At 43.9% G+C, this 218,274-nt stretch overlaps 1 protein-coding gene across 3 annotated transcripts; it reads left to right on the top strand.

The window, feature by feature from the left end:
- Positions 1-62,082: 62,082 nt before the first annotated feature.
- Positions 62,083-216,672, top strand: LOC117348933 (NADPH--cytochrome P450 reductase). 3 transcript variants are annotated; one of them, XM_033921602.1, is made up of 16 exons: positions 62,083-62,199; positions 90,505-90,706; positions 132,378-132,426; positions 148,749-148,877; positions 151,722-151,871; positions 155,385-155,509; positions 160,623-160,712; positions 164,961-165,059; positions 165,539-165,655; positions 167,248-167,366; positions 180,467-180,648; positions 189,501-189,650; positions 190,385-190,652; positions 196,450-196,595; positions 204,386-204,471; positions 216,236-216,672. In XM_033921602.1, the coding sequence occupies exons 1-16, from the start codon at positions 62,154-62,156 to the stop codon at positions 216,378-216,380; spliced, it is 2,103 nt and encodes a 700-aa protein (XP_033777493.1). In that variant the 5' UTR covers positions 62,083-62,153; the 3' UTR covers positions 216,381-216,672. The 3 variants fall into 3 exon arrangements, with proteins under 3 accessions (XP_033777493.1, XP_033777494.1, XP_033777495.1); XM_033921603.1 differs by lacking the exon at positions 62,083-62,199 and adding an exon at positions 83,471-83,627; XM_033921604.1 differs by lacking the exons at positions 62,083-62,199; positions 90,505-90,706 and adding an exon at positions 125,442-125,681.
- Positions 216,673-218,274: the final 1,602 nt, after the last annotated feature.

Genomic DNA, 218,274 nt, shown 5'->3' with positions numbered 1-218,274 from the left:
AAGCTGCAGATTTCTAGGTGCAAAACTAGAGAGGTCAAAGAATATGAAATTTTAGAGTGCAGGAGTAGTTCTAGTTCCATCATAGCATTCTCTAAAGCCAAGCAGGTATAATATTCTCACATGTGACATCATCTATAGAACCAGGTACAGACACATACCAAGCATACTGTCACTTTAAATTTTAAGACAATGCTCAAACCAAACATATGCCTTCCCACCTGACATCATTTCATGGGATCTGCAGTTCTTCGTTTTCTGTGGAGCTGAGAAGCTGTCTTTAGGGTTCTCAGTGCATCAAACATTTTTCAATTTTTGGTGCTTTCCCATCATTATGTTTCTTCTTTTGTCCTTATTTCTTTTTATCAAGATCCTCTCTATCTACCGACTTTGATTTATTTTTGACAACTTTTTCTTTTTTGGCCTTTGGAGATTGAGGGGTAGTGCTGCCCAATTTACTGAATCGATTCACTTAAGCAAATCAATTTGAATCGGTTCACTTGCCGTCACCTGGAATACTGCATCCAGCACTGGTCGCTGAACATGAAGAAAGACACAGTACTACTCGAAAGGGTCCAGAGAAGAGTGACTAAAATGGTTAAGGGGCTGGAGGAGTTGCTGTACAGTGAGAGATTAGAGAAACTGGGCCTCTTCTTCCTTGAAAAGAGGAGACTGAGAGGGGACATGATCGAAACATTCAAGATAATGAAGGGAATAGACTTAGTAGATAAAGACAGGTTGTTCACCATCTCCAAGGTGGAGAGAACGAGAGGGCACTCTCTAAAGTTAAAAGGGGATAGATTCCATACAAACGTAAGGAAATTCTTCTTCACCCAGAGAGTGGTAGAGAACTGGAACGCTCTTCCGGAGTCTGTCATAGGGGAAACACCTTCCAGAGATTCAAGACAAGGCTAGACAAGTTCCTGCTAAACCAGAATGTACGCAGATGAGGCTAGGTTAGGTCACTGGTCTTTGACCTGGGGGCCGCCACATAGAAGATGACGGCAGATAAGGGCCATAGCCCATCAGGTCTGCCCACTCTACTGATCCACCCCCAAGTCTACTATCCTAGGGATCCCACTCTTGTTGACAGGTTCCCTTGGCTTAACCCTCTAAGGGATCCCACATGGGCATCCCATTTGCTCTTAAATTCTTGCACGCTGTTTGCCTCGATCACCTGCACCAGGAGCTCGTTCCAAGGATCAACCACTCTCTCGGTGAAGAAATATTTCCTGGTGTCGCCATGAAATATTTCTTCACCGAGAGACTTGTTGGGCTCGATGGACAACGGGTCTGACCCAGCAGCGGCAATTCTTATGTTCTTAAGAAAAAATCAGACTCGCTGATTTAGTGAGTCCTTCAGTCTCCTGACAGGTCTGGGTCTTCTCTGGATCTCCTAAAGCAGCAGGGGCAGTGGCAGTGGCCTGAGACAGGCAGTAAACAGGCTGCTCCTGGCCTGCCCTGTGGGGGGCCTTCCCTCTGCCACATCACTGATGATGTGGCAGAGGGAAACTGGTGAACAGGCCATAAACAGCCTGTTCACCGCCTGTCTCTGCCTGCCCGCCCATCTCCGCCACCGCTGCTGCTGCTTTAGGAGGCCTAAAAGTTGGTGTCTCATGAGGGTGGGGGGTTTGATGCACAGGGGGATAGAAGAGAGGAATGGAATAGAAAGCTGATACATAAGGGGATGGGAGGGAGGGAGGGATGGAAAGCTGCTGCATATGGGAGAAGGAAGAATTGTTGGACATGGGTTGGAGGAGATGAAGGAAGAAATGCAACAGAGGTAGAAAGGGAGAAATCATGCATATGGTGGAGTGGAGGTAGACATGCATGTTGAAGAAAGAGGGAGAAAGGTTGGACATAGGGTGGAGGGCAGGGAGAGATGGTGCAGGAGGAGAGAGAAAGAAATGTTGCACATGATAATGAAGGGGAGGAAGGGAAAGATGCTGCATGGAGGGGAATAGAGAGGTTTGATCCAGGGCCGCTTCTTCCTCTATAATATTACCAAAATGTGATCCTTCCTCTCTGAGCACATTACCAAAACACTTATCCACGCCTCATCACCTCTCACTTAGACTACTGCAACTTGCTACTCTCAGGTGTTCTGCTTAGCCATCTCGCTCCCCTCCAATCCATCCAGAATTTGGTGTATGACTCATATTCTTGGAGAGCCGCTTTACTCACGTTACTCATCTCCTGAAGTCAGTTCATTGGCTTCACATCTGTTTCCGAATACAATTCAAACTCCTCTGATCTCTCTTTACTTATCTACCCCCTGTGCGCTCCGCTGGTAAGTCCCTCCTATCTGTGCCCTTCTCTTCAACTGCCAACTCCAGACTCCGTCCCTTCTGCCTTGCTGCACCATATGCTTGGAACAAGCTGCCCGAATCACTACAACGGGCTCTGTCTCTGGCAGTGTTCAAGGCCCGTTTAAAAGGCTACCTCTTTGAGAGTGTTTTCAACTCCTAACTGCTCTCACCTTGGGTTCTGCATCCCCTACCCTCTATGTCATGTCTGATACACAAGGGGATGGGAGGGAGGGATGGAAAGCAGCTGTACAGCAGGGACTGTCTAGAAATGCCAAATGTATAGCGCTGCGTATGTCTTTCAGTAGTATTAAGTGGCACAAGGCAGGAAAAAAGAGAGAGATGGTAGACTGGGAAAGAAACAGAAATGTTGGATATGACAATGGAAGGGAAGGTACAGAGATGGAAGATGAATGGTGACCACAGAGAAATAAGAACCCATCATATAGGCAGGAGACCCTGGTATGCGATTTAACAGAAGACAAACAGAAACCAAAGCCTGGGACCAACATGATTTGAATAATAAAATGACCAGACAACAAAAGGTAGAAAAAATAATTGTATTTTCTGTTTTGTTGTGATTACAATATGTCAGATTTGAAATGTGTATCCTGCCAGACAGCGAGCTTGAGCTAGGATCTAACAGAGAGAGGAAAAGTCTTTTTTGTTTACACCACAGCACTGGCATGGGGTTGGAGAGAGCAAAGGGGGCTGGGGTGGGTGAAGAGGCTACAAAAATAAACCCACCAGGCTGTTTGAAAAAGATGCCTGATCGGGTGGGAAAAGTGAATTGAATCGAAAAATCAATTCAATAGGCCAAATAGAATTGAAAATTTTTTCCCTGAATTGGGCAGCACTATTGAGGAGTGACCTAGTGGTAGAGCTCCTGCCTCAGCACCCTGAGGTTGTGGGATCGAATCCCAGTGCTGTTCCCCAGCAGATACAAGGGGTGGCGATGGGTGCCACTTTGGACCCCTCGGTTGCCTCCCTGTATTTGTCAAAATTTGAGGAGACATGGGTTTATACTTCTGCATGGGAACCATATATTTCTTATTGGGGCAGGTTTTTAGACGATATTTTTCTAGTCTGGAATAATACCAGACAAAAATTGGATCAGTTTTTTCACTATTTAAATTCCGTGGATCCGAATATAAAATTTACTATGACATGCCATAAAAATAAAATTGATTTTTTGGACATCACAGTCCAAGTTAAGGAGGGCAAGATTGTTACATCCCTATATAGGAAGCCAGTCACTCGCAATACCATACTTCATTTTAATAGTTTCCATCCTTTTAAACTGCGATTCAATTTACCTATAGGACAGTTCTTATGCATCCGCAGGGTTTGTTCTTCTATGGGGGAGTACAAGCTTCAGGCTAAAAAATTGGCAGATAGACTACGGGACAGATCTATTAAACTGATTATTACTGAAAGATCTATTAAACAGGCATACACAAGGGCCAAATATGCCCAAGAGACCTTCTTTTACAGGAACCAAAAGAACTTTCCTTAACAGATAATGAACAGCTGACATGTGTTCTTCCTTTTTCAAAGGCAACTATAATCATGGTGGGCATGCTAAGAAAATACTGGCATATAGTCCAAGTACACGAGCCTTTAAAAAATTTCCCAATGATAGCATATTCTCGGGGCATTACATTAGGTCAGCGTTGTAATTTCCAGAAATATGGGACTAGTCAGAAATGGGTGGGGGGGCACCACGGGACATGTGGGAAATGCCAATGGTGCTCCTCCACAATTGTAGGAGACACTTGGGAGGTCCCTGGTAGGGAATTGGCCCTTAAATCTAGGTTTCACACTGACTGTAATACCCAAGGGGTAGTCTATGCGATAATTTGTTCCTGCGACCTTATACATCGGCCGCACCAGTAGGAAAATAAAAATGCGGTTGACAGAACATAAATCTCGCATAGTAAATGAGGTAATGCAAGCACCTTTGGTAGAGCATTGGTTTAAATACAAACATACTATAAAGGATTTGAGATGGCGGGTCATTAACAAAGTTATGGGGTATGTTGGGGGGGTGACAAAGTGAAACTTAATGAGAGTGAGCAGAGGTTTATATTTATGTTAGATACCATTGAACCGCACGGGTTAAACAACGAGATCGAATGGAGATCAGTGATGTAATCCATAATGGACCAATGAACTGCAGGAGGCGGGCTTATGAAGACATTGAGAGGGAGGATTTAAATCCGAGCCTAAGGACGCCGCCGCCATCTTTGCTTACATTTAAGTTGGAGTCGGATGACGGCGGCGACCTTGGTAAGTTTAACATTTACAAGCTTTAAGATGGATTTTTAAAAATTTTTTATGAAAAGGGCAAAGCACAATTGGATGTTATAGCTTCTTTTCTATACTATACAGCACCTTTCCGTGCGAAACATGTCAGGTCTGACTCCCAGGTTTGGCTGAGATAAGTATTGAGCACATTTCAAATTTTATTACTATATTGAAGAAATACAAAGTATATTTATTTAAAACAACACTGTAAAATGAAAAATAATTGAAAAAATGACAACAAATTGACAGCCAATGATGAAGCACCACAATATGCTTCCCACAGTATAAAATTACTACAGTGGAGGAGTGGTGGGGCTGAGGCGTCTTTTTGAATTCGGATGAGATGCATTAATGTTCAATAAATCCAGAACCTATTGATATTTATATAGAGTCGAATTATCAGGCTGGATTAGAGAAATACTTTAAAATTGCTTGCCAATCTATATTGTGCCCTGGAGCGGTAGCATGAAATGTTGCTACTCCTTGGGTTTTGGCCAGGTACTAGGGCCCTAGATTGGCCACTGTGAAAACAGGCTACTGGGCTTGATGGATCATTGGTCTGACCCAGTAAGGCTATTCTTATTTTCTTTTCAAATGAGAGATTTGCCTCGTGTGCATTTATACCATATAGGTATTTCTCCAAAATATGCACACAGTAGAGTCTCGGTTAACCAAGACTCTCCCACAACTGGCAAAAAAATTGCCAGTGTATCCCCCGAGTGGCAATGTCCTGAACCGCAAATACTCCTGCCCTCAAGCAGCTACGAACCCCCCTCCCTCCTGCGCCAAAGAACAAACACGGCAGCGTTCCTGAGCTGCAAAGCCAGCCAACCTTCCTCCCTCCAGCTCCAAAGTGGCAGAAGCAGGCAGTGATCCTGAGCCACAAACTTCCTTGCTCCCTCCCTCTCTCTTCCTTACCCGAAGCACAGTGGTCAGTAGGAGGCACAGGCTGCTCGTGGCCAGCCCCAGCAGGGCTTTTCCTCTGATGTGTCACTTCCACATCAGAGGAAAGGCCCTGCCAGGGCTGGTAGCAAGCAGCCTGTTTTGAGGCTGACTCCTGCTGACTGCTGCACTTCGGGCAAGGAAGAGAGTAAGAGCAAGGGGGTTCGCGGATCAGGACCACCACTTTCTTCTGCCACTCTACATTGATGCAAGTTCCAATCCTATTAACTAAGCCCGCTGAAGTGACTTTAGATTCTTTATGGGACTTAATGGCTGACTTTGTAAAGATTATTACTCCCACCTTTCAACAAATTGACAGGAAAATTAAGGAACACAACAAAGAATTGCTTGATTTGAGAAAGGAAATGACTGCTTCAAATTTGTCTATACAGAAAATTGAAAAAGAAATTATTACATCTAAACAACTCCAAGAGACCTTAATTAAAGATAACATTAATTTAAGAAGGAAAATTGAAATGCTTGAGAACAATTCACGTAATAATAATTTAAGGTTAATCAATTTTCCTAGGCTTGAAATGGTAACACCTAGAGATATGCTTAAGAGATACTTGGTGGAAATTTTAGAGATATCTGAAGAAATGTTACCACCATTTTCACGGGTCTATTATCTTCCTGATAAGGACATAATCAACAACAAAAAGAAAAACCCTCAGACCAAGAACCCTTAAATATTTCAGAAATATTAGAGACATCTGATAAGGATTTAGTATTGTCAGCCACTTTGATTATAACGCTAGCCTTACCAATTGATGGGTCACTCAGCTCAGGGAACCTGGTCCACGTGTTGGAGACCAGGGCGGTCCGGCTGGCGCTGTTGGCTTTCCACTCCCTTTTGTTGGGCAAGTCGGTCAGAGTCCTGTCGGACAATGCCACGGCGGTGGCTTATGTCAATCGTCAGGGGGGCACCAAGAGCACTCTGGTGGCGCAGGAGGCGGCTCGGCTCATGGTTTGGGCGGAGTCGCATCTTCTGGACCTCTCGGCCTCTCACATTGCCGGGGTAGAAAACGTTCAGGCGGACTTCCTCAGTCGTCACTTCTTGGATCCGGGAGAGTGGTGTCTCGGCGCCGAGGCGTTTCAGTTGCTAGTGCGTGCTTGGGGGCAGCCCCTGATGGATCTGATGGCTACAAGTGGCAACGCCAAAGTACCCCGCTTCTTCAGTCGTCGCAGGGACGGTCTGGCCGAGGGTCTGGATGCTCTGGTCCAACCGTGGCCAACGGAGGGGCTGTTGTATGTGTTCCCTCCTTGGCCATTAGTGGGCAGAGTACTGCTTCGCGTTGTTCGCCATCCGGGGCTGGTGGTTTTGGTGGCTCCGGATTGGCCTCGTCGTCCGTGGTATGCGGATCTGGTGAGGCATCTGGTGGCGGATCCTCTTCCTCTGCCTCTCGGGTGCGATCTTCTGACGCAGGGTCCCATTCCCATGTTCGACCCGTCTCCCTTTTGTCTTACGGCTTGGCTCTTGAAAGGGGCCGCCTGAGTAAGAAGGGATATTCCGACAAGGTGATCTCTACACTTTTGGGGTCCCGGAGGCTTTCTACCTCTAGGGCTTATGTACGGGTTTGGCGTCTTTTTGAGGAATGGTGCCGAGCGCGGGGAGTGGTCTCCTTTCGCGCTTCTCTGCCTAACATTCTAGAGTTTTTGCAGGATGGCCTGGATAGGGGCCTGGCCTGGTCTTCTCTTCGGGTTCATCTGGCGGCCCTGTCGGCTTTTCGGGGGCTGGTGACAGGTCAGCGTTTGTCAGCCATTCCTGATGTGATTCGCTTTCTTAGGGCGGCCAAGTTGCTCCGGCCTCCCATAAGGCCCTCGGTTCCCTCTTGGGATCTCAATCTGGTTCTCTCTGTTCTAGTGCGCCCTCCTTTCGAGCCGTTGGATGGCTGTTCGTTGAAGGACCTTACGCTGAAGTCGGTCTTTTTGGTGGCCATTACTTCCGCTAGACGGGTGTCGGAGCTACAGGCTTTTTCTTGTAGGGCTCCCTTCCTGGAGTTTTCTAAGGAGCGGGTTGTTTTGCGGCCTGTTCCTTCCTTTCTGCCGAAGGTAGTTTCTCCTTTTCATGTCAATCAATCGGTGGTCCTCCCGGTCTTGGGTAGTCGGGAGGGTTCTTCTGAGCAACGACAGCCTCCTCCGTGGACCATGGTTGTTAAAACTTTTCTTTAAAAACATTCATAAAATTTTCCTTGGTTATAAAATACAAATGTTCCCAGATCTTTCACGGGAAATGCAGAAGCGCCACCGTGAATTTCTTCTTTTGAAACCTGGGGTTATATCTTTGGGGGCGACTTTTTATTTGAAACACCCGTGCAAATGTGTATTGTGTGTTATCGTACTGTTAAATATGTGTTCTTTGAACCATCTCAATTGACAACCTTTGTGGCAATGTCTCGTTTGGATGTAGGAAATCTTTGAGCCCTATAATTTGTTTAAGTATGGGACCTCGTTTCAGTGCTATAGCTTCCAGTATCTTGTTAAATATCTTTATTTTCTTCTATGTTTCGCTATTTTTTTGTAATTTTGGATCTAAAGATGAGGACTTGAGCATAAATAGTTTAATTTTGTTATCTTTGAATTATGAATTTGAAGTATAATTTCAAATGTATTTAAATGTTAGACAAGGTTTCTATCACTCAGTTGACCAGAAAAACAGTTATCCGGTATCCATCAATCCCCTTGGGTGCTGGATAAATGAGATCTACTGTGTTGAGATCTTTGTCTATCCCCGTATATCTTATGATGAAGACCACTGACCATTTTAGTAGCTTTCTTCTAGAACAATTCCATCCTTTTTGAAAGTGCAGTCTCCAAATTGTACACAATATTCTAAATGAGGTCTCGCCAGAGTCTTATTCAACCTGAGAAAAAAATAAACATGTGACAAAATATCAGATTTTGCATTGGCTCCCAATTCAAGCTAGGATTCTTTTTAAAATGGGTTGCATCTGCTATAAAACATTAGCCTAGATTCACTAAATTTACTGATCCGTAACAATGGTCACAAAACCAGTTTTGTGATCGTTCATGTTTCCCGACCCGATTCACTAAACTGCTGTCCGATCAATCTCCTCTCCAATCCGCCCATGCAAATTAGTAAAACCCCATGCAAAATAGCCAAGTGATTGATTCACTAACAATTGCTTGTATATTTTAAATCAGGTTTTACTATCCTAAAACCTGAATGCTGCAGACCTGTCGGTAACTGTGTTCCTCTTGCCATCAGCTTCCCCCTCCCGTATCTTTCCGTTGGGAGGGGTGCCTCCTGCTCCTCCAGCGCACTGTGGGCCTTAGGCCCCGCTCTGGTGCATCATGTGACATACGAGGAGGGGCCTTAGGCTTTGATTGGCTCAGGCTCCTCCTCTGGGAGGAGCCCGAGGCACCTGAGCCAATAACTTCCTTAGGTCTCAAGGGAGGAGCCTGATGCACCAGTGTGTGGAAAGGTGGAGGAGGGGGAGGCTGTTGGCAGGAGGAAGAAAGCATCCCTCATGCTGGGGTTTTCGGTGGTAGGGGGAGGTATTTTCCAGCAAGAGGGAGTGGGCATCCCTCCTGTCTTTTTCGGGGGGGGGGGGGGGCTTCTGCCAAGTTTTTTCATTTTTTTAAAAATTGGCCAGATATTTAGTGTGTATAATACATGCAAAATATCTGTGCCATTAAAAAAAAAAAAAGGCAGAAGCCCTGACAGCAGTGACAGGAGGCTGCTTCTCCTGTCACTACTGTCAGGGCTCTGCCCCAACTCCATTGCTCACTGAGCGATTGAGTCAGGGTTTTTGCATGCAAAAAAGATAGTGAATCAATCGCTGTTTCAAAATCGTCCAACAGTGATTGAATCCCTATCTTTAGTGAATCTGGGCCATTGTATGGATTTGTACCTACTTATCTCTTGGCTCATTTTAACTTCATGGCAGAAAACCAACTTTTTGTAATCTTAGTTTATTTTCATTCCCAATAGTAAAGGGCTGTGTTTACAAGCATTTTTTTTCAGTTCAAACTGTTTATTAGCATTTAAGTAGTACAATAAACAAGGAACACAACCAACAAGGTAAGTTCAAGCAGAACAATAGTAATACAATAACAAATTATTATCTATCAGGATAGCCAAATACAGCTAGCGCATTACTGAAAACTTTTTTTTTTAAAATAAATTCTTTATTCATTTTTCATCTTACAAGTGTGACAGAAAATAACATTTGAACTTATGCAATATCACTTGAATATCTATCATTATCAATCTAATTAGTAAAGTTGAAACCCTCCCTTCCAACCCTTACATACGTGATTACATACATCATATAATATAATATATAATCATTTCTATTAATCCAGCCCTTTAATATACAATTAAAATCCCTCCCCCCACCCCTTACTTTGCAAATATACCAATTAGGGAAAAATGATATTTTACTCATTACAATATTCAATTAATGGTCTCCAAACCTCCTGAAATTTATTAAAATTTCCTTTCTGCATAGCTAACATTCTTTCCATCTTGTACATATGACACAGTGAATTCCACCAAAAACTGTAATTTAATCTATTCCAATTTTTCCAATTAAATGTAATCTGCTGAATGGTGACTCCTGTCATAATAAGTAATAACTTATTATTTTTTGCAGAAATTTGACTTTTCTTCGTCATTGACATTCGAAATAATATAGTATCATAGGATAAAGCCACAGGATTTTCCAATACACAATTATTTTTGCCCCATACCGATTTCCAAAAAGCCAAAATAAATGGACAATAGAATAACAAATGATCTAAAGTCCCTGCTTCAAGATGACAATGTCAACATCTATTAGACTTAGAGCCATCTAATGTTTGTAAATGAACAGGGGGTCCAAAAAGCTCGGTGTAACAGAAAAAACCAAGTTTGTCTCATAGATGCTGACATTGTACAACTCATCCTCCAAGGCCAAATTCATGGCCATTGAGATGCAGTAATTTGATGTTTTATCTCAATGCTCCAAATATTCCTAAGCATTTTTTTAAATAGACCTTTAGCTTACCAAGCTGGTCTCTGGACCAAGGATTTTGGCAATTTGATTACTAAGTTTTGATCATACCAAATCTTTAGGAGGATGCTGAAAACCCATCTATTTGCTACATTTTATAGATAAGTTTTTGTAATTGGAAGTACAGTGGTACCTTGGATTACGAGCATAATCCGTTCCAGGAGCAAGCTCATAATCCAAAATGCTCGTTAATCAAAGTGAGTTTCCCCATAGGAAATAATGGAAACTCGCTTTGATACGTTCCCACCCCCCCGAGGCCAGGGCGCTGCTCCCCCCCGCTCGCAAAGTCCCCCCCCCCCCCCGCGTGATCCGGCACCCCCCGTGAGAACAGGCACCCCCCGCCCGACCAACTTTAACTCACCCCCCCGTCTGGCACCGGCACGAAAACCGCTCCCCCCCGCTCGAATCGGCACCCCCCCCCCCCCGCGAGAACAGGAACCCCCCGCCCGACCAATTTTAACTCACCCCCCCTTTGGCACCGGCACGCAGCCCACAAGTGCCGGTGCCGCTTAAAGATCTTCTTCTTCCCCCCAGTCTCTGCTGGCTTTGAGCATGCATCTACGCATGCTCAAGCTCTTCTAATTGATTCCCCAGTCATTAGTAGCGGTATAGAAACTCTCAATAATCATATTGACTGGAAAATCTATATTACCTATTGCAGACGTGTCAAACTCTGGCCAAATAGCCAAAACAGAGCTGTTCAGCATAGGTTATGGCTTTGGCAGACCTCTATGACACTTTAGCTCTGACGGATCCTAATGCTTTTCCCTCCCTATGCTGAGACAAAGTGGCAAAACTTCAGTTTTGCCACTTTTAGTCTCAGTATAGGGAGGGAAAAGCATTAGGATCCGTCAGGGCTAAATTGTCATACAGGTCTGTCAGAGCCATGACCTATGCTGAACAGCTCTGTTTTGGCTATTGTGTATGCCAAGCCTATACAACTCAAAAATGTTCCGGGGCAGAAATGAAGTTGGAAAATGTAGCGAGGGCCGCAGGTAGTGGCCACTGCTCGAAGCACCCGAAAGTGTGTGGATGTTGCTGTGATGACATCACATGCATGTGTGACATCATCACGTTGACATCCGCACATGCACAGAGGCCTTCCAGACAGGCCCTGAGACCCCATAGGGGGTACCAGCAGGGAAAGGGCAGGAGAGAAGAAGAGGCACTGGCAGCAGCTGATTGCCTACAGCAGTGTTTGTCAACTACTCAAGCTAAGTACCCCCAACCACAGACCTCCAAAGCTCTGCCCCAGATCCTGCCCCCTTTACTAATTGTAATGCAATTTTTTCCTTAAATTCTCAAAACTGACACATTTCGATCACTAAATTGAAAATAAAATAATTTTTCCTACCTTTGTTGTCTGGTGATTTAAATAGTTTCTGGTTGGACTTCTTTCTGACTGTGCATCCAACATTTCTTTCATAATCCAGCCCCATCCCCTTTGGGTGGAGGTCTCTGTCTCTTTTCCCTCTGCTTTTACCCTCCCCAGATCCAGTGTCAGTTCTTTGTACCTATCACCACCTTTATTCCAGGACTCCCTCTCTCTCCCTTCTCTGTTATGATCTTGCATCTCTCTGTTCTTCCTCAGGGTCTCTCCCCCTCTGTTTCTTCTGTCTGCACCTCCCATTGTCCAACATCGGCTTCCTATCTTTCTCCTTTGGTCCAGGTCTCTCTCTCCGTGTTTCTTCTGCTTACAACAACCCCCCCCCCCCCCCCCCCCATGTCCAGCATTTGTTCTCTTTTCTTCCTGGTCTTTCTCTGCCTCTCTATCTACTTCCTTCCTCCCTTCCTAGTCCAGAATCTTTCTACCTCTCTGTAGTCTCTTTCTTCTCTCTATAAACCCCCAAGTTCAACATCTGCTACCTCCCCTTTGTTTCAGGTTTCTAACTCTATCTTCCTTCTCCTAATATTTTGAGTCATCCCCTCTTCTACCCCCTCTAGTCCAGCATCTGCCCTGTCTTCAAGTCTGTTTTCCTGTCGCTCCTCAAGGTTCTTTTCTGTCTCTTTCTCTCTCTCTTCCCCCCTTAAGGTCCCTTTCTGTCTCTCTCCCTCCCCCCCTCTCCCAGTATCTAGATCCAGCGTCCCACCGGGGCCCTCGCGATGGGCAAGACCTTGCCTCCACTGCTTCCTGCACCCAGTGTGAGGTTGTTTTCCGTGCTATGACCGTCACTAAGCTAATTACGGCAGCCTGCAGAACAAACCTAGCAGGCTGAAGTTAGTCTCCGCAGCACGTTTCCTCTGTCGCGGTTCTGCCTCTCCTCTGAAGTCAGGGGCGGGACCGTGGCAGAGGGAACGTGCTGCAGAGACTTATGGCAGCTTGCTAGGTTCATTCTGCAGGCTGCCGTAATTAGATTTAAAGGGGAGAATCCAGAGGATGCTGAGGGGGAAGCCTAGGGAGAGCTGTATCGGGCGCAGGCAGCAGTGAGAGCCATTTTGGGCTGCATGCAGCCCGCGGGCCATATGTTGTGCAGGGCTGGTGTACGCTAAGGTTATATATCTGTTCTCTCAGTGAACTTTTTATCCCCTTTGATAGGCACTTCTGTTCAACTCTATAGTGCATATATGCTATAGGATTAAAAAGTTCATAGCTTATTTTTTTCTGCCGAAAATAAAGAGCAATCTCAGTAACTGAGAACAAGAAAACCAGCAACATTTTTACTCGGAAATCTGTTTAATTAAGAACAACAAAACTGTAAGAAAAGAAATTGTCAAAATAAAATACAAAGCTCCAAGAGTCCTGCTAAAATATTGACAGATGTGTCAACATCTTTAAAAATATATTCATTCTCGTGTTTGTCTTTGGAAAACAATATTTCCCAACTTCCTAAAACACCTCCCAACATTAAAACCGTAAACTATTTTGCTTCTTCAAAAGCAATTGTTTATTTTTTTCAACAAAGCAACTCCGGTTGGGAAAGAAAGAAGGATAGCAAGGGAGGTTAAAGAAGGGAGAGAACTAATACTACTCCGTTGGCAACACTGAGCATAAAAAAAAGGGGGGAGGGAGACAACCAAGGCTCTGTACCACGTTTAGCCTTAGCATAGGGAGGGAAAAGCATTACGATCCATCAGAGCTAAAGTGTCATAGAGGTCTGTCAGAACCATAATCTATGCTGAGACTAAACATGGCATGGACATCAGATTTTTAAGGACGTGAGGTCCGCGTTTTACCCTTCCCCCTGAAGCAGTGATGTTGGCTACCCAAATCTAATAATAACTGGGTGTAAAGTTTCAAAGGCTGTCAACTTCCAGGTGGTACATGAAGCTTTATCCTGTTACATGATAATCATGCCTAATTATCCCATTAAGTAGTTAATTCATGCAACCACAGAGATCTCAGTGTCTGCAGTATTTTCCAATGAAGAACCACATACGAGGGAAAAATTATTTCCCTGGGAATTTATTTTATGGAAAGAAATCCTTGGCAAAGACTTTGCTCATCAACCAACCAACTCTACCTTTCTGCCACCCCCTCTTAGTTGTCCTGCAGATAGAAAAAGCCTAAAGTCCTTTATGTGGTTTTTGTGGCTCCTGCTCCCAGACTCAAGGGTTCTTCAAAATGCCAAAGTACTTTGGGCCAGATTCACCAACCTGCCCAATCGGGCCCGATCCAGGCAAGTCCAATGAATTCAGGAAACAAAAATATGCAGGCACAGATTGCTTTTCTGCGATCTGTAGATGGTCTGCGTATGTGTGTCCGAGCCACAAACTTTTTTTTAAACTGGCACCGGGGAGCGCTATCGGGGGAGAGCCTGGCCAGGGACACTGAAGCGGGGGCGGCGGGGTCCAAGATCAGGCTGTGGTAACCTCCGTAAAGGGCAGAAGTGGCGAGGGCCTTCCCTGGAGGGGCAGGAGCAACTTGTGCTTGAGCGCAACAGCTTTTCCGAAGAAGCAGCGTAACCGGCCCCGACTCCTGCTCCCTGGCGGCGGCACTCAGCTGTTCATGCCCTGCTCTCTCTGCACCTTCCCTGCAGTGCGAGCCCACAGGTTTAAAGTGGGGCTGCACTGCGGTGTGCAGCTCTGCTTTAAACCCGCAAGTTTGCACTGCAGGGAAGGCAGCAGAGATAGGTCTGGGCGGCAAGAGAAGTTGCTTCATTGAGAGCCAACAGGCATTGCTCTCCCACCAGCTGGACAGTGGGAAAAGAAGATTTGTGACTGTTCCCAGCAGTCGCTTCTTCAGTTGATCGGCCAGCCCAGTCAGATCGAGAATTTTGTGTTGTGAATCGCATCCCTGCCTACTTTGCATGCACGGATTCGAAGTGGATCGCTGGAGAGGTTAGTAAATGGGGGGAAATTTGATCGTAAAGGGGTCGCAAACTGATCAGTTTGCTTTGTGAATCTAGCCCTTTGTTATTTTATATGGTTGATACCATTTCCTTACGCTGAGTGCCTTGTATGAGCTCCAAGGTCAAAAAATCATATTGCTCCCAATTCACAGCCTCTTAGGGGCAGGGACTCACACTAATTTATGGTAGGTAGTAGTAGTAAATTTATTTATTTAATTCATTTTCTATCCCGTTTTTTCCAAAGAGCTCAGAATGGATTACAGGTTAACATACATAATATACAATTAACAGTTTACATTTTACCATAGTTACAGTGCAAGTTTTTATCCTAACTCGACACATATTAGGGATCTAATACCAATATACAGTGGTGCCTCGCATAACGGACGCCTCGCACAGCGAACGCTGCGCACAACGAACTTTATGTCTTGATCCGTACAACGAACTTCGTTTCACACAACGAAGTCGCCCGAGCTGCATCCTTCCGCGCAGGCACTGCGCTTAACTGCCCTCTCTCCGCCTGGTTCCCTCTTGCCCCCCCGACTCCCCGACACGATCGGGGCAAGAGGGAGCTCAAGCCCTCTTGCCCCCCCCGACTCCCCGACACGATCGGGGCAAGAGGGAGCTCAAGCCCTCTTGCCCCCCCGACTCCCCGACACGATCGGGGCAAGAGGGAGCTCAAGCCCTCTTGCCCCCCCGACTCCCTGACACGATCGGGGCAAAAGGGAGCCCAAGCCCTCTTGCCCCGCCGATTCCCCAACTCCCCGACAATATCGGGCCAGGAGGGAGCCCAAGTCCTCCTGGCCACGGCGACCCCCTAACCCCACCCTGCACTACATTACGGGCAGGAGGGATCCCAGGCCCTCCTGCCCTCGACGCAAACCCCCCCCTCCCCCCAACGACCGCCCCCCCCAAGAACCTCCGACCACCCCCCCAGCCGACCCGCGACCCCCCTGGCCGACCCCCACGACACCCCCAACCCCCTTCCCCGTACCTTTCTGTAGTTGGCCGGACAGACGGGAGCCAAACCCGCCTGTCCGGCAGGCAGCCATCGACGGAATGAGGCCGGATTGGCCCATCCGTCCCAAAGCTCTGCCTACTGGTGGGGCCTAAGGCGCCTGGGCCAATCAGAATAGGCCCGGGAGCCTTAGGTCCCTCCTGGGGGCGGGGCCTGAGGCACATGGGCCCAACCCGACCTGATTCGAATCGGTGAATCGATTCGAATTGTGAATCGGGCAACACTACTAAGCTCTCATGGTAGGAGCCCCCACAACTGAAAGGAAGCAGCTGTGGCTCAATGGGTAAAAAGCCCTGTGCCTATCTTCCAGAGGTCATGGGTTCAAATCAGAGAGGGGACATGATCGAAACATTCAAAATACTGAAAGGAATATACTTAGCAGAAAAAGACAGATTGTTCACCCCCTCCAAGATAGGGAGAATGAGAGGGCACTCTGAAATTAAAAGGGGATAGATTCCGTATAAATATAAGGAAGTTCTTCTTCACCCAGAGAGTGGTGGAAAACTGGAACGCTCTTCTGGAGGCTGTTATAGGGGAAAACACCCTCCAGGGATTCAAGACAAAGTTAGACAAGTTCCTGCTAAACCGGAACGTACGCAGGTAGGGCTGGTCTCAGGGCACTAGTCTTTGAGCATGTTATCCATTTCCTCTGTCCAGGTAACTGGTTTCTATCTAAATTTGGATTTTTAGATATCTCATGTACACCCTTTCCCACCCTTGTCTATTAGGAACACTCTCAAGCAGCTTTCTATTTATAAGGCTTGTCAGACTACATTAGCCAGTCCACTCACAACCTGGGAGGATGAATCTCAGTTTCAGTTTTCCATGTAATTATAGATTAAGTTAATACTTATTCCGCCCATCAGGACTTTGTGTAAAAAAAGCATAAAAGCATTCAGCAGAGATAAAACTCCTGCATAGTGAACAATCTTTTCAATACTTTTGGACCTACTGGGATCTCTCAGGTAAGAGGAGGAAGAAATGATTATTCTGAGCAGAGAACTCTTCCAGACTAGGCAGCATTTCAGTTTCAGCTGCCTGAATATTTTGAAGTGACACCAGTACCTTGCACACTGAGGAATACAAAAGGATTTAACTAGAAGAGTAGATGGAATAGCAGATTGTAGAGAAATGTTTCCATTCAGAATTCTGGTGATAGAATGAGCAGCAAAATTAGTAGCCCAAATTGCCCCAGAATATCTGAAAGTGGCTTTTTAAAAATTTTATAGAATAAGACCACTACCAAACTCTTTCATTTACTGCTATGTAGAGATCACTTCTCCAGTTTTCAGTCCATGATAGGAAGAAAGAGGCTCTCATTCATTAATTCTTTGTGATTTGAAATATAATTTATTTAAAGTATAAGTGACATACTGCAAAGAAAGCATATTTCTGGTTTACTCATGAATTATATTGTCAATTCTTGCTAATTTCTGTTTTCCCAGTGAATACCTCTTAACATGTTATCTTTGTAGAAGTACAACTTTAAAAAAACTTTTCTAAAAGTTTATGGTTTAAAAAAAAAGTTTTTGTGCATTGTACTGGTAGAGAAAGGTATGAGACTGGTGCAGTCTGAATGCATTAAGTGACCTCACAGATTTGTATACAGTTAAGAGATGTGGCATTGCCTTATCACCTTCAGTAGCTACTCAAAGCTCAGCTCAGGTAGGGGTAATTGGTGAGATCGACCCATAAGCAAGATGACCTTTTTGCTGATGGATCTTCCTTCAATACAAAACTGCATTAAAATATATTTGCAGAGTTCATCCAGGATGGAATCCTAAAATAGGGCTCTGTTTCATACTAATCGTTCACTCTTAGGCAGTGCAGTACCTTAGGCTGGTAGTATTACTTAACTTCTTTTAGGGCGGAAAAAGCCTCAGAGCCGTTTGCTAAACAATTCAGAATAATCTGCTTGCTTTGCTCTTTTTGCAGTCATTGGCAAAAAAAAAAACCTCCTTTATGTTAAAATTCTTCTATTTTTTCTTTTTTCTATTTTATTGTAAATTCTCTTATTTTAAATTCTTTTTTCTCTTTTCTTATACCTTTGTTATTGTGGTAATAAACCACTCAGTCTTTTTTCTTACAGCCAGGGAAATTACCAGCAATCAATCAATCATTCTATTATGTAACAATATAGTGTTTGTAACAAAGTTTGTATTGGCCAAGACTCTCCTTAGCAGAATAGGAAATCTTCCCCACTACTGACTTCATAACTAAGAATCATATGAGGGATAGGTGGGGTGATCCTGGAGTCCCTCTGAATCTTGACTTGGTACCCCACTGCTTAGGCTGCATTAAACTTACACTTCCAGGGCTAATATTAGTCTATGGTGCTGGGTGCTCCTCGGAACTAAGAGTGCCAAGTTCTAGTCTAATACGAACTTCAGAAATAGGAGTTAAAGTTCTAGTGTTAGACTTCTATGTGTTTTAATGTACATCCCTGCACTCAGGGGTAATAGCTAATTGCTCATCCATTTTTACTCATGCTGTAATTTATTTATTTTATTTTATAATTTATATACCACTTATATCCTAAGTAGTTTACATTCAGGTACTTTATCATATTTCCCTATCTGTCCTTCCATTTAGTGTACCTGGGGCAACTGGGGGATTAAGTGATGGCATCCACAAAGGCAAACCACCTCACTTCCGAGTATCCAGTAGGGAAAGAGGTCTGAAGGGTCTCCAATACCCACTTAATTGAACACAGATTGTGTAATAAACAACAGGCTAGTGATTCTGCAAATTAGAAGATAAGTGATGCTTTATTTTAAATAGTTTATTGAATTGAGAAACAACAGCAAGTGATAAGTAATACATCAAGGAGGAAGTGATAATAAGGATCAAAGAGCAATATCATTACCCACTAAGGGCTCGATTCACTAACCTTCCGATCTATGTGCGATTGGAGGCAGGCCGACCGATTCACCAACCATCTTCATGCAAATGGAGGTGATCGGAGGCACACCCCCAACAGACTGCATGGATCGGATTGAGCCCTGACAGTAATGACAGGAGAAGCAGCCTCCTGTCACTGCTGTCAGGGCTCTGCTAGTTTTTTTCATTTTTTTTAAAAGGCCACACAATATCAGGCCTATTAAAAAAAAAAAAAGCCTCTCAACCGGCACGGCACTCGACATCCCCCCCCCCCGCCACGGCACTCAACTCCCCCCCCTTCTGGCACACCCCAGCCTGGCCCGAACCTAAAAATTGGGAGCAGGAGGGGTACTCAGTCCCTCCTGCTCCTTCGGGTCCAGCGATGCGTCTGCTGGGCCTGAGGCCCCGCCCCGGTGCATCATGTGGATACACCTCTGTGGCTGTTTATATGTCCCACCATGTAAGTCATGTTTACACAACACTACTCTGTTGCCATGTCTGGGTGACCAATCCATCACTTTGCTGACTCCTCCCACTTCCAAAAGGTCTTTTTCTAGGCATTTTGGACTTGGACGATTTTTTGGATGAGAGTGCGGTATAAAGATAGACGACTTGGCGGTCTGGACGATCACATGGCTGGATGTATAATTAGATGATTCTCGAAAAATAAGTCAATATTTTAGACATATTTTTCAAGAATGGACTTTAGACACAGCCAACTTTGGGCGACTAGTGCTCTAGGCTCAAAACAGACAGACTTTTTATTAAATTATGTTGTTCTGGGCATCCAAGTGGTGGTGGGGGGTTGGGAAAGCAAGAAGGATAGATGCTGAATGGGCTAGGAGGGGGTTGGAAAGGACAGAAGCTGCATGGGCTGGGGGTTAGAAGGGAGGTAAAGAGAGATGCTGCCGATGGGTGAGGAAAGAGAAAAAGAAAATTATTGGACATAGGTGTATGAAGTGGGAGAGATAGTATACATGGGGAAGAGGGAGAATTGTTGGACATGATAGTGGAGAGGAGGGAGGGAGGGAGAAATGTTACACTGGGAGGGAGGAGACATGACTCAAAGAAGGGAGAGATGTCAGATTCCGGAGAAGGGTGATGGAAGGAGGGACGACAGAGATGTCAGACCACTGGAATGGGAAAGAGATGACAGACCAGGGAATGGAAGGAGGAGAGAGAGAGAGAGAGATGCCAGACTGCTGGAAGGAGAGGAGAGAGAGGGAGGAAAGGAGAAACGCTTTAAGTAGCATAGCTAAATCCAGCCAACGCCGGGGAGTTTAACCCAACATGTTTCAGACACTGAATGAGTCGGATGACACGCTGCACCTCGGGAGACCCTTGACACAGCGCCTGTATGGTGCGAAACATGTTGGGTTAAACTCCCTGGCGTTGGCTGGATTTAGCTATGCTACTTAAAGCTAAGTACAATTAAGTACATTTGATTCTTACAGCTAAGATGGTTTTATAGGTACACATAAAAAAGATACAAAAAAAGAATTAAAAAACAAGACTAGTAGATTTAAAATGACTATGAGCGGCCAATGATGAAGTGCCACATAAATCTCGCTGCAGTTAAGAGCTAGCACAGCGGTGGAGTGGTGGGGCTGAGGCATACTCATAATTCATTGAAACGATTTGAAAATACTCCATACCGGTTTCTTTATATGATTATAGTACATTTAAAGATGGATGTATGGCAGAAAGTGAAGGAAAGAAAAACAGCAAATGGATAAGGTTGCCCTGGATACACAGTTAAGAGCACAGACAGAAAGAAATGCAGCCAGAGACTGCAAAAAGATGGTTTGAAAAACAAAATTAGGAAGAAATACATTTGTTTCTATTTCTCTTGGGTTATACTGCATGCAGAGCCTTGCATCTTAGGGTTTTGTTTGTATATATAAGGGTCATTTCATAAATAATGCACAGGTTGGCAACATTGGGGAGTAGATGATGCAATTGCAGTAAACCTTGTTTCACTTTCACTTCAGTGCTTGAAGCAGCAGGGCATGTGCTTAGGAGCACTGTAGTGTACATAGTGTGGCAGTGACAAGTGTGGAAAATGGAGGCTGCAGGTGTCTCAGGTATTGTATTTGTTGACGATCAGAGGTCGTACATTAAGATTGAAACTCTACGTGGCAAAAACCTGACAGAAATCCATAGTGCGTTACGTGAAGTTTGTGGTGAATTAACAGTGGACTGTAGTACAGTTTCTCGGTGGGCAACTTGTTTTTGGAGTGGTCATGTGAGCACATTTGATGATGCAAGACCAGGAAGGCCGAAATCAACAACCGATGAATGATGTGTGAAACTCATAACTGATGCTCTTGAACAAGATCGTCGTGCTATATGCGAGGAACTTTCTGAAACCACAGGGATTCCACCAACATCAGTATACCGAATTCTGACAAATTATTTAAAAAAGAGAAAAATTTGTGTGCGATGGGTCCCTCACTTCTTGACTGCTGAACAGCAGCAGAGATGCCTGGACAATGAAACCATACTGAAACAAAGATTTGACGTTGAAGGTCAGGCATTCTTGAATCACATTGTTACTATTGATGAAACGTGGGTCAGAGAGTTTGAGCCGAAGCTGAAATCACAGTCCAATGAGTTGAGAGCTCCATCTTCCCCACGACCCAAAAAATTTTGACGAGCTCAATCAAAAGTCAAACAAATGATGACTTTTGCATATGATCATGAAGGCATCATCATCACAGACAAAGTTCCATGTGGAAGAAGTGTCACAGCAGTGTATTATCGTAATTGTTTTGCAAAAAATGCACTAAACCCGATCTCAGTTGCTCTTTGCTGGGCCATTCATTCTTCACAACACTTGCCCGCACATAAGGAATGTCATCATTGAAAAACTAAGCGAATATGGCTGGGAGGTGTTACCTCATGCTCCCTACATGAGTCTAGCAGACTTCGACCTTTTTCCAAAGTTGAAACAACCTATGCATGGACGAGGTTTTGCATCTCTGGAAGAGCTTTCTTCCGCTGTTACCCGAGCCATTCAGCAACTGAACAAAAACAGTGTCTTGGATGGAATAATGAAGCTTCCCAGATGTTGGGACTCGGTCACTGCAAAGCAGGGAGACTATATTGAAGGACTGTAAAGAAATACTTGAAAAAAAAACAACAACATGTAAATAAAATTAAAAAAAATAGTATGCATTACTTTTAGTTAAAAAAAAAAAATAGTGTGCATTACTTTTAGTTTATAGTCCTTATTTGCATAGGGGTTATTTGTGTTCTGCATGTGTAACCAAGGCCTGGTGTTCTGATAGGAATGAATGTTGAAAAGCATACAGTGTGGTTTGTGTAGTTTAATTTTGTGGTTAACCATTATATGTTGTTAATAAGATTATATTGTCATCACCAACATCTTTTCTCACATCAAGCAGCATTATGTGGTAAAGACCTGGAACAACTGCTAGTGCCTACTACTTATAGGGAATTCAGGAAATGCCTAAAAACACATCTGTTCCTGAAGTACTTAGGTAACTGACCTATACAATTTTAGTCCTCAACAAATGATCTTCAAATTGTTATTCACTAACTCTGAACTTTGTTCATTCCACTCAATCTGTAACACCTTTTAATCATTGTAAACTGCATAGAACTTCATGGTCCTGCGGTATATAAACTGTTATTATTATTATTATTGTGCGTATATATGAAAATGAATGGGAAAAATTGTATTACAATTAGTACAATTATGGGGGCGGGTCTGGGGCGGAGCTTTCAGGCCTCCCAGACAAAAAAGTGTTTCGCTGCTATTTGCCTAGAATGACTATTTGAATAAAGTTGGGATTAAGTATAGTAACATCCATGAGGTGAAAATAACCAGGTGGATTGCTGGAATGGTGTCTCAGGGTGAGGAAGGATCTATACTTCTACTAAGAATAAGGCCTCTTTTTACGAAACTGTGATAGCAGTTTCTAGCACGGGGTGCCTCGCTGAATGGCCCATGCTGCTCCCGACGCTCATTGAGTTCCTATGAGCATCAGGAGCAGTGCGGGCCATTCAGCGCAGCTCCCCACGCTAGAAACTGCTATCGCACTTTCGTAAAAGAGGGGGTAAGTATCTTGAGTTTGACACCTCTGTCTTATTTATATACTACACGAGATTTAATTGGGAGCCAATGCAGTTGATTCAACAACAAAGTCATATGTTCAAATTACAAAACTCCCAAAATTTAAATGCACAGCAACATTTTGAATTACTTGCAAAGATCCATACCTGGTTTCTCTGCCCCTGGCATTAGCTAATGTCTAACCCAGGGCTTTAAAGATAAGTCTCATCTAAACTATTTATTAAGCTCATAAGCTGATTTGAGATTTTGAATGATATAAAGTTTTGATAATAAGATTCCTACATATAGTGTAGAGCCGATGAGGAAGTGCTAGCGGCAAAGAGCTCCATGAACCTGATATCTTGTATATCTGGCGTGTCGCTTCTGATGGCTCCTAAGCACTAAAATTATAAACTTTAAATATCACTAAGAATACCTTTTGCAATTCTGTGGTCATGATAAAATCTATTTAAGAACTCTATAGGGTTTGCATTTTACTGTGGAAAGATGCCTAAATATAGAGCATTGCAGTTGTCCAACTGCTGCAATACAATACTTGGTATTACCCAGTGAAAATCATACAACAAAAGCACCAATTTCAATCTATTAAGCAGACACATTTGAAAAATGCAGACTTTACTACAGTCAAAACCTGACCTTTCATGGATAAAAGCAAATTTATCCAAACACCCAGTTTGTTCTTTTTTAAATCTTCTTTTGTATTGCCAATATCACAGAACTTCCACAGATTCTGGCCACATAAGATTCTCCACCTTTCCTACTAACATCAATTTATATAGTGCTACTAGGCATGCAACACTGTACATCAAAACTTAGAAGAGACAGTCCCTGCTCAAAAGAGCTTACAATTTTGTCAAAATAGACAAACTGGACAAGAAGGTGGGGGAATTACAGAGGGAATGCAGTGTTCTCCCCAGAAATTTTTTCCAGCCGGGTGGCACGAAAAAGTAGCCGGGTAGGGCGGGACGGGGAAATTTGGTGGTTCAAATTTGGTGCTATGCAAATTACCCCTCTCTGCTTACGGTGTAGGAGTAGGAGTGGGGAATAGGGTTGGTGCATGGCCTGGAACACTATGAAAATTACCTCTCCCTGCTCATGGTGAAGGAATAGGGCAGCAGTGTCCAACCTTTTGGCTTCCCTGGGCCACATGGGACGAAAAAAATCTGGGGCTGCACAAACACTAACACTAGCTGATGAGCAAAAAAAAAAAAAAAAGGCTGAGCAGGTCCCAAATTTGCAATCATTAATATAGAAGATGTACGTATCTAATAATAAACCTTCATTAAAGGGACACTGTGGAGAGGAACCCAAAAAAGCAATAACGCTTACCCTGGCTGAGTGATCCTCCACGTGCACCGCTGACAGTGGGAGCAGCCACAGGCTTCCGCATCCGACTCTAATGAACAGGGATGCCTGCTCGTGGTTTTCCCATTCACTTCTATTTCAGCTACGGTGAACCTCTTCAGAGCGGGGATTCTACATCAGTTGTCAGCAGTGCAGGTGGAGGATCGTTCAGTCAGGGTAAATATTACTGCTTTTTTGGGCCTCCCATTTTGAGCTTAGGCTCCCTCAAAATGAACATCTCCCTGCTATAGCTAGTAGAGATCCCCAAGCCTCACCAACTGATGGCCACCTCCTCCCCTCCAACTTCCCAAGTTCTGCAGTAATATTGCAGAGCTGCTGCCTTCCCTCCTCCCTGCCCTCCCCCCCATCACCTTGGCTTTCCTGCATGCATAAAAGCAGTGGCAGCTTGAGGATATTGCCATTGGCTGCAAAGCTTGGAGATTTTGGGTTGCCAGACTGGAGGAAGATGTCTTCAGGTGGCAGGGCTTGGGAATCCCCAATAGCTCAAGTATTTGTAAAATGCACTCAGGTGGGAAGAAACTTTGGTGCCCATCCACTAATTTTGGGCTCCAATCCCTCCCCCAAATCAGCTGTATATGACTACGCCACTGACTACAAAAATAATTGTGATGCACATATCCCAAAGCTAACATATTCTAGTTAATAAATTCAAAATAAAACAATTTTTTCTATCTTGTCTGGATATTTTGTTTTTCCATCATCTTGGTCCCAGTTTCTCTTTTTGCTTTTTGTCTATCTTCAACTAATTCTCTTTCCAGTGGCTGCTGTTCAATTTTTTCTCCTCTTGTTCCATTTTCTCCTTAAGCTTGTCTCCAACATATTGATTTTCCCTTTCAGCTTTAACTTTTTTTCTTTTTTGCCTCTGTCCATTCAAATTTTGCTTTCTTTCTCAACCTTCTTCTTTTTAAATGTTCAGCTACCTCTCAATTCTCAATCTTCTCTGTCCCTAGCTCTCCCATTTCCCATCTCACTCCTTTCCCAGCCTCTTATTTTCTGCTATCTACTCCCCATTACCACATTTCTACTACGTACTCACTTCTCTCTCACTCATCTTGTCATCATCTCTCTTTTGACCTCATTCACGTGGTTCACCACTTTCAGAATCCCCTTCCCTCTCTCTACTGGTCAGGCTATAACTCCCTGTCCCTTTCTTTCCATCCCCTTTCTTATCCTAGCTCTCTTCCCTCCTGCCCTCCCATGGGTCCAACTCTCTTCCTTATCCCCATGGTCCAACACTTTGCTCCCTCTCTTTTCTGTTTTTCTTCTTCCCTCTCCCCTTGATGCTGAACAATGAAATGAAGGAAAAAAAAGAGAGATGCTGCATCTCTCTGCCTTCCATACACAGGCCTAAAATTTATCACTACCTCCCTTCCATCACCAGATCCATCTTCTCTCCCTGTCTCTTCCCAACTGCCTCCCACCCCATCTCTCCCCCTGCCTCCTTCCCCCAGGTCTACCATTTCTCCCTTTCTCTTCCAAACAGTTCTCCCTTCAAGTATCTCTTTTCCTCTTCCTCCACACACCCCTGGAACAACTTCTCTCCCTTCAGGCCACTGCCCACCATCTCTCTGTCTGTCCTCTGTTTCTGGTCCCATAAGCTCTCTCCCCTGCCCAATCTAGCACTTCTTTTAGTACCCTCCCCCCTCTGTACTTAAAAAAAAAAAAAGAAGAGACCTTCAACAAAACCCCTCCTCAATATCTGAAGACCCTGAGAACCAAATGAAAACAAAAATACTGAGCTCCCCACCCCCACCCCACCCACTCCCAATCAACAATTTACTGGAAATATCCCACCACATGGTGGCCAATTCCCACTCCCCACCAACCTTAAATGCAACCTACTGGTATGAAAGTAAAAACTAACATCCAGCCATCCACTCCACTACACTCAATAACCACAAAACACCACACGATCTCAACTCAAACACACATCAGGAAAAATAGAAGCAAATCCCTGAAATTAGTTCCAGAATAGGAGTAACAGCCAAAAGGTCCTGTAAAGCTGTCCATCAAGCTGGAAATCTCAAAGGCCACCACCTGCCGACGATTCCTGGAACCCAAAGTTCACGTCTAGAAAAATCTGGATTGCATCTTCCATGAAATGCACTGTTTTCAAAGTTCCTTTCAGATGAAATAATAGTGCAAATGGGTGGTGCCAGCGATAGCGAATTGCCTTTTTTGCAAGTATTCCAAGACCGGTTTTAAGTCGACTCTCCGCCTTAAAGTGACCACCGCTAAGCCGGTCATAATTTTTCCACCGAAGAGGCGATTGCACCCGAGCTTTAGCCATGACAGCCTCCTTGACTTTAAAGTTTTGAAAACAGGCTATTATATCGTGCGACCTGTTAGCTCGTGGCGCTTGCAAGGCTTTATGAGCACGTTCTAGATGGATATCTTCAGGCAGCATGGTTGAGGCCTCATCAGATATTAAGTAGCGAACTCATGCTCCGAGGCTGCAAAGTGTGCGTGCCAGCTTCCCTTCTCTTCTCTCCTCCCCCCCCCCCCCGGACATAACTTCCGGTTTTGGAGGGAAGAGAAGGGAAGCTGACAAGCACACTTTACAGCCTCGGAGCACGAGTTCGCTACGGGCTAAAGTGGGAATCTTCAAGCCGGTGAGGTTTTTTTTTTTTTTTTAAGTTGAGCAGCAGCTGGGTGGTCATCTAAATTAGCTGGGCAGAGCGCCCGGCTAAAAGGCCCTAGGGAGAACACTGGGAATGATAAGACAGATATTGGTGCTTAGTAGATGGGTTGGAGTTTGGAATTGAAAACAGCTTCAAAGAAGTGGGCTTTGAGTCTGGAATTGAATACTGCCAGAGACGGAGTTTGACATACCGAGTCAGGCAGTTTGTTCTAGGCATAAGTGTAGCAAAGTAGAAGGGACAGAGTCTGGAGTTGACTGTAGAGGAGAAGAGTACAGATAAGAGAGACTTACCCGATGAGCGGAGGATGGGAGGGGAGAGAAAGGAGAGAAACTGAGAAGATGTGAAGTGAATACACTTGTAGGTGATTAAGAGGAGTTTGAACTGTATACAGAAACGGATAGAGAGCTAATGAAGTAACTTAGATGTAAATATATGTGCTTTGTTTGGGGTAATTTTATAAATGTGCATAGACATATGTTTTGCCATTATAAAATTGCCCTCCACATGATTTAAGAATAGCCTTACTGGATCAGATCAATGGTCCATCAAGCCCAGTAGCCCGTTCTCACGGTGGCCAATCCAGGTCACCAATACCTGGCCAAAACCCAAGGAGTAACATTTTCATGCTACCGATCCAGGAAGCAGTGACTTCCCCCATGTCTTTCTCCATAACTTCTCCTCCAGGAACTTGTCCAAACCTTTCTTAAAACCAGCTACACTATCCGCTTTTACTACAACCTCTGGCCACGCGTTCTAGAGCTTAACTATTCTCCGAGTGAAAAAATATTGGTTTTAAAAGTATTTCCCTACAATTTCATCGAGTGTCCCCTAGTCTTTGTAATTTCTGACAGAGTGAAAAATTGATCCACTTATACATGTTCTATTCCACTCAGGATTTTGTAGTCATATCTCCCCTCAGCTGTCTCTTTTCCAAGCTGAAAAGCCCCAACCTACGCTATCAACTCTTACCACAACCTCTGGCAATGCGTTGCAGAGCTTAACTATTCTTTGAGTGAAAAAAAATTTCCTCCTATTGGTTTTAAAACTATTTCCCTGTAAGTTCATCAAGTGTCCCCTAGTCTGTAATTTTTGACAGAGTGAAAAATCGATCCACTTGTACCTATTCTACTCCACTGAGGATTTTGTAGACTTCAATCCTATCTCCCCTCCACCGTCTCTTTTCTAAGCTGAGGAGCCCTAATCTTTTTAGTCTTTCCTCATACGAGAGGAATTCCATCCCCTTTATCATCTTGGTTGCTCTTCTTTGAACCTTTTCTAGTGCCGCCCTATCTATTTTGAGATAAGGAGACCAGAATTAAACGCAATACTCCAGATGAGGTCACACCATGGAGCGATATAGGGGCATTATAACATTCTTAGTCTTGTTAACCATCCCTTTTTTAAATAATTCCTAGCATCCTGTTTGCTTTTTTGGCCGCCACCACCACACATTGGGCAGAATGTTTCATCATATTGTCTACGATGGCATCCGGATCCTTTTCTTGGCTGCCAACCTACAAGGTGGACCCTAGCATCTGGTTATTCCTCTCAATGTGCATTGCTTTGCTTTTGTCCACATTAAATTTTATCTGCCACTTGGATGCCCAGTCTTCCAATTTCATAAGGTCTGCCTGCAATTTTTCACAATCTGCATGAGTTTTAACAACTGTGAACAGTTTAGTGTCATCTGCAAATTTAATTACCTCACTCGTCGTTCCAATTTTCAGATCATTTATGAATAAGTTAAATAGCACCAGTCCCAGCACATTCCACTGAGAAAAATGACCATTTAACCCTACCCTGGTGATGTCACGTAGTTGTATGTAGACCATGCAAGTTTATGGTCTCAGTATCACCAAAAATGAGAACAAAAGTGCCTCCAATGTAATCACCACTTGAACAACTGCATAATATTCCCAGTATCAGTAACCCAGGGTCACTTGAGTTCATGCTATCTGCATCACAGTGTGCCACAGTTCATGATTTTAACACAGCTTTGGCATGAGTCAGGGTTCATGAACTCTCACACACTGTATTACAAAAACCTGTTTGATAATGTGACTCTATACAAAAAAAGGTTGTTCTTGAAGAATTTCAAATGGGTTTTGCTGTGTGAAATTTATAAATATCTAGGATGACTTACTGGTAAACCTATTTTGCATGATTAGGCTGGGAATTAAAATCAGTATGACTTTTTTTTTTTTAAACTCATCTTCAGTTATTGTAGATCACCAAAAAAACTTCTTCTTTCAAAACAAGGAAGCAATGTTTCTGAGCAATGTGGATGGTTGCAGCCTTTGGCAGAGGCAGTATTTAAAATAAGGAATTGTACCATCTGGATAAGTAGTCGTTTCAACAGATTAAAAGGAATTTGTTGTGCCATTTGAGAGGAGACATTTCACCTTTTTAAGGGGCAACGCTGGTCAATATCCCCCGTGACTTGGGGAAGGACCCCACTGTGCACAGGTTCTTCAAATCCACACACCTTAGAAACATAGAAAATGATGGCAGAAAAGGGCCACGGCCCACCAAGTCTGCCCACTCTAATGACCCCCCCTAATTTCTTCCTTGTGGATTTAATCTCTGATTCTCTGCAGGAATTGAACCTACAGACGGAACAGCCAGTCTTTGCTGAATGTTCCCTTATAAGTAGTGCTGCCCGATTCACTGATTCGAATCGATTCACTGATTCAAATCAGGTGAATCGATTCAATTAAAAAAAAAAATTAGCATCCCGATTCAATGGCTGACCCTTCCCCCGTGCCTTCCTAAAGCAGGATCTGCAGCGCTGCCTCTTGCTGGCCATCCGCTGCTGCTCCTGCTTGAGGGGGGAGGGTCGGTCAGAAAGGCCTCCCCCAGCTTGCTTGCTCTTACCTCCCCCAGCTTCCCCGCTCTTACCTCCTTTATACTAATAGGGCAGCTTGCAGGCTCGCTTGTGTTATAGCGATCCCTGCAGCTGCCCGTGGTCCTCAGCGGCACGTTCTTTCTGCCACGATCCTGCCCCTGACATCAGAGCAGGGGCAGGACGTAGCAGGAAGAACGTACCGCTGAGGACCACGGGCAGCTGCAGGGATTGCTATAACACCAGCGAGTCTGCAACCTGCCCTATTAGCGGTGGGGAAGGTGCAGGCTTGCAAGAGGAGCAGCGTTCGTTCCCGGCGGGGGGAGGGGAGGAGAAAATGTGCCTTCGCGGCAGGGGGTGAGCAGCGTTCGTTCCTGGCCGGGGGGGGGGAGGGGGAGAAGAAAATGTGCCTTCGGGGCGTGGGGGTGCAGCGTTCGTTCCTGGCAGGGGGGGAGAAGCAGGCCTTCTCAGCGGGGAGGAGGAGAGAAAGTGCCTTCCTGGGGGGGGGGGACTGGTCTTCATGGCGGGGAGCAGGCCTTCAGGGCAGGGAAGCAGAGGGAGGAGGAGGAAGAGTTCCTTTGGCAGTTCACAGTCTTAAGCGTGCGAGACAGACGCAGGCCAACAATTAGCGCAAGACTTCAGCGTGCTGCAGAAAAACCTTCTTTTAAAGGGCTACGACGGGGGTGTTGGTGGGGACCCCCCCCCACTTTACTTAATAGTGATCACGCTGGCGTTGGGGGTTTTTTGGGGGTTGTAACCCCACATTATACTGGAAACTTAACTTTTTCTCTATTCCTTCACCGCTACATTGAGCCACACTGGTTCCTTGTTCTTTTCCTCTTGGATCCCTTGTTGATACGCGGTATATATAGATTTTGTGCCTCTATGATTGTGTCCTTTAAAAGGGACCATGCTTGCTCTAGCGTTTTTACACTGCTTATCCCCTTCTTAATCTTCTTCCCCGCCATGAGTCTCATACCTTGGCAATTCCCTTTTCGAAAGTTCAGTGCTGTGGCCGTCGTTCTGGATCAATGTTTTGCCCCTGTGTCCAGGTTGAAGCGGATCATATTGTGATTACCGTTTCCCAGTGTCCCTTCTACTTCTAAACCTTGTGCCGGTCCTCGTAGTCCATTTAGAATTAAGTCCAGAATTGCATTTCCTCTCGTATTTTTCTTGACAAGATGTTCCAGGAAGCATCGCCTACAGCATTCAGGAACTTGGTCTCCCTACTGCAGCCGGAGATGCCTAGATTCCAGTCTATCCCCGGATTATTGAAGTCACCCATGATAACTACGTTGCCTCCCTTGCAGTTGCGTTTAATCTCATCCATCATTTCTTCATCAATTTCTTCAGACTGCCCTGGGGATCGGTAGTAGATGCTGATCTTCATTTCCATTCCATTTGTTCCCAGAATTTTGACCCATAGAGACTCTATCTTATTTTTCGTCTCTTTTCCAAGCTGAAGAGTCCTAACTGTTTTAGTCTTTCCTCATATGAGAGACGTTCCATCCCCTTTATCATATTGGTCGCTCTTCTTTGAACCTTTTCTAGCATCACTATATCTTTCTTGAGATAAGGAGACTCGAATTGAATGCAATAAGCCGGATGAGGTCACACCATGGAGTGATACAGGGGCATTATAACATTCTTAGTCTTGTTAACCATCACTTTTTTAATAATTTCTAGCATCATGTTTGCTTTTTGGCCATCACAGCACATTGGGCAGAAGGTTTCAACATATTGTCTACGATGACACCCAGATCCTTTTCTTGGGCGCTAATCCCCAAGGTGGACTCTAGCATCCGGTAACTGTGATTCAGGTTATTCTTCCTAATGTGCATCATTTTGCTTTTGTCTACATTAAATTTCATCTGCCATTTGGATGCCCAATCTTCCAGTTTCCTAAAGTCCACCTGCAATTTTTCACAATCCGCATGTGCTTTAACAGCTTTGAAGAGTTAAAAATACTGGACAAGTTCACACTGACGTACATGGAACAAAAGTGAAGAGGGGGAAGGAAGGTTTGTTTTTTTAAAAAATACATCGAAGTGAAAAAAAGGGGAGGTAAATGGAGAATGGAAACACAAACTAAAAGTACTAATATACACAAATTAAACCCTAAGATGCCAGACTCTATATGCAGTACAGAGAAATAGAAAGAAAATAATTTCTTCCTGAACAGTGGAAACTACACTTCTCTCTCGTTATTCGCGGGGGATAGGGGCAGAGCCAGACCGCGAATGGCGAAAAACCGCGAATATCCGACTCTGACCCACCCCCGCCTCCCTTCCGACTTCCCCTGGCATCCTGGCCTTACCTGGTGGTCTAGCTGGTTTTTGGGGCAGGAGCGATCTTCCTACACTCCTGCCCCGTGCAGATAGCCATTAAGAAATGGCTATCTGCACGGGGCAGGAGCGTAGGAAGATTGCTCCTGCCCCGAAAACCAGCTAGACTACCAGGTAAGGCCAGGATGCCGGGTGGAAGACAAAAATATGGGGGGGGGTTTCCCTCCTCCCCCCCCCCCCAAATAATCGCGATTATGTGAAATCGCAAGTAGGGAAACCGCGAATGGGGAGGGGGAAATGTATACAAAACCAAAAGAAGCTGCAGAAGCGATGTACATGATGTTAGGACTTTATTAAGGTAAAAACAGATACATTTCAATTACTAAATTGAAAATAAAATAATTTTACCTACCTTTGTTGCCTGGTGATTTAATTTTTCTAATCATCTTTTCCCAGGCTCTGGTTGCACTTCCTTCTGTCTGTTCCCGTAACTGTGTTTCCAGGGCTGCCTTATCCATTTGCTCTTTTTCTCTCCTGCACTTTCTGCTGTACATTCATCTTTGAAAATGACAAAAAATCACTATCCAATACAGTGTTCAAACTTCTTACAATGTTACACATATCTTCATATTTAGTCACATAATATGCTCAGAGACATGAAGGCTAAAACAAGGGGCGAACCCCAAGAAAAAAGCCTCACCACCCAATCATTGCATATAGTTTGATTCACTTGAAAAAAATGTACTTTCTTCGCTGCAAAAGCAGTCTAAATGATTGATAACTTAAAGTTAGTAGAAAAAACTTATCTTTACCGAAGGTTCTGACGTGGCCCATTTCGTTCCTGCGTCAGGGAACTGATATGCAAGATTCAAATATTTAAAAGTTGGCGTCCGTCTCAAAAGAATTTAAACAGCTTCTTCAAAAAAATGTAGGCTATTTTCACTGTACTCATGTCTCTGAGCATATTTTGTGACTAAATATGAAGATATGTGTAACATTGTAAGAAGTTTGAACACTGTATAGGAGAGTAATTTTTTTTGTCATTTTCAAATACCTTCCTTTAATCACTCCCAGTGAGATTTCCCCAGTATTGTTTTGACTTAGTCTGTACATTCATCTTTAGCATTAACTTTTAACATTCAACTTTCTCCCATTTTTCTGCTTTCTTCTCAAAATCTATCTACTTTTCCATGTCTTCCCTTTCCATCTATCCATGTGTACCATCTCCTCCCTCTTTCTTCTATCTCTCTTTCCTTCCACATACATCACTATGAAAATCTTCTCCCTCTCTTTCCCTTACCCTCAATCCCTGTGCACAATCTCTTCCTCTCCTGTAGTCTGACATCTCTGTCTTCCCCTTTCCCCCGCCAATAGTCTGGCATTTTTCTCCTTTCTTTCCCATAGCCTGGTATCTCCTCTCCCTTCCCATAGTCTGGTATCTTTCTCCTCTCCTTCCCACAGTGGCATATCTCTCCTCCTCTCCTGGTCTGGCATCTTTCTCTTCCTTCTTCCATCACCCTTCTCTGGAATCTGACATCTCTCCCTTCCTTGAGTCATCTCTCTTCACTTCCTGTGTAACATTTCTCCCTCCTTTTCTGCCCCTTGCAGTGTAACATAGATTGCCTGTCTGCTTTTCCCCCCTGATCTCAGCCCTCTCCACCCTTGGGCTAACTTAAAACAGCTCCATGGAGCTCTGCAGTCCAGGCATCTTTCCCTTCTGCGTCTCCTCTAGCATGCGTTGCTGGTCCCCGCTGGTCCTCACAGATGGACGCACTACCTTAGATGCTGGAGGCTTGATCTAGCATGAGTTGGTGGCTGCGGCCTCAGACCCTTTCCATGGGCATGCCTCTGCAGATCGCTTCCTGGGTGGTAGTCATGCCCAATGCCAATCTCTGGAGATATAGACCTCATTGCATTCGGCACCCACTTCAGGGGTGTTGGATACCCTCACAGAAGAAATCAACCAACTGGAGCTGCATGCCATTTGATTAGCTTTTGTGAGACTACAAGAGACTCTGGAGGACCAAGCAGTTAGGGTCTTCTCTGATAATACAACAGCAATGGCCATAGGTCAGTCACCAGAAACATACCAGGAGTGCATCTCTGGCTCCAGAAACTCATCTACTCTTCCACTGGATGGAGTGTTATCTCCAGGCGCTCTCGGCAGTGCATATAACAGGAGTGGACAATGTTCAGGCAGACTTCCTCAGCAGACAGACCTTGGATCCAGGCAAGTGGATGCTGTCTCTGACAGTGTTTCAGGCCAATGTTATGCGCTGGCGTCACCCACAATTCGACTTCATAACAACAGCAAAAACTAAAAGGCAGGCAAGTTCTTCAGTTGAAGAGTCGAGCCTGGAAGCAGCGGACTAGATGCCATAGTCCAGACATGGTCTCAGGGAGTCCTGTTATATGTCTTTCCTCCCTGGCCCAGGATAAGCCACGTTTTTTGGTAGATAGCGGCCCATCAGAGCAGTGTCATTCTGGTGACTCCAGATTGGCCTCTTAGGCTGTGGTAAGCAGATCTGATGCATCTTCGCAAAGAGTGCAACCTCCAGTTTCAGGTTCATCCGGATCTCCTTCTCAGGATCCAGTCTGCCTAGAGTAGGCATGTCAAACTCTGGCCCACGGATCAAATTTGGCCCTCCAGGTACCGAAATTTGGCCCTCCAGCCAATTTCAAATTTTCCCCAAAGCTGGCCCACCGGTACAAGTGCCACATAATTTGTAGGTTTGTGCCGCATCATCTGTAGGTTCACGTGGCCTACAGAGGATCGCTGGTCGGTAGTAGCGATCCTAGCAGGCCGCCGTAGCCTCAGCTGCATGTTCCCTCTGGTGTGGTCTTGCCCCTCCTCTGACGTAAGGGACCACAGGCGGGACCGCGCCAGAGGGAACGTGCAGCTGAGGCTACTGCCGACCAGCGATCCTCTGCAGGCCGCGTGAACCTACAGATGAACCTGCAGAATCAGGTCCCAAGCAGATACAGAAATATCTTCAACTGCCCTTTTGATCCCCAGTGTTGGGAAGCTCTCATATACACACACTGCTGCATGGGGCAAGCAGAAGAAGAAATGAGAACGGTACTGTTCAATCCATCCCTCAGACTCCAGAAAAGAAAGGGAAGAAGAATGAAGAAAGAAGGAGAGCTGCTGTTAGACAGCGAGTGTGAACTAGGACTTAAAAGAGAGAGGAAAAGTCTTTTTTATTTATTTTGTTTACATCACAGAGCCGGCGTGGGGTTGGAGAAGTTGTAACCCTATACTTCTAGTAAGACTAAGGGGTCCTTTTATTGAGGTGCGCGCTAAATCGGTTAGCGTACCTTAATAACAGGATCCCTAAGTATCTTAAAAAAAAAAAAAAATTTGGCCTGCGACGTAGCCTTTTTTTCAGATTTTGGCCCCTTATGTGAATGAGCTTGACACCCCTGGCCTAGAGGATCCTAATCACTTTGTTCTTATTGCATGGTTATTGAGCGTGCAGCACTGGAACAAAAAAGCTATTCTGCTGTGGTCACTGCAACTCTTCTCAAGTCTAAGATGTTGACTTCAGTCTCTGCTTATGCTAAGGCATGGAAGGCTTCCAACATTGGTGCGACCATGACGGTGTGAAACAGTATTTGGCTCTGGTGTTGGTGGTTCTTACCTTCCTCCAGGAGGGCATAGCCAAGGTCCTCACTGTGGCTTTCCTTCAGGTCCAAGGCACTGGGCTTTCTTGTTTCAGAGCTCAGGACCGTACACCTACTCTTGTGTCTCATCCAGACACTAACAGATTTCTGAAGGGTGCTCTTCGTATTACACCACTGATCAAGTCATCTTTCCCTTCGTGGGATCTTAATGTGGTCAAGTCCAGCCTCTCCAATGTTTCCTTTGGGCCTCTGAAAGGTGCATCTCTTTTGGACTTGATGCTTACGGCGGTCTTTCTGGTCGCAATCACTTTTTAAGATCTCAGAGTCTCGTATCTCCCTACACACTGTTCCTTTTTTTTCCAGCCAAAGGTGGTTTTGGCTTTTCGTGTTAATCAGGAGGTGTGTTTGCCTGTTTTTCCACCTAAGGGGTCTAAGCAGTAGGACAGCGTTTTGAAGTGGTTAGACATAGAAACATAGAAGATGGTTGGACGTGTGCAAGGTGCTCCTTCACTATTTGGAGGTCACAAATGAGTTTAGACTCTCAGACCATTTGTTTGTGCTGATTCTTCTGAGTGGGGAGTGTTTGTCCTCATTTCTCCAAGTGGGGCTCTCCCACGTCCAAGTCCACCATCTCCTGTTGGATCCATATGGCCATCTCGTAAGCCTACATTATTTCTTGGGACAAAGCTAGGGCAGTCTCCCCTGAAGAGATTTGCAGAGCAGCTGCCTGGGCCAATCTGCATTTGCAGAGTGGATGTGGCAAGCACTACAGGACTCTCTGCCTTTAGGTCCTCAGTTTTGAGGGCTGGCGCAGTCAGCTTTTCTGGGACTTCTATGGTACATCCCACTTGTTTAGAATGACTCACCTATTGCACTGGAAAAAGAGATTAATGTCCTTACTTTGATAACATCTTTTCCATTAGATAGGTGATACAATTTTATTTGGAACAATGATGAGAAAAAAAAGTCAAATTTCACCAGAAAATAATAAACTTTTATTAATTATGACAGGGGTTGCCATTCAACATATAACTAATAATTGGAAAAATTACAACAACCTAAACTACACATTTTGGTGGAATACAATATGCCATGTTTTTAAAATGGAAAGAACAATAGCAGTACAAAAGGGGACATATAATAAATTTATAAAAATATGGGGGCCATTGACAAAATACTGCAATGATTAAATAATAGAACACTTTTTCTTCTTTTCTTCTTTTAGAGATTTTCTTTTTTTTTATGACACACATATAGGGGGGATAAGGAAAACAATTTATATATAATATATTATAATATATGATACAAAATGTAACAAATGATTAAAAAATAATAGAAGGGTGGGGGGAGGGAAATTTATCCAGAATATATTATAGTAGATATAAATATGTTATTGAATAATTATCAATTGTATTCCAATATGTTGTATACTTTTATAAAATTTGAAAATATTATATTAAGGCAATAAAAGGGTGGGGGGAGGGTGAAGGGGAAAATCAAATTCAGACATACATTGTGTTAGATATAAAAGTGATACCATGCATATATCAAATGTATTTTATTATTATGTACACTTTTTGTAAAATTTGAAAATAAAAATATAATGGAAAAAAAAAAAAAAAAAAAAGATAGGTGAGTCATTCTAGACTCTCACCCTGTCCTTCCTGCACCTACCTACTGTCTCATTCTGTTTCTGCCTCTCAAAGTAGTTTCTTGGAAGCCAGTCAGCTTTGGTTCTTGAAGATAACTGTATAGTATGTTAGAGTTCATATAGAGGTGCAACCTGGGCTCCTTTGAAGCTTTGTTGGCTGTTTCAATGTTTGTGTTCATATGTTACATTGTTCGAGCAAAACTCCTGATTCTTGGGAAAATTCCCATGGGTGTCCCTACTTTACCTACTGTCAATGGAGCTCTTTATGCTTGGATAGTAACTGCAGATGGCAGCAACTCCCTGTGAAGTAGAGGAGAGTCAGAGAAAAAAAATCTAGAGTGGATTCCTTCTGTAGATGGCTCGGGGCCATTGGGAGAGAACCCGCTTGTCTAAAATGACTCACCTATCTGCTGGAAAATATATTATCAAGGTAAGGACATAATCTCTTTACACCATTTGTGGTTTCCCTAAGGAAAGAAATAAGTCTAAATTAAAAAGAGAAACAAAAATAAATTAAGTTTTGACCATAAATAAAACTGAAAACCAGTGCAATCCTCCAGATTAAAAAAGATACTCCCAGGGGAAGAGGACAAGCAGACCAAATCATTCAGTGTGTGCAAGTTATCAAACTTGTATATGGGACCAGCAGGCCCAAGAAACAGTGTGGTGTGATCATCTGCTGGCTCACAGGGCCCCATGCTCAAGACCCAGATCTATTCCCAGCAGTTCTGAGCTGGTGAAGGAGAAGGTGGGGTGATTCCCTACTCTTGCTTCTAGCCCATGCTAAAGGTCAATATTTAGGGCTGGGAAAGGCAAAAAACATGGGGTTTGATGCACTCTAAAATGTTGATTTATGGGCATAAATGGGTTTTTATAAAACTAGTTCACACCTAAAAATATGTATAGTAGAAGCTGGTGTGCTCAGGGATGGAGTTAGGTTAGTGTGGACTCCTATACAAAGAGAATTGCTGTTTTGTACTCTTTGTATAGGAGTCTACCACCCTGACGCAGCCACATAGCAAAATGTCAGCTAGCTTCACGTCGGCGGGAGCGGATCAGCAAAGATAGCAGGAGTTTCATCAAGAAAATTTCCCTGCCTAAGCTAAGTTTAACACTTCACTTTTTTGATTATCCAGTTACAACAGCATTGGTGAATCGCTAGGCAGGAGGGGGAATAAGGGCCGATGAGGTTATTTCCCTGTCCAGTGCGGTTGTTGAGTTAACTTACTGACAACGCATTGTGACAAACCTATGGCCAGCTTTGTCCCTGTAAGGGATAAAAGCAAAACACGGTCCCTGGTCAGAAGGGCTGACCAGGTTAAAAGTAAAGGTTTGGTTTTGGCTGACTACCCCTCAGACAGTGAGGTAGGGCAGGAGAGACAGGAACATAGGTACATCCAGCAGAGAGCGCCATCTCAGGACAGGTACTCTAGAAAGCCTGATAGGACTCTTATTGAGAAGTGGAGTCCCAGTGCTGGAAGGTATGCTCATTACCAGCCTAGGAGAAACCTGAATTATTTCCCTAGGGATTTCCTGCCTAACACAGCTGCTCCTAGGAGAGAGGGGTGGGGCTTTAACCAACATAATAACAGAGTATGGGATCTCAGTAGGGAGAGCAGGGAGAGCCGGGACGGGGCTAGAGCTAATGAGCTCAGGCAGCGGCAAAAGCAGCAGTGCTTGGAAGCAGATGAGGGGAGAAGACTCTCTCCTTCAGCCCGCAGCAGTGAGGACGTGGAAATGACCGAGGACTACCTCAGCTCCACCCCAGAGATTGCTGAGCAGACAGAGGCTATGGACGTCTCTGAACCACTGCTGGAAGCTGGCTATTTCCCCACTGACATGGAGGTTAGTTGCTAAGGGGAAGGAAGCAAGGCTATGCTTGTGCCGGCTCTCGTAACCCAAGCACAGCTGACAGTGATTAGGGGAAGAGCAGGAAAATCTCTCCGTTACACTGTGTGACGCCACGGAGGGCATTGTTTGTTCAAGGAACTTTATCTATAGTTGTGTGAAAGCTCCGTGTGAAAACCTAAGTAAAGTTCACAGCTTACCTAATGTCATTCTATGTTCCGTCAGCTAGGAAGCCCAGCTGATAGTAACGAGCTGTGAAGCCTGCTCTGCAAAACCTATCCGTGTCTCAGCTAGGTAAGCTGAGACGTTTGAGAAATTCATTGCTAGGTTTGGAAACTGTAATTACTCTGGCTGTGTTCACAAGGTGTGCAAAGTTTGAAAGTTTATTTTCCTGATATTTTTTCATTTACCTTTACTCCTGGTGAAGAGGACTGTATGTAGACTAAAAAGTCCAGGGTATTGAACTGTATGTGGCATTTGTAGCAAGCCATTCTGACAACTGCAAGCTATTTTGTATTTTATATTTTTTTTGCCATGACATGCGGGTGGCTGATGGTATTCAGACCCCCGGGTTCAATAAAGTACAAGAACATTCTTTTGTAACAAGACTTACCTGTGTGGTCTTCTCTTTACAAGCTACTCTCGGTGTGGCCTGGCAGACTAGGCAGGCGCCTAGGTCTGTTATAACCTGAAAAGCCTTCCTCCAACCTGAGGAGGCCACGCCGACAGGCCAGAACTCAACACACCTAATCCCTCTGCTGGTTAGAGCAAGGGATAAGTGTGTCACAGCATGGGGATCTGAGGCCCCCACCTTATAGAGTATTCTTCAAGGAACTAAGACTTTCTGAGATAAGTCTAATTGAAGAGTACTTTTCACTGTTTCTATCTCTAAAATTATTAAGAGTGTAACAGAGAGGTATTTTTATGAAGATAAATAGTGGGGTTCCCCAGGGGTCTGTGCTGGGACCTCTGCTTTTTAACATATTTATCAATAATCTAGAAATGGGAATAACTAGTGAGATAATTAAATTTGCTGATGACACAATGTTGTTGAATTGCAAGAGGACCTTATGAAACTGGACAACTGGGTGCCAAAATGACACATGACGTTTAATGTGAGCAAGTGCAAAGTGATGCATGTGGGAAAGAGGAAACTGAACTATAGCTATGTGATGCTGGGTTCTGTGTTAGGAGTCACTGCCAAGAAAAGGATCTAGGTGTCATTGTTAAGGATACATAGAAACAACAGCTCAATGTGCAGCGGCTGCTAAGAAAGCAAATAGAATGTTAGAAATTATCAGGAAAGGAATAATAATAATAATTTTATTTCTTATATACCGCCAAAGCCATAGTAGTTCTAGGCGGTTTACAACGAAGAAGGGCTGGACAATCAGCGAAAATGGTACAATGTTACAATCAGAGAAAATTAGGTGGCAGAGAAAAAATGGTACAACAGAGAGAAAAAATGGTACAACAGAGAGAAAACAAAGATGAAAATGTTATAATGCCCTTGCATAACTCTATGGTATGGCCTCACCTCAAATACTGTGTGCAGTTCTAGTCGCCATATCTCAAAAAACATAGCGGAATTAGAAAAGGTACAGAGAAGGGCGACACAAATGATAAAAGGGATGGGACGACTTCCCTATGAGGAAAGGCTAAAGTAGCTAGGGCTCTTCAGCTTGGAGAAGAGATGGCTCAGGGGTGATATGATAGAGATCTATAAAAAAAATGAGTGGAGTGGAAAAGGTAGATGTGAATCGCTTGTTCACTCTTTCTAAAAATACTAGGACTAGAGAACATACGATGAAGCTACTAAGTAGCAGATTTAAAACAAACTGGAGAAAATATTTCTTCCCACAATATGTAGTTAAACTCTGGAATTCATTGCCAGAGAATATCGTGAAATCAGTTAGCTTAGCGGGGTTTCAAAGATGTTTGGATCATTTCCTAAAAGAGACGTCCATGGGTCATTTTTGAGATGGCTTGGGGAAATCCACTGCTAATTCCTAGGATAAGCAGCATAAAATCTGTTTTACTACTTGGGATCTAGCTAGGTACTTTGGACCCACTTTTGGAAACAGGATACTGGGCTTGATGGACCTTCAGTCTGTCCTTATGTTCTTATGATCTTATCTGATACTTGAATGGTATTAATCTACAAACAAATCTTTTCCAGAGATGGAGAAGTGGTAAAACTAGAGGACATAATATGAGGTTGTGGGGTGGTTAGACTTAGAAGTAATATCAGAAAATACTTTTTCGTGGAAAGAGTGGTGAAAATGCCTGGAGTACCCTCCCTGTAGAGGTGGTGGAGGCAAAAACAATGACAGAGTTCAAAAATGTATGAGATAGATACCAAGGATCCTTAAATAGAAAGAGGATAGTATAGACACAAAACTCAACATAACTATCACTTCATTTATGATGTGCAGGAGTAGTGCATATATCGATGCCCCAGCAGTGGGAAAGCAAAGCCAATACTAGATGAACTTGTATGGTCTGTGTCTAGTATGTGACAGGATGGATCAGGACAGCCGGACAGACTTCTATGGTTCATCTCCATTTGCGGCAAGATGAGATCAAGAGCATTGTCAATCTCAGGGGAAGGGGAAGACACAGGGCAGGATTAATTCTTCAAGGGCCCCTAGGCACATAAGTACACTGGGCCCCTCTGGCCCTGCCCCTCCCCCATTTATCTGTTTTCTTATTTACTTCTTTATTTCCACTTGTATTTCTTTTTTTTTTAAATTCAAAACAAACAAAGATTAGCATATCAGTGCACGATTTTTCTTCTATGAACCCCCAAACATCTCTGAACAATCCCCCTTCCTTCCCTTTCCACCTACTTAAACAGGACTTTAACTCTGAACCCTTTCCATACATATATAAAAGTGTTCAAATGCATTGTAAAGCAGTAATAATATCTGAAATATAAGTCTATATTAATAACCAAGTTTACAACGCCTCTCAACTGCCTCACTCTACATCAACCAACTGTAACCCATATGTTTAGATAAACAACCAAATCTGTAACCCCTCTAGCATGTTCCACTCCATATATGTTAACTTGTAACGAAACAAGGTAAGCAGTCCACTAAAGAATCCAACTTTTATTTATTTATTTAAAAAAATTATATACCGTTTAACACTAAACAGTTTACATAATTTACATCAATATTTAAAATAAGAACTTAATAAACAAATACATAATAAAATGGACATACGAACAATCCTCAGAAAAGTACCATGATATGGACAGCAAAGAGCATGACTTTACCAGAAACAATTTTAAAAAAGGCATTTACGAATAGTGCGTCTTAAGAAGTTTTCTAAACCTGCCTTTTTCACTGCAATTTCATATCTGACCCACCAAGAAGTTTCATAACTTGACTCCTGCATAGCAGAAAATCATTTTGCTGGTCTCAACAAGTCTTGGGTTCACAGACATCTTCAGTAAAGCTAAATTCTCAGAACACAAAGATCTGTTTAGTGTATAACTGAATATATTACTTTTAAGCAATTCTGAGATGTTTCCATACAAAAATTGATGGCAAATCATCAATGCTTTATACTGTACTCTGAAGGCGACTGGAAGCCAATGCAATTTTTGTAGATATGGTGAGATATGATCATATTTAGACAAACCTGTAATCAAACGTGCTGCTGCATTTTGTATGACCTGCAATGCTCTGCATTTTGCTTTTGTTATTCCAAGGTACAACATTGCAGTAATCAAGTCTTGACAACACCATGACCTGAACAACCGTTCGAAAGTCATATGGCTAACATTGATTTTAATCAGTATAACAAGTGCATTTGTGCAAAGCATGTCTGTATGGTCTCAGTTACTTGAAGCTTCATTGTTAAGCCAGAATCAAGCCTTACCCTCTAATATGGTCAACGACTCATGAACCAAAAGAATATCATCAATAACTTTCACCTCTGTAGGCCACTGATAATCTGGCTTTCCTACAAACATTATTTCAGTTTTGTCTACATTTAGTTTCAAACCTTGTTCTCCCATCCACTCCTCAATTTTACGCATGTATACAGTCAATAATTGTTCAACATTATTATCCCCACCACCTATTGGGGGGAAAAAAAATATCATCTGCATATATTCTATATTCAACTCCTAAGGACCCAAATAAATTGCCTATGGCAGCCATATAGCTATTAAATAATAGGGCAGAGAGGGCCGAACCCTGTGGCACTCCTGTTCTAGCTGAATACACTCCTGAGATCTTACATCCATTCGTCACTTGAAAAGAATGTCCTAACAAATATATTTTAAACCAATTAAAAACAGCATCATTCATTCCAAGCTATACAGTCTACCCAACAGTTTATGGAGATCGACCGAATCAAAAGCTCCAGATATATGTGTTGATCCATCCCTAATCGCAGGGTATCAGTCAGAGATCAAAAGTAGTTCTACACCAGGGATCTCAAAGTCCCTCCTTGAGGGCCGCAATCCAGTCGGATTTTCAGAATTTCCCCAATGAATATGCATTGAAAGCAGTGCATGCACATAGATCTCATGCATATTCATTGGGGAAATCCTGAAAACCCAACTGGATTGTGGCCCTCAAGGAGGGACTTTTGAGACCCCTGTTCTATACTATGATCCTTCCGGAAACCAAATCGATTGGAATCCAGACAATCAATTTCATGAACAAAATTATCTAACTGAAAAAGAACTATCTTTTCTAGAACCTTTCCAAGGAATGGTACAATAGAGATTGGTCGAAAATTCTTCAATACATTTGTTTCTAAATTTTTACGCTTTAAAACTGGTCTAATAGTAGATTGCTTGCAAACCCCTGGAAATATTTCATTTTCCAGTGATTTGTTTACAATTTTAGTAATTACCGGGGTCACTTTATTAACCATTTGTCTAATAATAATTGAAGAGCAAGGATATTGTATTGCACGAGTAGGTGTGCAGTTACAAATGACTTTATGCACTTCAGATTCATCTACTCTATCAAATTGAGACCATTTCTCATTTTCCACATTCTCCACCATATTTGAATCAAAATCATCTAAAAATTGTCGAGTTCCACCCATTCTTTCCACTAAAAACTGCACATACTTTTCCACATCTATATCATAATGATCAGCTGAACCATCATACCCATTGATCAGATATTTAACTGTATTAAACAATTCTTTTGGTCTATTCAAAGCCTGAGTAACCGTTCCTAATAGTAATGATTCCATTCATTATCACATAAACTAAGGTATTCCATGAGGCAGATTTTGAAGGCATCATGATCCTCACTATCTTTCGTCTTACGCCATTGGCACTCTGCCTTCCTAACTTCACTTCTAACCTGCGTTATCACTTCAGATCTCCATGGACAAGACTTAGATTATCCTTTCAAACACAACAACATTCAATGCATTAGTCAAATCATTATGCCAATTAACAACCATCTCATCAACTGAATCATTCTTATCAATCTTTGCATGCGACAGCCATGCCTTTTCTAGTTCCTTTATATCTTTTTTTCTCCTGACTCCTATATATTGGTCCAAACACAAAAGATAACAACTTGTGATCAGACCATTCCACCTGTTCTACTTGCATGGGACATAAAAATTAAGTCCAAAACATGGCCCGCCCATTGTGTGCTTTCTTTCACCATCTGTTCTAAATTTAAGGCAGATAGTGTCACAAAGACAACATGATCTGAATCAGCCTTATTCAATTCCTGAGGATTTAGAGGAATATTAAAATCACCTAAAACACAAAGTTTATTAAAATCAATATTTAAACCCATTAAAAAAATCTAAAAAAGGGAACCCGTGATTAGTAGCAGTACCCGGAGGAAGGTAAACCAAACACAGCACATAAGGAAAAATTATGTTCTTACCTGCTAATTTTCTTTCCTTTTGAAGTAGCAGATGAATCCAGAGACTAGTGGGATAGCTCATATCGACCAGCAGGTGGAGATAGAGAAACTGATTAACAGGTGGCCTTATAGACCGGCATTCCTCCTGTACATCCAGTAACGCTCCTTGCCCAAGCATCCAGATATAGGAAAAATGAGCAGTCAAAAAACTTCTTTCCAGTAACAAATCACAAATAGCAAAATATAGAATACAACTACCAACAATAACCCAACTGAAGTGCACAACACAGAAAACCGACATACTGTCTGCAGAAAGGGTGGGGCTCTGGATTCATCTGCTGCTCCTAAAGGAAAGAAAATTAACAGGTAAGAACATAATTTTTCCTTCCTTAGCACAGCAGCAGATGAATCCAGAGACTAGTGGGATGTAGCAAAGCAAAACTCAAACTGGGTGGGAAGCCAACGCCGCCTCCGCAATAACCGAAGCGCCAAAACTAGCCTCCGCACGGGCAGCCACATCCAACCTGTAATGTTTCGAAAGGGTATTCCCAGAAGACCAAGTAGCCGCATGACAAATCTCTAAGGAAAGACCTCCGGACTCCGCCCAAGACGCAGCCAACCCTCGAGTTGAATGAGCACGAAGCTGTTCCGGCAATCGCTTCCCTGCCAGCAAGTACGCCGAAGCAATCGTCTCTTTGACCCAACGAGCAATGGAAGCCTTAGAAGCAGCCATACCTTTGTTCCGGCCAGTGAACAACACAAAGAGATGGTCCGACCGACGAAAGTCATTAGTCACCTTCAAATAATGAAGAACAATCCTGCACACATCAAGGAAACGCAATGAAGAGAAGCGCACCCCCCAATCCTCCCGCCGAAAAGCCGGGAGGAATAAACACTGGTTCACATGAAAGGAAGAAACCACCTTCGGCAGAAAAGATGGTACCGTCTGAACAGACACACCAGCATCCGAAATGCGCAAAAAAGGATCCCTGCAAGACAAAGCCTGTAACTCCGACACCCGTCTGGCTGAAGCCATAGCCACCAAAAACACCGTTTTCAATGTGATATCCTTCAGAGTAGCATTAGACAAAGGCTCAAAGGGAGCCGCCTGCAACCCCCCAAGGACAAACTTAAGACTCCACTCTGGACAGGTTCTCTTTCTAGGAGGATGAATATGGTGAACCCCTTTCAGGAATCGCACTACATCAGGTTGAGACGCAAGCGCTGAACGAGCAACCCGGACCCTGTAACAAGCAATGGCCACCACCTGAACCTTCAGAGAATTAGAGGCCAACCCTTTGGCGACGCTTTCCTGCAGAAAGAAAAGAATAGCCGACAGGGACACCTGGAAGGGCGAAAGACCCTGAGCCCTACACCAAGACTCGAAAACCCTCCAGACTCTAGCATAGGAGGCAGAGGTAGAAATCTTTTTGGCTTGAAGAAGAGTGGAAATAACCTGTTCCGAATAGCCCCTACGCCTCAACCTTGACCGTTCAAGAGCCAGGCCGTAAGACCAAAGTAGGACGGATTTTCCATGGAGATCAGACCCTGAGTCAGTAAGTCCAGAGTCACCGGAAATGTCAACCGATTGCCCGTCGACAGCTGTATCAGGTCCGCGTACCATGGACGACGCGGCCAATCCGGAGCCACTAGGATCACCCTGCCTAGAAAGAGAGAAACGCGGTGCAACACCCGACCTATCATCGGGCCAAGGAGGAAATACATAAAGAAGACAACCCTGAGGCCACGGAAGAGCCAACGCGTCCACCCCCTCCGACTCCCATTCCTTGTGTCTGCTGAAGAACCGAGGAAACTTCACATTGCGGGACGAGGCCATGAGATCCATCTCCGGAAGACCCCACCGTTGGACCAGCAGGTTGAACGCCCAAGCGGACAGCTCCCATTCGCCTGGATCTAGAAGATTTCTGCTGAGGAAGTCCGCCTGAACATTTTTGTGACCCGCAATGTGTGCCGCCGAGAGAAGAGGAACATGAACTTCCGCCCATCGAAACAAGACCATTGCCTCGCCAGCCAACTGAGGACTTCGGGTACCCCCCTACCAGTTGAAATATGCCACCGCCGGACACTGTCCGAAAAGACCCTCGTCGGTCGACCCTGAACCATGGACTGAAATGCTTGAAGCGCAAGCCTGATCGCTCTCAACTCCAGCATATTGATTGACCACTGCGCTTCCTCCTGAGACCAAACTCCCTGCGCCGAGGCCTGAAGGCACTGGGCTCCCCAGCCCAGAAGACTGGCATCCGTCGTAACCACGATCCAATCCGGCGTCACAAGCGGTATGCCCCTGAACAGATTTACCTTGCTGAGCCACCACTGCATGCTGAGGGAAGCCTGAGAACTCCACTGGAGACGCCGATCGTAGTCCTGAGACACCGGGGACCACCGGGAAAGAAGAGACTTCTGCAACGGCCTCATGTGGAACCGAGACCAAGGGACCACCTCCAGAGCCGCCACCATGGAACCCAGAACCTGCACATAATCCCAAATCCGAGGTCTGGGCGACCAGAGAAGTAGACGAACCTGAGACTGCAACTTCTTTCCCCGGTCCCGGGGCAGAAACACCTTCCCCAGACAAGTGTCGAACCGCACGCCCAGATGTTCCAACGACTGGGACGGGGTCAGAGAACTCTTGGGAAAGTTGATGACCCACCCCAAAGACTGAAGGAGAGATATCGCTTTCTGGGTTATCGACAAACTCTCCTGCCTGGAAGAGGCACGGATCAACCAGTCGTCCAAGTAAGGGTGTACACGAATCCCTTCTTTGCGCAGAAATGCAGCCAGTACCACCATCACCTTTGAAAAAGTGCGGGGAGCCGTGGCAAGACCAAAAGGCATCGCCCGAAACTGATAATGTTGGCCTAGGATTGCAAACCGAAGAAATCTCTGATGCGGAGGTCATATCGGTATATGGAGGTACGCCTCTTTGAGATCGAGAGATGTGAGGAATTCCCCCGGTTGAACCGCTGCAATAACTGACCGTATCGTCTCCATACGGAAATGATGAACCCTGAGAAATTTGTTGACCCGCTTGAGATCCAGCACAGGTCTGACCGACCCCCCCTTCTTTGGCACAATGAAGTAAATGGAATACCTGCCGAGACCTACCTCCTCCAGGGGAACCGGCACCACAGCCCCCAGATCCAGAAGCACTTGAAGAGTGAGGCGTACCGAGTCCCTTTTGGCTGCCCCATTGCACGGGGACACCAAGAAAGAATCGGCGACGGGAGAGGAAAACTCTAACTTGTAACCATCTCGAATAATGTCCAAAACCCACTGATCCGACGTTATCTTGGCCCACTCCGATAGAAAGGCAGACAGCCATCCCCCCAAGGGAATGGCGGAGGGAGCCGAGACCCCGTCATTGTGGATTGCGATTTGCTGGAGCACGGGCTGGCTGAACTGTCGGGGGTTTTGCCGCACGAAAGGAACCCTTTTGCGGAAATCTAGGTCTCGAATTAGTGAAGGAACCGTAAGCGGGCTGAAAGGACGGCTTACCCGGCCTATATCTCTTAACATCCCTGAAGCGAGGTCTGGCAGATGAGGATTTCAAAGGCGGTCTAGGCCTGTCCTCTGGCAACCGCGGTGTTTTGGTATCACCAAAATCCTTCACCAACCTATCCAAATCCTCCCTAAATAACAGACGACCTTTAAAAGGGAGTTTCACGAGCCGAAGCTTGGACGCTGCATCCGCCGCCCAATTACGGAGCCACAAAGATCTGCGAGAAACCACGGAAAGAGACATTTGTTTGGCAGAAGCACGAATAATATCATACAATGCATCCGCCAAATACGCCAGACCAGACTCCAGATCTGCCAACTCTGAGAGAACAGAACTCCCGTTCTCCATCATGTTATCTGCCATCAGTTGAGACCATTGCAAACATGCACGCGCAGCATATGAACTGCAAACCGCGGCTTGCAAGGTGACCGCTGCCACGTCAAAGGACATTTTAAGCGAAGATTCAATCTTCCTATCCTGGACATCCTTCAGCGCAACACCCCCCTCAACTGGAAAGGTAGTCTTTTTCGTGATTGCGGCCACCAACGCGTCAACTCTAGGTAACTTAAATTTCTCCAGTTCATTCGGAGCAATAGAGTACAACTGCCGCATAGCTTTCGACACCCGCAGCATGTCCCATTGCGTCGCAATAAGCTCCTGCATGGCTTCATGAACCGGAAAGGATCTAGGCGGCTTTCGTGTCCCTGCCATAAGGGGGTTCGCAGACCCAGAAACCTGTGGATCCTCCTGCAAGATGTTCAATCCTTGCAAAGCCTCAGAAATTAAAGAGGAAAGTTCTTCCCTGTGAAAATACGGAGCGCAGAAGAATCATCCACGTCCCTACCCATCGGCTCCTCCGCGTCCAATTCCATCACCTCACCTTTCTCCAACGCCTCAGGAAGAGTCAGAGACAAGGGGGAGACTGGGGCAGGGTCCCCCTCATCTGCAGTCGCAAGTCTGCGTTGCATCGCCGCCTGAGACTGCACCGGAGGGGAAACATTAGAATTAGGATTAGTAGTAGTAGTAGTAGTAGCAGCAGCAGGAGCGGGCAGCAAAGGAACATTCAAAAGCGCCGCCTGAGCAGGCTGAGAGCTCTGTAAGACAAAGGCACGGTGCATCATCATTATAAACTCTGGCGAAAACGAGCCCAGCCCAAATCCCGCCGGCCCGGCCTGCACCGCACAGTGGAGCGAAACTGCGGCTTCCTCCAGCGTTCCCGACGCACCAACAGCCGCCGAACTCCCTTCAGATGCAGACGCGCCATGAAGCTTGGCTGACTCAACCGCGAGGGAAGAGGAGTTCGACCGCGCCTCCCCAGCACGGGAAAACTCAAAGTCACTGGCCGACATTAATGAATCTTCGGTCGGCGCATCTGCACAGCCGGCAGAGCACAGCCCCGACGGTGTTCTGCGCTTCCCACAGCGCGAGCACCCTTTAACAGACTCAGCCGCCATTTTTTTTTTTTTTTTTTTTACAACCGGAGAAAGCCCTCCAAATCACTGAAGCAGCACCCCAAAAAAAAACCACCAGGGACTTGCCAAACCGCACCAGACACACGCAAACCAGGAACTTCTACTCACCCAAACACTTCCACCTAGCACAACAGCAAATAAGTTATGGCTGGCAGTTGCAAGCTGGAAGCGGACCAGAAGGCACAGCACAGGGAGGCTCTGTACAATGTTTGGTTTTTTAAACTGGAAAGAAGAAAAAAAGCAGAGCCCAAGGAGACCCCTCAATCCACTGGAGGGGAGGGTGGAGAAGGAACCTGGGGGGGCCCAGGTGTAGTTCCCAAAGCTGGCACCGCTCAGCCAGATACCCTTTTCTCTCTGAAGAGAACTAGTCTCAACAGAAGAAATGAAAATTCACAGAAATCCACCCGGCACAGCCAGAATCCAGGAGCTAGATGGATAGCGACGAACCCCTGCTGGGAAATACAGCATACCGGATGTACAGGAAGAATGCCGGTCTATAAGGCCACCTGTTAATCAGTTTCTCTATCTCGACCTGCTGGTCGATGTGAGCTATCCTACTAGTCTCTGGATTCATCTGCTGCTGTGCTAAGGAAGAATCATTCTTAACTACTACACATTCTCCCAACTCAACCAGTCTAAGTCCCAAATTATGTCTTGAAAAAACTACCACACCCCCTCCTCTTCTTCCTTTTCGACATGCCCATTCCCAACCAAACCCAGGTGGACAACATTGTCTAATCAATACTAAGTCTGACTCCACAATAAATCATAAATTAAATCAATCTTATTCCTTACTGACCTGGCATTTATATATCCACATTTAATCCTAGACTGACATTCATTCATCATAACTACAAGAAACAAAAGAAGATCAGCAGAAAATAAAGAGATTCAAATCAGGTTTATTCAAGGTGCTCCCAAGAACCATGCCCAATGCATTTCGCCAAACAAGGCTAGTCAACGCTAACAGAAAACCATGACTTTCATATGCACAGAACACAAATGCACCCTCACCCAGTAATCATAAACTAAAAACAGAAATATGTAGTTAAAAGTTCTGAATCGCCAAGAAACCAAACCGCATACAGTGAAACAACACAGAAACAATAACACATAGCTCCCTATCATTCTATTTGCTTTCTTAGCCACTGCTGCTCAGTGATGACAGCTAGATCCTTTTCCTGGTCAATGACTCCTAGTGTGGAACCCCACATCACAAAGCTATAGTTTGGGTTCCCCTTCCCCACATGCATCACTTTGCACTTGCTCATTAAATGTCATCTGCCATTTTGATGCCTAGTCTCTCAGTCTCACAAGGTCCTCTTGCAATTTTTCACAATCCTCTTGCCATTTAACAACTTTGTGTTATCAGCATATGTAATTATCTCACTAGTTATTCCCATCTCTAGATCACTGATAAATGTTAAAAAGCAGCAGTGAACCCCACTATTTATCTACCACTATACCCCTTGCTGTGTTATACTATTCAAAAACAATTTATAAATTCACTTTAACTTTAGACTGCGCAAACCCGGCATGCTTCCATGGAAGGGTAAAAAGCCTTAGATCCCCACTTGCCACCAGAGCGAATCTTACGGCAATGTTTGAAAGGGAAGTCAATTCACAGGCTCCAAAAACCCTTGTTAGTTGTCACAGTCCCACTGTAAGAGTTATGACCTGTTCAAAATTCATTGAAGATCTCAACTTGTGCTGCACACTTAAGAAATGTTTTGAAAAATCAGTGAAAAATAACTTACCTTTGACTTTCAGTGTGCTGCCGGGCTCACGCTGCTGTGGTCTAGGATTTCAGTTCTCCCTGCCGACAAGGCACGCCACCATTTCGCTCTGCGGCTGCATCAAGGCAGGAGATCCTTTATTATAGCTTGAAAAAGACAATCATGTGTGAAAAGCAGCATGTAGTTAACTAATGCCAGTCTTCTAAATTTAATGTACATACTGGCACTTCAACTCTGAGCTGATACCACGGCTGCAATGGCCACGGAGCAGAGGTACCCCATTTAAAGAGACAGCATCTGATGTCATCCAAATGACGTGGTTGGTCTACAACTACTAAAATGTATGTTTTGGAGAGCATACAAGCAGCTTGGTTTGTAACTGATTAGATGACCCATTGGTCTACTCCTACCACTATCTTTTTCCCCTCTACACATGGAATTTCTACCCATAGAGATTCCAAGGTGTGTTTTGGCTCCTGTAGAAATTTCAGTCCATTCAAGGCCCTCCTTAACATATAACGCTATGTCTCCACCAATTTGATCCACCTTATCACTGTGATACAGTTTGTACCCCAGTATTTGGTACAATAGTTTAATGACTGACTGTGCAAATGGAGAAAATACGACTCAGTCACAACCTTTATTTATTTGTTCATTTTTATAGTCCATGCTCCCCAGAAGCTCAGAATGGGTTACAATAAAATAAAATAAAGTTAGGTACTTGGAAATTCCCTAACTGTCCTGAAGGCTCACAATCTAGCTAAAGTACCTGAGAAAACAATTATTAAATAGTAAAGATATAACAATTCAAATAATAAAAATAAAAAGAGTAACACTAAAATAAATCAAAACCTCAGAGACCCAAAGCAGTCCTTCATCAAACAAATGAACTGGCTACCCATTCCATCACGAATAACATTCAAAATATCTTGCATCATTCACCAAATACTTTGTGGAAACTCTGTTGCCTCACTCATCCAGGTCTTCTCAATAGCATGGTCTACTTCCCGCAGAACCCTCAACTGGTTTCTACTAAATCTCTCATCCACTAACGATCTTCACTATAAACGAGTTTTCCACTCCATGCTTACCTTTCCAGGAGTCAAAATTTGGAATGGCCTCATAGAAAGGACCAGAACTGAACCTTGCCACATCATCTTCTGAAGAAAACTGAAAACTCATCTGTTCGATACTTAATCTCCTTTACCCTCTCCTCTCTCCCCTCTTTTTCTCTCCCTCCTACCTATCCACCTCCTCTTTCTCTCCCCTCTTACCTCTCTTTACAGGCACCTTGAGCCTGTATAGGTATGAGCGACGCAGAAATAGAAGATTAGATTAGAAAGCATGTAGAACATAGTTAATGATATTCTTTCCAACCTGTGTTCTGTGTGCTCTGCATGTGATGGGGGGCAGAGCTGAAAAAGGTGTTTAAGTTTGTAGGGGAGCAGCAATTTGCATGGTTTATGGAGGAGCAGATTGCAGGGTGGTATGAGTATGGGATTTTTTATTGGGGTGGGGCAGTTTGAAGGGAGTAGTTTTGGTTATGGAGCAGTTTGTGGAAGAGTCGTTTTTAGATAAATGGAATAGTTGCAAAGGGAGTAGTTAGGGCTTTAGCAGTTGCAGAGGGTGTAGGTTTGGGGTAGAGCAAGTTGTAGGGTATTTTCTGGGATTCAGGCAGTTTGGAGCAGCTGTAGGTAGTATAGTTTATGGGGATGGGAACAGTTTGAGAAGTGGTGGCTACTGTAGTTGTGAGTATGTAGATTTTTGGAGTTGGCAGTTTACAGGGTGGTTAGTCACTTTGGAATGAAGTTGAAAGGAATGGGTTTGTTTTATTTTAGGTATGGGCAGTATGTAGGGTAGTGTGTCAGTTGCAGGGGATAATTTTGGGGGTGAGACAGTTGGGGTAGTTTTTTGGCTTATGGGGGAAGATTGGGGTGGTGGGACAGTTGCATGAGTAGTTTTTGGGATATATGGACAGTTTGATGGGGGTAAGAACGTTGTGTAGAAAATTTGGGAGCGTAGAGATAGGGAATTCTACCTTTCACACTTACTTGCCTCTAACTGCTATGTTTCAGAGTTATTTTTCCCCCAGACAGACATTCTTGACCCTTTTTGTATAATTCTTTCCAACTTTCATTGGATTGAAAAGAATAAAAACCATTGGAGGCTGTATATAATAGCTTCTTGATAAGATTATTGCAACAAAATCTGCTCTGGTTTCTCATCTCCAGACCATCCAAAATGCTATAGATTCAATAGGATTACTCCCTTGTTTATCAATGGCCTCCAAACTTCTTTCATATTCGGTTTATCTACTCCGACACTCCCCAGTGTTCTCCCTAGGGCCTTTCAGCTGGGCAGTTCGCCCGGCTAATTTAGATGACCGCCCGGCTGCCATCTATCACGAATCCTGCAGCTGCCGCCGCTGCTCAACATTTTTTTTTAAAAACCACCTCTCATCGGCTGGAGATTTGGCGCCTTAGCCCGTAGCGAACTCATGCTTCAGGGCTTTAAGGTGTGCATGCCGGCTTCCCCTCTCTTCCCTCCGAAACCGGAAGTTACGTCTTGGGGGGGGGGGGGGGGAAGAGAAAGGAAGCCTGCACGCACACCTTAGAGCCCCGAAGCATGAGTTTGCTACGGGCTAAGGCAGGAGACTTGCTTCGGGCCTTCCTCGCTGCTGGGTCCTGCCTACTTTCTGTTTCCGCGAAGGCAGGACCCGGCAACGAGGAAGGCCCGAAGCAAGGAAAGAGCAGCAAGTTGTAAACTTCCCTCCATCACTGACCTATGGAAGATAGGTCAGTGATGGAGGGAAGCTTGCGACTCTACCGATTCAAAGATGGCATGAACTTCATTCAGGAGGGCAATTATAGCAGTCACTGGTCTTTCCAAAAGGCGACTTGTTGTGGATGTGGAGCATGAGTTCGATCTGCGAATTATGATAATTGTTCAAAAAAAATGCTCTTTTAATTGTTCAAAAAAATGCTCTTTTAATTGTTCAAAAAAATGCTCTTTCAGTCAACTTGGAAAGAGAGCACAAATTGGAGATAGATCTATAGTTATTAGGGTCAGAATGATCTCCAGAGTTGGATTTGAAGATTGGATGGACAAGGGCTTTTTTCCACATCTAATGATAAACTAACATTTATCAAATTTAAAGCAAGTGGCAAAAGTCTGTGAACAGACAGTTTTAAACACGAGGAAGGGACCGGATCTAAAAAACAAGTTGTACTTCTCATTAAAGAGAGGATTTTGGATAATTTATCCAGAGACTGAAGCAAAAAAGATGGCCAGTTTGATAGGGGCAAGGTTCATGAGGTAGAAGTAGTAAATGATGGAGACTGAACTACTAAAGAATCTGTAGAACATGGTTTCGTATCTGTTGAAGAATTTGTTGGTAAAAATGAATGTCTATGTTTAGCAACTTTATTGAGAAAGTGATTCCCTAAAACATCAGCTGAGGGAAACAGATTGCACAATGGAAGGTAAGAAGTGAGTCTTGATATTAATGAAAAAGACACCTTGGGGGGGTTATCAGATCTTGCAGCCTGCTATTTTTTATTATATTCCTTTTGAAGGTTTCCACAGGCTTATAGATCAGAGGAATTATGTTGCTTATGCCAAACTCACTCTGTACTGATGTTTCAGGAGGTGAAGACTGCTGTGATACCAGGACTTTTTGCGTGTTGTATTAGGAATAAATGTCTGAATAGGGGCAATGGTGTTTAAGGCTGTTTGCAGGCTCTGATTCCGGCTAATAAGGCTAGTGAAGATGGGCTACTGGGCTAGACGGACCATTGGTCTGACTCAGTAAGGCTATTCTTATGTTCTTAGAAGCTTGTTCCTCAATGGGTAAAAAAAGGAAATCCATAGGAAAGAAAGAAAGAAAGAAAAATAAAGGGGACCTTCTATATGCAGTGTTCTTCCTACAGCCTTTTAGCTGGGCACTCCATGTGGCAAATTTAGATGACCGCCCAGTTGCCATCTATTGCGAATCCTGCCGCTGCTCAACATAAAAAAAAAAATAAATAAAAAACCCACCTCTCAACGACTTGGAGATTTCCCGCTTTAGCTCGTAGCGAACTCATGCTTTTGGGCTCTAAGATGTGCGTGCTGGCTTCCCTCCGAAACGGGAAGTTATGTCTCGGGGGGGGGGGGGGGGGGCTGGGAGGAGAAGAGAAGGGAAGCCAGCACGTACACCTTAGAGCCCCGAAGCATGAGTTCACTACGGGCTAAGGCAGGAGACAGGTCAACAACATTAGGAAGCTTACAACTTGCTGCTTTTACTTGCTTCGGGCCTTCCTCACTGCCGGGTCCTGCCTATTTTCTATTTCCGCGAAGGCAGAACCCGGCAACGAGGAAGGCCCAAAGCAAGAAAGAGCAGCAAGTTGTATGCTTCCCTCCGTCGCTGACCTATGGAAGATAGGTCAGCGATGGAGGGAAGCTTGCGACTCTGCCGATGGGAGGGATGGGAAGAGAAATGCTGCTGCTGCACCCAATTGGGGAGGGGAAGAGAAGTGCTGTTGCTGCTGCACCCAATTGGGGAAGGGAAAAGGAAAACAGGGAAAGGAGAGGAAAGAGATGCCAAGACCATGAGAGTGAAGGAAAGGAAAGAAGCAACCAGAGCATGGAGGGGGGGGGAGAGATATCAGGGCATATGGGGGGAGGGGGAGGAGGCAGATGGCAGACCAGGTGAAAGGAAGGAAGGATAGAAAGGAAGGAGAAGAGAAGCCAGATAATGGAGTGGGAGGGGGAGATGGAAGGAGAGGGGAGAGATGCCAGGGCATGGGGGGGAAAGGAAGGGAAACTAAAGGAGACAAAATGCCAGACCAGAGGGAAAAAGGAGAGGAGGTGCCAGAGAAGGAGGGAGAGGGAGAGATAGGAGGGAGATGCCAGGGCATGGGGGGAGATAAGGGAAGGAGATAAAGATGCCAGACCATGGGGTGGAGTGGGAAGGAAGGAAGGAAATGAGGAGAGTGAGATGCCAGAGGATAGGGAAGGGGGTGAAGCTGAAATGAATCATGTACAAAGGAGAGAAAGGGCACAGGATATACAGTTTATTGAAGGGACATAGAAAGAGGGAAGATGCTATATGGAACAGAGAGGGCGGACACTGGATGGAAAGGGCAGAGAGGGTGGACAGTGGATGCAAGGGGCAGAGAGAGAGGGTGGACAGTAGATGGAAGGAGTAGAGAGAGGGCAGAGGCTGGGTGGAAGGGGCAAAGAGAGGACAGATGTTGCATGAAACGGAGCGAGATCAAATGCTAAATAGAAAGAAGAGAGCGAAAAGATGATTAAAGCAGAAACGACAAAAGGTAGAAAAAAAAAGTTTTTGTTGCTTTATGTAGAATCAAGTAGTATTGTAACTGTTGATTAAAGTTTATAAATAGGAAATTGAAATAAGGCAGTTTTTTGGGGACTAAACCCCTTTCCTCAGGTTAGGACAGAATACCATAACAGCAGGTGAGCCCAAATGGTCGATCGCGATCAACCAGTAGATCGCAAAGGCAATGTGAGTTGATCGCGTTGCCTTTGCAATCTTTTCTGCCTGCCTCCCTGAGCCAGACCAGGTGCGTACAAGCGCCGGACTCACAAGACTTCACCTCCGACGTCAATCGCTGCCTGGCTGGCCTGGAACTTCCTCTCCGACATTAGAATTGACGTCAGAAGTGAAGTCTTGTGAGTCCAGCGCTTGTACGTGCCTGGCCTGGCTTATGGAAGCAGCAGGGAGAAAGCGGCGTGGTGGCTTAGGAGGTAGGGAAAGAATCAGGGAAGTGGAGAAATTGCTGCGATGGCTTGGGGGGGGCAGGGGGGAAAGAGAAAGAAAGAGAGACAAAAAGAAAAGGGGAGGGGCAGAAAGAAAAAAAAATATTGGATTTACAGTCAGAAGAAAGAAATGCAACCAGAGACTTGAAATCACCAGACAAAAAGGTAGGAAAATGATTTTATTTTCAATTTAGTGATCAAAATGTGTCCGTTTTGAGAATTTATATCTGCTGTCTATATTTTGCACTATGGCCCCCTTTTACTAAACTGCAATAGCAGTTTTTAGCGCAGGGAGCCTATGAGCATCAAGAGCAGCGCAGGGCAGAGAGAGAGCATTCAGCGCAGCTCCCTGCGCTAAAAACCACTATTGCGATTTAGTAAAAAGGGAGGGGGTATATTTGTCTATTTTTGTATAGTTGTTCCTGAGGTGGCATTGCATAGAATCGTCTGTATTTTGTATAGTTGTTCCTGAGGTGGCATTGCATAGAATCGTCTGTCTTGACCTCTTTGAAAACCCGCGGAATAGAAATGATAATTAACATTTTCTCTGCGTACAGTGTGCTTTGTGTTTTTTAAAAATTTTTATTGTTGGTAGATCATTTTGACTTGGTCATTTTAAAAGTAGCTCGCAAGCCCAAAAAGTGTGGGCACCCCCTGCTTTAGAGCCATTTCTTATATGACTGGATGAGCTATATTTATCTTTTTTTTTTTTAGTTGTTTAAATCATGCAGAAATAAATGGCTAGATTGAACCTAATTACTTCATTAACACCTTTCCCTTTTTTAAACCTCTATACCACATGTGTCAAACACAAGGCCCGCGGGCCAAATCCGGCCCGCCAGGCCTTGCAATGTGGCCCGCACCGCGCTGTCATCACTGCACGCCGCTGCGTTCCATCACAATGACGCGCGGTGACATAGGAGGCTTGTGATCTTGCCGGCCGTACTTGCTATCTATCTCCCCCCATCGACCGCCCCCCCAAGAACCTCCGACCGCCCCCCCAGCCGACCCGCGACCCCCCTGGCCGACCCCCACCCCCCTTCCCCGTACCTTTCTGTAGTTGGCTGGACAGACGGGAGCCAAACCCGCCTGTCCGGCAGGCAGCCAACGACGGAATGAGGCCGGATTGGCCCATCCGTCTCAAAGCTCCGCCTACTGGTGGGGCCTAAGGCGCCTGGGCCAATCAGAATAGACCCGGGAGCCTTAGGTCCCACCAGTAGGTGGAGCTTTGAGACGGATGGGCCAATCCGGCCTCATTCCGTCGTTGGCTGCCTGCCGGACAGGCGGGTTTGGCTCCGGTCTGTCCGGCCAACTACAGAAAGGTACGGGGAAGGGGGGTGGGGGTGTCGTGGGGGTCGGCCAGGGGGGTCAGAGGTTCTTGGGGGGGGCGGTCGATGGGGGGAGGGGGGTTTGCGTCGAGGGCAGGAAGGCCTGGGATCCCTCCTGCCCGTAATGTAGTGCGGGGTGGGGGGTCGCCGTGGTCAGGAGGGTTTGGGCTCCCTCCTGACCCGAACAACTAGCGGGGGGGGGGGGGGGGGGCGCCAGGGCCAGGAGGACTTGGGCTCCCTCCTGGCCCGATATTGTCGGGGAGTTGGGGAATCGGCGGGGCAAGAGGGCTTGGGCTCCTTTTTGCCCCGATCGTGTCGGGGAGTCGGGGGAGCAAGAGGGCTTGAGCTCTCTCTTGCCCCGATCGTGTTGGGAGTCGGGGAGTCGGCGGACCTTTGGGGTGGGGGTGCAGGTGCGTGCGAGCGGTCCTGCTTGGGGTGAATCGGACGTCGGGGGGGGGGGGGGGGGGGGGGATACAATGTAAAAAAAACCAGATACAGAGTTTTCAAACTGTCAGTTTGTCAAGAAACACCATTGCAGACAGAGTTCAAGAACTCTCAGGAAATCTATCATCACAGCTGGCCGAACAGGCATGCAGTTATCTCGCTTTTTCACTTGCTATTGATGAAAGCACAGACAACACTGATACAGCGCAGCTGTCCATCTTTATACGTGCTACGAAGACCGACCTCTCTGTCACTGAGGAACTTTTGGATGTAGCTGCCATGCATGGGACGACGACTGGTAGAGATATATTTGAGGCTGTGGAGAAATCTATAAATAATTTTAAATTACCCTGGGAAAAGTTGGTGGGGCTAACTACCGATGGCGCACCTTCAATGTGCGGAGAAAAGAAAGGCTTGGTTGGACTAATGAAGGAAAGAATGCAAAAAAGTCACTGCCACACACCCTTGATTACTTATCATTGCATTATCCACCAAGAGGCTATGTGTGGAAAAGTTCTGGACATGAATGACATAATGACCACAGTCATTAAAACTATTAACTTTATAAGGGCAGGTGGCCTGAATCATCGCCAGTTCCAGCAGTTTTTACAGGAGGTGGGTGCAGAGCATGGAGACGTGCCATACCACACAGAAGTAAGATGGCTGAGCAAGAGCGCAGTCCTCAAAAGATTTTTTGAGCTCAGAGAACAAATTGCTCTTTTCATGGAAAGTAAAGGAAAGCCCTTGCCTGAACTGTCGGATCCCGCCTGGCTATGTGATTTTGCTATGATGTGTGACATATGCGAGCATCTCGCCCAACTGAATCTGAAGCTGCAGAGACGCAAACAAGTCATCATGAAGATGTCTGACATGATCACAGCATTCCAGCGTAAACTTCAACTATGAAAGTCCCAACTGGAACAGGACAATCTTGCCCACTTTCCCGTTTGTTTGAGTATCTCAACCACTATTTCTGGTACTTTTCCTTGCAGTCGGCTGGCTACCAAAGTTAGCCGTTTACTAAGTGAATTTGAGCGGCGCTTCTCTGACTTTAGAACACAGCACTCAGGCTTTGACATCTTTGCCAATCCTTTTACAGTTGATGTCAACAATGTGCCCCATCACCTTCAGATGGAGATAATCGAGCTTCAGTCTGACAGTGGCCTGAAATCAAGGTTTCAGGATGTTGAAATTGAGGACTTCTACCCTCTACTGCCCCCTGACTCAATGCCAGAGCTCCGACTTCATGCTGCCCGTATTCTATCCATGTTCGGGAGCACCTATCTTTGTGAACAGATGTTTTCAATAATGAATCTGAACAAAAACAAGCACAGATCACGCATTACCGATGACAACCTCCATGCTGTTTTGCGGGTTGCTACAGCCCAAGAAATAAAACCGAACATTGACTCATTGATACGGGGAAAACGGTGTCAGACATCTAGCCAGAAAACAAAACAATGAGCATTTTAGGTACATTCCAATATTACTGTTTTGCTTGATACCAATATTACTGTTTTGCTTGATAGCATGTGAGTTGGTTAACAGCACTGTTAAGGAAAAGATTGTTCCACTCATTTTAAATTCACATTTCTGGTTAACATTGTCAGTTTATGACTGTTCAGTAAACCATTCGGCCCGCGATTTAGGCTGGATTTTAGATTTTGGCCCCTTCTCTGATTGAGTTCGACACCCCTGCTCTATACCATTTGAAAGAGGGAAAATACTGCTTAAATTTAGTAAAAATATTCTGGCACAAGTGTCAAACCTTGAAAAAGGAAGTCATATTGAGCATTGGAAAATAATAATAATTAACTAATAAAAATAGTACACATTTAGGGCTCCTTTTACTAAGTTGCAATAGTCGTTTTAGCGTGTGCTTAGCGCGCACAGAATTACCATATGTGCTAGATGCTAATGTCAGCATTCAGCTGGCGTTAGTTTTCCCGCGTAGTGCAGGGGTTTGCACGTGCTAAAAATGCTAGTGCATCTTAGTAAAAGAGGGGGATAATTTTCCCCACCACCAAATTTGCCCATACCGCACCACCCAGCTACTTTTTCATGCCACCCGGCTGGAAAAAATTTCTGGGGAGAACACTGCTCCCTCTTACCTACCTCTACTGATACAGCTCTAGACACCATCTAAAACTCTTCATTCAATGATCTGCATTTAAAACTCTTGTCATTACAACAAGCACACTATCAAGTTACAAGAAATAGGGCTCTGCATCTTCCTTATGGAATTCCTCTCATATTAAAATTTAGAGCCCTTCTGAAAAACGAATTATTTGAGAAGGCTTTCAATTAACAGATTGATGGATTGACTCCTCCTTGGATTAATTCAATTTGACTCTCTATGTCTCTCTCCTTTTCTCTCCTGTATTTTAATGAGTCTTCTAAACTTACTGATACTATATTGGGGGTTTTTCCTTCACTCAAATTTTACTATTGACATTGATGTTCTCTCTGAACCGTTCTAATTTAAATTTGTTTTTATATTGTACAACACTTTGTTATTGTTTTTAAGGAAGAGCGGTTTATCAAATAAAAATAACCATAAACTATAAGAACTAGAGAGGGATCTTGGGACGAGATGCATGCCAGGAGAAAACCACAGAGAAAGAGAGACAATAAGCTTTATAAAATGTCTCATACACATGGAATATTCTTTCATAGAATCTGAAATGTGTCCTACACTACCTTTTAGCTCTTGTACCAGCATTTATTGGCACTAATGCAAGAAAGTTCACCCGAGGTTTTGCTTTTTCATTAGTTACGAAAGTGCCAGAGGGTTATGCAATCTGATGTTATCTTGGTTTGAAGTACGTAATTACAGGCTGCCAGCCCAGGATTTAAGATCATTGCCAATGGGATTATGTACATTTGTTCATCTGCTGTGTGCAAGAGAAGTCAGGCATGAAGCTACAGACTATCCTTGAAAACCTGATCTGGGAGTGGAGAGGTAAGCTCAAACTCTCCATTCAAAGCAATTATATCCTTTAAAATGGTTTCGTTATCTTATGACTGCATGTTCCTTCATTTAAATAGAAACCACCCTTTGCCAAGATCTCCTTTCCTCGCTAGCTTTAAAAAAAAGTGCATGGTAAACTCCCCATCTTGCTTGCTAGTACTTTTTCTTTTTCCTCTTGTCTTCAGAAGAGGACCTTGCTAGGAAGTTCTTCTTTACCCAACGTGTGGTGGACACCTGGAATGCGCTTCCAGAGGACGTAATAGGGCAGAGAACGGTACTGGGGTTTAAGAAAGGATTGGACAATTTCTTGCTGGAAAAATGGATAGAGGGGTATAGATAGAGGATTACTGCACAGGTCCTGGACCTCTTGGGCCGCTGCGTGAGCAGACTGCTGGGCCTGATGGACCTCAGGTCTGACCCAGCGGAGGCATTGCTTATGTTCTTATCATTTATGAGATATATCGAAGAGGTGTAGTTTGGATACCAGTACAGAAATATTGAGGCATAGAAAACCAAATTCAGTGTTTTCCCAGACAGCCTCCATCTTTGAGCGAAATGCCACATCTTACCATGGATAGCAATAATTTCCTATCTGATGTCAACACATTTTGTTGAAGACAGATTTCATTTAAATTGTCAGTCAGGAGACAGGCTGAAATGTTAGAATAATGAATGGATTTAATTTATATCAGTAAGGAAAACTTTACACTGATAAAACTGAAACTGTGAAAGGAATATCCACCTGTTTTATTTAACTGCATCATAAGAATATAAAAACATAGACCAAGGGTCTAGCCTAGTATCCAGTTGCCAACAGTGGCCAATCCAGATATCAAGTACCTGGCAGAAACCCACCCACCACCAACTGGAATGGATTAGCAACATTCAAATATTATCCATCGTGCCCAGCAGTCCGCTCATGCGGTGGCCCTTAGGTCAAAGACCAGTGCCCTATTTGAGTCTACCCTTACCTGCGTACGTTCTGGTTCAGCAGGAACTTGTCTAACTTTGTCTTGAATCCCTGGAGGGTGCTTTCCCCTATAACAGCCTCTGGAAGAGCGTTCCAGATTTCTACCATTCTCTGGGTGAAGAAGAACTTCCTTACGTTTGTCTGGAATCTATCCCCTTTTAACTTTAGAGAGTGCCCTCCCATTCTCTCCACCTTGAAGAGGGTGAACAATCTCTCTTTCTCTACTAAGTCTATTCCCTTCAATATCTTGAATGTCTCGATCATGTCCCCTCTCAGTCTCCTCTTTGCAAGGGAGAAGAGGCCCAGTTTCTCTAGCCTCTCATTGTACGGCAACTCCTCCAGTTCCTTAACCATTTTGGTCGCTCTTCTCTGGACCCTTTCGATTAGTACTATGTCCTTTTTCATGTACAATGACCAGTGTTGGATGTAGTATTCCAGGTGAGGGCATACTATGGCCCGGTACAGCGGCATTAACCTTCTCCGATCTGTTCGTGATCCCCTTCTTAATCATTCCTAGCATTCTGTTTGCCCTTTTCGCTGCCGCCGCGCATTGCATGGACTGCTTCAATGACTTGTTTACAAGCACTCCCAAGTCTCTTTCCTGAGGGCTCTCTCCAAGTACAGCACCAGACATCCTGTATTCGTGCATATGATTTTGTTACCGACATGCATCACCTTGCACTTATCCATGTTGAACCTCATTTGCCATTTTGCGGCCCAGTCCTCGAGTGCATTTATGTCTCGTTGTAGGTCTTCCCAATCCTTCTGTATCCTCATTACACTGAATAACTTTGTATTGTCTGCAAATTTAATCATCTCACTCGTCGTACCAATTTCCAGGTCGTTTATAAATATGTTGAAGAGTTGCAACTTTCCTCAAGTGGACTGTCCTTGTTGCTCTGAAATGTATTTTGTTGAAATGGCTTGAGGCTGATGCTCCTGTCTACTCGCTATGGCGCTGTTGGATGATTACTCTCCTATGTGAGAAAGGAGGGATGTGACGGACCTTTCTTCTCTCCCAGGCTGCATCTTTCAGCGTACTTGGGAACCATTTTGGACAACCATGACTCCTCTGGCTCGCAGTCGTTTGCTTAACTGTTGAATCTTTGTTTTTTGTCCCATCTTGTTATACTTGGTATGCCTGCTTTCTTTTATGTTTTCATTGGAACTGTTTTATCTGGATGGAGAACCCGAGGGGGGGGGAGGGTGTCGTGAGGGTTTCTTTTCGGGGGGGGGTGGGGTTGTTGGGGGGCGGCTGAGAACTGTGGGACTTGGGTTTTGTATACAAAAACTGTTGAGCTGGCTTGTCTTTTGTCTCGTTGCCCTGTTGGTGTTTTTGTTTGCTCAATAAAATATATTTGACCATAAATATGTTGAAGAGCACAGGCCCGAGCACCGAACCATGTGGCACTCCACTCATGACGCTTTTCCAGTTTATTTAAAATTTCTTATACTGCCCAATCAAGCCTTCTAGGCGGTGTACAAAAACGCTAAAACAATGTGCTTAATAAAATACATTTTAAACATAAACAAACCGGGAGTAACAATTGTTAAAGACGTTGACAAACGGGAACAAAGGGTTAGAACTACAATTGATAGAGAGGAGAACATGCAAGGGGAAGAATAACAAAAGGGAAGGGGGGCTTGAAGGTAAAAACCGTTCTTGGATCTCAGTTGCTCTTAAAAGGACAGTTTATGTTACAAAAGCATCATGAAAGAGAAATGTCTTTAACTTTACCTTGAAGTTGGCAAGTGTTTTTTTTTTTCACGTAAGTAATTTGGAATATTATTCCAGAGAGAGGGGGCACTAACAGAGAAAATTTTAGCCCTCATTGTGCTTATATGTTTCAATGAGGGGTTGGTAAGAAGGTTGTGGGCTGTGTAGTAGATCTTAAAGTCCTTGTTTGATTATAGGGGATAAGTAAGCTATTAATGAATTCTGGCTGGTTATTTTCTCTGGTTGTAAAAGTCCGAGTATTGTCCATTCACTGTTTCCTATCCGCCAACCAGTTTTTAATCCACGTTGAGTATATCACCCTCGATTCCATGGCTCACAATATTTCGAACTAGACGTTCATGCGGGGCCTTGTTAAACGCCTTCTGAAAATCTAGATATACGTCGACTGGGTCATCCTTGTCTATCTGCCTGTTTACTCCCTCAAAGTAGTGCAGTAACGGCCTCTTTTACAAAGCCGCGCTAGCGGCTGCAGTGTGGCAACAGCCCCGAAGCCCTTTAAATCTCTATGGGCTTTGGAGCAGTTAGTGCAGCGCAGCCGCTAACGCGGCTTTGTAAAAGAGGCCGTAAGTTTGTCAAGCAAGATCTTCCTTTGTTGAAACTGTGCTGGCTGGTTCTCATCAGATTGTGTCCGTCAAAGTGATCAATGATGCAGTCCTTTATCAGCGCCTCTACCATCTTTCCCGGTACCAAGGTCAGACTCACTAGTCTGTAGTTTCTCGGATCTCTCTTCAAACCTTTCTTGAAGATCGTCTTAACATTCAACAGAGCAGAACAGGATGTAACTCAGGCAGAATGAGGCAGACTTGGGGGCAGGGCCATGGGTCTGGATTTTCGTTACCGAAAATCTGGTAACCCTACCAAAAGGTGTGTGGCCATGCAGCTTAGAGGGAATATTAAGCTTTTTCACTTTTGTCTAATCAGCTTTCTATCTCTCACCTATCCTTGTCCTCCTTTTACCCCCTCTGCCACCTCATCCTGTCCTCCTTTTACCCCCTCTGCCTTTCCCAAGTCCCTCACAAATTGACATCTTTCCATTCCTCCCTCCCTCCTTCCCTCTCTTACTAAACTAAACAAAACTAAACCTTAGGTTTGTATACCGCGCCATCTCTGCAAGTGCAGAGCTCGGCACGGTTTACAGAGTTAAGAGGAAAGGAACTACAATGAAAGGATATAGAAGAGGGACTAAGAAGATAGAGAAGGACAGGATACTACAGAATGGGAGGTGATTAGATTTTTGAAAAGAGCCAAGTTTTCAAGTGTTTGCGGAAGGATTGGAAGGAGCTTGAATTTCTGAGCGGGGATGAGAGGTTGTTCCAGAGTTCTGTGGTTCTAAAGGGGAGGGATGTTCCAAGTTTTCCTGCGTGGGATATACCTTTTATAGAGGGGAATGATAGTTTCAGTTTTTGGGAGGGTCTGGTGGAGTGTGGGTTTGAGGAATTCCAAAAAAGTGGGATAACGGGAGGAAGGACGCCATGTAGGATCTTGAAGGCTAAGCAGGCACATTTAAAGAGGACTCTGGAGTATACTGGGAGCCAGTGAAGCTTGGAGAGGAGTGAGGAGACGTGATCGAACTTGCCTTTTGCGAAAATAAGCTTAGTCGCGGCGTTCTGAATTAGCTGAAGTCTATGGAGGTTTTTCTTAGTTAGGCTTATATAGATGGAGTTGCAGTAGTCCAGTCTAGAGAGGATGGTGGATTGAACGAGGACGGCGAAGTGAGAATGATGAAAGCAGGATCTCACTTTCCTCAACATATGAAGGCTAAAGAAGCATTTTTTTACCAAGGAGTTGAGGTGATCATTGAAGGAGAGAGAGGAGTCTATGACGATGCCTAGGACTTTGCTTGAAAACTCAAGCTGAAGAATGGGGCCGGTAGGTAGTGGGATGGAGGTGGGTAAATGATCTAATGTTGGGCCGAGCCAAAGTAGTTTTGTTTTGGACTCATTCAGTTTCATTTGTACAGATTGGGCCCAGGATTGGAGATTCGTTATACATGTGGATATGTTCTCAGCGAGGTTAGAGAGGTTCGAGTCGGTCTCGAGGAGGATGAGGATGTCATCAGCATAGGTGTAGAGAGTTTCTAGGGGGGATAGATAAAGGAGTTTCAGAGAGGACATTACCCCATTCCTGAGTCTCACATCTCTCCCTCCTTCCCTCATTTCAGTCCAACATCTCTCCCTTTCCCCACTCCCTCCCTATGTCCTATATCTGCCTTCTACCCCTCTCCTGAATCTGAAATGTCTCAGGAGGGGTCTTATTTCTAGGTGGCACTTCGGTGGAAGCAGCATCTTGCTACTGGTCAGTGTACCTGCTGGTCAGCTCTCTGTCGCTTTCCTTCCCCAACAAATGGAGAGAGTATCTCTAATGTTCGAGTGTGTGCTCACCTGGGTAGTAGCGATCATCAAACGGTTTGGTTTGCTATAATGGCTAAAGTGGAGAGCGGCCGCACGATACTTAAAGTCCTAGATTTCAAACGTACGGACTTTAATGCAATGGGAAAGTACCTGAAGAAAGAGCTGTTAGGATGGGAGGACATAAGAGAAGTGGAAAGACAGTGGTCTAAGCTGAAAGGAGCGATAAAAATGGCTACGGACCTTTATGTGAAGAAAATCAATAAAAACAAGAGAAAAAGGAAGCCGATATGGTTCTCCAACCTAGTGGCTGAGAAAATAAAGGCGAAAGAGTTGGCGTTCATGAAATATAAAAAAACCCAAGAAGAGGAGAGCAGAAAGGACTACAGGGTGAAACTGAAAGAAGCCAACAGAGAGATACGTTTGGCGAAGGCACAGGCGGAAGAACAAATGGCTAAAAATGTAAAAAAGGGAGATAAAAATTTTTTCAGATATATTAGTGAAAGGAGGAAGATAAAAAATGGAATTGCTAGGCTAAAAGATGCTGGGAACAAATATGTGAAGAGTGATGAGGAGAAAGCAAATGTGCTAAACAAATATTTCTGTTCTGTGTTCACAGAAGAAAATCCTGGAGAAGGACCGAGATTGTCTGGCAAAGTTACACGAGAAAATGGAGTAGATTCTGCGCCGTTCACGGAGGAGGGTGTTTATGAGCAACTTGAAAAACTGAAGGTGGACAAAGCAATGGGACCAGACGGGATCCATCCCAGGATACTAAGGGAGCTCAGAGAGGATCTGGCGAGTCCTATTAAAGACTTGTTCAACAAATCTCTGGAGACGGGAGTGATTCCTGGGGATTGGAGGAGAGCGGATGTGGTCCCTATTCATAAAAGTGGTCACAGGGATGAAGCAGGAAACTACAGGCCGGTGAGCCTCAATTCAGTTGTTGGAAAAATAATGGAAGTGTTGCTGAAAGAAAGGATAGTGTATTTCCTTGAATCTAATGGGTTACAGGATCCGAGGCAACATGGCTTTACAAAAGGCAAATCGTGCCAAACGAACCTGATTGAATTTTTTGATTGGGTGACCAAAGAGCTGGATCGAGGACATATGCTAGATGTAATTTACTTGGATTTCAGCAAAGCCTTTGATACAGTTCCTCATAGGAGGCTGTTGAACAAACTTGAAGGTCTGAAGTTAGGACCCAAAGTGGTGAACTGGGTCAGAAACTGGCTGTCGGACAGACGCCAGAGGGTGGTGGTTAATGGAAGTCGCTCGAAGGAAGGAAAGGTGACTAGTGGAGTCCCTTAGGGTTCGGTGCTGGGGCCAATCCTGTTCAATATGTATGTAAGTGACATTGCTGAAGGGTTAGAAGGAAAAGTGTGCCTTTTTGCAGATGATACCAAGATTTGTAACAGAGTAGACACCGAAGAGGGAGTGGAAAATATGAAAAAGGATCTGCAAAAGTTAGAGGAATGGTCTAATGCCTGGCAACTAAAATTCAATGCAAAGAAATGCAGAGTAATGCATTTGGGGATTAATAATAGGAAGGAACCGTATATGCTGGGAGGAGAGAAGCTGATATGCACGGACAGGGAGAGGGACCTTGGGGTGATAGTGTCCGAAGATCTAAAGGCGAAAAAACAGTGTGACAAGGCAGTGGCTGCTGCCAGAAGGATTCTGGGCTGTATAAAGAGAGGCGTAGTCAGTAGAAGGAAGAAGGTGTTGATGCCCCTGTACAGGTCATTGGTGAGGCCCCACTTGGAGTATTGTGTTCAGTTTTGGAGACCGTATCTGGCAAAAGACGTAAGAAGACTTGAGGCTGTCCAGAGGAGGGTGACAAAAATGATAGGAGGCTTGCGCCATAAGATGTATAAGGAGAGACTGGAAGCCCTGAATATGTATACCCTAGAGGAAAGGAGAGACAGGGGAGATATGATTCAGACGTTCAAATACTTAAAGGGTATTAACGTAGAACAAAATCTTTTCCAGAGAAAGGAAAATGGTAAAACCAGAGGACATAATTTGAAGTTGAGGGGTGGTAGATTCAGGGGCAATGTTAGGAAATTCTACTTTACGGAGAGGGTGGTGGATGCCTGGAATGCGCTCCCGAGAGAGGTGGTGGAGAGTAAAACTGTGACTGAGTTCAAAGAAGCGTGGGATGAACACAGAAGATTTAGAATCAGAAAATAATATTAAATATTGAACTAGGCCAGTTACTGGGCAGACTTGTACAGTCTGTGTCTGTGTATGGCCGTTTGGTGGAGGATGGGCAGGGGAGGGCTTCAATGGCTGGGAGGGTGTAGATGGGCTGGAGTAAGTCTTAACAGAGATTTTGGCAGTTGGAACCCAAGCATAGTACCGGGTAAAGCTTTGGATTCTTGCCCAGAAATAGCTAAGAAGAAAAAAAAAAAAAATTTAAATTGAATCAGGTTGGGCAGACTGGATGGACCATTCGGGTCTTTATCTGCCGTCATCTACTATGTTACTATCTACTCCTTCCCCATTCACTCCGCGACCACGTGTCTACCTCAAATTTCCTGAAAAACACAGTGTCACCCTGATGTTAGCCCCGGCATCTTCTCTCCACTGTGGCCCGCCCCAGCGGAAGCAGCAAGTAATCAGAGAGGGCGGACCACAGTGGAGAGAAAACGTTGGGGGGGAGGCCATGGCCCCTGTGGGCCCCCCCCCATTCAGATGTCTATGGTATAATATATAGCCTCCACTGTGCAAAATCCCACCATACTATCTACTATGTCCAACTACACCATGTTTTTGTCATACAATGCTCAGCCACATTTTGTCATACTGTCACCTTTTCTCTCTCACTCTGCTATACTATACATTGTATCTTTCATACTATATTTGCCATACTACACTGTCTACCATGCTAAAAGTTTCATGCTATGCCCACTACATAATATTTGCCATCCATGTCTGCCGCACACTATATACTATGTCTACCATGCTATGCTTGTGTATATATATGTGTGTGTATGTATGTATGTATATATATATATATATAAATATATATATATAATATTATGGTTGCCATGTTATGTTAGCAATGCTTGTAATACTATGTTCGTCATGCAATGTTTGCATACCATGTTTGTCATGTTGTTTTTACCAGGCTTTAACTGTTTTGTCATTTCTGTCGGAAAATGTCCTGCCATGATGTGTTTGCCATCACCTTGTATAAACACAGTTTAATATGTATGTAAACTTGTAATGCGTTCTGTGCTCTCCTGGGAGGATGGGATAAAGAAAACCTAAATAAATAATAACAATAATGGCAGCATTGAATTACATAATCCTTGGGTGCTTTGGTTACTGAAAAGTCGAATCTTTAGATGAACTTCTGCTTATGAGTTTCTGGTTTGAAAGTCAAAAGGAGTGTTGTGGGCTGATAGGTAGGTGGATGTGGTGGAGGATGGGATAAGTAGGGGGCTGAGGGGGTTGGGATAGCATTTCTGATCAGTACAAAGCAGGTAGAAACCACCATCTAGAATGTATGGAAAAGAAACAGCATCTTTCTTATACTGTTCCCAGCAATCACTTATCTCCCTCCAAATAAATTCTACACAAAGTTCAAGCTGCAGGACTTCCAGCAGCCTTTATGCGTAGAGACTGCAGAAGTGCTGTGCATGGCAATGATACAGCCACAAAAGAAAAAGGAAGGCTACATTTTGCAATATCCAAATGAGAATTGAATCACTGCCCTGAGTTCGGTGAGTTTGCACATTTTCTGTCACATGATGCTGTTGTGCAACATTACGACAAACTCTCTCTGTCAGCTGGTTGGATTTAATAGCGTGCCACAAAGAATGTGCTTAAGTTATTTGCAGACAGTGCAGGATAAGAACACCTGAAAATAAGTTTATTTACTATCATCCTCAAAGTTTATCATCACTCAAAATGTAACTCTCACCCTCTCACTCCACTTTCCTGAGAAAAAAATGATGTGAGCATTCAGCAACTCAATAGTGCTCAGAATTTTGCCTCTAGGACACTTCACTTCAAAAAGCATTTTTTCACCATGGTTCCAAATTAGGGGTAAAAAAATATCAGCTTTTAACGACTCCAAATAGGCCTAGTTTTCTGGGCTACCATACAATGCAAACTAACCTCTTCTCAGCTACATTGTTTGCAAATATGCTGAACGATTACTGCAGCTCTGAAAAACGAATTCAACCTAAGGAAACCACAAAATCTGAAGAGACACTTTGGGCTTTGGGCTCAAACAGGTAATTCTATCAAGTCAGTTATGCATATTTACAATTGAGCATATTTGAAAGCTGGGTGTACACTAGAACCTACATGTCTTTCCTGAAACTAGGCATATATACATTTCTGCCAGCTCATACCTAGTTACGCTAATATTCTATAAAAGAACAGAATTATGTCCAGAGTGGAGGAGTGGCCTGGTGGTTAAAGCAGCTGTCTTAGCATCCTAAGGTTATGCTCTGTGTGACTGGGCAAATCATTGCCCCAAGGACAAAACAAGTACCTTTCCAAAAAATGTAAACCACTTTAATTGTGTAAACTACACAGAAAAAGCGTTATACAAAGTCCCAATCCTTCCCCACTCCCGAGTATTGCTGCTGACATTTATTGGCAGTATGATAACTGAACGTTTTCATTTGGACAGCAGCTGATTCACCTGGAACAGAAAGCACAGTTACTTACCGTAACAGGTGTTATCCAAGGACAGCAGGCAGATATTCTTAACTGTTGGGTGAAGGCACCGACGGAGCCCCGGTACAGACAATTTTAGAGTGATTGCACTCTAAGAACTTAGAAAGTTCCAGCAGGCCGCACTGCGCATGTGCGAGTGCCTTCCCGCCCGACGGAGGCGCGCGGTCCCCAGTTAAGATAAGCCAGCTAAGAAGCCAACCCGGGGAGGTGGGTGGGACGTAAGAATATCTGCCTGCTGTCCCTGGATAACACCTGTTACGGTAAGTACCGTATTTTCACGCATATAACGCGCATACGTGTATAACACGCATACGCGTATAGCACGCGGGTCCAAAGCATTTCTGTAAAAAAAATTCTATATAGCACGCACACACGTATACCGCGCATGCTGCTAAAACCTCCTCCCGCCTCCTCCCTCTTCTGGCCTGTGAACTGGCATTCTCCCCCCCCCCCCGCTCGCGTCACCCCCATCCCCCGCGATCCTACATCCCTCCCAGCACCGCAAAGACATCTCTTACCCGATTGGGCACCAGCACCAATGCACAGGACGTGCCAGTGCCCGAAGATCCTCCCTCGTTGGGCTGGGCTGGGCGGTGCGAGGGAGATCCTCCTTCTTCCCTGTGCCGGGCTGGACTGGGCTTTGAGCATTTGCGCATGCTGAAAGCCTTCTGGTCTCGCTCTCTCCAAGATTCTCAGATTCAGAATCTCGGAGAGAGCGAGACCAGAAGGCTTTCAGCATTTGCGCAGAACCTTCCAGTGTCAGTCCGGTCTGAGCATAACAGAATGAGATGCAAGCAGCAAGCCAATTGGAGATCGTACGTTTAGAAACAGGGTGCCCCAACTTTTGGGGTCAAAAGAGAGAAAAAGTTGGGGAGATGATCTGTGAGGCTTAGTGCGTTCTAAATAGTAAGCCAAAGTACGCTTACAGTCCAGAGTATGCAAAGCCTGTTCTCCTGGATGAGAATGAGGCTTCAGAAAGAATACAGGTAAGACAATGGACTAGTTAAGGTGGAAATCAGAGACAACCTTAGGGAGAAACTTTGGATGTGTACGTAAAACCACCTTGTCATGGTGAAAAACAGTGAAGGGTGTATCAGCCACTAGTGCATGCAACTCACTGACCCTCCTGGCAGAGGTGAGGGCAATAAGGAAGACCACTTTCCAAGTGAGAAATTTGAGATGAGCCGTGGCCAATGGTTCAAAGGGAGGCTTCATGAGAGAGGACAGAACCACATTAAGATCCCAGATAATTGGAGGGGGCTTAAGAGGTGGTTTCACATTGAAAAGGCCCCTCATGAACCTAGTAACCAGAGGATGAGCCGTGAGAGGTTTTCCGTGAACTGGGTCATGAAAAGCAGTAATGGCACTGAGGTGCACTCTGATGGAAGTAGATTTGAGACCGGAGTCCGATAAAAAGAGCAAATAATCCAACAGTTGTTCTACCGGTAGTGTAGTGGGATTATGATGATGAAGGAGACACCAGAAAGAGAAACGAGTCCACTTCTGTTGGTAACATTGAAGAGTGGACGGCTTCCTGGAGGCATCCTGAATGGAACGAACAGACTGAGAGAGAGATGCATGAGCAGGGGTCAAGCCGAGAGAAACCAAGCAGTCAGGTGGAGAGATGGCAGGTTGGGATGAAGCAAAGATTGCTGATGTTGAGTAAGTAGAGTAGGAAATACTGGTAGCAGTATGGGTTCCCTGGAACTGAGCTGAAGTAGAAGGGAGTACCAATGTTGCCGTGGCCACCGTGGGGCGATGAGAATCATGGTGGCCTTCTCCCTCTTAAGTTTTAACAATGTCCGCAACATGAGAGGAAGGGGAGGAAAGGCATAAAGAAACTGATCCGCCCAATCGAGGAGAAAAGCATCTGCTGCCAGACGAGGGGAGTAGAGTCTGGAACAAAAGAGGGGCTGTTGATGATTGTGAGGAGCTGCAAAGAGGTCCACTTGAGGAGTGCCCCACTGAGCAAAGACGGACCGGAGAGTGACAGGGTCAAGGGTCCATTCGTGAGGTTGAAGAATTCTGCTGAGGTTGTCTGCTAAGGAATTCTGTTCACCCTGAATGTAAACAGCCTTCAGAAAGAGGCTGCGAGCTGTCGCCCAAGACCAGATCCGTTGGGCCTCCTGACATAAGAGGCGAGAGCCTGTTCCGCCTTGCTTGTTGATGTAATACATGGCCACTTGATTGTCTGTGCACAGAAGAAGAACCTGGGGACAGAGAAGATGTTGAAACGCCTTGAGAGCATAAAACATTTCCCTGAGTTCCAGGAAATTGATGTGATGAGCTTGTTCCTGGACTGTCCAAAGACCTTGTGTGCGGAGGTGGTCCATGTGCGCCCCCCCAGGCATACGGGGAAGCATCCGTGGTGATGATCAGGGAGTGAGGAGGTAGATGGAAGAGAAGACCTCTGGAAAGATTGGAGGAGTTGGACCACCATCGCAGAGACTGTTGGAGCGATGATGTTACAGATATGTGACGTGAAAGAGGATCTGTCGCCTGGGACCATTGAGTGGCCAAGGTCCACTGAGAAGTACGAAGGTGGAGACGGGCGAGAGGAGTGACCTGCACTGTCGAGGCCGTGTGGCCTAACAGAACCATCATCTGGCGTGCCGAAATGGAGTCTTGAAGGAGCACATGATGACAGAGGTGGAGCAGTGTCTGCAGACGGTCGGAGGGAAGAGGTCTCTCGTACGAAGAGAGACTGAACAAATTGCAGCTCTACACTCTTGAGGAACGTAGGGAGAGGGGAGACATGATCGAAACATTTAAGTACCTCACGGGACGTGTCGAAGTGGAAGATGATATTTTCTTTCTCAAGGGACCCTCGGCCACAAGAGGGCACCCGCTCAAACTCAGGGGCGGAAAATTTCATGGCGACACCAGAAAGTATTTCTTCACAGAGAGAGTGGTTGATCATTGGAACAAGCTTCCAGTGCAGGTGATCGAGGCAGACAGCGTGCCAGACTTTAAGAATAAATGGGATACCCATGTGGGATCCCTACGAGGGTCAAGATAAGGAAATTGGGTCATTAGGGCATAGACAGGGGGTGGGTAAGCAGAGTGGGCAGACTTGATGGGCTGTAGCCCTTTTCTGCCGTCATCTTCTATATTTTCTATGAGGGTGGTGTCGAGGACCACTCCAATGAATTGTAGCCGCTGAGTGGGAAGGAGATGTGACTTTGGGTAATTGATCTCGAATCCAAGGATGTGAAGGAAGGAGATGGTGTGGTTGGTGGCTTGAACCACTTGCTGAGATGAAGGAGCCTTGATTAGCCAGTCGTCCAGGTAAGGAAAGACTTGGAGACCGTGAGATCTGAGAAAGGCACCTACCACGATCAGACACTTGGTGAATACTCTTGGAGACCAGGCCGAAGGGTAACACCCGGTATTGATAATGACTGTGATGAATCTGAAATCTGAGATACCGTCTGCAGTTCTGATGCATGGGTATGTGAGTGTATGCCTACTTGAGGTCGAGGGAGCATAGCCAGTCGCCCTGAGAAGAGGATAAAGCGTGGCCAGAGAGAGCATTCTGAACTTCTCTCTGACTAAACACTTGTTGAGGTCCCTGAGATCCAAGATAGGTCTGAGATCCCCCATCTTTTTGGGAACCAGAAAATAACGGGAGTAAAATCCCTTCCCCCTCTGATCGAGAGGAACTTCCTCTATGATGTTCAGAAGAAGAAGGGATTGGACCTCCTGAAGGAGGAGGGAGGACTGAGAGGAGTTGGAAGCAGACTCTTTCGGAGGATTTTCTGGCGGAAGAGTCTGGAAGTTGAGAGAATAACCGTGGTGAATGATGTTTAGCACCCATTGGTCTGAGGTGATAAGTTCCCAAAGGTTGAGAAAATTGTGAAGGCGGCCGCCGATAGGCTGTGGTAGAGCAGAAATTGGGGGGGAGACTGGCTATGTCCCTGAGAAGTCAAAAAGGCTGAGTGGACTTTGGTGGGGCAGCTGGTTTCACAGGTTGCTGTTGTTGTGGACGAGCCTGTTGATGCTGCTGCTGACGTGGCCTCCGAGGTTGGTGTTGAGGAGGATGCAGAGGTCGAGCCAAGTAACGTCGTTGGTAAGACGAATGCTGACGAAAAGGGCGAGCAGGTGGAGGCTTCTTTTTGTTCTTCAACAAGGTATCCCACCGGGTTTCGTGGGCAGACAGTTTTTGCGTGGTGGTGTCTAAGGATTCACCAAACAACTCGTCACCCAAGCACGGAGCGTTGGCGAGGCAGTCTTGGTGATTCACATCTAGCTCTGAGACCTGGAGCCAAGCCAAGCGGTGCATGACAACCGCCATGGCAGTAACCCTGGAGGTTAGTTTGAATGTGTCATAAATGGAACGGACCATGAACTTCCAAAGCTGGAGCAAACTGGAGGTATACTACTGGAATAAAGGTATCTTGCGCTCAGGAAGATATTTTTGGAGGGAAGACACCTGTTGGATTAAATGCTTTAGGTAGAAAGAAAAATGAAAAGCATAATTGCCTGAACGGTTGGCAAGCATAACATTTTAGTATAAATGCTTGCCAAATTTATCCATGGTCTTACCCTCTCTGCCAAGAGGGAATGAGGCATAGACACTAGTGCCCGCCGCCTACTTCAAGGTGGATTCCACGAGCAAGGACTCATGGGGGAGTTGCGGTTTATCAAAGCCCGGAATAGGGATAACCTTGTATAGGGTGTCTAACTTCCGTGGAGCTCCCGGAATTGTCAAAGGAGTCTCCAAATTTTTGTAAAAAGTTTCCTGCAGAATATCATGCAGGGGCAACTTGAGGAATTCTTTTGGAGTTTGGTCAAAATCCAGAGCTTCCAGGAAAGCTTGAGATTTCTTGGAATCAGACTCCAGAGGTATAGAGAGGGAGTCAGACATTTCTTTCAAGAATTTAGTAAACGAGGTCTGGCCAGGTTTACTAGTTGGTTCCTGGAGAGAAGGAGCCTCTTCATCAGAGGAAACAGGCTCATCGGTACCGACAGGCTCCTCAGAGTCGTCCCACAAGTCAGGGTCACGAACCTGAGAAGGCCGACCCCGAGACAGCGTAGTCGAGGGCTCAGCATGCCGAAATTTTCGCACTGACTTGCCGGAGCGCATGGAGGCGGTACTGGGAGAAGTGACATGGCGTCGTGCGAGATCGGGAGACGGTGCCGATTCGGATACAGTCTGCACCGCATGGTGTGAGGTTCTCGGTTCCGCTGATAAAACAGGCATGGAAGAGGAGGTAGCGTGCATCGGCGCCGAGAGTGTGGACGCGGACAACAGAGGTTGGGTCACCATCGGTACCGGAGGCTCAGACTGGACCGGGACTGGAAGGTTTGGTGCCAGCAGAGCAGGGAGAAGCTGTTGCAATTGCTCCTGAAGCTGGACTTGGAGGATGGCCGCAATGCGTTCATCCAAAGAAGGCACTGGTACCGCTTTCTTTTTCTTTGGTACCTGTGATGCCGCGCGACGCTCGGGAGATGAGGAGGCCGATGATGTGGCACTCACCTCAATAGGAGCAGAGCGTTTACGTGGGCGCCTTGAGGCCGGCAGGACTGGGCTCACTGCAGGATCGGCTGGAGGGCGCTCCAGGGAAGAGGATAGCTTCTTAGCCGGCTTACCTGAGGGATGCGACACCGGAGGAAGGTCAGGCGGTGTGGAAAGAGTCGGCGCCGATTTAGAGGGGGCAGCCGACGTCGGAGTGGATGTCGAGGGGTCCATCTCGGCACTGAAGAGAAGTTTTTGCTGGATTTGCCGGTTTCTCAAGGTGCGCTTTTTGAGAGAAGCGCAGCGGGTGCAAGATAAAGCGTTATGATCCGGACCCAGGCACTGAAGACACCAATTGTGGGGGGTCGGTCAACGAGATGGGACGTGCACACCGCTGACACTTCTTGAATCCCAGCTGCGGGGGCATGAAGGTGAACACGGCCTCCGCTAAATCGAAGGCGGAGGCTTTGATTGTGCCAACAGGCCCCGCCGGGGCAAGACAAAAAGAAACAAAAAAAAAAATAAAGATTTTTTTTTTTTTTTAAATATTAAGAGAAAAACAAAAAGAAAACGAGGAAAGTTAACTTTCACAAAAAACGCTTGAGCGGGAAGGCAAGAGGAAAAAGTTCAACAACCGTTGAGAAAAACGCATCTTCTTAGCTCCGCGGAAATTAAGAAACTGGGGACCGCGTGCCTCCGTCGGGTGGGAAGGCACTCACGCATGCGCGGTGCGGCCTACTCCAGTAGGCTCAACCTTCTAATGTGTATGTAAACTTGTAACATGTTCTGGGCTCTTCTGGGAGGATGGGCTACAAATTTGACTCAATAAATAAATAAGAAGAGAAAGAGAAAAGAGAGTGAGCAAATTGTTGAACCATTGGGGGGGGGGAGATGGACACATGGGAGGGCAGGAGTGAAGAGATCTGGGATAAGATGCTAGGAGATGGAGAGAAAGGGAGATATATATAGCCTGACCAGTGGAGAGAGGAAGGGGTATTTTGAAAGTGGTGAGTCATTTGGATGAGGTCAAAAGGGAGATGATGAGTGAGAGAACAGTGAGTATAGTGGTAGAAATGTGGTAATGGGGAGTAGATTAGGGTTACCAGATTTTACATATGTAATATCCAGATCCATAGACTCGCCCTCACACCTGCCCAGTTCCACCTATCCCTGTCCCGTTATGCCCACACCACATCCCAGCCTCATCCCCAGCCCCCACCCCCATGCACGAATGCCCCTCCCGACACAATTTGCTTTTCAAAACTCGGACAAAGTGCTGGGTTTTGAAAAGTCATCTGGACATGCTCTCTAAAAAGAGGACTTATCTAGATAAATCCGGATGGCTGGTAACCCTAGAGTAGATAGAAGGAAATAGGAGGCTGGGAAAGGAGTGAAATAGGAAATGGGAGAGCTATGGACTGAGGCTTAGATTCTCAAAACTTTAACGTTGTCACTAAACTGTTTGGGATTTGTGCTGCGGTTCAAAATTCAAATGCCCATGGTTTAGAAGCATTGGTGAGCTGACCGTGATTTGTGTTACAATATGGATGGTGATTCATATCTTCGTGTTCTCCAAGTTGTCCTGAAGAGAAGATGGGTTTTGCGACCAACTGCTACAGCCACGTCTGTCGTGCACATATGATATAAGTATATTTTATGCTCAAACAAGGCATGTGCTGATTATGATGTGTTGTTTTCCTGGGACATGTGCACATTCACGCCTCTTTCCTTGTATATTCTGCGAATGTGCCCAGTGGCGTACCTAGGATATATGACACCTGGGGCCCATCATTTTTTGACACCCCCCCATCTATATGAAAAATATGATTTTTAGTAACAATCCACATATCGCACAAGAGTGTACCTAGGAAAAGGCAGCATTACAGCATCTTAAACACTGCAGTGAGCACTAGAACACCAACACATATACAGTGGTGCCTCACACAACGAACTTAATTGGTTCCAGGAGCAAGTTTGTTATGCGAAACGTTCGTTATGTGAAACGCGTTTTCCCATAAGAATACATGTAAAAAAAAATAATTCGTTCTGCAGCATAAAATATGCTAAGATGACATAAAAAAAGATAAATTTTTGGTTATTATTTTTATTTAGATACATCTAAAAACATAATTGTTTTTTAAAACAACACACATTTTTTAAATTTAAAGACAGACTAAGTAGAGTCTAATTTTACAGTGAGAGAGGGCAGAGTCTCAGCGGCAAAAACTGGGACTTAACTGTTCATTTTTTTTTTTCTACCGTGTTTCCCCGATGATAAGGCAGGGCCATCAAATAAGACAGCCCCCCCTTTTTAGAAAAAAATGTAAAATAAGGCACCCCCCCGCAAATAAGCCACCCACCGATACCTGCGCTTACCCGAATCGGGTGGTACGGTGGGTGACTCCGTGTGGTCCCTGGCACCCCCGACACGATCGGGGCAAGAGGGAGCTCAAGCCCTCTTGCCCCCCCGACTCCCCGACACGATCGGGGCAAGAGGGAGCCCAAGCCCTCTTGCCCCCCGACTCCCCGACACGATCGGGGCAAGAGGGAGCCCAAGCCCTCTTGCCCCCCCGACTCCCCGACACGATCGGGGCAAGAGGGAGCCCAAGCCCTCTTGCCCCCCCCCGACTCCCCGACACGATCGGGGCAAGAGGGAGCCCAAGCCCTCTTGCCCCCCGACTCCCCGACACGATCGGGGCAAGAGGGAGCCCAAGCCCTCTTGCCCCCCCGACTCCCCGACACGATCGGGGCAAGAGGGAGCCCAAGCCCTCTTGCCCCGCCGATTCCCCAACTCCCCGACAATATCGGGCCAGGAGGGAGCCCAAGTCCTCCTGGCCACGGCGACCCCCTAACCCCACCCTGCACTACATTACGGGCAGGAGGGATCCCAGGCCCTCCTGCCCTCGACGCAAACCCCCCCTCCCCCCAACGACCGCCCCCCCCCAAGAACCTCCGACCGCCCCCCCAGCCGACCCGCGACCCCCCTGGCCGACCCCCACGACACCCCCAACCCCCTTCCCCGTACCTTTCTGTAGTTGGCCGGACAGACGGGAGCCAAACCCGCCTGTCCGGCAGGCAGCCAACGACGGAATGAGGCCGGATTGGCCCATCCGTCCCAAAGCTCCGCCTACTGGTGGGGCCTAAGGCGCCTGGGCCAATCAGAATAGGCCCGGGAGCCTTAGGTCCCTCCTGGGGGCAGGGCCTGAGGCACATGGTCGGGTTGGGCCCATGTGCCTCAGGCCCCGCCCCCAGGAGGGACCTAAGGCTCCCGGGCCTATTCTGATTGGCCCAGGCGCCTTAGGCCCCACCAGTAGGCGGAGCTTTGGGACGGATGGGCCAATCCGGCCTCATTCCGTCGTTGGCTGCCTGCCGGACAGGCGGGTTTGGCTCCCGTCTGTCCGGCCAACTACAGAAAGGTACGGGGAAGGGGGTTGGGGGTGTCGTGGGGGTCGGCCAGGGGGGTCGCGGGTCGGCTGGGGGGCGGTCGGAGGTTCTTGGGGGGGGCGGTCGTTGGGGGGAGGGGGGGTTTGCGTCGAGGGCAGGAGGGCCTGGGATCCCTCCTGCCCGTAATGTAGTGCAGGGTGGGGTTAGGGGGTCGCCGTGGCCAGGAGGACTTGGGCTCCCTCCTGGCCCGATCGTGTCGGGGAGTCGGGGGGGCAAGAGGGCTTGGGCTCCCTCTTGCCCCGATCGTGTCGGGGAGTCGGGGGGGCAAGAGGGCTTGAGCTCCCTCTTGCCCCGATCGTGTCGGGGAGTCGGGGGGGCAAGAGGGCTTGGGCTCCCTCTTGCCCCGATCGTGTCGGGGAGTCGGGGGGGCAAGAGGGCTTGAGCTCCCTCTTGCCCCGATCGTGTCGGGGAGTCGGGGGGGCAAGAGGGCTTGGGCTCCCTCTTGCCCCGATCGTGTCGGGGAGTCGGGGGGGGCAAGAGGGAGCCAGGCGGAGAGAGGGCAGTTAAGGATGCAGCTCGGGCGACTTCGTTGTGTGAAACGAAGTTCGTTGTACGAATCAAGACATAAAGTTCGTTGTGCGCAGCGTTCGCTGTGCGAGGCGTCCGTTATGCGAGGCACCACTGTATTATAAAACTAAACAAGCCAGATCCCGCACAGTCAATTGATCCTGCAGTCAATGCCAACTGAAAACTATATCCTTTTCATACACACAGAACAGAGATACACCCTCGCCCAATATGGAATAATCACAAACTAAAAATAGAAAAATGTAGACAAAAGTTAAACTGAACTGCCAAGAAACCAGACTCTGCATACAATGCAACACCACAACACTACAAAAACAGTGACACATGTCCCCTAATACTGTGCAAAATATAAAGACAGTAGATGTAAATTTGAAAAAACTGATACATAACAATCACCGCTTTACAAATTAACAAATAAAAATAAAACAAATAATGAGAAATAAGAAAATACCATTTTATTGGACTAATCCATTTTTCAATTAGCTTTCAGAGGCCAAATCTTTCTTCAGAACAGTACAGTATACTGCTGTTATGGAAGGGGTTTAGTCCAAAAAATTGCCTTATTTCCATTTCCTATTTATAAACTTTTATCAATACAGTTACAATACTACTTGATTCTAAGTAAAGCAACAAAAAATCTCTCTACCTTTTGTCGTTTCTGCTTTAATCATCTTCTCTTTGCTCTCTTCTTTCTATACAGCGTTTGTCCTCTCTCCCTTCCATGCAACATCTGCTCTCTCTTTGCCCCTTCCACCCAGCTTCTGCTCTCTCTCTCTCTCTGCCCCTTCCATCTACTATCCACCCTCTGTCTCTTCCATATGACATCTTCCCTCTTTCTATGTCCCTTCAATAAGCTGTATATCCGGGGTCCCTTCTCTCCTTTGCACGATTCATTTCAGCTTCACCCTGTCTCCATTTTTCTGTCTCCACCCCCTCCCTTATGCTTTGCCATCTCTCTCTTTCTCTTCTCCTTTCCTTCCTTCCCACTCCACACCATTGTTTGGTATCTCTATCTCCTTCCCTTCCCTCCCCCATGCCATGGCATCTGTTCCTCCCCCTCCATGGTCTGGTATCTCCTTTCCCTCCCTCCCATGGACTTAGCATCTCTGGTTCCTCTCCTTTTGTCTTCCTTCTCCCTCCTTCCCTCTCTCTCTCCCCAATTGGGTGCTGGAGCAGCAGCATTTCTCTCCCCCTTCCCTGTGCAGTAACAACATTTCTCTTCCCTACCCAGCATTTCTGGCCGATTCCCCTGCTCAAAGCCATGATTGTCTATGTCGGAAGCCTTCTCTCTAACATCAGAGGGGATGCGGACGCCTACGGCTTTGAGCAGGGGAGTCGGCCAGAAGCTGAACAACACCGGAGTGAGCACTAGAGAGTTGCTGGGAACAGAAATCCCACCCATCCCCGCAAGGAATTACCTCCATCCCCGCAAAAAGCAGCAATTACTTCTGACAGGATCATCAATTCCACAGTTTCTTTTCTGTTTTCCTTGTGGAATCTCTTTGGTGGAACCCTTTTTTTGTTTTCTGTTCAGGTAATTCACTTATAAACCTCCTCTTTTACTAAGGCTGACGTGTCCATTATATTATATGGACAAACCCTGCTTCCAAAGCCTTCCATCCCCGTGGGAGTCCCGTGGGTTAGGGGGGATTCCCGCAGGACCCCCGCGATCCCCATTCCCATGCAGACCTCTAGTGAGCACTCGCGGACACCCCCGTTTATGGCTGCTGCTACTGGTTAAGGAAAGCAACAGCGGCAGAATAGGGAGGGAGGGTGGCCGGCTGTGCACCGTTGCAGGTGCCTATCACTATCACCAGCGACTCAACGCATGTAAATTTAGCGAATCTTTGCTGTTGTCCGCCGACCTGAGTGATTTGTGGAAAGTTCTGGTCAGTGGACCTGAGGAGGTTGGGAAATGTTCATTTTGAGGGAGGTGCCGCCTGTGTTCCAAATTAAGTATTGGGATTTACCGTTCAGCTTTGCTATTCCTATTGGGAACCGGGTAGGCCGCCGCAAGACTCACCTCGCCACAGGCGAAGGCAGCGCCCGACCGTTAGCAGCTGCTGCTGCTGCTGCTGCACGTGCAGCGCGACTCCACGCATGCGCCCGAGTGCGCGGCTGGAGGCGAGGTACCCTGTTCTCGTGCAGCATCGCGCGCTCCAGCTGTCTAGTTCCTGTTTCCGGCTAGGGCAGAGGACGAGACGCCGGAGAAGGGAAGCGGCGGCATCGGGCTCGGTGAGTTCAGTCTCCAAACGAGCCTTGCAATGGGCTCGAGCTCTTTCTCAGTCTTCGTCTGCATTTTGTCCGTAGTTGTCACCCGGCCACTGGCTATTCTTAGAAACAAAAGAGGTTAATCGGGGAGACCTACAGTTGAGATAGGAAAGCACCAGGAAGGGATCGTGAATCTCCTCTGGACTGTGATGACTATTTGAATGGGATTCTTTTCTGACTTGTACTCATTATACTCCAGGGGATGAGGCTGTCTGCAATGAAATGCCCAAACTTCCATTTGCCATAGCTAGGGGTTCAATCCCAACCCGGGACACGCTCCACCCTCTTAGCCTGACAGCTAGCAAACGTATCTAAGTACAATTTCTGCAAGCAATCTGTGCAGCAGTTGCTCTGCTTCTATTCGGTTTGGTGCTTTCAGTACCTCGAGACCCCTTCTGGGGGTCCCCTGTCGGAGGAAAGGACACAGATCTGCTGAGCCAGCCTGCTGTGTTCCACCTTTCTTTAACTCAGGGTTCCTTCCTCTGGGAGTTTGCTTGCCTGCTGACCTTGTCAAGGATTTCAAGCTCAGTCTGTGTGCATCTGGAGCAAAACCCCTGGGTTTCAAGGCTCATGCTGCTTTTTCCCGCCCCCGACTGCGTGGCAAGGATCCTTGGGGACGGAGGTCACAGTCAATGTTCGGCCGACTGGCAGTCCGAAGATCTTTATGTCTGGTCATTTGGAGCACTTTCTGAGGCAGAAAAATCCTTCTCTCCATTCTGACACTGCGGAAAGTGCTGACAGGCTGGTGCAGAAACATTGAGTAACCCTCCATTATTTCCTATGAAAACTTCAGGGGTGGATTATTAAAATCATTTAAAACCATTTTTCACAGTTTCTGAGGGTAGGGTTCAGACCCTATGCACTATTTTTTATTTTCAGAATTTTTGGTGTTAATTCGTTGCAGCGGCTATCTTGGATTTAAAAAATGATCTTTCTTTTATTTCTGCCTCAAAACCCCCTCAATTTTAATACAAAACCATTTGGAATGGACTCCCCAGCCCCTATTCTGTCAAAATTGTACATTGTTTGTGCCAGATTGGTGCCAGATCCACGACCATGTACTGCATGCAGTAGCACGCTAGGGGAGGGGGGCGGGAGCTTCAGACTTTGTCTCCTCCAAGTACCCCTTGCCAGTTAGGTTCATTGAATTTGCATAAACTTGATTTGCATACACTGCCTCCATTATATGCAAATTTCTTTCATGCATATTCATTGTGGATATCTTGAAAACCTGACTGGCAAGCTTTGGTCATGGACTATTATGTGTTGTCTCCTTTTTTCCCATCCCATCCACAGCTTCTTGGTCCAATTTCAGAACAATGGGATACCCCAGGAAGGTCTTTCCGGCCTGCTAAAGCTCTGTCTAGACTTTACCCAGTGGATCCTGATTTTCAGCAGGTTTTCAACAGCCTAAGCTGGCTTCCACCATGGCACAGGTTATCCGGTACACCGCTCTCCCTAGCGATGGGGAAGCAATGCTTCAGGATTCTCAAGATTGCAGGGTGGACATTATATGAAGGAGCCTTTTGAAGTGGCATCTAGGTATGAAGGTGGCAGCCAGCACTTCCTTTACGGCATGAGCTGGTCATGCCAGTTTGTGCATTGCATCCTCTGTGGAGGTGTATGCCTGTCCTCCCACTGGTGATGGATGGTGTGGATTCTTTGGTGGATGCCATCTAGGATCTCTTACGAGTTCTTAGTAAAGTCTCTGCTTATGCAGTGTCTGTGCGCCGGACTTTTTAAATCCATCATTGGGCTGGGGACACTGCCTCAAAGGCAACTTTAAACAGACTTCCTTTCAAGGGCTAACTTCTTTTTTGTGTATGTCTGGGTGACCTCATAACCAAGATTGCTGAGCACCGCTCTGTCTCTCCCTGTGAACAAGTTTTGCCGGCCGTCGGGAGGAGATCAGAATAATTTTTGTCCTCCTGAAGGTTTCATCAGGGATCCGCAGGATCTTCCTCCCAGAGATATTCCCAGGGCTACCGCCCTTGTTACAACAGTTCTAATTCCAGGCGTTCTCAGGCCTCAGGTTCCCGAGCAGGGATGTGCCTGAAAAGCCCCCATGTTTTAGGGGTTAGGTGGAGTTTTCCTCATTTTGGAGGCTGTGGTCTAGTGGGCTGCCCCTTCCCCCTTCATCCCTACCTCATACACAGGCTGCACTGGGAAGGAGCATAAGGCCCTGATTTCTTAATTTTGTTGTAAACTGCATAGATGTTGTAACAAAGAGCGGTATATAAATACTAATTAACATAAACATTGGCCCAGACACCTAAGTCCCCTGCCATAGGATGCACCAGGAAGGGGAAGACCTGCTGGTGGGAGGGAGTGAGCATCCCTCCTGTCGTTCTTCTAAAAAAAAATTTGAGAGAAGGACGACCTACTAGACCACCAGGTGTGTGTGGTGGTGGGGAAGCTTGCTGCCAGGGGGGGAGGGGAGGGGGGGATGGCCCACCAGACTTGTGTAGTGGGATACTGTCATGGGGGAGGGAAGCTTGCTGTCGGGGGGGTGGGGGGGGCTTTTTATTTTTTAAATAAGTGCAGCTCGTGTGTGTGTTTGTGTGTGTGACGTACACACAACGGCTGTGCTCATTTAAAAAAGCCTGCAACCTTCTTCTCAACATCCAAGACATATATATAAGATCAGACCTTCCTCTGATGACTGGGACAGTATAACACAGTAAATGACAGCAGATAAAGACCTGAATGGTCCATCCAATCTGCCCAATAGGTACATGTATTACAAATTCATGATTAAGTTCAGTTGTCTTTGTTCATTGATATTTCTGGGTCATAGACCGTAGAAGTCTGCTCAGTAACGTTCTTAGGTTTCAACTACTGGAGTTGCCGTTGAAGCTTACTTCAGCCTATCTAGACCAGTGTTCTTCAACGTTTTGACACCTATGGACCGGCAGAAATAAAATAATTATTTTGTGGTCTGGCACCGGTCTGCGGACCGGCAGTTGAAGAACACTGGGCTTAGTCGTACCCATCTCCACTCAATCTCTGCCCAAGACCCCGCCCCCATAATAGTACTAATTGTAACACCATTTTTTCCATTCATTTTTCATATATACACACACAATATAATTGTATTAACAACACATAATGGTTAATCACAAAATTAAAATACACAAAGCACACTATATGCTTTTTAACATTCATTCCTACAAAAAAAACAGATAACCCCATGCAAATGCAGGACCAAAATCTAAAAGTACTAATATTTTACAAACAAATCCTAAGATGCAAGACTCTGCAAGCAGTACAACCCCAGAGGAAAAGAAACAAAATGCATTTCTTCCTGAACAGACAAATCAATCACTAAATTAAAAAAATTAAAGCATTTCCCATATCATTGTTGTCTCTCCCTCCATGTGCCTTGCCTTCTGGCCTTCCCCCCGGTGTTAGTTTCAGGCCGGTCCACGGTGCGATCAACGCAGGGTCTTCGGGCCAGCTCCCTGAGTGCTGCATTGTACAAAGCTGTAGGCAGTGGCTCCTCGCATGCCTCATCTGGAAGCCTTCCCTCTATTGTTGCGATGGAGAGAAGGCTTCTGATTCAGATGCAGGCTGCGCCTAGGAGCCTTTTCCCACGGCTTTGTGCACTGCAGCACTTAGGGAGCCAGCCCGAAGCCGCTGCGTTGATCGCACCGTGGACCGGTGGCTAAAGAACGCTGTCTTGGGCCCGATGGACGTGCCAGCCCTGTGGACCGTCAGAAAATTTCTGTGGACCGGCGGTTGAAGAACACTGATCTAGACCATTCCAAATTATTTGAGTTCCTATCAAAGCTCTCCCCAGTCCATCCTAAGCCGTTCAAGTCTGCCCGTCTACCTTAGTTATTCCAATTATACCCTTCATTTTCTGATTGGAGATCCTCTGTGTTCGTCCCAAGCTTTTTTTGAATTCTGTCACTGTGTTCTTCACCAAGCATCCATCACTTTCTCCATGAAAAAGAAACAGTATATCAAGGCAGTGGCTGTAGCCAGAAGGATGCTAGGCTGTATAGAAAGAGGCATAACCCGTAGAAGAAAAGAGGTGTTGATGCCCCTGTACAGGTCATTGATGAGGCCCCACTTGGAGTATTGTGTTCAATTTTAGAGACTGTCTCTAATGAAGGATATAAGATGACTTGAAGTGGTCAAGCAAAAGCCGGACCACAGTGCGATCAGTTTAGTAGGAGGTTTGAGCCAAAAGATGTACAAGGAGAGACTAGAAGATCTGAATATGTATACTTTGAGGACAGGGGAAATATGATACAGATGTTTAAATACTTAAAAGGTATTAATATATAACCAAATCTTTTCCGGGGAAAGGAAAATGGTAAAACTAGAGGGCATAAATTGAGGTTGCGGGGTGGTAGACTTAGGAATAATATTAGGAAGTTCTGCACCTTCAGATCCTCAGACACTATCACTGCAAGGTCCCTCTCCCCTTCAGTGCATATTAGCCTCTCACCTCCCAGTTCATGGCTACCTCAGATTTCTACTCCCTAAATGCATCAATCTACGGTTCTTTGTATTGAATTTTAGTTGCCAGACCTTTGACCATTCTTCAACTTTTGCAGATCCTTTTACATGTTTTCCACTCCTGCCTTTGTTATAAATCTTGGTATCATTTGCAAAAAGGCAAACCTTACCTTCTAACCCTTCGGCAATGTCACTCACAAATATATTGGACAGAATTGGGCCCCAGCACTGATCCCTGAGGCACTCCACTACTCGCCCTTCCTTCCACCAAGCAAATTCCATTAACCACCAGGTACTGATCAGAAAGTAAGGCAACGACAACTCAGACCTGTTGGCAACAAATGTGGCACAACAAGGTTAGGGATCACTCGGCAATTATAGAGGATCGCTCGGAGTGATCATTTTAATATTGATGACCTGGTTGTACTACATTTGCATGGCAGTATCGGAGACTGCTAGAAAACTTGGAAAAGAGAACGGTAAGCTGTTTTAATAATCCACTGCTAAACTGGCTGGAACCGGTTTAGCGAGCACATTTTATTTTTGAGGATCTTCCCCTCTGTGCCAGGGTTCAAATCCCAGCCATTGTGTCTACAGATTGTACCCTCCCACTTCTGCTCTGTGATTTCTAAGCTTGAGCTGCAAAGTGCAGGAAGTAGGGTAGGGGTGAAGGGCCACTACTCAGAGGAGGAGGGTCATGAGTGATGTTCCGCAGGGCTCGGTGCTCGGGCCGCTGCTATTTAATATATTCATAAATGATCTAGAAACAGGGACGAAGTGTGAGATAATAAAATTCATGGACGACACCAAACTATTTAGTGGAGCTCAGACTAAGGAGGACTGCAAAGAATTACAAAGGGACTTGAACAAACTAGGAGAATGGGCGACGAGATGCCAGATGAAGTTCAACGTTGAGAAATGTAAAGCATTGCATGTGGGAAGCAGAAACCCGAGGTACAACTATATGATGGGAGGGATGTTATTGAATGAGAGTACCCAAGAAAGGGACTTTGGGGTAATGGTGGACATGACAATGAAGCCGACGGCACAGTGCGCAGCGGCCCCTAAGAAGGCAAATAGAATGCTAGGCATAATCAAGAAGGGTATTACAACCAGAACGAAAGAAGTTATCCTGTCGTTGTATTGGGCGATGGTGCGTCCACATATGGAGTATTGCGTCCAATATTGGTCGCCGTACCTTAAGAAGGATATGGCGTTACTCGAAAGGGTTCAAAGGAGAGCGACATGTCTGATAAAAGGGATGGAAAACCTTTCATACGCTGAGAGATTGGAGAAACTGGGTCTCTTTTCCCTGGAGAAGAGGAGACTTAGAGGAGATATAATAGAAACTTACAAGATCATGAAGGGCATAGAGAGAGTAGAGAAGGACCGATTCTTCAAACTTTCAAAGAATAAAAGAACAAGAGGGTATTCGGAAAAGTTGAAAGGGGACAGATTCAAAACAAATGCCAGGAAGTTCTTCTTTACCCAACGTGTAGTGGACACCTGGAATGCGCTTCCAGAGGACGTAATAGGGCAGAGCACGGTACTGGAGTTTAAGAAAGGATTGGACAACTTCCTGCTGGAAAAGGGGATAGAGTGGTATAGATAGAGGATTACTGCACAGGTCCTGGACCTGTTGGGCTGCCGCGTGCTCGGACTGCTGGGCACAATGGACCTCGGGTCTGACCCAGCAGAGGCATTGCCTATGTTCTTATGTTATGTTCTGTGGGACAGTGAGCTTGAACTGTTGCTCTATTCAGCTCAAACTAGAGGAGCCAATGCAGAAAGCTAGGTGTACATAGGCGCAGAAGGCAGTGCAGAAAATAGGTGATTTTAAAGCATGCACGACGTGAGAAACTTAATGCCAAGTCTGAGGCAGTGTAGAGGGCATAATTCCAATTTTTTTTTTTTTAACTCTTAACATAAGTGCTTGCAAAGACAAAATATTTTTTTTCAAGGATAACCATGTGCAGAACAACATGGCAGTTTAATCAGAACTTAGACTAGAGTTGATAAAACTTTTATTTTGTTTTCTAAGAACTGTTGCATAACCGGACACATTCATTTCTGCTCAAGGCCCTTCTCGTTATTCTTGGCCCTCTCGAATGTTAAGTTCTGATGGCAGCACTGTGTCAGCCCAGCTGTCAGGGTTTTTTTTCTCATCACTTTAAATCATTTCTCTCGGCTGTGTACAAAACGTTCCTCCGAACTTGAAACCAAATTTTGTACTTGGCAGCATGGAATACCATTTAGTGGACTCCAACAATGCATCTTTCCTCCAAAGTTCTTTTAATTCTCTAATACCAGGATGCACAGAAACCCAGCAGATGCAGTCTATTAATGTACAGTATTTCTCTGCTTTTGTTTCTAGTATCTCCAATGAACATGGAGGACTCTGGCATGGATCCAACCATCTCCCCATCAGAGAACAGCAGCAGTACCGAGGAAGAGGCTTTGTTCAGCATGGCTGATATGTTCCTCTTCTCTCTCATAATTGGCCTGGTCACTTACTGGGTTTTTTTTCGCAAGAAGAAGGAAGAGATCCCGGAATTCCCCAAAATCCTGCCAACCACGTAAGTGCTGATTTCTCACTTGATGCAAGTACTAGTTCACTGATGCCTAGGAAAATTGAAGTGGCTTCATGAAGAGTCACAAGGGTGGTGTTCTGGTTTAAGAGTCGCGTTCATTCCTAACCCATTTGAAGAAATTGCCCCCGAGTGAATGCTATAGCCACATCCTTATAGCTTTTAAGCAAGTATGTGTGTTTAGAACACCCTATATTTTTACTAGCTACATTTCTTGTTGGGGACAATTTCTCCAAATGGGTTATTTTTGCATATACCCTGGCTTAGGAGTGAGGTTCATTCCTGTTATGATATGTGGAGTATGATCTTGGTCTCTCAAGTTTACTGCTAACGCAAGGCATAGTACTTGTATTGTACCAAAGAGTGTTTCTTTCTGGAGTTCATAAGTTGTAATATGTATAGGCAACTTATCCAGTTGCATTAGGAAATTCTTTTTAATCAAATCTGTGGCACCCAATACAATGGAAAATATTTCTGTATCTTTCTGCCACATTTTCTTTAGTTTTGGACTGCATTTCTTGGTACTTGAGGTTTTTCCTCTCTCCAGACAATTCCCCAAATATCTCTATAATCAATATCGTTCTGGTGTTACCACTAAATTGGTTTTTCTGGCATCTACCTTTTTATTACATTACATTAGTGATTTCTATTCCGCTTGTGCCTTGCGGTTCTAAGCGGATTACAAATTAGAAGATATCTGGACATTACCGAGAGAATAATATAACAATGATTCATGTACATTAATTACATGATACAGTTGAGAATTACAACTTAGAAGATATCTGGATTTTTCCGATGGAATTACATAGTAAAGATTCAAATACTTACAGGATACAGTGGAGAATAATAATTTATTCGGGTAACAGAAGAAGAGTACCTAACATTGAAGGAAGAAGTTTATTGGATACATGTGGTAGATACTTATTTAGGAATCTGAATATTTTTTGGTAGGTATGGTTCGAGGGATTGATTAATGTGTTATCAGTCAGAGCGGGGATGTCCCAGTTGATCATAATGTCTTTGGGTTTCTCATCTGGTGGACCGATGATGTAATGCTTACAGAGTTTCCAATAAATGAGAATTGCCACCTTGTGCTTTTCTGTATAAAACGTTTTCACCATCAGTGCTTCATAGTCAGCCACAAGCTCTTTTTACAGAATCTACAGGGTTCTTTCAGTGCTCGCTGTAAACCATCTTGTCTGTAATCCATTGTCCTATGCTGCAACTATCAATTGCTTGTACTTAGGTTTTAGTCCACTCCTTAAGTATTCATGTGTCCCATGTTGATCCACGAATAGTTTCTGGACTAATTTGTATTTCCCATTGTACTTGTGCATTTGCAACTGCTGAGTTTTTTTTTCTCTTCCTTTGCAAATTCTGTTGCTTCCTTCTCTTGTGTTACTGACTGATTTTTACCCATTCCTTCTACTTAGTTAAATTACTGATTTAATCTAAATTTAAATTGTTCTTTTTCCTAGATATTTTTGGGCCAGAAACCCAGAGCTCTGCCCAGTATTGTGCTAAGGTTCCATCCACTGAGTCTCTGTCAAAGCTCACTCCTACCCATCTAAACCAGGGGCTTGCGAGCTACTTTTAAAATGACCAAGTCAAAATGATCTACCAACAATAAAATTTTAAAAAAACACAACGCACACTGTACTCATAGAATTGTTAATTATCATTCCTATTCCGGGGTTTTTTCAAAGAGGTCAAAGCAGATGACTCTATGCACTATTACCTCAGTAACAATCATACAAAAATAGACAAATATACCCCCTCCCTTTTTACTAAACCACGATAGTAGTTTTTAGCGCAGGGAGCTGCGCTGAATGCCCAGCGCTGCTCTCGACGCTCATAGGCTCCCTGCGCTAAAAACCTCTATTGCGGTTTAGTAAAAGGGGACCATATTGTAAAATATAGAGAGCAGATATAAATTCAGACACATTTTGATCACTAAATTTAAAATAAAATCATTTTTCCTACCTTGTCTGGTGATTTCGTGAGTCTCTGGTTGCACTTTCTTCTTCTGACTGTGCATCCAATCTTTCTTCCCTTCTTTTAGCCTGTATGCTTCCTCTCCTCCTGACTTCATTCCCCCCCCCCCAACGTTTTCTTCTTCTCTCCCTGCCCTCTCTTTCTTTCTCTCTTCATGCCCCCTTTCTTTTTTCTGTTTCTCTTCTTTCCTTCTGTCTCCCTGCCCTCCCCCAAGCCACTGCCGCTGCCATCGGATAACAGGCCCCCAAAGCCGCCCGCCGCCGGCCAAGCTCTCCTTGCTTCGGGCCCACCAGCATTCCTCTCCCCGACGTCAATTTTGCCATCAGAGAGGAAGTTCCGCTGGCCACAACTTCCTCTCCGACGGCAGAATTGACGTCGGGGAGAGGAAGGCTGATCGGCCCAAGATCGACCTATTGGGAGAAATGCTGCCGGGTCCTGCCTTTGAGGAAACAAAAAGTAGGCAGGACCTGGCAGCAAGAAGAGCAAATCGCAAGCTTCACTGACCTGTCTCCCGCTTTAGCCCGCGAAAGGGGCTCTAACATGTGCGTGCCGGCTTCCCTTCTCTCTACCGCCCCCCCCCCCCCCCCCCCCCCCCCGGACATAACTTCCAGCTTCAGAGGGAAGAGAAGGGAAGCCGGTACAAGCACATGTTAGCCCCCGGAGCATAAATTCTCCAAGCCGGGGTTTTTTGTTTTTTTTTTTAATGTTGAGCAGCGGAGGCAGCAGCAGAATTCAGGAGCAGGCCAGTCAGGAGGGGAAAAAAGAGAAGGGAAGAAGGGAACCCGCTCTGTGATCGACTGGGGTCGCCTGAGCGAGCGACCTGTCGATCACGATCGACGTGTTGGACACCCCTGATCTAAACCATCCCAGCCGTTGAAACCCTCCCCAGCCCATCTTCAACCAAAAGGTCATATTCGGGGGACAGACCGTGCAAGTCTGCCCAGTATTGGCCTTAGTTCTTCAATATATACCATTATTTTCTGATTACAGATCCTCTATGTTCATCCCATGCTTTTTTGAACTCTTGTCACTATTTTCCTCTCCACCACTTCCCTTGGAAGCGCATTCCAGGTATCAACCACCCTCTCCGTAAAGAAGAATTTCCTAACATTACTCTTTTTTTATTATTATTTATCGATTTTAACATAAATTTACAATAAAAACTTCTTGTTAAAGTAATACAGTAAGTGTAATTGTTAATTTCACAAATTTAATACAGGAATAATTTTTATCCTTCCTTAGACCACAATTAAGAAATATTTTAAAGGGGGAATTTAGGCAAGAAAAGTAAAGAGAAGTCACATTTCAAGATACATAATTAAAGGAAAGGCTAAAGCACTATAATTCTGTCCCTTTTTTTTCTTCACTCAGTTATGCTGAGGTGATTCTCTTTAACTCCAGAAATGTATCTCACATCTACATATTTAACAATGCATTTGCAAGGGTAGGCTAATAAAAAAGTGGGCCACCAAAGCCCTTGTCTCTTGTCGCATAAAAAGAAACTGCTTTCTTCTTTCTTGTGTAGTTTTGGTAGCATCTAAGTATGCCCAAGTCCTTTTACCATTAAATATTTCTTTAGACCATCAAAAATATTGTTTCATAAAGGCATCCAAGTCCTGTTCAAAAATGAAAGATACCAGAAGAGTAGTTCTTCTCGAGGAATCTGACTCTCTATAACTCCTTGGTCTTGTTTAGATGATAGTGGAAGATAGTAAATCTTGTTCACCGGAAGAATAAGTTCAGCTGAATGCTTTAATATTTCCACCAAATAACTTTTAAACATATTGAAAGAGGAAATCCCAGAAGTTTTGGGGAAATTCAAAATTTGTATATGTAATCTTCGATTTAAATTTTCAGTATTCTCAATCTTTCTATGCAACACTGTTATCTTTGATCGCCAAAACCTAATAGTCCTGAAGAGACATAATCAGGCTCGAGGAATGGGCATCAACATGGCAGATGAGGTTCAATGTGGATAAGTGTAAAGTGATGCATGTCGGTAACAAAAATCTCATGCACGAATACAGGATGTCTGGGGTGGTACTTGGAGAAACCTCCCAGGAAAGAGACTTGGGAGTTCTGATTGATAAGTTGATGAAGCCGTCCACACAATGTGTGATGGAGGCTAAAAGGGCGAACAGAATGCTAGGAATGATAAAGAAGGGGATCACAAATAGATCGGAGAAGGTTATCATGCCGCTGTACCAGGCCATGGTACGCCCTCACCTGGAGTACTGCATCCAGCACTGGTTGCCGTACATGAAGAAGGACACAGTACTACTCGAAAGGGTACAGAGAAGAGCGACTAAGATGGTTAAGGGGCTGAAGGAGTTGCTGTATAGCGAAATATTAGAGAAACTGGACCTCTTCTCCCTTGAGCAGAGGAGATTGAGAGGGGACATGATCGAAACATTCAAGGTACTGAAGAGAATAGACTTAGTAGATAAGGACAGGTTGTTCACCCTCTCCAAGGTAGAGAGAATGAGAGGGCACTCTCTAAAATTGAAAGGGGATAGATTCCGTACAAACATAAGGAAGTTTTTCTTCACTCAGAGAGTGATAGAAAACTGGAACGCTCTTCCGGAGTCTGTCATAGGGGAAAACACCCTCCAGGGATTCAAGACAAAGTTGGACAAGTTCCTGCTGAATTGGAGCGTATGCAGGTAGGGCTAATCTCAGTTAGGATGCTGGTCTTTGACCAGAGGGCCACCGAGTGAGCGGACTGCTGGGCACGATGGACCACTGGTCTGACCCAGCAGCGGCAATTCTTATGTTCTTATGTATTCTAGATATTGAATTTTTTTGTCTCTCTATTTAGTTTGCTCCAGAGTTTTAGAAATTTTATCAGTTCTCCTCCTCCCAGGGCAAGTAGATGTCTTCAGTGTCCTAATATTACTCTTGAGTCTACCATCCCTCAACCTCAAATTATGCCTCTGGTTTTTACCATTTTCCTTTCTCTGGAAAAGATTCCCCCCCCCCCAATAGCGCGCGGTAAATATCGCGCGCTAAACGCTAACGCGTGCAAGTTAGTCTATGGACATGTTGGCGATTAGCGCACGCGTTGATTCAGCGCATGCTAAATTCACGCAAAAATGCTTAGCGCACTTTTGTAAAAGAGGCCCTTTGTTTTATGTTAATACCCTTCAAGTATCTGAACATCTGAATCATTGAATCATATCTCCCCTGTCCCTTCTTTTCTCTAGGGCAGTGTTTCTCAACCTTTTCAAGCCAAGTACCCCCTAAGCTTAACAAATACCAACTAAGTACCCCCGCCCAAACTCCACCCCTGACTCCCCCCCCCATAATAATAATACTAATTTTAATGCAATTTCTTCCATCCATTTTTCATATACACACAAGATAATCATATTAATACTTAATGGTAACCACAAAATTTAAAAAACACAAAGCACACTGTACGCAGAGAAAAGGTTAATTATTTATGTTCAGGTTTTTTTCAAAGAGGTCAAGTCAGATGACTTTAAAATATGCAATGTCACTTCAGTAACAAGTATAGAAAAACAGACAAATATAGTGCAAAATATAGACAGCAGATATCAGTTCTCAAAACTGACACATTTTGATCACTAAATTGAAAATTAAATCATTTTTCCTACCTTTGTTGTCGAGTCTCTGGTTGCACTTTCTTCTGACTGTGCATCCAATTCTTTCTTTCCTTCCTTCACCTGAAAATTTAAAAATAAGAAGGGTGAGAAAGACGTCAAGATTTGAATGGACAGAGGCAAAAAGAAAAACTTAAGAAAGCTGAATGGGAAAAATCAATACGTTGGAGACAGACATAAGAAGGGAATGGAACAAGAGAGAAAATGGACAGCAGACACTAGAAAAAGAAATTAGTACAAGATAAACAAAAAGTAAAAAGATAAACTGGGACCAAGATGATGGAAAAACAAAATGACCAGACAAGAAAAGGTAGAAAAAATAATTTTATTTTCTATTTTGTGATTACAACATCAGATTTGAAATGTGTATCCTGCCAGAGCTGGTGTTAGACAGCAAACATGAACTAGGACCTAAAAGAGAGGAAAAATCTTTTTTATTTATTTTGTTTACATCACAGAGCCAGTATGAGGTTGGAGAGGTTGTAACCCTATACTTCTACTAAGACTAAGGGCTCCTTTTACTGAGCTGCGATAGTGTTTTTAGCACGTGCTAAACCTGGCAATTTAGCGCGTGCTAAACCTGCTATCGCAGCTTAGTAAAATGAGCCCTAAGTATCTTAATAAAAAATTTGACCTGCAACTTAGCCTATGTTTTAGATTTCGGCCCCTGTATTAGACTATATCATTCTTGTCTGTACAAGATTTTTTGCCTGATATGTTGAGAGAAACTTGATAGATAAATTAAAAACAAAATCTGTTTTGTGTTCACAGCTGAAGCGCCAGGAATGGGACCGCAGAAAACAAAAGCAAATAGGGTTGGAAGTGTGCTAGACTCTGATTGATTTTCAGAGGATTGTGTTCGTGATGAGCTCACTAAACTAAAGCGATGGGACCAGATGGTGTACATCCAAGGGTACTAAAAGGGAAGTTTTGACAGCTCCACTGGCTGACCTTTTCAATGCTTCTCTAGAGTCAGGAGTGGTACTGGAGGATTGGAGAAGGGTGGATGTTATCCCTCTCCACTAAAGTGGAAGTAAGGAAGAAGTAGGGAACTATAGGCCGGTAAGTCTGACATCTGTAGTAAGTAAATTAATGGAAACACTTTTAAAACAGAGAATAGTGCAATTTCTGGAATCCTGTGGATTACAGGACCCAAGGCAACATGGATTCACTAGAGGCAAGTCTTATCGGACAAATCTGATCAATTTCTTTGGGTGACCAGAGAATTGGATAGAGGGAGAGCGTTAGATGTGGTATATTTAGATTTTAGCAAAGCCTTTGACAGTGTTCCACACTGGCATCTGATAAATAAACTGAGTGCTCTTGGGATGGGCCCCAAAGTAACGGACTGGGTCTTGAACTTGTTGAGTGGAAGGTGAGGGTATTGGTCAGCGAAGATCTCTCTGAGGAAAGAGATGGTAGCAGTGGTGTATATCAAGATTCGTTTTCTTGGGCCTGTTCTTTTTAACATTTTTGTAAGCGATATTGCTGAAAGGCTGGCGGGTAAGATTTGCCTCTTTGCAAATGATACCCCTAATGATATGAAGGACCTAGCTGAAATTTGGCAGCTAATATTTATGCTAAGAAATGCAACGTCATACATTTAGGCTGCAAAATCCTGAGGGAACGGTACAGTTTAGAGAGTGAATGAAGAATCTTTGTTCACATATGAAGAGTGGGACTTGGATGCGATAGTATGTGATGATTTTAAGGTGAGCAAACAGGTTGAAAAAGTGACAGTGAAAGGTAGAAGCGTGCTAAGGTGCATAGGGAGAGGTAAGGCCAGAAGGAAAAATATGTATTGATGCACCTGTATAAGACTCTGGTGAGAGCTCATTTAGAATATTATGTAGAATTCTGGAGACTGTGCCTTCAAAAAGATATACACTTCTCCCTCCGTATTTGCGGTGGATGCGGGCAGCAAATAGGCACGAAAATGGAAAAACCGCGAATAACTATTGAAACCAGCGATTTCAGGGCAGGCAAGCAAGCAGTGATTTCAGGGCAGCCAACCAGCGATTTCATGCATGCTGGGAAGAAGCCTTTCTCTCTAGGGATGGTGGGAAGCAGTGTTTTTCTCAGTGCACATTGGGGAAACATGGAAGCAGCGAATTTGTGAGAGAAAGCATGGAAGCAGCGATTTTCAGAGGTACAGTAATGGGAAGTGATTTTTTTATCGGTACTGTACAGTAAAAAGAAAAAAACTTTAGTGATGACATTTTTTGGGGGGAGAAGTCAGCAGCCGAAAAATCGCAAATAAGCGAAACCGCGAATACGGAGGGAGAAGTGTAAACAGGATGGAGTCAGTCCAGAGAAAGGCAACAAAAATGCGTACAGGGACAGACTTAAAATAGTTTGGAGGAAAGGTGGGAAAGGGGAGAGATGATAGAGATATGTAAATACACGAGGCAAGTCTCTTTCAATTGAAAGGAAACTGCAGAGTGAGAGGGCCTAGAATGAGATTAAGAGGTGATAAGCTCAGGAATAATTTAAGGAATTACTTTTTTACTGAAAGGGTTGTAGATGCATGGAATAGTCTCCCAGTAGAGGTTGGTGGAGACAGACTTTATCTGAATTCAAGAAAGTGTTGGACAGGTATGTGGGATCTCTTAGGGAGATGAGGGGATTGTGGATGCTGTGGATGGGCAGACTTGATGGGCCATTTGGCCTTTTATCTGCCGTCATGTTTCTATGCTTCTTTTGGGACATTGCCAAGTAGTTGTAATCTGGATTGGCTACTTTTGGAAATTGGATGCTAGGCTTCATGGACCTTCAGTTTGTCTCAGTATGGCAATTCTTATGTTATCCCAGGATAAGAAGTCATCATATTCTCACATGTGGATGATGTCATCCACGGAGCCCCGTTACGGACAGTTTTAAAAATACATCATCACTTTAAGAACTTGAAAGAGTTTGCAAACTGCCTGCACTGCGCACGTGCCTTCCCGCCTGACGTAGGCTCATGGTACTTCAGTTCTTATTTTTCTGCTAAGCTAAGAAGTCATGTTTCTGAACGCTGTTCACTTTTTTCCTTTGCCTTCCTGCTCACACGTTTTTCCCGTTTTAATTGTCTTTTAAATTTATTTATTAGTAAAAAAAAAAAAAAAGAAGACAAGTCTTTTTCTTCTCTTTTTTTCCTCGTGGTTTTTTTTGCTGTCAAGAACTTCACTTTTTCTGTCAACCATTGAGTTTGATTTGGCTCATGCGGTCTTTCCATCCATGTCTAGGCCGTTAACGGGCTTCAAAAAGTGCTGCAGGTTCATAGGCCAATTTCTATCACCGACCCACACAGTTGGTGCTTGCAGTGCCTTGGACCTGAGCACTGGGTGGTATCCTGTGCTCAGTGTTCCACCCTGCAGAAACGTTTCCATCAAGAGCCAGAAACTTCAACAGGAGAAGTTGTTCGGGACAAGCATGGACACCAAGAAGACATCGCAACCTTCAACATCAAAGACATTGACACTGGCATTGGGAGACCTTGCTCTGTCCGGTAAGCCAACTAAGAAGCCACCAGCTTCCCAACCGGTGTCGCAGGTCAATCTTGCATCAAGTTCCTCGATGCTTACCAAGCAGCAATGACCACTTTTTTGGCTTGCCTCAACATCAAGGTGTGCATCCTTATCGAGGTCACCATCAACAATGCAAACCACAGCACTGATGGTACTGGCAGATAAGCCAGAAGTACCAGTGCTTTCCTTTTGTGAAAAGCTTGATGTACTTTTCAAGCCGAGTTGGGTGATGCATTCAAATTGCTTACCCCAATATCGACTCCCTCGGTACCGGCCCATCCTCAGCATAATGCCTCAGGGATACCACAGCTGCCTCTCTGGAATGGCATAGATGCTCCATGCCTTGATATCGTTCATCTCATCGCAGGTCTAGTTCTCCACTGAGGCATCATCGTACCTCCTCTTCTTCTCGACACTCGAAGACCAGTAAGCATTGTTCCTCCTCACATGCTTCAAAAAGAAAACATTCGCTTTTCCTCACGTTCTTCAAAGAGGAAAAGAGCTTTGCGTCATACCTCATTATCGTCATCAGATCGGCATTGGACTGGATGTAAGCATCAATTTTCTTGACACACTCCCTCACCAAAGCACTTTTATGACTCTGACTTACAGTCTGATTCAGCTGAGGACTTGTCTGAGTCTGTAATGGAGGCTTGTGACACTCCCTCGGGAAAATCTCCACAGAAGTCTCCACCAAGGGCTAAATCTCCTACTGAAAGACTTTTTTTCACTAAATTTATTAGGCAGTTGGGAAAAGAGCTCCCAGTCAAGACAGAAGCTGATTCTGCCTACAGTCCTGAATATTTGGAGGCTTTAGATTATGATGAGCCTCCTAAAGAACTTCTCAGACTAGTGTTACATGGTATTCTTAAAGAAACTCTTCACAAGAATTGGGAAACGCCCTATTACAGTGGCTCCCAGAAAATTGGACTCTCTGTCTTCACCTGGTTTTGTCAAACCACAGCTTTAGCACCAGTCATTAGTGGTGGAGTTGACTTTGAAAAAGTCTATTTCATCAAGAGTCTATGCCTCACTGCCACCAGGGCGTGAAGAGTGAACCATGGACAAATTTGGACGTCGCCTGTACCAAAATTCCATGTTGGCGAACAGTGTACTAAATTACAATTTCTATATCTCCTGCTATAACAAGCATCTAGTTTGGAAATTGCCTTCTTTTGACAGAACATAAGCGATGCCTCTGCTGGGTCAGACACGAGGTCCATCGCGCCCAGTAGCCCACTTACGTGGTGGCCCAACAGGTCCAGGACCTGTGCAGTAATCCTCTATCTATACCCTTCTATCCCCTTTTCCAGCAGGAAATTGTCCAATCCTTTCTTAAATCCCAGTACCGTACTCTGCCCTATTACATCCTCTGGAAGCGCATTCCAGGTGTCCACCACACGTTGGGTAAAGAAGAACTTCCTAGCATTTGTTTTGAATCTGTCCCCTTTCAACTTTTCCGAATGCCCTCTTGTTCTTTTATTTTTTGAAAGTATGAAGACTCTGTCCCTCTCTACTCTCTCTTTGCCCTTCATGATCTTGTAAGTCTCTATCATATCCCCTCTAATTCTCTTCTCCAGAGAAAAGAGTCCCAGTTCTCCAGTCTCTCAGTGTATGAAAGGTTCTCCATACCCTTTATCAAGCATGTCGCTCTCCTCTGAACCCTCTCAAGTATCGCCATATCCTTCTTAAGGTACGGCGACCAATATTGGATGCAGTACTCCAGATGCGGACGCACCATCGCCCGATACAACGGCAGGATATCTTCTTTTGTTCTGGTTGTAATACCCTTCTTGATTATACCTAGCATTCTATTCGCTCTCTTAGCCTCCGATGCGCAGTGTGCCGTTGGCTTCATTGTTTTGTCCAAAATTACCCCCAAGTCCCTTTATTGGGTACTCTCACTCAATAACATCCCTCCCATTGTATATCTGTACCTCGGGTTTCTGCTTTCTACATGCAATACTTTACATTTCTCTACATTGAACTTCATCTGCCATCTCGTCGTCCACTCCCTAGTTTGTTCAGGCCCCTTTGTAATTCTTCGCAGTCTTCTTTAGTCTGAGCACCACTAAATAGTTTGGTGTCGTATGCAAATTTTATTATTTTGCACTTCGTCCCTGTTTCTATATCATTTATAAACATATTGAATAGTAGCGGTCGGAGCACCGACCCCTGCGGAACACCACTTGTGACCCTCCTCCAGTCCGAGTAGTGGCCCTTTACTCCTACCCACCAACCAATTCCTGATCAATCTATGTATGTCTCCTTCCACCCCATGGTTCTTCAGTTTCCAAAGTAGGCGATCATGGGGTATCTTGTCAAGTGCAGTAAGTTCGTTAGGCACGATCTCCCCTTGCAGAAGCCGTGTTAGCTTGTTTTTAGAAGTTTATTTCTTTCAAAATGCTCATTGATGCTGTCTTTTACCAGCGCTTCCACCATTTTCCCCGGAACCGAGGTCAGACTCACCGGTCTGTAGTTCCCCGGGTCACCTCTTGATCCCTTTTTAAACATGGGCGTAACATTGGCTATTTTCCAATCCTCTGGGATCATTCCTGTTTTCAGGGATAGATTGCGAACTTGCTGCAGCAGTTCCGCTATTTCCTCCTTTAGTTGTTTCAGAACCCTTGGGTGGATTCTGTCTGGGCCCGGCGATTTGTCAGTTTTTATTTTTTCTAACTACCTGCGTACGTCTTCAAGGCTTACTTCCATGGATGTTAATTTATCTGTTTGGTCTCCTTTGAAGATTTTTTCAGGTTCTGGTATATTGGATGTGTCCTCTTTTGTAAATACAGACGAAAAGAACATGGTTAGTCTTTCCGCCACTTCTTTCTTCTCCTTCACCACTCCCTTCCTGTCTCTGTCATCCAGCGGTCCCACCTCCTCCCTAGCCGGCTGCTTCCCTGTAACATATCTGAAGAACAGTTTGAAATTTTGTGCTTCCTTGGCTAGCCTTTCTTCATATTCTCTTTTGGCTTTTTTTAACCATACGGTGACATTCTTTTGAATACTTCTTGTGCTCGTTCCAGTTCTCCTCAGTTTTGCCCTTTTTCCATTTCCTGAATGAATTCTTCTTGTCACTTTCTTCACTTCTTTGGTTATCCACGCCGGGTCTTTTGTTCGATTCTTTTTGCATCCTTTTCTGAATCTTGGGATATGCAGATTTTGCACCTCGATCACCATGTCCTTGAATAAAGACCAGGCTTGCTCTACAGTCTGCCATTTCTTTGAGGTGTTCCTAAATTTCTTCCTTACCATTACTCTCATCGCTTCATAGTTTCCCTTCTTGAAGTTAAAAGTTGTCGCTATTGTCCTTTTTCCCTTCGGTGTTCCTACTTCAACTTTGAACTTGATCATATTGTGATCGCTGTTTCCTAATGGTCCCACTACTTCCACTTCCTTCACAGGTCCTCTCAGCCCACTTAGGATTAGATCCAGAGTGCCATTTCCTCTCGTTGGTTCTCCAACAACCTGCTCCATGAAGCAATCTTGTGTAGCCTCCAGGAATTCTGTCTCCCTAGCGCATCTTGAGTTTCCAAGACTCCAGTCTATCCCGGGGTAGTTGAAATCTCCCATAATAACCGTGTTACCGCTTTTGCATTCTCGCTTCATCTCGGCTTCCATTTCTTCATCGACATCTCCGGTTTGCCCGGGTGGACGATAGTATAGGCCCATCTTTATTTCAGGCCCTTTCCTTCCTGGTATTTTAACCCTTAGCGATTCCAGCTTGTTGGTCATCTCTGCTTTGTCCATTCTTGTCGATTGTATGCTTTCTTTTATGTATAGGGCTATTCCACCTCCTTTCTGTCCTGACGATAGAGCTTGTACCCCGGCAGTGCTGTATCCCATTTGTTTTCCTCATTCCACCATGTTTCAGCGACTCCAATGATGTCTATGTCCTCTGCATTGGTCATGGCTTCTAATTTCCCCATTTTGTTTCTTAGGCTCCTTGCATTAGTATATACGCAATTTAGATCCAGGTGTTTCCCTATCTGGACGATTGACTGATCAAAGATCCAACCTCACAAGGGATTATGACAGCGACTCAGTTGACAATTTTCTTCCTTCAGCAGTTGGAGTTTAAAATCAATTTTCTCAAATCCCAACTTCAACCCTCTCAGAATCTGCAATTTATCGGAGCTCTGCTAGACACCATTCATCTCGGAGCGTTTCTCCCTCAGCAAAGACAAGAGAATTTGTTTCAGCTTTGCAATCAAACTTATCTTCCATTAATCTCGGCCAGACAAATGATGGTACTCCTGGGTCACATGGCTTCTACTGTGCATGTTATGCCGTTTGCAAGGCTTCATCTCAGGACGCCTCAATGGATTCTTGCATCTCAGTGATCTCAAGCTCTTGACCCACTGTCTCAACACATTACAGTCATGTCTTCACTTTGACAATCTCTGCAGTGGTGGATGAATCAATCTTTCTGGAGAGTTTTTATTCCAAACACCTCCACATCAGATGGTTCTAACCAAGGACTCGTCCACCTACGCTTGGGGAGCTCATCTGGATGGTCTTTCCACTCAAGGTCACTGGTCTACCCAGGATCAGCTTTGCCATATCAATCTCTTAGAGAGATTTACAATGCTCTTAAGGCATTTCAGCACATTGTGCCCAACCATGTCCTTCGAATCTGCATGGACAATCATGTGACAATGTATTACATAAACAAGCAAGGAGACATGGGCTCTCCTTCTTTGTCAAGAGGCCCAGAAGATTTGGAACTGGGCGATTGCCCGCAACATATTTTTGAAAGCAGTATACATTCAAGGGGAACAAAATTCTCTTGCAGACAAGACTCAGCAGGTTTCTTCAGCCACACGAGTGGACGCTCAACTCTGCAGTTCTGTAACACATATTCTCTCTCTGGGGGACTCCTCGGATAGACCTGTTTGTGTCCCCCCCCCCCCCCACAATCACAAGCTGCCCTAGTTTTGCTCCAGGCAGTACTTTCCCCAATGTCTGGAAGCAGATTCTTTTCTTCTGGATTGGACGCATAAGTTTCTCTCTGTGTTTCCTCCAATTCCTCTCATCCTCAAGATGCTCGTCAAGTTAAAACAGGAATCGGCCAACAATGATTCTGATAGCTCCTTGATGGCCCAGGCAACCCTGGTTCTCCCTTCTATTTCAACTCAGTATCAGGGAATCAATGCCTCTTCAGATTTTTCCATCTCTTCTCACGTAGAGTCACGGATCTCTTCTACATTCCAATCTTCAGTCTTTACATCTGACAGCTTGGTACCTCTCGGGCTGACGTTGGCTAAGTTCATCTTTCTCATCCTGTCTTCTTACGTCCTTTGCCAGATACGGTCTCCAAAACTGAACTCAATACTCCAGGTGGGGCCTTACCAATGACCTGTACAGGGGCATCAATACCTTCTTTCTTCTACTGGCTACGCCTCTTTATACAGCCCAGCATCCTTCTGGCAGCAGCCACTGCCTTGTCACACTGTTTTTTTGCCTTTAGATCTTCGGACACTATCACCCCAAGGTCCCTCTCCCCATCCGTGCATATCAGCTTCTCACCTCCCAGCATATACGGTTCCTTCTGATTATTATTATTTTTTTTAAACATGTTTTTATTGAAAGTGAAAAAGGTCACAACAAAACTCAGGCAAGATACAAAGCATAAGTGCAAAAACAGCCAAACATCACAGATAAGCATCAAGAATAAGAAGAACAGCAACTCCCCTGGTCTTGGTCCCCCATGAGCGCAGCAGAACAAGAAGGCACTACGGGGAAAGCTCAGATCGCCCAGGGGTGGCGCAATAGAACAAGAAAGTATTAAAAAACAAAGATCTAGCGTCACAACCTTCCACCATTTTGTGTTTAAACGTCCCCAAAGGGGACCAACCACTGCGCTCTCCACCTCACTCACACCCTCAACCAATCCATATCCTTCTGATTATTAATCCCCAAATGCATTACTCTGCATTTCTTTGCACTGAATTTTAGTTGCCAGGAATTAGACCATTCCTCTAACTTTTGCAGTGGAAAATATGAAAAAGGTTCTGCAAAAGTTAGAGGAATGGTCTAATGCCTGGCAACTGTTTCCAAGTAGATCCAACACAGTTAACTCCTGTACTATACCTTGCATTCCACTAAGGTCCAAATCTAAATAGTCCAGGTAAATATGAGATAGTTCGCTTGTTCCAGATGACTGATTTTCTAAAAGGTATTTTCATAACCTACTTAAACAAAAAGAAACTTTAGATTCTGGAAATTCAAGTCATGGAACAAGCTTTTAGGTCACTACTTAATCCTGCCTACATATTTGCCAAATCCTTGCAAGACAATCTCATATGTACACAGCTATCTTCTGAAACAATAAGTTATTTCATGTGACTGATGATCTACAATCTCTTCGTCCACGAGATCATTTTCAGCACATCTTAGAATCCTACAATACAGTGGTGCCTCACACAACGAACTTAATTGGTTCCAGGAGCAAGTTTGTTATGCGAAAAGTTCGTTATGTGAAACGCGTTTTCCCATAACAATACATGTTAAAAAAAATAATTCGTTCTGTAGCATAAAATATGCTAAGATGACATAAAAAAAGATACATTTTTTGTTATTATTTTTATTTAGATACATCTAAAAACATACATCTCCCTGTCCTTTTACTTCCACTATCTTCCTATCCCATCTCTATTCCCTTTTGTCCCTCTCCCCATGATCAATCATCTCACCACCTCTCTCTTCCCTCACCCTCAGGGTTCAAGATTGCTTCCACTCTTTTTCCTGTTGTTCTCTCTGCCTGTCACCCTATGATTTAGCATCCCTTCTGCCCTTGTCCAATATTTCCCCTTCTCTCCCTCCCTCTCATCCCCTGCTCCAACATACCGTATTTCGACTGCCCTTCCATCCCCAGGCCTGCCAACTTCCACTCATTTACTGCTTTCTCCCACCTCTGCCAAAGCCCGCCCCCCCCCCCCCGCAGTGATCGGCAACACCAGGCACCCCCCCTCAATCGGTGAAACAGGGCCCCCCCTCGATCGGCGAAACAGGGCCACCCCTCGATCGGCGAAACAGGGCCGGCGACTGCTTTCTCCCGCTGCTGTTGAAGTCTGTAAACAACTTTAACACAAGCCACGGGGCTCTAACAGTGCGTATGCTGCCAACGGCTTCCTTCCTCCTTCCTCTCCCCTCATGATGTAACTTCCCATTTGGTTGATGGAGGAGGGTAGCCGGTAGCGTCACGCACACTGCGCGGAAGGATGCAGCTCGGGCGACTTCATTGTGTGAAACGAAGTTCGTTGTGGGAAGCAAGACCTGAAGTTCGTTGTGCGCAGCGTTCGCTGTGCGAGGCGTCTGTTATGCGAGGCACCACTGTACTTCTTTGGGGGTAGAGGAGGAGAGGATGACTGGCTTAGCAATTGCCTCCTGCTTCTCTGTGTTTCTAAATCAATCAGAATGGACTTCCATTAGGCTAGGACACTGTAAGCTTGCATTCATAATTAACTGGGGTGGGGCAAGACTCCTGTGGGGTTTTTTTTAATATCCTTTCTTAACTCACTCAGGCCAATGACTGAGACCCATTCCCTTCCACCATCAACCAAGCTGAGAACTGTTACTATCACTAATTGGTAACTGGGACTCCCTTTGAACATTCCCAGCCTTAGGCCTGTATCTCTGGAATATAAAGCTCATGTAACTCCAGAGTTCTAGGCAGCTGCCTTAATCCTTCCTGGATGCTAGCTGATGGGACACACAAAATTATTTATTTGCTTGGGACCAAGGCCAGGACCAACTTCCAAGCTGGGGGACCTGCTGAAAGCATGCACCAGACAATCTCCTCTCTCCCCCAATAACTCATACCACACCAGGTATTGCACTTCAAACTCAACTTTACTCCTTCTTATTGATGAAAAAGGCATTCCACTTGAATGTTTCCAACTCTCTAATAATTTAAACTTATATACAATATCTCCAATCCTTAGAATGAATTGGTCAACTGGAAGGAGAATTTCCAAAGACCCTTTTGGTGCCAAAACCAGATCTTAAATCCCCTCTGGGGGTGTAGCTACTGTCACTATACCACCCTCCTGGTATAGGGGCTGCTTTGGTCTCTTCCATGCTCTGCTTCCAGAAACTACCAGGAACCCCCTGACATGGGTCTCTAGCAGTTTTACTAGTGCTAGCAGGTCTGCACACTGTATGAACTTCCTTTATCTGTCTCTGCAGGTGCAGCTAGTTCAAATCTTAAACAGTCAACCAAAGGCTGCTCTAATTACTAGAGCTGCTATATACAACCAAGGCTTCAAAAAACTCCAGTAGCACTAAAGATGAATTAAACAAATCGGTCATTGGAGACACATGTGCCCATAATATAGTGCCTGTGTTTCCATAAGGCTACATTCAATAAATAAAAACAGAAGGTAAAATTATGTCTTTAACTGATAATTTTCTTTCCTTTAGTCACAGCAGATGAATCCAGAGACTAGTGGGATTACATCCATCAACCAACAGGTGGAAATAGGGATTACATCCATCAACCAACAGGTGGAAATAGAGAGCACTGAGTTGTCCTCTGATATATCTTGGATGCACAGCCTCCTGGCCAACCAGTATAGGTCTTCTCAGAACAGTTGAAATAAAGCACATAAAAGGCATGAAACATCTGTCCCTCATATGCGCTACCTGAACCACTGATGCTTTTAAATCGATAATGCAAATTCAGCCAAAAAGCATGCCCCAAACTGCGCCTGAGAGCGACAAACCTCGCAACAGGGTGGAGCTCTGGATTCATCTGCTTTGACTAAAGGAAAGAAAATTATCAGGTAAAGACATAATTTTACCTTCCTTGTCATCAACAGCAGATGAATCCAGAGACTAGTGGAATGTACCAAAGCAGTCCAAACGTAGTAAGGGAAATAAATAAGCTAACGTGAAATCCCCCGTTCCCAAATCCTGCCCTGCGGCACACGTCCAAGGAGATATGAAATTCCAGAGTATGTATCCCACGATCATACAGAAGCTAACTCCCATAGCACATGTGAGCAGGAGCAATCCTCGCCTGAGAGCACCACGCTGTAGAATTTAAGTTTCAAGTTTTATTAAAAATTTGATTAATCGCCTAAACAAAGTTTCAAGGCAATGAACAATAAAATACAACCCATAGGTTTAATTTTTACAATTAAGGACTTACTAAACAATGACTAGAGACTTACTGGTACAATGGGGTAATAAAGGGAAGAACTACAATATAATAATAGGAAATAACAAAAGGAAAGGGAGCAAATAATGTCTAAAGTTCTGCTAAAAGAAGGAGTTAAAAGTTAACAGTCATAAGTTGTCCTGAAAAGGGCGTTCAAGTATTAAAAGCGTCTCTGAATAAAAAAGTTTTTAATTTAGATTTGAACTGATCCAATGATGGTTCTTCCCTTAGATCCTGTGGAGTGGCGTTCCAAATAGAAGGAAAACCAAACAAAAACTGCAGACAGTGTACAAGATGCAAGCAAAATTTATTGTACCAAAGTTAAAATGCAGTGATATAAAACCTTTTTACCAATCAAGGGACCCGACACAGTCCGGCACACTGCTGCCAGTGTTCTCCCTAGCGCCTTTTAGCTGGGTGCTCCACCTGGCTAATTTAGGTGAGCGCCCGGCTGTTATCTGTTGCAAATCCTGCTGCCGCCGCTGCTCAACATTATTAAAAAAAACCTCACTGGTTTGGAGATTTCCCGGGCTGACTCGGCACAGCCTGAAGAGCTGCCGAAAGTTCAGTGTTTGACTACCACCTGACTTTTTTTTAAAAAATAAACGGCAGTAAGCGACTTGAACCCATGATCTGGGGCTCTAATGATACCACTGTATGTGCCGGTTTCCCTTCTCTTCCCTCCAAAACCTTAAATTATGTCCCGAGGGGGGGTAAGGAAGAGAAGGGAAGCCAGCATGGACAGTGGTACCATTAGAGCCCCGGAGCATGCAGGAGATAGGTCAGCGATGGAGGGAAGCTTTAAACTTGCTGCTCTTTCTTGCTTCGGGCCTTTCGCTGCCAAGTTCTGCCTACTTTCTGTTTCTGCGAAGGCAGGACCTGGCAATGAGGAAGACCCGAAGCAAGCAAGAGTTGCAAGTTGTAAGCTTCCCTCTGTTGGTGACAAAAACGGAGGAGGGGTAGCACTATATATCAAGGAAGAAATCAAAGTTACCAGAATCACAGGTGTCAGGTATACAGGGGAGTCCCTCTGGGTGAACCTTGCCAGGGGAAGTGGCAAATGCCTGTATCTGGGCATTGTATACAGGCCTCCTAAACAACAGGACGACAGAGACAAAGAATTAATTGAAGACACCGAGACCTTCACTCTGCGTGGAGACACTGTACTGTTAGGGGATTTCAACATGCCAGATATAAACTTGAACAAAGTTTCAGCCACGACCGGCAGCAGCAGAAGGCTACTAACATCTATACGGGGGGCACGACTCAAACAGATGGTTCTGCAGCTCACGAGGGATCAGGCAATTCTCGACCTGATACTCACCAATGGAGATAGCGTCACAGAGGTTTTGGTAGGTGAGGCGCTGGCCTCCAGCGACCACAAAATGGTGTGGTTTCACCTAAGGAAGGGATCCACGAGGTCGAACACGTCAACAAAGGACCTTAACTTTAAGGGTACTGACTTTGAGAGCATGGGAAATTTTGTCTATGAGGCACTGCAAACCCAAGACACAACAGATGATGTGGAGGTCATGTGGTCAGCTCTGAAATCTACCCTACAGGAAGCAACCAATCTCTTTATAAGGACCGTGAGTAAACGGTGGAGAAATAACAAACCCCAATGGTTCTCTGCAGAGATCTCAGAACTCATAAAACAGAAGAAAAGAGCATTTTTATCCTACAAACGATCACAACAACCAGAAGACAAAGAAGCTTATCTAGAAAGATCTAGAACTGTTAAAACAGCAGTCAGATATGCCAAACTCAGGATGGAAGAAGATTTAGCTAGGAATATTAAAAAAGGGGATAAATCCTTCTTCAGGTATGTTAGTGATAGAAAGAGGAATACAGACGGGATAGTGCGCCTAAGGAAATCCGACGGCAGCTTTGCAGAATCAGACTCCGATAAAGCCGAATTACTGAACAAATACTTCTGCTCAGTATTTACCTGTGAGGCACCAGGATCCGGCCCACAGCTGCAAACAAGAGAGAGCTCAGAAGACCCATTCAGGAATTTTGAATTTTCCACCAGCAGCATGTACCAAGAATTGTCAAGGCTCAAAGTGTATAAAGCCATGGGACCAGATAATTTGCACCCCAGAGTGCTTAGGGAACTGAGAGATGTCCTGGCAGAGCCATTAGCCGCGCTCTTCAATCTTTCTCTGAGCACGGGAAAAGTTCCATTAGACTGGAAAACAGCTAACATCATCCCGCTCTACAAAAAGGGATGCAGGTTAGAGACTGCAAATTACAGACCGGTAAGTCTCATGTCAATAGTGTGCAAGCTTATGGAAACATTGATTAAACACAAATTAGACATAGTTTTGGACGACGAGAGACTGAGGGATCCACACCAGCATGGATTTACAAATAATAATAACTTTATTTTTGTATACCACCATACCCAGAAGAGTTCTAGGCAGTTCACATTAGTTAGAACAAATTACAAGAGGTTACATGCCAAATTGAACATAGAATTGCGAACAGCAAGGAGAAAGAATTTACACATGGGTACATACCAAAATTGATCATAGAGTTGCGAATAGCAAGGAGAAAGTAGTTACAAGTGGTTACATTCCAAATTGATCATAGAATTACGAACTACAAGGAGGAAGAAGGGGGGAGAGGAGGGAGAAGGGGAGTTCCTGCCAATCCAACCTGATCAGCTTCTTTGATTGGGTAACAAAAGAACTAGATAAAGGAGAGTCCCTAGATGTGTTGTATCTGGACTTCAGCAAGGCCTTTGATAGCGTCCCACACCGCAGACTTTTGAACAAGATGAGTTTGTTGGGGCTAGGAGAAATACTGCATGGGTTAGGGACTGGCTCAGTGGCAGACATCAGAGGGTGGTAGTAAACGGTACTCCCTCTGAAATGTCGGAAGTACACAGTGGAGTACCGCAGGGCTCGGTCCTGGGTCCAATCCTATTTATCTTCATACAAGATCTGCTTCAGGGTAAAATTGCATTATTTGCCGATGATGCTAAATTATGCAATAGTGGGCGGTGATACCATGCCCGATGCTATGACACAGGACATACTTTTTCTGGAGCACTGGTCTTCTATTAGGCAGCTGAATTTTAATACCAAGAAGTGTAAAGTTATGCACCTTGGTAGCAGAAACCCATGCAGAACCTACACTCTGAATGGTGAGACCTTAACCAGAACTGTGGCAGAACGGGACCTGGGAGTAATCATTAGTGAAGATATGAAGGCAGCCAATCAAGTAGAGAAAGCCTCATCCAAGGCTAGACAAATGCTGGGTTGCATTCGGAGAAGCTTTGTCAGCCGAAAGCCTGAGGTGGTAATGCCGCTGTACAGGTCCATGGTGAGACCACATCTGGAATACTGTATACAATTTTGGAGGCCACATTATCGGAAGGATGTGCTAAGAATGGAATTGGTTCAGCGATTGGCCACCAAGAGGGTCTCAGGGCTCAAGGATGTCCCTTATGAAGAACGACTAGGTAAGTTGCACCTTTACTCTCTCGAGGAACGCAGGGAGAGGGGTGACATGATAGAGACGTTCAAATACGTTACTGGCCGTATTGAGGTGGAAGAAGACATCTTCTTCCTTACAGGCCCTACGGCGACAAGAGGGCATCCGCTAAAAATCAGGGGCGGGAAATTCCATAGTGACACTAGGAAGTACTTCTTCACCGAAAGGGTGGTTGACCGTTGGAATGATCTTCCACTTCAGGTAGTTGAGGCCAATAATGTGACTGACTTTAAGAACAAATGGGATCAACACATGGGTTCACTTCAAAGAAGAACTTAGGGGGGAGGGTTATTTGAGTGGGCAGACTTGTTGGGCTGAGGGCCCTTTTCTGCCATGATATTCTATGTTTCTATGTTTATGGGAGATAGGTCAGCGACGGAAGGAAACTTACAACTTGCCTTAGTCTGTCTGTAGCGAATCTGCCAACAGGTGTATGAGATGGGAAGGGGGATGGGAAGAGAAACTGAAATTTGAAAACTTTGTCTTTTAACCAAAAGTCTTTTTGCCCCTCCCTCTTTTTTTTTTTTTTGCTTCCTGTTCTTAGCTCTAGACATGTGGGCTGAGTTCAGTTTCCTGTCTTTGTCTTCTGTCCCTTCATGCTTTCCTAGCTATTTAGTTACATATTCAGAGTTAAAAGTTTTATTTGATATTTCTTTTTCATAACAGATACATAAAATTGTGTTGTGTGTGGTGTGGTATGCATGTTTAGTATCCCAAAATGTGTATGTGTGTCTGGAAATATATACAATATTCAAATAAGGTAGTGTTATAAAGAATATATACTTTTGTTGCTCTCAAGTTTTATACTGGAATGTGAAAACGACAGCTTGGCAGAGACCTCTCTGACCTTCAAGGGGGCCCTGTGTTCTGAACTGAGACACTAAAGAAGAAATTAGCCTGGTTTATTAAGAGCTCTTCTTTCTATCCATATTTACTTCCAAGTATGTTGATATAAGAATATTTTCTTTGTTTTCAGTCTGTTTTAACTGTTTATATTATTCTTTATAAGCTTTATAATTTCCCCTTTTTTTTCCTGTGTTCATGTGGATAAAACACACACCCTTCCTTCCCGAATCAGTGGTGCTCGGTTTGCATGGCAATAAATGGGAGCACTTTTTTAGTAGCATGCTTTGCATTCCTTTGAGCTCTTGCCCAGATAGATACAAAGGAAATGTAGAATGCTGCGAGTCACCAGCTTTGTCAGAGAAGCACGTTGCTTCTATCTTTTGTTCTAACATTTTACCATTTTTTAAGTATGTTCCAAAAGGTTACTCCTACAGAGACATACTTTTTCCTAAGGCTGAAGTTGCCTATACCTAGATCAGTTGTCTCAAACTCAAACCTTTGCAGGGCCACATTTTGGACTTGTTGGTACTTGGAGGGCCGCAGAAAAAATAATTAATGTCTTATTACAGAAATGACAACTTTGCATGAGGTAAAACTCTTTATAGTTTATAAATCTTTCCTTTTGGCTAAGTCTTAATAATAATATTGTCATTTATAGCTAAAGAGACATATGATCAAGAAACTGTTTTATTTTACTTTTGTGATTATGAAAAACATACTGAGGGCCTCAAAATAGTATCTGGCGGGCCGCATGTGGCCCCCAGGCCCCGAGTTTGAGACCACTAACCTAGATGAAGAATATTCCTGGAATTCTTTTTGTTTTCCCTGCATGAATCTGTCTCATTCTTCTATGTTATAGTGTGCACATGCTTTTCCCTTTGTCTGTTCTTGGGTAAAGGCATGATTTCACTAACAATCCAGTGTAGCTTTTCCTTCCTGCTGCCATGTATCATCTAGAACAAATTGTAAAGAATGGCTTATATGAAATGGAACTACTTGGACCAATTGTGTGAAGCTTGGGGAATGATGTTACACAGTTATTTAACATATATTATTATATACAGGCAGTCTTCATGAGTTCCATTTTTTTTAAACTGTTCTTAAGTTGAATTTGTATGTAACTTGGATCCTGTACAGTACACAGTCTATAAAAACATTAAACATTACAGAACATTAAAGAAACAGTCCTCAAAATAAAATACTGCAGTTTAAATAGAAAGAAAAGATAGGATGTTTGCACTTACTTTTGTTCTTTATCTGTCCCCTCTCCACCACCACATCCAAAATTTTTCCCTCATCTCTCTCTTTCCCATGCATCTGTACTTCATGTCTTTCCTACCAACATGTCCAATATTTCTTTTTCCCTCCCTATGTTTTCTTAATTTCCCCATGTGCACCATCTCTTTTTCCCTCTCTCAGGCACCCATGCCCAACAATTCTCCCTTTTTATTTCCTCCCCTACCTCAGCGTCTTTCCCTCACTTCCTCCATTCTCCCATCCTATGGCCTGCATTCATCCTCCCCTCCCTCACTCCATTCTGTGTCCCGTGTTTCAAGTTTCAAGTTTATTCAGTTTTTGATGAATCGCCTATTATAAATTCTAGGCGATGTACATGTTACAATTTTAATATAAGAAACTTACAAGATAATTCTAAAATACAAGATACAAATGATACATACATGAGTTTAGGGAAAGAGGGGAAAAAAGTTACAATAATAGGGTATTGTTAAAAAAAAGGAAAGAACAATAGGGAGGGTATTTATAAAACCAGAGCACAATGTAAAAAGAATTAAGAGAGCTGTGTTAAAAATCATAGGCATCTTTAAATAAATAAGTCTTTAAAAGTGATTTGAATTTAAGAGAATCAGGTTCAGATCTAATATACTGTGGTAACATATTCCACCATTGAGGGCCCATAACTGTAAAAATATCTGGTCTTCTAGTTCCAATAACCTTTAAAGATGGTACTGAAAGAAGACTCTGTTCCGATGATCTTAACGAGCGTTTTGGCTTGTATGGAATTAATAACTTAGATATGAACTGCGGTTCATTAAAAGCTAATGTTTTAAAAATAAGAAACATTATTTTAAACATGATCCTATGCCCAATGGGTAACCAGTGTGCATCCTTCAAAAGAGGTGAGACATGGTCATACTTTTTTGCATTATAAACTAATTTTACGGCAATGTTCTGAATAATCTGTAATCTCCTTTTCTCCTTATTTGTGATATTTAAGAATAAAGCGTTACAGTAGTCGATTTTTGATATTATAAAAGAATGGATTAATATTTTCAGGGATGAAGTAGTAAGGAATTTAGAGATTGATCTAATTTGACGAAGTTTGAAGAAACAGGTTTTAACTATAAGAGAAATATGATCATGGTATGAAAGATTTGCGTCAATTACTATTCCAAGGATTTTAACTGAGGGAACCAATTCAATTTGAGTGTTTTTAAGATAAAAAGGATTACTAAGTGTTATTTCTTTTTTCCAGGTAAACAAAATGGATTTTGTTTTATTAATATTTAACGCAAGTTTATTTGAATCCAACCAATTTTGAATTTTTTCCAATTTTTGATTTATAGCTAAGATTTCTGAATAATTTCCGGGATCCAAGGGGTGAATAAGTTGTATGTCATCAGCGTAAGAGAATGGTATAAAACCTAAGTCCTGGCTAATTTCTAATAACGGAGATAAAAAGATGTTGAATAATAAAGGGGATAGTATTGAACCTTGAGGTATACCAAAAGAAGTGGTAAATGAATTCGAATTTTCATTGTTAAATCTGACTGTAGAAGTTCGATTTGAGAGGTAAGATTTGAACCATTGAAGCACTTGTTCGTTTATTCCTTTTTCCTCGAGTCTAATTAAGAGTAAATCGTGATCAATGGTATCAAAAGCGGCCGAAATGTCAAGGGAGAAAAGAATAACTGATCTGTGGTGATCTAAATAGTATTGAATGTTGGTGGTCAATCCTATTAAAGAGTATTCTGTGTTGTGAAATTTTCTAAAACCAGTTTGATTCGGATGTAATGCATGTGTTCATGCTCCCTCTCTCCTTTCTTCCATAATTTGTCCAAACTTTGTGCCCCCTCCCTTCCCTTCAGTGTCCCCAATGCCTTGCTTCTCCCTTCCTATGCCAACACAGTCCCTCTTCCTCCTTTCCTGTCCCAATGCGACCCTCATCATCCCTGTCCATTCTGCGTCCACCTCCTGTGGCTGGCTCCCTCCTTCCAGCCACACTTCTCTTAGCAAAACTGCAAGCGGTGGCTTCTGCATGTGGTCTCCATAGTCTTCGCAAAGCTATAATCGGCAGCTCATGCATGCAGTCCACTGACCTGGAAGCCTTCCCTCTGACACAACTAGTGCCCTCTACTGTCCTGACCAGAGGCCTAGTTGGTGACAACTACCTTGAGGGAAGCTGCTATTGATCCCAGGACCATTTCCTTCCATCTCCATTATCTGGCATCTCTTCTCCTTCCTTTCACCTTTCATCTGTCTTCTCCCCCCCCCCTTATGCCCTGACATATCTATTTCCCCCTCCATGGTCTGGTATCTCCTTTCCTTTCCCTCCCTCCCATGGTCTTGGAATCTCTTTCCTCTCTTCTCCCTGGTCTTCCTTCTCCCTCCTTCCCTCCTCCCCCCCCCCCAACTGGGTGCAGCAGCAGCATTTCTCTTCCCCCTCCTCAATTAGGTGCAGCAGCATTTCTCTTCCCCCCTCCCCCCAATTGGGTGCAGCAGCACTTCTCTTCCCACTCTCCCCCAATTGGGTGCAGCAGTTTCTGCCTGCCTGGATACGCATTACAGCAGACCAGTGGGTCTTAGACATTATTTGCTCAGGCTACAAGCTGTAATTTACCCAGCCTCTGTCAAATTGGTTAATGGATTCACCATCCGGACACCCAGAAAAGATGCACAGAGTCCAGGCCACTATTCAGCGTTTACTGGATATTCAAGTGATAGAGCCAGTGCCACGTGACCTATCGGGCTCAGGCAGATACTTTATCGTGCCAAAGAAAGTCTCAGAAGATTGTAGGCCTGTTCTGGATCTACAGCATGTGAATTCGGCTCTCAAGATTCCCCGCTTTTGAATGGAGACCATGCGGTCGGTCATTTCAGCATTGGTTCCGGGGGAATTCCTGGCCTCCTTGGATCTTACGGAAGCGCACTTACACATTCCCATAGTTCCAGTCCACTGCAGGTTTTATGCTCTGGGGCAGCATTGCCAGTTCTTTCCTCAGACCTTAACCAAGGTGATGGTAGTACAGGCAGCTCCCCTAAGGAAGAAGGGGTTGCAAGTTCATCCTTATCTAGACGACTGGTTGATTGGAGCTCCCTCGCTGACCAAGGGACAAAGCACAGTGGAGCAGGTACTCCAGGTGCTGGAAGGCCTGGACTAGATTATCAACTTTAGGAAGACTCATCTGATGCCCACACAGAAGCTGGAATACCTGGGAGTCCTCTTCGATATGGCTTCAGGCTGCGTCTATCTGCCCAAGACTTGCAGATGGAAACTGTGTGCCCAGATTTCTTTGCTTTTGGAGAAATCAGCTCCTTCTGCTTGAGATTACCTTCAAGTTCTGGGATCCATGGTGTCCACACTGGATGTAGTCCCTTGGGCGAGAGCGCACACATGCCCTCTTCAACACGCCTTGCTTTCTCATTGGGTGCTTCACCAAGATGCCTTGCAGATGTGCCTGCCGTGGTCTTTGGAGGCATGAGCGAGCATGGCCTGGTGGCTTCTTCCGCAGTCGCTCTGCAAGGGCATTCCGCACATTGCCTCCTGGATTGTGATAATGATGGATGCCAGCCTTTGGGGCTGGGGAGCTCACCTCAATCATTGTCCTATACAGGGGTGTTAGACTCCGATGCAGAGAAGTTGGTCAATCAACTGGCTAGAGCTCTGGGCCATTCATCTAGCCTTGATAAGATTACAGAAGATCCTAGAGGGCCAAGTGGTCAGGGTCTTCTCTGACAATGCAACGACAGTAGCCTGTCAGTCGCCAGGGAGGGACCAAAAGCACTTTTTTGGCTCAGGAAGCCTACCTTCTTTTCCTTTGCGCAGAATGTCGTCTCTTAGCGCTGATGGCAGCGCATGTGGCAGGTGTGGACAACGTTCAAGCAGTCTTCTTCCACAGATAGACTCTGGATCCAGGCAAGTGGGTTCTGTCCCCGCTTTGACCTCATGACCACAGCAGTAAACAAGAAGGCCCAGTGCTTTTTCAGTTGAAGATCTGAGCCTGCGCCTGAGCATCTATCCAGACCTTCTTTCTCAGGGTTCGGTGGCTATAGAAGATCTGAGTCGCTTTGATCTTATGGCTTGGCTCTTGAGCACACAGCCTTAGAGCATAAACGATATTCTGCCCCCTTGCGGTGGATACTCTTCTCCAATCTAAGAAGTCGTCCTCGGTGTTAGCCTATGCTAAGGCATGGAAGACCTTTCAACATTGGTGTGCCCAAGACCGGGTGGACCCTTATTTGGCTCCGTTCTCACAGATTCTTGCTTTTCTTCAGGCTGGTTTAGATAACGGCCTCACTGTAGTGTGTCTGTGGGTTCTGGTGGCTGGACTGTCCTATTTTAGATCCCAGGACAGTCGGTCCTGTTTGGCGTCACATCCTGATGTTGCTCATTTCTTGAAGGGGGCTCTTTGGGTCAGGTTGCCAGCTAAGAAGCCTTTCCTGCCTTGGGACCTCAACTTGGTGCTGTCAAGCCTTACCAAAGCTCCCTTTGAGTCTCTTTGGAATGCTTCCCTCTTAGACTTGACACTCAAGACCTGTTTTTCTGGTCGCCACTACCTCTGCCTGTAGGATTTCAGAGCTGCAGGCGTTGTCTTGTAGAAACCCTTTTCTCCGAATTTTGGAGATGGGGGTTTCTCCAGACAGTTCCTTCCTTTTTGCTGAAGGTTGTTTCTGCTTTCCATGTCAATCAGGAAATGTGTTTGCCTGCTTCTCTTCCCCCCCCCCCCCCCCACAGACCAGCAGTGGCAGCTTACTCTCTACTTTTAACTTCCCCACACAGCTGCTGCTATCGTTAGTTTAGCTGGTGATTTCATCAAGCAGCCTCGGGCCTTTGCTAGGCTGGCCCACCTCTGACAAAAAAGGAAGTTAAATCATCGGATGTGGGCCAGCCTAGCAAAGGCCCCGAGGCTGCCTGATGGAACCATGGCTAAACTAATGCTGTGTAGGGAAGTTAAAAGTACACAGCTACCGCTAGGGCAGGGGTAGGGAACTCCGGTCATCGAGAGCCGTATTCCAGTCGGGTTTTCAGGATTTCCCCAATGAATATGCATTGAAAGCAGTGCATGCAAATAGATCTCATGCATATTCATTGGGGAAATCCTGAAAACCTGACTGGAATACGGCTCTCAAAGACCGGAATTTCCTACCCTTGCGCTAGGGAGAGGAGAGGTACTGCTGGACATGGGGAAGGGTTGGGGGTAGGGAGTAGTGCTGCCCGATTCAGCCCATTTAATTGATTTTTCAATTCGATTTTCCTGCCCAATTGGGTGTGGGTTTTTTCTTTTTTTTTTTTTCAAACATCTTGGTGGGTGTATTTTATAGCCTTTTCACCCACCCCACCCCCTTTGCCCTCTCCTACACACACTGATGCTGTGGTATAAACAAAAAAGACTGTTCCTCTCTCTATTAAATCCTAGCTCATGTTCGCAGTCTAACACCAGCTCTGGCAGGATACACATTTCAAATCTGACATTGTAATCACAAAACAGAAAATAAAATTATTTTTTCTACCTTTTATTGTCTGGTCATTATTCAAATCATGTTGGTCCCAGGCTCTGGGACAAACATCTTCTAATAACTCGCTTGCCAGGGTCTCCTGCCCATTTTATCGTTTTCTTCTTTCTCCGTGCTAACCATCCACCTTTAATTTCTGTCCTCCCCTCCACTGGAGGTCTGCCATCTTTCCTTTTTGTCATCTCCATCGCTTCAGCGATGGACCCCACCATCCCCAGATCCACCGTCTCTCCTTTTCTCAACTATCCTCTCCCTCATTCTCTACCACCCCAGGGTCCACCATCACTCCCTTTTTCTTTCCAACTACCCTCCTATCCAGTAGCTCTAACTCTCCCTACACTATCCCTTGAGTCCAACTTCACTCCCTTTCTGTTCCTTCCCTCCCTAAATCCCATTGTCCACCATCTGTCTCCCTCTCCTCTGTTTTTAGACCCATTATTTCTTTTCTCCCCTCCCTCCCCCCCTCAGTCCGGCATATGCATGTCTCTTTTTCAGGCATCTCTCTCTTCAGTGGAGGTTTCAGATATGTTTCCAATCCACTACACTTTGTCATAAATACAAGCAATATATTGCCCTGGCTAAAGGTCTTCTACTAAATTCCTTTTTCATCATTGTCACTAATCTTGGCCAAAAATGATGTTTCATCATTCTGCTGACCAGAACTGTCATTTCAATGATTGACTATACTAAACAGCTAAACGTCAAATATGCCACATCCACTACTTTAGTGATGGCTCTAGTGCTCAATACAAAAATTTTCAAGAATTTTCTAAATTTGTGCCATCATAAAAGATTTTGGAATGACTGTCGAATGGAATTATTTTGCTACAAGTCATGGTAAGTCACTATGCAATGATGGCACTGGAGGTACAACAAAGCGCTTAGCAGCTATAGCAAGCTTGCAGCATCTACTTGAATGCCAGATTCTCATGCCTCAGCGCTCACAGCAGGCTAATCTGCCCCACCCTAGACTCGGGGGACTGCTTTGGTATGTCCCACTTGTCAAGACTGATGTACCCTTTGCACCAGAAGGAAAGATTAGGCTCTTACCTTGATAATCTTCTTTCTGGTAAAAAGGTACATCGCTCTTGACAGTCCACCCTGTCAATTGTTTTTGCCTGCTTACTTCATTCACTGGAAGGGAAACTAAACTAAGTGCTGCATGCTGCTGCCACATGAGGAAGGGAATGCAGCTGAGAACAGTTGAATGCTCACTCCTGCCATTGCATTTCCTATTGCTTTTTAACACTGCTGGGAAAGGGGGAGGGGAGATGCTGCAGGGGGACTTTTTTAATGTGAGATGCAGAATGAAGGCTGCTTAAGCTTGTGGTTAAAAATTCTCATTAAACCGCAAGGTGTTCCTTTCTTTAAAATATCTTGCCTACTAGGTAATCAGGTATGTAAGCACCCTTGGAATTCACAGGCATATATATACTAGGAAGTGCACGTCAAGTTAAAAATGAACTTTGCATGACTGACATTATATCCTTTTTTTCCCCTCTATTGGGGATAGGGAGGGACTATGTCATTTTCAAAGAAACAGCTTTCTCCACTTGTTGACACCCAGTTATAGTTTCAGTGTTTATTTAAAATTTGATTACTTGCCTATCATAATTCTAGGCAAGAATACAATAAAAAAAGGGGGAATACAAACATTTAAAACAAAGACATATACAAACTGACTACAAAGACCATGAACAGACCAGACCAATTACAAGGAGGGAGAAGAAGAAATTACAATATAGTCGAGAAAAGATGACATAAATGGAAAGAATGAAAGGAATGGGGAAACATATATTGTGCTGCTGTATTTCTTTGGAAGGAGAAAGCAGAAGATAGGAGAAGAGAAAAGAGAGAAATAAATGTCCAACTTTTTTAAGAAATGGAAATTAAAGTTCAAAAGCATCTTTAAACAGAAAACATTTTAGAGCACCTTTGAACTTCTCTAAGTTAGTTTTCGATCTTATGTGTAAGGTGGCATGTCAATTGCACGCAGGTCATTGGCGCACTGACACCTGCGCACAGGACAATTGCATGCTGCCATTTCCAGTGCTTTTATGGCTCCCACTGGGGGGTTTGTGGGAAGGAACCCCCCCCCCCCACACTACACAGAAAACTCCTGAACAGCGAGAGAATGGAAGTTTTCAGTGTATTGGGGGGTCCCCCTCCCAACCCTGCCAACGGGAGTGTGACCACTTACAAGTGTACTGGGGGGGTTCCACTCCCCTCAGAACGCTATCATTAAGCCGTAAAAGTGCTTGAAATGGCAGCACACAGGTGTTGGCACACCATTGTCGGCGCGCAATTGACCAGTACGCTTCAGTTATGGAACCTTTGTGTAAAGGCAAAGAGTTCCAAATTGTGGGAGCGGTCACAGAGAATGATGTCGTACGCCGAGTACTGATAATTTTTAGTGAGGGTTCAAAAAATAGATGTTGATTTGTAAATCTTTGTACAATGGGTGGATCATGTGGAATAATCAATGAATGCCGGTTTATTGGTTTTATGTATTTTATATGTTATTCTATGAAGAATAGGGAGCCATGCAGAATCCCGTTGAAAATTGTTCCTTATAACTGGGATTATATCTCTCTCCTTCTCCTCTCCCAACTACTTTTAATTTTACTTCCTAGTTAAACTAGCTCTATGTGCTGCAAGACTCAGGAGTGCATATGACCACTTGCCACAGTCTGCTTTCTGCTGCTCCTGAATAGAAGTTGAAGGTTAAATGACTTGATCTGTTAACTTTTTTTTGACACGCTATTGACAAAGGAAGGCTTCCAAGAGACTTGGTGGAATAATTAACAGATGTTCTCTGTACAAAGGTTAACTGTTGTGGATGATGTACTAGGAATTTGCAATAAATATATGACTGCAGCTTACAGAACAAATATCTTAACAAGAGCTGTGATTTGTATTTTTTTTTTGCCAGTTGAATGAATTGTTGTACATGAGGTGGGGGGGGGGGGGGGGAAAGCACAGCATGGCACGCTCACTTCGGCACAACTTTAAAAAAAATTTTTTTATGGGGAACACCCTCCCAACCCCTGGAAAGAGCTTCTGCCAGGTACTTGTGATCTGAGTTGGCCACTTTGGAAACAGGATATTGCTACTCCTTGGGTTTTGGCCAGGTACTAGTGACCTGGATTGACCACTGTGAGAATGGGATACTGGGCTTGATGGACAATTGGTCTGACCCATTAAGGCTATTCTTATGTTCTTAGGATACTGGGCTAGATAGGCCATTGGCCTGACACAGGTGGTATTCTTGTCCATCCTCCCTGTCGAGGGTAAAGGTCAGGGCAGAGATGCTTGCATCCTAGAGATGAATGCATGGCTACATGGATGGTGTTGTCAAGAGTGTTTTGGCTTCCTGGACCATGGGATGATATTCCAAGGGCTGCTGAGCAGGGATGGTGTGCATCTATCAAAGAAGGAAAGAAGTTTAAACCGTGTTGAACTCTATCTTTATGGAGATGATGCGGTATACAAACTTAAGGTTTAAGTGTCTTTGCCGGCAGGCTGGCTAATCTACTGAAGAGAGCTTTAAACTAGAAGTGATGGGGCAGGGTGATCAAAGCTCTCGGGTGAGTAAAAGCCCTCAGATAAGTAAATCACTGAATACCTCTACACGGATGGGAAAAGAGGGCAATGTCAGGAAAGCACTATACACTAATGCTTGAAGTATGGGAAACAGGATTCTGGATCTAGAAGCTGTGATGAAAGAAGGGGACTTGGATATAGTGGTGATCACCGGGCTATAATCTGTTCAGGAAAGACAGGGTAGGAAGAAAAGGAGGAGGAGTAACATCTTATGTTAAAGATCATATTAAAGCCACACAATTGCAGGATCTGCAGGGCAAGGAAGAGGCACCGTGGATCAATTCGGAAAGAGGGAATGGTGAATATATTTACATTGGTGTGATATACAGGCTGTGTAAAACAGGAGAGTCAATTCCACAAACACAAGATCATAAGACAAGAAGTGGAAATGTCCTATATAGACTGGTGCACTCAAATGTATGGTGGATATATCCTTTAATTCATACAACAACAACTCAATGACTCGACATGTACATGTTTCAGTGGCTGCCACTGAACCAACCCAAGCTGAAAAGGAAGGCTTATGAGGAAACCAGACCAGGTCCAAGAGCCAGAAGCAGAATACTGCAGCCAAAGACTTCTGAGGCAGGCCATTCTGGCCGAAACATGTACATGTCGAGTCATTGAGTTGGATGAATTAAAGGACATTTCCACCATACGTTTGAGTCTTTGGCCGCCGAACTTAGCTGGTGGGTCGCTGAATATTGATGATGATCAGCTACATAGCATGACAGTTACTGACCAATACTGAGACCGAGATATTCAACGTGAGAGATCTGGCTATCCCCTACTGAAAATCAGTGGATAGCCGATATGCTATTTAAGTGGCCGGAAGCCACTCCCAGCTGTCTAAATAGTGCTGAATATTGGGCCCAATAACTCTAAACAGTGTGTCCTCTAGCCATCTGCTTTGGAGAAGCCACTGCTTGCCCTGGATTGGTGGCATGGAATAATGCTACTACTTGAGGTTTTGCCAGGTTCTTGTGACTTGGATTGGCCTCCGTGGTCAGATCCAGTAAGTCTATTCTTATATCTAATGCTCAGTGGATGCTTTAATCTTGTGTTGTTGGGGCAATGATTTTTTTTAAATAAAATGTTGACATTTGTTCTTAATTTTCTCACTCTTCTATCAACTTTTCTTAGCTTAAGTCTGGATATTTTTGTTACCATCTGTTTTGATTTTGTTTTAGGTGGATATATGTAAAGAATTATATCCTTTATCTATTTTGCCACTTCTCTGATGTCTTTTGAGAGAAACAAGTTTCTGTTATGATTGCTATGAGTTTTCTGTAGGAGAGCTAATGCTGCCATAGCAACCTTCAGCATGCTGCCTTTGCTATGTTTGGAATAGATTTATTCACGCTAAATGGTTTCTTATGATTAAAAAAAAAAGAGAGAGGAAAGCGAAGGCAGCTATGATGATAGTGTTTCTAGGGGATCCAGAAAGAAGTGTGTGTGTGTGTGTGTGGGGAGAGAACTTTATTCTCCCCCTTCCCCTGCCTTGTTCCATATGGGATGAAGAGGGGAGGGTCACAAGTTAGCAAGTATCTTGAGAGGTTTTATTTTTGCCTTCTAATTCCTTTTTGCTACTGCTACCAGATGTTAGTTTTTCAGGAGCAGCTGGATTTGCTCAGCAGTTTCTAAATGTATGAAAGGTGGGGTAAGAGAGAATCAGAAAGGACCAAGATGTTGCTGCTGCTGCTATAATGACTAGTGCGGGAGAGAAGCATTCTTCTGTGAACAAAAGGCCACGTAATAAACAGCTCCTGCCTGAGAAGTAAAAGAATGACGAGGCCGAGAGACTACTTTCCTTACGGCAGAATTGGGACTCCACGCCATAATAGAGATCCATGGTTTTGGCTTTAAAAAACATTACGAGCTTTATATTGGTGTGGCTTGTTTTTTTGTTTTGTTTTTTAAGCTATGGGGTGCATCTATTCTGTGCCACAAGAGGAGCCGGTCCCTAGAAGGTCAGTGAAAGTAGAGGGTTAAAACAAATTGTATGGCATTCAATATTGAAAGCAAAGTTTATGTGTGATATATTTATTGAGTGAGCAGGCAGGGGGGAATGATGTGTTGAATGGAATTTCACATTTAGAGCTATCTTGTTAAGCATTCAGAAAATAGTATTTCTACTTTGGAGCTGGATTGCAAGGAAAACCATTATCATTTTACTAGAAATCAGATTTAACTTTGCTTTTGGAAATACACAAGTATCTTCTGTATCTTTTTGAGCTGGTCTGTGTAAAGTACAGAACCATTCCACTGTCTGCTGCTCAGAGGACTGAAAGATTGAACACCACAAAATCTCTTGTAATGGGATTCACTGAAGTGAGCAGCACTCAGTATAGATAAGCAAAGAAAGAGGAGGCATGAGTGTTAGTGACCTTCTACGAAAGGGCCAGGGCAACCAGAAGTAAATAGCCTCATGGATGTGAGACTGTACACTGTGGGCGACGAGGGGTGCTGAACTCCATGCAGATTCCACATCCCTGGGTACAAGTTTGCTCATGAAAAGACGGAAATCTCTCTATTTTCTTTGTATTCCATGTTTGTCTGCACATGTCTTCTGTTAGACATCCCATGTGCTATAAATTATTTGGAATTTGGCACAATATTAAATTCCCAGACAGTATCCCTTCTGTCTTATAAGCTGTTGGTTTGTTGTTGTTTTTTTAAATGGTGTCTCCTTTATGATTTTTTAAACACAAGACACTGACATGATAGGACTTGTTTTTTTACTAGTGGAGAGGCTATAAGCCTTCATTGGCAGGAAATGCTCACAATAGCAGGAAATTCCATATAACAGAGCTCATCTTGGATCTCTTTGACAGCAAGTGTGTAAGGATTGCACTTTGATTTCTGTCTCATATCAGATTGCTGGTTAAAGAGAGAGAGACACACATTAATGCAGTTAACTCTTGAAAGGATAATATATATATATTCTTGGATGGAGGATATCGCACTTTTTTGTATTTTCTTTCACATTGTCCAGTTGTTCTTCCTGACATCAGGCTCTTGGCTGCCTTTTCTCCTCATGCTGGACCTATTAGGATGAATCTTTAGTTGCATAGCTTCCTTATTGGCATCCTGTATAATATAGCTGATTTAGATTTTGGCACAACATAAAAATGATTGGGTAGTTTAAACTGTTCTTAGAGATTGATAACTGCGGTGTTTCTTTCAAAGATCTTAGACCAATAGTCAGTAAAGGAAGGAAGTGTTTCCCTCTGTCAGTTTTCATAAAGGTTTGAAAATTTTCCTATCAATGTCTTCATATTTGTTTTAATGTGTTCATAACTTGACTAAATATTTAGTTTGCAGCTATTCAAAAGAGGGTGTTTTGTTCACTGAATTGTGCAAATTTGTATAATCCATTAAAATCCACAAAATATTAATTTGAAAAAGTAATCCAGTTCCATGATTAGGCTATTCAGCAGCTCACTGTTCTCTAGTGTCCCACAAATAATACTTGGCCAGAGAAGTGGTTGTTGTTTATTGAAAGCTTCTATACCGCTAATAATGGCTAGGGAATCCATTCAGAGTGGATTACATGAGCTTTTGTGGTTAACGTAGATAAGCATGATTTAATGAGACGGGGTCAGCATGGGTTCAGCTGAGGAAGATCTTGTCTCACAAATTTGCTTGACTTCTTTGAAGGTGTGAATAAACATGTGGATAAAGGTGAGCCGGTTGATATAGTACAGTGGTCTCAAACTCAAACCCTTAGTGGGGCCACATTTTGGATTTGTAGTACTTGGAGGGCCGCAGAAAAAAATAGTTAGTGTCTTATTAAAGAAATGACAACTTTGCATGAGATAAAACTCTTTATAGTTTATAAATCTTTCCTTTAACAGTTAAAGGAAAGATTTATAAACTATAAAGAGTTTTACTTTATGCAAAATTGTCATTAACTATTTTTTTCTGCGGCCCTCCAAGTACCCTATTTTTTCTGCAGCCCTCACATTTAAAGTTTAATATCTTTCCTTTCTCAAAACTGACACATTTCAGTCACTATATTGAAAATAAAATCATTTTCCCTACCTTTGTTGGCTGGTGACTTTATTTTTCTGTGCTTTTAACTGTTTCCAGGGCCTTCTTGTCCTTTGACTGTTTTTCTCTCCGTCTTCACTTTCTGCCTTGCATCTATCTTTGGCATTAACTTAATATTCAATTTTTCTGCTTTCTTTTCAAAATCTATGTTTCCATGTCTTACCTTCCCTTCTATCTCTCACTTCTTCTGTCCCTATTTCCATGGTCTGACATCTCTTTCTTTCCTTTCTCTCCCTCCCTCCCTCCCTCCTTCCTTCCTTCCTTTCCCCTGGTCTGACATCTGTCTCCTTCCATCCCCCAACTTTTTATTTCTTTCACCCTGCCCCCTTCTTTCTTTCTCTCTCCATGCCCCCTTTCTTTCTATATGTTTGTCTTTCTCTCTCTCTCCGTGCCCCCTTTCTTTCTTTTTTTCTTTCTCCATGCCCACCCTTTCTTTCTGTGTCCCGTCTCCCTTCTTTCTTTCTGTCTCCCTGTCCCCCTTTTCTTTCTTTATTTCTCCCTGCCCTCTCCCAAGCCACCACCATTGGGGAACAGGCCGCCACTGCCGCAATAGGGGAATAGGCCAGCGCCGAGGTCTTAGTTCTCCCTGCTTATCTTCCCCAGCGCGGGGCCGACCATTTCTCGCCACCCGACGTCAATTCTAACGTCGGAAAGGAAGTTCCGGGCCAGCCAGGCAGCGATTGGCTGGCCCGGAACTTCCTCCCCGACATTAGAATTGATGTCGGGTGGCGAGAATTGGTCGGCTCCGAGCTGGGGAAGATAAACAGGGAAGGCTAAGACCTAAGCGCTGTCCTGTTCCCCGATTGCAGTGGCTTGAGGGAGGGCAGTGAGAAGGGAAGGGAAGCAGATTGGGGACTCCTGCTTTAGGCGAGCCGCAGTCACGGTCTGTATGTGATTGTCCTTTTCACAATCGGAAAGCTTGTGAAGTGGAGAGGACAGATTGCAGACCGCAAAATAGTCCCTGGGGGGCCGCATGTGGCCCGCGAGCCGCGTGTTTGAGACCGCTGATATAGTATATCTAGGTTTTCAGAAAGCTTTTGATTAAGTTCCTCACGAGAGGCTCCTGAGAAAATTAAAGTGTCATGGATAGGTGGCAAAGTTCAGTTGTGGATTAGGAATTGGTTATCGGATAGAAAACAGAGGGTAGGGTTAAATGGTCATTTTTCTCAATGGAGGAGAGTAAACAGTGGAGTGCCACATAGGGTCTTTACTGGGACCAGTGCTATTTAACTTATTTATAAATGATCTGGAAATTGGAACGACGAGTGAGGTGATTAAATTTGCAGATGACACTAAACTGTTCAAAATTGTTAAAATACATGCGGATTGTGAAAAATTGCAGGCGGACCTTAGGAAATGGAAGACGGGGCATCCAAATGGCAGATGAAATTTAATGTGGACAAATGCAAAGTGATGCACATTGGGAAGAATAACCCAAATCACAGTTACCAAATGCTAGGGTCCACCTTGGGGGTTCGCCTAAGAAAAGGATCTGGGTGTCATCGTAGACAATACGATGAAATCTTCCACCCAATGTGCGGCGGCGGCCAAAAAGCAAATAGGATGCTAGGAATTATTTAAAAAGGGATGGTTAACAAGACTAAGAATGTTATAATGCCCTGTATCGCTCCATGATGCGACCTCATCTGGAGTATTGCGTTAAATTCTGGTCTCCTTATCTCAAGAAAGATATAGTGGCGCTAGAAAAGGTTCAGAGAAGAGCAACCAACATGGTAAAGGGGATAGAACACCTCTCGTATGAGAAAAGACTAAAACGGTTAGGGCTCTTCAGCTTGGAAAAGAGACGGCTGAGGGGAGATATGACTGAAGTCTACAAAATCCTGAGTGAAGTAGAACGGGTACAAGTGGATCAATTTTTCACTCTTTCAAAAATTACAAAGACTAGGGGACACTGGATGAAGTTACAGGAAATACTTTTAAAACCAATAAGAGGAAATATTTTTTTCACTCGGAGAATATCGGTAGTTAAGCTCTGGAACGCGTTGCCAGAGGATATGGTTAGAGTGGATAGCATAGCTGGTTTTAAGAAAGGTTTGGACAAGTTCCTGGAGGAAAGGTCCATAGTCTGTTATTGAGAAAGACATGGGGGAAGTCACTGCTTGCCCTGTATTGGTAGTATGGAATATTGCTACACCTTGGGTTTTGGCCAAGTACTAGTGACCTGGATTGGCCACTGTGAGAACGTGCTACTGGGCTTGATGGACTATTGGTCTGACCCAGTAAGGCTATTCTTATGAGACCATTCAGTTGATCATAGTGGCAGTGGTGCCATATGGATTTCTCGCATCTCTCGATCTTATGGGGGCCTATCTTCATATTCCCATCTTCCCAGCCCATAGGCGGTACCTGTGATTTCATATCCTGAAGCAGCATTTCCAGTTTTCCGCTCTCCTCTTTGGCCTGGCTGTAGCACCTTGCACCATTACCTTTATGGTGGCGGTGGCAGCAGCACACCTCCACTAAGCTGATATTCAGGTCAACCCATATTTAGATGATTGTCTCATCAGAGCTTCATCCAAGGAAGAAGGTGAGTTGGCAGTTTCAAGAGTGGTGCATCTTCTCTTGGAACAGACTCAGCACCTGGGGTACCTGGGGGTTTTGTCAACATAGCTCTGAGCCAAGTGTTTCTTCCAGAGCCACACAGATGTAAGGCTCCAGAAGCAGATTTTGGAGCTGCTACAGATGCCGGCTGGCACAGCATGGCATTATCTGCAAGTACTTGGGTCAATGGCAGTGACCATAGATTTGGTTCCTTGGGCCAGAGCGCACCACCAGCATGGCATGCTGCCAAGGCTGAGGAGGAGCAATTGCCTCGTGGCATTTTAGCCTTGAGCGCGAGTGGTAGAGGAGGGCTATCTCCCTATCGGATGGTTTCAGTGGGCCCTGGTGGGAACCAGAAGAGGTACAGCTGTCAACTGTGGTTGGAGCCTGGTGAGGGCTAGTTGTGGCCCTAAATTGTAGCAGCATTCTTCTTTTTTTGCTGGTGGTGTTTTTTTCCACATGATTTTTCCGTTTCCTTCCCTTCAGTTATACGTATATTTTATTACAGTGCTACTTGATTGCGTTTTTACAAACTGAAGGAGCAGGAACATGATTGAGACGTTCAAATATATCACGGGCCGTATCAAAGTGGAAGATGATATCTTTTTTCTTAAAGGACCCACGGCCACAAGAGGGCATCCGCTGAAAATCAGGGGTGGGAAATTTCATGGCGACACCAGGAAGTATTTCTTCACTGAAAGGGTGGTTGATCATTGGAATGATCTTTCCCTGCAGGTAATTGAGGCCAGCAGCGTGCCAGATTTTAAGAAAAAATGGGATAGGCATGTGGGATCTCTTAGGGGAAGAAGTTAGGGGGTGGGTCATTAGAGTGGGCAGACTTGATGGGCCGTGGCCCTTTTCTGCCATCATTTTCTATGTTTCTATGAACTGCTCCCTGGGAAGAAGTTGTGATTGATTGATTTTTCTTTCTTTCATTCATTTATCTGGGTTACAATACACACACATATGCATTAGTATACAAACAGCTTAACACTCCCACATCAAGACAGACAGTTTTCTATAAGCAATTTGCGAGTTGGGATACAGAACCCTTTTGTTTCAAGACTACTAGTCACATCTACAGGTAAGATTACCAAGATAAGAACCTAATCTTTCTTTTTGTAGCAGCTGTGCTTAAAGGAATGGGTGGAACCAAGCTAACACTCTCACAAGATGTTGGATAGAACTCTAGTGGACTGTTTTGAGCAGTATACAAAGAACTGGCCTATTCTGATGACTTCTGGTTGTAAATATTAAGATTATACCAGCAAGAATGAGTGTGCAGAAAACCATGATTTAAATAGAGTCTTTCTGACTAGTGATTTAAGTCAAATCCACCCTGGTTCCAAGTGTACAGTTGAGAAAGATAACTCTGAAATATATCTTGGTATAAAGAAAAGATGAATTTAAGGGTGATGTGTAGTCTTCTTGATCTCACTGTGACAGTAAAATACTGTATGGCACACTATTAGAGCTACAGCCTCAGCACCCTGAGATTGTGAGCTCAAACCCAATGCTCCTTATGACTCTGGGCAATCCCCCACTGCCCCAGGTACATTAGGTAGACTGTGAGCTCTCTGAGACAAATAGGGAAAATGCTTGAAGTACCTGTATGTAAACTGCTATGAGTAGCTGTATACTACAAAAAGGCAGTATACAAGTCCTATTCGTAACATGTTTGCCATTGTATTGGAATTGGAATGGTGTAGAGTTGTATTTTGTTTTATAGTTTTCTCTTCTTTTGGGTTCCAGCTCATTTTGGGGCTATTAGCTGTGGCACCATGCGGCATTGTTTGGGTAAGCAAAGCAGCAACCTTCAGAACTAGCTGAAATACTATAGATAAGTAATTTTCTTCTAAGCAAAAATTTCTGAGAAGTCAGCATTGCAGGAGGAGGAAATCCTGTAAGTGTAGAGACAGAAAGTGGGGACTCCTTGAGATGAAAGTCAGCCACATGCTGGTAGGGGAATAAAAGACTTCTAGGAAAACCCTGTTCATGATGACTGGTGTCATGCCAATGACCCTTTTTGTGTGGTGGTTTTTCTTTTTCAGGACTTCTTCAATCAGAGAAAGTAGCTTTGTGGAAAAGATGAAGAAAACAGTAAGTTAGATTTTTTTTTATTCATCATGGTTTCCTCATAAGATGAGTTAAATTTTTGTCATAAGATTCTGACCAAACCCAGTAGCTGGAAGAGTCAGTGGTGTAGGTTCAAATGAGGTGGGGGGAAGACATCTCAAAAGTTAAGTAAGGGAGAGGGTAGTAAAAATAACTTTTTTAAAATAATGTGCATACTGCCTCCCTCTGGCTTTTCTAGTAGAAGTATTCACTTCTGGTAGCTGGAGTAGCATCTCCTCCTTTTGGGCCAAAGTTTTGCAAAAACAGCTGCAAAATCAAGAGGGTACCTTTTACTGTAGAAAGCTGGAAGGAGGCAATGTATCAAGTTATTGACCATTCTCTGTTTTAAAAGCATTTCCATTAATTTGCTTACCACAGAAGTCAGACTTATTGGCTTGTAATTCCCTACTTCTTCCTTACTTCCACTTTTGTGTAGAGGGACCACATCCGCTCTTCTCCAGTTCTCCGGTACCACTCCCGACTCTAGAGAAGCATTGAAAAGGTCAGTCAGCGGAGCCACCAGAACTTCCCTAAGTTCCTTCAGCACACTTAGATGTACACCATCCGGCCCCATTGCTTTGCCTAACTTTAATTTAGCTATCTGCTCATGAACACAACCCTCTGAAAATCGATCAGGGTCTACCACTCCTCCATCCCTATTCGCGTTTGTCTTCTGCAGTCCCACTCCCGGCGCTTCAACTGTGAACACAGAACAGAAATATTTGTTAAGCAATTCAGCCTTTTCTTTATCAACTAATACATATTTCTCCCCTTCACTTTTGAGTCTCACAATACCACTTTTGCACTTTTTCCTATCACTGATATCTAAAAAAATATCTTGTCTACCCATTTTACCATGCCAGCTATTTTTCTTCCATTTGTATCTTTGCTTTTCCTAGGACAAGCAGGCAGCATATTCTCACAAATGGGGTGATATCATCCATGGAGCCTGGTACAGACAGTCTGACAAGTGAACTGTCACTTTAAGCTTCAAAAAAATTCATGACTGCACCATGAATGCACGAGTGCCTTCCTATCCGCCGAAGCGCGAGGCTCCCCAATACAAATAAGTTTGTTTTCTCCTGAACTCTTCAGTTTTTTTACTTGCCTTCACGCTTCGTGTCTTTTTTTTCTCCATATATTTTCTTTTTACTTTTTTTCAGTTTCTTTTTATCAATTCTACGGGGTTCTTAAAAAAAAAAAAAGGAAAAACCTAAAACTTTCCATCTAGGTACTCCCATGTTTTTACAGCGGGGGCTCACGGTGTTTAATTTGGTTATTGACTTTTTTCAGGTTGATAGCTGTTTGGTTCACATTGTTTTCTTTTTCTTCATTTGCGCTTTTCTTTTCTCTAGAGCAGTTTTACAGCGCATTCATGGAAGGTGCCAAGTCTTTGCAGCTGTCGAAGGCATCGTCACTGTAGGACATACCGGCATCAGGAAGCCTGCTAAGAAGTCATCCACTTCCCAAGCGTCACAGGTCTCTACAGTTGATGCACACCAAACAACGATGCCACCGCTACTCAGCTTTGCAGGTTGTCTCATCTCCAACGTGTGCTCCCTCTTCGAGGTTACCCACACCAAGGCAACCTGCTGCACTATTGGTACTGGCTGTTCAGCCTTTGGTACCAGTGCCATTGTTTCAGGAAAGACTCAGAGTTTTTCCAGAGTGAGCTGGATAGAGTGTTCAAGCTGCTGCTGATGACATAGCCTACTCCCTCGGAACCAGCCCAGCTTGAGCACAGCGTAATGAGGCATCGTCATTCCTCTTCTCGACGCCGCTCCCCATCCAGTCATCGTTCGTTTCATCATTGTTCCATATCATCTAATCAATGTTCATCTTTGAGGCATTGAACATCATCTCTGAGACATCGACATTCCTCCTCAAGGTTGTCTTGTCGATCCCATTCATCGAAGCGCAAACGAGCTATACACCGATCCTCATCATTGTCTTTGAGGGATCGGTACCGACGGCGTCAGAAGACTTCTCATGAATATTGTCCTCGTCATTCTCCATTGCCAAACATTCTTTATGATTCAGATTTACGTTCTTTCTCAGACTATTCACCTACTTTGTCTGATCCTGACCCGTGTACTTTTTCTCCACAACAGTCTCCAAAGGAATCACCTCCTTGGAGGAATTCTTCAGAGAGACTTTCTTTTTCCAAATACATCAGGCAGTTGAGCAACACTTTGCCTGTTAAACTGGAAGTCGATACTACCCATAGTGTGGAGTACATGGAGGCCTTGGATTATGATGAACCTCCTAAAGAGCTCCTCAAACTACCACTTCATGGCATTCTCAAAGAGACTCTGGTTAGGAATTGGAAAAAAACCTTTATCTATTGTGGTGGCTCCAAAGAAGGTTGATTCTTTATACAAAATTGTTTCTTCTCCTGGGTTTGATAGACCACAGCTTCAGCATCAGTGATGGAGTCAACCCTTAAGAAATCTTCTACTTCCAAGTATGTGAGGGTTGGACTATGGACAAATTTGGTCATAGATTCTACCAAAATACCATGCTGGCTAACAGGATACTCAATTACAATTTTTATTCTTCCTGTTATTTGAAACAGTTGGTCAATCAAGCTACCTAATTTTGACCAGTATATTCCTTCTCAACACCTTGCGCACTATCAACAGGTTATATATACTCTTAAACAAACTATACAATATATAGCCTATGATGCATTTGAAATGTCTTCCAGAGCATGGGCTATGTCATTTGCTATGAGACGCCTGGCTTGGCTAAGAGTCTCTAATATGGACATTAATCTTCAAGATCCATTGGCCAATATTCCATGTTTGGGAGATGAGTTGTTTGGAGATTCTATTGAAGCAGCTACACAAAAGTTAACATTGCATGAAACCAGTTAGAATGCTTTAGTTAAACCAAAGGCTAAATCTTCTACTTCAAGGCAGTCGACCAAACCTTCTAATTCATATCAGAGGTGTTATACTGCTAAACAACCTGTTTCTAGACAGACTCCTCAGAAGAAGCAAAGGCAACAACGCTCTCAAAAGTCTCAATCAGCAGCCCCTCAGAAGCCTGCTTAGTCTTTTTGACTCGCTTCTCGAGAGCATAGCCGCTGTTCCTCTCATAGCCTCTTCCTCAACCAATCGGAGGTCATCTGCAAATTTATTACCAACGTTAGACTATGATAATGATCAATTCCTGGGTTTTTAAAGTAATCAAGTACAGTTACTCTCTCCATACCTCCAAATCATCCACAGAGAGTTCTCTTTCAACCACCAGCAGAAGTCACTTCTTCGGGAAACTGAGGCCTTGTTTCATCTAAATACCATAGTCCTTCCCTCCCCCCAAAAATCAGGATTTCTACCCCAGGTATTTTCTTGTCCCAAAGAAGATGGGAGATATGTGCCCCATCCTTGACCTTCGACATCTCAACAAGTTTCTAGTAAAAGAAAAATTTTGAATGTTATCTCTAAGAACTCTATATCCCCTGTTATATCACAACGATTGACTATGTTCTCTAAATCTCAAAGAGGCTTATACCCACATACTAATTCTTCTAGCTCACAGAAAATTTCTGTGGTTTCAAATTGCCAACCAACATTTTCAATACAAGGTCCTGCTCTTCGACTTGGCCTCCTCTCAAGGTCCTGCTCTTCGACTTGCTTTGTTGTTGTAGCAGCAGCTCTAAGAAATCAAGGGTTGCAAGTCTTTCCTTATCTTGACGATTGGCTGATAAAAGATGCTTCTCCACAAGGTGTGTGCGTGGCAACTCAGTCAACAATCCTTTTTCTTCAACATTTGGGGTTCGAGGTCAGCTTCCCCAAATTGCAACTTCAATCCTCTCACTCTTCAGTTTATAGGAGCCCTACTCAACACCATACAACTCAGAGCATTCCTAATACAGCAAAGACAAGACAACCTCATACAACTTTGCAATCAAGTTTTTCATCTTCCAACCATCTCAGCCAGACACATGAGACTCTTGGGTCACATGGCCTCTACAGTCCATGTTACTCCTTTCACGAGACTTCATCTCGGAACAGCTAGTGGTCTCAGGCTCTCAATCCTTTTTCCTAGAAGATTACTGTCACACAGTCATTTCATCAGTCTCTTCAGTGGTGGATGAATTCTTCCAATCTTTCCAAAGGACTCTTATTTCAAATACCGCTGCATCGGAAAATTCTGACCATGGACTCTTCCATGTATGCATTGGGTGCTCATCTGGATGGCCTCCAGACACAGGGTCACTGATCTGTTCCAGAACAGAAACTCCATATCAATCTCTTGGAACTCAGAGCAGTCTGCAATGCTCTGAAAACATTTCAACACAGTATATCCAATCATGTACTCTTTGTTCGCACAGATAAACAAATGGTGATGAATTATATGAACAAACAAGGAGGCACGGGTTCTCTATCTCTCTGTCAAGAGGCCGAGAAGATTTGGAACTGGGCAATTCCTTGGAACATCATTTTGAAAGCGGTCTATTTTCAATGAGAACAAAACATTCTTGCCGACAAACTCAGCAAATATCTTCAACCACACGAGTTGGATGCTTCACTCCAAGGTTTTACACCAGGTTCCCCTTTGGGGAACTCCTCAGAAAGACCTGTTTGCATCCCACATCAGTCACAGACTGCCTCAATTCTGTTCCAGACAATACTCTTCTCATCGGATGTAGGCAGATGCTATACTCCTCTATACATTCCCTCCAATTCCACTCATCAAGATACTGGTCAAACTCAAGCAAGAGTCAGCTATCGTGATTCTAATAGCTCCTCAGTGGCCCAGGCAACCATGGTTTTCCCTCCTGCTTCAACTCACAGTGAAAGATCCAATAACCCTGAAGATTTTCTCATCTCTTCTCACTCAAGACCAGATTCTCAAAATGTTAGCGCCATCACTAAACTGTTTACCGACAGTTTATCCTGCATACATTTTAGTGGTGGATTATCAAAACAGATTAGCTCTGTCTTTAGTGAGCTTTCTAGCAGTCTCCAACAATGACATGCGAATGGGTTCTTCAACATTGAAATGAGCCCTCCGCTAGATTCTTAAAAAAATGCCAAACCATTTTCTAAAAGCAGTGTCGGCTTTTGGCAACAAAAATAAGCGACTGGTCCAGGGGTGCCGGTACAGGCATGGTAGCATCAGACTGCATATTGTGATGCAGCGGGAGAGACGCCCATTATCTCCTGCTGCATCACAACTCCCCTCCCCTGCAGTGGCAGCATCCCCCCTCCCCCCCACTGCTGCGGGAGAGATGTATATTCTCTCCCGCCGCAAATAACCCCTCCTGCAGCGGGAAAGATGCCTATTCCTGCCACAAACAACATCCCCCCTTGCAGTGGGAGAGATACCGATTCTCTCCTGCCTCTAACAACCCTCCCTTGCAGCGGGAGAAATGCCCATTCTCTCCCACCAAAAACAACTCTTCCCTGCCGTGGCGACTTCCCCCCCCCCCCTTTGCAACGGGAGAGATGCTGATTCTCTCCTGCTTCAAACAACCCCCCCCCTTGCAGAGGGAGTGATCTGCACTCTCTCCCCCCACCTCCGACAACCCCTCTTACCTCCATGTAGATGTTTGACCAGAGGGATGTGGATTCCCTCCAACCAGCTGGCCCGCTGCTTCAAAATGGGCCTTCCCCTCCCCTGGTGCATCCTAGGAGGGGCCTTTTACAACCTGGCCCAATCAGAGCTTCAGGCCCCTCACTGGATACATCGGGGAGAGGCCTTAAACAACTTGGTCAATCAGAGCCTCAGGCCCCTTCTCGATGCATCCGGGGTGAGGCATGAGGCTCTGATTGACCCAGGTTGTATAAGGACCCAGGTTATATAAGGCCCCTGATAAGGTGGTTCTCCATTCTCATCCAAAATTCCTACCAAAAGTGGTCTTAGAGTTTCATTTCAACCAGTTTATTGTGTTACCAGTTTTCTTTCCAAATCTCGATCCATACCCTGGTGAGACAGCTCTTCATTCATTGGACTGTAAGCGAGCCTTGGCTTATTATTTACAAAGGACTCAGTCTCACAGAACATCTCCTCAACTGTTCATCTCCTTTGACCTAAATAAGTTTTCAAGTTTCAAGTTTATTAGGTTGCTTGTTGAATCGCTTAATCAGATTTCTAAGCGATGTACAATAAAATATACACATAAGAAAACGAAAACATTACATACAATTTATCAATTATAACAAAAACAAAGGGAAAGAGGGAGAGAAATACATTTTTTATAGTAAAGAAAGAACATACAGGGAAAACACATAAGGAAATTAAAAAATGAGTGAAAAATAATTAACTAGAGTAACACTGTATAATAAAATTTAATTAATTTGCAAATGCGTCTTTAAACAAGAAGGTTTTTAATTCGCTTTTAAATTTCCCAAACACTTTCTCCCCCCGTAAAAACATAGGAAGCGCATTCCAGATCTGGGGAGCTGTACATGAGAAGATAAATTGTCTTCTTGTGCCGATTACTTTTAACGTAGGAATTGATAAAAGATTCCGTTCACTAGATCTTAAAGTTCTTTTAACAGAATATGGAATAAGTAGCCTGAATAAAAATGCTGGAGTCTTATTTTCTAATGTTTTAAAGATAATAGTACATAATTTGTGTGTAATTCTGTGTATGACTGGAAGCCAATGAGCCTTTTTAAGGAGTGGTGTCACATGATCGAATTTTTTAGATTTTGTTATTAATTTAATAGAAGCATTTTGAATAATTTGTAAACGTTTAATTTCTTGTAACGTAATTCCTGTAAATAATGAATTGCAGTAATAGACTGGGCAAGCCTATAACCAAGAGAACTATTTCCACATGACTGGCGGCTTCTATTTCTTTTTGCTATGCTCAGGCTGGGCTGCAGCTAGGGGGCCATGTCACATAAGATTTTCTGCTGCTGGGTCAGACCAGTGGTCCATCGTGCCCAGCAGTCCGAGCTATGGCAGCTTCAGTTGCATTTTTGCATTCCACTCCCATTGATAAAATCTGCAAAGCAACTATTTGGTCCTCAGTGCATACCTTCACCTCTCACTACTGTCTGGAATCTTTTTCCAGATGTGATACTCACTTCAGTCAAGCAGTTTTACAAAATGTATTCTCTTAATTGGCCAACTCTCCCTCCATCCCTTTTCAGTAAGCTAGGGAGTCCCATTTGTGAGAATATGCTGCTTACTTGTCCTAGGATAAAGTACAGTTACTTAACGTAACAGGTGTTATCCGAGGACAGCAGGCAGATATTCTCACAACCCACCCTCCTCCCCTTGTTGGCTTCTTAGCTTGCTTTTGGAACTGGGGAGCCTCGGCGGGTGGGAAGGCGCATGCATGGTGCGGGCAGTCGTGAAGTTTTTTCATACTTAGTAACAGTTCATTTGTCAGACTGTCCGTACTGAGCTCCGTGGATGACGTCACCCCATTTGTGAGAATATCTGCCTGCTGTCCCCGGTTAACACCTGTTAAGGTAAGTAACTCTGCTTTCTCTGAGCAGCCTTTCTTAACCTTTTCAGATAATTTTGCCTGTCTTCCTCTTTCTGTGATGTTTTTTAGTTTATGAAAGCTAACCTCTTTTCCAGTGCAATAGGTGAGACATTCTAGAGTATACAGTAGGGTTATTTCCTTTTAGCCGCATACTGCAAAAGGAATCCACTCTGGATTTTTCACTTTGCCTCTGTTGTATTTCACTGGGCTCTCTAGCTCCTCCCTCATTTCTTTCCTTCTGCAAGCATGACTGCAGATGTGTTTGTTCTGCTCTCCCCATTTTATTATTTTTAATTCAATATATTTCATCCCTCTTTTGGGTAATTTGGTGCTTGGAGTGATTTTAAATCTCTGCCTGCTTGAGAATTCACAGACTTTGGTCTGTAGCTGGCAGGCCAATCCCACTGGGTACCTCTGAGCATTGCACTCTATATACTGATGTCTTTTCTCCACTTTTGTTAATGCATGAGGCAGCGATTTGAACTCCTTTAGAAGAGAGTATAGGGCTTAAATTTGAAGATTGATTTTTAACTACCTCAATATTGACTGGGTGAATGTAACATCAGGACATTCTAGGGAGATAAAATTGAGAAATGCTTTATGGAGAAGCTAGTTCAGGAACTAAGAAGAGGTGATGCAATTCTAGATCTAGTTCTTTTTACATCAGAGATATTCAGTGGAGTATTCGTTGTCCGTTTCCACTTCCATTTGTACAGATTTGATATAATCCCTGGAATAAGTTTGCACAGGAAACCCAATACAACAGCACTTAACTTTAAAAATGGTGACTATGATAGCAAGAGAAGAATGGTAAAAAAGAAACTTAGAGGTGTAGCTGCAAACATCAAAAATATATATCAGGCGTGGATGTTGTTCAAAAATATCATCCTGAAAGCCCAGACTAGTTATATTCCATGTTTTTAAAAAAGGAGGAAGGAAGACCAAAAGGCGGCCATTGTGATTAATGAGTGAGGTGAAGGAAGCTATTAGAGCTAAAAGAGAATCCTTCAGAAAGTGGAAGAAGCAGCCGACTGAAAATAATTGTAAACAGCACAAGAAAAGCAATGTGCTAATAAGGACGGTGAAGAGAGACTTTGAAAAGAAAATTGCGCTAGAAGCAAAAACACGTAGTAAAAACATTTTTAGGTATATTAATATTAAAAATAAGCCGGGAAAAGAATCAGTTGAACTTCTAGATGACCAAGGGATGAAAGTGCTCTCAGGGAAGACAAGGCCATAGCGGAGAGATAAAATGAATAGTTTGTCTCGATCTTCACCAGGCAAGATATGGGGGAGTTACCGGTGCCAGATATGGTATTCAATTCTGATGATTTGGAGAAATTCAAACAAGTCTCTGTAACACTGGAAAGATTTAATGGGTCAATTTGACAAACTGAAGAGTAGCAAATCACCTGGACTACATGGTATACATCTCAGAGTGCTGATAGAATTGAAAAATGAACTTGTTAGGTGAAAACTCATAACAATTTTTTTAGGTACATTAGAAGCAGAAAACCTGTGAGGGACTTCCAGAAAGCATTTGACAAAGTCCCACACGAAAGACTTCTCAGAAAACTACAAAGCCATGGCATAGAGGGAGATATACAAAGATGGATAGGCAAATGGCTGGATAACAGGAAGCAGAGAGTGGGCATTAATGGGAAGTTCTCCGACTGGGAGAAAGTGACTAGTGGTGTACCCCAGGGCTCGGTACTTGGGCCGATCCTTTTTAATATTTATATCAATGACCTGGAAAACGGAACATCCAGTGAGATCATCAAGTTTGCAGACGACACAAAACTCTGCCGGGCAATCAGATCGCAGGAGGACAGTGAGGAACTCCAGAGAGATTTGTGTCGGTTAGAAAAGTGGGCGGAGAAATGGCAGATGAAGTTCAACGTGGAGAAATGCAAGGTAATGCATTTAGGCAGTAAAAATAAGGAATACGAGTACAGAATGTCAGGTGCAACTCTGGGAAAAAGTGAACAAGAAAGGGATCTGGGTGTACTGATAGATAGGACCCTGAAGCCGTCGGCACAATGCGCGGCAGCGGCAAAGAAGGCAAATAGAATGTTGGGCATGATAAAGAAAGGAATCTCAAGTAGATCGGAGAAAGTTATAATGCCGCTTTATAGGGCAATGGTCAGACCCCACTTGGAATACTGTGTCCAACATTGGTCTCCCTACCTAAAGAAAGATATAAAACTGCTGGAGAGGGTGCAGAGACGAGCGACTAAACTGGTGAAGGGTATGGAGAAACTGGAATATGAGGATCGACTTAAAACACTGGGATTGTTCTCCCTTGAGAAGAGGAGACTGCGTGGGGATATGATCGAGACCTTCAAAATACTGAAAGGAATCGACAAAATAGAGCAGAGATTATTTACATTGTCCAATTTGACACGGACAAGAGGACATGAAATGAAGCTAAGGGGGGACAAGTTCAGGACTAATATCAGGAAGTTCTGCTTCACACAGAGAGTGGTTGACATCTGGAATACTCTCCCAGGAGAGATTATTGCAGAATCGACAGTCCTAGGCTTCAAAAGCAAACTAGATGCATATCTCCTTGAGAGAGGCATATAAAGATATGGTTGGCTATAAAATAAGCCAGGTGTATACCTGGCAGGGCCTCCGCGTGTGCGGATCGCCGGACTTGATGGACCGAAGGTCTGATCCGGAGATGGCGCTTCTTATGTTCTTATGTTCTTATGTTCTTATGAATCCGTGGGACCGTTGGATGATCAAGAAGCAAAAGGGACACACAGGGATGATAAGGCCATAGCGGAGACTGAATTCTTTACTTCGTTCTTTATGGAAGAAGATGTAAGAGATTAACTGAACCGGAAATGGTTTTCAAGGGCGAAGATGCGGAGGAACTGAAAAATCTCGGTGACTCTGGAAGATGTACTAAGCCAAATCGACAAGTTAAAAAGTGATAAATCACCTGGACCGGATAGTATACATCCCAGGGTACTAAAATAACTCAAATATAAAATTGCTGACCTGCTGTTAGTGATTTGTAACCTGTCGCTAAAATCATCTGTAGTACCTGAAGATTGGAGGGTAGCCAATGTTAACACCAATTTTTAAAAAGGGTTCCAGGGGAGATCTGGGAAATTGCAGACCAGTAAGCCTGCCGGGCAAAATAGTGAAAACAATTATAAAAAATAAAATTGTAGAACATGTAGACAAACATGATTTAATAAGACAGAGTATGGGTTCAGCAAGGGAGACCTTGCCTCACCAGTTTGCTCGTCTTCTTTGAAGGTGTGAATAAACATGTGGATAAAGGTGAGCCAGTTGATGATGCGTATCTAGAGTTTCAGAAAGCTTTTGACAGGCTCATGAGAGGCTCATGAGAAAATTAAAGAGTCATAGGATAGGAGGCAAAGTTCAGTTCTGGATTAGGAATTGGTTATTGGATAGAAAACAGAGGTAGGGTTAAATAATAATAATAATAACTTTTATTTTGTATACCGCCATACCCAGAGAGTTCTAGGCGGTTCACAACAATTAATTAAGATTACAAGCGAAGATAACATTGGAATTAACAATTTTTGGAATGTACATGTCATTGAAGTTGACAGGAATATACAAGAGTGTAGAATAGGAGGGTAAAATTTTTTTATTTACAGGGAAAAAATACCGGTCAGAGAAGTTAATTGGTTTGGTGGGTACAGTAGGGGGGGGGGGGGAAGGTGGAGGTTCATGTGTATTGAAGGGAGTAGAAGCAGCGAGTGGGAGTGTTACGGGTTCTGCCTGTGGAATAAGTGAGTTTTGATTTTTTTTTCTGAAGTCAAGGTAGGTGGGGGCGTCAAGTACAATTTCGGCAAGTTTAGTTTGGCCGCCTGGAAGGAGAAGGTTTTGTCAAGGAATGGCCATTTTTCTCAATGGAGGAGAGTAAACGGTGGTGTGCTGAAGGGATCTGTACAGGGACTGGTGCTATTTAACTTATTTATAAATGATTTTGAAATTGGAGTGATGAATGAGGTGATTAAATTTGCAGATGGCATTAAACTGTTCAAAGTTGTTAAAACGCATGCAGAATGCAGATTGAAAAGAATTGCAAGCAGACCGTAGGAAATTGGAAGACTGGATGTCCAAGTGACAGATGAAATTTAATGTGGACAAATGCAAAGTGATGCACATTGGGAAGAATAACCCAAATCACAGTTACCAAATGCTAGGGTCCACCTTGGGAGTTAGTGCCCAAGAAAAGAATCTGGGTTTCATTGTAGACAATACAATGAAACCTGCCCAATGTATGGCGGCAGCCATATATAAGTCACAGACTGTGCAAGTCTGTCCAGTGCCAATCTTAGTTCTTCAATAAATACCCATTATTTTCTTATTAGAGATCCTCTGTGTTCATCTCATGCTTTTTTGAACTCTTATGGATTTCCTCTCCACTACGTCCCTCAGGAGGGCATTCCAGGCATCAACTACCCTCTCCGTAAAAAATAATTTCCTAACATTACTCTTAAGCCTTCCACCCCTCAACCTCAAATTATGCCCTTTGGTTTTACCATTTTCCTTTCTCTAGAAAATATTTTGTTCTGCGTTGATACCTTCAAGTATTTGAACATCTGAATCATATCTCCCCTGTCTGAACTCTTAGAGATCAGACTCCACAGGTGACCCTTGAGGGGAGGAATGCTGGCCTAGTATCTAACCTTCAGCAAGCCTGGTTCTGCCTCTGCCCAACCATCCTCCCCACAGCCCACCCATCCCTAGGCTCAAATTACTCTAATACTACTCTTAAATTACCCTCCACAAATCCCCAGCTGATCTTAAGAAGGACAATCTCCACAGAATTGAAACATACCAGTCTAACATTCCTAGTATCTTAATAGGATTTAATTGAGCAGCTCAATAATAAGATACAGACAAGTCCAGCAGCAAGAAGAAAGCTATCCAGTCTTTTGTATCCAGTGTCACATGTATTATTATCTTCCAGTTGGTGAGAAATTATATGTGTGTGCTCACTGCAAAGAGCTCCTGGCTCTCAAAGAATGAATCGGTTCCCTTGAGGCTAGAGTTGCAGACTTTGAAGAGCTGAAGGAGACGGAAAGGTACATAAAGGAGACCTACAGAGAAGTTGTAGAGAAGTCCCACCTCCAGTCTGGCAGCTCCTGTGCTGTCTTCGAGGAGGGAGGTCTCCTAAAAGGAGAACATAAGAATAGCCGTACTGGGTTAGATCAAAGGTCCATGAAGCCCAGAAGCCCGTTCTCACAGTGGCCAATCCAGGTCACTAATACCTGGCCAAAACCCAAGGAGTAGCAACATTCCATGCTACCGATCCAGGACAAGCAGTGGTTTCCTCCATGTCTTTCTCAATAACAGAGTATGGACTTTTCCTCCAGGAATTTGTCCAAATCTTTCTTTAAACCAGCAACACTATCTGCTGTTAGCACAACCTCTGGCAATGCGTTCCAGAGCTTATCTATTCTCTGAATGAAAAAATTTTTTCTTCCTATTGGTTTTAAAAGTATTTCCCTGTAACTTCGAGTGTTCCCTAGTCTTTGTAATTTTTGACGGAGTGAAAAATTGATCCACTTATACCCATTCTACTCCACTCAGGATTTTGTAGACTTACTGGGTCCCAACAATGGTCCATCTAGCCCAGAATCCTGTCTTCGCAGAGGCCAATCCAAGCCACAAGTACCTGGCAAAAACCCAAATACTCAAACTGCAAACACGGATCAAATTAGCCAAATGGGGGTCTAGGATAACTTGTATTACCTTTATTATAATTTTTCTTTTGCACCTAAAGTGCTTTAAATTGTGAATGGTTTAATTTGTTAACCCACTTATTTTAAACATGTAAACAGTAACCTAATTTAAAGATACAACTCATCCCCAGACTCTATAATGAGGTTAAAGTATCATAAATATGCATAATTTTCAGTAAAGAGACTTCTTATAACCTAGATGTTATTTCAAGTCTTCATTCTGAAAGCATATGATGTAATCATCTACTTCAAAACCTCCTTCCTACCCATAAATTTATTTATTTATTTATAAATTTATTAAAATATTTATTGAAATATTTATTAATGGAATGGATAAAAATCCAACCAACTATCTGGGGAGGACAATTTTTAAATTATTAAACTTCATCAATATGTGTTTTATTCTGAATATATACTTTATACAAGAGCAACAACACTTATCTTAGTGGCTTTCCAGCCAGAGCCAACGTTGGGGTACCATGAACTGCCCGACGCTCACACTCAATTTAGAGCGTTTCAGCTAATGAAAAGCCTTCTTCGGGGGACAATGTTGCTGTTGTGCCACTTGCCTTCCAAACTTGTGGACCTTCTTGCCTAACCCAAATACTAGCTACCATCCCATGTCTTTCTCAACAGCAGTCTATGGACTTTTCCTCCAGGAATTTGTCCAAATCTTTTTTAAATCCAGCTACATTAACTGCTCTTACCACATCTTCTGGCAACACGTTCCAGAGCTTGACTATTCTTTGAGTGAAAAAATATTTCCTCCTATTGGTTTTAAAAGTATTACTCTTAACTTCATCAAGTGCCGCAGGGGTCTATACTGGGATCGGTGCTATTTAACTTATTTATAAATGATCTGGAAATTAGAATGATGAGTGAGGTGATTAAATTTGCAGATGACACTAAACTGTTTAAAGTTGTTAAAACGCATGCGGATTGTGAAAAACTGCAGGCGGACCTTAGGAAATTAGAATATTGGGCATCGTTCCAATTTCCAGATCATTTATAAATAAGTTAAATAGCACCAGTCTTAGTACAAACCTCTGAGGCATTCCACTATTTACTATCCTCCATTGAGAAAAATGACCATTTAACCCTACCCTCTGCTTTTTATCCGATAACCAATTCCTAATCCACAACTGAACTTTCCCACCTTTCCCATGACACTTTAATTTTCTCAGTAGCCTCTCGTTAGGAACTTTATCAAAAGCTTTCTGAAAATCTAGATATACTATATCAACCAGCTCACCTTTATCCACATGTTATTCACCATTTATCGTTCCATGATGCGACCTCATCTGGAGTATTGCGGTCAATTCTGGTCTCTTTATCTCAAGAAAGATATAGCGGCACTAGAAAAGGTTCAAAAAAGAGCGAACAAGATGATAAAGGGGATGGAACACCTCTCATATGAGGAAAGACTAAAAAGTTTAGGACTCTTCATCTTGGAAAAGAGAAAGCTGAGGGGAGATATGATTGAAATGTACAAAATAATGAGTGAAGTAGAACGAGTACAAGTGGATCGATTTTTCACTCTGTGAACAATTACAAAGAGTAAGGGACACTTGAGGTTACAGGGAAATACTTTTAAAACAATAGGAGGAATTTTTTTTTCACTCAGAAGAGACTAGTTAAGCTCTGGAACACACTGCTAGAGGTTGTGGTAAGAGCAGATAGCGTAGCTGGTTTTAAAATAGATTTGGACAATTTCCTGGAGGACTTTAAGTCCATAGTCTGTTATTGAGAAAGACATGGGGGAAGCCACTGCTTGCCCTGGTTCGTAGTATGGAATGTTGCTACTTTGGGTTTTGGCCAGGTACTAGGGTCCTGGATTAACTACCGTGAGGATGGGCTACTAGGCTTGATGGACCATTGGTCTGACCCAGTAAGGCTATTCTTATGTTCTTATGTCATCCAGCTGTGGGAATATTTGGCCTGCTCTGCTTGGAGGACAGGGGGAGATATGATTCAGACGTTCAAATATGATTCAGATGTTCAAATACTTAAAAGATATTAACGTAGAACAAAATCTATTTCAGATAAAGGAAAATGGTAAAACCAGAGGGCATAATTTGAGGTTGAGAGGTGGTGATTCAAATATAATGTTAGGAAATTCTTCTTTATGGAGAGGGTTGTTGATGCATGGAATGCGCTCCTGAGAAAGGTGGTGGAGAAGAAAACGGTGAGAGTTCAAATAAGCGTAGGATGAACACAGAGGATCTCTAATCGGAAAATAATGGGTATACATTGAAGGAACTAAAGCCAGTACTGGGCAGGCTTGCACGGTCTGTGTCCTTTATATGGATATTCAGTTGAAGACGGGCTGGGGATGGTTTCAATGGCTGAGTTGGTTAAGATGGGCTGGAGTGAACTTTGATGGAGACTCCAGTAGATGGAACCTAAGCACACTACTGGGCAGGGCTCTGGGTTTCTGGCCCAGAAATATCTAAGAAAAGGACATTTAAACTAAATTAATTTATGGAGCATGTTTGGTTGGGCAGACTGGATGGCCCACTCGGGTCTTTATCTGCTGTCATTTACTATGTTACAGGTAAGAAGCTTTGCCGTTTTAAAAATTCCTTAAGGAAAAAGTACCCACAAACACTGCACTGTTTCTTTGTGTGGTACCCTTTTTTGCCAACTTACACAATGAGCATATGTAAGCAGGTGACGAATACAGAGGGCATCTTTCAGAATGATCATTTTTAAAGAAAGAACTTGGAAAATTTCTCTCTCCATGTATAAAATGAAAGTGAAGGACGTATTGCACTTGTAATATTACTTTCAGTGGTAGCTATAGGTCGGACTTAAAACATCAATTCTAGTTTGAGTCCCTTTTTGTCGATGGTTGTTATTGTTATGACCTCTTTCTCTGCTCTTTTCTCATCCAGTTCCCTTTATGGCTGCCATTAAACAAGATGTATGCCTTTAGCAATAGTTTTGGGCCTAGTGAAGAAAACTCAATTTTTCTCTGTTTGTTCTGTATAAGCTTTTGACCAGGGAATTTTTCCATAATTGAATGCAAAATGTTAGTGGAAGCAAAAATGATACTGAAAACTGCAGAATGGTGCCTTCTAATTTTAAACCCATCTTCCCCCTCCTTTTTTCTTTTGTAGGGGAAAAACATTGTGGTATTTTATGGCTCCCAAACAGGAACAGGAGAAGAATTTGCAAACCGTCTTTCAAAAGATGCCCATCGTTACGGCATGCAAGGCATGTCCGCTGACCCTGAGGAGTATGAAATGGTACATAAAATGTCCTGATCAAATAATTTTAAGATGCTCTGTGCTTGGATTATATTGTAGTGATCACACTTAATATCTTGTATATTTTCCATATGTGTTAGAATGTTGGCTCTCTTCAAATCTGACTCTTTGGTCAGCTTTATTGCCCCCAATTTTATTTTCCACCTACTTTAGCACCAGGAAAAGAGAAAGTACCTGTATATATTATATAAACCACTTTGGTTGTGCCACGAAAGGGCAGAATATCAAAAATCTAATAAACTTTAGTAAGAAAACTAGTTAAGAGGATGACTGATTAGAAGATGCTATGGATATCATTTTTCCTCTCATAGGTGCACATATTTTAATGATGAGTCATTAGGTTTGTCCAGGTCAGAGAGGACATTTGTTTTTGGTATTAATTGGCTGTGGTTTATAGGGAAGACTGGAAAGTGGTGAATATTACGCCGATCTTCAAGAAAGGTTTGAGGGGAGATCCGGAAAACTACAGACCGGTGAGTCTGACCTCGATACCGGGAAAGATGGTTGAGGCACTGATAAAGGACTGCATCATTGATCACCTTGACGGACACAATCTGATGAGGACCAGCCAGCACGGCTTCAGTAAAGGAAGATCTTGCTTGACGAACTTGCTGCACTTCATCAAAGGAGTAAACAGGCAGATAGACAAGGGTAACCCAGTGGACATTGTATATCTGGATTTTCAGAAGGCGTTCGACAAGGTCCTGTATGAACGACTACTTCGAAAAATTGCAAGCCATGGAATCGAGGGTGAAATACTCACATGGATTAAAAACTGACTGGCAGATAGGAAACAGAGAGTGGAGGTAAATGGACAGTACTTGGACTGAAAAAGCATCACGAGTGGAGTGCCGCAGGGTTTGGTGCTTGGACCCGTGCTCTTCAACATATTTATAAACAACCAGGAAATTGGTACAAGGTGATTAAATTTGCAGATGATATGAAGTTATTCAGAGTAGTGAAGACAACAGAAGGATTGCGAAGACCTGCAATGTGACATAAACATGCATGAGAAATGGGCTGCGACATGGCAAATGAGGTTTAAAATGGATAAGTGTAAGGTGATGCATGTCGGTAACAAAAATCTTATACACAAATACAAGATGTCAGGTGCAGTACTCGAAGAGACCCCCCAGGAAAGAGACTTAGGAGTACTGGTCGACAAGTCAATGAAGCCGTTCATGCAATGTGCGGCGGCAGCAAAAAGGGTGAACAGAATGCTAGGAATGATTAAGAAGGGGATCACGAATTGATCGGAGAAGGTTATCATGCTGCTTTACTAGGCTATGGTATGCCCCCACCTGGAATACTGCGTCCAGCACTGGTCACCGTACATGAAGAAAGATACAGTGCTACTCGAAAGGGTCCAGAGAAGAGCGACTAAAATGGTTAAGGGGCTTGAAGAGTTGCCATACAGTGAGAGATTAGAGAAACTGGGCATTTTCTCCCTTAGCGGGGTTTTAAAATTTGGGGGATAATTTCCTAAAAGAAAAGTCCATAGGCTATTTATTCAGATGGCTTGGGAAAATCCACTGCTTATTCCTAGGATAAGTGGCATAAAATCTGTTTTACTACTTTATCTGCCATCATGTTTGTATGTTTCTATGTTACTTGAGATCTGGGTCAGCCACTATTAAAATTGGATGCTGGGTTTGATGGACCTTTGGTCTGTCCCAGTATGGTAATTCTTATGTTCTTATTTCCTCACCCTCTTATCCAAGCTAAAGGCATTCAAACTTGAGAAAGAAGATATTAGTTTTCTTTTCTTTAGGAATCCATTTAAAGCAGAATAGCTTGGGAAGTTCTTTTGTATATGGATAAAACTTCAGAGAGTTAGCTGATTGCATTAGGCTTGTAAACTACATGGACTTTTTCAAAAATATTTTAACTTTAGAAAAGTGCCCTCTTGTTCTCTCTACCTTGGAGAGAGTGAACAACCTGTCTTTATCTAGGAAATTGAGTCCAAATTAAATTAAAACTGAGCAACATATGGTCTGACCAAAGAACTTGGAAATCAGAAATTGAAATATTGTTTAAAATCATTTTAGGATTTCCTCTGTAATGTATAACTGTAGAAGATGACCAGGAATAGTCAAGGCTTGATTTAAAAAAAAAAAAAAAATACACTTTTAACTACATGATTATCATTTTTCTGTTCCTGGTGTAAATATCACCTAAAATCTGGTGTTTTATTTTTTTGTTTTTTTTTTTTTTTTGGGGGGGAGCGATTTACCTTTTTAAAAAAGTGGGATAACAAGAAAATATATATTTTAAAACTGTTACTGTTATAATTTTGTACTACCCCTTGTGATGGCACAAAAATGCTTTTTCTTCAGAGCTTCCCCATCTTATGTTTTTATACCTGTGACTAGTGCTGCCCGATTCACGATTCGAATCGGTTCACCAATTCACTTCAGATGAATCGATTTGAAGCGATTCAAAACAAAACAAAAATCAGCTTCCCGATTCGGACCCTCCCCCCTCGCCCCCTAAAGCAGGGGGGAGGGTCCGCAAACGTGAGCTAGGATTTAACAGAGAGAGGAAAAGTCTTTTTTGTTTGTTTATTTTGTTTACATCACAGCGCCAGTATGGTTAGGAGAAGGCAAAGGGGGTGAAGAGGCTATAAAATAAACCCACCAGGATGTTTGAAAGAACACCCAATTGGGCAGGAAAATCGAATCGAAAAACCAATTCAAGAGGCTGAATCGAATCAAAAAATTTTTTCCCTGAATCGGGCAGCACTACCTGTGACATTTCCAAATCAGATGGTTGTGTAGCTTTCAACGTGTGTGATGGTTTTCCCTGTGGTCTTTCTATTAACAGGCTGATCTAAGCCGCCTCACAGAGATCAGTAATTCCCTAGCTGTGTTCTGCCTGGCTACTTATGGAGAGGGAGATCCCACAGACAATGCTGAGGATTTCTATGACTGGTTGCAGGAGGCAGATACTGACTTGTCAGGCCTCAAGTTTGCGGTGAGAATGTCAAATTAACCATACTTCGGTTCTCCATAAAGTACTAGTGACAAAATAGGCAACTAGTCAAATATAGGAGCCACTGAGGCCAAAAGATGAACAGAGCAAGACAACTGAATCAGAAAAATGGAAGGATTGCCATGGCTGATCAGAACATTTATATATTTACACAATATGACTTATAAGTAAGGTTAAAAGTTGGAAGAGGGCCCGCCCGATGCAGCATCTTATTTCCCAGGCTCTCTCTCTCTGTGGGCAAGCAGCCACCAACAGATATAGAGGAAAGTGGTCACATCCAAGTTTATTAAAATTTGATATACCACTTTAAAATTGTCAAAGCAGTGTACATTACATTAAAAATATAAAATTGGTGACATATCATTAGTACTTAGAGTAGATACATGACACATCGAGCCACAAGGGAAGAAGGGTGGAGCTACAATCATTTATAGGAAAGAAGGAGAAAGGGAAACTATACTCTTCCTTAGTTATTATTTAATTGGGAGACGTCTGAGATTTTTTGGTCGGATGGGAAGTCATAAATTATAGGTGTCCTTAAACATGAAAGTTTTTAAGTTTGATTTAAATTTATTTATATTTTCCTCTTCTCTTAAATAGGCCGGGAAGGCAGAATTGCTGCAAGGAACGGGCAAACTCCAGAGCATAACTGTCCTGAATCACCTCCAGAACTCACTGATTGGATGTGATGTCTCCCCATTTTGAATAAAAATCCCTCAGCTGGGCGCTGGCAAAGAGTCATTGGGCAGGATGGGTGGTAGGAGATCCGTCGGTGGTGCTACTCGCACCTCGGTGGGCCCCACGAAAGGACTGCAAGCGCTAGAAGAACCTGCCTCTAGAGAGCCCAGGAGACTGAAAAGAGGCAGCCCCTCGACCAGGGCAGAAACCACTCCCATGAGCAGCGCCACCTCGAGCCAGCGGCCTAGGCCTATCCTCAGGCAAACAAGGCACTTTAGAATCAGTGAGAGTCTGAACCAACTTGTCCAGGTCCTCACCAAACAAGAAAGATCCTTTAAAAGGAAACTTTGTCAACTTAGCTTTGGATGCCGAATCCGCCAACCAAGCGCGAAGCTTCAAGGTACGGCGAGTTGCCACTGCAAACGCCAACGACTTGGCAGAAGCTCACAAGAGGTCATACATGGCATCTGAAAGAAAAGCACCACCCAATTCATTCTTTGCCACCTCGCACTTGAGCAATGCCCAATCCTCAGTTTTACAGTCAAGGACATGCTCGGCCCAGTGAAAATGCACCCGAGCTACCAGCCCACCCCACATCGCCGCTTGGACCGCCAGAGCTGTCACGACAAAACTCTGTTTAAGGAGGGACTCCAACTTGCGCTCCTCCAGGTCCTTCAAGGCTGCACCGCCCTCAACAAGCACAATATGCCTCTTAGAGATGGCCGAGACCACCGTGTCCACTACAGGTGACTTCAGAGTGTCCCTATCCCCTTCAGTAATGGGATACAAGCGGGTCATGGAGTGCACAAAACGAAAGGGAGCTTTCGGCACCTGCCACTGTGCGAGCATGATATCATGAATATCCTGATGCATAGGAAAAGAACAGGAAGCAGAGTGGATCCCCTTAAGTAAGGGGTCCACCGTACGCGGGGGCTCTGACACGGTGTCCTCAAAGTGCAAAACTGAGGAGACCTGAAGAATTAGCTCATGAAGGTCTTCCCACTGAAAAATGCGTACCACAGACGCATTTTCGCCAGCTGGGGAGTGTTCGAATCCCTCGCTGGCGAAATCTGACCCTCTAAGAGGATTCTGGAAATCTCCCCAAGGGTCCAGGTCCTCATCAATAACATCTTGCTCTTCTGGGCAAGAATCCTCATCCCAAGAGACCCTCAGGCATTTGGATGAATCCCTCGCTGGCGAAATCTGACCCTCTAAGAGGATTCTGGAAATCTCCCCAAGGGTCCAGGTCCTCATCAATAACATCTTGCTCTTCTGGGCAAGAATCCTCATCCCAAGAGACCCTCAGGCATTTGGATGAGAGAGTAGTAGAGGGAGGCAAAACCGCCGTTGTATGGGGCTGCACCGGGGAGGACGTTAAGGGTAAAAACCCCCCCGAGACCTCCGGAGTGGACACGGAACCTCCAGCTGCCAGCACATAAGCTTTACAAAGTGCTAACATAAATTCATGGGGAAAGACCCCCTGTGGCCCCAAGGGACTCCTTGCCCCAGCAGGAGACCCTGCCATATCTTGCCCCTGTATTTCCAGAACAGGGGGAAGGTCACCTGAGGTAACTGAAATGAAGGAGGTTACCACCAAAATTGGACCTGAAACCGACAAAATCGGAACTCCTGCGGCCTGTCGTGTCTGAAAAGCCTGGCGCTGAGGCTGAGGAACCAAACGACGTGAAAAGGGAATCCCCAGCCATCCCGGCGGCAAGGGAATCCTTTTCTTCCTGACCATTGGCAGCTGGGAAACCCTCTGCTCGGGCTTCCCCGCGATCCGAAGCCGACTTGCGAGGTACATGCGGCGGGGTACCCTGGCCGCCGGCATCCACTGATAGCAAGGCTACCCCACCGCTCTGGCCTGCACAACGCTTGCACAGGCTGGCCGTGAGTACCTCACGTCTGGAGCACAATGAACATTTTTTCCCTTTAAAAGTGCTCATTGTGCCGTAAAGCGCCCTAGCTGCAAGGAAAAATGCTGGTTAGTTGAGAAAACACAAAAAATAGGCAGTTTTAAGGGAAATGAGCCCTTTAGGCCAGCACACCTTAAGATTTTTTTCTTTAACTTAACCATAACAGACTCCACGGCTCTCAAAGCTGGAGGGCTGACCAACCAGGGAGTCAGGCCGCCGCCTGAGACACCTCTACAAAAATATGGGGAGGTGGGGGGAGGGACCCAGCACGAGACCCGCCGAATTTAACACCCCGAGGTTGGACGGATCCCCAAACAGGACCCGTTCAAGCTCTATCTGGCACAAAAGGGGAATCCAGGAGTCCAAAACAAAGTTCCAACAGTACTAAGAGGGGAGCCAATTTAGTTTTACCACCTGCTATGGAGACTGAGACAGACTGGATTGCTATGGGGGAATCTATCCTTATATACAAGTTTGTGCTCAGTCTCCACCTGCTGGTAGCAGTGAGGCATATAACCCATTCATAAGGACTATACCAGTCTACCAGGCGATAATAGAATGAGAGTTTTTTGAGGTGGGTTGTGACTATGGCACATTTGAAGAGATCAGGGACAGTTGCAGTGGAGAGTGATAGGTTGAAGATGGGAGAGATGGGAGGTATGACAGCAGGAGAGATAGCACCAAATGGGAATCAGATTGGAGGAGCAGGTGGTGGATTTGGCGGATGAGAGAAGTGCATATTCCGTATACCTGTTGACACCTGTTCATGGGCTCTTGTCATTTTTCAGCAAACTTAAAAGATGTTTTCCAAAGTAACCTTTTACAGTGTTGAAGAACTTTCAGAAAACTTAGATTTTCACAATGTGTCCCAAGATGCTAATAAACCTTTTTTTCACTGCAGGTTTTTGGTCTAGGAAATAAAACGTATGAGCACTTCAATGCTATGGGGAAGTATGTGGACAAGCGGCTGGAAGAGCTTGGAGGTCAACGTATCTTTGATCTAGGATTGGGAGATGATGATGGAAAGTGAGTAGCATGATATTCTCTATGATCCTTCTTAGAAGGTGAATACCCCATTTTAAAGCATTCATTGCTGAGAGTAGCAAGAACATTATTGAATTGCAAATAGCTCATAGCATAGACTTCTATTCGGTAAGCTTCTCACACAAACTGGTTAGAAATGCAAGTGATGTGATCACTGAGGGGGAAGATTCTCAAAACTTCACGGTGAAATCTGACAGATCATTGTTGCAGCCGTAAATATAACAATTTACAAAAGATGAGTCATCATCAAAAACCTGTACATGCAAATGAGGTACATAAGAATTGCCATACCGGGACAGACTGAAAGCCCATCAAGCCTACCCAGGTCCGAAGTAACTAGCTAGATCTCAAGTAGTCAAACAGATTTTATTCTGTTTATCCTAGGAATAAGCAATGGATTTCCCCAAGCCATCTCAATAATGGCCTATGGACTTCTCTTTCAGGAAATTATCCAAACCTTTTTTAATCCCGGCTAAGCTAACTGATTTCACCACGTTCACTGGCAATGACTTGCAGAGTTTAATTAATAAATAAATAAATAATTAATTAATAAATAATAATAATAATAACTTTATTCTTATATACCGCCATACCCAGCGAGTTCTAGGTGGTTTACATCAATTAACAATTGATCTGCATTGACAAGCTTATTTACAACAAGTTACAAGCAGATTTACAACAAATTACAATCAGATTTACGATAGATTACAACAATTTACAGCAGTCAGCGAGGAAGTTACAGCAGTTTACAGTAGTCTGCAATGAAGGGAAAATGTACAGCAATTTAACAGAAATTGCAGCTTTGATCGAACTAGACAAGGAAAGTAGAGAGTGGGACAAGGGAGGATCTGGTGAGGGCGAAAGGGGGAGGGGTGGGGCCGGTGTTTGTGGGGTGAAGGGATTAATTAAGGGTCATGTTTGCTGAATAAGTAAGTTTTTAGTAGTTTTCTGAAGGCAAGGTAAGTGGGGCCTCGAGTATCATCTGGGCTAGCCATGGGTTCGACTTGGCTGCTTGGAAGTGTTTTGGCGAAGGGAAGGCGAACAGTTGAATTCTGCGTGATGTCCTGTTGTTGCAATAAAGGTTAAAGTGGGTATTTATGTAACTAGGAGAAGAACCGTTAACCGATTTGTAACAGAAGCATGCAAATTTAAAAAGAACTCTAGATTCAAATGGCAGCCAGTGTAGTTGGTGGTAGAAAGGGGTGACATGTTCCCATTTCTTTAGGCCAAAAATGAGGCGCACTGTGGTATTTTGGATTATTTTTAGTCTCCTGGTAATTTTCTTTGTGGCGTTAAGGAAAATGATGTTGCAGTAGTCGAGAATGCTGAGGATGGAGGATTGTACAAGTAGGCGGAATGCAGTGTCATTGAAGTATTTTTTTATGGTGCGAAGTTTCCAGAGCACCGAGAAGCTTTTCCTAACAATGATGTCGGTATGGTTTTCTAGGGATAGGTTTTTGTCCAGCGTGACTCCCAGAATTTTTATGGTCGGATCAAGGGGGGAAGATCTTTCCATTTAGTTGAATTGTGGTTTCCTTGATTTTATCTTTGGGGGAGGCTAGGAAGAATTTTGATTTGTCGGGGTTTAATTTCAGTCTGAATGAAAGCATCCAGAGTTCTATCTGGTTGAGAATGTTACATGTAGTGTGAATAAATATTTTCTCTGGTTTGATTAAATCTACCACTTAATAGCTTCATTGCATGCCCCCTGGTCCTAGTATTTTTGGAAAGAGTGAACAAGCAATTGACATTTACCCTTTCCATTCCACTCAGTATTTTATAGACTTCTATCATATCACCCCTGAGCCGTTTCTTCTCCAATCTGAAGAGCCCTAGCCGCTTTAGCCTTTACTCATGGGGAAGTCATCCAATCCCTTTTATCATTTTTGGCACCCTTCTCTATACCTTTTCTAATTCCGCTATATCTTTTTTCAGATATGGTGACCAGAACTGCATACAATATTTGAGGTGCGGCCATACCATAGAGCGATACAAGGGCATTATAACATTTTCATCTTTGTTTTACATTCCTTTCCTGATAATTTCTAACATTCTATTTGCTTTCTTAGCAGCCGCTGCACATTGAGCTGAGGGTTTCAACGTATCCTCAACAATGACACAGTAGATTGATGAGGCAAGATTTCCCTTGACTAAAACCATGTTGGCTTTCTCTCATGAATCCATGCTTATGCATATGTTCTGTCATTTTGCTCTTTATAATAGAGTCTACCATTTTGTCTGATACCGATGTCAGGCTCACCAGTCTATAATTTCCTGGATCACCTCTGGAATCCTTTTTAAAAATCGGCATCAGAGGGTCATGTGATGAGTCTCTGGTGATAGCGTTTGGCACACGAACAGAATACACCCATTTAAAAAAACAAACAAACCCCATAATAGAATTAAAGGATGGCAGGAGGGATGCCCAGTCCCTCCTGCCACCGGTGATGCCCACCCTCCAACACCCCTGTACCTTTCAGTCCACAGCTGGCTGGAGGGATGCCTATGCCCTGTGACCAACATGCCAACCTGTTCAAAATGGCAGGCCTTCCCCTCCCTGGTGCATCCCCTGCTCTAATTGGCCCATTTTGAAGAGGCGGGCCTGCCGGCCGTAGGGAGTAGGCATCCTGCCGGCCGTGAACTGACAAGTACGGGGATGTTGAGATGGGGGCCATCCCTCCTGAGGGTGTCTGGGGTTGTTAGGGGGACGGAGCAAAATTTTCTGAGCTGTCAAGCCTTACTTTCCTGTTAATGCCTGAGCCAATCAGTGCTCAGACACTGTCTAGAAAGTAAGATGCTCAGACCTGCCAGAAAATTTTGCTCGGAAATGTAGGACAGCGAGGTTAGGGAATCACTTGGTGATAAAAGAGAATCACCCAGAGTGCTCGTTAAATATTAATGACCTTGTTGTAATACATTTCCATGGCAGAGTCAGAATCTGCCAGGAAGCTTGGAAAAGACCACAGTGAGCCCTTTTGAGAATTGGTTCCAGCCGGTTTAACAATCATTGTTAAAAGCACGTTGGGTTTTGAGAATCTTTCCCTCAGTAGCCACTCACTAGCCAGAAGTATTAAGACAGTTGAGAAATAAGTGTTAATAATCTTTTCTAATGCAACAGATGTGCAGAATCCACTCCTGCTTTTTAACACCACCTCCTTCACTAGAAGGCTCTGCTGCCCCTGAATCACAGTTACCAGATGCTAGGGTCCATCTTGGGGGTTAGTGCCAAAGAAAATGATCTAGGTGTAATTGTAGATAATACGATGAAACTTTCTGCCCAATGTGTGGCAGTGGCCAAAAAAGCAAACAAGATACTAGGAATTATTAAAAAGGGATGGTTAACAAGACCAAGAATGTTATAATGCCTCTCTATCGCTCCATGCTGCGACCTCACCTGATCTCCTTATAGAAACATGATGGCAGATAAAGGCCAAATGGCCTATCTAGTTTGTCCTTCCTGAGTAACCATCTCTTTCTCTCTCTGAGAGATCCCACATGCTTATCCCAGGCCCTCTAGAATTCAGACACAGTCTCTGTCTCCACCACCTCTTCCAGGAGACTGTTCCATGCATCTACCACCCTTTCTGTAAAAAAATGGCTGGTAATGTGTGAAAGTACCCTAGAAAAGGACTTGGGGGTAATAGTGGACAAGACAATGAAGCCGTCGGCACAGTGCGTAGCGGCCTCTAAGAAGGCGAATAGAATGCTAGGTATTATCAAGAAAGGTATAACAACCAGAATGAAAGAAGTTATCCTGCCGTTGTATCGGGTGATGGTGCGCCTGCATCTGGAGTACTGCATCCAGTATTGGTCGCCGTACCTTAAGAAGGATATGGCAATACTCGAGAGGGTCCAGAAAAGAGCGACACGATTGATAAAAGGTATGGAAAACCTTTCATATGCTGAAAGATTGGAGAAACTAGGGCTCTTTTCCCTGGAGAAGCGGAGACTTAGAGGGGACATGATAGAGACTTACAAGATCATTAAGGGCATAGAGAAAGTAGAGAGGGACAGATTCTTCAAACTTTCGAAAACTACAAGAACGAGAGGGCATTTGGAAAAATTAAGAGGGGACAGATTTAGAACCAATGCTAGGAAGTTCTTCTTCACCCAAAGGGCGGTGGACACATGGAATGCACTTCCAGAGGGTGTGATAGGACAGAGTACAGTATTGGGGTTCAAGAAGGGATTAGATGATTTCCTGAAGGAAAAGGGGATAGAAGGGTATAGATAAAGGATTACTATATAGGTCCTGGACCTGATGGGCCGCCACGTGAGCAGACTGCAGGGCATGATGGACCTCTGGTTTGACCCAGCAGAGGCACTGCTTATGTTCTTAGATTACTCCAGAGCCTATCACCTTTTAACTTCTTCCTAAGCCCTCTCATTGTAGAGTTTCCTTTCACATGAAAGAGATGCGACTCATGCGCATTTACATTACTTAGGTATCGAAACGTCTCTATCGTATCTCTCCTCTCCTGTCTTTCTTCCAAAGTATACAGATTGAGATCTTTAAGTCTGTCCTCATGACAAAGACCACATACCATTTTAGTAGCCTTCCTCTGGATCGACTCCATCTTTTTTATATCTTTTTTGAAGGTGCAGTCTCCAGAATTGTACATAATGTTCTAAATGAGGTCTCACCAAAGTCTTATACAGGGGCATCAATACCTTCTTTTTCCTACTGGCCATACCTTTCCCTGTGCAACCTAGCATCCTTCTAGCTTTCACAGTCACCTTTTCAACTTGTTTGGCCACCTTAAGATCATCACATACAATCACACCCAAGTTCCTCTCTTCTGTTGTGCACATAAGTTCTTCACCCCCTAAACTGTACCATTCCCTCAGGTTTTTGCAGCTCAAATGCATTTCTTAGCATTAAATTTTAGCTGCCAAATTTCAGACCATTCTTCAAGCTTCACCAGGTCAGTGGGGATCACCATTGTGCAATGGCAGGAACCCCCCCTATTTTTTTGGTCTATGGATGTTTCCTAGCAGTGAACTGACGTATGTGATTGCCTTAGCAAATTCCATTGTTGGGAAGCGTTGGTCTCTTTTTCCTGCCTTCACTTCTGGCTTATTCTCCTTTTGACAGTTTGGAAGAGGATTTCATCACCTGGCGGGAACAGTTCTGGCCTGCAGTATGTGAACACTTTGGAGTCGAAGCTACAGGAGAAGAATCCAGGTGAGTGCTGTTCATTAGAGATGGAATTTGTTGGGTTGATCTGTATTAAAAAAATATATAAAATAAAATGCACAGCCCAATAAGGGTCTCTAAAGGAGCATTTTTCAGACTACTTTTATTGATTAAAAGTCAAAGGGTACTTTTTTCTTTGCCAGTGGCTATATGCCAATTTTCCAAGAGAATATAGATAAGAACTTTCACTTTGAAAATATGCAGACATTTGTATCTGATCTCTGTGGATATAGTTTCCATGGTAAATAACACATGTACATCTGTTAGTGGAGCCTAGGTTTCTGGTGCAAAGTGAGAGAGTGATGTTAGTGGCTATTAGCCCTGTCATTTATATATATTTGGTTTTTTTAGGGCAATATTGACGTCGGGTGGTACTCCACATACAGGGGAGAAGTTATTCTCAGTATGAACTTTATATGATCGTAGTTTCAAAAAGCCACTAAACCAGTTTAGAACTTCTTGATCTATTCCGATGTCAAGTAGAAGTTGTTTAAGAATATCATGATCTATGACATCAAATGCTGCTGAAAGATCAAACTGCAGTAAAACAGCGCAGCGACCATGAGCCAAAAGATGTTGAATCTTCGCAACCAGTGAAATAAGAAGGGTTTCAGTATTATAATTTGGGCAAAATCCAAATTGAAATGGAGGAGTATAGAAAATTTATCCAGATATTCTGATAATTGCTTTGAAATAATGGATTCTAAGATCTTTGTTAGCAATGGTATATTGGCCACAGGGCGATAGTTCAAAGCTAATGTTGGATCTAATTCAGAGTTTTTCAGCAGTGGGTTAAGTATAATCTACCTACAGCTAAGTAGTTTTGACCTTTTTGACACCATTTTGAAACCTTTACTGTGTCTGCTGTGGGTAGGAGGGGGGGTCAAGAGCCTCAGATCTTTTCCCTTTCTAGTGCAGTAACTAACATTAGTACGCAAGGGGTTCTGAGGCTCTCCCCTTATTCATCATTATAAGAATTGATGTGTATGAAACTTTCAATGAAATGATGGCATAAGTAAATCATTTTTGAATATAAGTGGGAAAGTTATAGGAGTTGGATTTGATTCTCTTTCTCATTCCTGTATAGAAGATTTTTTAAATATAATTTGTCCCATATCTGGTGAAAAAAAATCCACTAGTAAGAATATAATTTATAAGCATTGTAAGCCAGGTAATACCATGTGAGGGAATATTGCAAAAAAATATATGATGGAACAAGATCAAACAAACATTTTTTCTTTCCAAATTTAACACAAAGCTGTTTAAGTTGATGTTTTGTTATTGTGCTTAAAAGTATGCCAGTATCTATCAACTGGTATCTCATCAGAGGAATTTTTGTTGTACGATAAGATAGTAGTTACTGGAATATTAGGAAAAGATGATCTTATTTTTAAAATTTTATCATTAAAGAAGGTAGCTAATCCTTCTACCAAAGGTTTAATAGATTTGTGTACCTTTCCTGGCACTGTTATCAATTTCCATAATGAAAATAAAGCTTTGCTTTGATTTTTCGCAGTATTAATTTTATCACCATAGTATATTTTCCTAGCTTTGATAATCTCATAGCTGTATTCCTTTATCTGCTTTCTCTTGTATTCAAAAACCTCCCAAACCCCAAGAAATGGAACTGGATAAGGGGGAGAAACAAGTTCCATTTCTTGGGGTTTGGGTGGTTTTTGCTTTTTTTTTTTTGTGATTTTTTAATCTCCCATTTATTTTCGAGTTTTGCTATTTTTCTCTTGTATTCAGACACAGTCTCTGTCTCTGCCACCTCTTCCAGGAGACTTTTCCACATATCTACCACTCTTTCTGTAAAAAAAGTATTTCCTTAGATTAAACCTGAGCCACCTTTTAACTTCATTCTATGTCTTCTCATTGCAGAGTTTCCTTTCATGTGCATTTACATTATGTAGGTATTTAAACGTCTCTATCATCTCCCCTCTCCCGCCTTTCCTCCAATGTATGCAGTTTGAGATTAAGTCTGTCCCCATACGCCTCATGATGAAGACCACATACCATTTTAGTAGCCTTCCTCTGGACAGACTCCATCCTTTTTATATCTTTTTGAAGGTGCAACCTCCAGAATTATACACAATATTCTAAATGAGGTCTCACCAAAGTCTTATACAGGGGCATCAATACCTCCTTTTTCCTACAAGCCACACCTCTCCCTATGCAACCTAGCATCCTTCTAGCTTTTTCTGTAACCTTTTCAACCTGTTTGGCCATCTTAAGATCATCACATACAATCACACTCAAGTCCTGCTCTTCCGTCGTGCATATAAGTTCTTCACCCCCTAAATTGTACCATTCCCTTGGGTTTTTGCAGCCCAAATACTTGACTTTGATTTTCTTAGCATTAAATTTTAGCTATCAAATTTCAGACTATTCTTCAAGCTTTGCCAGGTTTTTCTTCATGTTATTCACACCATCCGGCGTGTCTATTCTATTGCAGAGTTTGGTATCATCTGCAAAGAGGCAAATCTTACCTGACAACCCTTCAGCAATATCATTTATAAAAATGTTAAAAAGAACGGGCCCAAGAACAGAACCTTGAGGCACACCACTGGTAACATCCCTTTCCTCAGAGCGATCTTCATTGATCACTACCCTCTGTCGCTTTCCGCTCAACCAATTCCTGACCCAGCCTGTCACTTTGGGACCCATCCCAAGGGCACTCAGTTTATTTATTAGATGTCTGTGTGGAACACTGTCAAAGGCTTTGCTAAAATCTAAGTACACCACATCTAGCGCACTTCCTCTATCCAATTCTCTGGTCACCCAGTCAAAGGAATTGATCAGATTTGTCTGATAAGACCTACCTCTAGTGAATCTATGTTGCCTCCGGTCCTGTAATCCACAGGATTCTAGAAACTTGACCATTCTCTGTTTTAAAAGCGTTTCCATTAATTTGCTTACCACAGAAGTCAGACTTACCGACCTGTAATTCCCTACTTCTCCCTTACTTCCACTTTTGTGGAGAGGGACCACATCCACCCTTCTCCAGTCTTCCGGTACTACTCCCGACTCTAGAGACTCGTTGAAAAGGTCAGTCAGCGGAGCTACCAGAACTTCCCTAAGTTCCTTCAGCACCCTCGGATGTATACCCTCCGGCCCCTATCGCTTTGTCTACCTTTATTTTAGCTAGCTCCTCACGACATAATCCTCTGAAAATCGATCAGGGTCTATTACTCCTCCGTCCCTATTCACGTTTGTCTTCTGTGGTCCCGCTCCTGGCGCCTCAGCCGTGAACACCTGCTAAGTTTTGTCATACATTACACGTCCATACTGTATCTCAGCATACCATGTTTGTCATGTTGTTTTAGGCTTTAACTGTTTTTCCATCTCTGTCAGAAAATGTCCTGCCATGCCATATTTGCCATCACCTTGTATACACACACTTTAATATGTATGTAAACTTGTAACCCATTCTGGGCTCTCCAGGGAGGATGGGGATACGAAACCAAGTAAATATAGAAATAAATTATGGAGGGTGGCTGTTAGTTTTATTTCTCATTCAAGATATGATTCAGGAGAAGGATGCAGGATCCTGGGTTTATAAGGAGGGAGAGGCCATAGGACCATGGTATGATATATTTTGAAATGGCACATAATAATATATAGAAATAAAACAAAACCTAAAAGAAATATTTTTTATTTATTATTTTAATTACTTTATGTAACACTTATATCCTAAGTGGTTTACGTTCAGTGAGCTGGGGCAATGAGGGGATTAAGTGACTTGCCCAGGGTCACAAGGAGCAGTGAGGGATTTGAACCCACAACCTTAGGGTGCTGAGGCTGTAGCTCTAACCACTGCACCACACACTCCCACAATAATATGATACCTTATTTTATTGGACTAAGTACATTTTTTGAACAGCTTTCGAAGGTAACCCTTCAGTTATTGCATGCTTACTCCAGTGCAAGGCTCTGCTGTTGAATGGCCTAAGTGGAATGAATCTGACAAGTCTTCACTTTTATTATAGCATTACCAACCAGTGTTTCAAAGGTTAAAGTACAACCTGAGCTAGTTTCTTATATATTTGGGAAAGATTTGAATGAAAGTGTCCCATAAAATCAAATAGCAGAGCTAGCATGGTAACTCAGCCCTTCAGTTTAACTCCCCCAAAATTATAAGAGTGGTGATACGGCTTTAGATGCTAGGATGGAGGCAGGAAAAACCCAGTGCAGTACAATTCTGTATTAGAAATGTTTGTTCTTGACCCACTTCAGCATTCGCCAGTATGAGCTGTTACTGCATACGGACATAAACGCAAACAAGGTGTACACTGGTGAAATGGGCCGACTGAAGAGCTACGAGACTCAGAAACCGTAAGTAATTGAGAAGCAGGAGCTACAGAAAAGGGCTCCTTGGCACATGAGTGTCCTCTCGAAGATTTCTATATTCCTTATTTCATCTCTTACTGTGGTGTACAGTTTTCTCAAGAACAATATTAGCAATGTGCTTCAGATCCATCCTTTTATACACTCAAATATTTTTGCATGTAAATGGTTTCCTTTCTGAAGCTGTACTGAAGCATGTTGAGCTTGTTCAGATTGGGAAAATATTGCTAAATGAACCTGTGGAAATGGAGTTCTCATCACTCTTTGCCAGGTCGATAATTTGTTTTTATATGTTAATTTTATTATGTATGTTTTTATATGTATTTAGGCAGTATAGCCATTTTAAAAATGAATAAATGAGTCCCTTTGCTGGCTGGTTTTTCCTGTGGTAACAAAGGGGCATAGGAACTGATTAAGCACAGACTTGATTCGGATGTTTAATATCTCATGCTGCTATTTTTCCCTAGGCCTTTTGATGCAAAGAATCCTTTCCTGGCCCTTGTTTCTATGAACCGGAAGCTAAACGAGGGGGGAGAACGCCATCTAATGCATATTGAGTTAGATATCTCTGGTTCCAACATCAGGTGCGTTAATTAGATGTCTAGGGGTTGTTTCTGCAACCTGTCCATCCTGAGTGCTTGCAGTCAGTTCGTGGATTATAACCACATTAGTCACTCCTATAAAAAAAAAAAGACTGAATATTTTCCAATGCCTCTGCTGTGTAGTAGTACACTTCTCCCTCCGAATTCGCTAGGGTTAGGGGCAGAGCCGGCCTGCGAATATGGAAAATCGCAAATAACTTTTAGGGCTGACTCTGACTCACTCCTAGCGGTGACGCAGGGCAGGAGCGATCTTCCTATGCTCCTGCCTCGTGCACAGCCATCAACAAAAATGGCTGCCGTGAGTTCCCTTTGTAGTCTCGTGAGACCACAGGAACTCTCGGCAACCATTTTTGTTGACAGCTCTGCATGGAGCAGGAACGTAGGAAGATTGCTCTTGCCCTGCATCACTGTTAGACCATAAGAACATAAGAAGTTGCCTCCACTGGGTCAGACCAGAGGTCCATCGTGCCCAGCGGTCCGCTCCCGCGGCAGCACATCAAGTCCACGACCTGTGAAGTGGTTTCTGACTATTTCTGTAACCTACCTCCACTTCTATCTGTACCCCTCAATCCCCTTTTCTTTCAGGAACCTATCTAGATCCTCCTTGAACCCCAGTAGCGTGCTCTGACCTATCACCAAGTAAAGTCTGGGGAGGTTCGGGATCCAGGAGGGAGGCAGGGATGGATCAGAGGCAGCCTTTAAAAATTAGCAGGCAAAAAAAAAATGGCAAATAACCGAATTCACAGGTTCTAAACCTGTGAATTCGGAGGGAAAAGTGTACACATTTTGTAGCATGATGCTTCTTTTTAATAATTTTATCAGATATGCAGTGGAAGAGATTAACCAACTGCAGTGCTCTGTATGTATGCAGTAGCTGGTCTTTTAACAAAGGAATTCTGGAATCTGTCACAGCACTCAAATGATGATCAGTACATAAGAACATAAGCAGTGCCTCTGCTGGGTCAGACCACAGGTCCATCCTGCCCAGCAGTCCGCTCCCGCGGTGGCCAAAAACAGGTCAAGGCCTGTCTGAATCATCAGAAGGGCTCCCCTGCCACCTTGGTTTCCCATTTAAGTTCTGCCCTCCTATCGAAGTCCTAGCCCTCCGGTCTTGCACATGCACGACCAGGTTGGTTTACTCAGTACCCCACGATCCCTCTATCCCTCAGGAATCCATCCAATCCCTGCTTGAATCCCTGTACCGTACTCTGCCTGATCACTTCCTCCGGTAGCGCATTCCAAGTGTCCACTACCCTTTGGGTGAAAAAGAACTTCCTTGCATTTGTTTTGAACCTGTCTCCCTTCAGTTTCTCAGAATGCCCCCTCGTATTTGCTGTCCCCTTCAGTCTGAAGAATCTGTCCCTATCCACCCTCTCTATGCCCCTCATGATCTTGAAGGTCTCTATCATATCTCCCATGAGTCTCCTTTTCTCCAGAGAGAAGAGCCCCAGCCTATCCAGCCTCTCGGCGTACGAGCAGTGTTCCAGCCCTTTTACCATTTTTGTTGCTCTCCTTTGGACTCTCTGGCTAAATCATCTGGCTAAATCAAAACCCTTCATCTTCCTTTTGCCCAGGTACGAGTCTGGAGATCATGTTGCCGTATACCCAGCCAATGACACGGTGCTGGTGAAACAGTTGGGTGAGATTCTAGAAGTTGACCTGGACACCGTTATATCTCTGAACAACCTCGATGGTCAGTATCTTAAATCTGCAATACTGATTAAGGTGAAATAAGTTAGATTAGCAGGGTTTAAAAAGGTTTTGGATAATTTCCTAAAAGAAAAGTCCATAGGCAATTATTGAGATGGCTTGGGAAAATCCACTGCTTATTTCTAGGATAAGGAGCATAAAATCTGTTTTACTATTTGGGCTCTTGCTAGGTACTTAAACCTGGTTTAGCCAATGGGCTTGATAGAACTTCTGTCTGTCCCAGTATGGCAATTCTTATGTTCTGTCAAATGCCAGCTGGTCATCCCTGTTTTGGTTTTTTTTTGGAGGGGAAAATAAGATATAGGTGGGAGAGAGGGTAGAGAATATGAGCATATCGAGATTTGTTGCTATTGTGGCATTAAAAACATAAGAATAGCCTTACTGGGTCAGACCAATGGTCCATCAAGCCCAGTAGCCCGTTCTCACAGTGGCCAAACCAGGTCCCTAGTACCTGGCCAAAATCCAAGTAGTAGCAACATTCCATGCTACCGATGCAGGGCAAGTAGTGGCTTCCCCTATGTCTTTCTCAATAACAGACTAGGGACTTTTCCTCCAGGAATTTGTCCAAACCTTTCTTAAAACCAGCTACGCTATCCACTCTTACCACAACCTCTGGCAATTTTGTTCCAGAGCTTAACTATTCTCTGAGTAAAAAAACATTTTCTCCTATTGGTTTTAAAAGTATTTCCCTGTAACTTCATTGAATGTCCCCTAGATTTTGCAATTTTTGTTGGAGTGAAAATCGATCCACTTGTACCCATTCTACTCCACTCAGGATTTTGTAGTCTTCAAGCATATCTCCCCTCAGCCATCTCTTTTCCAAGCTATTAAATAGCTAATGTATTTACAGCACTGTTTTGTATCCTTGAGAAACTCTTCACAGCAAGAAATCTACACACTTGCATGCCACACATTAGCATTTTGAGCATCTGAACTGAAACCAGTTTGTATAAGCCTGTGACTTCAGCAACTCCAGCAAAATGCAGGAAAAGGTCTCACAACCTGTAAAAGTCTCCCATAGTCTCTATCTCAGCGTTCTCCTTGACGCACACTCTCTGATACACTTAGGAAAATATTTCGAAGAATCTCAGACATTTCCATCCACTTGTTAGGAGTTGCCAGAATATTTAGCAGAAAAGTCCTCTGATCCTTCCTCCTCCTCCTCTATGATGCACATCACCTGAGATCATCTCCTTTATTGACTTTGTAAGACAGATGGGGCAGGTATTACCCATTGAAATGGAAATGGAGGGGACTTCCGGTGATGTCACTGGGTTGAATGGCTGACTGAAGGTTGAGCTCCAGCCCCAGTATTATTAAAAGTTACCATTTACAACAGTTCCTACCTTCTTTGCTAAGTATTTTCCCTTATAATAATGTGCAGTGATCCAGCATACAAGATGTTGGCTAAGAAGAAAGCAGACGATGCACGAGGTAGTATGTGATTGGTAGATAAGAGTGGTTCTTGTATTACACATGGTGTATAAAGCATGGCGTTTCACTTTCGTTTTAACATCCAGAGCGGCGCATATCACAGGCAGCGTTAGAAGGGCATTTCTGGATGCCGTTTTTTCTTTAATCATTCGGCATATGCATAATGTAATACAAAATAAGGCTTGAAGACTCAACATTTTTACTAATATCATCTTGGCATAAATTCAGACTCCTGAGGCAGGCCCATCAAGGGTCGAAACATGATCATGTCCAGTCTTTCTATTCAATAGACGAGATTATTGTTTTCCTTCTGCATAAAGCATGGCGTCCATGGATTCGGGGGACAGTGCTTCAGAGGATGAGTTAGTACAGAGTGAATCATGCTTTGCTTGGGATATGGATGATACAGCCCTGATAACAAAAGCTTATCTGTTTAAATGAGCAACAGATTTTAAAGGTGAATTTTCAGCGGTCTGAGGTCAGATCAAAGCAGCAGTACTTGAAATCAAGAAAGAGTTTTCAGAATTGGTGGGCTGCATGGGCGAGGCAGAGGCCCATATTGGCAAACAGGAAGAAGTGGTCAAGGGCGTGCAAAGCAGTAATAATTTGCTGCAAAAAGGATTTATTGGACTGCATGTCTCAAGTTGAAGACCTAGAGAACTGAAGACCTAGAGAACAGGATATAGTGACAGAATATATGGATTTGGGGGATTTCTGAAACAGAAGCTTATAAAGACGTTGAGTATGTTATACAAAACTTATCAATTTGTGATGGGGCTAGAACAAGTGGATGAAGAGGCAACTCCTGATGCTCTTAAAGTTGATAGAACACATCAACTGCTAGTTCAATCTCTAATCTTAAGCATCTTAGATTACTGCAATATTATATACTTTGGATCCTTTAACAAAACCATCAAACGATTAAGAGTCATTCAGAATGCTGCCGTCCGTCTCATTTATGGTCTCAAAAATTCGGATCATGTAAGCCCGTATTACAGAAAACTACACTGGCTGCTGATGGAGGCAAGGATTATCTTCAAGTATGCCTGCCTCTGCTTCAAAACTTTAAGAGGTTCATCCCCAATCTACCTGTCGCACCATTTTGAATTTCCAGGCACCCCTTGCACACGTAGTGCTTATCTATTTGCCTTCCCATCCTTGAAGGGCTGTATCTACAAGATTCTTGATAGATCTCTGTCATTCCAAGCAGGCAAATGGAATAAATGTCTAACCACCCTCATTTCAAATGCACCCTCCTACCAAACCTTCAGGAAATCAATTAAAACCTATCTCTTTGATAAATTTCCTTACTGCCTTGTTGTATCTCTGAAATGCCTCCGGATATACCTGACTACTCTTGACTTGCTAATGTAATTTGAAAGTCTTTTTCTGTAACATCGCTGTCTGTGTACAGTCTCTTCCTCTGTAAACCGCTCTGAACTGCTGTGGTATTGCGGTATACAAAATAAAGTTGTTATTATTATTATTATCATGCATAGCAGGTTTTTTTCAATTTATATGGTGAGGGAAACATCCCAGGGTGGCTTGAAGGGCTATGTTTAAGTTGAAAGGGGATGGAAGTCTGGGAGTTCCTAACTTAGAGAGAGATTATGAGGCAGCTCAACTTAAAGCATAAGAACATAAGCAGTGCCTCCGCTGGGTCAGATCCTAGGTCCATCATGCCCAGCAATCTGCTCACACGGCGGCCCATCAGGTCCAGGACCTGCATAGTATCCTCTATCTGTACCCTTCAATCCCCTTTTCCTTCAGGAAATCATCCAATCCCTTCTTGATACTCAGTAGCTACTCTGTCATATCACACTTTCTGGAAGCGCATTCCAGGTGTCCACCACCCTTTGGGTGAAGAAGAACTTCCTAGCATTGGTTCTGAATCTGTCCCCCCTCAATTTTTCGGAGTGCCCTCTCATTCTTGTAGTTTTTGAGAGTTTGAAAAATCTGTCCCTCTCCACTTTCTCACTGCCCTTCATGATCTTGTAAGTCTCTATCATGTCCCCTCTGGAATGGCATGTAGATCCTGCTAAATTGTTGGTGGAGGTAGAACAGGGGATGGTGAACTTTTCTAGGGTTATTTCTTGTTTGAGGTTTTTGTCAGGGGTTGGGATAACTTTGGGAGAACTACAAGCTTTGGGGAACCCCTTTGATCAATCGTTCCTTAAGGTGTGGAAAAGGGTTCAACATTTTCTGTTACGAGGGAGATGAGTTTTTTTAATGTTTCTTTTATTTATTTTTTTTTTTGGGGGGGGGGAAGTTGCCTATCGGTTATGCAGTGGACTTTCAACCTTGGGTTAGGCGATGGGAGAAGCTGAATTTTTCTTATTTTGGTCAATTTCTGGAGGGAGATAGAATTTGGGATTTCCCAGTTATGCAGGAACTTTCACCTGAGCCCTAGGGATTTGTTTCCCTAATTACAAGGTAAGGATTTTATTCAGCATAGTAGTTTCAGGTTATGGAGACCACTTTCTAAATCTAATTTTGAACAGTTGCTGAGAACTGCAATTCAGAGGGGGTGTACAGTATATCAGGCATCTATAAGGTTCTTATAGCTGATAGCTCTCAGAAAACTAATTATATGAGAGCTTGGGAGGCCAATTTGGGGTGTTCTCTCCGAGTCTAAATGGGAACAACTATCACTGAGAATACATCACATTGCATATGCTCCTTCGCTGGTAGAAAATGCTCTTAAATTGTTAGTTCTGAAAGAGTAGAAAATTAATTAGCTTTTGCCTGTACTACACCACTCATGGTTTTGTAGACCTTTGTCATGTTGCCCCTCAGCTGTCTCTTTTTTTCCAGGCTGAGGGGCCTTGGCCTCTTTGGTCTTTCCTAATATGAAAGGAAAAACAGGCTGCCAGAGTCAATACATCATGCTCCGTCTCTAGCAGTGTTGAAATCCAAGCTAAAAGTCTACTTTTTTGAAGCTGCTTTAAACTCTTAACTCCCACTCACTGTTCGATACCTAGACCCATCGTATCATTCCTTCTGCTAGAAAATCCCCAACTCTGAGATATCCTGTCTGTCCAAATGTACAGTGAACATAAGAACATAAGAAATGCCTCTGCTGGGTCAGACCCGAGGTCCATCGTGCCCAGCAGTCCGCTCACGCGGCGGCCCAACAGGTCCAGGACCTGTGCAGTAATCTTCTATCTATACCCTTTCATGTATGCCTTTCAGCACTATAGCAATGATAAATAGTAGTAGTAGTAGTAGTATTTAGTTCAATGGCATTTGATACCAGCTGTGATGGGGGAAAATCACTAAAAATGGGGGATACTGTAGTGCAGGGGTGCCCATACTTTTTGGGCTTGCGAGCTACTTTTAAAATGACCAAGTCAAAATGATCTACCAACAATAAAAAAATAAAACACAAAGCACACTGCACACAGAGAAAATATTAATTATCATTTATATTCCGGGGTCTTTTCAAAGTGGTCAAGTCAGATGACTTTAAAATATGCAATGTCACCTCAGTAACAACTATACAAAAATAGACAAATGTACCCCCTCCCTTTTTACTAAACCGCAATAGTGGGTTTTAGCGCAGGGAGCTGCGCTGCTCTCGACGCTCATAGGCTCCCTGCGCTAAAAACTGCTATTGTGGTTTAGTAAAAGGGGGCCATAGTGCAAAATATAGACAGCAGATATAAATTCTCAAAACGAACACATTTTGATCAAATTGAAAAAAAAAATCATTTTTCCTACCTTGTCTGGTGATTTCACGAGTCTCTGGTTGCACTTTCTTCTTCTGACTGTGCATCCAATATTTCTTCCCTTCTTTCAGCCTGCTGTATGCTTCCAGACCTCATTCCCTCCACTAACCTTTTCTTTCTCTCTCTAAACAGAAACCCGAGGTACAACTATGCGATGGGAGGGATGTTATTGAATGAGAGTACCCAAGAAAGGGACTTGGGAGTAATGGTGGACATGACAATGAAGCCGACGGCACAGTGCGCAGCGGCCGCTAAGAAGGCAAATAGAATGCTAGGCATAATCAAGAAGGGTATTACAACCAGAATGAAAGAAGTTATCCTGCTGTTGTATCGGGCGATGGTGCATCCGCATCTGGAGTACTGCGTCCAACATTGGTCGCCGTACCTTAAGAAGGATATGGCGATACTCGAGAGAGTTCAGAGGAGAGCGACACGTCTGATAAAAGGTTTGGAAAACCTTTCATACGCTGAGAGATTGGAAAAACTGGGACTCTTTTCCCTTGAGAAGAGGAGATTTAGAGGGGATATGATAGAGACTTACAAGATCATGAAGGGCATAGAGAGAGTAGAGAGGGACAGTTTCTTCAAACTGTCAAAGAATAAAAGAACAAGAGGGCATTCGGAAAAGTTGAAAGGGGACAGATTCAAAACAAATGCTAGGAAGTTCTTCTTTACCCAACGTGTGGTGGACACCTGGAATGCGCTTCCAGCGGGCGTAATAGGACAGAGTACAGTACTGGGGTTCAAAAAAGGATTGGACAATTTCCTGCTGGAAAAGGGGATAGAGGGGTATAGATAGAGGATTACTGCACAGGTCCTGGACCTGTTAGGCTGCCGCATGAGCGGACTGCTGGGTACGATGGACCTCAGGTCTGACCCAGCAGAGGCATTGCTTATGTTCTTATGTTATGTTCTTATGTTCCCTGTTCCCTTCTTTTTGTCTGTCTCCTTGCCCCCTTTCTTTCTGTCTGTCTTTCTCCATGCCCCCTTTATTTATTTCTGTGTCCCTTTCTTTCTGTCTCTCTGCCCCCCCTTCTTTCTGTCTCCCTGCCTGCCCTCTTTCTTTCTTTCTCCCTGCCCTCCCCCAAGCTACTACCGCCACCATCGGGGAACAGGCCCCCAAATCACCACTGCCCCAAGCTCTCCCTGCTTCCCGATGCAGAAGCCTTGGGCTGACCAGCCTTCACCCCCGACGTCAATTTTGACGTCGGAGAGGAAGTTCTGGGCTAGCCAGGCAGCGATTGGCTGGGCCGGAACTTCTTCTCCGGCATCAAAATTGACATCGAATGGGGAAGGCTGGTTTGCTCAGCGCTTCTGCGTCGGCAAGCAGGTAGAACGCGATCGATCTTTTGGGCACCCCTGCTGTAGTGGAACTGTCCCAATCTCCAGGGTTTCTGGTTGCAAGTGGGTAGATGTCAGAGGGGGTAGACGTCAGAGTGTAGTGGTTAACAGTACCCTCTCCGATATGACGGAGGTGATCAGTGGAGTGCTGCAGGGCTCGGTCCTATTTAACATCTTTGTAAGTGACTTGACTGAGGGGCTTCGAGGTAAAATTACATTATTCGCCGATGACGCCAAACTATGCAACATAGTAGGCAAAAGCTTATCGGATAAAAGCACAGTGCCTGACAAAAGCTCAATGCCTGACAGTATGACGCAGGACCTACTCCTGCTGGAACATTGGTCAAAGACTTGGCAACTAAGTTTCAATGCCAAAAAATGCAAGGTCATGCACCTTGGTGGCAAAAATCCATGCAGAACTTACAACCTAAATGGCTAGATCCTAACAAGAACTGTAGCAGAATGCGACTTGGGCGTGATCATTAGCAAAGACATGAAGACTGCCAATCAAGTGGAGAAAGCTTCATCCAGGGCTAGGCAAATTATGGGTTATATCCGTAGAAGTTTCGTCAGCTGTAAGCCTAGGTTATTATGCCATTGTACAGATCCATGGCGAGACCCCATCTGGAATACTGTGTGCAATTCTGGAGGCCGCATTATCAAAAAGATGTGCGGAGAGTTGAGTCGGTTCAGCGAATGGCCACCAGAATGGTTTCAGGATTAAAGCATCTTCCGTATGAGGAACGGCTGGATAAGTTTCAGCTATACTCACTCGAAGAACGCAGAGAGAGGGGAGACATGAACGAGACGTTCAAATATGTCATGGGACGTATTGAGGTGGAAGAAGATCTCTTTTTCCTTAAAGGACCCACAGCGACAAGAGGGCATCCGTGGAAAATCAGGGGTGGGAAATTTCATGGCGATACCAGAAAATATTTCTTCACCGAAAGGGTGGTTGATCGCTGGAATAATCTTCCACAACAGGTAATTGAGGCCAGTAGCGTGCCAGATTTTAAGAAAAGATGGGATTGGCATGTCTGATCTCTTCATGGAGGTAGATAGGGGGTGAGTCTTTGGTGTGGGCAGACTGGATGGGCCGTGGACCTTTTCTGCCATCATTTTCTATGTTTCTAAGTGTTTGACTATATTGGTGGGGCATTGCATGAGCAGATCCCAGTGACTATGGACACAGCGTTATTGGGAGGTTTAGAGGGGGTGACTAAGATATTTAAGGATAAATTTATTCTATTAGCTTTTACAGCGCCTCGGATGATGATTCTCCTTTACTGCAAACAGTCACAGTTACCTACTTTAGATATGGTGTGTGCACTGTTGGGGTGAGTTTGCGAACATTATAGACTTTCAGCTTTAATGAATCGTAAGAACATAAGCGCCATCTCCGGAACAGACCCTAGGTCCATCAAGTCCGGCGATCCACACACGCGGAGGCCCCGCCAGGCGTACCCTGGCATAGTTTTTGTCCCCATATCGCTCCAAGCTTCTCGTAAAGAGAAGTGCATCTAGCCTACCCTTACCCATGTCACTTCATGCCACTCATAAGGAGATGTACATCTAACTTACCCTTAAATCCTAGAATGGTGGATTCCGCAATTACCTCTTCTGGGAGAGCATTCCAGGTGTTCACCACTCGTTGCGTAAAGCAGAACTTCCTGATATTTGTCTTGAACTTGTCCCCCCTTAGCTTTAGCCCATGTCCTCTTGTCCGTGCCACATTGGACATTGTAAATGATGTTTTTTCCTGCTCTATTTTGTCGATTCCTTTCAGTATTTTGAATGTCTCGATCATATCCCCTCGTAGTCTCCTTTTCTCAAGGGAGAACAACCCCAGTCTCTTAAGTCTTTCCTCGTCATCCAGGTTCTCCATACCTTTCACCAGCTTTGTTGCTTGTCTCTGCACCCTCTCTAGCAGTATGATATCCTTCTTTAGGTATGGAGACCAATGCTGGACGCAGTATTCCAAGTGTGGTCTGACCATCGCTCTATAAAGCGGCATTATGACTTTCTCCGATCTATTTGTGATTCCCTTCTTTATCATGCCTAGCATTCTATTCGCGTTCTTCGCTGCCGCCGCACATTGCACCGAAGGCTTCAGTGTCCTATCGATTAATAATCCCAGGTCCTTTTCCTGTTCAGATTTTCCCAGAGTTGCACCTGATATACTATACTTGTGTTCCTTATTTTTTCTGCCTAAGTGCATCACTTTGCATTTTTCCACATTAAACTTCATCTGACATTTATCTGCCCAATTCTCCAATCAGCTCAAGTCACTCTGGAGTTCCTCACTGTCCTTCTGCGATTTGATGGTCCGGCATAGCTTTGTGTCATCTGCAAACTTGATGATCTCACTGGATGTTCCATCCTCTAGGTCATTGATGAAGATATTAAATAAGATGGGCCCAAGTACCGAGCCCTGGGGCACACTGTTAGTCACATTTTCCCAGTCCGAGAACTTCCCATTTATGCCCACTCTCTGCCTTCTGTTCTCCAGCCATTTGCCTATCCATCTTAGTATATCTCCTTCTATTCCATGGCCCTGAAGTTTCCTGAGGAGTCTTACATGTGGAACTTTGTCGAACGCTTTCTGAAAATCCAAGTATATAATATCCACCGGTTCTCCATTATCAATTTGTTTGTTCACTGTCTCAAAAAATTGAAGTAGGTTCGTCAAGCATGACTTCCCTTTCCTGAATCCATGTTGGCTGGCTTTCATCAGGTTGTGTGTGTCTAGTTGCCGGGTTATGCTATCCTTGATCAGCGCCTCAACCATCTTCCCAGGGACCGACGTGAGACTCACAGGTCTATAGTTGCCCGGTACTCCTCTTGATCCTTTTTTGAATATCGGCGTGACGTTCGCTATCTTCCAGTCGTCTGGTATCTTCCCTGTTTTGATTGACAGGTTGGCAAGTTTTTGGAATAGTTCTCCGATTTCCACTTTTAGCTCTTTCAAGACTCTCGGATGAATTCCATCCGGTCCAGGGGATTTGTCGCTTTTGAGTTTGTCGATCTGGTGGTATATCTGGTCCAAGTCCACGTCTACTGTGGTAAGGCTGTCCTCTGTTACTCCTTTGAACACTTTCACTGCTTCTGGAATTGTTGCAGTGTCTTCCTTTGTAAAGACAGACGCAAAGAATAAATTTAGTCTGTCTGCAATTTGTTTGTCTTCCTTGATGTACCCTTTCCTTCCCTGGTCGTCCAGCGATCCCACCGCCTCATTTGCGGGTTTTCTCCCTTACACGTACTTGAAGAAGGGCTTGAAGTTTTCGGCCTCCTGCGCTATTTTCTCCTCATAGTTCTTTTTGGCATACCTCACCGCCCTGTGACACTTCTTCTGATCACCCTTGTGTTTGTTCCAAGTTTCGATTGTTTTCGTGCGTTCCAATGTTTTGAAGGAGTCCTTCTTTTCTTTTATGGCTTCCTTCACCTCTTTAGTAAGCCACGCCGGCTCTCTTTTGCCTTTGGTTTTCTTTGCTTTGGATATCCTCGGAATGTAGAGGCTTTGTGCTTCCGTGATAGTATTTTTCAGAAGGGACCATGCCTGTTCTACCGTTTTGACTTTGCCCATTTTTTTCTTGATCCGTTGTTTCACCATGGCTCTCATGCTATCATATCTTCCCCTTTTGAAGTTTAAAGTTGTGGTTGAGGTTGTGATACTTTTCCCCTTCCCGACATCGAGTCTGAAGTTGATAATGTTGTGATCGCTCGTCCCCAGCGGGACCGTGACTTCTACTTCCTTTGCTGGCCCCGTAATGCCGTTTAGGACCAAGTCCAAGGTGACATTTCCTCTTGTCGGCTCTCCCACCAATTGTTCCAGAAAGCAGTCCCCTAGCACTTCCAGGAACATTGCCTCCTTGCCACAATTTGAAATTCCCAGGTTCCAGTCTATTCCAGGAAAATTGAAATCCCCCAAGATTATGACATTACCTGTCTTACATTCGTGTTTAATTTCCTCTATTATTTCCACATCTGTTTCTTCCATTTGTCCTGGCGGTCGATAGTAAAGGCCAATCTTTGTATCAGCTCCGTTGTGTCTGGGAATCTTTATCCAGAGGGATTCCAGCTTCTCTTTCTCTTCTGTCATAGTCTCTCTCACAGATTCTATTTCTTCACGAACATATAGTGCAACACCTCCACCTTTCTGCCCCACTCTATCTCTTCTGTACAATTTGTATTCCTGAAGTACTGTATCCCATTTGTTTTCGTCATTCCACCAGGTTTCTGTTATGCCAATGATTTCCAGTTCTTCGTTCTTTGCTATTGCTTCTAATTCTCCCATTTTGTTTCTCAAACTTCTAGCGTTTGTATACATACATTTGAGTTCCCTTTGTGTTGCCTTCTTAGACTCCTTAAGCTTAGCAATTTCCCCTGGTTCCTTCACGGTATCCTTCCTTACTCATAAATGGAAACAGTGTGAGATGATTTGGAAAGCCTATTTGGAAGCTGAGTATGCTGTAGGTTAACATTTATGAAGATATCTGATTAATGACCTGTCTATTGAGATGCGCATGTAATGGGGAGTAGAGTGGGGGTCTTGAGAGGTAGGGGGGTTCTGCTTTCTAGGGCTGTCTATGTGGATAACATAACATAACATAAGAAGTGCCATCCCCGGAACAGACCCTAGGTCCATCAAGTCCGGCGATCCGCACACGCAGAGGCCCCGCCAGGTATACCCTGGCATAATTTTAGTCCCCAAATCACTCTGAGCTTCTCATAAGGAGAAGTGCGTCTAGATTACCCTTAACCATGTCACTTTATGCCTCTCATAACTTCTAACTTATCCTTAAATCCTAGAATGGTGGATTCCGCAATTACCTCTTCAGGGAGAGCATTCCAGGTGTCCATCACTCGTTGTGTGAAGCAAAACTTCTTAATATTTGTTCTGAACTTGTCCCCCCTTAGCTTCAGTCCATGTCCTCTTGTCCGTGTCACATTGGACATTGTAAATAATGTTTTTTCCTGCTCTGTTTTGTCGATTCCTTTCAGTATTTTGAAAGTCTCGATCATATCCCCTCGCAGTCTCTTCTTCTCAAGGGAGAACAATCCCAGTCTCTTAAGTCGTTCCTCGTATTCCAAGTTCTCCATGCCCTTTATTAGCTTTGTTGCTCGTCTCTGCACCCTCTCGAGTATTTTTATATCCTTCTTTAGGTATGGAGACCAATGTTGGACGCAGTATTCCAAGTGTGGTCTGACCATCGCCCTATAAAGCGGCATTATTACTCTCTCCGATCTACTCGTGATTCCCTTCTTTATCATACCTAGAATTTTATTCGCGTTCTTCACAGCCACTGCGCATTGCGCCGATGGCTTCAGAGTCCTATCAATTAATACGCCCAGGTCCTTTTCCTGTTCGGTTTTTCCCAGAGTTGCACCTGACATACTATACTTGTGTTCCTTATTTTTTCTGCCTAAGTGCATCACTTTGCATTTTTCCACATTAAACTTCATCAGCCATTTATCTGCCCAATTCTCCAATCAGCTCAAGTCACAGGCAGAAGGAGTTCCTCACTGTCCTTCTGCCTGGCATAGCTTTGGGTCATCTGCAAACTTGATGATCTCACTGGATATTCCATCCTCGAGGTCGTTGATGAAAATAGGTTTTTGGGATTTTTTTGTATGTGTATTTGTACGCCTTTGGGGTTGCAGAAAGTTTGTATTGCAGCATCCAGAACTTTGTATTTTTTCTTATAATTAAAATAAACAATTACAAAAAAAAAAAATGGAGACAGAGGAGGAACTCATTGAACTCCTTCACTTTGAAACCACCAAATGAGTGTCATGAAGGATACTTTATTTAAAAACTAGAAGACTTCCTTATCAGTACAAGTAGCTCTTAGGAAAATTGACATGATGTATAGAATACAAATATATCCAGGAGGGCACCAGCACATGTGTGATTCAGGTGGCTCTAGAAGATTTAAAGTGACTGTAGACTTTTTGACTGTCCTTGCTAGGTTCCATTGATGACATCACCCTTATGTAAGAATATATCTGCTGTTACAGTTGAGGAGCTTTGCTATATATTTGTTTTCTAAGGAATGAGAGAGTCCCAATAATGTGATCTTCAATTATGTAATTTTACTTTAAGAAAAAAAATTCATTTTATTATTGTTTCAGAGTTTTTCTTGTTATACTAATACATAAAATAAATAAGTATCTGCAGAAAACGTAGGCACTAATCTCAATGGGTATTTTATTTATGTTTTGCATCCTTTTTTCTTCTCCCCCCCCCACCTAGGATGATAGTTTCACTTTGACTATCAACATGTTTGGTATGAACCCTGTGGAGAAGAACTTTTTGTGTAGTTTGTAGCAATGGTTGGAAGTTTACTAAACCACTTTTGTGTCATAAGTTTCCCTTAACAATTATTCTACATGCTGTTCTTTTTTTTTAATTAGTTCTACTCCAGTCCCTGTCTAGTTTTTAAGCTGTAATATAATGACATCGCTTAGAAGTTTTATAGGCGATCTTATCAAATTTTAAAGAAACCTGCAGATTTTGGCTTGAATATGCAGCGATTATTAGCATCTTTTCTGAATCTCTTCCTGCTATTTTGTTTTGCAGAGGAGTCTAACAAGAAGCATCCTTTCCCTTGCCCCACCACATACCGCACAGCACTCACCTACTATCTGGATATTAGTAACCCCCCACGGACCAATGTCCTATATGAACTGGCACAGTATGCCACTGATCCCAAGGAGCAAGAGAACCTCCGGAAAATGGCCTCCTCTGCCACTGATGGCAAGGTAAGCCCCACAGGGATATGAGTGGATCCAGCCCTTGAAGCTGGTGTTTGTATGAGATCAAAACCTGCAAGCTGTATAAAGGCTGAAGATTCTGTATCTTATGGTGTCTTATAGATGACATGGGTTTTCTGTTTGTTTGGCTGACCAGCTTTGGTAGCACTGTACAAGCAGTATTCTCAGCTGTTGGATGAAAGACATCTGCCATCAGTCAGTGGTAGGTTCCAGAGGGAGCCACAGTTTGAGTCTTGTAGCTGAAAGCTATTGCTGTGGTGGCTGTACTGAACATAAGAATTGCCATACTGGGACAAATTGAAGGTTCCATCAAGCCCAATAATCCTGTTTCCAAAAGTGGTCAACCCAGGTCCCAAGTACCTAGCTAAATCCCAAGTAGTAAAACAGATTATCCCAGGACAAGCAGGCAGCATATTCTCATATGTGGGTAATGTCATCCACAGAGCCCCAGTATGGAAGGTCCCAGCTGCATCACCACTTTAAGAACTTTAGAAAGTTCACAACCGACCGCAATGTGCATGTGCGAGTGCCTTCCCACCTGATGTAGGCGTGCAGCTCCTCAGTTCAATGTTTTCCGTGAAACTGAGAAGTCGCCTCATTGAATGTTCGTTCAGATTTTTGCCTTGCCTTCCCGCTCGCGCGTTTATTATTCTTTTTCCTTCAATTATTCATATCTTCTTTTCCCTTCATGGTAAAAAAAAAAAAAAAAAAAGGAAAGACTTTTTCCTTGTTCGTGTCTTCAGGCTTCGACAGGGCCATCTTTTTCATAAGAATTGCCGCTGCTGGGTCAGACCAGTGGTCCATCGTACCCAGCAGTCCGCTCACGCGGTGGCCCTCTGGTCAAAGATTAAGCATCAAATTTCTGCATCTCAGTGGCCACGAATTTGGTCTTGGAGAATGAGATGTACAGAGTCTGCATCTATGAGACAATCTTGGTTCTTTTTGTTACATAGAGCTTTTTGGACCCCTGTTAGATTACAAAAGTTAGATAGCTCTAGGTCTAATAGATGCTGGCATTGTAATTTGGAAGCAGGGACTTTGGATCATTTAATATTTTATTGTCCCTGTATCATGGTTTTTTTGGAAATCAATTTGGTTTCAAATTAATTGTTTACTAGAAAACCATGTTGCTTTATCATATGATACAATTCTGTTTGGGATGTCAATGAGAGCAAAAAGTTAAATTTCATCAAATAATAACAAGCTTTTATTAATTATGACAGGAGTCGCCATACAACATATTACCAACAATTGGAAAAATTACAATAGGCGTAGCTACACATTTTGGTGGAATTGATTATGTCATATTTATAAAATGGAAAGATCAATTGCCATACAAAAACGGAATTATAATAATTTTAAAAAGAATTGGGGGCCATTAACAAATTATTGCAATGAATAGACATCATTTTCCTAATGAAAGTACATTTATATGTAGGGGGAGGGGGAGGGTAAATAGTTATTTTAAAGGTCTGGGGAATAAATTCATGTATGTAAAATCATAATTGTATGAATATCAAGTGATTTGTAAAAGTTAATATGATGTAGTATTGTGCACTTGTAAGATGGAAAAATGAATAAAGAATTAAAAGACCAGCGCCTTAACTGAGTCTAACCCTACCTGCGTACGTTCCGGTTCAGCAGGAACTTGTCTAACTTTGTCTTGAATCCCTAGAGGGTGTTTTCCCCTATAACAGCCTCTGGAAGAGTGTTCCAGTTTTCTACCACTCTCTGGGTGAAGAGCTTCCTTACGTTCGTACGGAATCTATCCCCTTTCAATTTTAGAGTGCCCTCTCGTTCTCCCTCCCTTGGAGAGGGTGAACAACCTGTCCTTATCTACTAAGTCTATTCCCTTCAGTACCTTGAACGTTTCGATCATGTCCCTTCTCAATCTCCTCTGTTCAAGGGAGAAGAGGTCCAGTTTCTCTAATCTTTCGCCTCTCGCGTTTGATATGGCTGATACGTTTTTTCCTAACTTAATGTCCTGGCCATTAACAGGGTTCAAGAAGTGTGGCAGATGCCAGTGGACTATTTAGTCACAGACCCACATAGCTGGTGCTTACAGTGTCTCGGGCTGGATTACCACATTGATTCCTGTACGCGTTGTTCTACCTTAAAAAAACTGCCTCCTTCAACAAAAACAACTCTTCATTCCCTTCGACATCCACTGCACCGCCAACAAAGGCACCGCAGTCTGCGCACCGTCAACAAAGGCACCGAGACCTTCATTGGCACCACCTTCCACTCCGGAGTCGCAGCCTGTTCTTACTCCTTCTGGTAAGCCAGCGGGGAAGTCACCAGCTTCCCAGGTGAGGTCGCATGCCACTATGGCATTGAGTCCAGTCATGCCAGCCAAGCAAAGACCCCCTCATGTGACTTGCTCCAAAATCCAGGGGTTTCTCGTCGTCCTCTTTAGAGCGAGTCACAGCACCAGTGGCACTGGCGACAAAGCCACAAGGTACCAGTGCCCTCTCTGAAAGAACAGTTTGAAGTGTTCTTTCGTGTGGAGTATGGGGATATATTTAAACTTTTGACACCGACTCAGCCTGTACCGGCCCAGTCTGAGCATACAATTGCTCAGTCTTCAATGCTGTCTCCAGGTTCTCGGCACCGCCCATCATCCAGGCATGCATCCAAGACTCCTGCTTCCAGCCACAGCTCATCGAGACATCATTCTTCTTCTCCTCAACACTCTCACTCATAAGAACATAAGAATTGCTGCTGCTGGGTCAGACGAGTGGTCCATCATGCCCAGCATTCCACTCACACGGCAGCCCTCTGGACAAAGACCAGCACCCTAACTGAGACTAGCCCTACCAGCGCACGTTCCTGTTCAGCAGAAACTTGTCTAACTTTGCGTGATCCCAGAGGATTGGAAGATAGCCAATGTTACGCTCATCTTTAAGAAGGGATCGAGAGATGACCCTGGGTACTACAGACCGCTAAGTCTGACCTCAATTCCGGGGAAAATGGCGGAAGCGCTGATAAAAGACGACAACGATGAGCATTTTGAAAGAAATAAACTTCTAATCACAAGCCAACATGGCTTCTGCAAGGGGAGATCGTGCATAACGAACTTACTGCACTTCTTCGAAGGAATTAACAAACGGATGGACAAAGGGGACCCCATAGACATTGTATATTTAGATTTCCAAAAAGTCTTTGACAAGGTACTCCATGAACGCCTACTTCTGAAACTGAAGAACCATGGGGTGGAAGGAGATGTACATAGATGGATCAGAAATTGGTTGATGGGTAGGAAGCAGAGGGTAGGAGTAAAGGGCCACTACTCGGACTGGAGGAGGGTCACGAGTGGTGTTCCACAGGGGTTGGTGCTTGGTCTACTGCTATTCAATATATTTATAAATGATATAGAAACAGGGACAAAGTGCGAAATAAAAAAATTTGCAGACGACACCCAACTATTTAGTGGTGCTCGGACTACAAAGGGACCTGAACAAACTAGGGGAGTGGGCGACAAGATAGCAGATGAAGTTCAATGTAGGGAAATGTAAAGTATTGCATGTAGGAAGCAGAAACCCGAGGTACAGCTATGCGATGGGAGGGATGTTATTGAGCGAGAGTACCCAGGAAAGGGACTTGGGGTAATAGTGGACAAGACAATGAAGCCGTCGGCACAGTGCGCAGCGGCCACTAAGAGAGCGAATAGAATGCTAGTTATAATCAAGAAGGGTATTACAACCAGAACGAAAGAAGTTATCCCGCCATTGTATCAGGCGATGGTGCATCCACATCTGGAGTACTGCGTCCAGTATTGGTCGCCGTACCTTAAGAAGGATATGGCGATACTCGAGAGGGTTCAGAGGAGAGCGACGCGTCTGATAAAGGGTATGGAAAACCTTTCATACATTGAGAAACTGGAGAAACTAGGGCTCTCTTCCCTGGAGAAGAGGAGAATTAGAGGGGATATGATAGAGATTTACAAGATCATGAAGGGCATAGAGAAAGTAGAGAGGGACAGATTCTTCAAACTTTCGAAAACCACAAGAACGAGAGGACATTCGGAAAAGTTGGAAGGGGACAGATTCAAAACCAATGCTAGGACGTTTTTCTTCACCCAACGGGTGGTGGACACCTGGAATGCGCTTCCAGAGGGCGTGATAGGTCAGAGTACGGTATTAGGGTTCAAAAAGGAATTGGATAGTTTTCTGAAGGAAAAGGATAGAGGGGAATAGATAGAGGACTACTACACAGGTCCTGGACCTGTTGGGCCGCTACGCGAGCGGACTGTTGGGCATGATGGATCTTTGGTCTGACCCAGCAGAGGCACTTCTTATGTTCTTATGTTTGCCTTGAATCCCTGGAAGGTGTTTTCCCCTATGACAGACTCCGGAAGAGCGTTCGTTTTCTACCACTCTCTGGGTGAAGAAGAACTTCCTTATGTTTGTACGGAATTTTCTCGCAAGTCCAAACATATCTCTCCTAAACATTCAGAGAATTGTAAACGTTGTACACCTTCTCCATCACCGGACCGGTACCAGCATAAGAGGAGACATAGATCTCAGTCTTTGGTTATTGATTCTGACCTTCACATTGAGTCTTCTATTGATGCTTCTCTATCAACGATGGAAGCTTATGAATCTCCGGAGCAGCACTCTCCACGGACTCCTCTCAAAGAGTCATTTCCACCAGAGATACTTTCCTTTACCCGGTTTATAAGACTGCTTGGAAAGGACATGTCTCTTAAACTGGAAGCAGACTCCAAATACTCCTGAATATATGGAGACTATGGATATTAAACATCCTCCTAAAGAAGTCATTAAACTTCCTCTCCATGCAATTTTGAAGGATACTCTTCATAAAAATTAAGAATCTCCTTTATCAGTACCAGTAGCTCCCAGTAAGATGGACTTTCTGTATAAAATTGTTCCCACCCCAGGATTTGACAAACCTCAACTGTCTCACCAATCCTTAGTGGTAGAGTCTACACTCAAAAAGTCTACCTCCTCCAAGGTTTCCGCCTCAGTTCCACCTGGGCAAGAAGGTTGTACTATGGACAAATTTGATTGAAGTATGTATCGAAATTCTATGTTGTCCATTCGTGTAAATAGTTACACCTTTCATTTTACATATTATCTGAAACATTTGCTGAAGCAATTGCCCATGTATCAGAAGTATCTTCCATCTCACCGTTCTAAGTTATTTCAACAATTGGTTCCCACCCTTCTTCAGTTACGACAGCATTTGGTTCAATCTGCTTATGACTATTTTGAACTATCTTCTAGAGCTTCTTCCATGCCTGTAGCCATGAGAAGACTGCCATGGCTTAGAATTGCTGACATGGATGTCAATCTTCAAGATCAATTGGCTAATATTCCCTGTCTGGGGGGGGATGAACTTTTCGGAGATTCCATTGAGAATGCCACTCAAAAGCTTTGTGTTTATGAAAAGTCGTGGGATTCTTTGGTGAAACCCAAGCCATCCACTTCACGACCATATAAACCTACCTCATATCAGAGGCGTTATCATCTACTGCTTCTTGACCTCAGCAGAAAAAACTGAAGCAGCAGCGTTCTTAGAAACCTTAACAGTCTACTCAGTCTTTTTGACCACTTACTTGAGAGCATAGTTCCAATCCAGTTGCCCCTACCAATTGGAGGTTGTCTTGAACTTTATTTTCATCATTGGGAGTTGATTGCATCCGACCTCTGGGTTCTCAACATCATTTGAGAAGGTTACTCCCTTCATTTTTTCACTATACCTCCAGAGCTTCCTCCAAGAGAGTCAGCTTCCAATCTCCTTCAGCCCTCCATTCTTCAGGTCAAGAACCTACTTCTCAATGCCATCGATTAAGGTTCCTCCAGAATAAGAGAATACGGAGTTTTACTCCCCTTATTTTCTTATACCAAAGAAGACAGGAGGTCTTCGACCAATATTGGATCTCAAAACGCTCAACAAATTTCTTGTCGAGGAGAAATTCATAATGTTATCTCTTTGCAACTTTGTATTGAATCGCAACAATTGGCTATGCTTTCTAGATCTCAAGAAGGCCTACACTCATATCCCAATTCATCCAACTTCCAGGAAGTACCTTAGGTTTCGAGTGGCGCAACACCACTACCAATACAAAGTTCTACCTTTCGGCCTGGCATCCTCTCCCAGAGTCTGGTAGTAGTGGCAGTGGCCTTGAGGTCTCAAGGCCTTGAGGTTTTTCCCTATCTGGATGACTGGCTCATCAAGGATCTTTCATATCACAATTCTCCTTTGTCCCCCACTTCTTTTTAATATTTACATGACTACATTAAGAAACGTTAAGCTGACAAGACTTGAATCAATCTTCACCTATGTGGATGACATTTTTATATTGTTGGAGGTTGACCCGTCGCTGATGAACTTATCATTGGATATTAATTTCTGTATCACTAGACTTCAAACTTGGGCCTCTACAGTCCAGATGAAAATCAACTCTGCAAAGACTAAACTTTTGTGTTTTGGCCCTAAATTGGATCTTTTACCTTCATAGGTGATTTTGAAGACTGGTGACTTGTTGACTACTGAATTCTCATCAAGGATACTGGGTTTCATATTGGATTCTTCACTTTTGTTTCAGAGTCAGGTTAATAACCTTTCAAGAAAATGTTTTCTAAGTCTTCGAATGTTAAGGAAAGTCCATAATTTGTTTTATCAACAGTATTTTGCTATTTTGGCCCAGTCTATTGTACTGGCACAACTGGATTATTGCAACTCTGTAAGCTTTCCTAACTAAGGGCAGCTTGAAGATGTTGCAGTTGATCCAAAATACAGCCACCAAATTGATTTATAAGAAAAAAGAAGTACGATCATGTATCTCCTTTGTTGAAAGCTCTTCATTGGTTGCCAGTTCATCTTAGAATTCAGTTCAAGTGTGCTATCATAGTGTTCAAAATTTTGAATGGAATATTTCTGCCTTTGGTTCCTATTACTAAAAACTAACCTATTTAACCGATTTGTAACCTAAGACCTCCTGCCTGACCCTCCTTCCCATGTTCTCTTATGCCTTACCCCTGTTTCCTGCCCACCTTACTCATGGCCCCTTATATTGCACCTGTCTCCTGCTTCCTACATTATTATACCTGTATTTGCTGATTGCACCTTTTTGCTGATTGTATCTGTATTCACTGATTGTCCTGCCCTTCTTTGTTGTAAACCGCCTCAAACTAATACGGCTTTGGCGGTATATAAGAAATAAAATTATTATTATTATTTCTTTTAATTCTTTACGAACTATAAGACCAAGGACCTCTAAACTGTATAAACTTTCTTTCCCTTCAATTAAGGGAATAAAGGCATTATGTTATGTCTCTTGCTGCTTTATATACATCTTTACTTCTATTTAGAATGAACTACAAGTTGAGATTAGATCTACTTTTTCTCTTTGTCTTAGAAAATATCTGAAGACTTTTCTTTTTCAAAAAATTGTTACATAAGTAATTCTATTTGAAGAAACTATTACAACCTCTTATTGTGTAAACTGAGTCGAGCCTCTGTTGTCTGGAGAATGATCCGGTAAATAAACCGAAAGATTGGATTGGATTGAACCTTCTGGCCACATAGACAGTTATGACAGAAGAAGCAGCCTCCTCCTGTCACTGCTGTCAAGGCTTCTGCCGGTTTTCTTTTTTCATTTTTTTTTTAAAATAGCACAGATATTTTGCATATATTATACACGCATAATATCTGTCCAATAAAAAGAAAAAAAAGCCCCTCCCCTGACAAAGCGCACCGTCCTTCCCTAAACCCAAAAAAATGTCAGGAGGGATGCCCACTCCCTCCTGTCATCACACACTCCCACTTCCCCCCCTTGTTAATATGGCAGGAGGGATGCCCACTCCCTTCTGCCGGCAGACCCCCCCTGCTGTCGTCATCCCCTTCCCCTCCCCATACCATTAAGTCGGGAGCAGGAGGGGTGCTCAGTCCTTCCTGCTCCTCCGCCGTCAGCATTGTGTGCCTTAGGCCCCGCCCCAGTTCATCATGTGATGCACAGGGAGGGGTATAAGGCCTTGACTGGCTCAGGTGCCTCGGGCTCCTCCCCTGGGAGGGGCCTGAGGTGTCTAAGCCAATTGGACTTCCTTAGGGAGGAGCCTAAGGAAGTCCTTGATCATTGTTTTGGCCAATTAGGGACTTCCTTAGGCTCTTCCCTAAGGAAGTATCTGGGCCAGACATCTCAGCCAGTCAGGACCTGAGGCCTTTCCCCGTGATGCACCGGGGCGGAGCTTAAGACCCACAATGCTGATGGCAACCAGCAGAGGAGCAGGAAGGACTGAGCACCCCTCCTGCTCCTGACTTAAAGGGAGGAGGAGGGAGGGGGCATCCCGCCTGCCATACTCACATGGGGGGAGTGTGTGGTGTTGTAGCAATTGTTGGGGGAGGGGGTGCATAATTGTCGGTGGGTCGTTGGTGGGGGATTTTCTTTTTAATGTGACAGATACTTTGTGTGTATAATACACACAAAATATCTATGCCATTAAAAAAAAAAAACACACCAAAACCCGGCAGACCTGTCTGTAATACAGTTACCGACAGGTCTACAGCAGTTGGGTTTTAGGGTCGTAAAACCCGATGCAAAATAGCCAAGCAAATGTTAGTGAATTAATCGCTTGGCTATTTTGCATGGGGTTTTACAAATTTGCATGGCTGGATTGGAAAATGGGTGATTGAGGGGGAAAAACAAGCAGTGGACCATTTTGTGAATCGGGTCGGTTAGCAGCGACCAACAGTTTAGCGACGATCGCTGACTTTAGTGAATTGGGGCCAAAGTCCTCAGAGCTGGCTACAGCCATATACTGAATGGGCGGTGTTAACCCTAACTATTTTTATGGACTGCATCTTTTGTTTTTTAGGCTCTCTACCTCAGATGGGTTTTGGAGTCCAGGAGGAACATTTTGGCCATCCTACAAGATATGCCATCTCTGCGGCCTCCCATCGATCATCTCTGTGAACTGCTACCACGTCTGCAGGCTCGCTATTACTCCATTGCATCATCTTCCAAGGTTAGTTTCATACTGTTGCAACCTTAACCTGCTTGCTTGTTGTTTTATTTTTTCAAAATGTTTAATTAAAAGAAAATGAAATTTCCATTCATTGTGTAAATAAAGAAAGCAAATGAACATTGCACCAGCAAAATGTGGCGACAGTTGGCATTTCAGCCACATGCAGTTTAAGCACAGAACCAAGTCATTATTCCAGTCTTGAGACTCACACACCTTAGTCCTGCCCTGCAGCACCCCCTGCTGGTTCAGTACTGGGAACTTCCTTGCTCATCTCTTCCAATAGACATACTGAGAAAGTATTCCCAAGTGCTGTTAAACTGTTTCTTGCTTTAGTGGATAGACATCCATACATCAAGTCTGACCTTTGAACTGTTTGTTTAGACAAGTGACATTCGCAAAGTCTAAACAGAGGTTCTAAACTCAGTCTTCAGGATGCAGCCAGCCTGTCGGGTTTTCCATATATCATTTGCATGCACTATCTCCATTGTATACAAATCTATCTTGCATATTTCTTGTGGGTAGTCTGAAAACCTGACTCAGAGGCCTAGGTTGAAAATCACGGGTCTAAATTGTCTGTCCCAGTCTCCAGAGTTGAGGCAAATGTCTGAAAAACAGATAATATTCTAAGAAGATAACTCGCAGATGAAACTAAATACCCAAGTAGTGTGACTTAGCTAAATTAAAAAAAAAAAAAAAAAAGTCTGTTCCAATTCTGACCTTTTTGGTCCTCATAGGTATACTCCAACTCCATCCACATATGTGCTGTGGTTGTGGAATATGAGACCAAGACTGGCCGTGTGAACAAAGGAGTAGCCACTAATTGGCTGAAGAACAAAGTACCCTCTGACAATGGACACAAGTCAACTGTACCTGTCTTTGTGAGGAAATCACAGTTCCGACTACCTTTCAAATCCAGCACGCCTGTAATCATGATTGGGCCTGGTACCGGTATTGCTCCCTTTGTTGGTTTCATCCAGGAACGGGCTTGGCTGAAGCAGCAAGGTAAGAGCCCTCCTCGAGGCTGCTTCTTTATTAAGTACTCATGTGAACATTTTGAAAGATCTGACCTCATTCAACATCTTTTTTGCTCCAGCCTCACCTCCAATTCAATTGGAGTACAGACCCAACACAGAATTTGCAATTCTAAATTTGCATCACATGAATAATTGGCTGTGACATTTTATGGTGGCTCTGAAGAAAGAATACTTATTTATTCCACGGTTTATATTTTGACTTTATCACAATAAAAATAATTAATAATATTAAAACAAAACATATTTTCTAGAAACACCATAAATCAGAACATACACCCACCCTACTTAGAGTTACAACAGTTCTTTTACAATACCACTTTACATAAGAACATAAGAATAGCCTTACTGGGTCAGACCAATGTTCCATCAAGCCCAGTAGCCCATTCTCACGGTGGCCAATCCAGGTCACTAGTACCTGGCCAAAACCCAAGGAGTATCAATATTCCATGCTACTGATCCAGGGCAAGCAGTGGCTTCTCCCATGTCTTTCTCAATAACAGACTATGGATTTTTCCTCCAGGAACTTGTCCAAACCTTTCTTAAAACCAGCTGTGCTATCCGCTCTTACCACAGCCTCTGGCAACGCGTTCAGAGCTTAACTATTCTGAGTTAACTATTAAAATTAACTATTAATTTTAAAAGTATTTCCGTGTAACTTCGAGTGTCCCCTAGTCTTTGTAATTTTTGACGGAGTGAAAAAAATCGATCCACTTGTACCCGTTCTACTCCACTCAGGATTTTGTAGATTTCAATCATATCTCCCCTCAGCCATCTCTTTTCCAAGCTGAAGAGCCCTAACCTTTTTAGTATTTCCTCATACGAGAAGAGTTCCATCCCCTTTACCATCTTGGTTGCTCTTTGAAACTTTTCTAGCGCCACTATATCTTTCTTGAGATAAGGAGACCAGAATTGAATGCAATACTTTATTCTGGGGCTGGTGGGTATTGTGCATCCTGGCTCACCAGGGACTGTAAGAAACTTCAATTGATAGAAACTTTAACTCCTCCCTCTGCTATCATACCCTAAAGCATGCTCCCTGGACCTCAGTTTTGTATTCCTACATGCCAGACTGTTGGAGTTTATCTCTTCTGCTCGTGTTCATTTCTGAAATTTAAGCCCATTAATTTAGATAGTTTCTTGTGGGTTTTGCACTCGTGCTGTGGAAGTTCCCTATGGGGAGATCGCGGACTCTTGGAGAAAGTCTGCTTCTGGTGGGTTCCCTTCTTCTGCAGTAAGCCCTCTGGACAGCCTGCATGGGGACAGCCGGGATTGGGAGCTAGCTCACCCCAGGTCCGTCCGCTAGTAGATGCAGCATAGGCTTGTTTAGTTCCATGGAGGCGCGACTGGGATTGAGGCTGGACTGCGTACCTTCCCCAAGTGCTTCAGAGTGGCAGAGGTCACTGGCTGTGATGGCCGGGCCGGTGGGGCAGTCAGAAGACTTGAAATCCAGTTTTCCAGCTTCCTGAGGCTTTAGATCTCCCTACATGCTGTTTCAGCGTTTCCTGACATTTCTCCCATACAGCACCATAGAACAGTGAATAACTGCTTGCTTGCCTGGTTTAATGATTTTGGGGAGTCCTCAAAAGGCGTTTTTCAGAGATTTCCCTGCATTTTCTACCCCCCTCCCTCCTAAAATAGTGAAATCGCCGTTTTCCAGAGGTTCCTGTTCTTTTCCTGGTCTGTTTTAGGGCAAAATCGGCACCTGTGGTGGCCATCTTGGATTTTTTTTTTTTTCCAAAATTATTTAAAAGTATATTTTTTGCACTTAGGAGCTTTGTTTTTGCTCCAAACTTCTCAGATGGCCTCCTCAGGACATGATGGCATGGATTCATGCCTCGTTGCAGCAAATGGTTGTTGGATTTCCAACCATGTTCCATGTGTGACACGGCCCATGAGGGGGGTGAGGTGTGCACGGAGGCCTTCTTCCTCAGGAGGCCCTTCTTGGGTTTTCTGCCTCAATTGCCACGAAAATCACATCGGAGTACCCTCAGAAGAGCGCTGGTGGTGTTTCGGCGCAATACAAGCCCAGTTCCAGCGAAAACTCTCATAAATCATCCAAGCACTCTAAGTCTGAGGCGCACAGGGTGGCTCTTGCCGCAGGAGATCTTTTTCCCCCTGAATTTGTGAATATGCTTTATCAGGCGTACTTGATTAAAAAGTCCATGCCTGTGGTACCCCCTCTGAAATCTAGTCTACCCATGGGGTCCTCTCCTCCGCTGGACACAAGTCTTTATCTTTGCTCCCAGACGGGAACACTGGAGCGCAAGTGGATGATGCCTGCAATTCTGTCCGCAACTCTTTCCATTCCCTTGCTCTCCCAAGGCAACTCAGTGGCGTACAATGACGTAGCTAACCTAGTGGAGCTCTATGATCGAGATTCCTGTGGTCCCAGGAATTGGCAGACGATCCTCCTGTGCGCAGGTTTTTCAAGCCTGGTCTTCTTGAGGATCTTTCAGAATCCTTGCAGGAATTAAAGATGCAACTGGATCAGCTGGTCCAGACGGAATGTTCCTTGTTGAGCGATCAGAGACCATCTACTGCCTCCTTTCCTGATAACCCGAACATGGTTCGTATTCTATTGGAGGTTTTGGGATACCCCGGAAGGTCCCTTGAAATGCACTTGGGCCATGGTGAGGCTTTATCCTATAGCTGTGGAGTTTATCAAGCACTTTGCCTCACCGAAGGTGGATTCAGCTTTTGCTCAGGTCACCAAGCGTACCTCTATCCCTTCTGATGGATAGATGGTTCTGAAAGATGTTCAGGATAGGCGTGTGGATTTTATTCTTAAACGCTTTTTTGATTCTGCAGCGGCCACATCTTTTGTTGCCCAGGCGTGCCATTCCAAGCTTCGCCACGATCTTGATATCATGGTTCTCCATGATCTGGATTTTCTCAGCCCTGGAGTGGATTATCTGGCAGATGCATTATATGGCATGCTAAAAGTTTTCACCAAGCTGGGCGCTTATTCCGTGTCTGCCCGAAGGATGCTGTGGATAAGGCAGTGGTCCGGGGACTCCTCCTCTAAGACACCTTTGTGTAAGTTACCCTTAAGAGACAACTCCTGTTTAGCCAAGGTCTGGATGACCTTATGGTAAGTATTCAGGTCCGTAAGCCTAAGGCTTTGCCGGGGAACAGGTCTCGCCTTCCTAGGAGTTTGGCGCATCCTAATTTTCATCCCTTCTGGTGCCCGCATCAGTAATCTGGTCCTCATGTTCTACGTACTTTCAACAAACTGCTAAGGCCTGTTGCTTCTGTCTCTACAGCACTAAAATTAACCCCTTCCTCTCTGAACACAATACCTGGACCCTTTCCACACTCTCGTAACCTCACGCTTAGATTACTGCAATCTATTTCTAACTGGTCTGCATTGCTGCCTCTCCCTCTTCAATCTGTGTGAAATTCTGCTGCATGACTCATGTTACCCCTCTCCTTAAATCAGTTCAAGTGACATACAAGTGTGTTCATTCTGCTGCCCCTATCTCTCCTGTTTCCTCAGATAAGATGCTCTTAGCTGTTCCCTTCTCCTCCACTGCCAATTCCAGACTTTGTTCCTTTCATCTAGCTGCCCCCTATGCCTGCAATAAATTACCCAAGTTTGTCCACCAAGCAGACTGACAACCTACTTTTTTGATATGGCCTTCCATCCGTAACCCTGCCCTCCAACCCAACCAGCAGATTAACTGTTCCTCTTAACAGTATCAGTGTCATCCTGTTTGTCTGTCTTGTCTATTTAGATTGTAAGCTCTTTCGAGCAGGGACTTTCTTCTTTGTGATTGTACAGCGCTGCGTACGTCTGGTTGAGATACAGAAATATTTAATAGTAGTAGTAGTATTGCGCCATACAATATATTGACTAGAGAATGACACGGGGACACATTTTTTCCCCATCACCGCTGGAACTCATTTTTCCATCCCATCACCCATTCTCGTAAGCTCCATCTTCATCTGCACAAGCCTCAAACTCTTTAAAATCATGTGTTCGAGGCTTGTGCGGTTACATAAGAACATAAGAATTGCCGCTGCTGGGTCAGACCAGTGGTCCATCGTGCCCAGCAGTCCACTCACGCGGCAGCCCTTAGGTGAAAGACCAGTGCCCTAACTGAGTCTAGCCTTACCTGCGTATGTTCTGGTTCAGCAGAAACCTGTCTAACTTTGTCTTGAATCCCTGAAGGGTGTTTTCCCCTATAACAGCCTCCGGAAGAGCATTCCAGTTTTCCACCACTCTCTGGGTGAAGAAGAACTTTGTTACGTTTGTATGGAATCTATCCCCTTTTAGCTTTAGAGAGTGCCCTCTTGTTCTCTCTACCTTGGAGAGGGTGAACAACGTATCTTTATCTACTAAGTCTATTCCCTTCATTATCTTGAATGTTTCGATCATGTCTCCTCTCTGGCAGAGCTTACAGGATTGGGACAGGGACAAAACTCACAGGGACGGGGAAATTGAGTTCCTGCGGGGACAGTAACAAATTTGTCCCTGTGTCATTCTCTAATATTGACCACTACTTTTCAGGTAGGCATCTACCCGAACATTAGATACTTTTTCCCCATTTGTGAGCATGAGTTCTAATGTTGCATCTTGTCTAGTGGGTGCCTGAGGAAAACACTTATTTTCAATTTTGCAGATGCAACAGCACCTCGCCTTTCATGCCTAGCCTTTGGATATCTATAACTAGATCTTTGTCCATATTTTCTGTTTGTGTCAGAAGTCCACAGATGACACATGTATAAATGAAGGCTTCTTTTTGAAGAAGATACATATCACTTCCTCCTTTCCCAAGTTGCCCTAAATTTCAGCTGCCTTGATCTGAAGAAGAATAGCCTTACTGGGTCAGACCAATGGTCCATCAAGCCCATTAGCCCTTTCTCACGGTGGCCAATCCAGGCCACTAGTACCTGGCCAAAATCCAAGGTGTAGCAATATTCCATGCTACCGAAAACAGGGCAAGCGAAAGGATCAGGTTTTTTTGGGGGGTGGATGTGGCAGCTCACTCTTTGGACCTTGGTATTGCGGGCAGGTTCTTCTGTCCCTCCCTAGATGCTTCCATTGCTTTGGTACATCACCTAGCATACTAAATCCGGAAGGGAAATAATAGAATGGAAGATTAGGTTTTTGCCTTCAATAATCTTCTTTCTATTAGTCCCTGGAGGATTCAGTACGGCCTGCCCTCTCGCTACTTCTGAATCGCCTGCTTTCTGCCTCAAATTTCTTCTATCAGGCTTCAGGATCTTCCAGCCCATTGACGGATCCTGTGGGAAGTTTTCCACTTCTGTGAGTATGCATTACTGAAGGCTGCTTCATATGGGTACTTGTTGCATATAACAGATTAGTTCTATATTGTTCCTCAAATATTTTTCTGTGTTGCCTTTGTGCCTGTTTGTTGATTTATTTTCATGTTTTGCAGAGCAGACCAGTTTACAAATTGTTTATATTGCTGGGGATCTTCCCCAGTACCCCCTTCCTTGTCATGAATTTGTTCACATATGTTCTTTTGCTTTGGGACTGAACTACAGGGGGCTCAAACTCTCTCTCTAAGGTGGGAGGAGCATGTGCTCAGAAAAGTGTTTGGATTTCTGCAACTCCTAGGTTGTGAAATGAGATTAAACTGAACCCTTTAGGGACTAATACAAAGAAGATTAAGAAAACCTAATCTTTCATTAAGTTAGTCTAATAAAAATGATCAAAGTAATTACTTGTAGAGGATGCACTCTTGTGAGTATTTTCAAATTACCTGTGGAAGAGGACATATGTGTATTTTGTATTGCAGGCAAGGAAGTTGGTGAGACGGTACTATACTATGGCTGTCGCCATGAGAATGAGGACTTCCTTTACAAAGAAGAGCTGACTCAGTTACACAAAGATGGCATCCTCACCCAGCTCAATGTGGCTTTCTCGAGAGACCAGGATTACAAGGTTAATGTCATACCCTTTTGAATTTACTACACTGAGTCTACAAATTGTAGTTAAATGATTCTATTTTCCAGATTTAGGGGTCCTCTTACTACACTGCAATTTTAAAAAGTGGCCTTCTGTAGGTTCCTCCCCTACATTATGGTCATTTTTACCGCAGCTGGAAAATGGCCAATTTTCTGTTTTCCCTATTAGTTGCCATGTGGTAATTTAGTATATCCACTGTACTTATCTAAACTGTTGTGGTTTTTTTGTGGACCATTAGATGTGAGCTACCCATAAAAATTTCATGAGAATTTTTTTCACCCTATAATTGTCATCAGTGCAACTTTTAATCTTTTTTCCAGTGCAATAGGTAAGACGTTCTAGATAGTAGGGTTATTTCCCTTTAGACGCATGGTTGCAGAAGGAATCCACTCTGGATTTTTCACTCTGCCTCTGTGGTACTTCACTGGGCTGTTGAGCTCCCTCTACAATTCTTTCCTTTTGCACGCATGGATGCAGTTGTTTGTGTTCTGCTCTCCTCATTTTATTGTTTTAATGCAATGTAATTTTGTCCCCTTTTGGGTAAATTAGTGCTTGGAGTGATTTTGAAGCTTTGCCTGCTTGAGAATTCACAGATTTCAGTCTGTAGCTGACAGACCGATCCCTCTAGGTACCTGTTGGCCAGCTTGCATAGTTTTCATTGGAGCTCAGGGCCATCACTGAGGTGGTCTCACCTTCTGTTAATCAGGGGTCGAGTGCAACTTGTTAGGTGCCCTTAGGAGGCTCATCGGTGTCTCGCTGGGTTCCAGCTGCGTTGTCACAACTCTGCCTATTCTGGTGAGCATACAATGATCCACAAGGTTGGAGGTATAGTCAGACATTGGAGTTTGACTGGCAGCCCAAAGATCAGCTTTGTAGGAGCATTCTCAGTATTGTGGTAGTGAATTATTCTCATCCAGCTACTGTGAGAGAGCTGAAAGCAGGCTTGTAACACTTCTAACTGATCCTGTCAGGCCACAGTGAGTACACAGGCTGACAGCCTGTGAGAGACATAGGGGGAGGTTTGGAATGTGAGGTTTTGAGTATTTCTGAATGTTCCTCCTCCTGAAAAATCCTAAAATCGCTGTTTATAAAGTTTGGGAAATCTGAAAAAAATTGCGATTTTGGTGCGAATTTTGTGACAGCAGCCATCTTGGATTTTTTGTGATTTTATTTTCTAAAGCTCCCTGCTTCTTCAAAACTGCAAATTTTGCCTGGAAACATGTTATAATAATAATAATAATAATAACTTTATTTTTCTATACCGCCATAGTCAGGCGACTTCTAGGCGGTTTACATTGTAAGAAGGCTGGACATTCAGCGAATAACAAGTACAGTACAATACTAATACAATACAATAAATCCACATATAATACAGTAGAGTGAGTCCAAATTCAAAACATACAATAAGTTTAAATACAGTACCGAATAAAGAGTCTAGATGCAGTACAATAGTCTAAATGGTAACTTACATATTAATTGGAGATCTAAGGGTAATGAGTGTCTGAAAGATTTAGAACATCCGTGAGAGGGGTCTTAGTGGGGAGGGGACCGTTTTAGCCAATGAATTTAGCGAATAGGGTGGTTTTGATCGATTTGCGGAAAGTATTATAAGTCATGTTTGGTTCGTTTATGTGGTTTTTCAGCCAGGTTTGCTGTCTGTTCGCTTGGAACTGGAAGGTTCTGTCCAAGAAGGATTTGTATCTGCAGCCTGTAATCTTTGGGTATGCAAATATGTTTTTGTTTCTGGTCATTCTTGTGGGGTTGTATAGGGTGAAGTGAGTTTGTAGGTATGAAGGTGCTAGTCCCCAGGCTTGTTTGAAACAGGTGCAAGCGAATTTGAATAGAATTCGCGCTTCTATTGGAAGCCAGTGTAATTTTTTGTAGTAGGGGCTGATGTGATCGTTTTTTCTTAGTCCAAAAATTAGGCGAACGGCGGTGTTTTGTATTAGTCGCAGTTTTATTATTGTTTTTTGTGGGATGCCTAGGTAGATGATGTTGCAGTAGTCGAGGAGGGATAGGATCAGTGCCTGTACCAGCAACCTGAATGAAGAAGGGTCAAAGTATTTTTTAATGGTTCTTAGTTTCCATAGCGTGTAAAAGCATTTTTTCACTAGTGAGTTTGTGTGGTCGGTCATAGTTAGGTGAGTGTCAAGAGTGATGCCCAGTATTTTTATGTTTTTGGAAATTGCGTATTCGTGATTATTTATTTTTATCGATGTTCTCGTAATTTTGTCATTGGGACTAGCCAGAAAGACTTTTGTTTTTTCTGTGTTTAGTTTTAGTTTGAAATTAGTGGTCCATTTATCGATTTCGGTCATTGTGTTTGAGAGATTATCTGTTGGGATGGAGTCGGGCTCTCTTGTTGTGGATTCTTGCTAGGATTGTGAAAATTTAGCGTTTTTAGAGCGTTTTTGAGCCACGTGTGGGGGGAAGGGGGCAGTGTCCAGCTTAGCCTCTCTTCTGCTGAAGCAGGTGCCAAACGCTCAGCTAGCCTGGCGGGGCGGCTTTCGTGTCTTTTGGGGCTCAGCTGGTAATTCCATCTTATCAGGCTGTGGACTCTGCGCAGCTTCAGAAAGGCTCAGTTTAGCCACCTTAGGGTGGTCTATGTCCTAGGAGTTAGATAACTTTTCATGATTTTTGTGCTCTGGATTTTAGACCACTGTGTTCTCCCCCAGCACAGTCCCAATATGCCTACACAGCGTCTATCAGTGGCGTTACTCCTTTGGACACGTCCTAGATTCACCCTGCCACTTTGCTTACACTGCCTGACCCAGGATGGAAATCAGGGACACTGTACTGGATCTGTGGATCCCTATAGGGTTTTGGGAGCCTAGAAATGCTCTCAGGGGCCTGTGCCTATTTGAATTTGTGGCTTTGCCAACCTTCTTTCTGAATCTTTACAGGTAGTCTTTTTTTTTTTCATATCTCTTTATGTAAATTTTCAAAAATAACAGTTAAAGCAAACAAAATATCCACAATCCCAAAACACTAAAAAGCGTATAACAAAAAAATTACAGCAAATATCACATATCAAAGAAACAAACCCAGATAAAGTAAGAACCCCCCCTCCCCCGGGTGGTCTTCCCCAGTACAATATACCAGAGGCAGGTTTTCCTAATGAATATGCATGAGATCTATGTGCATATTCATTGGGGAAATCCTGAAAACCCAACTGGATTGTGGCCCTCAAGGAGGGACTTTGAGATCCCTGGTATAAACCAAGTCAAGGACTGATCTCCAAAAGGGAACAATTTTCGGACAAGTCCACCAAATATGGTACATGTCTCCCTGAGCACCACATAGGCGCCAACAATCCCCATCCCCTCTACGAAACCAGTTCCTCAAATGAACAGGGGTGCAGTACCAACGGAACAGCATTTTATACCCATTTTCATTCAAGTGGCTAGCTATGGAAACCTTAAGTAAGTATGAAATAATATTGCGCCATTGCTTAGGGGTAAATGTTAGTTGAAGATCCTTCTCCCAACGCTCTCAGTAAACAGAAATTGGGTCAGAAAAGCCCAATAAAGCAAAATATAAGCTAAAAATTACTCCCCAACCTCGCCCTTGGCCCAATGCCTGTTCCAAATTAGTCTCTGGAAGAGACAAATCATCTCTCACCCTACGAGCCAGGAAGGTACATAACTGCGTGTACCTGAATGAGTCTACAGCTGATAAATCATACTCTTCCTGTAAGGCCCAAAATGAAATTATCTACTCCTTCCCAAAGAGTGGTAGGAGCTATATCCTCAGTATCATTATAGTCCAAGTAATCCATCAACTCCCTTTCAAGCTGCAATACCTGCTCCGGAACCAACAATAAAACATCAAGTCACCAATGAAATCTATGATCCGGCTCCAATAGCATTAATTCCAGCAACAATGGGGCGTGATCTGACCAAGTACGGGTCAAGATCACTATATTACAGAGATGACCTGGCGGCGGTTACTGTCTGAAGCTCATAGGAATTCTATGAGTATCGGAGCTGTTACTGCACAACTGGCGCTAAAAAAGGTGTTTTCCTTTTGTAAAATGGGAGGGGGGGGTTTAGCTTTATTGCATAGCTTCATGAAATGGCATTTGATACCCAAGGGTGTGATCGATGATATAGCCAGACAAAATTTGAGATTTTCTTTTGGGGAAAATACTTTATCCCAGGACAAGCAGGCAGCATATTCTCAACATGTGGGTGACGTCACCGACGGAGCCCCCTAGTGGACGTTTTCGCAAGCAGACTTGCTTGAAGACCTTCAAGCTTGCGATTGGGCCGCGCATGTGCGTGAGCCCCTCCCGCCCGACCTAGGGCATGCGTCTCCGTAGCGTGGCCTCAGTTCTATATTTTCCGCAGAGCCAGAAGCACTGCTCTCTTGCTGCACGCGATCTCGTTGTCCCTCTTGCACTGCGGCTTTCTTTGTTATTTTTGTTTAAGTCGCTTTGCTTGCGTCTTTGTTAAATTTTCTTTTCTTTGTATCTTTTTGACTGGGTCTCCAGTCTTGCTCTGGCTGCCTAGCCTCGCGGGGCTGCGGCTGTCTTTTTTCTTATGTCCCAGTCTCGCACCGGGTTCAAGAACTGCACTAAATGCAACCGGGTTATCTTCATCACCGATCGCCATCGTTGGTGTGTGGAGTGCCTGGGTGCAGAGCACCGCGCTGAGTCGTGTCCGCGTTGTGTGACTCTGCAACCGCGGGCTCTTCGTTGGAGGGTGGCCAAGCTTCTTCAACTTTTTGGCCCGATGGATCCTGAGGGACAGGCTTCAAGCTCGGCCTCGGCACCGGTGTTGGGTGCCTCGGCCTCGAAGTCCCCCTCGTCCTCCAAGGCTCCTGCCTCGGCTCCTCCATCCTCGGGTAAGTCTTTTCTTTCCTCCTCGGGTGTGCCAGCAAAGAAGCCTACCTCTAAGTCTCATGCGAGTGCCGCCTCGTCGGCATCTTCGAGACATCATTCTAAGCGTGCCTCCTCCCATAGGGAATACTTTTCCTCGAGGTCGCCCCCGAAGGAGCGCACTGCTGCACCTGTGACCCAACATCCTTTGGTCTCGGTGCCTATGTTCGAGGACATGCTTAAGGCTATCCTTACATCACAGCTTTCCTCGGTGGTAAGCCAACTGGTCCCGATCTCGACGTCTCTGACCTCGGTCTCGACCCAGCCCCGGTCTGACCAGCCTGAGCGTCCTTCTCTTGTGTCTTGGGGCTGTGCCCACAAGGCTCGCAGGGTTCCCTCGAGCGATTCTTCGTCTCCGGAATCGGGGACTGTGACTTTCCGGGGACCCGTGACAGGGACCCGCTTTTCACCCTCTACTTTGCCGAGGTTTGCCCCTTCTAAAAAGCTGCGGTCTTCTCCGCCCCTTCAAGGAAGGTCTCCAACCGCAAGACCTTCCAGGCACACCCTTGTCCTCAAGTTGGACTCTACTGTGCATTCTTCAAAACTGGTGGAAGAGGTTTCCTTTGCCCCGTCTTCTCCGAGGCTCCACAAGCTGGTCCCTCGGACTCTGGGGTCCTCCCTGACCCACCCTATGCGGGGTCGTTCCTCGACACCCCCGAGGCGATTTAGGCGAGCCTCCTCGCTTTCCCATTCACGGGACTCCGAGGCTGCGGCATGCTATTCGAGGGAAATTTCTCTCTCTTTCTCTGCTGCCTCCAGATCTCGCTCGGGGTCTCCTCAGGAGGATGAGTCTTCTCGAAACTCCTCCTTCACTCGTTTCATTTCTGACATGGGCAGGGCCTTGAATCTGGACCTCCAGTCTGAGTCCCGTTATACACAGGAATTCTAGGCAGAAATGGGTGTTGCTCATCCGCCCCGTGAGGCACTGCGCTTGCCATTGCACCAGGTTCTCCGGCAAATATTTCTCCGGAACCTGGAGACCCCTTATGCGGTCCCGGCTATTCCCTCCAAATTGGAGTCCCATTACCAGACGATCCCGGTCAAAGGGTTCAAAAGTTCTCAGCTTTCTCACCAATCCTTGTTGGTTGAATCTTCCTTGAAGAAATCCAACCCCTCGAAGGTATACGCAGCCGTCCCTCTGAGGAAGTTCTTGCCTAAGGTTGTTTCTGAGCTTCACATCAACCAATCCATTGTTCTTTCTGTGTTTTTTTCCGAAGCCCCATTCTCACCCTGGAGAAGTGGCTCTGCATTCTCTTGATTGTAAGCGTGCGCTGGCCTTCTACTTGAAGCGCACCGCTCCTCATCGTTCTGCTCCCCAGCTGTTCCTCTCTTTCGATCCAAATCGCTTGGGTCACTCTAATTCTAAGCGGACCATTTTTAACTGGTTATCCCCTTGTATCTCTTTCCGTTACGCTCAGGTTGGTCTCTCCCTACCGGGTCGAGTCGCAGGCCAAAAGGTCAGAGCGATGGCGGCGTCTGTTGCTTTCCTCCGCTCAACTCCGCTTGAGGAAATCTGTAAGGCTGCCACTTGGTCCTCGGTTCATACGTTTACCTTGCACTACTGTCTGGATATTTTCTCCAGGCGTGATGGCCATTTTGGTCAGTCCGTTTTGCAAACTCTGTTCTCCTAAATTGCCAACTCTCCCTCCATCCTGTTCTAGTTAGCTTAGAGGTCTCCCACATGTTGATAATATGCTGCCTGCTTGTCCTGGGATAAAGCACAGTTACTTACCGTAACAGGTGTTATCCAGGGACAGCAGGCAGATATTCTCACAACCCATCCACCTCCCCGTGGTTGGCTTCTTTGCTAACTATCTGAACTGAGGCCACGCTGAAGAGACGCATGCCCTAGGTCGGCGGGAGGGGCACGCGCGCATGTGCTGATTGTGGGGAGAAGGGTTGACAGCATTAGATGCCGAGAAGGGGAGCAGCAGAGAGGACCAGCAGCAAGATGCCGCTCCTTCAAGAGTGCTGCCTGAGGCCACCGCCTCAGTTGGCCTCATTATAGGGCTGCCCCTGTCTAAGGCTGATCTCAGTATATTATCCCTCACCCCTTAAATAGTCTCAAGGAAGGGAAGTAGACTAGGTTCCGTTTGTTTTCTGGGTAAGTAGGGGAGTAATGTAGGTGTCTTAGCCTGGCTGCTTTTCCCTTTTATAAAATGCAGGAGAGAAAGTGGCGGTGTCTCTTCTTCTAGCAATTGTCATCAAACTCTCTGGGATGGATGTTAGAAATTAAGCATAAACTAGGAGATTATTGAAAGTTTAATGGAATTGGACCAAATCTGACATAGCAGGAACACTTGATGAAAAGATACATTGCCCAGGAACTCCAGAGAAATAAACTCCCCAAAATAGCCCAGCGCATTTCTATGGGAAAAGTAGGTCCACAAACTTTTGATACAATGAAATGTAGCAATTACAGAATTGCTTCTTTCAAATGGCTCTCCATATCATGTTTGGTTTCCAACTTTGGTCTACAATATCCTTAAGCATTCATGTGCCAAGTTACACAGTTCATTTCTTGGCTAGTCCTGCTTTTGAACTTAACATCCTATAGCAATGTTATATTTGTAGATGCCTGTTGTAAAAAATCTCACTTCTGGAACTGGGTAGTTCTTTTCTCTTTTATAGCCCAAGTTAGAACCCAGCTTTTGTAATAATTGCCCTTGCCCACAGCACCTTGCATACTAAGTCCAGCTAGTGCTATTTGAAACACTCTCCCAGAGGCTGTGAGTGCTTCCACTGATCCTGAGGAGCAGAGCCAGGCTCAGGAATTGATCCTAAGCCTACACTGGTTCATTTTTGTTAATGTTTCCCACTCTGTGGGAGGTTATGGGACTCATCTCCATTACTCTTCTAACTACTTCCCCCTTTATATTGCTAACAGATTTATGTCCAAAATTTGCTGAAGAAAAACAAAGAAAATATTTGGAAGCTAATCAGTGAGGATAATGCACATATCTACGTCTGCGGGTGAGTGAAAAGCCTGTAAATTTTTTTACAGATCCATTTGCTTGCCTGCCCTTGTTATACTTCTACTTATAAAAAGACTGATCCAGTTCTTGTTTGTTAATATGCATCCCAGGGCACAGAGCTATTTATTGTTCTCCTTTGGCAAGACTAGCTAAGATCTAAAACTTGACATGGGAGTCCTAGTAAAGCTGCAAGCAGGTCTCTCGAGTAGCCTGTGGGCAGCTTCTGTATTATGGCTGATTGTTACAGGGCAAAGTGGGTCACACTGCCCTAAACTGATATTCCTTGCCTCCTGGTCTCACAAATTGTTTAAACTGGTGGCCTGCTTGGGGGTTGGAAAGGCAATTTGGATGCCTTGGGGCTCATTTTCAAAGCACTTGGGATCAGATTGTTAGATGTGTCTGTTACTCTCAACTATAAAATCATTCCTCTACCACATAGCAAAATGGAAAAGTGGTGTTGATGAAAACGGTGTCTAACTTTTCTCAGCATGCGTAGATTGAAAAAAACATTTTTTAATCACAGAGTTGATCTGGTCCTTAAAAGAAAGTGAGGAGTCAAAAAGAACTTCCAGGACCTTAGCAGAAAATTCGATTTGCAGGAGAGAACCACATATCAATGCTACAGAGCTAGGAAGACAATCAAGTTTAGGACCTAGCCACAATAATTTTGTCTTAGACGCATTTAAGTTTCATCTGAATGGATTGGGCCCACCTTTGAATTTTGGAGATGCTAAGATTTACTTTAGAGGCTAAGTCATTAATATCTGGCTCTTTCTCTATCAAAATAAAGATGTCATCTGCATAAGTAAGTAAAGTTTCATGAGTGGACAGCTCGAAGCTAGTAAGAGTAGTCATGTAAAGATTAAATAATATTGGTGAAAGTGGGGAGCCCTGAGGAACTCTGCAGGAAGATTGCCAGGAGGTAGATGTATTACCTTTAAAATATACTGAATAAGAACGTTATCGAAGAAATTTGGAAAACCAGTCGAAAACGATTTGGTGAAGACCAATATCAGAAAGCAACTGAAGAAGAATATCATGATGAACAACATCAAATGCTGCAGATAAGTCAAACTGAACTAAGATGGAATATTTATTTTGGGATTAGATTTGTTGGATTTTAGAGAGAAGAGAAATCAACAAAGTTTCAGTATTAAAATAGGAGCGGAAGCCATGTTGAAATGGCTGGAGACGGAAGAATTTGTCAAGATAATTGGTAAGTTGACTAGCTACAGTAGATTCTAATATTTTTGTCAGTAGGGGGTATATTAGCAATTGGATGATAATTGGAAGAGGCAGTAGGATCTAGATCTTATTTTTTTAGAAGCGGGGAAAGCGTTATTTGGCCCATAGAATATGAAAAGTGACCTGTTTCTAAGGAGAAATTAAGTAAGGCAGTCAACCATGTAATAGCTTGAGAGGATATGTTAATGAATAGATAAGATGGAAAAGGGTCTAGTAGGCATTTACATTTACTCATCCTTTCACATAATCTTGAAACTTGAGATTCAGAGACCGACGCAAATGTATGCCAAAAGCGGTCAGATGGAATTTCCTCTGTAGAATTTTTAAGATAAAAAGAAGAATGATCGATTTCGATTGCAGAAAAAGATTGTCTAATAGTAGCAATTTTATCTTAAAAGAAGCAAGCTAAGATTTCCGCAGAGGGAGCTGAAGAATTTTCAGATTTGGAGGGAGTGGTAGTCAAAGAACGCCAAAGCTTGAAAATAGTGCTACTTTGGTTAGAAGACTTAACTATTTTACAGCCATAATAAAATTTTCTTGCTTTCCTAAGTTCAAAATTGTAGGCTCTAAGTGCACATCGCCATATTAACTTGTCCGAGTCGGAGCGAAATTTTTTCCATCTCTTTTCTAACTTTCCAAAATTTTGTTTTAGAATTCTGTGAGAGAGTGAAAACTATGGTGCTTTCTGAATTTCAGTAATCTGTTTAGTGATTACTGGAGCCAAAGAATGATAAATGGATTCTGAAAAGGAGTTCCATTTGGACCAGATTGCATCAATAAAGTCTTCCCTGGGACAGCAAGGGAGGGTAGATAAAACTTGAGACCAGAAGAGTTCTGGACAAGCTTTCTTTTGAAAAGTAGCAGTTTTCTTCTTTGGTGGTTGAGTCAAGATAGAGGACATAAAAATAGGGAGTGAGAACTTGCCAAGATAATGATCTGTCCAGGGGACCAATTGCCAGCAAACAGAATCAATAGAGGTCTTTTGGGAAGTGTGAGCAAAGAAACTAACAATGTCTAGAGAGTGGCTTTTTTCGTGAGTACGGGTGAAAGGTGAACATGTGAAACCTAATGATTGGAGAAAATTAACAAAGTCAAGAGTGTCTTTGTCAGTAAGGTCTTCTAAATGTAAATTTAAGTCACCTATCACCAAAAGTCTATGAAATTTCACTGTAGCATTGGCTATCATTTCTAAAACCAAAGAAGAGGATCTTTTCCAAGAAATAGGAGGTCTATAGAATAGAAGAATACCAAGCGGGTAAGGAGAACATTCATCTTTGACAGATGCCAGCAGATATTCTAACTCTGTGCTACTAGCCTTTTCGAGTAACTGAACATTAAAAAATGATTTGAATAAGAGAGCTAACCCCCACCACCCTTTTTTATTATTTCTTTGGGAAAAAAGGCCCTTAAAGCCCTGAGGGCAAATATCATTTTGAGTGAAAATATCATCTTGAGGGATCCATGATTCAGTTATGCACATGAAACCTGGATCAAAATCAGATAATAGATCTTTGATTATCTGTCGTTTGTTACAAACAGATCTAGTGCATATCCTCCTTGTACCACTTTAGCTATGTGTTGTTTCATAGAGAGCTGAGAATCTAACCATACCCTAAGAACAAAACATCTCAGTTGGTGTATGGGGTATGAGAATTTTGTCAATGAAGCTCGGGACCTTTTCAATTTGAGCCTTGAATGTTATTGGTGCTATTTTATAGGCTATTCTGTACAAAATTGGTAGCCAATGAACTTTTTTCAAGAGGGTGGTGACGGTCAAATTTTCTGGATTTTGTGATAATTTTGATTGCGGTATTTTGGATTATTTGGAGTCGTCCGAGTTCCTTCTGCAGAATACCTTTATATCAAGGGTGCCCAAAAGGTCGATCGCGATCTACAAGTAGATTGCAAAGGCAACATGAGTTGATTGCGGAGCCCGGGATTTTTCCCTGCTTCCCCAACGCAGCAACAGGCCAGGTGCGTGCAGCGACTGCACAAGCCTTCCCGACATCAATTCTGACAGAGAGGAAGTTCCAGCCCAACCAGGTAGCGATTGGCTGGCCTGGAACTTCTTCTCCGACGTCAGAGTTGAGAGGGGGGGGAGGAAGGCTTGTGCAGTCACTGCATGCATCTGGCCTGTTGCTGAGTGGGTGAAGCAGGGAGAAATCGGCAGCGGTGACTGGGGGGTGAGAGAGAACGAAAGAAAGGAAGGGAGGGCAGGGAGAGAGAACGACAGAAAGAAAGGGGGGCAGAGACAGAGAAAGAAAGAAATATTAGATTTATAGTCAGAAGAAGAAAGTGCAACCAGAGACTCATGAAATCACCAGACAGCAAAGGTAAGAAAAATGATTTTATTTTAAATTTAGTGATCAAAATGTGTCCGTTTTGAGAATTTATATGTGCTGTCTATATTTTGCACTATGGTCTCCTTTTACTAAACCGCAATAATGGTTTTTAGTGCAGCTGCGCTGAATGCCCCGCACAGCTCCCTACGGTAAAAAACACTATTGTGGTTTAGTAAAAGGGAGGTTAAAGTTTTTACTGGGTGACATTGCATATTTTAAAATCATCTGCCTTGACTCTTTGAAAAAGAACCCCCCAAATATAAATGATGATTAACATTTTCTCTGCGTACAGTGTGCTTTGTGTTTTTAAAATTTTTATTGTTGGTAGATTATTTTGACTTGGTCATTTTAAAAGTAGCCAGCAAACCAAAAAAGTGTGGGTACCCCTGCTTTATATAAAGAATTGCAATAGTCAAGTTTGGATATTACAAGAGAGTGAATCAGGGTATTCAGAGAAGATGGATCTAGAAAATTTACCAAGGACCTGACCATTCTCAATCGGTAAAAACTGTTTCTTAGGTGCTGATTTGTTCATGGTAACTTAATTTGTTATCAATAATCACTCCTAAGATTTTCGTAAGCATTTTGAATGGGGTGTTATTAATACGGATAGGAGATGACAGAGACAGTCCGTCGTTCCATGGAAAGAATATGGATCTAGTTTTGGGGACACTCAATGACATGTTCTCGCTTAGCCAAAGACTGATACACCTCAAAACGTCCCCTGGTTGTGCCCTTCAACTGCAAACTGTCAAACAACATTCCTACTTCCACTTCATACCGAGCCACTGGAATCGACTGCCCCCACAGATCAGATCCCTTTAAGAACTCCTCAACTTTAGGAAAGCAATAAAAATATACCTCTTCACTTAATTCCCCCACCACCACCGATAGATTACATAGAAATGTATATTGGTACTAGATCTTCAGTATGTATCACATTAGGATAAAACTTGTGTTGAAAAATTTTGAGCGAAGGTGGTCAAGATGGCGGCAGGTCGTCGATTGTGTTTGAGGCTCGTCTTTGAAGTACAGCTGCTAATTCTACCTCACTGGAGATCCTTTTGAATGATAAGACCACAAGATGGCATTGTATATGCCAAAACAGATAATACTTTTTATTATTAGAATAAAAAGTTATAGCAGCATAAGCATATCAGAAATAAATCAGTCTGGATATACAATGGAGATAAATCATACAAACAGCATATTTCTGTAAGTATGGCACGCGTCTCTGATCACTCTGCCCAAGCATGGAGGTTTTATACTGACAGTTTCTTTGTTCTATAAAACACACCTCCAATTCTGTTCGGGTATCAACTCTATAGGTGCAAATCTGCTGCCTATCTAACCTGCCCTAGTCCATGCCTCCATCCTTCCCTGGGGGACCCAGGACAGGAATGTCTTCTTGAACTTTACATTCTTCGCACTGGTACATCAGAGCATTCAGCATATCAGCCTTTGGGGCTGGCATCTTTTATCAGTTCTTAGGTTCCTGAAGCCTGTGTGCCCATATATGGAGTGTGCTGCTGACACAGCCTGATTTATTTCTCTTCTGCCTTCATCACATCCAGTGTCCTTGAGAAGAACAGTCTATTCAGCAGGGAATTGAAACTTACACACTCACATGGCAGGCCACATTTGAGCATCTGAACTGAAGCCAGTCAGTATTAGCCCATGACTTCTATAGATTGCAGAAAAAAGTCTCCTGACCTCTCATCTTCTATTTTTGTTACTGATTTTTTTCCTTTTTATAATGCCACACGCTAAATGGAAAGGATCCTTCAAAACTGTTCCCTCAGTAGCTGAGTCATTTGTGGCCCAGCAGTGGACAATTCTGGGATACAACGCTGCTGTTAAATCTTTCTCAGTCTTGTGAGGATCCTGAGAAGTTTTTAAACTAAGAAAAAGGGGAAAGCCGACAGTCGACCAAGAGTTGATGGTTCAGGAAATGGTATACCCAGAGGATACCATGCAAGAAGACTGCAGGGGAAGACTCACCGGATCATAGGTGAGATAGAAATCCTGACAGATTGAAAGGGATGGAAGCGAGAGAGGGAGAAGGAAATGCAAGAAAGTAACAGGCCACAAACTTAACTGTATGTACACAAACGCAAGGAGCCTAAGGAATAAAATGGGGGAATTGGAAGCTATGGCACAAAACGATAACCTAGACATCAGCGGCATCACGGGAACGAGGGCAACGTCTGGGACACTGTGCTACAAGCTATACAGCAGAGACAGAATAGGACAAAAAGGTGGGAGTATTGTCCTATACATAAAAGAGGGAATTGAGTCTACCAGGGAGAACACGCCGAAAACGAACGACAAGGTAGAGTCTCTATGGGCCAAAATATCGGGAACAAATGGAACAGATATGAAAATCGGCATCTACTACTGACCTTCAGGGCACTCCGAAGAGACTGATGGAGAAATGACAGGCGAGATTAAACACGAATGCAAGGAAGGCAACACAGTTATCATGGGTGACTTCAATTATCTGGGGATAGATTGGAATTTAGGCAACTCCAGCTGCAGTAGGGAGACCAAGTTCCTGGATGCTATAGGCGATTGCTTCCTGGAACAACCTGTCAAGGAAAATACGAGAAGAAATGCAATTCTAGAACTATGAGGACAGGCGCAAGGCATAGAAGTAGAAGGGATGCTGGGAAACAGTAATCACAATACGATCCACTTCAACCTGGACACAGGAACAAAAATCGATCCAGAACAACTGCTACGAAAACGGAACTACGAAGGGATGAGAGTCATGGTGAGGAAGAAGATTAGGAAGAGGATAAGCAGTGTAAACGCTAGAGCAAGCATGGTCCCTTTTTATAGACACAGTCACCGAGACACAAAATCTATATATACCGCATATCAACAAGGGTTCCAAGAGGAAAAAGAGCAAGGAACCGGCGTGGCTCACTGTAGTGGTGAAGAAACCGATCAAAGAAAAGACGACTTCGTTTAAGTAATGGAAAAGGACGAAAACAGATGAAAACTGGAAAAAGCACAAACATCAAAGCAAGTGCCATAAGACGGTAAAAGGGGCCAAAAGAGACTATGAGGCGAAAATAGCAAAGGCAAAAAATTTTAAGCCGTTCTTTTGATATATTAAGGGAAAACGACTTGCAAAGGAAGCAGTGGGGCCGTTAGATGACCATGGAATGAAGGGAGTACTAAAGGAGAACAAAGCCATTGCTGACAAACAACTCATTTTTTGTGTCTGTATTTACCGAAGAGGATATATCTAATATACCAGAAGCCGACAGGCTATACACATGAAATGACGACAGAAAACAGACAGGGTTAGTGGTCAGTCTAGAAGAGGTATGCAAGCAGATTGATAGGCTTAAAAACAATAAATTCCCGGGACCAGAAGGCATCGACCCAAGGGGTAATCAAGGAACTGAAAGGGGTTATAGCTGAACTGCTTCAACTAATAGCTAATCTGTCGATCAAATCAGGAAGGATTCCGGAAGACTGGAAAGTGGCGAATGTTGCGCTGATCTTCAAGAAAGGTTTGAGGGGAGATCCGGGAAACTTCAGGCTAGTGAGTCTGACTTCAGTATTGGGAAAGATGGTGGAGGCTCTGATAAAGGACCGCATCATTGATCACCTTGACGGACACAATCTGATGAGGACCAGCCAGCACGGCTTCAGCAAAGGAAGATCTTGCTTGACAAACTTACTGCACTTCTTCGAGGGAGTAAACAGGCAGATAGACAAGGGTGACCTGGTCGACATTGTATATCTAGATTTTCAGAAGGCGATTAACAAGGTCCCGCATGAACGTCTACTTCAAAAAATTGCGAGCCATGGAATCGAGGGTGATATACTCATGTGGATTAAAAACTGATTGTGGATAGGAAACAGAGAGTGGGGATGAATGGACAATACTCGGACTGGAGAAGCGTCACAAGTGGAGTACTGCAGGGTTCGGTGCTTGGGCCTGTTCTCTTCAACATATTTATAAACGACCTGGAAATTGGTACTAAGCATGAGGTTTTTAAATTTGCGGACGATACAAAGTTATTCAGAGTAGTGAGGACACAGAAGGATTGCGAAGACCTACACACCAAAGGAATGGGTCACGAAATGGCAAATGAGTTTCAACGTGGATAAGTGCAAGGTGATGCATGTCGTTAACAAAAATCATATGCACGAATACAGGATGTCCAGTGCTGTACTCAGAGAGAGCCACCAAGAAAGGGACTTGGGAATACTTATAGACAAGTCAATGAAGCCGTCCACACAATGCTCGGCATTGGCGAAAAGGGCAAACAGAATGCTAGGAATGATCAAGAAGGGGATCACAAACAGATCTGAGAAGGTTATCATGCAGCTGTACGGGGCCATGGTGCGCCCCCACCTGGAATACGCCGTCCAACACTGGTCACCGTACATGAAAAAGGACATAGTACTACTCGAAAGGCCCAGAGAAGAGCGACAAAAATGGTTAAGGTACTGGAGGAGTTGCCGTACAATGAGAGGCTAGATAAACTGGGCCTCTTCTCCCTTGAAAAGAGGAGACTGAGAGGGGACATGATCGAAACATTCAAGATATTGAAGGGAATTGACTTCATGGAGAAAGAGAGATTGTTCACCCTCACCAAGGTGGAAGGAACAAGAGGGCACTCTCTAAAGTTAAAAGGGGATAGATTCTGTACAAATGTAAGGAAGTTCTTCTTCACCCAGAGAGAGTTAGAAATCTGGAACACTCTTCCAGAAGCTTTTATAGGGGAAAGCACCCTCCAGGGATTCAAGAAAAGGTTAGATAAGTTCTTGCTGAACTAGAACATACGCATGTAAAGCTAGACTCAAAATAGGCACTGGTCTTTGACCTAAGGGCTGCCATGCGAGCGGACTGCTGGGCACGATGGACTACTGGTCTGACCTAGCAGCGGCAATTTTTATGACAGAAGAGTCGAGGACTTGGGTTTGGATGTTATTCTTTCTCCTCCAGACTTCAACCCTCCACCATGATCCATGGTTGCAGGTCCTTGCTGGGTTCACCAGGCAACTTTGAGTTGACTCTGCGACCCTGTGTCGAGGGGTAGGGGCGGCAGTTTCCATGGAAGGAGTGAGGGTGAGAACACAAGGAGTCTTAGCCAAGTTAGTTTCTCAGCTTGTGAAACCAGCGATAGTAACTCTGGTGAGCATATGAGAAGCTCTCCAAGAACTGGATTCTTCAGTTTCAAATTTTTCAGATGAGTTGGAAATTTGAGTATAAAATTAGAAAGTTCTAAGCAAGATTTTATCTCTGAAGTATCTGTCATTAAGCAGGATATTAAGAAGTTACAAGATTTAATATCTGACATTGTGGAGGACAAAATCTCATTAAATAGAAGGGTGGAGAAGATTGAAAATTATAGCTGAAGATTGAATTTGCGTTTTTTGAATTTTCCTAACAATATAGCTATTTCTCCTATTGATGCATTTAAGCGTTATTTAATTGATGGTTTGAAATTTTCATTTGACCATATTCCTCCAGTGAATTATGCTTACTATATTCCTTTGAAGACTATGAGGAGTTCCATTCTCATATCAAACCAGATAGAAGGTCATCTGCTAATTCTTGACCTCTGTGCTCTTCAAGTATACTTTTTTTTTTTTCCTTTTTTTAAGTACTCTTCCAGGAGCAGGACCAGTGACAGTGTTCTCAAAATCTCATGGAAACATATATCCACCCATTTTACAAGTCCACAAGCAGTACCTCTGATTTCTGAATAGACCAACTCACTTTCTATATAGTGAACTATTTTTTGGCCTGGAATCAGCGTCCAAACAGTTGCAGTGTTTAGCTGTTGTGTCTGTAACGCTCCACTCTTAGAGTTAATCTGTTCCCTTACTTCACAGTCTGGTTGACAAAGGCAATCCTCCAGCAATCTAATTGGCCACTGAACTACCAATGCTTCTATCCAGAGTCTAGTCACAGTTCTGCCATCCCACCCTCCTCCTCACCCCTTGGAGGACCCGAGACGCCACCAACCACTGGCCTTGCAGGTCATAAAGGAAGGCTATGCTTTTCATCTTCACAAAATACCTCCAAGTAAACCTCCAAGAAACTCTTCTTTCAACTCTCAGCAGACCAGGAGTAGAGAATGACACGTGAACCTATAAAAAGGAAAAAAGTTTTATCTCACTTTAAAAAATTCTCATCTACCATCGTTATGATACAAGAAACGCATCTCCCGAACACTTCCCTTCTTACCAAGTCATGCAATTGGATAAAATCAACAGTAGATGCTCCTTCGGAGGGAAGAAAGGGAGGAGTCTCTATATTGTTCTACTCTTCCTTACAAATTCATATAAATAACCAGTTATCCGACCCAAAGGGAAGATGGATCATTTTAGTTATTGACATTCAAAACGTTAGAACTATTCTAGTCAACATCTATGCCCCAAATGTTGACGCTCCTGATTTCTTTTTAAATCTCCTTATTGTCATACAGTATCTAGAGCCTCAACCCATTATTCTTGCAGGTGACTTTAATCTACCCTATGATAGGTTTCTAGATAAACAATCTAAGAGCAAGGCACCTTCATTGCACTCCATCACATCATTTCATTCATTAGTTTTGCAACTATCTCTAATTGACCCCTGTGGAATTCAACACCCATCTGCCAGGGAATATTCCTACCACTCTATCCCTCATCATAGCTTTTCTAGGCTAGATTATATATTCATCTCACAATCTCTTCTCAACTCGACTATTTGCACTAATATATTGCCAATACTTATTTCAGATCATGCAGTGGTAAACCTATCTATTCAATGGCCTAATACAATTCCTCCCAAATCTCCTTTACGGAGACTTCACTCTTCTCTCCTAACTGATGATACCGTTACACTTCATCTTAGAAAATTCATTAACGAATTTATACCATAAACTCCACACCACACAACACTCCTAGGCTGGATGTCTTACACACTTTTCAGCTATCCTGTTCCTGCTATTGAAAAAATTATGTTACAGCAAGAGGAGGTTCCTGAGGGAGGATTTGGGTGTGGATGCTGGGTTCCCAAATTGGGGCTTTATCTATAATCGTTTATTTAAACTGACAAGGGCTACAGCTTATATTGAAAATGGTTATAAATTATACTATAGATGGCATTATACATCCTGTGTTTTAAAAAAATAAAAAATAAAAAAAGTATGGTACTCTTACTGCTGCTTGGAGATGCTGTGGGCAAGACGGAGATTTTTGCCATATCTGAGTTTTCCTTGAGTGTTTCTGCTTGGGGGGGGGGGTTACCTTGTTTTTTCTCATACCTTGTGTGCATCATGTGCAGGCTGTATTGCTGATATTTTGTATTTGTTCTGATTTTGCTTTAGCTGCTGTCCTGCAATGTTTTTGTATGCTGTTGTTTATATTCTATAATAAAAAATAGATGTGAAAAATGTGTTAGAGCAATAAATGATTCTTCATACCCTTAAAAAAAAAGTATTAGTTTGGCTCTTCTGTATGTGCACTAGACTTTTTAATGGTGGCCTCGCTTATCCCTTCAATAGGAAGACAAGATCTGCCATCACATCTTCAGTTATATGTGGCTCCACCTGATATTGACCCCGAGCATCCTGCACCCAGGGCAGACTGCTCCCCCTGCCCTGCCTTTGGTACATCACTACCTATCTGGTTTAAGTTTACCGAGAGGATGCCAGAATGTCTCCTTGCATGTCAATCATATCTATTTCAGTTTGTTTTGTTTGACTGTCCTTCCTGCTCAGGATGTTAGGAGACTACTGCTGTTACAATAACTCATGCCATAATTTAGACTTGCATGCTTTGCCGTTCTTACGACTACATGAGACTGTACTGGCCGGGAACCCAGGATGGACCACACCCTCCTCTGGCACCCCCTTGTATATGACCGTTGGCTCTGCCTGTCCGCCTCCCTGGAACAAGAAGTTGATGACTGAGGGGGTGGGGGTAGGCAGACCTGCAACCCCGAGCATCCTGCACCCAGGGCGGACTGCTCCCTCTGCTCCGCCCTTGGTACACCACTACCAATCTGCTTTAAGTTTACAGTGAAAGTGCCAGAATTTTTTCATTGTTATCCTAATTATATTTTTGGCTTCTGCCATTTTCTGTCTTTGCTGGTGGTGGTGGTAAGTTTTTATACCCATTTTATTTTGGACTTTACATGCAATTTTAATTTTTTTATAGTGATGCCCGAAACATGGCACGGGATGTACAGAACGCATTCTATGAGATAGTGGCAGAGAATGGCAAGATGGACCATGCTCAGGCTGTGGATTACGTGAAGAAGCTGATGACCAAGGGTCGCTATTCTCTGGATGTATGGAGCTAAGAAAAGACTTTGGGGAAAAGGGTGCATGTGCACAAGGAAAACAGAGAGTCCTGGGAACCCAAAGAGACAATGAAAGAACATCCTAACAAATGAATCCTTTAGATCTAGTCACAGGTTCTCCTGCTCTAATCACCTGTAGCCTTTTATCTCTAGGATTTCTACACTAGGCCTGTTCTGGGTGGCAAGGAAGTAGTCATTTTTGTCCCATATTGATTTTCTGTAATAAGATCTCCATGATTACAACCAGCTGCCCTTGTGCAATGTTAAACATATAAACACACTTTTAACTGTGTCACTTTTTATTGTTCATCTTTGCATTGCACATATAATTAGAGCTGCTAATTGCCTTGGTGCCATGCTTGGACTCTGCCCCAGGTTGCTATCATCACAGGTGGCATAAGCCCTCCATTAGTACAACTAATCTACTTAGATAGCAGGGTACATCGTCATATCTACATTGGTTTGCAGTCTTTTACTACATTAACTCAGGTGGCTGTCTTATTGTTTCCTTTTCCCAGTTGTGCAATAATTTGGATCTTCTAGTCGTGACAGCTGGCTTTTGGTTGTCTTTGTGATTGAGAGCTATGGATAGCAGTTGTTTTTTTACCACCACACACACCTGCCCATCCTGGTCTCCCACCTTCAAACAGTCTTGCTACAGATTACCTTTTTTAATGTAAATCCAGTTAATGGGAATTCTGCAAGATTTTTTCTCCTCAATCAATGCACAAGTAGGATGTAGAATGAGCCTTTAATAATACAGGCAGGTACTGGCATATGAGGTACACTTCTCCCTCCGTATTCGCTGTGATAGAGGATTAACAGACCCGCAAATACAGAAAAACTGCAAATAACGTTTTCATATGTTCACTGTTTTCTATTAAAAACTATTGTTAATATGGTGAAACCGCGAATAACATGGTTGGAGACCTGGCCTGTTCCTGAAGGAGAGGCAAAACACAGTGAAGAAAGTGCTGGGAATCAGCGATTTTCTCTGTAAATGCTTAGAATCAGCAATTTCTCTATGCCAGCTGATATAATTTGGGGGAGGAGCCAAAAAGCTAAAAACCACAACTAATCGAAACCACGATTGCTGAAACTGCGAATACGGAAGAAGAAGTGTATATGCTTTCTCCAGGGCATAAAGCAGGGTGCCCCAATAGCTTGCTGTTCAAGTGTAAAATCTAACAAACTAGTCTGTGAGTGTACACAGCAGCTGGAATAACTTTAGACTAGGCATTCTCTACCGCTAGGGATGAAATATCAAAGCCAGTTTTGGAAACAAGCAACATAATGGGAAAATGGAGGAGGATCAATTGATTGAAGGACAATTGGATTTGAAGTTATTCCCAGAACCCCACAACTGAGCCCTTGGCCGTTGGTAGTATGTATACAGCAACTCCAGCTGGGTATAGTATGGTTTGGTCCTTTAACTTAGACCTTCTCAAACAAAACAATCGAACTTGTGCTTGTTCTGTGAAAACAAGCTATTTTAAAAAATTTATTGTAAATAATCTTGTGGGTTTTTGGAAATTTCAGAAGTGGAAAAAAATATATTGTGCCTCCATAATTTATCCATTATATAAAAATAATTTTAAATACACCTTGACCTTAGAATAAAATCGTTATTTGTTATTTTGCATACAAGAACATGAAATCTCTGTTAAAATTAAAAGCCCTGTAACACAATAACACTGTCAGAAATAATTAATTGTGCATGGAATTCATTGCTGGTAAATGCGGTGAAATCAGCTTAGCGGAGTTTAAAAAAGGGACTTCCTAAAAGGGAAGTCCATAGGCCATTATTGAGATGGCTTGGAGAAATCCACTACTTATTTTTAGGATAAGCAGCATAAAATCTGTTCTATTACTTGGGATCTAGCTAGGTACTTGG

The sequence above is a fragment of the Geotrypetes seraphini genome, chromosome 15 (assembly GCF_902459505.1).
Source record: "Geotrypetes seraphini chromosome 15, aGeoSer1.1, whole genome shotgun sequence".
Taxonomy (NCBI): Eukaryota; Metazoa; Chordata; class Amphibia; order Gymnophiona; family Dermophiidae; genus Geotrypetes; species Geotrypetes seraphini.
The sequence above is the reverse complement of the archived record's forward strand: the minus strand, read 5'-3'. Positions and strand labels throughout refer to the sequence as shown.

Excerpts from the sequence above, each read along its gene's own strand:
- LOC117348933 (XM_033921602.1), top strand. The coding sequence starts at position 62,154 with ATGAAGCTACAGACTATCCTTGAAAACCTGATCTGGGAGTGGAGAG. Across the intron at positions 155,510-160,622 it reads TTGGGAGATGATGATGGAAA|TTTGGAAGAGGATTTCATCA; the intron begins GTGAGTAGCATG and ends TCCTTTTGACAG. Across the intron at positions 190,653-196,449 it reads GGCTTGGCTGAAGCAGCAAG|GCAAGGAAGTTGGTGAGACG; the intron begins GTAAGAGCCCTC and ends TTTGTATTGCAG.